The following is a 282,666-nucleotide window of genomic DNA, read 5'->3' on the forward strand; positions in this document are numbered from 1 at the left end:
GCAAGAATCATTAACTGCTCCAAAGCACAGAACAGGGCAGTGTGTAAAGCTGCACTGGGAGTGATGGGACACCAGCACTTCCAGAGAATGGGACTCTCCTGACAGGCTGGTCTTGCTGGCAGTTTCCATCTAGAATAACCCATCCAGGGATGGTTTCCATACTGCTGTCCATATGTTCATAGTAGCCATAGCAGAGACACAACTTCATATGCTCTATAGGGAAGGTGGCCCTGCAAGTGGCTTAGGGTATGGCCCCTCCCATGGGGAAGAGCAGCTCGGCCTCGACCTCCAGGAATTCCTTCCAACCTACACTTCCTTGATGCCTTTTCCCGTGGCAGGGCCTTGGCCTGACAGCTGCTGGGGTTCTGAGTTACTTCCCTGCCTTGGACTGACTGCAAGCCAAAGGAAATAAAACTGGCAGAATCCCCCGGATCACTGTGCTGTCATAATCCCTGCTGGGGCCTCCAGCAAGGGTGTGGAGCAGGAGCAGCATCCCAACAGAGCCCTGGCTCCATCCCCTCCAGCCTGATGGGCACCAGGGCTGAAGAAATCCAGGATGGCAACACAGATCACAAAACAAAAAAATGAGACCTGGAGAGGAACCACATGTCTGAAGTACAATTCCTTGATACAATTTTCTCCTGGCATGACATAAGTCTATTTCTCTCTCTCTCTCCCAGGCACAGCCACCACCCCCTCTTATGAAGTTACTCAGCCAAAACATGAAAAGAAAATAAAGAACTATCCCATATCATTCCTCACTTAAACTTCATTTTGAGACACAGTTTTTTTCTTTGATGACCATAAAGCAGATACAGCCTGCTGGGTTTTCATTCTTTATTTTAAAATGTTTTCACAAGTAGCAAAAGTTTGGATTTTTGAGGAGAAAAATAGAAATATTGTCTATTTTCAGAATGCCTATAAAGACAGATGCTTTCCCCCTTTGTATGAGGACACAAAATGATTATAAATATATATATGGTCTATATATAAAAATAAATGATTTGGCTCTAAAAGATTCAACTAAGACAATTTCAGGGAGGGACAGAGACAAAATAAAAGAAACCTGTAACATCACAATTCTAAAAATCCCTTTTTTAAAGGTGTTCAAAAATTTTGACCTTCTACTGACCATGAAAGAGGGGAGGAGCACCCCAAATGCCACTGAAATGGGCAAATGATTCACAACAACTACATTTTGTATCATTCACAATGTCACACTCGAAGTTATTGTGACAATGCAGATATGAAAGTGTCAGAAGTGCATAAACTCTGGAGTTTACATAGAAGAAGATACATATTTAAAACATATTTTATGTTTTAGGGCTGTTACCTCACTTCACCCCAAAATAATTATTTTAGCCTATAACATAAATAGTAACTTGTAATAAAGCAACAGCCCCATAACAGTGAGACCTTCCCAGCATCCACGCCAAGCAGGGAGAAGGGCCAGGGCATGCCAAGTAGGGTGGTAACAAGATCCCAACATCTTTCACCACTAACTGGAATATGGCATTTATCTATTTGAACGCAAAAAATTTAGAAATTCAGCTCCTCTGTTTGCTTTCCCTTCCAGAATCAGCACTTTCCCTGCTGGGTGATCACCAAACCATTTATTACAAACATCATCACTTTTCCCGCTAGTTTTTCCCCTCATATGCAACACAGCAAGTCCCAAACAATCAGGACTCTGAAGACACTGCACGAGGTTCAAGCTGCCAAAATTCTCGCTGGTTTTGGTATACCTTGCTCAGAAGAGGGAGCAAGGGGAAGAAGAGGAGAACCCACTTGTCTTTCTCCCATGTCAGTGCCCTGCTGGCCCATCCTGGCCGTGTCTCCCCATCCCAGCTGTGTCATCATCATATTTTCTGAAAAATCCTCTTTGCCCAGGATTTTTCTCTTGAGAAGCCTCAGGAAAGAATGAAGACAATAATTATCTGATAGCTTTGGAATGTGGTCTGGAAATCGTTTACCAACAGGTGCATGTTTGATTGGTTCCATGTGAATTGTTTTAACTTAATGACCAATCACCATCAGCTGTGTCACTCTGAGGAGTCAGTCACAAGTTTTTATTTTGATTCTTGTTAAACCTTCTGATATATCCTTTCTCTTTCTTTAATATAGTTTTAGTATAGCATTCTTTAATATAATATAATAACATAAAAATAATAAATCAGCCTTCTGAGAACATGGAGTCAGATTCCTCTTCCCTCGTCCTGGGGACCTCACAAACACCACACACCCGCATTCCCAGGCAGGGTGCAGCGTGGGCCATGGCCTCCCTCTAGCGTCCACAGCACGGGCTCCTCTGCCCCAGCTCCCCCTGAATGAGCCACCAGAGCCCTTCCAGCTCTCCAGGCAGGAGGAATCTGGTTCGGTCCTGCGAGTAATGACCCATAATTGATGTTTATAAGCTCTCCAGAGTATGAGAATTCACTGAGCCCCCGGGGATCAAGCAGCCTCCTGAACCTCTTCTGTAATTAACATTTAACAATTATGCAGAAAGCCCGAGGCAAGCAGCTGTCTCCACTTCTGCAGGAGAGGCCCCAGGGCAATAGGACTCAAGACAAACTACTCAGAAACCCCTCAACAGCTAAACTTTCCTCCTTCCCTGCCCACAGACTTCTCACTTGTTCTAGCAAGACAGGAAGGTGCAAATGTCACCTTGGCACGATGGCAGCAGTTACTTTTGCAGAAGAAACACCCATCTTCAGGCTCTATCCAAAAATGGCTCCTGCTGCCAACATGATGTGCATGAATAAGTTTCACCACGCTCAAGGGCTGCTGCTGTCAGCTGGGACGAACCAGCAGCAGCACCTGGACAGGATTTGGCAGCATCCCTGGTAAGGGATCACTCACTGACAGGGAGTGTGAGGGAGGGAGCAGGAGCCCATTTCTATCTCAGCCTTGGTAATGCTTTAAAACAAAGCTAAAATTGAAAAAAATAAAATCACATCCAGATGCAACCTTAAAAATGTAAACTAGTAAAACATTAAGCTGTAAAATCAACATTAGTCAGTGGCTGAAGTAATGAACAAAGGGGCAGAGTTCAAGCAACTGCAGACACATAAGCAAGACTCCTCCCCAATTTAAAAAGTCAATATTTACTGTAAATCTGTTTAATACACCAATGGATTGCTTTAAACACTCCTTGGGGTAGAACTCCTGACCTCCACTCCGGAGCACTCATGAGATCCACGAGCCACAGACAGGATTCAAGGCCAAATCTAACAAGCAGAGCAGTCTCGACATTGCTCTGAGCCTTAGTCACAGAAATACAGTAATTATTGTGGCAGTTAATTAAATTAGGCTCTTTCCTAGTAATGTAACACTCGCTTCTATATTTTAAACAGCCCAAATGTCAATTTAATACACTCCTTATTCAGTTGTCAGCCCTGTGCCTTTGCGGCATCCCAAAAGCTGCTGTGTTTTTGAAGGCCTTTAAAGGTGAAAGAATTTGAGATTTGGACCCACTAAGGTGCAGACCTTGGTCAAGTCAATGAGCAACAGCAGCCCCTGCTTTGTGTAGTAAGGACTGTCACTGAAAAGATGTATTTTAAGACTGAATTCCTCCTGAAGGAGAAGTAAAATTTTAGTAATATCTGGGAATGTGAAATGCTGGTATAAGATCACTGAATCAGATGTGACCTGAAAAGAGACAGACCTGTCCAATATGATAAAATTCCCACAAGCCTCAATGTTACTATAGCTTTAAAACATTGACAAAACCTGCAGTTTGAGGTTCTGAGGTCTTGGTAATTCTTACAACAGAGTCTTTCTGTATCAGACTAGATGTGTATTTTCAGTATTTTTAGTGAAAGTGCTTACTCCACAAAGGCTGGATGCTGCTGCTCACTGACTTAACCTGGAACACCAACACAGTTTTTTTATTGCCCCTCAGTGCTGTGAAGAAGTGCTGGAGAGAGTTCTTTGTTCCCAGTCACAGGCTCCAAGCAAGGATCCAGGTTCTGAAGTGGTGGAAGACCCTGAGTCAAGGACACCCCTAGTCCAAAGGCGCGACCAGGACAGGTTACAAGAGCACCCAGCTTTCAGGACTTTGCATCAGGGCAGCATGAGGGATTTTGCCAGTCTTGTCCAGAACCATTTTTTGGTGCAAGGATTGGTGTAGTCACAAATCGTAATGAACCGTAAGATACTCGGAAACTCGTTCTTCATGGATTTGTACTTGACTGGAATCAGCCGTTTGTGACGAGCACCTGAAAGAGAGGTCACACAGAGAGGGTTACACAGAGCCACAGGCAGAGCCCACATCCCTTCCCTCCCCACCACAGCACTCACATCACAAGACCCAGGTTTGCTCCTGACTGTAGTATCCCATGAACTCTCTCCTCTTGGTCAATCCCCAAGTCCCTGGCCCTGGAAACAGCAGTAACTACTTACCATAGAATTAGCCCTCCTGGGGGAAAAAACAGACTCCCCCATGGACTTCTATGCCACAACTTCCCCTAGTTTCTCTTTCCCCTGTTCCCTCACTGGCTTAGCATCCCTGTTGGCCACCACCCTTCCCCTGGAGGCCAGTCCCCTCTGCCCAGCCCTTAGCTCTGCCTCCCACCCCTTCCCCTTCTTAAGCTGCCTGCTCCACGTGGTTCTTCCTCTTCCTCGCTAGCTTCCCCTTCAGCTGCATGAAACTCTGCTAGAATAAAACCTTGCAAAAGAGCCTTTCTTGCCTCTGTTGCTGAGCCAGCTGTGGTGAGTGTTGAGTGGAGGTTTGACTGCGTTGCCTGAATGTTAACTCAACTTGCTTTTCACCAGGAGAGGTTTGTCTGGGACAAGAAACAGGCAGCAGCACCTACCATTCTAACACCTGCATTTTTACCTGACTGGGCATCATCTGATATATTGCAACCAGCTCTCACTCTGGAGAGCAAATCTCTGAGCCCTGATTTACTCAGGCTGCAGATGTTCCCCAAGGAATCCCCCTGCTAACATGGACTGCTGGTTTTGAGATACCACGAGGTGAGAGTACTCTCCCTGTGACTGCTGCTGCTTGAAGGAGCAGCTCCACCGCAGAGTAGTTTCTCCCCTTGTAGCTCTCCACAGGGACACCTGCCACCACCTGCCCAGCACAAGTGATGACACTGAGACAGGGATGAGGCAAATAACCAAGATTTCATAACTGCAGCAGATGCTGGAGTAATTCATGGAGCTCCCAGAGCCTGCCACCAAACCCTTAGTGATGTTAGTGCATCACTAACACCCCACACAAACAGTAATGCTGTGACTTCTCTAAGCCTGTACTTCCACCCGTGTTCTCACTGGCAGAGCTCAGGGCATTTGATACAGATGGAACTTCTTTTCCTGTTCTAATGGAAGGTGTGAGGCCTGCAAAAAACTGGTGAAGAACTGAAAGGACTTTTCTACTTATCTTGATGACTGGGGGCTGATAAAAAGTCCTGGGAGTGTTCAATGGATTAATTGATATCATATGAAATTAGTGTGCCAAGGAAGATGAAGTGAATGCCTGTCTCTGCCACCAGCTTCCAGTCTAACCTCTGGCCTGTCCTTATAATATCATGTCAGATGCCTCATCTAGAAAAGAAACTTTATATCCAGATACTCTTCCCAGTTCTACATATCCTCCATACTATTAGGATATTTTCTACATATCCTCCCTACTATTAGGCTGAATTGTACTTACTCCCCAGCAAGACAGACAACTGTGGAACGACTACTGGCTAGAAAAGAGCAATCACAACAGACTTCGCAGAAGTAAATTGATGGCATTTCAATTCATAACAAAATACGTAAAAAATTTCCTAACCTAAGTTGAACATTCATTCCATATTTTGTTTACGTATCCACACAAGGATCCCTGCAAGAATCATGAAATGGAATGGGTTGGGTTGGAAGAGGCCTTGAAGATCATCCAGTTCCAACCCCCCTGCTATGGGCAGGGACACCTTCTAGACCAGGTTACTCAGAGCCCCACCCAGCCTGGCCTTGAAATCTGCATGTTCATTATCTGTCACCTAATTCCCAGCTTTACTCACATCCTGGATTTATTATACTACTTGTCTCTTGAGCAGCAAATTTTCCTGTGGATCTGAAAGCCTTTCACAAGCCTAACATGCAGCTCTGACATTTCTGGAGCAAGAAGCATTATCCCACTGACAGCTGGAGCAGTGCAGCACAGGCAGCTTCTTGCTCGCAGCCACGTGAGGAAGGTCAAGAGCAGGGCAAGGGACCTAGCCCAAATACCCGCCTGCACAACCAAATTATGAAGTCCCTGTTAGTTCCAGTGGTACAGTGCCCGCTGACCTCAGCTGAAGGCTTAGATGTCACTGTAATAAAAAGGATAATATGCAATTGTAAATGGGATATTTCTGTGATCTTACCTGGGGAAAGACTAAGAGCAAATTTGGTCTGGAAATCACATTCGTCGCTTTCCAGGTAGTCATCTGAAACGACAACCACCATCCTCCGACACCTGCAGATTAAGCAGAGGAGAAAACAAATAAAATGTCAAATGAGATTGTTTTCATGCCCACAAACAGAAGCATGTACTGCTCTGAAGTGCTCCAGTGGAGGACATGGCTGTGTTCCAGAAGGAATTAACTGCAGAGCAGGAACGACTGACAGACACATAGTGATGTTAAACAGAAAAACTTGATTACAGATACCCACTCACATACCAAAAAATGAGGAAACAGTCAAGTCCAGACTGTCTGTGCAACCTTTATGTGATCCTTTATGTGATGTCTATATATGACACACAAGGCAAAGAAAAGCAATTGAACATAAATAGCATCACCACAGTGGCACCTCCCTCACAAACACAAGGAAGCAACACTGGGGAAAGCCTGAGTCGTCCTTTTTGAGCCAAGAGCATAAAGCAAAGCCCATTAAGACATTCTTGTGGATTTTTTCTGTTTCACTGGCACCACGCTGCAGACATCACTGTAAAATGAATGTGATGTTCCACTACACTCACAGCTGGCCCCAACAGCCACGGTTCACTTACCTCCTCTCTATAAGTTCTCCGCTGATGGACCACACACAGGCTCCTGGCAAGACATCCCGATCAAATACACAGAGCTTCAGTTTGAACTCTGTTTGCTCCAGCTCCCTGATCATCTCCTGGACAAACTGGAGGTCTTTCTGACAGTAGCAGATGAAGGCATCAAATATCTCTGTTCCACTCCCTGAAACCATTAAAAAATGTAGCTGTCATCTTCTACTATAAATGAAGTTCACTCTTGTAGTGAACTTTCAAGAGCTCCCACAGACTTTAACTCAGAGAATCAGGAGTCTGACAGAAAAGCTCTGGTCACACTTGCAAAGGTAATTTAGCCTTTTATTAGATGAGCTGCCCTTCAGCCCAGACTCCTGTCCTTAATAGGGCTGACAGGAGGTAACACTCATCAGTGCCCTGGCTGCTTTCACTGGCCAGGCTGTTCACACACACCCAGGCTGCCTGGTCAGGGAAGGGAGCTGAGGTGCAGACAGGCAAAATCTGAGGAGGCAGTAACATCCAGCTACAGGGCGTCTGGGCAGAGCTGGAAGGAGCAGAGAACCCCAGGGGATGCAACTCAGAGCCCTGACACTCAAGGATTTCACTGAGAGTTTCACATCTATAATATCCTTGTGGCTCTGGGTCCTTTTTCCCTAGTTCAGGTCACAGAGATTCAAACTCCCCAACCAAAACAGCATTCAGCAATGTCCTGCCAACTGCTGTCGATGGAGCTGGGGGGTGAGCCTTGAAATTTGGAACCTGTTGTTTTTATGGCTAAGATGTCAAACCTGGGCACCTGCAGTCATATCCTAATGGGCCTCTTTTCCAATTACATTAGTGGCTGGCAGCTCTTGTTTATTTAGCAGTTATCCAAATATTAAAGTGCTGCATTTTAAGGGCAATGTTTCTCATAATTAAGTGCCTTAATACTGCTGGATAGTTTCCAACTGTGTTTTTTTCTTTCCATATCAATGTCACTACAGATATATTCAATTTTTTTATGCCAGTTAAAGCCTATCACAGTGAAAAAATAGGTCAGGCTCTAAAAGCTGCTGAGGAAAGCATCAACCCAGCAGGCAGATTCAGCCCAAGAAGCAACCAGTGAAGCAGAAGAGGGATGTCTGCCAGGTCAGTCAAACTGAGGGTACTGCTGCAGGGGCACGGTGCTAACTTGGGGGTCACATCAGGCAAAGCTGCCATGTACAAACACCAGAATATTGGTCTGTGGACATTTGGGGATGGTTAGTGATGTCCACACATGCAGCAAAGGTGGCCAGCACACACATGTGCACACACCTGGCTGCACATGCAGGGCTGCACACACAGCAATGCACACACAGAGAACCCATTTCCTCTCTCCACCCACCGCACACCTACTTCAAACCCACTTCCTTTCCATTCAAGGTGGTTCCACCTGCCAAAGACAGGGCAGGGAAATCACCTCTGACACCCTTCCCCCTGGGCTCCAACCCCCTGAGCTTTCAGCAGCTGCTGCTCTGGGCCAGGCTGGGCTAAGGGACATACTTCTGTGAAGTCCCCTCTCATGTGTGTTCAGTGGCTCTGTGCCAGCCTGCTCCTGTGTGAAGTGCTTCCCAGGGCTGCTTTCCCTCTCTGCTCTAAGAAACAGGAAAAATGAAGAAAGCATTCTGGCCTGGGGTATGAAAACTTGTGGGAACTATGAAAGCAAACAGGTTTTCTGCACTTCCCATGGGGAAGGCAATTCCAAGAGGAGGTATGAGGCAGCGGTGGAAGCAGGGGCTCTTACCATATGGATCATCCCTGATGGTGATGCCCATCAGTTCTGATGTCTTTGGCACGCTGCTGTCCACTGCTGGCACTTGGAGGGGCTGGTTGGCCTCTTCCTGCTTCCTCTGCAAGTACTTCTTACAGTCTTCCTCTGCAAAAACACACAGCCAGGGCAAGAGGCTCCTGTGAGGTGGGTTTACACTGCTGGAGTTCATGAAAACACGAATAGCTATTTCACAGATTAGGGATGCTAGAGGGAAAGCCCCTGTCTGTTTTTTTCAGTATGTAGAATTTCTCTCACCTCTTTCTGAATGCCTTGATGCTGCCTCCACCACCTCCTCTAGCAATTCATTCCAGAAAATCACTCTTGATATTTTAAGAAGTACTTTCTTTTACTTGTTTTATTCTTCCTCCTCCCCTAAGCTCTACTATGTCCCAGTACATCTTTAGTACCAGGAATAAGGTACAGAGCAGGTCCCAACTCTGCTATCTGCTCTCATTGTTCTGCATTTTAGTGTATTTGAAATCACAAAACTGTTGGGGAGGTTTTCATGGTGTCAGTCTTTCTGCCCATGTAAAAAGCCGTAAGACAAGACAAAATGGCCTCAAGTTGCACCAGGGGAGGTTTAGATTGGATATTAGGGAACAATTCTTCACTGAAAGGTGGTCAGGCATTGGAAAAGGCTGCCCAGGGCAGTGGTGGTGTCACCACCCCTGGAGGGATCTAAGAGATGAGTAGATGTGGCCCTTGGGGAAGGGTTTAGAGGTGGCCTTGGCAGTGCTGGGTTAATGATCCTGTAGGTCTTTTCTGACCTTAGCAGTTCTCTGCAGACACACAAGAACTGATTCCCACCCCAACCTTTGCCAGCCAGGACAACTGCAGGTGACAATGACTATCCACACTCACCACATACAGCAGGACCAGGTAAAATTTTAAGGAGCCCCTGAAGCAACTTTTATGTTGTGAAACAGCAACAGGGATCCTCTTAGCCCAAGCAGAGCAGACATGAAACCCACCCTGAGATAACTGAAGGGCAAAGACCTGTCACAGTCACTGCTGTGAACTTTCCAATCAGTCAGTCATGGGCACAGATCTATTATAAACAGACTTGGTTTAAAAATAAATCATAACTCTAAATGTGAAGCCTTTGGAGAACCAACAAGAAACTCTGCAGCCTCTGCTACTCTGTAATTACAGAACTGAAAGTAAAAGGAGATTTGAAAACAGGAATTATGAAAAGGTGAAATCACCTAGAAACTCTGCCTTTACTTAAGATTAAAGAAAAAAAACCCAAGAAGTGGTAGTCAGTACTGATCAGCTGGCACAGCTGACTGGTGCAAGAGCAGAGTAAAGGATCTCTCAGAAGTGCAGGACGCTGGTGGGAGCCCAGTGAGTCCTCCTAGAACACAACCTGGCACAAGCAGGTCTGCAGGAGCCCCAGCCTGAGCCCCCATCCTCTGCTTCTATCTCAGCTTTGCATCTTGTTACTGGATTATCTCCAATCTAATAAGGCTCAGATCTGATCAAAGCTTTTCCTGAGGCTGAGGCATTTTCAATCTGCCTTTCTCCTCCCCTCAGCCTCCCCAGTCCTGCAGAGGGGAGAATAAGCCACATTCTTTACCAGCCACAAGGTCCAGATTTCACATCTTTCCTCACTAAACCCATAACTCAGGTCCCACCTCTCTGCCAGCTGCCTGTTGTGTGAGGTGTGTCAGCTAAATCAGTATCTTTGAAATCATGATTAAAGTCACTTTGAAGTTGCCAACAGGTTCAGCAGTCTCAGAGGAAGGACTGGCACACAGCCACCACCTTAAGTGTGCCTTGATTCCCCTGAGAGCCAGTTTCACAATCCAAAATACTGCTGAATAGGCAAGAAGAGGCCTATTATTTAACAGCCTTGCATAGTGCTCAATACAGAAATGTTCATTTGCAGTGGATTTGCTCCAAGTCTTCTCTCCTTGTCTCTGATTTGGGGTGGATCAGTCCCCATCTGGAAACAGCAGCTGATTGTACAGGTTAATGAGAGTGAGTGAGGATCAGGGACAACTTTGGGACTATAAAGTGAAACTCCTCCAAGTTGTCCTCCTCCACCAAGCACCTAATTAGGCTTTACATTTCTCTAGCAGTCAAACAATTCCTGAGGAATTGAGAAAAAAAAACAGACTAGAAACATGAAATCTAAAGCACAAAATCAGTAGCATGATGAGAACACAGAGAAAATAGACCCAGTAACTGTCAGGCAGGAAAGTAGCACTTTTGTAACAGGTCAGGGAAGAAAGAAAAATCATTGAGTTTCAGCACGAAAGAGCATAAATGTATCAAAGCAAAAAGCTTCACCTCCCTGAAGATGATTCTACAGAGAAATAAACTGCTGAGGAAGATCAGAGTTCAGGCAGAGCTGCTGGGACACCAATACTGATATTTTCTAATTCTGAGATAGGGCCCCCTGAAGAAGTTCCAGTGGTACACAAAGATGTCCCTGGCATCAGGAAATACTGTGCACAAGAGTACATGAAACTTTTTCCTTCTTCCTTTCTCCTTTCCTTTCTCCTTTCCCTTCCTTTCCCTTCCTTTCCTTTCCTTTCTCCTTTCCTTTCTCCTTTCCTTTTTCCTTTCTCCTTTCCTTTTTCCTTTCTCCTTTCCTTTCCTTTCCTTTCCTTTCCTTTCCTTTCCTTTCCTTTCCTTTCCTTTCCTTTCCTTTCCTTTCCTTTCCTTTCCTTTCCTTTCCTTTCCTTTCCTTTCCTTTCCTTTCCTTTCCTTTCCTTTCCTTTCCTTTCCTTTCCTTTCCTTTCCTTCTCCAGCTTCTGCAAGAGTTCTCATCACCAGCAAGAGGTCACAGGCTCTCAGTGCCAGTCCTCAGCCAAAAATTATAAAAGAGGAACAGTCACACTGGTCAGGCTGCAGGTTCACCAGCCCCAAGCCTCATCCTGTCTCCAGCACTGCACAAAAAAAGGTGCCTAGGGGAGAACATAAGAATAAAATAAGTTTACAGAGATATTTCCCTAAAATTTCTCTTTTAGGTATAATCTACAAATCTATTTTCATAATCTCTTTTTTTTGACTATTCACAGTTAAGGAATTTCCTGAGCCACAGAGAGTATTTTTTTGAACAGCCCTTAGTGGACCCCTCTTCCAAGAATTTACCTGTCTCCTCTTATCAGCATGACCCAACTCTGAGTAAAACTTGTGATTTCCTGCAGCCCAGGCTCTTCCCACTCCTTCTGCTGGAATCTATTCCAGCTCTGAGAAAGCCCATCCACCACACTCCCCCCCCAGTGGGACAGACAGGTCCTGAGCTCAGGGCCAGAACCAGCCTGGATGATCCCAAGGTTTTTGTGAAGCCCCAGATCTTCTGCACAGCTGGAAGCTCCCCCAGATTTGTTAGGAATCTCTGATAAGCAGATCACAAAGCACACTGATGCTTTTGTCTTCCCCAAAACCTGCCCTTCAGACTGTGATCTTAAGTAGGAAGATCAACAGGAAGTCCTCCATCACTTCTTGGTCAGGCTCTCTACAGAGATGGATTTCTACATCTTCCTTTACCTCCATGAGTAACAGGAAGTGAGATTTATTACTTCCTCCTTGCTAACTCTAAGCTCTATTATACAACACAGGCCTTCAGGGAATTCTCTGGCTTTGTAAATCCTTTGGCAAAAAAACTTCCCCTTCTGATGACAGCTGGCTTCCCTCTGAAATTCTCTGGCCACAAAGAATACAAAGAGATCGAAAAAGAAGAAGTTATCAGAACAGCACAAGGACCTTCATTCTTCTCATTGACCTTCCTCATTTTTTTTTCATTTTGCATGGAAATTTTTTCCCTGATATTATCCAGTTCCACACATCCCTCATCTCCCCCAACAAACATCTTCCTATCACACTATATCCACACATCATAATTTTCACACTGTCTCCTGGATAACCTGGCTAAGAGCATCTTTTGGCACATAGAAACTTTTGAATTTAAGGTTTGGGATAAGCCAGGGCTCCAGGTCACTTTGCAGGGCTCATGGTTAGCAGAAACACAGCACACATCTCTTCTGGAAGGCAGGTGAGGCTTCTGTGAATCACAGAATGGTTTGGGTTGCACAGAACCTTACAGGTCATCTCACTACAACCCCTGCCATGGGCAGGGACACCTTCCACTAGCCCAGGTTGTTCAGAGCCACATCTAACCTGGCCTTGGACACTTCCAGGGGATCCAGGGGCAGCCACAGCTTCTCTGGGCAACCTGTGCCAGGGCTTCACCACCCTCACACGGAAGAATTTCTTTCAATAGCTAATCTAATATCTAATCTTCTAATACCTAATCCAAATATCTCTCCTTTTAGTTTAAAACCATTCTCCCTTTTGCTATCACCATCAGCCCATGTAACAAGTTCCTCTCTCTCCTTCTGAAAGCCCCTTTAGGCACTGGAAGGGGCTCTAAGGTCTCTCCAGAGCCTTCTCTTTGCTCAGGCTGAACTCCTCCAGCTCTCTCAGCCTGTTTCCATGGCACAGGTGCTCCAGCCTGCGGAGCATCGGACAACAAAGAGGATGTCACTCCATAGTCTGGAAGGGGCTTTTCTTCTCTTGTTTTTCTCAACATCACCTCCGTGGACAGAGCAGCAAAGGCGAACACAAACAGGAAAGACCGACGCAAAGAGCAAGGACCAATACGAACAGAAAGACCAACACGGACAGCATCCCCTCCCTCCCGAGGCATCAAGGAGGGCAGGCTCCGGGATTCCCCGGGCTCTCCGGGCTATCCCCTCGCTCCCAGCGCCTCACCCACGCTGCCGGCCAGGTCCGTCAGGACATCGTCGCGACCCAAGCGGCGCAGCACATCGAGGAGCCGCCCCACGGTGGCCCCGCCGGGGCAGCGTCCCGGCCATTCCTCCAGCAGCGTGGCCGTGGGGTCGGGCAGCCCCTCGAGCCGCCGGATCTCCAGGAAGCTGCAGCCCAGCGCCTCCGCCAGCGCCGTCCAGTCCGCGGCCGCGGCCGCCCGCGGGTTGAGGTAGAGGCCGAGGCGGCGGCGCACGCCGTAGTTCAGCGCTACCATGGGCACGGCGTGCGGGTCCAGCGGGGGGACGGGGCTGGGGCTGGGAACGGGGTCCGATGGAGCCGTGGCCATGACCCTGCCGCGCTCCAACTTCCCCTTCCCGGCACTTTCGCTTCCCGGCTCGCCCCGCCTCTCCCCCGCCCACGCTGGGCTCTCTGCCCGCCCTCCCTCACGGCGCGGGGCTCTCTGTCCTTCCTCCCTCACGGTGCGGGGCTCTCTGTCCTTCCTCCCTCACGGCGCGGGGCTCTCTCTGCCCGCCCTCCCTCACGGTGCGGGGCTCTCTCTGCCCGCCCTCCCTCACGGTGCGGGGCCGGACGGGTCGGCATCGGGATGGTGTGGGGGCAGGAGCGGGGCAGTGATGGTTCCGCTGTGCTCCGCGCCTCCAGTGCTGTGCCCGGCTCTGGGCTCAAGTCAGGGAGGGCATTCAGGGAGTGCAGAGAAGGGAATGGAGCTGGGGAATGGTTTGAAGCACACGTCCTGGGAGGGTAGCCGAAGGAGCTGGGGGTGTTTCATCTGGAGAAAAGGAAGCCAGGGGATACATTATCACCCTCTAAAACTCCCTCCTGACAGGAGGCTGTAGACAGGTGTGGGCTGGCCTCTTCTCCCAGGCAATAAATGATAGCGCAGGATGACAGAGTCTTAAACTGTGCTGGCTAAGTTCAGGCTGGACATCAGGAAGAATTTTTTCACAGAAAGGATGATTACATTAGAATGGGCTTCCCCATAGAGGTGGAGCTGTTTAAGGAAGACCTTAAGGTATGTGGCACTCAGTTGAGATGGTGATGTTGGATCACAGGTTGGACTTGATGACCTCAAAGGACTTTTCCAAAAAAACTGATTGTGTGGTTCTCTTGCTGGGCTTTGTCCAAACATAGTGCCCTGCCCTCTGGAGTGGCCTGGACAGGGATCTGTGCTGTGTGTCTCTGTCTTATGCCAGAGAGAACAGTGCTGTCACTAAAGCTCTTTCACTCTATTCCCCCCCCCCCCGCCTCCCCAAATCACCTTGGCTACATTCCTGCCCAGGCCCCTAATTCAACAAATAGTAGAATTGTTAATGTGGCCTTGACAGGGCTTACGTTCAAAATCACTTGGTTTTCCTGCTTTTGGCAGAACAACTTGCTCTTGTGTTCAATGTTTATTTCTCACCCATCACCTAAACCCACCAACCAGAACATTCAGACATTTTACAATATTTCAATTATTCTTTACAGAACAGGCCCAGTGGATCTCTAGTAGCAATAAATACAGAACCATGTCCCATCTTTGGTGGTCAAAGCGTTCAGATCTGGGCTCCCCTCAGATGACAATGCTCCATGACAGCACAAATATGGCCATCTCCAAATTCCCAAACTCTTCCAGCAAGTACAACATTCTCCATAAAAATAAAATCCTAAAACTGGTTAGGGATCCATTTCAAACTGGTTTTGATGCTGAGTCAAACACAATTCTTGGCTAGGACCTGAACATTTTTCAGCTTCCAGGGCGGTACCAAACCAACAGGCAAGGAAATTTTCAGGAGCAACACACTGCTTCTCCAAAATACTGCAGGAGACACAGTAAAAGAACATCCTCTGCAGTCTCTATCTGTGGAGCTCTGTGGAAATGAGGAAGATAAAACACTCCAGTAGCAAAACTTTTAATTGCACAACGATTGGTGGGTTTAAAACTAAGAAATTAAAAATAAGCGTAAGAAGTGTCAGTTCTGACTAAAAACACCTGCCACAGAAACCACTGGCTCCAGATAGTAAGGAGAGGTGCTAATACACAACCTCCAAACACCCACATCCAGTGAGTGTCCCTGGGAACACCAGACAGGCAGATCCTGTGTTATTTTACTATGCCAGACCTGTATCTTTGGCTTGTTCAAGGTGATTAACCATTATCCAGGCACCCTCAGCAGCAAAACCTCCCACTGAGCATTCCTTCAGCCTTCAGCAAGCATCTTTCTTGCGAGAGAAGTAAAAATCTATCCCTCTGTCCTTGTGCTGTGTTGGTCCCCTCTTGCCCCTGGGATGGGGACTTCCTCCCTGTGGCAAATGACAAGGAACAGCGAGATATTTACTGATGCTGCAGAGTGGATTTGGTCACAAAGCAGTGCTGACGTCCAGGAGAATGTGCACATGGAACTTTGGCCTCCCAAGTTCACTAAGAAAGGCAGGAAGGCCTGACAGACACTGCTCTAGGCTGGGATTAAGGAAACCAGGGTTTCTGGTAAGGTGAGCTGGGAAAGTTGATCAAAATTGAACTTTTGCCTGATGGAGAAGCTTTTTGACGTCACGTTTCATCACTGCCTCAAACTGGTGTCTCACTAAGTGCTCCTGCAGAGTCCTTTCTCTCATCCCAGAAGGTTACTAATCCCTCCAACAGGCTGGGTGAAGCAGAAGGCTTTGCTTCCACAAAACTTTCCACTCATGGCAAAGGAATCTGGCCTAAAAATTTGGTACTGCAACTTAGGATTAAAACCTGAAATGGGAGCATGCTTCGTTCTTCACTGACTCGGTGCAATACCGAAATTTGAGCCTCCACAAAGTATCCTCACTCAGAGGAAGCAGGGTAGATGCATGGGGGAAAGGCAAAATGCTGAACACTTATGATACACAAACCTTGGTTATATCCATGTCCTTCCATACCCATCTCCTCCAAGAACAGCATTCCAGACCACAGATAAAAATTTTGACGTTGCAGGATCAGCAACTCATTCTTCCCCCATTTTAAAGGGAAGATACACTCAAAAAGCAAAGTGCAAGGAGCAGTCCCCATATTTACAGGTCTTGCTGACTCCAGTTTGGATATACTCAAGCAGGAAGTTGGTTGTTTTTACTTCCACCTCCTGAACAGAAAGGACACTGGGTTGTTTCTCTTCTGTCCACCTGTACTGGGGGGTGGTCACACCAGTGGAGGTGGTGGAGAAACCCCATCCCTCTGGTAGGGCTGCCAGGGCATGAGAGGATGCTCAGAAGGAGATGCTGTGGCTATGCCCTGCTGACTATACAAGGGACAGAGAAGCAGCAAAAATTTACACCCTTCACCACAGTGGGTAGGAGACACAGCTAAATAATCCTGGCTGCACAGTCCCTGCTGTGATGTAATGTGAGCTTGCATTAAAACAACTTTTTTCCCTACAGAGACTGATGCAGAGCCGCCCCTGGAGCCCTCCCACCCCATCCCAGCCCTCCCAGTACTCACAGGCCTCTGGTGGATGTGTCGGCTCCACTCTGGGGCTGTCACCACGGGCTGTGGGTAGGTCTCACCCAGAGTTACTCCTGCCTGGGAGAGAGCAGCACTGCTCAGTGCCCAGGGGGTGTGGATGTCTGCTCCCTTTATGCCCTGCAGTTCTGGCACCCACAGCCTGACATAATCCCCCTGCAAACAGAACCAATGGACAGGATCCATTCAGTGACAATCTCTAAGTGCTTCCCAGCAAGGCTCTTTCTCAATGGGAAAGAGAGAAGGCAGATTTATTTCCAGGTAGAAAGCTGGTGCTGTACAGCATCAGTTCCTCTGACAAGCCTTAGCCCCTCTTGCTGAATCCTCCAGCCAGAATTAGTGCCTAAAGAGAGACCTGGATGCTGGAGCTCTTCTCCCACGGCTCACACTGCAGGCACAGGAGGGAGGCAGAGGTGCCTTTTCAGCACTGTTCATCTGTCCTGTTTAGAACATTCTGAAATGTAGTCACCCCCAAGAAGTTTCCTGTGACTGAAGGAAAATAGGATGGCTAGCTCAGCTGCACACTCTTGTGTTCCTGAATCTCTCCTATTAACTTTACTGCTGTGTCCTCCACTAGGACCAATTTCTGATCCTGCCAGCTACAGTGCCAAAAGGCAACAGCACAGCTTGACGTGAATCTAAGGAATAGTGTGAAAACAGGTAATGCAGTTTGTGAATACAGGCTAAGCACATGCAAAGTATCGGTGCTACAATGCTCGATGGGCAGGAAGAATGATGTGTAGAACTTCATGATATTAGAAGGCTAATTAATTAGTTTATTACACTATATTATACTATAACTATATTACACTATATCACACTAACAAGAACTATCACTAACTAGAAAACCTGTGACTCTCTGCCCGAGAGTCCCAACGCACACGTGGATCCAATTGGTCAACAAATCCAGAACACCATCACCAGAATCCAATCAAGCAATCACCTTGGGTAAACAATCTCCAGAACACATTCCACATGGGCACAAACACAGGAGCAGCAAATGAGATAAGAATTATTTTGATCATTCTTTTCTCTGCTTCTCTCAGGAAAATCCTGAGAAAGCTTAATCTCTCTCTGTCCAGAGGACATATAAATATGACAGAAAAGGGCAATTTATCTGCAATTTCAGAGAGGACAGTCAGAGGAGTCACAGGTTTAATGTACTCTTCAGCACCTCTCAAGGAATGGTTCTGTCTATCAGGTAATTCCTGAGTTCTCCAAGAAGCTGCTCTGTGCTCAGGGAAGCATCTGTGTGATGTCCTGATGGGATGTGGCTGTGACTTGGAAGAAATGGTGATGAAACAATTAACACACTGACCAGGGAGGGTGTGGGGACATCCCTGGGGACAGCAGCAGGTTGTTAAATGACATTGTCCTGTGCACATCAAGGAACCTGTCCGACTGCTGGCCAGGAGACACAAGAACTGGTTTTGTATCCCCACAGCACATTGATCTCCTCTGCTCCCTAAAACATGTCCTTCCCTGCACTCACCCCTGTAAAACAGCCACACAAGACTTACATTCCCATCATAATCCAGGCCTTGTTTGATCATGTTAAACTTCCTGTTCTCCCGTGGGTCGTTGCCAATGCCAGCGCTGTATAACCAGTTGCCGTAATTGCTACAAACATCATAATCCACCTTGAGAACAGAGGGAGAAAACTGTCAGAAGAGTTGGGCTGGCCCTTGGTCAATATTCTTGTCCATCCTTTCACTCAGAGGGAAATTTTCTTGAATGGGATTCACTCCGGCCAGACTGGGGTGGTCAGAGCTCCCCCATGCTGGTACACACATGCTGGCTCAGGAAAGGACCTGCATGGCTGCCTTATTAGCCTGGGATCAGCTTCCCAGACTACTTCAGATCATGATCCTTAGGTCAGAAAACAGATAAAAGTCCAACCAAAGTGTTTCCCAGTTTACTTCCTTTTAAAGGAAAATCCTGCTCTTTCTGCCATCATTTGGCAGACTTCACAAGTAGTCATAGCATTTGAATGCTAATATTCCAAAAGAAAGTATTCAAATACAAGAGAAAACTTTTTCTGACCAGTTACCCAGACACCACACATTGCCAAATCATCTCTGCCGATCCTACTAGGCAGTTTGGAGAGATGCCTAACTCAAGACTGTGCAGACAAACCACACAGTTTATATGAGGATGGAAACAATACTAACACTGCAGTTTTCTCCCACTGTCAAGTTATTCCTTCTCTAAACAAATAAAAACTGTCAAGGATGCTTATATAAAATGGAGCAGGGCTTTTGAAACAAGCACAATTGAGAGCAGAAGATGATCCCATCTGAGTGCTCTTCAGCTGGGCAGGGTGGCTTAAATCCAACACCAGAAGTTTTCCAGCTGTAGGACAATTCAAACCCTGCTCAGGAGGGGAGTGAAAGTGATAGCAAGGAGGGTTTGGGATCTCTGAGCATTCCTAGGGGGGGCGGGTCTGTCCTGCAAAAACAGCAGCTGTGACAAAAAGAGCTGGTTCAGTGCTGTTCTCTTCTCCCTTTACTGCAGCCACAGCAGTAACCAGTCCACAGAGATATTTTCAAGATCTCAGCCACTCCTTGGAGTGAGGAGATCAATGCTCCAGGAGAGCAGAAGGCTCAGGGCTCTGTCAAGCTGCCCTTTCTCTGCAGAGCCAGTAAGTGCTGGGGTCAGGGTGAGCAGCAGCCAGCTTCCCCTTCCCAGCTCACTTCCTCCAGCTGGTGAGATAAGGAGGGAAGAAAGATGCCATTGGAGGCCTGATTGTGTGATTAACATGTAGGAAAGCATGTGTGGGAGGTGAGGGCAAATCCAAGGGGGCCTGGAGGAGGCAGGCTCATTTCCCCCGCAGCCTTGCCCCTTCCTGGCATTCTCTTCTGTTTGTTTCTCTGCCTTTCCTTGGGGCCTGACCCTGGGAATGAAATCACTGAAGTCAGAGCTGAGATATTCTCAGTTCAGGACACCAGTGGTCTCTGGCCTTTCCCCTGGTTTGAGGAGGTTGCAGAGACCTTGTGCCTCAGTTTCCCTGCCTGTCTGGTATGGATGGCACACGCAAACACTTGGTGGGCCTTTGCTGGCAGTATTGGAGATGAAATAGACATTGCTTTCTCTTTTTTAGAGGCAAGTGAGACCAGTTTCAGTTCTGTACTGGCCTCTACCCTTCTACAGCCATGTCTTCCCCACCAAGGTGATGTCTCCTGTGTGCTGCTCTGGAGGATGGCACCACATTACAGTAACAGAGCTGTGTGACACAAGATGGGACCAAAGGGCACAAGGATCAGCCTGTACCACATCAACCTACAGTGGCCATCAGCATTTGGGGCTTCCCTTAGTGAAAGGGCCAGTGCAGTATGCTAAATACTGCTTCAGCAAGGCTGGTATTCATGTCCTTAGGAATAAATGTACATAACACAGGCAGCATCTTTCTAATGTGAGACCTTCCAGGTCTTCCTCATTTGTGGAATAGGACACACTTGTGGAAGGCTCTTGCTCTTATATGGAAAAGCATCACTGCATGGAGCTCCCCAAACCCCTTTCTGTAGGATCCTGAAGTCCTTCACAGTGTTGTTGTCCAAGCCCACTGCTGCTCACAGCATTGGCATGGGAGAGCACCCAGATTTTCCTCCTGCAGCCAAAGCCATGTCAGAGCCCAGCACCAAGGAAGTTAAAAAAAAAATTACATTCACAAAAACATATCTTTTAATTGCAGATATTGGCAAGGCAAGTGGGCTTTCTCTGCCCATCCAGCACTCCAAGTGAGTGGAAAGTTTTCTGATTGCCAGCTGCCTCCTGTATCCCACAGATAAGACCTTTAATGTGAGCCTGATGTGAGTATTTGGCCTTTTTCAGTCAGTACCATGAGAATCCATGGGGACTGAGGTCAGAAAAGTGACCCAGCTATTTAACTGAGCTCACACAGCTGCTGATTGATATATAAGAGGAACTGGTGCTCCAGTTGGCAGGGGGGCCAGTAACACCCCAGAATGAAGAAGGATGCCTCCAGCCAGGGTGGAGCTCCGTGGAAGCTGATCCAGCCATTGTCCCTACTTGCCTGTGCTTGACTAGCTGGTTTCCAGTCCACAGCCATCAACGCATAGACACTGTGCCAGCACACACTTCTTTTTATGTTCTATTTCTGGGCTGCCCTCCTCCCCAGCCTCTGGGGTGAGCAAATCAGAGCATTGTTAGCATAATTCATGTTTGAAAGTTTTGTCAAGTGCAACAGATCTCTGGCTAAAACCGTGCAGAGAGGAACAAAGCTTACTGCAAACTTCCTAGCTGCATTTTTGTTAGTGGCAGCTCCACTGTGGCAAAATTCCTTTTAGTTATATAAGCTTTGGGAAGCTCACACCCTGCAAAAAGTATCTACACAGTCTTTATCAGCCTGAAAATTATTGATCATCACCTGCACCCTTTCTTATAAATCAGGGCTGTCCTCCTGCCTGTCATTAAACTCAGGCACACAAAGGGGCCAATCTTACCAGCAGGTATTCAAACCATTCTGCCCCCATCCTCCAGTCCAGCCCCAGGTCCTTGGTGAGGAAGCTGGCGACGTTCTGCCGCCCTCTGTTCGACATGAAGCCCGTGGCACTCAGCTCCCTCATGTTGGCATCCACAAAAGGAACCCCAGTTTTGCCCTCTGCAGAGACAAAACACAGCACTGGGGTATCAGGATGCTTTTGGGCCCTCATAAACCAGCCTGTGGTCATGTATTCACAGCCATTTCCAAGACAGTGCCAGTGCACAGCAGCAGAGAGAGATTTCAGTGTGGTTTAGCTGGAGTGCAGCCACTAAGATCCACTGGAAATTAAATTGGATATCATACTGAAAATTAAGCTGGGGAGAAGTTTTGGCAAGAAGGAAAAAAAAAAGTACAGAAAAATCTCAGACTGGAAAAACAATCAGGTGGGTTGCAGGGAATTTTGCAGAGTAAAATAAATATGCAGACAATAGTGAGATGGGCCAAGAACAGAAAGATTCTTGACAGGTGACTAACAGAGGCATGTACTGGACAAATCCCCAAGGGTTAGTACCTGAAAAGCAGAGTTTGTCTGTTGTTAAGGAAAAGATTTACTGTGCCTGGATGATTTATTTTATCCTGTGTGCAAATGGGTACACGTGGCATTAACACGAGAAAAGACACAGAGGTGTGTACTGCACTGATTCTAATACTTTAATCTGTTTGTCCCTCCAAGTTTTGAGATATTATGCTTGCTATTCATGTTACAACAACAAAGTTGTAACAGCTCAAGAAAAGGCTGTGGGATTAAAAAGAATATGGTTTAGATTTAGTCTAAATCTGTTTTAACCTTGTAACCAAAAGCAAACAGAACCAAACACAGCAGGCATGGCAATCTAATATTGATAAGCAGGGCTGGTCAGCCTCTGTGTGACTAAACAGAAGGGACCAGCAGGTCACAAACACTCCCTTCTGGGCAGGAAAATCTACCTGCAGTGCACCTCACAAAGCAGGGTCACCCTGTGGGCTGCTCAGTGCTCAGTCTGGGAAGGGAGGCCACAAACATTCATACCCTGGTGATGCCAGTTTAAATGCCAATCCTGATCATGCTGGCAGCTCCCCTAGAGAGACCTGAGTCAGGGTTAGGGCACGTGTGAGCCCCAACAGACAGCTGGAGAACAAAACACAGCCAGCCAAACCTGTGGTTCCTACTGACCTTTCCAACAGCTGAACAGCTGAAGGTCCTTTTTCCAGGGAATCTCTTTACTTTGAAGCCCTGTGGAGGAAAATAATGACCTGCTGATGAAGAAATACTGACACAGGCAGTTACTCAGACCACAACACAGCCAGGGGAGTTTGGTTGACACGAGGAGTAAGGGTGAAGCTCGGCCTCTCAGTGCCATTACAAACAAACCTTCTGCACAGGTTTAGAGATGATCAATTCCTCCCCTCCAGTGTTGCAAAGGGGTGTCTTTTGCACACAGGGGGTGCTCAAACTCTAATGGACATTGTTTATTTGTTTTGCTGATGTTTGCTTTTTTCCCTTTTTTAATTAAAAATGACTCAGACCTCACAAGTGGACAGAGATGTGCTCTGGCCCACGCTGGTATTTTCTTTTTCAGCTTTACTCCAGGACAAAGTTGATGTGAAATCAGTTTCTCTAGCAGGTACTACGCCCAGAATTACCTGGGAGAAGCCTCAGGTAACACTTTGCCCCTGCAAATGGGATAGGAACAGATGAGGGGGATGATTTCATGTTTGTAGGATCCAGTGGCAATTACAGCCTTCTGTGCAATGGAGCAGAGGCAGCAGGGACAACGCAGTTCTAGGTACAAACATTCAAGATAAGGCTCACCACTGGCATCCAATGCCAGCAGAACAGCCACACAGGCCTGGCAATGTGGCACAGACCCTGAAGGAGATGTGACCCTCTGCAGCCACAGCTGGATGCCAGGCAGGCTGCCCTGGAGCATCTAAGCCAGTGCTGCATCAGCTGCAGAGCAGCTCACCCAGCACAGGCCATCACCTGCAGGGTCTCCTGACACATGGACTGGGTATTTGCTGTTGCACTGAGTGCTCAGACCCCCATTTCACATGCACACTCCTGTCACTGCGGCTGGAGCCAGACCTCATTCTGATTCCTGTGTGGCGTAGTATCTGGTTTCTTGGGATTCACCTGGCTGGGTCAGTTCCTGCTCTGTCCCAGGTCCTCTGGAGAACTCAGACAAGCCTGAAGCCTGGATTCTGCTGAAAGGTGGAATGTCTCTGGAAACGGCATCTTCACTGTGCCTGTGCTGCTGTTTCCCACAGACATGTTAATAATACTCCCTGCATCTAATCAGATTTGGGGATCAGTGTCCAGCACCGTGGTGCTGAGGCACTTCTGTGCTAACAGAGAGCTCCCAGCAGCTTCCCAGGGTGGAGACACAAGCACCATGAGAAGAACATTTGTACAACTTAATGCCAACAGCTATTGTATTTGTTGGGAATGCCCCAACAAAGGCAGGAATGATGAATCTGACTCCATGTTCTCAGAAGGCTAATTTATTATTCTATAATACTATATTATATTAAAGAATACTATACTAACTATACTAAAGAATACAGAAAGGATACTCACAGAAGGCTAAAAAGATAATAATTAAAGCTTGTGACTCTTTCCAGAGCCCTGACACAGCTTGGCCCTGATTGGCCGGAGTGAAAACAACTCACAGAAGAATGCAATGGAACAATCACCTGTGGGTGAACAATCTCCAAACACATTCCACATGAGCACAACACAGGAGAAGCAAATGAGATAAGAATTGTTTTTCTTTTCTCTGAGGCTTCTCAGCTTTCCAGGAGAAAAATTCCGGCAGAAGGGATTTTTTCAGAGAATGTGAATGCTACAAACAGCCTCTTCTCTTACTTTCCCTGTTGTAAGAGAGTACCTGTCCCCCCTAAATGTGGTGATCCATACACACCTCTTAATGAGAAAATCCTTCTGCCATACTTCAGGGCCACAAACCGAAAGTAATCCCTCCACAGCAGTTCAAACAGGACCCTGAAACACAAAGCCATCTCAGTATTTCACTGTGGCTCAGATATGATAACTGAACAAGGATTTTGCTTCCATACAACCCACCATTAACACTGTGAAGTTTATTGACTATGAGGGCATTGTAACAAGACGACCCCTGTGGCAGGGAGAAATGATGAGGAGGACTCCATTGATATCAGAAGGCTAATTAATTACTTTATTATACTATATTATTCTATATTATATTACACTATATTACCTTACATCTAAACTGAATCTGCCAGGCACTCCACTCTGCTCACCACTGCACAGAACCTCGTGACTGTCAGCTGACAGTCCCACACACACACACACTTGGCCCTGACAGGCCAAGGAACAAAACACCATCACTCCGGGTAAACAATCTCCATGTTGCATTCTTCTTTGATACAACACAGGCACAGCAAATAAGATAAGAATTGTGTTTTCTTTTCTCTGAGGTTCAGAGAATTGAAACCCAGAAATATTCTTGGGAAGAATTGTGCCTTGCTTTTCTCTGTGAAGAGAAATGTGGCAACACCAGGGATTTCAGGGATCTTCCCCGTGACAGCAGCTCTCTCCCCAAGCCTGTTTGCCTGGCTTACAGGGAAAGCAAACTCTGCATGAATCACCTGGGAAGCTTTCCTTAGCTCATGTGCAGGAGCAGAGTTTCAGGAAACATGTTCCTCCTCCATCCCTGCTTGGGTGTAATTCTCCACAGAGCAGGGCAAGGGCCTGATTGAGCTTCACACTTCCGCAGGAACGAGCAATCAGCACATTCCTGAGAGCTTTGTGTTGATTTATTTGTGTTGATTTAAGCAATTATCTTGGCAAGGGACTCTAAGACACCTTTCAAAACTGGTTTACAGTGCTCCAGCCCATTAGATCAGGTGCTAGGCCCATGGAAAAAAAGGACAGTTTTATATAAAATCTTTTATATAAAAAGAGCTTCTTATAAAATGATGGCACATCAGCCTTATAAACCTGCTTCAACTCTATGCCATATGGAAAGCTCTCTGCTCAGCTGATTTTTAGGCTGACAAGATCCTTCTGAATAATCTGGTTATGGAACAGAATCAAAGACTTAGGGAATCAGTTAGGTTGGAAAAGACCTCTGAGACCATCCAGGCCCATCTCCGACCAAACACCACGGTGTCAACCAGACCATGGCACTGAGTCTAGTCTTTCCTTAAATACCTTCAGGGACAGTGACTCCACCACCTCCCTAGGAAATCCACTCCTATGTCTAATCATCCTTTCAGAGAAGAAATTCCTCCTAATGTCCAATATGAACACTGTCCAAATCCTAAAAAACAGTGTCACAACACAGGTTCAATGTGCAGCCACCATGACCTGTACTTCACTGTACAATTCACTTCCTGGGAGCTTGACAGCTTCATTTTTATAATTACTAAACACTTTAAAATGCTAAAATCACCATGACATGCCAGCTGCCAGCAGGCTGGCTGACTGTTAGATGGAAAACAGGAGTATGTTCATTTCTTGAATTCTTTCCTCTCTTAACTGTCTTTAAAGTAAAAGAAAAATCCCAAACATACACTTCATGGGTGTAGATATTTTAACTGTCAATTTGAATTTTAAGGAAACTGAGCATTTTGGCCAGAAGGGTTGGCAGTGTTCTGCCTGCTCCTCACCAACCACTGTGCTGTTTGACATGTTGCAAATGTAACAAACCAAAATGAATATTTAGTTCTAGAGTTTGCACAGACGTTATGGTTTGGGATTTCTCCCATCCAGGTCTAGTGTTAGGCCAGGCTCTACCATGACCCTGTTTCTCTATCAGAGCTCCACGTTCTGATTCACAGTGTCTGGGCAGAGCTGAACAAGTTGAAGGCCAGCCCAGGGATGGATAAACTGAGAGGTGAGGAAGAGCATGGGTGACAGGGTGGGATGCATTAAACCCAATTCCCAGTGCCCTCTTCCCCTCTGTTCTGATGCGATGGTCATGGCCAGGCAGCTGAACAAACACAGGGCCACTTGCTGGACTGTGGGATCTTCAGACACCATGAGATTTACACAAATCACACAGTTACTGAGACTTTTGGGCTCATATCCTCAGTCTGAGAAACCCTTTGGCTTTTAATTGTAAACTATTCCTCCTTCTCATTTAGCCCATAAGAACACAGAGATGCGTGGTGCTGATTTGCTGAGACTGTTTTCAAAAATCATGAGCCACGGCTTCCCAGCAATAATGACAACTGGCATTCATAATCTTTACTTACAAAGTGCCTAAAGCCCCTGGGTGTTAAAGACAGACTAATAAATCTGTACTGAAAGAGAACTACAGTGCAACCCAGAGGAACCAGCCAGCAGGCACAGGAAAAACAAACATTAATTACAAAGAGAGTTAACAAATCACTCTCCTGTGCATGAAATACCAGGTTCCTTTTCAGAGAAAATAAGCCATGCTGATGGTGCAAAGACATACCAGTATGTGCTTTGATTTGCTGTTCTCTCTCTCTCATACTTCTGGATTTGCTCATAGATGTATCGAGGTGAGATGCAGCCCAGTGCCAGCCTGAAAGCAGAGGAATTATGTTGTGAATGCCATGCAGGACTGACAGCTTGATGTCAGCTCAGAGGGAGGAGAGGGGCAGTTTTGTGTCTAGAGTTGTTGTCTAAAAATTTTGTTCAGCTTGCAGTGCTGCCCCTGACTTCCTAAATGGCTTTAATCAAGTTCTAACTTCTCTGCAACTCTTCAAGAGAGAGAATTCTCTTCCAAGAATTAAGATCCTCTCCTTCTTGTAGTATGACTGTTACAGGAGTTTCCAAGCTATAGAGATAAATAATTTTACTCAAGTTTGACAAGTTTTGTCTAAATGATTTAACAAACCCAATGACACACCCAGAAAAGAATCTCAAATGTCAACCTCTGCATCACATGTTCTACCTGCCCTTTTGCCACAAACTTCCTTATCCTATGCCCAGGGCTCCTTTTCCTGCAGAACCTCAGTGGCTCATTTGAGCAAGCACAGAAGGTGAGGTGACTGCTGAAAATCTGAGCCCTGGCAGGAAAACTAGGGAAACAAACCCTGCTCTGGCATTTCAACCCCCTGGGCTCCTTCCTCCACTGATTTGTTCCAAATCAGTGCTGTTGCAAGACAGGAAAGAACTTGCAGACTCCAACCCCATAATACAGGGTGATCAAGAACAGCTTTTACCTTGCTTTTCCTAGAAATGCATTTTACTGCCATTTCCACTACAGCTTGTGGAAACACTGAATGTTCTAATGAATTGTGGAAAACAGAAAGAAAGACTTTGAAGAGTTTTCCCTTAATTACTGACCAGCTCTAAAGGCCAGTATGAGATGGGAATGACTGGCTGCAACCTGAACTGCTCTGATTTGATTATGTGACAGAGGAACATTTTGGGGCAGACAGATCAGAACTTTTGCTCTGAGCAAATGGCCAGCTTGGAAAAAATCAAGTGGAGACCACAAATAAACTTCCACAGAGCCGGCAGTCCTGGGATGCTAACGTGCCACCAGATGGAGCCATCCACTGCAACCATCACAGCACAAAGCTCGTTGGAAACAAGAAATCCCAACCTGTAACAGCCTCTGAAATTTGGTTCTCATTGCAATTCTGTTGGGAGAATCCAGATGCTCTCAGTTTAGGCTGAACTGGGCTCTGCTGCTGCTTTAATTCCAGTCTGGAATTAACTCTGCCACCTCCAGCACCAGGGACTAAAGCCCCTAATTAAAAATCAAAATATTTACCCACACAAAAGATCTTTTCCTACAGGAATAATCAGAAGTGTCTCTTCACCCTGCAGAATGGCAGTGAATTCTGCAGACTATGCAGGAAACCAGGATTAGGCTGAGTTCTGATACAGCCCTGCCAACACACTGAAGCTGTGTTGCCTCCCTGCCTTTCCCATCCCAAACAAAGCAGCACAAAGCCAAAGGCAAATGGTGAGTCCCTCCTGCTCCCTGTTCACACTGTGCTCCCAGCACTAACAGCTCTTGGAACAGTTCTGCCTCACTGCAGCAGTTCCAGGGAAATGCAGCCTCAGAGTGGCTGTAACACCATAAAAAGGACCAAAGGAACAACACCTAGACACCCATGCCCAGCAGCACTCAGCAGACAGGTAAAATCTGTTCGGGATGGAAGGAGAAAAGGATTTTCCAGTCTCAACAAAAATCTTTACCATGGTGCAAATTTCGTGGAGTAATCCATTCCCACCAGCCCATTCCGAGTCTCCTTGTAAGAAGCAACCAGATTCTGTGAGAGCAAAAGAACAAAAGGTTTTAATACTTTGCAAGCAACCTGCTACATGTTCTTTCCTTCTGGAGCCAGAGCAATCTGGCAGGGCTGGGCTCCCTCTCATGGCTGCCTGCAAGGATTGCACAGGTGCCCAATTCCTGCCCCCAGCACACAGGCAGGAATCAGGCCAGCAGTCTTCATTACAGCTCTGGGCTGTATCACAAGCTGTGCTCCCTGCTTCAGCCTACAGCACGTTTCTTTCTACAAGCACTGTGCACCTGGCTGTGCTGCTCCCTGCCCATCCCCATCTGACTCTGGATCAGAAATCCACTAAAAAGCACCAGTGGAACTGGCAGCCTTGTGGCTGCTTGTTTGGGGGTTATAGAACCAGTGTGATTGTTACTGTTAAAATAAAAAAGGGGTTTTTTGTGTGTTTTCTACCTTATATACTCTTAATAAAGTGTAATTTTAAGTCATTAACTACATTACAATAATTTATTATATTTATTGTTGCAAAACAATTAGTGTTAATATAATTAGTAAAAGTTTTACAAAAATTTAATAAACCACGTATACACATCTACTTAAGCACGTAGCCTAGCTTACAAAAATTTTTATGCATCTTTTCTAATCTATTCTCATGCTAACAACCTTATCTTCTTCTTTGCTATCGATACACTCAAAAATCATCAATTGTTATTTCTTCTATTAACTCAACTGTACTTACAAACCAACTATCAAACCCCTCCATATGTGACAGCCCCCAACACTCAGCTGCAGGAACCCTGACCACTGGGCACTGTTGTTTCTGTGCCCCACACATTTACAGCAGGAGGCAGATCTTCCACGTTCTGAGCATTCCATGGACAATGCAGAGGACATAGACCAATCTCTCCCTGATCACCTTCACTGCACAGGTTACAATTGCTGAAGGGCTGTTGTAGCTCACTGGGGGAGACAATATTTGCATTGCAAGAAAAAAAAAAGTAACAGGTTTTCCAGCTCTGATTATAATAATGCTTGACCAAGAGTAAAAGCTACACACACTTGTACTCATACTGGTTGGGATGGAGTTAATTTTCCCAATTGTAGCTAATCTGGGGTTGTTTTGGATTTGTGCTGAAAACAGTGCAGAGAGCACACCAATGTTTTCCTTACTGCAGAGCAGAGCTCACACAGCCTCAAGGCCTTTTCTGCTTCCCTCACCACCCCACCCTGAGTAGGCTGTGGGTGCACAAGGATTTGGAAGAGGACACAGCTGGGACAGCTGACCCCAGCTGACCCAAGGGGTATTCTAGACCGCATGATGTCATGCTCAGCACATAAAGCTGGAAGTGAGGATGTTTGGAGTGATGCCATTTGTCTTCCCAAGTAACTGTGATGGAGCCCTGCTTTCCTGGGGATGGCTGAACCCCTGCCCAGTGGCGGGAAGAATCAGGTGAATCCTCACCTTGCTTTGCCTGTGCACACAGCTTTTGCTTTCCCTATTAGATGGTCTTTAACTAAACACGTGACTTGTCTCAGTTTAATCCTTCTGAATCTCTCCTCCATCTCACTGGCAGGAACTGAGGGAGCAGGTGCTGTAGGGCTGAGCTGCCTTATGGGCTTAAACCGGGACAATGTTCCCCAAATGCAAAGGAATGCAGGAATTTGGGAAATGCAGTTGAAAGGATGCCCTGAGGGCTGTACCTGTGAGGCACTGGGAATACCACACTTTTAACCCATCTCAGCTGGAGAGGTGCTCCCTCCTTTACCCAGAAAACTGCTTGGGTCTGATGCTGTTGGAAATCAGCACATGTACCTTTGAATTCAGACATAGCAAATTTAAGACAGCTCCTCAAACTAGACCAGAAAGAAGTTCAAAAACTCTCTGACAACATGCAGTCAGCAGGAGCTTCACTCAACCAAAGCAAGGAAACAAACAGTAGCTGTCATTATTGGCTGCAAGATTTTAACCCAGACTACAGAAACCTACTATTTATAACTGCAGGCAGAACTTGGGTCAGCTGCTCCTCACCCCAGTTGTAATTCCAGCCCTTCAGGCCACTTCTCACTCCTCCAAAACAGAGGAACTACATTGGTGATGATGTGGGACATTAGCATAGAAGGAGCAAATCAAGGTAAAGCAGGGAAAAAATTTTGGGACAAAATTTTGTCCCAAGTCCCAATAGTTAATGAAAAAAATTACTTCAGAGAGATGGCCAGTAAACTAGGTTCCTAAGTATTTGGTTACATTCCCCAGTCCCAGATGACTTCTTTTTGGTCTAGTTTGTCTCTCTGAAAAACTGAAATAATGCTAATTCCCTCCTTTGCAACGTTTTATATGGGAGCTAAGGAAATATTAGGAAGTGAAATTGCAGCCTCACCCACTTGCACAGCCATGTGTACAAGGGGGAGGATGTAGGCAAGGAAATGTTAGAGTTACCGTGTCCCAAAAATAATATTGCAGCCTCATTAAAGCCTGGGTCTCTCCTCCACTGCAGGGGAAGGCTGTTCTGGGATCAGTCACAGGATCTGCCACAGAAAACACCAACACCTTGTTACCCTCTCTGAAAGCATCTCAAAGGCAGGGAGCTTAAAATCTAGGGATGCTCAGCAGTGGGGATGTCTGCTTTGGGGGCATAAAAGATTGTGTGGTTTTCCTTTAAAATAAGGGTCATATCAAACATATTAAAAATCACTAAGGAGGTTTCCTACTCAGGTGTAAGGTAGGAAATTCCCATACAAGGATTCTTCCTGTGTTTGCAGAGTGAGTGAATTGAGGCTTAATGACAGTTTGAAGGGCAATCACTGCCTCTGTGTTTTGGTTTTCAGCAAGGGACACATCACAGAATCACAGAATGGTTTGGGTTGGAAGGGACATTAAAGATCATCCAGATCCAACCTCATACCATGACCAGGGACACCTTCCACTATCCCGGTTTGCTCCAAGCCCCGTTCAGCCTGGCCTTGAACACTTCCAGGGATGGCACATCCACAGCTTCTCTGGGTACCCTGTGCCAGGGCCTCACCACCTTCACAGGGAGAATTTATTCCTCACATCTAATCTAAATCTACTCTCTTTTAATTTGAAGACAAACATCTGCCTATTCCTGCAACTTAAGACAGATGCTTCTACAGCACCTCCCAGACTGAAAGGGCCATGATAATCTAATCATCCTTAGGAACTACATTTCATGTATCTCTCATGTATCTCTAGTTGCCTCTGCATTTTTACAAAAAGGTATTTTTTTCTGGGACAGAATATAATATGCACTGCAAGATGTTTGGTTTGTATTAACCATCAAAGCTCAAGTGCAGCCAGTACAGGTACCTGGTTCAGCCTGGCTGAACATCTGGGAATCTGGAGCAGCAGGAAATTATTCACTTTGTAAACCACATTTTTCAAAACAGACCTAAGCAGGATATTTTTAAGAACAGAATCTAAGTAAGATTTCATTAGAGCAACTTCCAAATTAAGTTTCCTCACCCTTCTGCCCGAAATCCTCCATGGTAGGGATACTCCCTTCTTGCAGCCCTGGAGCCAGGGGCTTTAGCTGATCTGCCATCCGCAGGGTTGGCCGGACCCTGGCCCCGGATTCCAGAGCTTTTCGGAAGTGGGTGTAGACATCAGGCAACCTGCAGAGATGGGAGCAGCCAGGTCACTGCCCTGGCCCCCCCACACCACACCACACACCCCTTCCTCAGGGGCAGGATTAGCATTCCAGGCTGTCCTCTCACGTTTGTGATGCCCCTTTGAACACTGCCAGGCACAATAGGGGCAGATGCCCCCGGGCATAACAGTCCCCAATTTCTTTCAGCTTCTGATGCAAATTGTGCCTTTTCAATTTAAGGTGTGCCCTGGTGGGGAAATCCATGAGATTTATCTCACCTAACTTCTGATTAACAGAGCTGATGTCAGTGTAAAAATCTACATCCTCCTGGTGCCTTTTCAGTCAAAGGAGAAAAGCAGGAATTTTCATGGCCTGACTTGTCTGCCCTTATTACATATATTTGCTACAGAATACCATGAATCGCTCAACTCCACCAACCACACTTCAGGTGACTACTGAGGGAGCAGTGAAGCCAAGGAGGGGTTGGAAGTAAATCATCTCTTAGGTCCCTTCCAACCTGAACCATTTAATGGTTCTATAAAGTTGCTTCAGGTGAAGTTTAGATTGGGTATTAGGAAAAGTTTCTTCACAGAAAGGACGGTCAGGCTGGAACAAGCTGTCCAGGGAAGTGGTGGAGTCACTGTCCCTGGAGGATTTAAAAGATGTGCAGATGTGGCATTGAAGAACATGGTTTACTGATGGGCTTGGCTTAGTTCATAGTTTGATTTGATGATCTTAAAGGTCTTTTTCAACCCCTTAATGAATGGTCAAACACACGCCTTGGCTTTATACATACAGAAGCATAAATCCTACACGTGCAGAGGGCTGAATGTGTTGTTTCCCCTTTGTGTGCCTGAGCACAACAGCACTGCTCCATAAAAGCACAAAGAGATGGACTGATAGGTCCTTTCTCTGTGGGACCAGAGGACTGGGAGCCCTCCTGAGTGAGAAACACATGGGACAGTGGAGGGGTGATGGCACAGAGCAGCCCACCTGTCAATAGGCCTGAAGGGAAGGTCATCCCGATGATACAGCGTGGAGCCCCAAAATGTCTGAACCTTCACCCCGTGCTGCCTACACACCTGGCACAGCCCCTTCTCCACATCCAGCTCCTCCTGCGTGGCCTAGGGAGAACAAAAGAGTGAGGCCAGGGCTGCACAAACGCAGCTCCCAATGCACAAAGACCCTGGTCTTGCCCTCCTCATGCTTCTCCACATTACCTTCCTCCCTCTGCCCCATCAAGGACTCCCACTCAGGAATCCCCATCCCAGGAACTACCCAGTTCCCCCAAGGTCAACAACACCACGGCCAAGAAAGGCTCTGAACATGCAGGATCTGCATCACCACTTGGTCGTGGAAGAAACCTTCACAGCATAGCATGATTTTATCTTTTAACTGTGTCACTCGAGTATTTCCCTTACCTCTTCATGGAAAACCACAGCAGTGACAGAGCCCAGCTGAGTAATCAGATCACAGACCACATCTTCCGGCTTCCCCTTCCTCACAACCAGGGTACTAAAATATAAAATACTGGCCTGAAATAGGTTTGATGTTATTGTTATTTATGTGCACAAGAGGCCATCATCTCAGCCCAGGCAGGCACTCATGTCCTGGTTTTCTATGGAGCACAAACAGTGTGTGGGGGCAGACAGACAGGATTTGACCAGCCTACATTTTTTAGGAGCCCCTGAACAGAGTTTGTAAGCCTCTGGGGCTTAGATTGTGTCAAACACATTTCTGCCACTCTGGATGCCTTAGAAAGGATGACTGGGCACAAAGCCAGTCTGTTACCTAAAAGTGAATCTGTTTATCCTCACACACTAAAGAGATTCAAGGGCTGGCTGATCCACCTTGTCCAAGTTTCTCAAAGAGGTTGTCCCATCCCTGAAAATATTCAAGGTAAGACTGAACATGGCTCTGAACCTAATCTGGCTGAAGATGTCCCCTACTCATTGCAGGGGGCTGGACTAGATGGCCTTTAAAGTTCCCTTCCAAGCCAAACTATTCTATGACTCCATGATCTTTTGCCCTGCAAAGCCAGATATTATCTGGCACTGGATTCTTCAGGCCCTTGTCTACCTCAATTATGGTTCTAAAGGCATCACAAACCCTGGGTTTAGCAGGACAGGGCAAAAGGAAATGTTACACTCCAGTCTCAGATGCCAGGCTCCATGCTGGTCTGTCTCAAGCAAACTCCCAGGGAAAGTTCACCAGGGACAAGGAAGGCTCCTGGCCACAGTGGATACTGTAATTGCCATCCAAAATTCTGCCACTCATGTTTCCCACTGTCAGCACTCTGGGCAAAGCACTCAAAGCAGACACTCATCATCTCAGGAGTACCTGAGAAAGCAAAACCCACGTGGCACAGAGCCTGGATGGCTCTTTGTCTCCCTGCAGGTGACCACAACAGGGGCTACACACGGCACCCTGCTGTATCTAACAGAAGGGCTGTGAAATCAGCCCTATTATCTTTATCTGAAATCAGCCACCACCCGAGCCCGGAGCACATGATCCGAGTCACGGCACAGGTATGTGTTGAAAAGAAAGGAAAATAGAAATGTATGTGTTATTTGCACGGTGCTTTCTCAACTACCTTCCCTTTTTCTTGAGCGTTTCCCTCAGATCCTTCACACTTTCCAGCAAAAACCTGAGCCTGTGGGGCCCCGTCTTGGGCCAGCTGTAGCAGTGGGTGCCCAGGTAGTGCCGCGGGTCGAAGCAGTAGAGGGGAACCACGAAATCTGCGTTGTGCTGAGCCCAGTGGAGCACCTGGAAACACAGAGCGGGCCGTGAGAGGGGCCGGGATGCAGGAGAATCCCTCCCCGTGGTGCCCGGAACAGCGCGGCTGTCCCACAGCAACCCGCGCCGCTCCTACCTGGTTGTCGTGGGCGCGCAGGTCGCAGCGCAGCAGGCAGATGGCCGTGCCCGACATGCTCCCTCCGTGTGGCCTCTCCCACCTCACCCTGCCGGCTCTGTGCCCCTCTGCCCGGCCCCTCATCCCGCCCCGCCGGGGAGGAGCTGTGGTGCTCCGATTCCCGTGTCCGCCCCCATCCCATCGCGTCCCATCCCGCATCCCTGCAGGGCAGCCGGACCGCGGCCGCTTCCCTGGGTCCCTGTGCCTCAGCAGAGCCCTGCCCCGGCCGGTCGCTCTTATTGCTGGGTGGTTTTTATTTAACCTCTTTATCTTTTAAAATCTCTTTATCTTTCACACAACAGCGTCAGGGAACCGCGCGGCCCCGCTGTGCTGAGGCTCAGCCTCGGTGACACCGAGCCTCGCCCTGCTCTGAGCGTGTTGATCCTTTAAATGCCACCGCTGCGATGTGATGGCCACAGGAACGCGCTTGTCACCTGCTGACTGACAAAAGGCGAGCTGTAGGTTAGCGATATTTAATGTACTTGGTCCTCAGCACTAACAAAAGTGGCTGAAGGGAAAAGGTGTTGCCTCATCCTATGGCTTCCGTCAGCTGACATTGGGCACCAGTGGTCAGACATCCCTTACTCACTGAATTGTCCCTCAGGATCCTTTTATTTTTTCATTCAGCTACTCTCATAAGAGGAAACCAAGCACAGGAACTGTCTGCCCAAGGAAGCAGTCGAGTCACCATCCTTAGGGACACAGTTTAGTGGTGGATGTGGCTGTGCTGGGTTAATGGTTGGACTCAAGGTCTTTTCCAACTTAAATGATTCTCTGATTCTATGAAATGCTTGGTTTATGAGTTCTCCAGCCACCTGCTTCCCTTGTGTAACTCCACTGATTTTGCTGGGATGGAAGAGAAATGGAGAGAGGGTTAAGAGCAAGGAGCTGTGATGATTCAGGATCCAGATTTACAGCAATGAGTTGCTGCAGCTCATTTAAGTACCTGAATTGCTGAAGTTTTTGGTAAAGCCACATGGACTCTCACCAGCTGAGCAGAGATTAAATGTGGTACCCAAACCCCAGAGGGTCCTGGGGAGTCCTGGCCTCGTGTCCATCTCCTCCAGGCCTGGTGGTGCTCTGCATGCAGCCTGGCTGTGGGAAGTGATGTGGTTCCCTGTGTAACCCACATGACACATCATCTCCTGATCCCTTCTCTTGCACCGAGGGCTCCTTTTCCTGGCTCAGCAGCTGCAGCCCATTGAGAACCAGTGACTCATCCCAGAGGGCTCATGTTTGGTAAAAGAAAAGAGGAGCCAAAACTTTGGCTCATGCCCAAGGAAAACACTGCTGTCGGGATTGCAATGCTTAGAAGACAACATGTCTCTTTATCATATTAGAAATAATGAAAAAAACACAGTTTATAAATCTTCCCTGTTTGCCTTTGCCTTCATTTGGACGAGGACAAACAGTGCAGTTGGCTTTGCTTTTGTTTGCAGTCAGGCTTCCCCCACAGTGTCTTGGTTGATGTTAAGCTGGGCCAAGTCTGGCAGTGCTGACATCCTCTTGCAGCTTACTCAGAGCTGCGAGACAGCCACCCACGTGCTCTGCAGGGCCAGCAGCCTCATCAAAAGGGTGTGCAAAGAAGGGGAGCCCTGCTGCCTGCAAAGGGGGTATTTCCCATTGGCAAGGAAGGCTGGTTTCTACGAAACACTAAACACACACCTCTGCAACATAACACTATGAGAAGATTTGAAACTCTTGATGTGACAGTGAGGAAAGAAAAGTGGGCTTAACTCTCTGCCAGCTTTCGATTTGTGTTGATAGAAAAGGTGTGAGGTGTCCAACACTGGCAGCAAGAGCAGCACAACAGACTCTGCACCCACACAGCTGTTGGATGTGGTGATCCAGGCAGCAAGAGTGGGCAGGAAAAACAGATGTCCATAAGGGATGGGCCGTTTGCTCAGGCCCAGAACCCAGATTTATGCTCAACACCATACCCTTTCTGTCACAAGGCTGGAGATTTCTTTTATTTCTTTTATTTCTTTTATTTCTTCTATTTCTTTTATTTCTTTTTCTTTTATTTCTTTTATTTCTTTTATTTCTTTTTCTTTTCTTTATTTTCTTTTATTTTATTTCTTTTGCAGTTTTGTAGGAGAGTACAAATCCTGCTGCACACTCAAGCCAGTGCTTCCTAAAACAGTGCTGATCAACATCCACTCTGGATTCTACCCTAAGAAAAAGGATAGAGTTTTTTTTTACTTACACAGTTTCTTCTCTTCAGATTCTGCAAGTACATCTGCCTAGTCCCTGCTTCTGTGAGACCTTATGAAATCATCCTCTGAAAATAAGTGTAACAGGGGTGTTTGGGAAAGGCAGTGTGGGCAGGAGTGCTTTGTTCTAAAATTAGAAACCAGGAGACCTGGCATTGTGAACTGCAGGCCTGCCAGTCTCCTTGCCTGGATTTTCCATTCAGATGAACACAGTCAATGAGAACAAAAGCTTGCTTTTTTTCCCCACTGACACCTGTCTCTTTACTCCAGGATGGTGTTCCAGCTTTCCATTCTCCCTCTGGGAAGCAGGGAAGCATTGCTTGCTTGCAATACCAGCAATCTCTATGCCAATATAGAGGGAACAAGCTGTCCACTGTCATTTCTGTTCTTCTTAGCATCCTCCAAGAACCAGCTCCTTTCCTGGAGTCCTGAAGTCAGGCAATTCATGGGACTTGGGAGGAAGTCTCTGAGCTTTGACAGAGTTACACAGGGGACCTGTAATAGAAGAATTGGACGTAAATGTAAACAGCAGCATGTGAGCTCTTTGTTTCTCAGAGAAAACCCCCTGGGATATCAGGTCATGGACAGACCCCAACTTCCAAGTCAAAAATCATTCAGCAGTCCTTTTCCCCTGGCTTCTTTGGGTGTCCTTTTTCACTTATTAAAGCCATTTATGGTCTCTTGTTAATCCCTGCTGTTGAGTGTGACAGTCAGAACTACCTGTTGTACCCATCCTGGATAACAGAGTCAGAGGATTGTACCTCATCACCCCTGCAGTAAGGTCACCTTTTATGGCTTTTGCTGAACAAACACAAAAATATCTTAGAAGTATAGCCAGTTTTGTGACATTTCTCTTTTCCTTTCCTCTCCTTCCCTCCCCTCCCATGTTCACAAGCACCTGTGCCCAATTTCATTCACGATGTGTACCGACCATCTAAATTCAGATGGTGTTTCACCTGTCAAAAGCACAAATTGGCCTGAAAATTTTCCTTTTTCATTTTGGAAGCAAATCCCAACTGTTGATCCTTTCAAGTCTCTGTGAGAACGACGCTTTTGCATTTAGCTGGTCACGCATGAAAAGTCTGACATCGTTTTTTGATGTTTTACTGATTCTCCCTCTGAGCCCTTCACAGAATCTTGAATTGTGTCATCATTAGCTGTTTTCATAAAAGCATAAAAACTCTAGGATCAACACAGAGTGCAGCTCTGCTCAGGGACAGACCAGAGATTCTGTTACCAGCCCTGTTGCATCCAAGCGTGTGCTCTAATGGCTCTTTGACTGTGACGAGCCCAGTTTGAGTAGCATGATAAATCCTATCCACCAAACACCTCTCTCTTTTCATGCATGTCTGATACTGCACCTAGATCTATCTTTCAGCTTTTTGAACCATTACTAACAGTGACAACCTGCTTTTAATGCCAATTTCCTTCCAGAGACAATGCTTTGATGTTTTGATTGCGAAAGGCTTGGCGCTCTCTTCCCTGGTGGAAGCAGAAGGACATTGCCCTGCTCCAAGGGTTCAGTTCTCTGCCTGCAGAAATGCAGCCACTCTTTCTACAGGTCAGAGGCTTTTCCCTGATGCCATTTGTCATTCTGGTTTGGAGGGGTCTCGCCATCAGAGACAGTGCAGGGACTGTCTGGCCTTGGTTCTGCTATGAATGTCCTTGTAGGAAAACACAGACACTGACTTCTCTTTGTAGTTCGGCTTGTGACCACTACTCATTAAATCTGTCATTTCCTCTTCTGCCTTTCAGCGGCGTTTCCTCCATCAGGAACCCAATGACCCTCTGCAAGCTCTCATCCATCTACAATTACTGGACCTGTGTGAGCTTTGCCAAGTGGCTTAAACACTGTTTAGTCTCTGGTGTCAGCTGCTGCTTATGGCTGGCACACAGGTTTGCAACACACTCTCACCTGGCTTTTATTATATCCTCAAAATACTAGAAAAAATATCTACCCAGGCAAAGGATCAGACATGCACCACTGCAACTGAAGTAGCTTAATATCAGTGGAGTGTACTCACATCACATCCCTGGCTGATGGAATTCAACAGAGCTAACCAAGGATTTACTTCAACCCTCAGCTGACAGAAAAAAAAAAACAAAAAAACAAAAACTCTGTTCAAGAGGCTTTTAAAGCGGAAAAAAAAAAAAAAGCAGCTGTGGTTTTGTGGTCACAAGTAGACCTGGAACAGGATGTCTGTGTTGTGTTCTGCTCCATGCTTCTCCCTGTGTTCTTGGAAGGGATCATTTCAACCCTCTGCCTACAGCAGAATTTCTTCTGCTGTAAAATGGATGTAACATCACTTCCCCATTGCACAGGGTAGTTTGTGCCTTCAGATCAGACATCCAGCCCTAATGGTGCTATTAAAAGCACAGAAAATGCTAAGAAATAATATAAATAGAGAGGGTTACAGTTAAATCATCTTAGATATTTAAAAACATCCTAATGTTCCTGTTCACTGGGTTAAAAATCAAGAGTCACCAGGCAATTTCAGACACACAGGCTGTGAGACAAGGACTGCAGCTGTGTCTGCCCAGCTCAGTGGGATGTCTACAGCAGATATGGGCACTGCCAGGGACAGAGGGAGAGGTTGCAGTGCTGCCATGGGTGCTGAGGATCAGCTGTCCTACACACCCTTTTCTTCTTCACACCCCCCTGGACAGAGAGTTCATGCTGAGTTTTGTTTAAAGGAGGCAGCAGTTCAGTAGACAATAATTCTGGGAATCACGTAAACACTTTTGCAGGGTAATCTTTATTGGAAGGAAATGCCATTTAAAGGTGTCACATCTATTGGAATTTTCTCTTGGAGACAAACCCCAAGGGGATCAGGGGATGCAGCCATCTTCTCCTTGCCCTGCAGAACATGAGGCTCTTTCCTGGAGATGGGAAGAGCCAACATTGACCAGGGATGTGAAGCACTGGCCTGCAGGCTCAGTATGGAGAGCTCAGCTCCTGCAGGTGACACTGGCATTGTGGTTTGGCTGAAGAGAATGGCAAAGGAATGGAAACAAATAAAAAAAGACTTGGAAAAAAAAAAGCCTTCACTTTCTCCACTCCTCCTCAACTCATATTTACTGCAGTCCTCACCAAACTACACCTAAAATAGCTTTTGTCTGTTGCTATTTAGCCATTTAGGTCGGATCTACCAGCTGCATGAACTTGCCTATTGTACTACTGCAGCTGGACTGTTGCCATCCTCCCCCCATGGGTTTTCTACAGATCTATATTTCAAAGTTATGGCTCTTGCAAAGCTCTGCTCTGTGAGTTCAGACAAGCTAAAAAAAAAATTAGTCATGTTTCCTCTAGTCCTGCCGCTTTACTAGGCTTCCTATTTGCAATCAAATTATTTTTAATTTTGACCACGTTCCTATTGTTTGCCAGGAAGATAATCATCTTATCTCGCCACCGGGATATTTCTCTCCTTTCTCATGTAGTTTCAGATGGATTAAATAAATACCCCTTACACAAAGCACACCAAGCTGGGCAAAAGGGCATTTCACCATTGCTGGCTGATCTGAAATTTAGGAAATGTCTCTTTTTTGAGGGGGGGGGGAAAGTTTGGAAGGACCCAGACATGCCATAACAGCAGCTGTGCTAATTCTACACTCTCAGTTAATTTTTATCCATCTCAGAGTGGCTTTTTGGAAATTTGTGGGTGAAGTTAAAAGTTAGTGAGGGACACTGGCTCGTTTTACCAGTGCCAACGAGGCCACAGGTACAGTCATCTTGAGTTTTTGTTCAGGCAGGAGCCAAAAAAATCTGAGTAGTCCTCTGGGAACTTTCTGCTCCTTCTTCCCAGATGAAACTGTATTTGGTCCGTGCAAGAAACAGGCAATCCCCCACTGTGCCATCTATCCATCCAAGGAGAAGGATTTTCCCAGGAATTCCAGGAAGGATTTTTCAGTGGGTGCTTTTTTCCCCTCTCTACCTGTCTGGAGATCCCACCAAAGGGACCGAAATGGAACCAGGTCAGTTCAGCTGTTTGAGCTGTGACCTGGAGTCCTTTACAAGGGAAGGATTTCTGCCCAGCAAAGGCCAGCTCAGAGCAGGGCCAGCTCAGAGCAAACCGAGTGGGAGGACCAGTGACCCTCAGAGCCTCCCAGTACAGCTGCCTGGGGGCTGTGGACAAGTCCTGAACAGGACAGGATTGCTAGGAACGTGCTTTGAGCTGTTTTAATTTTTAGCATCAGTCTCACTACATGGGTATGGCAATGGGAAGATGCTATTAGTTCACATTTTAGGTAGTAGACTAAGAACCTAATGTTACAACTTATTTTAAAACTTTTTTGACTAATCACACAAAGCAAAAGCATATTGACAGTAGATCTATTTAATCACTATAAGCACACATACTTTTGGTTAAAACAATGCTTGCTTATTTTGAATACAATACTTGTTTGTAAGCCTTAAAACACAATGCACAGAGCTCTATTATTAAGCTTAAAACTTCTTAATATTTTGCTAGATATACTTTTCTGCAGCTTAGGGAGTTATTTTAGACAAGCATTAATACACAGACCATTATTCTATTTGTCTTTACTTTTTTATTTTTTACATCCCTTTTTTGCTGACATTTTTTGCCTACTGCTTAGCTCTAATTACAGTTTTGCTGGTTTTGAGGTTTGCTTTTTGCAGCTTTCTCAAAACTCTTTGATTTTACAGATTCCCACATCCCAGTGCTCCCAGTGTCCCCTCCATGGAGGAACTGGTTTGTAAACACGCGAGCGACGGGCACGCAATGGAAAGTTGTGTGGACGAGTGGCACAACTTGAACCCAAGCTGCTCTGCTTTGTGTTTTGCAACCTTCACCCACATCCACTTTGCTCCTGCTGGATGCTGAGTGCTTTACCTCCAGCTTCCTAATTATCAGAGCACCACCGCTTGTGTTTCACCACAGATGAGGAAATGAGGACATATGGCTTTTGTGATAAGAGATTTATGGGAGCTGTCTGTGCAGAAGCCCTGCAACTTTCTATACAAGTCCATTTGTAAAACAAAACATGTGTAAACAGCCAGGTTTTGATTGTTTCAGTGATTTCTTCCCCCTCGTGACAGATGTAAAGGAAAAACTGGAGGTTTCCACTTGGTGCGTGCAGATAACTCTGCGGCAAATGGGAGAGATCCCACTTGCAGTAAATCACTCAATCCTTCCTTTGATTTCTGTCACTTAAAATCCAGCTCCATGTGGGTAAATGGGAAGAAATACAAAGAAACTGGGGCTCGATGGCTGCTCATACATGATCCCCTTTCAGCTGCAGGAGCACAAATATTCCTGAAAAGCTCCTGGCAAGAGTACAGTAAATAGTGCAAAATACCAATGAAAAAGGCAGCCAAAATCCAGTGATTATAATGGGTGGCTTTGACTACACCCCTGTAGATCGGTTATCTTTCAAATCATGAGACAGATTAGAGAAATAGGGTCATATTCTCAAGGATCAAAATCCTATTATCAGTGGGGACAAAGAGCAGGACAGTCAGACACATACCTATATCAATGTCTGGGCCATGCTCTTTCAGTCCTGCTCTTGTCCCTTACTCTCTACTCAAGAAAAGCCAGTTGCAGGGTGCAGAATCTTGGTTCTTTTCAGGGAAAGTCTCAAGGTTTTTTCAGAAGTTTCTGGGGAGGTGAGATGGAAACACAGGATGTCCATTGCGATTTTTTGCTTTCCTGCAGTCTCAGCTGCAAATGCCACAAGGATAATATTTCTTGTGCTATTTTCCACAATATTCAGGTGCCAGATGAACCCATAAATATTCTGGAATAGTTCTGACCTTACCTGAGAAAGTTTAAACTGAGCCTGTTTGCAGATAAGCAGGGTAATTCTCCAGGGCTTCCAGCTTCACACTTTTCAGCAGTGTGACAGAGTCACCTTGCAAACGCAGCTCAGTGTTTGGTTTGGTTGACATAAGTTCCAAGAGCCACGTGTGAAAAAGCTTCACAGAAAAATGCCCTCCAAGGACATTTCCTTAACAACCCACCCAGAAATCAGACCCTCTTCACTTTCACTCTGTCAGTTTTGGAGATGTTTTTCCCTCTGTTTGGGCAGAGAAGGTGAGTCATGGAACAGAGGCGGTGTGGAAATTTACATTCAGCTATGAAAGTGCATGTTATGACTACCATGAAAAAAAATCATCCACACAACTCAATCTCAGTGTAAGTCACACCCAGCTTTGAAGAAATATGAGTTTAAACCTGTTCTTTTTGGTTGATTGACGCTGCTGGCTGCTGCAAGCTGCTTCCTCTGTGTGTCACACGTAGCCTTCAGCCTTGGCTTTGGAAGATCTGAAATCCCTCTCCAGACAGCTGTGTCCAAGCAGGTGGATGGACACAAATGCTGATCAGAGAGGGCTGGGGGGCATCTATTTGCTCTGACACCCCCATGGAGCAACTTCCCAACCCCTCAAGATGGGGTGTTGCAAAATTTCCAAGTGTTTGAGGGGTGGCAGTGCATGGGGAGTGGCTCCTTGCTCTTGGGTTTTCATGCCCTGAACCCTCTCCTCCAGGATGGACACTGAGCATTTTGTCTTCAAGTACAGGACTCTCCCCTTCCTTCTAAAATACAGTGCCTGCTGCTGCCACCTACCTTTTGTAGGAGTGGATCCTAGAAATATTCCATATATTGAGTCTGGGATTTGAGGATTTGAGGATTTCCTCCTCATCCCAAAAGCTAAACCCAAGCTACCAACCATGACGTTAATTTTTTATGTGGACAAGAGGTTTTATGTGAAAAACATTTCCTGCTATGGAAGAGAAAAGGTTTTAAAACCCATTGAGAGATCACTTCTTATTCTTGCCTGGTTGTGAGGGTTTTCATACAGCAGATTTTGGCATCTGCCCTGCAGAGCAGGTGATCATATCATCCAGGGAGCATTTCATGCAAGAGGAGATGCAGAGGAACGTGGCTGGGAAGTGTGTGGCCCCACAACCACTGAGTCTGAACCCAACTCTCACCCTTCTCAACCACTCCACAACTTTGTGATAGTAAAACAGAAGCAGAGGTAGAGATGAAATGCCATCCCCACGTGTTTGTCCCCAGAAAACCCCTGCATAGCTTTCTGAGGAGGAGCACAAAACCCTGAGGAATGCTGACATGTGTGGTTTGTGCCAGGTTTGTCTATCAGGCAGTCCCCAGTTCACTCAGAACATGTGGGAAATATTTCAGCAAAATAAATGTGGCTTTTCTATGGGTCCAAACAGTAAGAGGGAATAGGAGAGCTCTAAGTCTCCTTTCCCACCTGCTTTTCTGCAGCAAACAGCAGACCTGCAATTCATTTTTGGTGAGGAGGAACTGCAGCTGATGCAGATCTGCTGTGCAGAGGTTTTGGCATCACAGGCTTGGATTTATGTGCTGACATCTCTTCAGACTCATCCCCAGCTCCAGCCTTCAGCTGAGGAGCAGCTCACAATCTCTGAGTAAGTAATTGGTTCCTTTTCTTTACCCTGAGATGGCATCACTCCTGTGCAGTTTGGGAACTAAGTATAGGAATGATTTCACCCACCATTCTCAGCCATGTTGGCCTGGCAGACAAGAGCTTTATGCTGCTGTTCAGGGCAGGAAGCAAGAAAGGATATTATATCAAACAGAAGGCACGGGAGAATTTCAGGTTAGATGGAGCATACTTAGTCACAGAAGAATTGGGTCAGTGCTCTGGGACCTGTGTTCACTTCCTGCAGGAACCCTAACACAGCCTAAAATAGCAGCAGTTAGGTAAAAGCCAAATATCTTCCCATTTTTCTCCCCACAGCAAATACTAATGCTTACGTCATTAAAGGAGAAGCATAAATAGAACAAGCCTGGGGCTGTGATTTGCAAAGTTCTTGATCTGTGGATGAACCAGCAGCTTTTCTTATAGCTCACTATTACCCACTTGTGCCATCAAACTTTTCACTGAAGGTGCTATCAGGATGAAATAGGCCTTCATATCCACCTAACATTTACTCTTTTCATTAGAGGGAACACTCTTAGACCCTTTTCATTTATAAGAGTGAAACCTATTCAACCAGTCAGCTAAGAATCAGAGCACTCATCTATAGGTTTTATGTGTGGTGTGGTTTTCATCTCACTGACTTGGACAGCACGTACCAAGGTGTCACCATGATATTTTCTGAAAAATCCCTTTGCCAGGATTTTTCAGAAAATATCATGGTGACACCAAGGAAAGTGTCCTGGTGGCAGTTTGGGCAATGTTTTGGAAAAGAAGGGAGAGTTTGGCTCTGTGGTACAAGGTGTGCCACATCTGTTGTCCTCAGGGACACAGAGCAGCCCACGCCTGTTTAATGTCACCGTACAGAGCCATGACAGCCACTGCCTGTGACACTGGGGGTGGCCACTCTCTGCTGTGCCCTCTCCAACAGGTGTTCACTCCTCTCCAGGAACTGGCAGCCAGCACCTGTAGAACTCTGCAGAGAGCCACACACCTCTGCCCATCCTTCCTCCAGGCTTTGGAAATGTTTCCAAGAGCGAACTGAGCTGGCAGAACCCAGGGGCAGGTCCTCAGCACACCCATCAGCAGAGAGCTGTTGACCTCAGTGGAAACAGCCTTGACACACAGCAGGATCCTTATATTGTTCAGGGACACCCTAGAATTGAACCCCCCCCTCAGAAGGATTCCTGGGCCACCAAACACATTCAGGGGAGAAGAGATGCTTGAAGAATTACAGCTTTCAGCAGTAATTGGAGTGTGCAGAATCAATTCCCATTAAAACCAGGTGCTTTTAAAGGAGCTGCTTGTCGCTTTAGTGCCTTGTAATACTTGAACCTCAAGTCCTGGGGTCCTGTGCCTGGTTCCCAAGGTAAACACATGTGATTTATTCCAGAAAGTCATCTGCAGCACAAGAATTCATGACATACATCCCTGATGGGCAGCAGCCAACTTTTCAAATGTGCCAAGTTGCCAGAATTTTATTAAAAGCTGTTAAGAGTCAGAGAGAAGGTGCAGAGAAAAGCACCCTCCTTCCCAGAGCCAGGTGGCTTAGGCTCCACTCACGCTGCTTCCCGAATGCATGAGGCAAGCTGGAGTCAGAGGTTCCTTCCAGCAACAGCTCAGTCCCCCTGGACGTGTCTCTGTAAGCTGCACAAATATTCTGGGGAGGGGGAGGGAGAGAGAAAAGAGTGAAACCTATTCAATTACATCAAGATCACGACTGGCCCTAGTAAAATCATTTATGGAGTGAGGGAAGCCAGAGCGGTTTGGGCTGGAGCCATGAGCAGTTATTTGGGATATACAGAACCGGTTTCTATGGATTTTATTCATAGGTCACGCAATTGTATACGGGGATGTGAGATCTGAATCTCTCAGGAGGGGTCCCTGGTTGGGGTTTCTATTGCCTTTATAGGCAATGGCTCAAACTTTCTTGCAGCAGTAACTGCTTAAAAACTTGAGGGGAATGGGGCTGGTTTTAGCATCCAGCCCATTTTTTTTTTCTCCCTCACCAAAATCTTGCATTTACTTTGTTCCTCTTCCTCTCCATAACACATTTACTAAATGGGGAAACAAGGAAATAATCAGAGAAATATTCTTACTTACTTTTTCCATTGTCTGCATGAATTTTCTCTCTTTCCCACCAGTCTGAGGGATATCTGGTACATAACTCAGCTCCCACTTCCATCTGTTTTTCAGCCTCTCGTTGGCCCTTTTTAGGGGTAATTTTGCTTCTATGCCATTGTTGGCTCCTTCCACACAGAGAGTCAAGCCCAAAGGAACTTGGACACACAAAAGAGATTTGGGACAGTGGGTGTAGATCAGAACAGCCCAGAGGCTTCTCTACCTTCCCAGGGAACTGCCCAGGGAGCCCTGAGCTTTTCTGGAAAGCAAGCTGTGACTCAGGAACAGGCTAAAGCTCTTTGGTCTTAACTATGGCTCAGTTTGACTTTAATTGCCCCCAAGAGGCAAACCCAAAACCAAATTATCAGAGCAATCCCAGCTGTGTGGAGAAAGCTGGGCCCTGCAGAAGGCTACCCTGCTGCAGCAAGATACCACCATCTTCACCAGCATTCCAATTGATGAAGCCTCATCCCAGAATCAAAGGGTTTCACCCCTGTTTCTCATCATCTATTTTGTTTTTTTTTGTGTCAGCCCTAGGTAGGACAGCTCTCACCCAGCCCCGTTTTTCCAGAAGGTAGGAGAACCTCAGGTGAGGCGCAGAGCTCACGTTCCATCCTTCTTGAAAGCACAACCGGTGTCTCACCAGGGCTGATATGACCTGCGGGAGCACGGGAAACTGCACCTGGACCGAGCGGGGCTGAGGGATGGGGCATCATGCGGGGTGAGAGTCAGCCCGGGCGTCGGAGCTGCCGCCGCATTCGGAACAGCCCCGGGTGTCCGAGCTGGAGCAGGTGGTCCAGGGGCTGGAACGACCCCGAGGGTCGGAACTGCCCCGTGGCTCAGAGCTCACCTCGAGTGTCACCGGGGCCAATCCCACCTGCAGGGCCAGGGAAGCACCGCGGGCACTGAGCGGGGCTGCGGGACGGGGCATCCGGGCTGCGAACCCGCCCGGGGGCCGCAACTGCATCACGGATCGGAACCAACGCGAGGTCCGCAGCTCCGCAGGGCTCGGAATCACGCCGGGTTTCGGAGCCGCCGCGGGGGTCGGAGCTGCCCCAGGGTTTCGGAGCTGCCCCGGGGCTCGGAGCCCCGAGTGTCGCCCCCCAGAGGCGGGGCACGGCGCGGCCCCGCTCGGTCGGTCGGTGGCTGGCGGGGCCGGTCCGCCCCCGTCCCCATGCCCGTCCCATTGGCCGCGGCGGCTCCGCGCGTCACCGCTTCCTCCCGCTTTTGTGCGCCGCCCCAGCGAGCTCCAGCCGAGCGGTGCCGAGCCGAGCTGAGCCGTTGGGAGCAGCGCCAGCCGCTGGGACCCGACGTGGTGACACCAGCCCCGGGTGGCCGCGCATGTCCCTCCGCGGGTGACCCCGGTAAGTCCGTCCTCAACCCCCCTTTCCGCGGGCGCTGGCTCCTCGCCTCCGTGAATAGTTTCGTTCTTTTAATTATTTTACTGTCTGCAGCGGTGACCGAGAGTTTTGCAGCCGGGTCTGGCTTCCGTGCGTTTTTCCTCCTTCCTTTCTAGTCTTGCAAGTGGGATCTTGTCCCTGCGGCTGTTTGGGGAGCCGTGGGGGGGAAGCGGGGGGTCCCCAAGTGCGGTCCCCAGGAGGAGGGCGCGGGTGGCCGTGTCCGTGGGTGCGGAGCGGATTGAAGGACTCCCCTTCCCCAGGGCTCCCCGCACACCCCCGCCTTGTGCTGCTGCTCTCGGGTCGCTGTTTTCCCCAGGTTATTGCCTGGGTGCCTGTCCCAGCTGCAGCGGCTGACAGCGAGCGCCGGGATTAGACTCCAACAGCCGTTTTGGGATGCATTGGCGTCTGGAGCCAGCAGTTTCTGGATGTGGTCACTTGGGTCCCGGCTCCTGGAAAGCATCCAGGCAGGTGCGGGGGTTCTTGGCCATCCCTCCCTCTCCTGCAGAGCTCTCCCTGCACCGTCTGTCCGGAGCGGTGAGGATGGGATGAGCGCGGGGAGGAAGGCTCCGCGGCGGGCACGGACCCGAAGCCCGAACCCGCGTGGTGCGAGTGGCCGGCGGAGCTGGGAGAGCTGGATTTCTAGGAAAGCTGGATTTCTGGGAGAGCTGGATTTCTGGGAAAGCTGCATTTCTACCTGGACGTAGCGAGCGGCTGCCGTGGGGCTGTGCCACGAGCCGGGATGATGCTCAGGAAGGATTCGTGCTGCCGGCACCAAACCTCTGCCCTCCGCGGCTGTGCGGGGAGGAGCGGAGCAGAGGTGGGAGCCGGGGACCAGCTGGGCAGGTCGTGCACGGTGGCCAAGTACAGCTCTTGCTGGCCCTGACACAGCCCGGAGAGAGGCTTCTCCCTCGGCTGCTCCTTTAATTTTCCTCTTCAATTCCTGTCTTGTAATCCAGAGTTTTTGGGAGTGGACCTGCTCCGGTTCGGGGAAGGGTCTTGCATGTGTTGCTGGTGCATGAACCAAAAACACCCGGCTCACTTGGCATTTAGAGGCTTGGGATTTGTGCAGGGCTTAAGCGATCCCAGCGACTTGCAGGGTCAAGCTATTTCACTTCTTTGGTGAGAGTGAATGGTTGGGGGGAATTTCTTTCTGTGACACCTTCTGGATTTATTTCCAGTCTGGTATGTTCAGTTTGACGTAGCTCTGTGCAGGATTTGTGCATGGAGTGCAGCTCTTGGAAGCAGCGCCTCAGGTGTGCATGAGATCAGTTGCATTTGGGGCTTTGCTCTGCCTGCCTGTGTCAGATGGTCCAATTTCCAGAACTCCTGATTTGACATTAATTATAAACAGGGATTCAAGGTTTCCCAGGGCTCCTACAGATCAGAGCAGAACTCCACTGCTGGGCACAGCCTTTGCCCTGGGAAGGTTTTGCAGCTTGTAAAAGCTCCTCTGTTGAGGCAGGACGTGAGGCTGGATGGGCTGCCAGCCTGGTGGGATGTGGATGTAAAGGACCTTTTGTACCTTCCTCGTGTGAACGCGTTTTGGTGCCGCAATTTTTTCCACGGGTCCTTAATCTCCACCAGAAACCCGCAGCTCTGCCATGTCGACGTGTGCTGATGGGCAATGCATTTATTTTTTTGGAGGCTGTCAGAGCCTGTGAGGGAAGTGTTCTCACACAGAGAGATGTGGTCTGGATTTTCACCCAGACGAAGCGACTCCGGCGTGCAAAGCCAGCGATCCTGGCGGCCAGAGGAGCGGCTCCGTCCCATCCGGAACGTTCCTGTTGCTCCGTGATGCTTCGTGATTTTCTCCTGCAGCTTGGACTTGATGCTCTGTGAATTTTCCCGTTGGGAAGACGCCTGGTGAGGCTCCCGTGGTGTGTCTGGCTCCCTGGCAGAGCTGTGGGATGGAGTGTGCTGCTGCAGCATGGAAAGTGATGTGCTTCCAGCCCTGCTCTCCCAGATGGACGTGGGAACGAGTGCGAGGGCTGGCAGCATCCTCTGTTCTGGTGGATCTGGCCCTGCTGTTGGAGACCTGCTGGTCGAGGCTAGAGGGAAGTGAGTCAGGCTTTGCTGTTAGAAGGGATATCTTTTATTAGACTGCTCGGGGAAGGCAGTCTGGCTTTGGAGTGCACGTAGAAGAAAAGAGGCAGTGATTGCTTGGAGTCTGTCTTGGCTCTCCAGACTGAAGGAATCATCTGAAAGAAAACAAAGGAAAAAAAGATCTAACTCCAGTTTAACCTGTGTGGTTCATCTGGCCTGAGGAAGCGCATTTCATCCCTCTGCAAATCTCTGGACTCCTTAGATCCTGAGATGCAGCACGGGACAGGGACATGCATGCCACATGCCAGCCCTCCACAGGAGGTGGCCGAGTTCTTTCCAGGCTGGCTCCTGCAGCAAAGAGCTGTGGGAGACAGGGATGGTGCTCACTGATGCCTGACAATGCCAGGAGGCTGCTGGGCTCAGTCCCTTCCACTCCCCTCTTTGCACAGAGCACAGGCCAAGCACAGTGTGCACAGAAACGTGCAGAATGTCAGCTGTGCACTGGGGAGATGGAAACTGCAGTGTGGAGCTATAAGAAGTGGAATATGGATTTAAACTTTTTTATTTTTATTATTTCCTCAGACAGGGGGAAAAGCCATAGATGGCCCACTGATACTGGGCCTGGCAGGCTCACCCTCAACCCCCAGGCTTTATTTATTTAGCTATTCAGGCTCCACAAGGGGAAATGGGTGCACAGGTGTTTATAGTGAGTCCCTCCAAGGAGCAGGTCCCCTTTCCCACAGGCCAGGGCAGTTCAGCATTTCTTTCTGGTACCTTTTCTGCCTTTGCTGAGTGCAGTGTGAGATGCAGACTTGGTGAATGTCATCTCAGCTGTGCTTGAACCACGCTGTCTCTGCAGGCTGGCCCCATATCCCATGTGGCATGAGCCTTCATCTGATGTGGTCAGTGCTGTGGTGAGCATCAGACAGGCAAGATAAGGGGTTTTCTGTCTGTGAAGGTGCAGGTGAGCATGCAGGAGTGTGAATATGGGGGCATTTTTGTTTGTTTTCTGTCTGTCCATGCAGTTCTGATCTGGTCTAGCCAAGTAATTTTCCCATTAGTCACTAAAATGCTGCCGGTGCCCAAATCAAAAGGGTGGTCAGGCATTGGAACAGGCTGCCCAGGGAAGTGGTGGGATCACCATCCCTGGAGGTGTGCAAAAACAGTGCAGATGTGGCACCTGGGGACATGGTTTAGAGGTGGACTTGGCAGTGCTGAGTTAATGATTGGACTCAATGATGTCAGAGGTCTTTTCCTGCCTTAATGATCCTATGATCCAACCAGTCTGTCTCAGTTTACCTTTAATGACACAAATTAAAAGCAAAGATCTACTTTAAAAACCAAGGCTTTGCTCTTGGAATGCCCTGGGGAGCTGTTCCCTGCAGCAGACCTGTTGCATGGGCATGAGGAGCACGGGAAGAACACTCTAGAGGGGCTGCAGGCGGGGGGTACCTGTCTCTCTGCTTTGTTTTGGCAGTGGGGATGTTGATCCAGGATCTTCCCCTGGAGCCACGGGGCTTGGGGCCAAGCTGAGAGCAGGATGGTGGAAGAAGCAGCATCAGCCTGGCCCATGATGGGGAGCCTTGCAGCTCTACATCCCTGTCTCTGTGTCCAGGGGTGGGGACACAGCATTGCATGTCACTGCTGTGTCTGGTCTCAGGTGCCAGCTTCTGTTCCCAGGGCACTTGGAATGTCTGTGAAGGGAGCCCAGAGGGTTTGACCTGGGCCTTCTGAGGCATTTAGAGGTCAAAGGTGAAAGGTATACCTTTACCCTCTAGAAGAGAGGGTTCAGCTCCCAAATGCATTCCCCAAACACCTTTTTCTCTATGCTAAAGACCCTACTATAAATATTAGTGGAGATGAAGTGGCTCAGAATTAATGAGAATCTGTAGCTGGTTCTGCTCTCCCGAGGTAAACCCAAGGCTGGCCACCATTTTATGCAGAACTAATTGCCACTTCTGCAAGAGCCTGTCTGATTTTATCCTCTGCACTCTGGGAAATGACTCTGTGCAGCCCAGGGAGAAGGAGCTGTAGGAGCAGGGAGCCAGGGTGGAGCTGAGCCAGCCTTGGCTCAGCGGCTGCCTGGGCCAAAGTCCGGCTGGCAGAGCGTGCCGTGCCCAGCGGCTCCAGCAGATCCTGGAAGGAGCTGGCCAAGCTCCTGCGTGGGCTGCTGTGCAAGCAGCATGTGCCCAGACCAGGTCCTGGGGGGTGGGAGGATGGGTCAAGCCTTCAGGTGGTGATTAAACACCAAATTGCTTGAAAAAAAAAATAGCCCTGGGTGGGTGGATTGGAGGCGCTCTGCAATACTCCTGTGGCCAAGTGACAGAAAGTCATCTGATTGATAGCTGGGTGATTCAGATGGAGAAAAAGACTTTGTACTGTTGCTTTGGGAATGTAATTTGTGAGATAAGAAGTCTTTGTGATGGAGGTAGGAACGCCTTAAATCCATCAGTGCTGTGTGGCCCCTGCAATGCTTTGAGTGCTCCTGTTTTTCAGCATGGTTATGTTTGTCTTGTCCATGTGTGAGTGTGTCCTGCAGAGTGGCTTTCAGGTGCTCCCAAATCCCCGAGGAAATATGGAAAACTTTGCAGATGACTGTCCTTAGCACAGATATTGTGTGTAAGAGTGAACCCTGTGTTGAACTGGTGCAGAGGGTCAGGGGAAGATGCTGCTGCTTTGGCACATCTGAGGAGGTCTGTCCTAGTTGAGGTTGTCCTGCAGTCCTGAAGTGGTCAGGACTAGATGATCACTGCAGATCCCTTTCAACTGAACTGTTCCATTCTATGGATGGGCATGGAAGTCCCTTGTGATGAGCATGGTGGATTACTCAGATTGCTCAGTACTTTTGTGCTGCAAACTCTTGTTTCTGGGGCTTTTGTACTGAGCAGAAGTCAAATCATCACAGTCTAGTTGTGAACTGGAAATAGTGCAGTGTCATCCATGGTAAATGAGAGCCCAGAAGAATTTAGCAGATCCTAAATTCTTGGCAGTGGGCACCTTTTACTGTGTGAGGTGACCACAGGGGTGCTCTATGCCAAGCCATGAGGATTCTGCAGATGGGTGGTGGACAGAGGGTGATGGGCACATCTGGCTCTCACCAGCTCTTAATAACAGTGATATCTTGCCCAGATACAAATTTAAGGGTTGGGGCATCCCCTGCATGGGGCAGTGATTTGATGAGGAAGGGTTGTTTGGGTTGAATGGCTTGGGGAGAAGGTGTGAGAGTGAGGCTTGTTATCACAGGGCAGAACAGGTGAGAGTGCATGCAGAGAAACTCTCAAATACCTTCTTCCTTCCAGCCTCTCTCCTCTTCCTCTCTGTCACTGCCTGGGGAGTGCCCTGGGGGAAATTGTCCCTCTTCTGCAGGGTCAGTGCAGTGTCACTGCAGATGGCAGCTGATAACACTGTTATCTGCAGATGGGGGTGATGATTAGTGTTTCCTACAGAGGGGTGATAACCCTGAGATCACCATGCTGTGGGAGTATGTGGCTGGAGTGTGAGCTGTGTGTGTGAGCTGGGTCTGTGGGACAGAGAGGTTGGGAGTGTGTAAGTGATGAATAACCAGTACCTCAAAGCCCAGATTTGGGCTTCCTTTTGTTGAGGCTGATCTGTGCATTGGTGTAGTGTGGAGCTGTGGAGCAGGGCTTGTTTGATGAAGCATCCTTCAATGAACATACCAGGCTGGGCCAAGCTCCTGGAGAGCTTTCCTTGCTGGTGGAAGGTGTTCATACTGCAGCCTCAGTGCCTTCTGCTTGCCTTTCAGCACAAAACTACAGCTTTGGTTTATTCTACTGGAATCCTTCTGTCAGTTTCCTCTTGGAGAGTGGTTTTTGGGAAACCTCAGCACCTCGTGGTTAATAAACCACTGCTTTGCTGCTCCTTGGTCTTACTCCCTCCGTGCTGGTGCTAACAGAATAGCAAGAGTCATTAGAGAAATATGCAACATATTCCAGTTATTTCTCTTTGGATGGTGCTGGTAGCAAGTAAAAGAGATAAATAGAGCTGTGCTTAGCTTATTACATCATTGGTTTTACTGAAAGGGTCAAGGTCCAGTTCTGGATGTTGTTGCAGGATGCATTTGAGCTGCTGCTGTGCTGTGCCAGAGGGAAAATGTTTGGGAAAAACATCATTTTAGTGCTCTCCCTGTGTTCCTTCTGAATGGTGGCTGTGGCTGAAGTGCCTTGGTAGAGTTCATGGTGGGACAAATCCTGTCAGGTTAATTTCTTGGCTTTGCACCAGGAAACTCTGCACTTGGCCCTGTTAAGGCCCAGGAGCTGCTCCTCCTCTGGCAGGGGCGGCCAAGGGAAGCCCTGCTGGCATCTGCTGGGTGTTGGGGCTGGCAGGGACTACCAGGGCTCCCTGGGTGGGGAACCACACAGCACAGAGTGGGGTCTGTCCCACTCCTGTCCTCAGCTTGCTGCTGGGATGGCTCCTGGTGGCTTTGCTGGCTGGCTGGATCTGCTTCTCTGGTGGCTTAGGCTGAGGTCTGCCTGCTCCTCTTGTGACATGGCTGAAATGAAGGATTTGAGGAGCCATGCCAGTTCTTGCCTATTTTTGTTTGGTTTGGGGGTGCTTACTAAGACTCTCCACACTGCCCTTCCCGAGAAGCTGAAATGTTAAAGACAGGCACCACACACCTTGGTGATGCCACAAGAAAAAGAGAGAAAATGTTTGTTTAATCATTGCAATATTTCAGCAACTTCACCTCCAGCATTTCAGGTGTGAATAAAATCTGGTGTGAGCCTGTAAGGGCTGAGGATGTGTTTTCACAATTGGCTTTTGGACTCAGCACAAAAGGTGCTGAAGATTGTGACTGTCTTCATCTCTGGATGAGAATGAGCTAGTTCTAGTCTTAGTCTGTGTCCAGGGAATCCTGTGCTGGAGAGCTTCCCTTTCAGGAACCCAGTGGGGCTGTCCCAGGGAGGTGTGGTGTGCTGAGTTTGATGAGATGGAGCAAGGCTTCCTGTACTTGGTTCATCATCACTTGGGAAGTTGATTTGTCTTTCACACCAGGTGTTGCCAGAGAGGTGCAGTTTGGTGTCTCACCCCTGTGGGAGCTCCCCAGGCAGCAGTGGCTGTGTGGGTGCTGTGGGAGTCACCAGGAGCTGATGACAGTGGCAAATGCTTGTGGAAGAACATGGGGTGTGTTGAACAGGATCTCCCCTTGGTGCATGGGGATCTGACCGCCTCCCTGACCCATCTGGGGCTGGATTTCCAAGACCTTGGACAGGTATGAAGGGCTCTGGGCTGCATCACAGGACATCATCACCACCTTCATGGCCATGTTCAGGAGTGGTGCCCCTGCAGGGATGTCCCCAGCCCAAAGAGGATTCTTGCTAATCCCTGCCTCCCTCTCCACTTGCTGCCTGCCCCGTGTGGAGCACTGGCAGCACACCTGGGTCAGGAGCACGGGGGATCCTGGCTGCTGAGAGCTGTGCTAAATGCTTTCATGGGACACAACTAGTGTGTCATCAAACCTCCTGAAGGTGCCTTGCTGCAGAGCTCTGTTCTGGGGCTGTCTCTGATGTAATCTGTCAGGACAGGGGCTGCTCTTTGACTTACTGCTGGAGGTCTGCTTGGGGATGGATGACCAGTTGCTTACCTAGCATTACCAAAGCAACCAGTTGTTGCTTTCCATGACTCATGAAAATGCACTGTAGGCTCTCTTAAGAATGGCTGAGATCATTTTTTGGCTGGCTTTGGGCATCTGGTTTCCTTAGCAAATAGCAGTGGGGGTGGAGGGAGGGGGATTTCCAAACTCGTTTCTTTGTATGTGTGATCTGGTTTTCAGAGCTCAGCTCAGAAAGTACTTGCTTCGTTTTAAAAAGGGGATTAAAAGAAAAAAAGGACCTGTAACTTCCATGTCTGTTTGGTTTTTGTAGCATGTTTCATTTAGTTGTGGTTTGGTGTAAAAAGGGGAAAGGTGCTAATAATATTTCAGAGCCGTAGGCTGCGGTTCTCCTCTTAAATAAGCAAGGACAGAAACATGACGAGTGGTATTTTCTTTTTAGAGCAAATCTTTCTGGGGAAGAAGAAGGAGGTACAGAGGAAATTCTACAATCAAAACTGTAATTTCATCTTTTTTTTTTGTTTTTTGGCCATGTTTGCTCAAATAGGGGACTTTGATGATGCAGCAGAGTCTTTACAAGAGGTGTTTTAGTGTTTGGTTAATCTGATTATTATTTTAAAAATATTTATTTATTTATGTGTTGACCCTGGATTCACTTTCTGTTTTTTTCCTGTGTGGTTCAAAGGCAGCAGCACAGACATCCTTGAGAACCAAGTGCAGCGAGATAAGCATTAACCAGAAGAGCATCAGAGCCCTGTGACAGCTTCAGAGGGCAGGAGGTCCCCAGGTGTTCTGACACCTCTGCAGCAAGGTTGCAGCAGCCTCTGTGGTAATCCTTCCCAAGCACAGCCACTGTTTGCAGGCACCTGAGAGCAGACAGAGGGAAGGGAGGGGAAATCCTGGGCAGGCAGAAGGTAATGGTTTGGATAGGGAGATTTGTGGTGCTGTGGGTTTGGTGTGCCCATCCTCTGCAGGGCTGGCAGAAGCCACAGAGAATTAACCCTTAAAAACAATAACCTGTTCCATATTCAGACATGATGCATAAATTCCATTCAAACACAGGATTCTGTCTGGTCATCGTCAACTTCTTCCTCTTAGTCCTAACAGTGTTGTCCTGCCCAAGAGAGACAGGAAGAAGTTCATTTCTCCTGATAATGGAGCAAAAACTCTCTTTCTCTGAAAGATTGAGGTGTCCTGTGACTATCTCAGTGCGAGTCCTTTCTTTAGAAAAAAGTATCCTGCATAGCAGAGTTTCTATTTTAACATTTTAAACCTAAACTACAGGTTTAGCCTATAGTTACACCCCTAAACTATATTTAACACTCTACTTACGAGAATTAATACAGCATAACTTTCTAACACAACACATGTAACATTCATTTTAATATTTGTGAAAAGCCAATCATAAAATAGGCATTTTTCCCACTTCCCAAGCCCAGCCACTGTTTGCAGGCACCTGAGAGCAGACAGAGGGAAGGGAGGGGAAATCCTGGGCAGGCAGAAGGTAATGGTTTGGATAGGGAGATTTGTGGTGCTGTGGGTTTGGTGTGCCCATCCTTTGCAGGGCTTGGTGTGTTCCACACTGTGCAGCCACAGTGGCCAGTTCAGGAATTTGATAACTGTGAACCAGCCTCTGATGCTGGGCATGGTCTGTGCTGGAGCTTGGCTGGGGTTGATTCTGCAGCCAGGGCAGGCAGGAGTGTGTCCTGGGGTGCTGCAGATCTGTGCTGGGAACAGCAGCAACAGCAGCTCAATGGCCAGGGCTGAGCAGGAACAATGTGACTGAACAGGTTTGTGCTCCCTTCCCTGGGAGCTGGGCTGAGACAATGCAGGAACCCAGAGCTCTGCCAGGAGTTTTCCTTGCTGTGAAAAACGCCAATCGCTTGTTTTTTAAAACTTCAAAAGTTTAATAGTAATAAAATGGTTATAAAAATAGTAATACAATTAGAGGAATAATAATTTGGACAATTTGAATTAGGACAGTATGAGACAACAGAAACAAAGAGTTAGGGACAGTCCAGGTACCTTTTTCTGGGCAAAATAAGCCCAAAAAAGGACCCATGTTAACAGAGGATTAACCCTTAAAAACAATAGCCTGTTCCATATTGATACACCTCATACATGATGCATAAATTCCATTCAAATACAGGATTCTGTGTGGGCAGTGTCAGCTTCTTCCTCTTAATCCTGACAGTGTCATCCTTCCTGAGTGAGGTGGGAAGAAGTTTCTTTCACCTGATAATGGAGCAATAAATTCTCTTTCTCTGAAAGATTGAGGTGTCCTGTGGCTGCTATCTCAGTGTGAGTCCTTTCTTCAGGAAAAAAGTATCCTACATAGCAGAGTTTATATTTTAACATTGTTATAACCTAAAACTATATTTAACACACTACTTCAAAGAATTAATACATCATCACTTTCTAACACAACACATATAATATTTATTTTAGTATTTGTGAAAAGCCAATCATAAAATAGGCATTTTCACACTTGCTCTGAGCTTCCCTTGCTCTGTGCCCAGCGAGCAGGAGGAGCTGCCCTGCTGCTGTCTCTGTGAAAGCTGATGAAAAGCAGAGCCCTGGAGCTCGAGGAATGGCAGGGCTGAGCTCCAGGGAGGGTGATGGATGCCACCTCAGGGCTTGGCTCCTGTGCCAGGAGCTGCTCTGAGCTCCACCACTGCTCAGGCCCTTTGTGTTCTCCTCCACCTCTGAATTTCTCTGCATCTTTGCTAGTTAGTTTGGACAGAATGGGTAAAGACCACTGATTTAACCAGAAGTGCAGTCTTTACCCTCTTTTTTCCATGGCTATTTAATGTATTTAATATATTTAATTATTTATATTATTTATATGCGTGTATTTAATGCATGGTGTAGCACGCCACAGATCTTCCAGGTCTTAATTGTTTTGTTCCATGCAAAAATAGGAAATAAACCTGACCTGAGGTCTTCTGCTCTTTGTGGTGCTTGTATTTGAACACGTGGCCAAAGTTTATTTTTCTGAACTGGTGGGCAGCTGCAGCCCAGGTGCCTGTAGTGCCATGGTGACACTGCCCCAGGCTCAGCAAGACCATGGGATGAGCTCTGTGAGATCTAACACAGGCTTTTTCAGGTCAAATCCTTATTTATAGACTGATTTTTACCGTCAAGTAAATTTCTGCTGGACAAGATCCACCAGCAGCTGTGAATCTGGTGGTTTTGGTGAGCAGGGAATGCCAGCAAGGTGAGCTGGCATAGCTGAATTTGCCCTGCTTGATGCTGGATAAAAGAAGTGGGAACAAAATTTAGAAAGACATTCTGTTGTATTATTATTTTATTGTTTTTTAAACTGCTGTGCCTTGATATTGTCCCCCAGTGCATAATGTTCCTTTGACTAGGAAAGCCAGTATCAGGGTACCCCAAAGGGGCTGCTTAATTTCTAGGCAGGTGTTGCTATGAAAACTGTATTCTTTGATCTCTAACTTACAGATGGAGATGTTGAAGGAACACACCTCTCCCCGAAATTAAGTTATTCCCTGTCCAGTCTAAGGTTTCCAGTGTAGAGTATTGGTGGAAAGCAATTCTGGATCACATTCTCTCCTCCAAAAAATACAGATTTATTTCTTGTAAAGCAGATTTTTCTATTCCTTCAAGTTGAGCATTTCAGATGTGATTTACACTTCTTCAACATTTGACATCTGCAAATACTTCTTTTTAACAAAAAAAAAAAAGGGGAAGTGTGGATTCTGATGTAATCATGTGACTCCAGGAACAACGTTCTTACGAAAAACACAGAATCCCATGAGAATTTGCAATGCTCAGGGTTATCCCATTGTTCAGCAGAAAATGAAGCAAAACCTTCTACTCCCCATCCCTTGGTGTCCATCTCATTGCAAGTGATATTTAGGCTTTTGGTGGTTTTTTGGTGGGGTTTTTTTTTGGTGTCTTTTTATTTGTTTGGTTTTTTTGGTTTGTTTTTGTTTTTTTAATGGTATGGGGTCTTTTTTATGGTTTATATGGTGAAATATTTTTTTCTTTGCATAGTGAAATTTGCAGATCTATGGCCTTGAGGCTCTCAGGTGCTCTCTGGGTTGTGTGTGAGGATGGTCTCTTGTGGAAGCCTTGCACTCTTCAGGCATTTTAAAACCAAGAGAGAGCCCTGCTGCTGTTGTGGCATGAATCAATGCCAGTGGAAATTGCCATGTAAACCTGAACACCTAAGCTGCATTGGAGCCTCTTCTCCCCAAACCCTTTGGTTCCTTGATTTCCCTTTCTGGGGTGGTTGGGTTTTTTGAGCTTTTTTTGACAGTCTATCACAGGAAGCTTGACCTGGATGTTTGCTGTCTGTGCTCTTGCCAACCTGCCTTTTACAAAAGTAAATGAAGTGCTTTTCCATCTTGGACAGGAGCAGGCTTGAGAGCTCAGGGAAGTGTTCTGATAGTACAAAAATGAGATTGCTGTGCTGCTTGTGGGACAGGAGCTGGGGGACTTGCTTGGGTGCCTCAGAGCTTGCTGAAGGTGAGACCCAGGCTAATGCAAGTCCTCTGTTGTGTAACTCCCCTTGGGTAAGCCCTGTTTGCTGTCTCTGGAGGTATTCAAAACCTGCCTGGACATGATCCTGTGCAACCTGCTCTAGTGAGCCTCCTTCAGCACTGGGAGATCTCCAGAGCTCCCTTCCCAGCAGAGTCATCCTGTGATTCTGTGAACATCTGGAAAACAAAACATCTTCAGAGGGCAACTCTCCCACCACAGGCAGGCAGGCAAAGCCAGCGTGTTCCTCTGCAACGTGGGAGATATTTATCCTGTGACTAAGCAGAAAAGAGATGGAAAAGGTCCTGTTACATCATCTCATCCACCTCCCTGCTGGCCAGCAGCTTTTCTCCCTGGTGTGTATTTATTAATAGGCTGCTGGGCAGGCAGGAGGGGTTTGCTCAGGGCACTGAGGAGGAGCAGCAGGCAGCCTGTGCAGGTGAGGCACTCTGCACACACGTGACTCAGCCTGCACAGTTGCAATTGTTGCTTGCAGCAATAGGATTTTGTAGAAAAAGGGCCAAAAGCTCTTGACTTGACATTCTTGGCGTGTTTGGAGCTTTCTCCTTAACTTGCTGTCAGTTTGTGCAGGCATGATCTTGTCTTTTTATAGTATTCTAGGAATAAGCTAATTTTACTTGATATTTATGATGGAGTAGATGGCTTGAAAACTAATAATAATAAGGGGGGAAAAAATAGAAGCCTTTTGGAAAGGAGAGGTCAGCCAGCTGGACCTCTGCACAGCTGGCCTGGGCTCTGCTGGCCATGATCTACAGCAAAGGCTCCCAGAGGAGATGTCAGAGAGGTGCAGGTGGAAATGCTATTGCCATGACAAACAGAGCAGTGCTGGAGTGTCAGGCCAGAGCTTGGGGACCATCAGCATTGCTTGGTTTGTTACTGCTTAGTAACCACAGCACGGTGAAGGTGGGTTGGTTTTTATTTCTCATTCCCCAACTGCAGCTCAGAGCACTTGGGTTGGAATTGCTGAGTGTTGAGAGCAAAGGGACAGGTTCTGATCAGGGAAGGACTGGAGCATGTACTCCTGTAGGGAATGGGAGCAGGAATTTCCTATCCAGGCATGTGCTGAACTGCCTTCTCCTACTGAGGCTGTTGGTTTTTGCACTTAGGATCACTTTGCTGGCTCCAGAGGTCAACACCAGTGTGAGATCAATATTTAGGGTTAAGGGTGGGAACTGTTCTGTGGTGCAGGTGAGCAGCCAACCTTCCTCTGTGCCTGTGACATCTTTCTGCTGGGGGTGGCACTTGGTTGGGCTTCAGGGGCCGTTCTGATGATCCATTTCCTGACACCACAGTACATTTTGTGTGGGTTTTGGAAGTGTTATGGGACATCTCTTGGCCAAGCTCTGTTGCAGGGGGAGAAGCTCTCCCGGATCCATGGAGGGTGTTTCGTGGTACAGGCAGTGTCCCTGGCACCACTGGTCTTTCTCTTGGCTTGTCCTATGGAAGTGACAGTATCACAGATGACGTTTTCCAGGAAAACTTCCAACACTTGTAAAGAGCTCTGACATGGGCTTTGCCTCCCTTCCCTTCTCCACCAGACATCTCCTAGGGAGGAGGGAGCTGGAGCAGGGCACAGCGCACACAGGGAACAAATCTGCCTTATTATTATTTAATTTAGAGAGAACTTGGCCTAAAGATGTAAAAAGGAATTGCAAGCACTGTCTGGACACCACCTCTCCTCATCAATTAGCAGCATTAAACTCTCAGCAGGGAGGATTAATTAGAAAACTGAAATCTTTCTATCACGACAGCCTTCTGGTTTGCATTGAAATGCAGCCAGAGGACTGGAAAGGCTTCTGTATTTTGTTTTGATACACAGGCATATGTTTCTTTCCATCCTGGAAATTAATTCTGTCTGTCTGTAACGGAGCCGTGGGAATCAATATTGAGCTGAACTGTATTTCTCCAGAGCTTTCTTCTAAAAGTAGTTGACTGCTTCCCCACTGTGCCTAATAAGTGACCTGATTTTGGAGCAGCTGAGCAGCTGCTCTGCCAGTTCTGAGGTGTTGTACAGCTGCCTTGATGGTTCATGGCCTCTCAAGGGTGATGGGCTTCTCTTTTCTGAAAGTCTCCAGGTCAGACTTTCTCTGAACTGGACAAAGTGCCCACAGTGACTTTCCATTGCTCCACACCAGGCTGGACGTGGTAGGAGAGGAAATTACTCATCCCACTGCCTCCCCTGCAGACTCCTTGGTGAGCTGTCCTGCTCTCAGTCTCGAGTTCTGCAATGCCCTGAGCCGGGTTTAGAGGCAGGACCCACCTTTTCCTCAGTGTCATCATCTTTCCTTCCCTTCACCAGGCTTGGGGAATGAAGCAGAGTGAGTGCAGCAGCAGGATGCTGCTGGCTTGCATTGGGGGAGCACTGGGTGATGGCACAGCTTGGGCAACTCTTCTGGAGAAGGAGCTGCCTTGTGTGCACTGCAGCAAGCAACAGGCTGTGCTCAGGCCCTGCAGAACCACAGCTTTGGGAAAATTGGGTGGGGAAGGGCTGGCAGGAGAGGCAGGGCAGATACCTGGGAGGCTCTGAGAGCTCTGAGCTTTGGGCAGTGTGTGTGCTCTGCAGGCTGTAAGGTTCTGTGAGCCCAGGGCTGTGTGCTCTGCTTCCTGCTCTGTTGATGGCTCATTTTTTTCTGTGAAGGCAAGTGCACTTGAGTTCATGTGATACTGCAAGTCCAGAGGACAAGAACAAAGCCTCTGTGGAAGCTGCCCCACGTGCTTGTTTCATAACCCCATCACCACCCCACTGATGGCAGGCACGAGCCAGCAGCTCATGGAGGCAGCTCAGTGCTGGGGCTGTGCAGAACCCTGCTCCTTCTGCCCAAAACCACAGCTGGCTTTTAATCTTTGCTGGCCACTGAGCCCTCACTGAGCTCTGCCTTCTCCCACTGGAGAGCTCTCAACCCAGAGTTGCATGGCAGAACCACCTCCCCCAGCAACTGGTGGAGATGAGCCAATTTGCAGACACCCTGATCACACCCCAAAGCCCACCTCAGTCCCTCTGTGCCTAAATCCACGTTTTCAAACTGGGCACTGAAGTCACCAAGCCTAAAGGATCCTCACCTCCTGCAAGCCTCAACATTCACCTCCCCAGGTGAAGCTGAGCCAGGATTATTTACACACAGATGAGGATGAAGATCTGCAGCTGGGGGAGAGCACTGTCCTGCATCATTTTCCCTTCCACAGGGCAAAATCCTGTGCTCAGACAGTTCTCTGTGCACTTGTGAATCAGAGGGAAACCCTGATGCCAGTTCCACCTACAGAAACCCTCTGATGCCAATGAACATTCCCTTCTAAATGAACACTTAGAACACGTGAAGAGTGGCACGAGGAAGGAGAGGACCTGCCAAGATTCGTGGTGGCTGTTGGGGTCCTGGTGTCCCCATGTGCTGTGGAGGTTTTGCTTCTTGCCCACAGAGAAGGAGCAAATCCACCAGGTGGCTGCTGAGAGAGCAGAGAGTGGTCAATTAGTGCTGAGCCCTGGGCTTTGCAGTCGATCAGAAAGTCTGGTTGGGATCAATATCAGCCAGGCAGGCTGCAGGGGAGAGGCTGTGCTCGTTAAAGAGAAGCTGTGCAGGGGGATGGCTGCCAGGGACTATTGATCCCTGCAGGCTGGGGGGAAATGCTGCTTTACAGGGGCTGGGGGTGGCTCCTGGCATGGGCAGGTGTGGTATCCATGCTCTGCGCTCTCAGGGCTCTGCAAGGCACAGAAAGGGGGTCAGACAGGAGGTGGGGTGAGGGTGGGAGTTGGCACAGTGCCTTCAAAGGTGAGGGTGGGAGTTGGCACAGTGCCTTCAAAGGTGAGGGTGGGAGTTGGCACAGTGCCTTGAAAGCCCTGGTCCTTCCACGGTGCCGTGCCAAGGCCATAGGATCATCTCCTGTCACATTCACATTTTCTGAAAAATCCCTTCTCCCAGGATTTTTCTCCTGGGAAGCTGAGAAGCCTCAGAGAAAAGGAAAACAATTCTTATCTCATTTGCTTCTCCTGTGTTGTGCTCATGTGGAATGTGTTTGGACATTGTTCACCCACAGGTGATTGTTCCATTGCATTCTGCTGGGAGTTGTTTTCACTCTTTGGCCAGTCAGGGCCAAGCTGTGTCAGGGCTCTGGAAAGAGTCAGGAGTTTTCATTATTATCTTTTTAGCATTCTGTAAGTATCCTTTCTGTATTCTTTAGTATAGTTCAGTATAGTATTCTTTAATATAATATATTATCATAAAATAATAAATGAGCCTTCTGAGAACATGGAGTCATATGCATCCTTCCTCCCTGCCACGGGGCACCCCACAAATACAATAATCTCCCTCCTTCCCAGTCAGAGCTTGGTCACTTAGTGTTAAAATCCCTGTTGGAGCATGTTGGATCAGCCATGAGGTTGGTTATGCGGGTGATACCTGTTGGAACTTAGGGCATGGGGAATATTTCTCTGTTTGTTTTGATAAGTCTTGATTTTTAAGGAAACATTGCTTCTAACTTTCGTTTATGGAGAGGGCTTCTAAGAATTCTTCTTAGAATTTATAAGTGTGTAAAGTAGATAATAGTATAGTTTATTGCAGGGTGAAAAATTTAGAATTTTGGGGTTTTAGTATGGAAGTAGATAGAAGACAAAGTGGAAGATTTTGGGCATTTTTTTTTCTTTTTTATTTACTCTATTTTCTGTTGTGTTAGTGGTATAGATTGATTAGTTGGGGAGAGCTGCAATGTAGGTGTTGCATGATAGAGAAATAATTAGTTATTGGTAGAAAAGTAGAAGTAAAGTATGTTTTAAAAGTTAATTGGACAAAACAACTTTAAAAGACCTTGGAATCCCAGTCCCTGGTGCAGATTCCAGCTCTCAGGCCAGGTTCCCCATGGCACAATGCTGGCTTAGCAGCTCTCTGGTGTAAAGCTCCATTCATGGAGACTCTGTTTCTGATACCAGATGATTTTCTCCCAATTGCTTTTCCCAAGGAAAGATTTTTTATTTTTTTTCTGAGACAAACACTTTTCTGATGGCTCATTTCACCTGCAAGTTTTACTATCTATTCCTCCTTTTTGGTTTCTGCTCATTTTCCTTCCTGTTTTTCCCAGTAACGTGGAAGAAAGAGGCCTGAAGCTTCACTATACCAGACACACAGTTTTGCTTTAATTTCCCTCCCACAAAATCTTTGGTCATTTGAGGAGAAAAACAAAAGTAAGGCAGTGAAAACCTGCAGGAGGAAGAAATGACAACATTCTTCTGCATTGGTTTTTATATTACATGTAGAAATACCTTCCCTTTGCTGTGTTCACTTAGAAGGGAATGTTCATTGGCATCAGAGGGTTTCTGTAGGTGGAAGTGGCATCAGGGTTTCCCTCTGATTCACAAGTGCACAGAGAACTGTCTGAGCACAGGATTTTGCTCTGTGGAAGGGAAAATGATGCAGGACAGTGCTCTGCCCCAGCTGCAGATCTTCATCCTCACCTGTGTGTAAATAATCCTGGCTCAGCTTCACCTGGGGAGGTGAATGTTGAGGCTTGCAGGAGGTGAGGATCCTTTAGGCTTGGTGACTTCAGTGCCCAGTTTGAAAACGTGGATTTAGGCACAGAGGGACTGAGGTGAGCTTTGGGGTGTGCTCAGGGTGTCTGCAAATTGGCTCATCTCCACCAGCTGCTGGGGGAGGTGGTTTCTCTCTAAAAAATGTGAGTTCTGCAGACACAATTCTGTGCTCTGCAGACCCTGATAGAAATAAAAACCCAAACAAGTGGGGAACATGTGTGTTCTGTGTTGTTTTTCTTGACCTGTCTGATACCTGTAAAATAGATTAACTCTGACCTTAAGGTGGCTGTGGTGTCTCACCTTTGCTGATAGAAGAGTCCTTTCTGATTCTTTTGATTTGCCTCTTTGTTTTATTGTTCCAGAGGTTTGAGATCTGTATGGAAAATCGAAGCTATTTAATTTGCCAGTATACATTGCTGATTACTGCACTAGTAAAAGGAATATCACTGCAAAGCAAGGAAGGGGATTGAGGAAAATACCAGTACCTAAAGGGGCTACAAGGGAGCTGAAGAGGGACTTCTTACATGGATATGGAATAATAGGACAAGGGGGAATGGTCTTAAACTGAAGGAGGAGAGATTTAGATTGGATATTAGGAAGAAATTCTTCCCTTTGAGAGTGGTGAGGCCCTGGCACAGGGTGCCCAGAGAAGCTGTGGCTGCCCCTGGATCCCTGGAAGTTCCCAAGGGCAGGTTGGACAGGGCTTGGAGCAGCCTGAGATAGTGGAAAGTGTCCCTGTCCATGGCAGGGAGCTGGAACTAGAAGATCTTTAAGAACCTTTCCTACCCAAACCTCTCTAGGATAATGTACTGGAGTGTGCTGTCTGGAACATTTTGTTTATAAAAAGTAATTTCTGAGAAGAGGATTTGTTTTAAGATCTCAGTGGCTTCTTCAAAGGGCTGTCATGGATGTTAACAGCAGGACTCAGGCAGGTTCTAAAGCTCTCATTCTCGGTACATGTCGTGCTGGCAGGAACAGGATGGCTCAGGAGATGTTTCTGTCAAGTGCAGCTGCCCTGGCTGGGTCACTGGCTGAAGGAATCCTCCACTGAGCACGATGGCTTTTGAACACAGAGCTCTTCTCCCAGCAGCAGGTGCTGTGAGAAAGATTCTTGAGCAGTTTTGGGGTGTCATGGCCCAAACTGGGGAGAAGAAGCCTCAGCTGGTGGGTGCTAATGCAGGATTGCTTGTTGGGTTTCATGGGTTGCATGTCCTCCCAGAGCACAAGCTGGCTCCTTCCATGAGCTCTGCTGGTCTGTGCAGGTCACCTCCAGCTCAGCAGCCTGATTAAAACCTCAGGGGAGGTTTTATTCTCCTCATCTTGGCTCATGAACTTTGTCCCTTGAGCTCTCTGGGGAGATACACCTGCACACCTGGCCTGGCTGCACACATGTCTGCAGAAAGTCCATCCCAGCTGCATGCTCATAAACAGGAATCAGAGAATCACTTAGGCTGGAAAAGAACTTTTAAGATCACAGTGTCTAACCATTAACCCAGAACTGCCAAGTCCATGGCTGAACCATGTCCCTAAGTGCTATATCTACAAAGATGCACAGTCTTAAGTTGCTATTTTTTTACTTCCCTTGCGTGGTGTATCCTTTGGATAACCTGGGTGGAAAATGCCTTCAGGGCAGGGTCTTGTGTGTCTGAAGTGGCACCAAAATTTAGCTGTTGTTTTGTGTATCCCAGAATATGGATCCAAGCTCCAGGGCAGTTCTAAGTACAGCAGGTTGAATGTTCTGGAGTGTTTAGAGAAAACTGTAAGGATGAGGTTGGGATGATCAGAGAAAACCTGAAATATTCCAACCACTCTCCCTTGCCTTTGAACCCCGCTTTGCCAAGCCTGCAGGCTGCCTGAGCTATCAGCACACATCCACTTGTGTTCTCACCATTAAAACAATCTCATTTGCTTTGCTGTTGTTTTTTACACTACCCCAGCTCTGGCCTCTGAAGCTTTTTGAAAATAACATTTACAATAATATTTTTAACAGTTCCGTAGTATACAAAACTCCAGTGCTCTGGCAGGACTCCCGGAAACTTGCTGAAAGTTAATGTGGTCAGCTCTTAAAAAGGAGAGATTTTTTCCACTTGACTCCTGCTTGTTAAACTCTCTGAGCCCAACATGTTCCCTGCTGCTTGAAAAAACAAGGAAAGTCCCAATTTTAGCAATGCTACTTTGAGTAGCTTTCCAGCCGAGCCCTATTTCAGGGGCAACTGTGGATTGTTATTTTTATTTATTTATTTTTTCCTACAGTGGTGTGTCCCTACACCTTCATACCAAAGTGCTAAGTGGTGGTGCTCAGGCAGGAATAAGTAGGTGCTGCTTTCCCTGGAAGCCTGGGGATGATAAACTGCAGAGGGAGATGCTGTTTGCTTGTGCTGCAGCAGTGGCAAGACATGCTGACATGAAATCTGTGTTTTATGGGGGATGCTGAGCCTCTGCAGGGTAAGAGCAACCCTTTTTGGGGTAGGTGATACTGGAAATCCCAAATATCAATAGCAGACTGCAGGGGACTCCACCTCTCAGTGCTGGACTGCATCTTCCTGCTTTCCTAACCTTCATCCTACATCATTCCTCACAGTCAATCTCCTGGTCACTTTGCTTTCTCTTCCCTTACATCCAGAAGAAAATCACACTTCTCCATCCTCTCCTCCCCTGCTTTGCTTTCTGTAATTGAAATCCACAGATCTACATCAGAGGCAGGATGTACAGACATGTCAGAATTGAACTCTTGTCTCCCTTGAGCTCAGTCTTCCTTAATCCCTTCCCAGCCAGGAGTATGGGAAGAAAAAGAGAAAAGCTGGGATTAATTTTCAAAGTGGATTAATGACCTTGCATACACCTCTCATGCAGATACTCATACCCTGCACTCAAGGAGCTGTAAAGAAGTTTGAGTCACTCTGTCTGCAAAGTTCAGCTCAGGCAAATCAAAACTGATAAGCAATCAATTATTACAATATTATTATTATTATGCTAATAATTCAAATATTATTATATTATTATTATATTAATTATTAGAATAACAATTAAATTATTATAATTATATTGATATTGTTTTCCCTTGGATCAGAGCATCTGTACTGGGCTTTCCTGCAGGTGAAGCAACTTCAGCAGTTCCCTGAGCAGGCAGAGTCTCTTGCACCACAGCACAAACCTGGAATACATTCCCTCAGCACCCCTGGGAGCCAGCACTTTGCTGAGCTCTCTCACTGCTTGGCAGGCACTTACCAGGGAGATTTTGAGTAGATTTGCAGAGTTCTGTGGGCTGTGGGAGGGGTGCAGTGGCCAGTGGGAGCCCAGTTTCAGATGCTCCCTGGTTCTGTGTCCCAAACTGCCAGCACTGATCAGGGAGCTGAGCGGGAGGAGAAGCTGCTTGGAACAGCACCTGTAGGAAAAGGATTTTCCCTTTTTTCTCCCCTCTTATTTTCCCCCATCCCCCTCCTCCCTGTTTTTTAAGGGACATAATAATAGGACAGAATTTGTACTAGAAACAGGAATTTGTCCTTCTGGAACAGGAAGCTGCTGGTATGTATTTTTGGGAAGCCACGGAAATCACCGATGTTTGCAGTCCAGTTTGAAGGCTGGCTGTCCTCAGCACGGAGAACATTTAGCATTTTCTGCTAAAACAGAACCCCTTCTTTCTCTTGTGTATCTGGGGAGATTTCCTGCCCTCTGTGCAGGGGCTGGTTTGCTCACAAGGGCTGGGCACTGGGGTCTCAGGGCTTTGCTGTGCCAGAGGTGATGGACAGCAGCACAGGGGAAGGCTCTGCTGATGGAAAGGTCACCTGTTTTTTCCAGGGCTTGTTTGCACAGTTCCTGTAGATGCTTGTTTTTGTGACTAGATATGGTTTGGAAGGGTCTGGAAGGTCTCCGGGAAGACATTAGAGAAATCTATTACTCTGATAGGAGAGTTTGCCTGGGTTATCCCAGGAATTTACAGTTGATCCAGGCTACCTGCCTGTGGTCCTCAGTGCAAATTATGCACACAGCTTAATTCCTGGAAGTGTCACAGCAGTTTTGAAAGCAAAAGTGAAGGTTTGGGCTGTTTCCTGCCCTTGTTATAATCAGATGGAATTTTCACTCTGCTTTCTTGCTGGTTTTCTGCTCTCTCTTGATTCAGTGTTGCACAGACTGACCAGTTCTTTCCCAAGGTGGGATTTTTAACCATTCAAGCTGCTTGGTTACTTCCTCCTCTCCTCCTTGGTGTTGGAAATGGACGGAGCAGAGTCCCTGGTGGCCCTGGGCTCTCAGGCTGCTGGGGCTGTCCTGGGAGGAAGCTGCAGGAGAATGAGCAACACTCTCAGGGCACTTGGATGTCTCTGCCTCAGCTGCTCTCTTATCACCTTCCCTTCCTGCTCATCTCTCAAAATAGCTTGGATAAATATCCCTGTGCTCGCCAGCACCGAGGCACCAGAGCTGCAGAAAATCATTTTAGTCCATTCTTGGGACCATTCCTGGTCCCCTTCAGATTTGTTGCTGTGTTTGGTTTGATTTGATTTGACCAAGCCAGGAGGTTTTCAAAGTGCTTTTTCCTACCATTTCTGACCAGTGTTTCATATTTAACACTCCAGGATCCGTGGAGCACGTGGCTCTCAGTGACTGAGGAATTCCTCACTCCCTGTGCAAGTCTGGTCAAGTTCTTGAGGTGTTTCTCCCTTTCCTTGTGCTATCACACAGGTTTATGATTAAGACATCTGAGGGCTTGTCAGGCAGCTAAAATGGAATTTGATGTTGTCTTCTATCACAGTGTCCTTTAAAAGGTGCCCATCTTTAGGTGGATTTTGCCTTTGTTCAGTCTAAAATGAGGCTTTTCATTAGTGAGCAGGACAGGTTCCAGCAGGCTCAGGCCTGCTTTAGTTTCTTGGTGGCCAAAAAACCCCCAAAAAACCTTTCTGGGTGCAGGAGTTTGACTGAATGCAGGATGGCAGGTCACTGAGCCCCCTTCTGTGCTGGTGTTGGGGGCAGACTGAAGGCAGAAACTCTGGGAGGGCTCCTGGGGACGCACCTCCCATGAGGGATGTACAGGGCACTCACTGCTGCTGAGAGCTGCCTGCACTCAGCTTTTTGCCCATGCAGTCAGAGGAAAGCTGCTCTAGCCTTGGGGAACCTTGGTTGTCATTTGGAAGGTCTAAATTTAGGTTTCTACTTTGATTCAGGACTGCTTTTCCATGTCCTGCTGTCAGTCTGTTCCCCAAGTGAGTGTTATCCCACAGGGATGCTGTGGAATCCAAACTTTTAAAGATGGTGTTGCTTTAGGGTTACGTTAATCATGTAAAGGCACATTAAAAATATCATGTAATTAAAATGTTCTGCTCTTAAGGAAGTACAAGTTGTTTACCCCAAGATTTTAAAACCATTAAGGTCCCAGGTTTCTGGTGTGTTACCTTTGGTGTGTGCAGAGGAAGGCAGACTCCTGCTCTCCATTCCTAAATCAGGTTCTCCTCTCTCCTCTTTCCCAGGTGATGGTGGGGAGAGTCTTTGTGTTCATGACCCTGTTGTCATGTCAAAATTAATCTGTAACCTCTGTGTGTGTTCGTTGCAGGGTGGATGCTTGAGAGAGGAGGATAAGGCACACGAGTCTGGGAGCGGTGGAATGGAGGCCTGATGTAGATGGAAAGATGGGTAAGAACTGGATTCCCCTGGAGAATTTTGGTTGGGACTACCAAGTGTGGCAACAGCCTGGGGGAAATTGCTAAGATGCTCTATTGGATTGCTTTCTGATTTATGTTCAGCATTTTAGTGGTGCCAAAACTGGACAAATTTTCTTCTTATTCCAAGCATGATTTGGTGGTTCTGTTCTTGGTGTATTTCTCTGCAGAGCTTCTTCATTCCCTGGAGATCTTCTCCCAAGGAATTTTCTGTTCCAAACAAAGCTTGAATATATTGCTTTTCTAAATGGTGACCTGGATTACTTCCACCTTCTCCCTCTTCTGCTGGAATAGTTGTGTGTCAGATGCTCTGTGGTGCTGAGGGAAACTTTATTAGGTGGGAATTATTTATAGTTCTGGAGGTACATCATGATTTCGATCTTATCTCTATAGATAAGAACTTTCTCCTAAAGAAAATTCATTATGTCAGGAATTGGGACCACTTGGAAGTGCTTAAATGGCTTCCTGACCTGGTGACCCAAGAAAGGAGATCTTGGAGGAGTCCTGCTTGAAGCTGAGCACTTCACTTGCACATCTGCAGCATTTACACAAGTTCACCCAGAACTTTTCAGGGATGGCTGAAATGATGCTTTAAAGAAGAAGAAAAAAGGAGATATGTGTTAAATGTAGGGTTTGTTCTTGCAGATGTGCAGAATCACAGAATCCCAGAATGGTTTGGGCTGGAAGGGAGCTAAAGGATCATCTCATTGCAACCCCTGCCATGGGCAGGGACACCTTCCACCATCCCAGGGTGATCCAAGCCCCATCCAGCCTGGCCTTGGACGCTTCCAGGGATCCAGGGACAGCCACAGCTTCTCTGGGGTGCCAGGGCCTCTCCACCCTCACAGGGAAGAATTTCTTCCTAATATCTGGTGTAAATCTTCCCACTGTCAGTTTGAAGCCATCCCCCATTGTCCTGTCACTAACTACCCTCATAAAAAGCCTTGTACAAATGTGATTCAGAGTTTAGTAGTGGTCTGAATTTAGAAAATGAAAAGTGTGGAGCCACTGCCGCACTTTTAATTGATAATAACAACATAATTAATAAGAAAAATTTAATTTAATTTAAATGTTGATTCTCCCCTGTGGAGAAAGGAGAAGAGTGGTATTTACCCCATCCTGGCTTTATGTGTTGGTTTTGCTCTTTCTCTGTTACCTAGAAGAGAGATTTTGTGGGAAGAGAACTAATTTAAAGTTAGGTTAAAAAAAAAAGGGAAGGGAAGAGAAGAGAAAGTCCAGATCTGCTTCTTCAATATAAAGAATGACAAATTTCAGTTTAAAATCTCTGGTGACTAACCCCAAAAATTTTTAGAAACATTTTCACTTTGAAGGCGAAAGCCACTGCTTTGTCAAGGCAATGTGGGTTATTTTAACAAGGAAAACTCAGACTTGCCCTGAGCACCAGCAGGGAAGGAGTGGCTGGCTCAGTTTGTCAGTTTGGTGATTTCGTGTACAGAGAGTGGTTGATGGAACCTGCTCAAGCTGCCTTCAGCCTGCCAGCTGCAAATGTAATATGGGTGCACCAGGGCAGCATTAATTGTGAGGATTCTGTAGTGAAGAGAGGCACTGTGCCTGGTTTTGGGAATTTTTGGAGTCTTGTGCAGGTTTGGAGTTCTGCTTGCACTTGTGTGTGGGTGGAAGGGGCTGTGCATGTCCCCTCACCGGGGTGTCATTGCTGGGGCTCATCACCAGCAGCATCCACACCTGTGTGGGGTGAGATGTGCCAGGATGTGCCCAGATGGGGTCAGGTTGAGATCCTGAGTCTGTTCTGTGGGGATCAGAGGGGTGAGGTGCTGTGTGTCCCCATCAGTGTCACTGGGGGTGTTTGTCTGCTAAAGAATCACTGCAGCAGCTCTGCTGATGCACAGGAATTCAGGCTAAATTTTCAGGGTTTATTAGTTTCACTTCTCTCCCTCTTCCTTGTATCTGTGTTTGTTTACTCCGTGCTTTGGGATGAGGGAGCATTTTCAATGGAAGTGCAGGGAGTTTGCAGTCACATCACTGATTTCCTTAAGGAAATTTCCTTCCTCCTTTCCTTCAGAGGAGATGTGTTGGATGAGGTGATCTCCAACAGCCTGTTCCAGGTCTACCTTTTTTTTTTTTCTTTTTTTTTTCTTTTTCCAGGATCCTATTTATAGTCTGCTCAGTGTCTCAGAGTTCAGCACAGGACTGTTCACTCCCAGACATGTTCTAGGGAAGTTGCATGACCTTGCACAGAGACCACAAGAGGGGAAGTGGGGACTTCTGGTGTCTCTGTGTCGTGCAGTGCTTGGACCAGCCCTGCTGTCCCTGGGCTGCTGCACTATCTCTGCATGGGCCACCTTGGGACCAGCCTTAGCCCTTGGCACTGAGTCTTTTTGTTCATCTTACAGTTCATTTCCATCTGCAGCCTCTCCTCAAGAGTCCAAGACTCTTTGTAATTTGGTCAAACGAGTGTTTATGACACTTTTAAAGGTGTCTGTATCTTCAGTGCAGCACAGTGGAAAAGCCCTGCCCAATAAGTATTAAAAATTGCTGTGTTTAAACATGACATCACAGCAAAGTAATATTTAAAAAAACTGCAGAGCTTGGTACAAAAAGCACCAGCTTGTTTGTTGCTCAATTTTTATTCTTTTTGTTTTAAAGATGATTTAAGAATTCTCAGTTGCGGTTATGAAATGTTGTGTGTGTTGGTGTGTGATTGTGATGATAAAACCTGCAGGAAGGCTGATCTGTTCTGCTCTGTGGACATCCATACAACTCAAGGGTTTAGGTCTTTAGTGCTTTGCTGGGCAGAGTGTGACTTGTGCTTCAGCAGAAAGGTCACCTGAGGTGTGGGAGCTGGGAGAGTGATATTGTTTATAGTATTGACTTGACAGAGTGCCTGTGAGTGCAGGCTGGGCTGCCAGAAGGCACAGCAGCTTGCTGAGAGCTCGTTGGAGCAGCCATGGCCATTCAGCCCAGTTCCTTGGGTTCTTTGGGGGCTGCTGAAGCAGAGAGAGCTGCTAGAGCTGGTGGGGGCAGAGCAGAGCCTGTCCCATGGATGTCTCAGCCCTCCCCTGCTGTGTTTTCCTCATTCCTCAGCAGGCAGTGCTTTCACTCTTCACTTCCTTGTTGCTCTAAGCTTTCTCTTTGTATGCTGGGAGCTATCAAGGAAGAATTAATTCATGTTGAATTGCAGCACTTTTTATTATAATAAGACACATCAGGCTTTCTAGCTCAGGTTCTGTTATTTTTGAGAGGTGTCTGAGTTAAAAGGCACCCATGGTCTCCTTCTCCCTTTCCTGGCACTGCACCCATTGTGCCCAGGGCTCAAATTTAGGGAGCTCTAGGCAGCTGGGCAGTGTGGGATTGGGACTGCATCACATCTGGGATGTTGCAGCTGTTGCTGCAGCAACAGGATAGGCGTTCATGGGCTCTGGGCTGAGGCTTTGAGCACTGGAAGTCGCTGGGCTGGGAGGGAGAACGAGTTCTTTATGATCCCTCAAATAACCTTCAGAAGTATCAGAGTCAGTCAGGGGAAATAACTTGCCAGTTACATTTCTTTGCTGGATAAACATTTTTCTCCTTTCAAGTGTGCTCAAGAGAGAGGCACAGGTTGTGGGGAGAGGTAATATCTTTTATTAGACCAAATGATAGAGGTGGAAAAATCCAGGCTGCCTTTTAGGCACATAAGTCCTTCTTCAGAAGGAGCAAATTTTAAGCTTAGCAGGGAAACTGCTGGAATAATTGGCCCAAGTTTAATTCAATTATGTTAATCCATTAGAGGAAAATTAGTGTTTGTGGAGCAAAGGGCAGAGTTAGCAGAAAAAGTGGTGAAAGTTTCTTGTGGGATGAGAAACCTGGCACCTTTGAAGTGGTGAGGAGCAGCAGAGCTACAGGCGTGCAAAAATTTTCTTAAATGTGGTTAGTTTTGCTTTTTAAGGTTCTAGCCCCTGCTTGCAGCTCTCCTAGACTAACTTCAATCCACAAAAGCAAACGAGAAACAAGGGGTTTGTCATGAGCAGTGCTGGGTTTACGGCTGGGCTCAAAGATCCTGCCTCCTGTTCCAGCATCCCAGTCCCTGCCTGGGTGTGAGGGGCAGCAGCTGCTTCCCCAAACTCTGCCCTCTTCAGCAAATCTTCCCCCACCAAAAGCCACCCAATTCCAACCCAGACATTTGCCCCTTTAGCCGAGAAGGGAGGAAGGCTGGGAGGGGGCTGCACCCCCATGGCTGTGCTCCTGAGCTGCTGCAGGTGAGCAGCTGAGGGAAGGAAGGAGAACGACTGTCAGGATGTTTTCCTGGAGGAAAATTGGCTTCTTAGCTGGGCTTTGCCACCCTCCAAGCATGTGGGGATGTAGAGGGTGTGGAAAATGCCAATCGCTTGTTTTTAAAGTTTTAAAAGTTTAATAGTAATGAAATGGTTATAAAAATAGTAATACAATTAGAGTAATAATAATTTGGACAATTTGGATTAGGACAGTATGAGACAACAGAAACAAAGAGTTATGGACAATCCAGGTACCTTTTTCTGGGCAGCATAAGCCTGAAAAAGGACCCACGTTAACAGAGGATTAACCCTTAAAAACAACAGCCTGTTCCATATTCATACACCTCATCCATGATGCATAAATTCTACTCAAACACAGGATTCTGTGTGGTCAGTGTCAACTTCCTCTTAATCCTAACCAACATTTTCAGGGCTGAGTAAGGCAGGAAGAAGTTAATTTCTCCTGATAATGGAACAATAAATTCTCTTTCTCTGAAAGATTGAGGTGTCCTGTGGCTGCTATCTCAGTATGAGTTCTTTCTTTAGGAAAAAAGTATCCTACATAGCATAGTTTATATTTTAACATTAGGTTACAACCTAAAAGTATATTTAACACACTACTGAAGAAAATTAATACAGCATCACTTTCTAACACAACACATATAATATTCATTTTAATATTTGCAAAAAGCCAATCATAAAATAGGCATTTTTCACAAGGGGACTCGTGGTGGTGAGTGTGCCCAGGGATGGGCTGTGGAGGGGAGCAGGGTGTGCAGAAGCTCTGCCGGTGGCTCCTCTCCCCTGGAATTTTACTCTGCAGGGATGGCTATTTTGGGAGTGGAGGCTTGTGGTGAACCACAGATGTAACCTTGCTTTCCCTCCCTGCTGAGCTAAAGCAAACACCTTCTGCATCCCAAGTCCTTTTCCATTGCAGAAGTGCCTGGTGAGCCTCTGGGCTGAGGGAACATGGGCACTCTGCCATGGCACTGCTCATCAGGAGAAGTTTCTTGTATGATTTGTGGCCTAACCACTGAAACTTCCACTTGTGATCACTCTTGCCATCCCCAATGCCTTGGGTTTGGGGTTTGTGGGGTACTGATCACTCAGTTTTAAGGGCATCTCTCTCACCTCTCCTAAACTGAGCTGCAGTCCCAGTAGCTTTGCCTTTGCTTTTGGTTTTTCCTGGGGAAATTCAGAGGGCATTGAAGTTCTTCATGATCTCACTCTGGCTCTGAAATGGGTTCTGCCATAATACATGAATTTATGTGCCAGTTTAGGCTCTTTTGCTGTTTTCTCAATGCTCTCATTAATTTACTGGAGTCTTGGCATGTCTGTATTACATTGGGGGTGTTTGCTTGTTTGTGTGCACAAGTATTTTGGAGACTGGTTGGGTCCTGTCACTGGTGATTTGATTTAGTTATATATGTGATACATATTTATCATTTTAAAAATAACTGGTTTAGCTTTTTTAAAACAGATTTTTGCCTTCCCCTCCAAGCCCATTCCTGAGCTCTGATTTCTCTACCATTTTGCAAGGGGCTGTAAAGGAATGGTTGTTTTTGATCTAAGCACAGTCTCTAGTTCAGCTATGCAGTTTTTCCATAGGAGGCAGGAACTCAGTTTTACCCCAAGAAATGGGGTGTGTGGGATGGTGTAACTGTGCCCTGTACCCACAGATGTTCTGTTGGGCCCTTGGTGTGTTGGACATCTGTACCTGTCCAAAGCCTCTGATGGGTTTGGCTTTTTTTTCTTTTCACAAAGCTGTTACTGATGGTGCTATAGAAGTGAAATTAAAAATCCAAACCAGTGTCATTTCTGGAGGGCAAGAGTTGAGCATTGATTTGTCACGTTGAGAATTAATAATCTCCTCTCCCTGCTGCCCCCTTTAACATCATAATTCTCTGAGAAGAAGAAATGTGCTTACAAGAACCCCAGCACATCCCAGCACTGACTTCCTACATGAGCTCAAGGCTTCAGTGAGCAAACTGCTGCCAAGAAATCCAGCCTGTTAGGAGGGTCTTTCCTCACTTCCTCCTGTGTGATTGCTCTGCTCAACCTGCTGGGCTGTGCCCTGCCCTTGAGTCCTGCCTGGGCTGACCTTGGCATCCCTTGGGTGGGGTTGCAGGAGGGAGAGCAGCAGCAGGATCCAGCTGCTGCTGAGCCTTTGCTGACTTGCAAAAGGAACGCGCTGCACTGCTGTGTCTGCTGCACTGCTGTCTGCTCTGGAGGAGGGCAGTGGGAGAATTGTTCTCTTTATCAGGCTCTGGACACGGCTCCAGACAGTGGCAGAGTGCTTTGTGCAGTGGGTTGAATTGATGGGGAGGTTTGTCTGGATCTCACTCGGTGGGTGCAGGAGGGCTCTGATCATTCACAGACAGCCCTTCCAAGGGGGGTGAATTGCACAACAGCGCTTGCAGCTGCCTGTCAGAGTGTCTGGGTCCCTGCTTTGCTTGCTTGGAGGCTTTTGTTACAGTCCAAGTCAAGCTGCTGGTGGCTGCACCTGCTCATGGTGTTTGCAGGTACTGCAGAAACCCCAGGGCTGGGTTCTTCTTTGTCTCCAAGCTTCTTCTCCCTCTGGCTTTTGGAGAAAAGGCAGCATTTATCTTCACAAGCAAGTTCTTGGATGTGTGCTCTCACCTGGGTGAGTGTTGTCCTGTTCCCTGGACCAGGAAAGGCCTCCCTGGTCTGACACTGCCCCTCTGGGAAGGCAGTGGGCAGCCCAGGTGGCTGCTGGTGTGACAGATGTGGGCTCCCCCTGGAACATGTGGGCCAGGTTTGGTGTTAGCCCCTGCTCACACAGCCAACAGACATGAAAAGGTGCTTTGGCCACTCAACATTATGTGCTTCTTTGCTATTTCCTCTTGATAAAAACAAAAAACTAAACAAAACAAAAAACCTGGAAAGAGGTGCAGAAATGAAGTATCACTCTATTGGCAGAATCTGTGTGTTTCCATTTACTTGAATGAAGAAGAGTTAAAAGGAGATGAAATCACAATCTGTGAGTGCCTGGAGATGTGGAGTGTCTGTTAATAGAGGGCTCTCTAAGATACAGGACTGTCAAGATCTAATGAACAGAATACAGAGCAAGCTGTATTCTCAAACTGGAATTGAGATGTTTGTTGCAGAGAGGGGGTTACTGGAGTAAGTGCATGAGCTCTCCAGTGAGGCTTTCTGAAGAGGCTGTTCTGTGTGATTCCAGGTCAAGGTTGGGATGTGGAGGCTGCTAAATGAGTTGCTGTGCCCTTTGTATACAGCCAGGAAGGCCAGATCAAGTGAGGTCCTCTCTGAATTTGAGCTCCTTAAATGTGTTTAGCTCTGGCTGCAGACTGCTGTGGTCTTGAGCAAGGCTTTTGTCTGTCTCTGATGTCTGTCCATCAAATGAGGCATAAAACCCAGCCCATCTCCCTTTCTGACAGTGTAGCTGGAATTCCATCAGGACAGGGGCTGCCCTTTGCAGGAACTGAGTGGTGCCAGGGGACTGAGTCTTGTCTTTCAGTTCAGGTTCCCTTTGCTAAGTGAAAAAGGTTGTATACAGTTGATCCAAAAATTGTGTATTTTCAAAAAAAAAAAACAGCAAAAATGAAAGGCTGATGTCTCTTCTTATTTGTCAGAGTCATCATCATGTGGCTCCATATTTGTTTTCACTGTGTTTTATTACATTTCAGTATTTTGTCACTACATATTCAAAGTCTTGCCCATTAGAAGAGCTTTTCCTGAAGGTGACTGTGTTTATTTGTGACTCTCCATCCTCCCTTCATCCCCCTCTCAGCTTTCACAGAGCTCTCCCCTCTGCCTGGGGACATCCCCAGTGGCTGCATCACCTTCTGGAGAGGTGGATGCTGGTGCTGGAGGGCGCTGCTGGAGTTTACCCAGGCAAGTGCACCATCAGCCCCAGGGCTGTGAAAAGCACAGTGGGATCTTCAGTGACCACAGTGCTCACAGCTGGGGTTTTCTCTGGGTCCAAGTGCCTGCAGGGCCCTGGGGCTGCATGCTCCAGCCTTGCTCAGGAATGACTCACAATATTCTTCCCTCCTGCAACGCCCAGGGCTTTTCCCCCCACTCTTCCCAGCCCTGGTTCTGCCTGGTGTATGTCTGTGTGAGAGGCCCAAATCAGAGCTCAGGATCTGCTTTGCTTTTGTGGGCTTCATCCAGCTGCTGCCTTTTTAAATTTTTTTTTTTTAATTTCAGTGTTGAAGGAAGCAGCTTCATGGAACTACCATAAACTGCCTCTTAGCAATGACCTATTAGTGCAGCCAACAATAACAGCAGTGTCTAGACCATCTGAACGCAGCTAAATTATTCCTTTGTCCCTTCCTCATTTGCTTTCTCTCCTGACTCTTGAATTGTTTTGGGTGGTCCGTGTTGACCTTCAGGCTTTCTATTTCTCCCTTTTCAAAACTTTTTTTCATCTCCTTGAGCAGTGAACTTGCTGTACTAAGACTGAAAGTCCAGGTTCCTCTCTCCCCCACGCAGGCTGGAGCCAAGGCCACGTAGCAGCACTGGAAATGTGTCTCTGAAGGGCAGAGAGATGTGTCATCTGCTGCCTTTTTGGTGTCACTCCCTGGTTGATTTTGCCAAGTAGCCAAATGCCCCAGATTCATAGAATTCACAGAATTCCCAGAATGACCAGGTTGGAAGAGACCTTCAAGGCCATCGAGTCCAACCCAGCCCCAACCCCTCAACTCAGCCCTGGCACCCAGTGCCACATCCAGGCTTTGTTAAACACACCCAGGGATGGGGACTCCACCATTCCAGAACTTTATCACTCTTTCTGGGAAAAACTTTCTCCTGCTCTCCAACCTGTATTTCCCTTGGTGCAGCTGGAGGCTGTGTGCTCTGGTTCTGTCTGTACCAGATTCCCACTGGTAGTGCCTGGGACTTGCAAGTCTTGACATCTTGCAGAGCTAAAAACCTGATGAGAGAAGGAGGCATTCTGGTTCTGATAAAGGATCCTGCCAAAATGGATGAGTGTATTTTAATAAAAATATAAATCCTGTCTACTGGAACTTCACTGGTCATTGCTTCTTGGGAGTGCCCTTGGCTTTCTGCTCCTGTGTGTTCTTCTCTTCTGTGTGGCTGTGGATATTTCCCCCCACCCCCAAACCCCTGGGAAATTAATATCTTTTGAAACATCTATTATTTTTGGTTGGAAGTGATCCTTGGTTGGATGGGCTGGCAGTGTGATCAAACAAGCTTTGTCACAGGAAGCTGATTTAAAAAGCACAAAATTAAGTGTGTTGGTGGAAAGTAGAGAAGAAAGAAATGAGTTTCCTTCTAAGGGAAACAGCTGAAACCTGAGGATGGAAAAAGAGACATTGGGGACAGAGGGACAGTACTAAACACAATTTATTTTTATGTTTCATTTTTGCTGTCTCTATAATCAGCTTTTCTCTGTCCTGATCTTCCATGGTAGAAATAATCCTGTTTTGATGTTGTGTTGGAGATCAAGTGGGATTTGTTGTACAATTCATCCTGTCAGCCCACAGTACCTTAAGTGAATTTGTGCAGAACGATGCCAGAGTGGAGCTGGGCCAGGAGGTTGTTCAGGAGCAGGAACCTGCTCACGTTGCACAAAGATTTCCAGGAGTCTCCCAAGTCCCCACAGCTCCAAGGATACTTCATCAGTGTTGTGCAACTCGCAGATGTTCTGTTCTGGAGCCATGGCAGAGCCTGGGGAGGTGTTTGCTGTGCAGCCTCAATGCTGCCTTCTCACAAGCCTGAAGAATATTTGGGTCCTGCCAGGGCTGCAGCAGGAGAACAGGATTTTCCCTGTCCCTTGGGCACGGGATTCCTGACAATTGGCATTTTGTCCCTGGGAGAGCCATCCATCCTTCACCCTCTCCCAACTCCAACCCAGCCAAGGAGAGAAGGAGCAGCCTGTGACAGCCCTTTTGCTGGAAAGGCTTGGGAGTGCCATTTGGATTTAATTATCCAGCTCACTTCAGTGCTTGTTTGAATTTTGACTGCACTGGCTGAGCTGGCTGCGTCTTTCCATGGAACAAAGTCCTCCACCCTTCTTGGGAGTCAGCTGGGAGACCCCAAGAGCAGTCATTAGGATGGGCAAGAGGTTCAGTCTGGAAAGGATCAGTCCCTGAGCAGAGATGTCCTGGGGAGGACTGGGAAGTGTTGGTTTTGCAAGAGATGATGCAAATTGTGCTGCTGCTGCTCAGAAGTTGCTTCAGAGCCTGGTGTGGGGGGTTTTGTTTTGAACAGTTGAGGCTTTGGTCATTGCCTCCCAGAAATCACAGCTCTCTTGGAGTAAAAACACACTGTTAAAAGCAGCTGGGAAATACTTATGCACACAGAAATGCATTAGTTGAAGGAAATATTGTATTTCTGCTGGTGCTTAAGTCGTTTTTCACCCTCCAGCAGCAGAAAACAACCTTTCCACCTTGGATAGGAAGAAGTTTTCTTATCTTATTTTGCAGCAGTGATGTCATGGATGTGGATTTTAGTTTTTTGACAATCAACACTCATATTTTGTAATTAAAAATCCTCAGATGCTTTTCAGAATGCTCTTTTGCATCGGTTTCTTAGTAGATAAAGGAAGAAAAATGCTGATTTGGCAGTCAAATACAAGAAATGGCTTCTCTTTCCTTTTTTTTTCCCTTCAGTACCTGATTCAGGACAGTTGGAGCTCAGTTTTACACCGCTTATTCTAAGGCCTGTTCAGTTGATGTTTGGGTATTTCTGGAAACCAGCTGAACTTAAGCAATTACTGAAAGTGAGTGGATTCTCCTTGATTTGCTGTGTTTGGAGAGATGCAAAAAGTCACTTCTGGCAAAGATTTTTAGCCTTTCTAAGAAATGTGACTTATCACGGACTGGGTTTGCACCACCAGGAATTTTTAAACCTGTGTTTGGTGGACTCAAAAGTCTGTTACAAAAAAAAGTTTTGGCAAGATTGCTGTGTAGATAGAGGAGGAAGACAATGTGATATAAAGCAGGGCACTGGTGGGTTAAGCAGAGATTCCTCTCCTGGAAGATGTTGCCAGAGAGGTTTGGAGGTGGGAGAGGGATGGGGAATTATTGGGTGGTTTGACTCTGTCTCTGCCTGCTGGCCCTGTTGGCCCATGACATTACAGATTGTGTTTTGTGTCAGGCAGTTCAGGAAACTTTTGTTGTTATTTGTTGGAAAAAAAAAAAAAAAAAGGGGGTGAGGGGCACTGTAGAGATTAAAGCTTTGGTGGAAAATTCCTGGCGGGTGGCGTAAGAGGGTTTTGTTTTTGTGGGTTTGTTTTAGCTCATCCCTCCCCCTATTCCCTTCCCCCCCACCCCCCAAAAAGGAAGGAAAAAAAAAAAGTGCCTTTTTGCCTTTTTTTCCTTTTTTTTTTTTTTTTTTTTTGTGTGTGTTGGGCATTTTCCTACTACAAAATTTGTGTGGAAAACTATGCTTGTCCCAGAGGTCCTTTAAAAAAAAAAACCAAACCAAAACAAACCAACAACAACAAAAGAAAAACACCCCAAACCCGGACTTTGGGGACATTCTTGATGTGTTTCTTTTTTGTTGTTGGTTTTGGGTTTGGTTTTTTTTTTTTCACTGAACTTGAACTGAAAATTATCTTTTTTTGAGTTTTTTCTTGTAGCAATTCAGGTTGTGCTCCCTGCCACCCCTCTGGAAAAACATACCTGTGCTTTTATAAATATAATGTGGGAGGCAAAGGGGATTACATTTCAATGTACTTATATATGATTTTTATTATTTTATCAGTTATATTTTTGATATTGATGTACAGATGTATGTTCATATATTAAATATGTATACACACATTGCCTACAGGAAAATGTTGGCTTTTTCTGAAGAGTTTGATGTAGGCATGGGAGCTCATTTCTGAGCTCTGAAACGTGAGATTGGATTTTAAACATTTTCCCCTAATTTCTCTAATATACTCTGGGAACAGAGCATGCACAAGAAGTTTTTTTCTTACATATCTGGGGTTTTTTGTAGCTTCATTGCTCATAGAACCCAGCAGGAGGAGCAGAACAAGAGGAGATGGTGTTGTATCTGAGCATGAGGATCCAGGACATACACCTCCCTGGGGAAAGATCCTCAGTATTTGGGTCCAGTCCTGTCTGATTTCATATGGTTTTTGTCATTTTTCACATATTTGTGGACTTTGAGTTAAATCTGCAGGCTGGCCTGGCCTAGGGGTGGTTCTGTCCCTGGAGACACTCATTTTTAGACAAGATTTGTAGCTGTATTTGTATTTTTTGCAGTAATAGCTGCATGTGCCTAACATTTGCCTGGACTGTGGCACGAGCATGGAGTGTGCAGTGGGCTCTCACACCCTCCTGACAGTGTGCCCTGCCCTTGACAGGGTTCTTGCTTCTTGTGCTTGGTATTTTGCCTTCAATGCTTCACAGCTGCTTCAAGAGGCCATAAGCACAGATGCTGAAGTGTTGAAAAAGAGGAGATTGGTTGCAGAGCCAATGGTCCCTCAAAGTTCTCTTGTTACTGCAGAAATCAGAAATCCCACGAGGGCTCTCAGTGTCGTCTCTCCAGCCCTGCTGAGTTTCTCTCTTTTTTCATGGATTCCTTGCCCTCACCCCTGGTTTCTCACTGCTTCTGGTTTTGAAGGTCAGTTGTGCCTCTTGAGCACCTTTAATGAAGAGGGAGGAAAGACGGGGACACCTTCCACTAGCCCAGGTTACTCCAAGCTCCATCCAACCTGTCCAGGGATGGGGCAGCCACAACTTTTCTGGGCAACTGTGCCAGGGCCTCATCACCCTCACAGAGGAAAATTTCTTTTTAATATTTAATCTAAACCTGTCATTTTTCATTTTAATGGCATTTTCTTGTGTCCTGTCACTGCATGTCCTTATTGAGAGTCCTCCTGCAGCTTTCTTGCAGGCGGGGGCAATGAGATCTCATTATCTGTCTCACCTGTGATGAAGGAACCTGTGTTTTCAAGACAGACTGGGCTGGGAGAGACTGTGGTGTGGCCTTGGAATGCCTCTCTTAGCAGGAAAGCTTGGCATCATGTCTTTTGATCCGTTTGTGTTGAAAGTTTACATTTGCAGCGCTGTGTTTTCACTCTGCACGTCCAAGGGCAGGGTTGCTTTCCACACTTCAGCTGTCTCTTCTTTTCTTGCAGATGAAGAAGAAGCTCTGAACTCTATTATGAAGGATTTGGCAGCATTGGGCAAGTGTGGGGGGCTGCTGGACAACAACAGGAATAAAAACAGTGTCCACTCCAACAAACAGGTATGGCATTACTTCTTCAGGCCACCCAGCAGACCACAGAGGTGGGCATGGTGCTTGCCATGCTGGCAGGGCAGAGTTTAAATGTTAGAACTGAAGTTAACAAGTGCTCAGGACATCAGAAATATCATCATTTTACCAAGCTAGAGGTTTATGATCTCTGTTTGGAGAGCTGAAAGGAAGTTACAGGCATCCCTATATCACAGAGGAGCAGGGAAGGGTAATGTCCCAAATTATTCACAAATATAACAGCAGGGCCTGAAACTGAGTTTAAATCTCAAGTCTCACCTCAAGGCACTTCTGACTGTTGTTTAGCACTGAAAGTGGCAGAACTTGTTTCAGGCTGTGCAGCTTTAGGACTTGGATAAGTCAATTGTTTTCTATTGACAGCATTAATGAAATACAATATTTATTACGTGCACATTTTGCTTCAGATATTTAAAAGACAGACTGCCAATTCTGAGCTGTAGACACCCAGGCTCTTTGGGGAGGAATAATGTCATTCTTATATAAAGTGTTTAATTACGAATTACTGCTGTTTATCTTTATGCTCCTAAACCCAAACGTTTTGGCCCTGTTGCACATTCAGAGTTGTTTTGGTGAGCAAAAAGCATTGTCCCTTGAGCAATGTCAGAAATTATCTGCTGACATCGATACAATAGCTGAAGTGGATTTAATAGCATGTTTGTCTATGGAGCAAATAATATGGGAACATGAAAGTTGTGAAGAAAGAACTGAGTTGTCAAAATAGCAAGGAAAAAAGGGAGAAAAAGATTGGGACAACTGCTGGAGAAGCATGGCAGCAAATCCACGTGGAATTCCACCTCTAGTGCCATGGTTTAGAATGAGCTTGCAGTCAGCTCTGCAACTGCTGGGTGCCTAGCAAGGGAGAAAACAAATTGTCATTTGCTGTCGTCACGCATTTTTTAATGTCACTTGTGCTTCAAACAAAGCAGTCTGGGTGCAGAGAGGAAAAATCCCTTCCCGAGTCCCTGCGGACTCCCCAGCCACATGCAGACGAAAACACGTGCGCACGTCTGGTTTCAAAGCTTGGCCTGGCAGTAGCAGCTGGCCAAGTTGAATCACTGGGTTTGTGTTCAGCTCATGCTGAAAAATGTCCAAGATGTTTACAGGACTGACCAGAGGAGCTCAGGGCTGGCTCCCTGCAGCTGCAGGAGAAGCAGAAAGCCCAGAGCAGCTTTGGATGCTGCAGGGGCAGCATCTTGTGTGCAGTGATGGTTGGGGAGCCAGCTCCAGTTGCTTTCAGGGTACCAAAGCTTTTCAGGCTCCTCTTAAAACATTTGTTTTGCATGATGAGGGAAAAATCCCTGCTGTTGTTTTTAGACCTGGGCTGTTAATGCAGCACATACACAGTTAACCAGATAATTAGTTGAAAATAAGGAAAATGATAGTTTCATTGATTGAATTCTTATCTGCATAAAGTTGGCATCTTGCAATCAAATCCACACCCACAGCCCATCCACTCTGCATCTTCATTATAAATCACCCATGGAGGTATGCTGTGCTCTGATGCCAGCTTTAGAATAGTTGGCTGCCAGATATGTTTAATTTTATTATAGGAATTTTATTATATTTTACTATCTAAGAATCAAACTTTCCTTCTCATTAGAGCACTGCTGCTTGGAAAAACACTTCCTCCTTCAGGATTTTTCTTTTCATCCCCAAGTGGAGCAGCATGCTCAGCGTTGCTCAGAGCTCCCTGATGGAGGAGATGTGGATGGTGAGGATCCTGCTCTCCTCACACATCCGGAGCTGAGGGGTCAGACCAGCAGGTCCCAGGAGGTGGAGGGCGTTGGAGGATGTTGAATTGTTGCCTCACTAAATTGGCCTGGCTGGAACACGTCTGGCTCGCAGCACGGCGGGAGGTGGGGAGCGGCCAGAGGAGGTGGAATTAGTGGGAACTTGGTTCATGTTTGCAGCTCAGTTTAATCAGCTTGTTTGGGTCACTTTTAGGTTTCTTTTTTTCCTTGTTTTTTAGGACAGAAATTGGTGTGGGGGAGAGATTGCTTTGGAAGTGCTGTTGTCACGCTTGCTGTTCCTTTGGTACTTGGTTTTCCCTTTTTATTGTTTGCCTAATCCTGTGATTATGTTGGTCAGTTGGGCTGAAGGGTGCCCTGCACAATTCCCTTTTTGAGGGGGAAATGAGGCACAGGGCCATTTTGGTGATAAAATGTCCTCTTGGTCATCTAATTGTTGGTGCCTCTCATGAGGCCCTGCAGCCACATGCTCACATTGAACTACTTGGGTTTGGGAGTTCAGTTAGTTGATTAATAAAATAATATTTCTTTTTCTGTGGAAAAATGTTTTTTCTGAGGCACGGGAATCCTTTAGTCAGTGCTCCAAATTTCCACTGAAAGACAGAGTTCACAACAAGAATGTCTTGGCTAACTAGGCAGTTCTCTGTGGCTTGCAGCAGTTTTTGGTACACAGAGAAGCACAACTGAAGTGCTATCTCATTCCTGTCTCCTGGAGGGCTTCCTCAGTGCTCTCTTGACACAAGTTGAAAATTGAATCCTGCCAGATTGTGTTCCTCGTAGGCCTGGGCCACACAAGAAAACAGCCTGTGGTTGTGTGCACTCCAAAATGTTTCTTTCTGAAAATATCGATAGTTTTGCTTCAGTTCATCTTAAGCAATGAACATCCTTTGGCAAATTTCATAAAAATCTTTCTTTCCTTAGTTTTCTTCCCTCACAAATGAGTTTAGGGTGAAGGCTGAGTTTCTGGATGTGAAATGCCTCGTGGCAGAATAGGCTGGAAATTAGACCAGAGCAGCATGGCTGATTTTCCTCCCTTGAATTGCCCAGGCAGCTGGCAGCAGATGTGATGGCTGAGCTGGAATTCCCTGAGTCCTGGTCAGGTGTGGCAGCCACTGCCTTGTCCTGCCTCTCTGCCTTGTGGGAATTACAGGGACAGCCATGGACACCCTTTTCCTTCCTCGTGTGAGGTAAAGCAGAGCTGTTCTTTGGGAGCAAAGGGATCCTCCTGACGTTATTCCTGGTGCAGCTTCTGCACTGGTATTCCTCTGTTACTCCTTTAATCACTCTGTTATTCCTTGTGCATCCTCTGGCATGGCTGGAAGGAGCCCTTCCAGACTGTCTCTCAGACTGAACAAGAGAGTTTGTTCATAGAAATGTCTCTGAAGAGGGGGAGAAGGAAACAGGAGAATGAAGATCTGGGTTTTGTTCATTAAGGGAAAAGACGAGTGGAATAAGAGGGGAAACCCCGAATAATTAGGAAATCCTGAACAAAAGGATGGAGGGAGAAAAGAGCAATTAAATTAGCATTTATTTTAGATCTATTTATGTGCACATCCATTCATTTCTATAAATAGCACTTGGCAACTGGCAGTATGAAGCTGCTTGTCAGTGGGCCTCTGTCACAGCCAACGACAGCCAGCAGTTCCTCTGCCACCTTAATCACCGTGGCAAGTTCTCCCACGGCAATTAAATGTTTGTAGGAAACGTTTCTCCATGTACATCAAATGTCAGACTGTCCTAAAAGTTGTTTTTTTAGTAAATTACCTCTGGACTGTTCACTTTGGCAAGCTGGATGCAAGACAAGGCTTGCTCCTAACTCCAGTAAAATGGAGCTTATTTTGTAGGGCTCTCTGTGGGTCTTTGAGCAGTCTGAAAAGGTGTTTGGCTCTATCACCTGGAGGATACGGTGTGGATGGGGGAAGATGGGACTCTCTATGAGGGGATCTGCAGGGATTTCTTCACCTGGGGAGCACAAACAAGGGGGCAAATCACTGACTGGGAAAGCCTTGGCAGGAGATGGCAGAGGCAGTGGAGTCCCAAGTGTTTAAGAGGCTTTCCCATGTCTGCGTGTGGAGCTGACTTGGGTGAGAAGAGGTGCAGTGAGAAATCCAGCTGGAAAAAAGCTCTTCTCTGGCAGGGGGGTGGTTTTAGATAAACATTTTGAAGCCTGTGATTTCTGCTGCTGTCTGGAACAGAAATGTCTGCAACGGGCAGCAGTGAACCTTCTAGACATCATCACCGTCCTCTGAGCTGCTCAGGTGCTTTCAGAGGAAAGAAAAGCTGCAAGGATCCAGGGGGACTGGGATATATTGTGCCTTCTGCCCCTGCAATGATGAAGGGGCAATGCCAGACAAACTGCTTGCTGTCTGCTGGCTGAATAACCGGGCGTGCGTGGGGGTTCTGTGCAGATAATTCCCAGTGACGTGCGTTACTCATCTCCTCCCGCGGTCGCGGCCGCGCTCCAGCCGTCTGGCGTGCGAGGAACGTCCCGCTGCTCGGGGCAGGGGCGAGCACAGGGCTGAGGCAAACGAGCTGCACCTTGGGGAGGTGTGGGAGTCCCCTCAGCCTGGCCCCGTGGTGCTGATTCCTCTCAGCCAGAGCCAGGAGGCGAGGAGGAATCCCACCGCTTTGTGGCTTTGCACGAAGGGAGGGACTCCAGCGCGGCTCCGCGGGGTTTTCTCGTTGTTTCCTAATCCAGTGAGTAGAAAATGAGAGAAGTGAAAACAATCCCTCTGATTACACTGTGGCATGCAAAAGTTGGGTGTATTTCATCGCCCCTGTGTTAGCCAGGGGGAAACTGAGGCGAAATAAGTGCCTGAAATCTTGTGGGTGGATATGAGCAAGGCTGGGATGAGCGGCACCAAAGGGAATGGGAGGCCCCTTGGGATGATTTTTCCTGCCTTTCTTGACCACAGAAGGGTTAATGCTGAAGTCAGAGGCTTTGTCCCAGTCCCTTGTGAGGCAGCTGTGGATTTGGGTGGAAGAAGTGCTCTAAAGGCCCCATCCTTGTGATGTCTCAGCATGGGCAAAGCTGTCCTCTGGTTAGGTTTGACAGGAGCAGGTCTAAAACAAGCCACAGAAGTGGGGTCTGGACAGAGCACTGCTTCTGATGGCAGCAGAGTTTGGGAGGAGGAGACGACATGACGGGGGGAATCTTTGAATTTGTGCTAGTCTGGGATTTTCCAGAGTGGCGGTTTTAGTTGTTTCAGCCACACAGACAGGCATGGAGGTGCAGGGCTGGCTCCTCTGCTGGCTCCCTGCCTGCCTTTGCCATTAAACAGCTTTCTCCACAGGTTCAGCTTGGATCTGTACCCCAATTTGAGCGACCCCCTGGCTGTTCAGCAGAGAGGGTGCTCAGCATCTGCTGCTCCTCCAGAGCCGCTGCCATTTTAGGACTAACTGCTTGTTTTCCTGCTCTCCATGTGTGCTTTTATTACAAACAGCAGTCAGCTCTTCAGGGATCTCTGTATAAGATCATGATTCACCTCGTTTGGAAACACTTTTTCCGTTTTTTTCCAACGTTTTCCTTAATCTAAACCAGCACACAGGGCTGTTGCTCCAGCTCTGAGGGCCAAGCTTGGCCCTGCTTGCTGGGGTACATGGATCCTAGCCAAGAGGCAAAAGCAGTTGCCCCTTTTCTCCCCAAATTCCCATCTGAATTCCCTCTCTGAAGCTTGGCAGTTGTGGTCTTTTCTCTGTGAAATCCGAAGTTTTGAGGAAGGAGCCAAAAATACCTCAAGGAAAGCCTGGAAGGACGGTGATGGCTTTGTGGCCGCAGCAGCGGCTTTGCTTTTTCCTTTTGGAGGAATATGGCAAGAAGGAGTAAAATACCATTTGTTTGCAGGGCTGGAGGAAATGCCAGTACAAGTATTTTGGAGAAGAAATTATTGTAGAAACGAAGGGAATGGCTGTGGTATTTCCTGTCAGGGCTGTCGCTGGTTTTGTTTGTGTCGCAGCAGGGTCTGCAGGCGCCGGCGGGGCCGTGGGCTCCTCTGCGAAACGCACACAGAGAGGGAAAATGCTCAGTGCTCACAGCCCAGGGGGGCAGACACCTTCATTCTGTGCTTCTCTCTACCCCTCTGCTGCTCCCCAGAATGTTTGAGCTGGGAAGGGTTTTAAAGGCCAGGCTCTCTGCTGTGGGCAGGGACATGTCACTAGACCACGTTGCTCAGTCCAGCCCGGCCTTGAACACGTCCAGGGATGGAGCATCCTCATGTTTTCTGGCAACCTGTGCCAGTGTCTCAGCAACCCAGTGGTAAAAAATGTCTTCTTTATATCCAACCTCAATCTAGCCTCTTGCTGTTGAAAACTGTTTCTCTCATCCGGTCACTACAGGACCTCCATCTTATAAAGCCCCTTTTATATATTGAAATGTTGCAAGAAGGTCTCCATGGAGCCTTCTCCTCCCCAGGCTGGGCTTTCTCTTCACACCCTTAGCCAAAACCCTTCCTGTCTTTGTGCCTCAGTTTCCCTTGCTTGCTCCATTACCTGCCTGAGCTCTCACAGTGCTGGTGAAAATATTGTTTAAATGCTCTGCCAGAGCTCAGGGTTTAAGGCTGGAGCCTGTGGCTGTCCTTACCCCACTCCTGCACTGTATTTAACACAAGGCTTTGGATGTCTCAGCTTGTTCTCCTACCCCCACTAAGGACCTCTTGACTGAAGGAGAGCAGGGCTGCCCTTGACCTCATGTGACAGCCCATGCCAGAGACAGTGAATAGTTCAACCTGGGTTGTGCAAGGGGCAGTCACATTCCTCACAAAACTGAAAAAGTGAGTAGGACCCAGCAGCTTGCACCACCCACGCCTCTTCCACCTCAATATTGCAAGCTGTGTTGAGTTCCTGATGTGGAAGGTGCTGGTCCTGCATTCCCCCTGATTGTTCATTTGAGGTGTTGGGAGCAGACTCACACGAGGTTCTGCTCCAGCACTTGGCAGTGCCCCAGGCTCCCTGTGTAATCTTAAACCAGTTGCTGCAAACCAGACTTCCATGGGTGTAAAAAATCACAGCCTGCTCCAGCATTTAGGAAGTGCTTTGCATCCCCTGAGATTTCTTAGTATTTTGGGCACTGCCCACTGGCTTTTTTTTTCTTTAAAAAAGGAAAAAAGTATTTGTTGCTGATAGCAGTGATGAATTCAGCATGAGCTGTAGGTCAAAGCATGAGCAAGCCAAGGGAAGCCTGAAAAATTAAACTGTAATCAACTTCTCAGACTGATAAATATGAATTTTATCCCTCTTCCAAGTGCTTGCGAGCTAAAGGTCTTGGTTTCTTGGAGGGAGGCAAGAGGTTAGTGTGTTTTATATTAAAGAAAAATGTTATCTAATTAAGAAATGAAGTGGGTTTTCATTTCCCTGTTGCAGCCAGTGTGTTTGTAGCTCTGCTCAGAAGCAGAGCAGTGTGGGGCAGCTGGCGTCCTTCTGCTGGCGTCGGGCCACGGCGCATCAGCCTTGTTGTTGATGTAGAAGAAAAGGATGCAGCAGGGTCGTGGCTCGTTTTTTTTCATTTTCTTCTCTCTCTGGAGGTTTTAGACAAGTGTTCTGACATTTTCCAGCCACAAGCTGTTTTTCAAAACTTGTTTGTCTGTGAAATCTGTGCTGCTCAGCACAACCAGGCAGTGTGTGCTGCATCCTAGCTCAGTGCAATGTTTGGGGCTGTGCTGAAAGTGAAACCTGTGTTTTGAAAGGTTTCCTGCAGTGAGGCCAGAGCTGTGTGAGCTCTTCCCCTTCCTCGTCCTGCTCTTTGTAAGGAGAAACCTCGAAAGTTCCTTGCCCTGATTTTTTTTTTTCTCTCTCTTTCTGTAGAGAAATGGTTTGTGGTGTTATAGTCAGTGAACCCACACTGGCCAATTTATTACCAGCATTCAGGAGGAATAAACCAGCCAGGCCTGCTCAGACAGGCACGTGCAAATAAAAATTGGCACGAAAGAGCCTGTATATTTTGTTTTCCAGCACAAATAATCCAAGGTCCCAGTCCCACCTGTATTTGCCTGTCTCTCCAGAATGATTTGAACCTTCAGCACTAGGTTGGTTATGATCATCTCTTCTCCTTTGGAATTTCAGACTGGTTTAGAATTAATCTGGTATTTTTACAAGTTGGGCCTGGTTCTGGAAATGAACTTGGAGACTCTCCAAACTTTGTGGGTCTGGAGAACTGGCTCTAGCCGGAGAGGTGATGTAAGTGCCTGTTTAGCACAGGCCTGTATCACTGCTGGGGTGCCCCACTTGGTGCCTGTCCCAGCACTGGCTCTTCCCAGCCCTTCCGGAAGCACAGAAAATGCCACAAGCGGAGATAACAAGGATGCATTTCGGGTGATCCAGAGTGTTTACCCTGAATCTGTTTAAGCTTTTCAACAGAATTGCCTCCAGCCTCGACTTCCTGAATTTCGGTGGGTGTTTGCAGAACTCGAGGAGCTGTCGGTTGAAAAACAAACCCGAGGGCGCCGCTCCAGCTCCTTTTCCTCGTTAGGAACAAAGCTGTTTCACTGCAGCTCTGCTTTCCCTCTGAGAGGATGGAAAGTGTGCCTTCACACACTGGCAGCCCAGGCCCAGAGATAAGTGCTGTGCTCAGGAAGGGCTGTCACCCACCCAGCTGGGAGTTATCCCTGCGAGACGCCGGCGGCGAGGGACCGAGCCCTCCCCGGGGTTACACCTCGGAGGGAGGTGGCCAGCGCTCCTCTCTGCATGGGAAGAGAGCTGTTTGAGGAGGCTGGTGGGCACTGTGGGGAAGAAAATGCTGGTTAAGTGGGGTGACGAGACCTGGTCTGGGCAGTAAAGAGGGGTTTGATCTGCGTTGGAGACCGTTGGAATGTCCTGGAATGATCTAAGGGATGCTAGAGGGATGCTTGGCTCAGACTTGGCCTGAGAAGCTGAAGGAATGAAAAAGCTCCTTGTGGTCTTGATTGCTGCTAAATATGCACAAATAGAGGATGGGAGAAGTGGTTTTTACTGGTTCCTGCACAGCTGTGTGCCCAGTGTGCCTGTGATTCCACTGGCTCTTCTTTGGGCAAATTTTGTGGTTTCTCTTGAGGTCAGCAATGGGTCAGTTCAGGGGGGGCATTGGCTGTGCATTGTGTATTGGGCCTGATACACTTTGCATTTTGTAGGTCCTAACAAAATAGCAACCAGCCCTTCAACCATCCCAGCATTGTTGGCTTCAAAATTCTAGACTGTCTCCACTTCCATTAGAGAATGCTTGCTTTTACTTCTTAATTCTTCACCCCAAATATTCCTGTGTACTAGTAAACTTTGAGCTTTGGTTTTTGGGTTTCCAACAGAAAAGTACTGGGATAAAACCATAGGAAGCACTGAAGGTGGACAGCATCAGAAACTTACCATATTGGCCTCTTTGATAATAGTGCCTTGCTCCCAAGAGTTCAGAACAATTTCCAGCTTTATGAATTAATTTTATTAAAACTAACAGTAGTTACAGAGGAGAGTGTCTTCTTGCATACAGAAGAACAGTTTTTTTGACAAGCACATTCCTCAGCAATGTGGAGTGTCCCCAAAGGCTGTGAGTCCACCAGGCAGCTTTGCCTAAATAAACCAGATGCCTTACAGAGTTAGGAGAGTCTCCCTGAGAACTCCTGTCAGCTTTGGGTCTATGGGTCAATCCAGGATGCAGTTTGGCACCTCACCATTCTCTGTTTTTTCTTTCAGCAGCGAAGTGTCAGGATCAAGTTTGAATATGAAGGAGAGAAAAGGTAAGTATCTAGTCCAGTCCCCTGTGAACACAGGGAAAAATTACCTTTTCCACCCAACCCTGTCCTGCTGACTTCAGCCAGCTGCAGCTGAGCTCACAGCAGGATCCATTCCCCTAAAATCAGCTGCAAGAGCCCTACCTCATCATCCCATTTGCCACAAGAAGCTCCTGGGATTTGCATGCAAGTGAAATGGTTCCAAGCTGGAAGTCATGAAATGCCTCTTTTACCAGGGACATTGGGTGCACACTTGGATCCTTTTCTCTTGTTAATTCTTGAGCCCTGCTGAAGCACAGTGGGGCTGGAACTCTACAGAAATGTGTCCTTTGATTAGCAGTCCATGACACTTACTTAAGATAACCAGATTTTGGGCATGGGTCCCATAAAAATAGGGCTGGGAGTTAAAGCTTGTCCGCCCTTCCCTGCTTGACATTTTCATGGAATCACCTCTGCTTGGTGACTGTGACAGGGCAGGACACAGGCTGATGGTCCAAGGTGCATGTTAAAGCCAAAGAAAATTTAAGTAGTGTTATTTTAGGGTTAGACTGTACCTGCTCTAAGTACCTATAGAGGTGCTGTGTGTGATGGTACAGGAGAGTCACAGGATGAGTCCCCACTTCCAGCCCTCCTCCCTGTTCAGGGCCTCTTGTTGAAAACAGAGATGGTAAATCACTGACCATTGCCTGATCTGGGTTTTCTCCAGTGGAGGGCTGCTGGACTTCCCTTTGTTCCACCTGTACTCACATTGGAGGGAGGAGCAGAGGAGCTGCACAAAGATTTTTGGTAGATATTCTTGCAGAGTAGTCAAGTGCCCTCTTGGGCAGAGCAGAGGAGCAGCATTTCTGTGAGTGTAAAGGCAAGGAGCAGTCCTTATGCTTTGTGATGGAATACAAGTCCTTTCTTCTGTTCTGTCAGTCAAACCCCAAATTCCAGTAGGCTTCTGCTAAACTGAGACTGTTGTTGTATTTGTTTGTGTGTACAGGATTATCCAGTTCCCAAGACCAGTCAGATTCAAGGAAGTGGTGCAGAAGGTCACGGATGCTTTTGGGCAGACGATGGACTTGGTCTGTGTGAACAATGAGGTACTCTTCTCCTTACTGCTGAGGGGCAGCTTTGGGGCGCCTGCTGCCAGCTTCAGAATTGAGCAGTGGTTTCTTCTGAAGGCCCTGATTTTGTGTTTTACTTGGATGTGAAGAAAAATAACCTTATTTTGTGGTTCCCAGCTAGTGAGCGCACAAGAGCTGTTGTCTGAACGCAGCTCAGATGGATTCTCAGCCTCCAAGCCAGGATTTTCCTTTGTCAGAATGATTCCAAGTAAGGCCTGTCACACAGGAACATTGTCTTTTCCCCCTCACTCCATCAGGGATGTGAAGCCTTCCCACCTGGGGGGCAGTTGCAGGAGCGTGAAGTGCAGAGCAGGAGGGACAGCGCTGCTCACACAGTGTTCTTTTATCCAGCCCTGACTTTGTCTCACCCAAACCCCCAGCACGACGTGCACGTTCTTGTGGCTGGGTCTGCAGTCAAATGTGCATCGCTGAACGTTCCTCCAGCAGCCCCTGTGGCCACATGAAAGCGGCCAAGAAACCCTCCCTCTGCAAGCCTTGCATTTTAAGGCTAGGAGGTCTTCCTCCTCCATCATTCATCACACAGGCCTCTGTGTTTTTCCCCCTTTGAGCCCAGAACTGTGTGTGGAAGGAGGGTCCTGCTGAGGGCTGTTAGCAGAAGGGGGAAATCCTTGGCATCTCTTTTGGTGTGCTCAGTGTTTTCCTGTGGGGCATCTGCAGCCACTGGACTCTTGAGGTGGCTTTGGCTTTGGGAAGGAGGAGAGGGCCAAATGGCAGAGAGGTGGGCTTTTAAACACAGATCCTTTTGGATCTGCCCTGGCAGCTGGCTTGTGCAAGTATTAATTGCAGATGACCTGCAGCCTTTGATTAAAGTATGAATGGAGAGAGAAGTCCTGAAGAGACCTTTCTTCTTTTTTTCCCCCCACATTTATTATTTTCTCCTTTCTGTTTCAACAGAGATTTGCTCCACAAAGAAAGTTCCTATTCTTTTACAATAGGTGCCTCATGATACCAAAGTGTCCACTGGGTTTTGACTTTGAATGCAGTCAGGTTTCTAATCTTGGGCATTCTTTGACAGCCTCCTGGGAAAAGCCTGCCATTGAATTCTCCAGGAATGACTCATTTCATTCCAGGTTTCTTCCCACTGGAAGAGGATTTCTTTCCAACAACAGCAAACAGAAGCTTAAATAATGCATTTTATCCCATGTTAGAGACTGTCTTTCTGGGCATGTGCACAGCACATAGCAGGTCCATGAGCAGGCCTTTGGGTACTCTTAAATTCTTAGGGCAATCTTTGTTTTCCTGCACTTAAGAGTTCCACCTTGTGAGAACCCACAGCTTTGGGAAGATGTCTGAGGAGTAGTAACTCAGGGTTGTTGTTCTGGAAACACAATAAACAGGCAAGAGGGATCTTTGGGGGCATAGCCTACGTGCACACGTGGTGACACCCCAGCATCTGGCTCCTGGTTCAGGGTTTTGGGTGTCGTGACTGCGAGTTTCAGAGGGAATGTGACCACAGACTCATTGCAGTTAAATATTTCACCCTGTCTTTGTGCTCCAGGGGAGCTGTGCAGTAATTCTCTGCTGCCATCAGACACCTCTCTTGCAGTGGCACCTTGTAGACCAAATTTAGACTGAGGTCAGCAGGCCCCTCCAAAATCTCCCTGAGTGGCAATCCCTGTCCTGGTGGAGGAGGTGTCCTGAGCCAGGCTCAGTGAGATGAGCATGCCAGCTGGGTGGAGCAGGGGCACACATGAATCACATCCTGGTGGGACCACGGAATCAGCAGGCTGGGTCTGGTGCAGATAAGAGCAGGGCCTGGCCATGGGTGTCCCCCATGGGGCATGTCTGTGTGAGTTCTAGGCTGGGCTCATCTTTCTGAGGAGTGGGACAGCAAAGCCTGGCCTGGCCAGGGGCAGCACAGACACCAACTTGTGATGTGACCTTGGGCAGAAGTTCACTGAACCTCCATGTGCCACCACTTCTGACCTCCTGCTGTCTCCTCCAAGGCTGCCCCTCAGCATCATTCTGGGAGCTTAGGGAGAGTTAAAGCCTGGGGAAATGGCAGAGGCACCATTATGGGGGGGAGGGAGGAGATAAAAGCATATTTAACAAACATTTGTCGAGAATTGTTGATGCCAGTTGGTCCTGCATTGGGCAGGAAGATGAACTAATTGACCTCTCAGCTTTTTCCCCAACCCTGTTTCCTACAATTCTTTGGCTTTCTGTGGTGTCTTACGGCGTGAGGTCTGACAGTGCTGCTGTAGTTGGTGAAACCTCAGCCTTTGCCCTCACTTTTTCAGCCTGCAGTGGAGAGACCAAGTCCCCCACTAAAACATCAGGCTCCAGGGGAGGATATTATTTAAAAAGCAAGAAAAAAATCCAATAAGCTCTGTTTGTGCAACTTCTATGTAGGTAAACTTTGCTGTTAATCACAGCTACTCAGTCTTTAGATCAAATAAACCCAGTTTCTGGAAATCCACCCTGGCAGTTACTTCCATAGTTCTGCATGAGACTGTTTTGAGTTTCATGCCTAGCAGATACCTGTTCCTGATATCCATATGTGCCACAGTCTGGAAGCCAAATGGAGCAGAATTTTCTGGCCAGATGTGGGTAATAGGTAAAGCCAAGCTAAATACTGGCTCCAGTCCCTTTTACAAGAGGGCAATTTCTCCCTGATGCTTTTGGCTCCTCTGAGGGAGGCATGCAAACATGTTCATGTTGTGATGTTGGAGAGGGATGGAGTGACCTAGAGAACATTCTGTTCAGAGCAGCAGCTGGGGGATTGCTCTGAACACTTGTGAGGAGCTCAGTGAAGGGATGGGTGAGCAGTGGGGCTGAGCTTAGAATTCAAGAGTCAAATTCTGCTTGGTGGTAAAATTAGGGAGAGCAACTCTCCACCATTCTCAGTTCTGTCTGGGGATGTGTAGAGGAGGGGCCTGGTCTGCTTGAGGCAGAGCCTTTGTGAACCTCAAGAGGGTTAAGCAGTGCCCCAAGGGAATCTCTCCACCTCTACTGCTTAAGGGAGCAGGCTGAGCACTGCATTTAGGAGACATACTCAGTACCATCTTTGTCTGGTATCTGTGGGGAATACAGATTGTTCACTCAAATACCAATGAAGGATGAGAGGAAATCACAGGATCACAGAATGGGTCATCTGGTGCAGCCTTCCTTCTTAAGTAGGGGCAAGAAGAGAGAGGGAAGCACACGGCACAGGATTGTGTCCAGATGGTTCTGGAATATTCCCAGTAAAGGAGACTCCACAGCCTCTCTGGACAATCTGTTCAGGGTTCAGTCAGTGCACAGGGAAGAAGTTCTGCCTCATGTCCAGGGGGAACTTCCTGGGCATCAGTTCCAGCCTGTTGCCCCTGTCCTGTTGCTGGCCCCCAGGGAGCAGGGCCTGGACCATGCTCTGAGCCCTCCCTGCAGACAGGCACAGACAGGGATGAGGTCCCCTCTCAGCATCTCCTCATAGAAGAGATGCTCCAATCCCTTCATCTCCTGGCAGCCTCAGCTGGCCCAGCTCAGGAGCTCCGTGTCTCTCTTGAGTCCAGAGGTGGTCACAGCACTCCAGATGTGCCTCACAGGGCTGGGCAGAGGGGCAGGATCCCTTCCCTGACCTGCTGCAAGTGCTCTTCCCAGTGCACCCCAGGATTCCACTGGCCTTCAGGAGCACACAGTCTGAGGTGTATTTGCCTACAGGCCACCAGCCAGACCCTTGGCAGCACCCTGGGATCAAAAAGGTTGTCCCAGTTGGCTTGTGAGTGTCACCTTGTGTGGCAGCTGCTCTGAGGTGGGTTTGCTGTGGCTGGTGGCAGGAGCTCTGATCACCCAGAGGGCTGAGCCACCTTTCAGGAGTTCTGGGAAGCTGTGGCTCCCAGTGAGACCAGTGAGAGCCTGCTGGGAGCTGTGGCTGCTCCGTGCCTTTGGTCAGTGGAGTTACAGTGTACTTTGGCACAGGCATGAGAATAACATGTGCTGTGTTGGATCCAGTGCCCCAGGCAACCTGCAGAGGCTGAGGCCTGTTTGCTGTGAGATTAGGCAGAATATCCTGGAATGAGGGGCAAGAAGTTGTGCTTTTAATCTTAGCCCAGGGCAGCAGAAGGCCACAGAGCTCCTCTGAAGTGCAGCTGTGTTGGGTGTTGGAGGCTTTGCAGGCTGTCTGCAGGACATGGTACACCACACAGCAAGGTTGGGAGGGTCACATTCCCCATGGAGGTATGAGGGCAATAGTCTGCCATTTCCCAGGAAAACATCAGGGCTTTTTGCTGCCTGACACACACGGCACTGTGTAGTTCTCTGTTCTTATAAAGAGCAGAAGCTGAATTTGTTCTGCTGGGAGTGAAAGAAGTGGTTCTTGGAAGGAGAGCAATGCACACCTTTCACATCAAAAGGAAAAATACTTTTATTTGTGGGATGCTCCCTGGTTTCACCTGATGTCCGGACACTAGGGAGCTGTGTCAGTGTGCAGGAACCCAGGCTGCAGCAGTGGGGAAGGGCACAAAGCATCTGCCAGAGTAAATCCTTGGGTGCAACTCACTGATGTCTTGGAGCACCACTGCCTGACCATCAACCCAGCAAGAACCTGTGGGGTTGTTTTGGGGCTGGGTAGCAGCAGGTCCTGCCTGCAGAATCGGAACAGCCTCAGAGTAGCAGGCAGCAAGCCCAAGGTTTCATCCCAGCCCTCTCCTGTTCCCACACTGGATTGCTGGTGTGACCTTTAAGCTTTCTCCTTGCAGATGTTGTTTGTTGTGACTTTTTCTGCATCTGTTCCTTGGTAAATGAGGTCTTGGAAGAAAATATTAGAGCTCAGCAAGCTGGAGGGCACAGGGGGCCCCGTTTTCCGTCGCCTCCTTGGGTTCCTCCCTCATCCCCCGATTCCCAGGCTGCTCCCTGTAGGAATCTGCCTCCTTCTGTTTACCCAGAAGTGTGACATTGCCATCCTCTGGTGTTTGTTTAATCCCTTCCAGCTCCTGATGCCACTGAAATCCCAGGAAGATTTGGACAAAGCCATGGAACAGTTGGAGCTGAGCCCTTCCCTGAAGAGCCTGCGGATCCTTGTGAGCGCTCCAAAGAAAGCGAACGTGAGCCCTTCACCTTCTCTGCTCTTTTGTGTGCAGCCTGAGATGCCTTGTTATTGTGCTGGGGAGTGGACAGGAGTCTCCTGATGGTGCAGAGCAGAGGGCAGGCTGGTTATGGGGGGGAGTCAGCCCTGCTCTGGCTCAGCTGCTCAGAAATCTTCCTGTGATAGCAGCCTAGAGGCTGAGCTCAGCTCCCTCTGGCTCCTGCATCCTGTGAAGGGTTAAATACCAGACTGACCCTCAAAGCTGAGAGGAATTTTTGTGCTTTCTTTCTAGAGGTGCTGCCACCATCCCTTTCCACCTCTCCTCTGTGCTCAGGGTGATGCCCTGGCCCTTGCCATGCTGAGTGGCAGGGTGGGGACTGTTCCCTCCATGTGCTGCAGCCCTGCTAAAAGCTGGGAAGAGCAAACTGCAGAATCCTTCAGTCTCATGCAGAACTCTCTGGGTTTTTTCCATCTTTATTTATTTATTAGTTTTTTTCCTGAGCTCAGTGGTTTTGCAGTTAAGCCTGTTAGCCTGACCTTGCTTGCACAGAGTGTCTTGCCAAAGCACATGTCGTGCTGCCCCAAGCACAGGCTGTAAAGCAAGGGATTTGTAGATGTTGCAACTCTTGTTTCTTCTTGTTATTTCCTAGAAGTACTGGAGAGATTGGGAGTCTTGAAACTCACTTATCCCCATTCTTCTGCGGGTACTCACAGCCCTTGGAGCTTCTCCACTCCTTTTGAGAGGCTTGGGAAGTGCAGGGAGCAGAGTCCCCGGGGAAACTGAGCCTTGAGTTGGGGTTTCCTAAACCCTGGGTGGAAATGGGACAATTTGTGAGAGCACAGCAGTGCTGCAAGTCAGCTGCTGAGAGCAGAGGAGCCATGCCTGCCCTTGAGAGCAGGTCCATCTCTTCCTGAAGCATGTGGCCATGCTCCTGTGTGTGAGAGCACACGGTTCTGAGGTCATACATCAAATTATCTTAAAATCACAGTTCACTGTAATGTGTGGCCTTAGAATCTTATTAAAACCTGGCCACTACCAAGTTACCAGCTGGATATGCTTTTCTTTGCTCTTTCCTTACCTGTCTTCCCTGACCTTCCCCTCTCTGTTCCTCTGCCCTGTTGCAGAGGAACCTCTGCAGTGCCTCAGCTGCCACTGGAGTCTAGGGAGCCTGAGGGAGAGGTGCTGATTTTGGGATTGCAATGTTTTCAGTCCAGTGATCTGTCTCCATACCTATCTGGAGATAATGGAGTGCAGGAACAGTCTTTTATGTCAAATATCTGTATTTGCCATTATCTGTGGGAGCTTAATCTTATTAGACTGTTTTATTAGCAGATGTGACTTGTTTGTGAATGGTTTTTGGATCACTCTAGATTACGTGCATGTCTTCTTTCTTTCTTTCTTTCTTTTTTTTTTTTTCTTAATAGTTCTTGGGTAATAGGGTCACAGGGAGCCAAATACAGGGTTTCACATGGTGTGTCCACAGGGCTCTGGCCAAGTCTGATCATTCCCTTTGTCTGATCACCAGCTCCTGCAGCCCAACAACAGCAAGCAGCATGAGATGAGGATCTCCAGATCCATGGGTGATATCATGGGATCCCTGTACAAGGACTCGGAGAGGACACGCAAATATTCCACAGGTCAGTGAGACACAGCGCTCCCTGGGGAGTCCTGTGCTGCTTCAGCCTGGCCACCACCCTCTCCCTCTTGTTTTGTCACAGCCCCATGGGTGTTAGAGTCTGGATGGCCACCCTGATGTCCCCCAGAGTGACTCAGAGCAGTTGCTGCTCGTGCTGAGCCTGAGGAAAAGAGGCTCTGCAGGCTGGGGGAGGCTGTGCTGAGCAGAGCCCCTCTGAGCACAGAAGTGAAGAGAATGGGAGACCTGGGCTGTCATTTGGGGGTGGGAAATGCAGTGATAAAAATTTGCCAGTTGATTTGATTCCACTGAGGTTTATCAAAGTGCAGAGGGATAATCTGTAGAAAGCCAAGGCTGTTTGGCACCTTTGGTTATTCCTTTTAAGCATGTGCTGTTGTTCTCTGAGTTTCTGTCTCCCTTTCTCAGGTGGCAGGATAGTGAGCTCAGGCTCCTCAGCTCCTGGGCTGGGACCAGTTTCACCACATAAACACCAAATAAGTGTCTGTGTGCCAGTCTGTTCTTGTGGGTGAAATGACATCTGTGGTAGCAGTTTCTGAGCTTTCCCAGGGGCATGTGTGCAGTGGTGACATTCCAGAGGAAGGGGAGCATCCCTTTCCTTCAGAGGTGCTGGAAGCAGGTACCTGCAAACCCTGAAACCAGGCTGGCAAACACCTGATCTGCTCTTGCAGCCCTGCAGGAACTGGAGTTTGTTTGCAGCCTTTTGAGGTTTTTTTCTTTGGTTTTCTGGGCTTGAGTTTATGCTTTCCTTGCATAAAATACTCTGAGCTTTTTGAAATCCTGTTGGTCAGCTGTCTGTAGGAGCTTTTGTGTGAAGAACCTTGAAGGATTTTGTAGAGAGCAGGGCACCCTGTGCAGAGCTGGTAAAGCAGTATGTAGGACTGTGTAGCAGGAGCAGAATTACTCATATTCCAGCCTGCAGGCAGGATGAATGACTTTTTCACACAGTGACTGTTCTCTGCTGTGTCTCTGGGTGCAGGTTATAGGGTAATTTCTACAGATCTTTGGCATTTTCATGCAAGTACTTGCCAGCTGTAGAACTGACAGCCCTGAACAAAGTGGGGCCCTCCTTCAGAAATACACATGGAGAAATACTTCATCCTCTAAAGATCCTCTGTACTTATATGGCAGTAAACACTTCCAAACTCTGTGCAACAAATGAGTGTTTTTTTCCAAGGACTTGCCCCTTCTCTGTTCATAGCCTGTGCTGATAAGAAATCCTGTGGTTTGCTGCATCTCAGACAAGATGTATAAAAAAGGTTCTTCCAGGGTCCAGCATAGCCCTTGTGCAGCCCTGCCCAGCTCTCACTGATGCCAGGGGTGGGTGGCACATGTGCAAGGGCTCTCCTTGAGCCTGGTGTTTGGATGTGCCAGGCTTGTCTTTTTCTATTGTTTTTTTTCCTAGCACACATGGGTTTTGAGAGTTTGGCAGTCACTAGATGACCCTGAATGAAATGCACACATAAAGCACAGAGTCTCAGCAGAAAATGACTTCTCTGCTGCCCTTTTTTTTTTCTTGGTACATGTTAGGCTGTTAATGATCAAAGAGCTGTGGCACTGGGAGCTGTCACTGACGTGTGAGCCTGAGCATGATGGGCAGGGTTGATTCCGTGTGTAGCTGTGCTAGTGGGAGGATGGGTTCTTGCAAAGATAAGCCTTTCCTACCAACTTTTATTTCCATGCTTTGGCCTGTCCTTCATGTTTTGGAGCTGCTGGTTCCTGACCAGCTCTGCACCACTGACTGTGAGGTGTCACTGCCTTAAGAATGCCCTGAGCCAAGGCAAGGCAGACAAAGGGTGAGATATCAGCTCTGCAAGGATGAGAGCCTGAAGTACAAAAGGATTTTGAGGGAATGCTTGAAGAGCAGAGTGGAGGGATGGACATAATGTGCTGCTTTAGTCAAGGTAATGGAGGAGGAGCACTGGGCAGCACCAGCTGTGGCATGCAGAGTGTGCTAATGTTGGGATTTTCAGGAGCTGATGTGCCAAACTCTGAGTCCTTGGCACTTTTGCATGGTCAGGTGGCAAAAGTAACCAGCCCAAGCATCAGTCATACCTGTTTCTTTTTCCATGTAAGCCATCAGTCTTGCCAGGAGGTTTCAGCAAGCCCTCAGCATGACAACAGAAGGTTGCTCCTCTCTTTGGGTTATCTGGGGTCTGTAGGAAGCTGCTGCAGCTCTGCTTAGGGGGTGCTCACAATCCAGCAGATGCATTTTTGACCTCCTGAGTCAGAACTGGGCAATCCAGCAGCTGGGCAGAAACTCCAGCAAGCTGAAAGGGAGAGCAGCATCTCAAATGGAGCATAAAACCCAGCATCAGGGAACAGACAGACAGACATGATGCTGTGTTTTGTTTTCCTGCAGTGGGGATTTCACTGAACTTGGTGCATAGTCAAAAGGCATCCTAAGAGGCTGGGAATTCTGCAGCAGAAACTCTTCTTCCCTTCCAGTCACAAGGCATTTCACAGTGTTTCCTTCTGCTGTCATCAAAGTGGTTGCTATCAAAAGAGGATCTTAATTCAGTTCAGCTTTTCTCTTGAAACCACATTTTAAAGGAGATTTGAAGTGTCTTTATACTAAAAGGTGGTTCAGGGTCATGTTCTCTGTGTTTCTGAGATGTCTCATGTTTTTCTGCTGACTCTGCCATGTAAACAGCAGTGGAAAATAATAAATCTGTATGTAATTGGCACAAGCACATTGGAAGGGAGGTAAATGTTCTGGGGAAGATTTAGTTATTTTTGCTTCTGCTGGGCAGAAAATGTCTTCATGCCATGTCCCTGAAAAACCTTATGCAAAGTCAATATTTTCTTTTTTTTTTTTCCCCATCAAGTTTTTCAGTGGAAATCCCCTTCCAGTTTTTTGGTGGCCAGCAAAAGCCCAAGGGAACTTGGACAGAAAAAAGGAAAATTTTTGGGTTCTGGATTTTTGGATAACTGAGGATTGTTTTTATTTACTTTGAAGAAATATATGGTTCAGAAAATTATCCAAAATTATTTAATGGCCCCATTCCAGCATCACCATCTCAATAGAAACATTTACTAGAATCTTGATTTTACTGCTTTTTTTCATGGAAAACCAGGCTGCTGAGCCGTGGTTTCATGTGCCTGCCAGCTCTCTCCAGACCAGGAGTATTGCAGGAGTTAGGATGGGTGAAATCTGCTCTGTTTTGAGAAGAGGAGGAAAATTTATCTATGTGCATCATGCCAGCTGCTTTAGAGCTAGAAAGTGGGTTCTGTCTTGCTTATTTGTTTAAAAGCACCCTAAATTTGCCTCATATCAAAATGTAGAAATCCATGCTCAGAAGGATCAGCAAGGAGAGGAGGGAGGCTTGTAGGGAGCCCAGTGGAAAAGAAGAAATTAAGGAAGATTTGATCCATCTGCTCACAGCTCCTCTTGACAGGAGCAGAGAGAGAAATTTCCAGCAGGTTTCTCTCTTTCTCCTGTGCAGCCCTGTCCTGAGCCTGGTGTTTCTGCCAGGGCTCAGAGGAGCAGCACATCCTGACGTGGTGTCCCTTGCTCGGGAACGTCATCCCAGGGCTGGGCTCCCTGTGGCTGCAGCTGTGAGTGGTGGCAGCTGCCAGCAAACCCTCCCCAGCTCTGGCTGCTCAGGGGCTTCTCTTCCCTGCTTGAGGCTGGTCAGTAGTGGGTGAAGTTTTGGGAAGAGCAGAGGAAGATGAAGCCAGGGAATGCGGGGGCGGAGGGAAGCCAAGCCTGGCACGGGGGAGCTGGCTGTACGTGCAGCACCACGAGCTCTGCACATACTGCATGAAAGGCACTTCTTAAAGAAAAATAGCAGAAGGGAACATGAAAGGCCCCAGTGGGTGCCAGCAGTGACTGTGAGTCTCCGTGCTGTCCTGGTTCTGTGTCCTCAGGACACTCTGTGCTCTCCTCTCAAATCTATGGCTTTACATTCGTGTGTGTAAGTGGAGCAGGAGTCCCTCCCCAGAGCACCTTGCTGCAGAGAGTATCTGAGGTCAGATGCTCAACCAGGGCCAACTCTGAGTTCAGGAATCCTGAACAGAGCTGCTGAGATCTGACCAGCACTCTGCCTGTACAGAAGTGCCTCACAGCCTGCCCCATCCCTATTGTATTTTTGTTCCCCCCAGACGAAGGCAGGAATGATGAATCTGACTCCATGTTCTCAGAAGGCTAATTTATTATTTAATAATATTATGTTATATTAAAGAATACTAAACTATACTAAAGAAAGGATACTTACAGAAGGCTAAAAAAATAATGAAAACTCCTGACTCTCTCCAGAGTCCTGACACAGTTTGGCCGCAATTGGCCAAAGAGTGAAAACAACTCCCAGCAGAATGCAATGGAACAATCACCTGTGGGTGAACAATGTCCAAACACATTCCACATGAGCACAACACAGGAGAAGCAAATGAGATAAGAATTGTTTTTCTCTGAGGCTCCTCAGCTTCCCAGGAGAAAAATCCTGGGCAAGGGGACTTTTTCAGAGAGTGTGAATGCCACACATCCCCACTGGAGGTGACATGATGTCCCACAGACCCCAGGACAGTCCCTTGGGGGCCTCATCTCTCTGCCTGGTGCTGCTGCTGTTTCTTGAGTATTAGGTCAAGTGTGAAGAGCATCTGTGATGTGTCAAATGGGCACATCTGGACTTTCCTGTCTGTTTCTTCCTCTGCCTCAGGGTGGATTAATCAGCATTATCCAATATATCCAATCTGTTTTCCCCACTATGAATTAAGCCTGCCATGAAGTACCACTGTTGCTCTGTTTCTCTGACCCCTGTTTTCCATTCCTGCTCTCCTCCAGCAGCACTGGGGTTGCCTGAGGTTTTGTTACCAGAGCAGGATAGGGCTGGAGTGGGGAATCAACCCTGAGCTCTGCTCCCAGCACCTCTCCATGGTTCTCCCAGGTGGAAGAACATGCATGGATGCAAAGCAGCAGCAACCAGCACTCCTGGAGCTGTGAAGCTGCAAAAATTACTTTGGGCAGCACTTCTGCCCAAACAGCCTGGCTGAAAAGGGATCTGCTTCACTCCAGCAGTTTCCAAGCATGCAAAAACCTAAGCACTTTGTTTAATTTCCTTACCTGCTGGGAAATAGCTGGTGTCTTATTCCCTTTTAAAGTTTTTGGCAGGAAATGTGACTCTGGAAGGTCAAACACAGCTGATCTATGGCTGGGAGTAGTTGTTACAGGCAAAGGCTTAATGGGAGATCATGGGAAGTCTTTGTGCTTGTGATAAATCTGGTTTAACTCCCTGTGTTCAGAGTCAAACAGGGCATGTACAGATCTTGGTAAAATTCTAGTCAAAGGGTTTCTGGATAACAAGTGGCTCCTTGGAGCAAGAGATTCCAATAGTGCATGAGCAGATCCACAGCTCATTGCAGCAGTAACAGAAATGCTCAGCAGGGCTAAGATACAGCAGTTACACCTCACTAAATCCTCAGCAGCTTTCTGGGGCAAGAGCCACCCAAATTCCTTGTGCTGCATTCCAGATTGGCATCTGCTAAACAAACGAGGGGCTGCTGATGCAGTGATTTATTCAGAGTGCCTGAGCTGCTCAACAGTTAAAAGTTTGTTTATTTATCTTCAAAGAGAGGATGCTGTACTTCCCAACTGGTTTTGTTTTAGGGCTGGTGGAAAGCCAGTTCGTTATGAGTGCTGCAGCACTCGAGAGTTTCTCTTCTCTTGATCTTGGCATTACTTCAGTTGGAGTTTTTTCACTGTGTTCTTATCCTGCAGGAAATCTGTGAAGGAGAAAATAGGAAGAAGGAAAAAAAAAGTAACTCAAAGCCATATGACTTTTATTTTTACAATCTAAGCAAGGAGTCAGAAGGAAGATGTAGCATGGGACAGACAAATCTGTGTGTGTTTGGTGTAAATCCAGCAGAAAGGCCTGATTTAATGATCTTTAACGCTGGTGTGACACTGTTAACATTCACAGCTCCTGATGTGTATCTGCTTAAGTGAGAGGTGGGAACTCAGGTTGGTTGTGTTGATCCTGGAGATGGATTTATTCCAGAGATCCACCTGGCACAGTCATGTGATGCAGAAGAGGCAGAAGTGTTGTTTGATAGGTCAGTGTTGACTCTCATGATGGGGTAGGCCCCCTCCCAGCACCTTTCTCTTGTGCTCAGCCCTGGGCATATTGTTAGCAAATGGTGGTAATGAGCCCAAGAACTGGGGGGAGTGCCACAAAATGGATACAAAATGTGAGGAAAGACATCTTCATGTGCTTTCCATCTCCTCAAGGATGTGTGCTTTTCAGAAGTCTGCATGAAAACAAGTTTTTGTTTTGTATGAAAGCTCACAGTGCACAATGCCAGCTGAAGCTCCAGCACGGATCCACATGGATCTCCGTCAGCAATTCCCTGCCTTGGAGTGGTGACAGCACAGGGGTGGAGGGGAGGGACTGCAGGCAGTCAGAGCCAAGGCGCTGCAGCTGGGCCAGGCAAGGGCAGCAATTCCTGAAGCTTGAAAAGGCCCAAGGATAGAGTGGATTTGGGGGAATAAACAGGTGGAATGGAACAACTTCATCAAGAAGCTGTGGGGTTCTCTCCCTGGTGCAAAATGGAAATCACCTTCTTCTAAACAAGCCCTGTGAGGAAGCCAGTGGAAACTTTGCTGTCTGTGCATAGGATGCACAGGATAGAGGCTCTGGGGTTATAGACAGGGGAGACAATTCCCTTGGCCAAAAATGGGACAACTGATCCCATAGGTCATTCTGCCCTGGGGTTTTTGGGTTTGAGGTCTGGTTTTCCTTCATCTTTACCTTTGTCTAGGGAAAGGGGGGATAAGAGGGTATTTGAGTGCAAGTTTTTTTCCATATAACAAGTGTTTCAGTGATGTTGCACTGAGCACAGCCAGGCTGTTTCCCACATGCCTGGACAAGGCAGTGACCTGCTCCAGGGAGGGAATGCCCAGAGGTCAAAGGGGAGGTGGGTTTGTGGTTTGTGGTTTGCTTTGAGACTGACTAATTATATCACAGCACAACTCCCAGAGCTCTTTCCTTTCTAGCATCACACCTGGATACAGTGACAGCTCTTAGGATCCAGGGTGTGTGGAAGGTGAAGTCTGCTACACATTGTGTGGTCCCACAGTAACAAACCCTCCCTGGTGCTAAAGCTTTGGAGGAAATCCATGAACAGCATCACAGCTCTACCTCCATTCCCATCCTCATGAGTTCAAACCGAGCTGTGGCAGCAGCTCTCTGGTCACAGAGAGCAAAAGACAACTTTCCCAGGCATCGTTCTATGAAAGGCTGTGAGAAGCTCAGAGAGAAGAATTATAAACAATTCTCATCTTCACTTGCAGCACCTGGTGTTGTGAACATGTGGAATGTGTTATGGAGATATGTTTACCAAAGGGTGGTTTCTTAATTAGCCATTGGTGATGGTGTTTTAATTAAAGGCCCAATCAAGTCCACCTGTAGGGAACTAGGGTATAAAAAGCAATGGGTTTGTTAATAAAGTGAATTAGCCTTATGTGACTGTCTCAGGAGTCTGTCACTTATTACACTGCCCTGGACTCCTGTGCTGACACCCGGCAGCATCTCCGGGAGCTCTGTGGTGACTGGGCCAGCGTTTCTGGAAGGGTCTGGGTTGGTGGGGGCCCTCCTTGACCAGGTGTGTCCCTGTCCCAGGCTCCCTGCACACCGGGCGCAGCTCTCCGCCGCCGGGCAGCGTTCCCGAGGAGCAGCAGCAGATCGCCCGCCAGGGCTCCTACACCAGCATCAACAGCGAGGGCGAGTTCATCCCCGAGACCATGGACCAGAACGTGAGTGGGGCTGGGGTGTGGCTGGAATGGGAGAGCTGCTCCCACCTGTACATTCTGGCAGTGCCTGTGCTGTGCTTGGGGCTCAGGCCACCTTTTTGCAGGAATGGGTGCCCCCAGGCTTGACGTGCCTGGGAAAGTCTGATTTCCAGGAACCCTGAGAGCCAGTGGGGATGGCAAATGTGCCCAGGCAACTCAGGTAGCTCTGGAGCAGCAGAGATCTGGAGCACACATGTGCACCAGCTGCCAGGCCCTCGTGGCCACAGCATTCCCAGATCCCAGGACCATGAGGGAATGTGCCAAGCAACCAATTGCCTGCGATTGCAACAGCCTGGGGATATCAGCAGCTCTGGCTGCTTCCCATGTGGTGTTTCTGCCTGAGCTCCAGTTACAGTTCTTGGCTCTGCCCACAGCCTTTGTGGTTTTGTGTCTCTGACCCTCCCCCATTTATATTTTTTTAACTCTCTTAATGAGGAAATTGTATATTCTAGTCCTTCAGTAATAAAAGAGCGGCAAGTTCCTCAGTGCTGAGCAGCACCTCATCCTCCAGTCAATTTGGTACCCACGGTGAGGGAAACTCTGCAGTGTCAAGGGACCACAGTGGGAGCAGCTTACACCTCCCTCTGTTTGCATTTCTACTCAATCTGTAGCTCTGAAGAGCTTAGTGTAGATCCTGTGAAGTCAGCTGGGCTGTCTGAGCACGTCATTCTTACAAAGCTCCTGGAAACAGAACCAAGAATCCCTAGTTTGCAGGAGGGACATCTGGAAGGCACTAAACTCAATCCATCAGGCTGCTCTGCTGGCCCCCAAGGATGTTCCTGGGGAGATGTGTGTTTCCTACACTCAGAAGCACCCACTTAGCTCCACATTTGCATGCAGGCTGTGCCAGTGTTTCCATGGCAAAGTTGTGTTTTCAACAGTTTATTATATAGCCATTAATAAAATAAGAAGTCACTCCGGGTGAATCTTGGCAGCGTCAGAGTGCAGATGTATCGTGTGCTCCTTGCAGCCAAAAGTTGGCTCTCCATTGTTTTCACATGCCTCCAAAACATGTTGGGGAGGATTAAGACAAAGTGTGTGTGTGTGTGCAGGGGGAGGGTCCCCATGACCCCCTTGGGTGTAAATCAGCCCAGCTCCACTGGCTGTTTGTGGAGATCCATTAATTCAGAGCCCTGAGCCTGCTCCGGATGAAGGTTCCCAGATGCTCTCCTTGTTTTTCCTTAGCATCACCCTGTGGGTGGCCCACAGCCCTTTGCAGGCGAATTAAAAGCAGGGAAAAGGGGTTTGGGGAATGGTTTGGGGTTTATTGTCTTTCCTCATTGAGCAGTTCTGCTTTTCCCTATATGGGCTTTGCCTTCAGAATGTTCTTGTACTGCTGCTTCCATATGTGCCTCATGGAAAACCACTCAGAAGATGGAGCTTGCTGCCTTTTGGGGAATGCCCCTGTGCAAGCCTGTGATGTAACTGTGGTCCTGAGACCAGCTTGGCAGATGAACAAGGGCTGAATATGGAGCATGCTCCAGTTCCCAATTTTATGCTTTTGAGAAATGAGTCTGTTTCAGCTTTAACTGCTGGAAGAGACCTGGCATGGCTGGCAGAGATGGGGAGTGGCTTCTGTCAGAGTGCTTGCTCCTCGTGGGCCTAGTGCATTTTGAAGGAGGTTTTAGGGTAAAAACTAGGAAGCAGAGAAGAATTGCACTTTGCAGCTGGGACTGCCTGGCCAAAACAGCATGAGCTGTGCTGACAACTGGCTGAGGAGGGCTGATGGGAACAGCCGGGGGAAAGGGAGCCTGTTGGGGAAGGAGGAGCAAAGTGGGAAGCAGCAAAGTGTGGCTCCACATGGTGTTTTAACCCTTGTTGTTCAGCTTTCCCAGGGTGAACTGTGGAGCAGGGGTGTGTGAATGTTCTCAACCAGGAGGGAGCATGGCACCGCTGGCAGCACAGTGTGGCCCGGAGCAGGCTCTGCTCCATGTGGAAGTGCACACAGCTCCAGGGTTTACCACTCCTTACAAACCCTCTATTGTTACTAAGCAGCTATAAATAACCCTGGCCAGTACAATGTCTCATCCAGGAAGCAACACAAATGCAGCTTTGACTTCACTGAGCTGGTGAGTGCCAAGCCGGTTCTTCCAGCCAAAGCCCTGATGATGCTGCGCTTATCAGCAGAGAGGAAGGCTGGGCTCGTGTGCCAGGGCAGCTCGGGAAGTCAGGAGCCCAGGGCTGCAGTCCTGCCTGTGGTACACAATATCCACTTGGCCTTGGGCACATCATTTGTGTCCTTATACATATTTTCCTTTAATAGTAATATTATTATTTCTCACAAATGCTTTGAGCACTTTGAATCTCATTGACTCCTCTGCACGCTTTGAACTTCAGGGTGCTAATGATCTTTGCTTCAGTTTTCCTACCAGCAAATAGCAACTGGAAAGAACAATAATGCAGAGAAGGCATCATAAATGGATGACCCTGCAGAGCTGTGCTAGTTCTGGAGCTCGGGGAGCTACATTGCATGGTTTTATTGTTTCCCCTTTTCTTTCTCTGTCAGATGCTTGAAGCTTTCATCAGCCCTGATGATTCGCTGTCTGGGAGCTGCCAGTCACTGGACAGGTCTGTGGACAGGTGAGTTGTGTGTGTCACCATGTTCACAAGCTGAACTGCAGCCTCTGCTCCACAGCAGGAGAGCAATAGGATCGGTGGCAACTCCTGAGGTTTCTGTTGGGATGAGGATGCACCTGAGCAAAACAAATTTACCTTTATTGTTGAAAACCAGATCCTAGTGCAGATGTCTGTGCAATGGTATGATTTGAATTGCAGTTATCTGAGGTGGACAAAGACAGCCTAGCCTTGTGTGACCAGGTTTTCTTTTTTTTTGCCTTTTGAGATGAAAATTCTCACAGACTCACATAATGGTTTGAGTTGGAAGGGACCTTAAAGATCATCCAGTTCCAATCCCCTGCCATGGGAAGGGACAGCTTCCACTAGACCAGGTTACTCAGTGCTCCATTTAGCCTGGCCTTGAACTCTTCCAGGGATGGACATCTACAATTTCTCTGGGCAACCTTTTCCAGTGCTTCACCACCCTCACAGCGCCTCCTTCCCCTCTGACTCTCTGCAGTCACCAGGTCAATATTCCATCAGCCTCTCCGTGCCTCCTCCTCACCAGGCACACTGCCTGCTCTCCACTGACCACTGGCAAACTCAGCAGCCCCTGTGCAGTGCCAGCAGCCACAGACGTGTCAGTCAAGGTGCTGGGGACACCAGATGAGCAGTAACTAAGTTTAGCTACTCAGCAGGAAGCAACTGGGACACGTTGTACTAAGCCAGGCTGCAATTCAGTGCCTGCTGCCATTGAGCTGGATCCCAGCTCCCACGTGCACAGGATCCCTGTGTTTGCTGCTGTGCAGGGTGAGCTTTGGATAAGACACAGTGTCCTTTTGGGAAGCAGTCTATTTTTTTTTCCATCTGCATCAAAGGTTGTCTATTTTTTTCCGCTGTTGCTGTTCCATCCAGCCCCAAGGCTGAGTTCCAGCAGGCCTGCCTTGGGTTGATTGTGTAGCGTGCTTCGGGTTTGCAGCTCCGTGTGCTTTGGACCTGTCTCAGCATCAAGGTCCATTTCCTTTTTGTGGCTTTTAATAATTTCCTGTGATGTATTTGCTCATTGTTAGGGCTGTATCGAAGCTGGATTCCTTGTGTTCCCAACCTCTCTGCCCCAGCTTTGCTTTTGCACGGATTTTGCCAAGAAGAACAGCAGAAGGAGCACGGGCTGTTTGTAACACTCTGCTGTGAACTGAGAGGAGAGCTCTAGGCTTTTAGCTCTGTCTGTGAGAGGGTGGCATGGCCTGATTTCATGTTCAAAGCAGGCAAATGTGTCCAGTCATGGGTCTAGGAGCTGGAAAAGGCACAAGGAGGGCTGTATTTCTCCAAGGAAGAGGAGTTAGTAGGACTATTCCTGCAAAGAGGTGGCGGAGGCCTTGCAGCCGGTTGCTTGGGATGGCATTAGCCCGAGAGGACAGAGCAAGTCACCAGTGACCAGCAAGGCTCAGTGACCAGGCTGAGGGTTAGGAACAGCACCACAAACTCCTCTTTGCCACAGCAGGGATCAGCTTTGACCTGAATATGTTTCAGAGCACTTTACAAAGCTGATTTCTTCTCTGTGCCCATATTGTTAAAAGAGAGAGTGGAAAGCCCACATGCCCAGATCATTCTTTAAGAGCCTGGGGTGAAATTGGGATTTCTGCAATCCCAATTTACTTGCTTTTCCCTCCTCTCACTATAGTTTAAAGACCTTGAGGCACCAATGCCACACTCTCCCTCCTGGTCCTGTGGGAGGCTGTGTGTTCTCTGAGGTGCAGAGTCTCTGTGAGGAAGGTGGGAGGGGATGTTGGACAGGAGGGAAACCTGCATGAACTGAGCATGGCTGAAGGACTCTGGTGTGTGCACCTGCAGCAGCTCAGCAGTGTCCGTGGAAAGCAGAGGTGTGTGGTTGAACACTTGCTGTTGAGGGAGCAGAAGCCTGTGGCCTTCCTTCTGAGCTGCCTCCTGCATGGGGTGATGATCTTTGGCTGCTTCATTTCAGCCTGGTGCCTGTGGGTTTTGCAGCATCCCTTCTGTTTGCCACAGGAACAAGCTGTGATCCAGCCAAAAAAACCAATCCTCATTCTTGTGCAGGATGAGGATGGGAGCTCAGTGGTCAGTGCAGCTTGGGGTTTATCCTGTCCTTTCCCTAGTGTGTTAGTTCCATAGCTGTTCTGATATAATAAATAAATCCTTTTTTGTTTTTTTTCCCCATTCCTTTGCAGCCCTCCCTTTCCCCAAACCCCTGTTCCTGGAAGGAAGAGCCATCCCAAAGACGGTCTTGATTGCATGGGTAAGCACTCTTGGTGGTTTATATTTGCTGTAAAGTATAAAAAGCATTTAGTAAAGAGGCTGGATGAAGACTATTAAGAGGGATGGCACTGCATGAAAAGTAATTAAAAGCAATCAAGCAAACCAGCTCTGTGGCTTTGGTAACCCTTCAGAACTGACCCTGCAGTGATCAAACATGAATATTATCTAAAATTAAATGGCCCAGAGCATCAAACACAGGCAGGGCTGCTCTTGTCTTCATTAACCCTCTGTGATTCTGCAGCAATACCTTTGGGACTGGTTTGGGAATCAATTGACAGCAACAATAGTCCAAACTGGGCAGCTGGGGCCCCGAGGTGGATGGAGGCAAGCAGGCAAAGCTGTTGAGAGATCTGTGTTGGAAGATTTTGCTCTTGTGTTTGCAGACAACTGCAAGGTGCTGGGAACAGCCTTGTAGGATCAGCTTTTGTCTCTATTTTCTCATCTGGGAATTGCCCCTTCAGGATCTCGACTTCCTACATAGCAAATCCCAACTCTCTAGGGAGTTACACCTCTTCCACTTGCATGAATAATAATCTGCAATAGTGCAAATGCTGTGAGAGAAGCTGTATTGGTGTTTGCACAGATCATAGGTTACTGCTTAATCACTTATAAACATCCAGCTGGTTAAATAATGGAAACTCTGTAATATTGTAATGACTTGCACTAATAAAAATGAGCAAATGGCAGCCAGCCCGTGGCAGGATAACTCATTGCTGGCCTGAGGCAGGATTTCTAGATTGAGCTGCAGAGATGAAGCTGCAGTCAGCCCTCTTTGCTGAAGGTTTTAATGCTTCCCCCATGGCACTTAGCATTGAGACACCTCTGGGCACCGTTGCTCACACGTGGCTCACCAAGAACCTCTTGCCCTGTCCTTGTTGCTCCTCTTGCTGACCATATTTCAGCCATTATGTGCTCTTTTTGGCAATCACACCGAAGCACAGCAGAAGCCAGGAATGGCCTCTGAGGAGCTGCTGCTGGCCCCAGGCTAAGACAAACAAACAGTCAGAAGGGGCTGTGTCATTAGAATTGGATGGAGGAAAAACAGCAGGTGAAAGAATGAGGTGGAATGACAGATATTTTAATCTCAAGTTATTTGGTGCTACCAGCAATGGCTTCCTGTGCTGGGGTTTTTATTAAAAAAATGTGTCCTTATCTTGCATGCCCGTCCATCTCTCTCATCATCCAATGTCTAAACTCTGATGGTCTTTAATCCCTTCTGTATAATCTATCTTTCTAGCATTTAATCAAATAAATATAAAAGTTTGGAGCTCTGGAGGTTTAAATTGGCTTTCAGAGGGGAGGAGTCACATCTGAGAAGAAAGAGGGGAGATATTATCTGGTGTTAGTCAAGTGCTGGATTTTTTTGCATTTTCCTGGAAATAGCTGATATCATAGCAAATGTTTTGGAGTGGATGTGTCTAGGCCTGACCCTGCCTGGCAGTTCTGTTTCATTTATTTTTGCATCTTCCAAGTGAAAATAAGATGTTTTAGTGCTCTGTCTTGGAAACCAAGCATGTCTGTGTTAATCCCCTGCCCTGAATGTGGGCCAGGGTCCATAAATTCAGCACTTAAACTTCTGCTTTTGGGGCACTAAGGCCAGTGTGTCTAACCTTGATTTTCCACTGAAGAGTTTGTGAGTGTGGGCAGATTTCACAGGGAGCCTTGGGGTATGTAGGGCCATGTAAACGAACACCTTGTCACCTCCTTCTTGCCTCTAACTCAGTGTTTCCCATAAGAAACACTCTGGGCATTTGATACTGAGCTGATCTCAGAAATATCTGTGTCTTCTTTCCTCCTGCCAGATTTTGACATCCCATTCTGTGAGAGGTTTGGGAAAGGTGGGACCTTCCCAAGGCAGTACCATCTCTCCCAAAGTCGCAAGGACTACAGCGATGGTAAGGACATGATGGGGGCTCAGGGAGGGAGGTGATCAGTCCTTGTTGGCTTGTGCCAGTGCCTGGGACTGGAAACACTTGGGAAGGAGAGGTTTCTAATAAAGGGAACAAGGCCAAGTGCTTTGGGATTCACTTGTGTATTCAGAAGGGTGTTCTCTGTGAGACCTTGTGGCTCTGCTCTTGGGAAGTGCTGAGCCTGTCCTCTGCTTACACCTCCTGTTCTAATTTAGCCATGGGGATGATTGGCATTTCTCATCCCTGGCAGTATCAACCTTCCTATTCCCCTAAATTGCTTGCTTTTGAGGATGATTTTTGTGACCTTTACAGCAGGTTTCTCACTGAGCCATAGGAAATCCCCAAGCAATTTCAGGGTAGCAGTATCTGTTTGCTTCTCTGTTTTAAGCTGGTGAGCTCTGAGCTTTGGGGCCAACTCCATCATGTTTTTTCCTGCTCATTCTTTCACTGTATGAGACTGAAAGTAGTGGGAGGCAAAAATTCCCTTGGGAAAAACGTACTGAGGATGTGCAGAGAGCATATTGAGCTTTCCAGAATGAGCTTCATCTCTCACTGCCACTCCTGTGAAAGCAGGTCTGGCCCTGCTGTGTGGTCATTTGCATGTGGACTTAGGGGATGGCAGGGATAATTTTCAATGTAAATCTCTGCCTGTTCAGTGTTTAATTGTGATTAACAACCAGCACACCCGTTGATGTAATTAAACTGTTGCAAACCCCTCTGGAAACATCTACATTAGATGTAATGCCTGCTGTTATCAACTCTTAAATTGAATTTAAAATCTTCACAGGGCTTTGCCAAATTTGAAGAGGGGAGGATCTGGGCAGTGATGTGAGAAGGTGGTGACAGGTGGATCCAAGCTGCTGTGTGTGTTCTGGCTGTCATTTTACCCCTTTTCCCCTGCAGGCCGGAGGACTTTCCCCAGGAGTTACTTCCCACAGGAGAACCTGTTTCAGCTTGTCCCTTCCAGCAGAACCAAGAGCTTTACTGGGGACAGCAAGCTCAGCACCTTGCAGTATGATGAGTACAGGCCCAAGTGCTGGAACAATTTTGAAAAGGGTCTGCAGGCCTTCAGCACCTCCCCTACAAAAGCCAGGAACTGTGAGTGAACTTAAGTCTCGAGTGCCCAGGGTCTCAGTAGAGCTGGGATTTGGCACAAAATTGAGTTATTGTGGCCTGCTGAGTTACTAATTACTGATGTTGCTGGACATCAGCTAAGCCAGCCATGGGTAAACTTTGATTGTACCTCCACCATGAGGCACACTGCACCAGCTTCTGTGTCATGAGCAGGGTTTAGCAAACACCCTGTGTCTTAGCCTTGGGCAGAGAGCTGTGTGGGGTCAGCTGGTGTTCAGCACCTGCTGGGTTGCAGGTGATTGCTTGTGTGTTGGGCTGTCAGTGTGAGGTGTGTCAGCTTCCCAAAAGACTTGGGATGTGGAAGCAAATGCATCCAGAGATTCTGTTCCTTGGCTTGCATTGCTGTCACCCCAGCACCCAAAGATGCTCCTCTGCTATTGCAACATGGCCCATGATATAGAAGCTGGTGCATTTTGGGTCTGTTTAGTGATGGATAGCATCCTAGAAATGACCAGTGAGACAAAACTCCTCACTGGTCCCTGCGTGGATTGCTGCTCAGCCATCCTGTGTTCTGCTAAACACTCCCACAGCAGAAGGGAAATTCCAATGTTGGCTAAGGAAACAGCTTTTAGAGGAAAGACTCCTAATGAAATAGGACTTTCCTGGCATTTGTTTCTGCTTTATGCTAATGCAGGCTGGGAGACATTCCCCCCCGCCCCCCCCCCCCCAATAGCACCAGTGTAGTTAAAAGTGGTTTGTCTTGGTGCCCCTGGGATAAAGTGGCTCACTGACTGCCCTGTAGGGTCAGGTGGACCCTGATGCTGAAGTCTCCCTGCTGTGTTCTTTTCTCAACCCTCTCCTCTCTCCTGTAGCCCTGCAGGCACCTGTGAACTGGAGGCTGGGGAAGCTGCTGGGAAGAGGAGCTTTTGGGGAAGTTTATCTCTGCTATGATGCTGACACTGGGAGGGAGCTGTCAGTGAAGCAGGTGCCTTTTGACCCTGACAGCCAGGAGACAAGTAAAGTGAGTACAAGGGCAGAGCTGTTCTGCAGCACCCTGGGGAGTTGTGGGCTGAGGGTAGAGGTGTCCATGTCCCTGGGAGGCTGTGTGTGCAGACAGGGTGTTGTTTCCCCTCTCTGGAGTAGTCCTGAATGGCTCATGGCACCACTCACAGTGCTCTGGAGACTTCTGTGCCTCCCAGTTCCTTGGTTACATTGGCCTGCTCTGTGTCAGGTATCATCTCTTGCAGGTCTGTCTGATCTTCCTTAGTTTTGTCCTTCTAGCTCCCTTCACCTTCTCCCCATTCTGCTCAGCGACTTTGTTGGAATCTTTCCAGAAAAACTCCTTAAACACCAATAACAACAACAACAACAACAATAATAATAATAATAGTAGTAGTAGTAGCTGTCTCAAAGCCAAGCCCTGTCTTTCTCCTTGCCTTTCCCTTAGGGCAGTGCTCCTTATTTCTGAGCCTCATGTGGCCAGTGTCTTTGTGGACAGCTTCACAGCTGCTACAAAAACTGTGCTCAGCATGGAGCAGTATTTCTATCATGTTCCCAAAGACACCATAATTCCCCTTCATCAGGAAGCCTGTGTGGTTTGTTACAGGAGGTGAATGCTTTAGAATGTGAGATTCAGCTGTTGAAGACTCTCCGTCACGACAGGATCGTGCAGTACTACGGGTGCCTGCGGGATCCTGAGGAGAAGAAACTGTCCATCTTTGTGGAATACATGCCAGGGGTAAGTGTGGTTCCTGCTAAACATTGTCCTGAGTGGCAGAAAACAGAATTAGAGTTTTCCTGGACATTGGTAAAATTTGTATCTGTCCAGCTGAGCTGTTTTATGGCTGATGAACCAAACCAAAGCAGTGGATGCCTCCCTAAGGCTTGGGAGAGCTTAGGATGTGATTCAGATGTCATGGTGAAGCCCCTCAACAAGCACTAGGTGAAAAGAAAAGCCTTGCAGGCAGGTTTTAGGTTTGAATCCTGGAGCAGGGTGTGTGCACAGTCTGGAATCTGAGCTTGGTGAATGTGGGACATGATCCAGATCTGCTCCAAACACTGTGGCCTGAGCCCATCCTTAAGTATTTACTGCAACTCCCTGCAGGACAAGCTAATAGTACAACTGTCCACCCACAGCTGTCACCAATTATTTGTGGCTTTCAGCACGTGTGTATTAAAAACAGTGGCATTCACTTAGATTCTTCTGTTGAGGACAGCTTTTTGTTGGCAGCATTATCCTCTTGTGCAGGAGTGGCTTCATTTGTGGCTTTGCTGATATAGAATGAAATAGTCATGGGGAAAAAGATCAGAATGCTTTGAGGGAGTTTAAGCACGGGCTGGAGAATGTGCATGGGTCAGTTGAGCATCTCTTTGTGTTTGGGAGCTTGTGAATTACATCAGCCATTAGACTGATGGTGTAAAACAGTATAATGCTATTTACATTGATGGATGATGTGTTCTCCTAAGTCCCTTCTGTCCAGCTGGATTTGTTCCCCAGAGTGTGGGAGAATAAACCCTTGTTTATACAGAGATTTGTAAGGTCAGAAGGGACAATTAAGTCATTTGGTTGCAAATAATTTTAGTAGTTCAGTAAATGTGCTAGAGGCTCTCTGAATGCATCTTGCATGTGAGTGATCAGGTGGACTTCCATGCCTCTGAGTCCCTTCCAAGCCCTGTCCTCCCTCTATCCCTGTGGGCATCTTGCCTTCAGGCCCTGCCACGAGGCATGGACCCAGAGGAGTAAATCCCAGGAATGCCAGCAGTCCCCTTGCTGATGTTTATTAGCAGCCAGGAAACCAGCATTTGATGCTGGGGCAGTGTCCAGCAGGGCTGGAAATTCAGTGTTTGTTTTTTTAAATGATAAAGCTGAGCTCTGACCAAATACAGATTGACTTTGCTGCTGCAACAACAGCTCATTTGACAAAAGCAGCTTGGGGCTCTGGTTTCCAAGGCCAGTGGAAGTAAGGGAGTTCCCAAAGCTTGCAGGACAGCAGCTCTGCAAAGTTGGGTCTGGCCAAGCTTCCAGTTTAAGACAGTCAGCTTGGCAAAATGTTCACAGGGCCAATTTTGGGTACACCCTGAGGCTGCCATTCTTTTGCTGGCCCTCAGTTAATAGCTGACTCTGTAGTTTCTGTCCTGCCCAAAAACTGTGTTTAAAATTATGCTAGGAAAACAGAATGGTCCATTTGACCACAGGCCTCAAAGAACCAGTTTCCCCTTCTTGTTTGATATCCCCTCAGGATGAGGGAGGGCAGGATAAGAAATCTATTTTGGTTATGGTGAGGGAACATACCCTGCATACAGGTTATATTGAGGGGGTCATTTAGAGCATCTCAGGTTGCTTCAGCAGTGCTGAGAAAGGAAAAGGAGAGGCCCATCCACAGGATCACCACCAGCCTCAAAAGAAGCCAAAACAGCAGAGATGGGTGGATGTGGAAAAGCTAATACAGTTTGATGGGCTGGCTTGGAGCAGAGCAGCCACTGTTCCCAGAACAGGACTGGCAACCTTGGATCAACCCTAGAGCTGCAGGACAGACAGAAACAGGATGTTTCCTCTCCCACTTCCCAGCCAACCTGAATACTGGAGGTAGAGCTGAGTGTGAACCCCAAATCTGCCTCTGGTTCATCCCTGCTAAAACCCAGCTTTGGTACAGTGAGACACATCTATTTCCAAGTTGCTCAAAAATACAGCTAAAACCAAGGGGATCAACCTGCTGCAGATGATAAATGTCTGTACCCCTGCTCCCTTTCCTCTTTAATCAATACCATCATACCAGTTTGAGCCTGCATGCCTGGGTCAGAAATTCAGGGACTTGTAAATTATCTACTCTTGGTGGTCTTGGTGCAGTCCCTTTGGGGGCTGGCTGTCCCTCATGGCTGTGGGTGATCCTTGCTGTGGAAAGTTATGGGAGGAGGATTTCAAAGACTGACTCATTATCTTGACCCTAAAGAAGTGGCTCTCTACAACTCTCTGTGAGGAGATTGTAGACAGGTGGGAGTTGGTCCTTTCTTGCAGGTAACAAGTGATAGGAAAAGAGGACATGGCCTCAAGTTGCACCAGCAGAGATTTAGATTGGGGTGCTAGAACAATTTCTTCACTGAAAGGGTTGTCAAGCATCAGAACAGGCTGCCCAGGGAAGTGGTGGAATCACCATTGTTGGAAATCCTAAAAAGAAGGCATAGTTTAGTGATGGACCTGGCAGTGCTGGGTTAATGATTGGAATGGATGGTCTCAGAGGCTTTTCCCAACCTTAAAGATTCTATGAATCTAATTGAATTGTCTTCTCATTTGAGTTGTAATTCCTCGTCAGTTTGGTCCTTCTCAGTGAGCTGTCAGTGACCCCCCTGCAGCCACTAGAGGGGGAAAAAGGTCTGTGGTGTTGGCAGGAGGAAGCTGTGCCGGGCACCAAACCACACCTTCATCTCCCCCGGGATCTGGGACACAGGCACAAGTCTTTGCTCTGTTCAGCATTTAGTGGATTTCTGCTGTTTCTACAAATAGGGTTTGGGTTTTTTTTGTTGTTTTTTTTTGAGCTGGAAGACAGAGTGGTCAGGAAGGTTTAAGAAGTTGCTGTGATGTGGTGGTTTCTCTGGTCCTTACAGTTGGTGTGTGTTGTTTCTTTGCAACAGGGCTCAATAAAGGACCAGCTAAAAGCTTACGGTGCTCTGACCGAGAATGTCACACGGAAGTACACCAGGCAGATCCTGCAGGGGGTCTTCTACCTACACAGCAATATGATTGTCCACAGGGATATTAAAGGTGAGTGCATAATAGAGAGGCTTCTTGCATGCTTGGGTTTGTTCAGCCCACCTTCCCCTTGCCCCGGTGCAAATCCGTGTGCACAGCATAGTGCTGGGATCTGCTCTTTGAAGTATTTTTGCCCCTGGCCTTCAACAGATTGAGCCATGAAAATCTTGAGCAAGCAGCTGAAACCAAAATCTTGGGCTGTTTTCTCTCTCAAGGGATTACTGGTAACTGCCCTTACACATCTGAAAATCTGGTGTAACATAGTCAAGAACTGAGAAGCTCTGCCATTTGGAGAGGTCTCATGCTGCTTTCTGCTGTCTGTGGGTGGGCAGGATAATCTGTTGGCCCCCCTGCACTGCTCACTTTTGGGAAACCTGCTGAATGAGGGGATGCTGGTGGGAGTCAACCCTCTAGGAGAGCAGCTGCCTTAGGAGAGAAGGATTTGAAATGATGCTGAGTCCAGCCCCACCACAGCCCTTTGGGCTCACTTCTGCCTGACTCTTCGCCTGTGCCCTTCCTGCTCTCCTCACTGTACCCACTTCAGCTTCCTGCTTAATTTCTTGAGGGTCTTGTCTTTGCTTCTCACCCCAGGTGCCAATATTCTGAGAGATTCTGCTGGAAATGTGAAACTTGGAGATTTTGGGGCCAGCAAACGCATCCAGACCATCTGCATGTCTGGGACTGGGATTAAATCTGTCACAGGAACACCATACTGGATGAGCCCAGAGGTTATCAGTGGAGAGGGCTATGGAAGGAAAGCTGATGTGTGGTAAGGAACACAGTAAAAACCCCACCACTGCTACTTCAATCCAACAATCCTAACAGGAACAACAGGTATAGCTAGTAGCTGGAAGCAGTGCAAAGGATGGAAAATAGGAGATACATGTTAGGATGGATCAACTGTGCAGGTTTCCAGAGGAAACCTGTTGTAGCTAAGTTCCCAAAACAGGAGCACTCAGAATCACAAGTTGCTTTTGGAAACTCTTGTCTTGCGTGAGTCTCACATCCAGCTCATCCCCATAACTGCTTTTTGATTCTGGAAAGCAGGTTGATAACAAAGCTCACTAAAAGACCTGCTGAGTTTTGGTGGCACTGATTTTGGGTTCACTAAGATAAGAGGATCAGGGGACCTTCATGGTCTTCCCAAATCTGCTGCTGGATGTTTGCATGTGGCTCAAGCACAAAGACAACTAGAATCATTGGCTGCTTGTGAATGTTTTGATCTGTGGAGGATGATAGAGGGAACCTGGAGGAGTTGGGATGACACTACTAATCTTCCCAGTCTATGAGGAGGAAGCAATGTCTTCCCAGTGTGCTTTCTGTTGGGTGTCCAAGCAAAGAGGGTCAACAAAAAATAATCTTTCCAAGAAAGCCCTAACTAGAAAGTTCTTAGCAGGTGTCCATGTCCTCTGCACCACCTGCACTGGCTGATGGGAGGCAGATGTTTAATTTTTAATTTTTTTAGGAGCAATAGGATAGGTTTAATTTTTTTAGGGTCATTCATTAATAGAGGTGGCAGAGTATCTCTGCTGAGACCTGGATTCTTGAGGAAACCGAGGGAAACCTCTCAGGCTCTTTGCTGCTCATCTCACCTGTTCCTTCTCAGGAATGCCTCAGAGATGAAGTTGGATGTAGGAAAACATGTTTCCTTGTGGCTCAGCTTCCCTGGGAACGACATGTTATTGCATAAACTCTGCTGTCTGAAGCTGTGCATGGGTTTCCCTTCAGGGGATGCTCCAGTGAGCTTTTTTGACACTTAATGTCTGCCAGTTAACTTTTATGAAACTTAGTAGCCTGGATAAGAGGAGGCTTAGAGGTGACCTTTTTGCTCTCTAGAGCTCCCTGAAGGGAGGCTGTAGACAGGTGGGGTTGGTCTCTTCCACCGGGCAGCACTGACAGAACCAGAGGGCACAGTCTGCAGCTACATCAGGGAAGGGATAGGTTGGGTATTAGGAAGAAATTTGTCACCAAAAGAATAATAAAGTGTTGGAATGCTCCTCCCAGGGAGGTGGTAGAATCACCATCTCTGGATGTGTTTGAGAAACAGACTGGACATGGCACTTGGTGCTATAGTCTAGCTGAGGTGTTAGGGCATAGGTTGGACTTGATGACCTTAGAGGTCTCTTCCAACCTCATTATTCTGTGATTCTGTAAAGTGGGCAGAAAAGCCACCAGCTTTAAGGCAAGGCTCATGCATCCACTCAAAGTTGAATGCCAAGGACCTGTGTGACCAGGGAGCTTCAGGGGACCAGACATTCCAGGGCTATGTGCCCATCTCCTGCAGGTTTGCTCCCTTTAGGCAGGTTCAGTCCCAGAGCTGGTTAGACTTCAGCTGCAGTGTGGTGGAGTTTGTGGGTCCCCAGGACAAGGGAAGAGATGAGAATCTTGACTCTATGTTTCAGAAGGCTGATTTTTTATTTTATTATATATAATATATTAAAAGAAAATGATAAACTATACTAAAAGAATAGAAGAAAGGATTTCATCAGAAGGCTAGCAAAGAATGAATAATTAAATCTTGTGACTGACCAGAGAGTCCGACACAGCTGGATTGTGATTGGTCATCAAGTAAAAACAACCACATGAGACCAATCAAAGATGCACCTGCCACATTCCACAGCAGCAAATAATTATTGTTTACATTTAATTTCTGAGGCCTCTCAGCTTCTCAGGAGAAAAATCCTAGCAAAGGTGTTTTTCAGAAAATATGCCTGTGACCCTGCAGTGCCACCTCCCCGTCCCTCACGCTGTCCTTGTTGCAGGAGCGTGGCCTGCACCGTGGTGGAGATGCTAACGGAGAAGCCGCCCTGGGCAGAGTTCGAGGCCATGGCGGCAATCTTTAAAATCGCCACGCAGCCCACCAACCCCCAGCTCCCCGACGGCGTCTCCAGCTCCTGCCGCAACTTCCTGAAGCAGATCTTCGTGGAGGAGAAGCGGAGGCCGACGGCCGAGGACCTGCTGAGGCACCCTTTTGTCAACTGCGGGCTCTGAGCGCTGCCAGCGGGGACGGGGAGCGCCGCGGGGAGGTCGGGCCTCACCCGGGGCTGTCCTGACGGGCCCTCCTCGCTCGCTGCTGCCTCGGCCCCGCCGCCTTGTTGGATTTTCAAGCTGCGCTCGGGACCGTGGGGAATTCAGAGCGAGGGGTTCCCCGGCCTTGTGCGGGTGCTGGACCACGTAACCTCCCTGCTGCCAGCGGTACCGGGGTCGGCCCCCCTCGCCAAGTAACTGCTCTCTTGGGGGAAGTGTGGCGAGCGGGGAATGTCCCCTCAGCGAACGGGGAATGTCCCCTCAGCACGGCGGCGGTGCCGGCGGCATCTCCAGGAGCGGTGGGGGAATCGGATGCTCAGTGGCCATCAGCACCTTTCGCAGAGGAACAGACAGGGCTTTCAGCCAAGCCGGAGGAGATGATCCTCAGACCGCAGAGTCGGGGGGACCCGGGCGTCCCCGCTCACAAGGGGACCGACCCCGCTGGAGCGGCCGGCGGGGCGGCGTTTCACACTGTCCTGTGCCTTACGCGGTTACAATCAAGGAGTGATGCTCGGCTCGGATCTGGTGTGAGGATGCAGCAGCCGTGTTGACTTTGCCTTGGCGTGTGTGTGTGTGTGTGAGTCTGGGAACCAGGGGGTCTTCTCGGGGTGCAGGAGGTCTCTGCCGGGTACGCCCGCGGACGGATGCCTGGGACCCCTGCCATGGGCTGAGGGATGGGTAAATGATGGTGGCGGTGTTTAAATGCTGGGGTGGGCAGGGCTGAGCAGCAGCCAGATTGTGCTGAGAGCCATCAGGATTCAGGTGGGAGCTGAAGGGAATCTCAGCAAGGACAGCTCTGCTCATAGCCACAGTTTGCTGAGCCATGCTGCTGCGCTGGGGCTGGAGGGATGCCATCGTGCTCTGGAAGTGGAGCTGCAGGGAGAGCTCAGTGGATCTCTGTAAAACCCAAGAGAATGCCTAAAATTAGGCAGAGAGGGCTGATGCCTGTGAATCTGGGTGCGTCCTCCTCTGGGCTCTGTGCCTTGTGGACAATCCCCAGGTACAGGGAAGGGGAGCATCACTTCCGTGGCAGTGGCCAAGGGAGCGGCTGCAGGACAATGGAGCCCCAGACTGGGAAAGTGGAGCTGCAGCAGTGGAGGGCAGCTGGAAGCAGATTCCTTCCCTCAGCAAGTTTGAAGGTGTATGAGAAAACAGGCCAGTCAAAAGCAGAGCTGAGCTACAGCCTCTGACCAGCACTGCCCTGCTGGAAAACCTGGGCAGGAAGCATGCACAGAGTCCCTGGAAGCTAGTTAATTAATTAATTAATCAGATCTTGGGGGGTTTGGGATAAATTAATTGCACCATCCCACCTCCCCCTTCTCTGCTGCTTTAGCTGTTTCCACCGACTCAGCAAAGGGTCCAAAAAGAAGTTACCAGGAGGCTCCATCCTCAGGCCAGTGTGTCAGACACAGGTTTATTTTAATGCTGGTTTTCAGTAAAAATAAGAAGTGTTGCTTAGACTTAAGAGGAAAGTGACAAATTGGTTGTTTGTGTGAACACATCCTTGAATTCTTTCATGTGGAAGAGATCAAGACTTTGCACTGCTGGTGTGGTGGTGAGAGCATGTCCATGTCCTCAGCTCTGAACAGAAAAGCAAGATTTAGGAGGCTGCCCAGTGTAGCTGTGGATGTCCCATTTCTGGATACATTCAGGGTCAGGGCTGGATATGGCTTGGAGCAACCTGGTCTAGTGAAAAAGTGTCCATGCCCCATGGCAAGGGGTTGGAGTGAGATGAGCTTTAAGGTTCCTTCCAACCCAGACCATTCAAAGATTTCATAATTTTAAGAATTATTTCAGTTTTTAAAAAATAAGCACTGAGTATTAGGGCAAATTAAAAGAAATATCTGGAAGAATTCCCTATAAATCTGTCTGGAAGCTATCGAGGCCATTTATTCCAGGCCAGGTTCCAGGGAAGCTGTGGGGCAATGCTGGAGCAGCACTGGGCTTGTGTCAGTCAGCCATGGGGGTGATGGGCAGCTCCCCATGGGATGGGGAAAAGTCTCCTTTTGCTGAGGGGGATGAAGAATTTTATTCTGTGAATAGGACCAAATCCATCAGTCTGGTCAGTAATATGGGATGGATGGAAACAAACACAAGGGGAAAAAAAAATCAGCGTTGTCTGGGAACGGGTTTGGCAGAAGAGGGTAACAAAGTATGTGTTCACCAAAGCTAAAAAAAAAAAAATCAAACCAATTTCTAAGCTGTTTTCTCTTCTTTCATTAAATCTGTTTGGTTTGGGTTTTCTCAGCCCTTCAGTGTTGGGAGGGTGTTTCCTTTCTTCCCAAAGATTTGAGAGCCAAAGGGGGCTCCTGGCTGCCCCAAAATGCTCCCAGGGCCCTCAAACCACCTAAATCCTCCCATGGATGGATGTGGCTCGTGTGAGTGTGTGTGAGTGTGTGTGTGAGTGTGAGACACTCCTCAGGTGCCTTTGCCTTTCTGGTTTGTAAAACCCTTGCAGTGTTCTGATGTACAGAATGGAACTAGGAAAAGCAAATGGAATTATTCTACCATGTAAAGTCACTTTCTGTTTGTTTGGTTTGTTTTTATTTTATTTTGCCCGTAGTGGGCCCTGCGGCTTTCCCTGTGTGTTGCTGTGTGTCCGTGGAGAAATTAATTCCTTTTGGGGGGTGGGCAGGGGCAAGACATGGGAACAGGCTGGCAGGAGAGTGGTGGCATCACCATCCCTGGAAGTGTGGATGTGCCATTTGGGGATGTGGTTTGGTGATGAACACGGTTGGATTTGATGATCTTGGAGGTCTTTTCTAACCTTAGTGAGTCCATGAGCCTGCATTCCTACTGCCTGTCCCCTGCTCACAGGTACAGCCCCTTCCCAACAGAGCAGCTCCCAGCATGGGTGGGGGGCACAGGGGGCATTGGTGTGACCATCCCGGGGGCAGGGACGAAGATTGGATGGTTCCTGGGTTTTTCTGGGACAGATGGATCTGTGCAGCTCTCTGAGCTCATGGTTCTGTGTGTCCCTTTGTCCTGACATTCCACCTTGGACTCCCAACGCACAGGATTTTGTGCTTCTGAACTTAATTTTCCTTTATTTTAAATGATTTATTTTTATTTTAAAATTTTGTGGGGTTTTTTTTAGTTCATCTAATTTTCCCACTCTTCCCCTCATTCCCCCATTTTCTGTGCCCTATTCCTTCCCCCCATTTTTTCTCCGTTCTTCCCTTCTTTCTCCCTTTTTCGTCATTTTTCTTCCTTCTCTTCTTTTTTCTTCTCCTTTTTCTTCTCCTTTTTCTTCTCCTTTTTCTTCTCCTTTTTCTTCTCCTTTTTCTTCTCCTTTTTCTTCTCCTTTTTCTTCTCCTTTTTCTTCTCCTTTTTCTTCTCCTTTTTCTTCCCCTTTTTCCTTCCCTTTTTTCTTCCCTTTTTTCTTCCTTTTTTTCCTTTCCTTGGTCCTTTTTTGTGTCCTCTTTTTCCACTTTTTTTCCCCCTCCTTTTTCTCTCCTGCTTTTCTTGTTTCCCTTTTTTCCCTTTTCCCCTCCTTTTTTCCTTTATTTCCCCCCTTTTTATTTGTTTGTTTCTCTCGGTCTCTTGGCTTCGCGGGCGGAGCGCGGTTTGGCCCGGGGGCGGAGCCATGCAAATGAGATGGGCGGGGAATGCAAATGAGCGGGAGGTTCACACCGCGCGTCTATATGCAAATGAAGGGGCGGGTTCACGCAAAGGAGCGAGGCTCTCCCGTGACAAGATGGCGGCGGCGGCGCGGCGGGCGCAGCTGCTGCTGGGGCACTTGGCCGGGCCCGCGCCGGGCCCGGGGGCCGCCCCCAGGGCCGTGCCGTGCTCCGGGGGCCCCCCGCGGGCCAACAGCCCCGACGATGTGGTGGTGGTGCACGGCCGCAGGACCGCAATCGCCCGCGCCCGCCGCGGCGGCTTCAAGGTACGGCCCGGGGGATCCTGCCCGCCGGGTCCCCACAGGGGCTTGGCATCCCCGCTGGGAAAGGGGTACCCGCTTCTTCGCCTCCCGTCTCGCACGCCTGGGTGCTGGACCCCTGCTTGACCCCCAGACACCGCTGCTCTGCTCCGAAAGAGTCTAAATCCCAGCGCTGTGTGATGGTTTTAATGCTGGGGGTGGCAGCGCCAGTGGCATCCCCCGAAGGAGCCGGGCGTTGTGTCCCCAGCTCCCCTGGCAGCCCGGACAGCCATCGCAGTCCGCTGTCACCTGCCCTGCCACACGGAGCACCCGCGGTGTCCCTCACCTGCACAGCTTGGCACGGACCTGCCACCCTTCTGGAACCTGCTTCTCCCTGGGTGGTATCCACAGGGTGCTGGGAAAGAACACGGTGACAGGATGACCCCAAAGGGTGCTGCTTGTTCCTTGTCATCCTTCCAAACAGGTCTCCTCATGCTGGCAGGGCTCCCCACCATATGAGGGGTCACACCTGCTTCTTTTCACAAAATAAATGGAGGGGCTCCATTTGCTGGGTCTTGTCTCATAAATCTCTGTAGCTGTGTGATTTTGAAGGCCCTGCAGAGCGTGTTCCTATAAATCCAAGGAAAGTGAGAAAGCAGCCTGTGTGTTGCAGTGCCTGAAGGAAACCTGGGGTAAAAACATGTAAATAATTCTACTCTGGTAGGGAAGCAACAACCACAGTGAGCTGAGGAGTGGAGTAAAGCTGCCTTAGCACCAATGGCCAGCCCTCTGAAGTGGTCTGAGGCTGAACTGGTGACAGGGCACTTACTGGTGTTCACCATGGTGCTGATCCCCTGTGCTTTCAGGACACAACACCTGATGAGCTGCTGGCTGCTGTGATGACAGCTGTCCTTCAGGATGTCAACCTCCGTCCTGAGCTGCTGGGAGACATCTGTGTGGGTGAGTGACAGCCTCTGCCTGGTGACACTCCTGGTGTGGACAGCTCTGTGGGACAGGCTCTGCTTGTGGGATACTCACAAGTTTCAGGGGCTGGAAGGGATTAGTGTATAGCATTAGGTTTTCATGCCTGTCCTGTTGGTGGTGGGGCTCTGATCTGGTGCTGGGCAGTACCAAGCTGTGGTGGTGGGAAGATCCCTTCAGTGCCTGTGAGGGGAGTGCAGCCAATTGACTGGAATTGTGTCTTTGCACTCAGGGAATGTGCTGCAGCCTGGAGCTGGTGCCTTGATTGCAAGAGTTGCACAGTTTCTAAGGTAAGCTCTCAGCCAGATTGAGGTTCTTTCTCTCCTCCTTGGGCCATGGAGCAGCACAGGGTCAGAGATTGCAGCGAGGCTCACGCTCTCCCAGGAATTACAGCAAATCACCTTTTGCCTAGAAACTGGACCTTTGATCAAGCTCTGAGAACGCTGATGGCAAAGAGACAGGGAGGCAGGTGAAGTGTCTGATCTGTTTGTGCTGCCTGTGTTGGGCTTCTGAGAGGGATATGATGTTCTGTGGGCTCCCAGCTGCACTCTCTGAGGCTGCACCTCTCTCTGCTGGTCCCAAAACCGTGGATGGACTCAGATCTTTCTGTCATTGCTCGGTGCTGGTCAGCAGCTCATACTGAGCTGGATCCTAGATTCCAAATGTTTCAGTCAGTTTCTGTTGCCATTGTTTGCTTCTGTCAATCACTGCACAACTACCACTTTAAAAAGGTGCAGGCACAGCCTTCCATAATTATGAATATTATGAATATTACAGAACTTTTCAGGGTTTCTGGCCTGGGACAGAGCTCAGGATCTGCAGGGCAGGGCGTTGCTTACAGAGCACCTTCTGAAGACAGAGCCATGGGGAAGCAGCACTTAGAGCCACTTGCAAATGAAGTGAAGAAATTGTCTTTGAACTTTGCTTTCCCTTGGTGCAGGACCAAATAGATAAAGAAATGGGTAAAGGCATCTGCCTTGAACTTTGGGGTTAAAGTTTAATCAGGTGGATTAATGCACTCTTTAGAGCTTTGAGTTGTTGTTGTTGTTTGTTTTTTTCACTGAGGTTTTGCCAACACTGTTTTGTTTTCCAGTGGCATTCCAGAGACAGTGCCATGCTCCAGTGTGAACCGGCAGTGCTCCTCTGGGCTGCAGGCCATTATCAACATAGCTGGTAGGTGTTGTGGGCACTGGCATCAGAGTTGATGCCTGTCCCACCCCAAGAGCTCAATCCTCCTGTCCTCCAGTCTCTCTGAGCAGTAAAACAGTGATAATGTCTTATGCTGTAGGGAGTTTGCAGTGTGGTGTTAGCTGAATACTTTTATATCCTTGAGTGGCTGAGTATATCCCTAGAGAAGTAATTTGGTTTTCTGGGGATAAGTTCCACCATCACCTCCATATCAGGCAGCTTCCAGAAGGGTCCTTCCAGCTCTCTGGCCACATGTTAGCCTTCAGCCCCATCAGCTCCTTGGCCTGGCCCTCTGGCAGGCAGGAGGGTGAGGAAGTGCCTATTTGGCTGTTCTGGGTGCTCAGGTGTTTGGAAGCTGCAGCTGGGCTGGAAATGCTTTTGCTCCTGCTGACAGTAAGAACATTTATGCACTGCTGTTACAGGTGGCATCCGAAATGGATCGTATGACATTGGCTTGGCCTGTGGGTAAGGAAGTATTTTCATAGTGCTTGCTTAGGCTTCCTGAAGGTAACACTCTGTCCCTGTGCAATAGCCTGCCAAAAAATTAGCTTTTTAGCTAATCTCCAATTAACTAGCCTCTTGAAAGAACAGCAGCTCTCTTGGATGAAGAAATTAATATCCTATGTGTGCTAATGAGTGTTCTGCAGACTTACAGGATCTGTTCTGTGCTGGACAGATGAGCTGTTCTGTGCTTCAGTTCTAACATCACAAGCAATGTTTATTTTTTGGAGGATTATGTAAACATTAGGTTGGTTTTGGGGAAATACTAGTGACCACATACACATTGACTTCAGAAGAAGGAGTGAAAAAAAACTATTCAGTAATCCTGAGGCCAAAATACTGGGTTTCTCTTTTTTTATAGCTTGATAACTCTGATCTTTCATTAATTATTACTGCATACAGTAATGTCCAACAAGATGTTGTGCTTAAAGGGACTGACAGCTTTTGCACCCCTGGGTGTGCCAGACACTGGGTTTTGCTGTGGGAAGCTGTCTGGGCTCTGCCCTGCAGGGTCCTCCATGAAGACATACAATCCTTAAGTTACAAATAGCTTTTGGAAGCTGGGTTTATCCCAAGTCTTACACTTCCACACAGTGGACAAACCCTGGATTCAAGCACAAAAGACAGTAGCTGGGGTTTCACTTACTTAGAACCCAGTCCTCTGCCTTCCTTCAGGAGCAGATGCAGCTGAAGTCAATGATGGAGTGTCCCATCTTAGAGCTAGTTTAAATTCTTGATAGCCCTTAGTATAAGCTGCCTTACTTTCTGCTTGCCTTTCATTTTCCAGGAGTAGTTTCTTTGTTATTTATTCTTCATGAAGGTATTTGTGTGGTGCAGAGTAGAATTCAAACCCTCTTCCCATTCTAGGCTTCATAACCTAGACTGACCTTACAAAAGCTCACAAGTCGTAGCTGATGGCTTTTGTATTTCTGCAGTAAATTTGAGTATCTTCAATGTGTTAATTCATCTGTGGGTCAAAGATTGCACCCTGTGGGATCCATGTCTGAAATTCTTTCTATTGCAAAACACAAATGGTGCAACTCACAGAAATTTCTTTGCCATGGTTTGCTCAATACTTCTTTTTCTACTGCCAGCCTGTTCTTAAGATCTGAGTGGTATTTTTATGTCTGTTGGCAATCTCACTGAAAACTCCAGCCCTTGAACCTCATGATGTTTGAGGAAAAATGTGACAGAATCATAGCAATTCCTTCTTAGCTGTGGAAACACAAGAAATTAACTACTGACATTGGTATCCTGTTCTAGTGAAGCAAGAACCAATTGAATCTCACAATCTGTTTTCATTTCATAATAATTCTGAAATTGATGATTAAAGAGCTTCTGCCTCAGCCAGTCCCTAATTAGCAGCTGAGTTTCTGTGGGATAATGGGAAAACATGTTGTCAGGATACTGAATTTTGATCAGTCTTAATGGAACAATTCAATTTTTTCTTGTGTTTAGAGTGGAAACAATGTCCCTCAGAAGTGCAAATAACCCTGGTGATATCAGTTCCAACATGATGGATAACCCCAAAGCTCGAGACTGCCTTATTCCTATGGGGTAAGTGTTTCCCTTCCCACAGTTTAAGGGTTTTATAGATGCTCTGTCTCCTCACTGACAGACAGGTACAAATCAACCTGAATGTGGTGGGCTTGGAGCCGTGTGTGTTGGCACCCTTGGCTGTGGTGGAAGATTAATGACATGAAATGGGGGGAAATCAACAACTCTGATCAAAGATTTTTTTAAGTTCAATGGCTTGTGGAGCAAGGAGAACAGATTTGAACCTTGTTCTGGTCCTAGACTGGATTCAGGATTAGCTTCTGACAGCAGTTCTAAGCTGAGAAGGCAGCAGTTGGTTTTCAGTGTGGCCATTCCTTCTTTTACAAGTCTGAGTGTCAGTTTGTGTGACTCCAAGGACAATCTTGTGCTTAATCATATTTTGGCTTTCAAACTAAAGCCATTGCTTGTACCTCGTGTGATCTTAGTAGGAGCCAGTGCAGCTCCATGAGATGTGTCCTTGGATTGACTCTGTGATGTTTTTTTCCCAGAATAACCTCAGAGAATGTGGCAGAGAAGTTTGGAGTTTCCCGGAAGAAGCAAGATGCCTTTGCCTTGGCTTCCCAACAAAAGTAAATGTTATTTTTGTTGGTCTTTTGGGGGTTTTTAACCTTTTAGTTAAGAAATAAGAACAGCTAGAAAACACACTGCTACTTCTTGGTGGAGTGCAGCCATTGTGTTGCCTTCCAGTCCTTAATAGTGAGCAAAGAAGCCTGAGGGGGTCCAACTGAAATGCAGTGCCTGTGCAGGGTTGTGGGTGATGGGGGAACTGGAGTCCAGAGCTGTACTGGGATTTGGGACTGATCTCACACAAGTATCACTGGGCACACAGGCCCTGAACAGTGAGTGCCCTGCTTGTTCCAGCATCCAAAGGTTCCTGCCCATGGCAGTGGGGGCTGAAACTGGATGATCTTTAAGGTCCCTGCCAACCCAAACCATTCTGTGTTTCTGTGACAGAACCTCAGGGAGGTTTCTGGAACGAGTGCCTGGTGAGGTATTTTCATAGTGGCTTTGGCTCAGGATCACTGGAACCTGAACGTGGGAGCAGCAGCAGGAGGAGCCTTTCTCATAAGGGAATTGTTGAGTGTGGCTGTTGGTAGGGAACTGCTGAGCTTGTGAGAAGAGTGGCTTGTCCTCAGTGCAGGTGTTTGGCTGTGAGTTAGTCCAGTCCTACCTCTGATAAACTTCCTCTGGGTGAAATCATTGCCAAAATCAACTGACCCCAGAATCCACGGGGCTGTGCTGCCAGAACAGTGGCAGGTGATAGGGTAAAGTTTCTGCCATCAAAGAGTTAAGCTTGCTTTCAGAGCTCTGCTCGAGCATCAGCCTGGTCCAATTATTTATCTAACACAGGAAGCCACTGCACAGGGTAGTTAACCTTTAAATTCTGTCCCTGCTGCTCAGGGAACTTGGCAGGCCAGCCTTTCTCATTGCCATGGAACTGATAACCAAAAGGGTATGTGAATGTGATCCTCATGCTCACATGAGGCAAGGGGTGACTTTCTGGCCTTGGTCTCAGGATATCTGTGCAGTTACTGACCTGTCCTTCAGCACTTTGCTCCAATTCTCACTAACCTGGGAGCATTGAATAGTTTCATTTTTTATGGGTAAAAGTGCAAAGTGATGAAGGGGTAAAACAAGCTTCTAGTCTCCAATTTGTATTCTCTGAAGTATTTACCTCTGGAAGGTAAATCTAAATAAGCTTGGTTTTGAAGGCTTTTAAAATATCTTGCTGATAGGAAAGATTAAATCTACATGGCTTGAGCTAATTCTGGTTTAGTTAATTGTATTCTGCCTGGTCATGGCAGTTATTGACTGCTGCTAGTTCAGGGTTCATTTATTCTCTTAGAGTTGTGATGTGGCTGCACCCCTGAAAAAAATAAGACTTCGTGTTGGGGGCTGGTGGTGGTCAGTCAGGCACAGAGGTGTTGATGGGAACAGAATGGGGATATTGCTCTGAAATGAGTGATCCTGTGACCCAGATCTGGGGACAATGCCCATAATGTTGATGTAGAAATAAAAAGTTTCTTTCCATGAATGGAAGTAAGAATTTGCCTGTTGTCTTGACCACCACTCTGCAATGACGTACCAAATCCCACCTTAGTTCATTCTCTAACTGCTTTCCTTCACTTTAGTTCTCCTGCACTTCAACTCCAAAATATTTTAAACTTTCATACTCCTGTTTTACCAGAGCAGCAAAAGCTCAGCAGATGGGACTATTTAAAACAGAGATTGTTCCAGTGAAGACCACTGTTGCAGATAATGAGGGCAACAAAAAAACAATCACTGTGCACCAAGATGAAGGGATCAGGCCCTCCACAACATTGGAAGGCTTGGCAAAACTGAAACCTGCCTTCAAAGAGGATGGAAGCACTACAGCAGGTCAGCTCAGCTGTCACATTTGTGCTTGTTCCTCTGGTTTACCTGCTTTTATTGGAACAAAAAGCATGTTAACAGGTCTCTTCCAACAGGGAATGCCAGCCAGGTCAGTGATGGAGCAGCTGCTGTTCTCCTGGCAAAACGCTCCAAGGCAGCACAGCTGGGACTGCCAGTGCTGGGGGTGCTGAGGTCCTTTGCTGTGGTGGGGGTGCCACCTGATGTGATGGGCATAGGGCCAGCCTATGCCATCCCTGTTGCTGTGGAAAAGGCAGGTGAGAACCATCTGGCATTCAGGCAAAGCAGATCAGACTCCTTGGGCTGAGATTTAAGGTTATATTATTCAAGTTTGTGCAGCTGTTGGCCCCAGGAACAGTGAAGTTAAATCTGAAACTATAAAAAAGGTCCTGCCTCAGATTGTTGCAATGCTTTTCCCTTGTACTGGTGTGTAAATTCACTCACCTTTGAGAAGCCCAGGAGTAAGTCCCTTCACAGACTCAACAAGAGTAGACATGTGGCAAGTGATGCAGTGTTCACTTAGTGCTCTTTTCCCTTCTTTATTATGGCCAGTGTGTAGGGGGTGGTTTGTGTTTGGTTTTTGATGTTTTTTACTCTTTACAGTTTTGTCATTTGTTTTTTACCACACTCATTAGGTTAAACAGCTTTTGTAGCTGATGAGCTGTTTTCACCTGGCCTGGCTACAGTCCCATGCCCACCTGTAGCTTTTATCTTCCACTTTCCAAACACCCTTCAATCCGTAATCCCTCTGCAGAGAAATCACACTTAATCTGAGGAAAATTGGCAGACTCAGTGGCACAATGCCATGAACTGGGATTTTTTGCAGTCTTTAGACACTGCTGCACATAACCTTGTTCAAGTGTAGATACCCCACATGGAGCTGAGGTTCCTCTTTCTTAGATGGAGTAGAACTGGAATTCATAGAGGGAGGCTGTCAGACAATTGCTCTCTTATATATAGTCATGAGGCAAAAATGTCTTCTTTTAACTTCTGACTTTTCTGGCCCATAGGTCTGACTCTGAATGACATTGATATATATGAAATTAATGAAGCCTTTGCAAGCCAGGTGAGTGAGCATCATGTTTGTGTTGCTGCATTGCTTGGCAACTGAGTGTATTTCAGCTCAGTCTCCAGGTTAAGATTTTTAACTTGTTCCACATATTACATCTTCAGGCAAATGTTAATAACACGTGTAGACTATTTTCCTTTAAACAAAAATGACCAGTGCATTGCTTATACAGCCTAATATTAGGGAAAAAAAAAAGTCCACTAAATAAGAATTAGCTATTGTGCTCTCATACCAACTTGCAACATCTGTTTCACCAGGGCTGCGATTTATTGTCAGGTTGTCTGAATGTGTGTGGCTCAGTTTGAGATAAGTGAACAGTTTTAGCTCACTTCTCTGCCTTGGATTAGTTCCACTCCTGCCCCCTGAGAACGATGGTCTAGCTGGGGTCAGGCCTCTGACCTGCAGGAGGAGAGCTGAGAACTAAGGAAGACAAGAGCCATCTCCATGAAATCATTCCCTGTGTCTTTGCAGGCTGTGTACTGTGTTGAAAAGCTGGGCATTCCCATGGAGAAGGTGAACCCCCTGGGAGGAGCCATAGCCCTGGGACACCCCCTGGGCTGTACCGGGGCTCGGCAGGTCGTCACTCTGCTCAACGAACTGAAGCGCAGAGGGAAGAGGTGAGTGCTGAGCATCAGCACTGGCCTCACCCCTGCTGCCTGTGCAGCTCCCACAGGCTCAGGGGTCACCAGTTGGGTTAAGCTTTCTCCATCCCTTGGATGAGGTAACTGTCTCTTTTGGTTAAGCATTCTCCATCCCTTGGATGAGGTAACTGTCCCGTGTCCCCTTTCTCCATCCATGGATGGCTTTGAACCTGCATTCCCTGGGGCTCTCCTAGCGGAACAGCAGAGCAGTAGACAGCTCGAATTTATTGTATTGTTTATTTTTATTTTTATTTTCCCCTGGATGATGTAAACCTGAGCTGTGTTTTTCTTTCCCTTAATTCCACGTGCTCTTTGTTTCAGAGCATACGGAGTCGTGTCCATGTGCATTGGAACTGGCATGGGCGCCGCAGCCGTGTTCGAGTACCCAGGGAAGTGAAGTGAGCTCCAGTGCTGACACAACAACACCACAGCTCCCTCTCTGCCTTCCCTAGGCATAGCAAGTGATTGCCACTGAAATCAAGTGGGTTCTGGGATTTGTTACTAGATCTACAAATTTTAGGCAGAAATTGTGAAGTAGAATTAATGGTGGCAGTTCTGTGAAGAAGGTGAGGAAATGCAAAACTGGCACATGGCTTCCTGACATAACAAATTAGCTCAGCTGAAATTCAACTACAGCCCCTGGTGTGGTGATTATGAATGAATTATTTTTAATTTAATTGATCTCTTTATTCTGTAAAAATTACCAGAGGGAAGTAGTTCATGGGGCAGTATTTTATATGACAAATTGGCAAAAAGAGTCACTCAAAATGAAGACATCAGTCCACGTGAAAAGACTTTTCCAGCATTTCCTTAAAAGGTTTCACCATTTTGTAAGAAGTTTAAAGGAGCTTGCTTTGAAGCAAAGACTTGACATCCTTGCCTTTGCTACTGTGTCTCTCCTAGCTCAGTCAGAAGTGGTCTGTCTTAAATTGTCCCTACACTGGAGGATGGGCTGCAGCTCACTGCTGGTGGAGCTGCTCTGAAGCCTCCAGTGGGGGAAAGTGGAAAGACTGGAACATAATTTCCACAGGAAATGCCTGAATGGGAAGGTTCTCTTGAATTGGTAGAAGCCAGGATTTGGATGTGGCCATTCCTTCTTTTACATGTCTGAGTATCAGTTTGTGTGACTCCAAGGACAATCTTGTGCTTAATCATATTTACTTACCTAACATAAAGCAAATAGCAGCATTACATTTACTGCAAGCACTACATGAATATCAGTGACAGCTCAGTCCTTCAGTGCTAATACAAACATGTTCTGTCTTGTGTCTTTTGTCATCCATTATTTCTTCTCTTGTCTGAACAGGAAGATCACTGAAACTCAGCTTGAAAAAGAAATTTACTCATTGCTGCTTTGAATTTGTAACAAACTGAAGTTCTTTGTCCTGACTTTTGTTTTTGCACTTAATAATACAATTGGGTTCTTGCAATACATTTGTTTCCTTTTTATGATGATTTTTAGTTGAAGGTCATGATGAGTTAGAGCTCTGATATTTTCACAATCCCATGCTGTAACCTGTCTCACCCAGCAATCACACAGACCCTTAGAGCCAAAAAATTGAATTATTTAGAGAGGATAATGAGCCATTTATAAAAGCCTTTTATTTAATGGAAGTGGAAAATTTAACAGGCTCAGAAGTGGGAATTCCAGTGACCTTTAGCTAAAATAATACTAAAATAGTTTAAAGAGAAGTGAGAGTAAATTGGAACCATGTGGGGGGAAAGAATGAAAAGGAAGAAGGGTTCCTCCCTCTGTTGTTGAAGGGGATGTTCTCAAGGCCCAAGCATGATGAAACAAACAGGTTGGTAATTTTCCAAGGAGACCAGGGAAAGTTCTCTCTTCCCCTTTTCACTTAAGGCACTGAGAAAACAGCCTGGGAAATGCTGGCCTGTTCACCAATTCTTGTTTTATTATGTGTCAATGTCCATTTTAATGTCAAACAAATAAATGAGGCAAAACAAAAACTACTTTAAGGTATGAATAGTCTTTAGCTGTGATTCAAGGCATGCTGGGCTCTGCAGAGGGCTTTGGCCTGACTTACACAGCTGCTTTGCAATTTAAAACCTTGTTCTGTGCCTAAAGCTAAGCTTATCACAGCAATAAAAGTAACAGTACAGAGTGTAATTACAACTGGTTAAGGTACCATGAGAATTTCTTTCCTCATAACCTAAATTTTCATTCTGCTAAAATTCCAGTCCCCACTAAAAACAACAAAAGTAGTTGAAAATACAGGCTCAGCTGCTGGCACATCTGCATCCAGCCTGTTACCTTGACATTTGTCCCACATTGTCCTGCTCAATTCACCTTCCCACAGTGCACTCCTCTCCCTTTGAGGTGTAGCTTGCAAGGCTTCTCTTCCAGCATTCCAGAAATGGTCACAATAGCTTCATAGTCAGTGTTGCTCCTAAAATGCACAGCAAAAAGTTCAGTTACAGCTCCATGCAGTCCTGTGTTTAGGGATGAGATGAAAAGGGGACAGTGGTGTCCTAAGAATGCTCCAAGTCACAAGCACAGGTCACTAATGTTAGTGCCAAGTCCACAGGGCTGTGTTCCACGGGTACAATACATGGTGTTTGAAAAGGACGTTCAGCTCTGTGCCTGAAGACATTGGATTCCTGTTTGAAAGAATGAGAATATCATCCTATTTGTGACATTCTGGTTCATGTTAAGAAATGAAATGAAGCTCTGCTGGGAGCAAACACCTGCACTGCCTTGATGTGAAAACTCCTCCCTGTGACAAAGTTTGAAGGGAAAAGTTTGTGTCACTCCCCTGAGACAAGGGGCAGTCAGTGGAGCCCAAAGTGTAAATTAACATCAGAAAGGTTACAACAAGTCTAGTTTTGCACAAAGTTGAAGAGCATTATTTGCCCAAGGCTAATGCCACTCAGTGCTCCTGAGACTGTTCCTGTGAAGGACTTGTCTGTGTCCAAGTGCCAGCTGTTGTAAGGGCCTGAGGCAAATGCCTGTTCTGCCAGTCTTGTTTATTCCTTCATATAAAACAATTCCCCTGCAGAAAGACCACTGATTTGGGGAGGTGAATTATTAAAATCACCTCATACCTTGCATAAAATTATCTCATAATGCCACATTGATCCCACACTGCTGTGTTGGGAATTCTTTCTATGGAGCCCCACAGCTGAGCTGGTTGCTATACAGCAGCATCTTTGCTCTCTGGTATTTCCAGGCATTTTCAGCCATGCTGATTAGTGTATTTGTCAGACAAAAAGAAGGGCTTCAGGCATATTCATCAGAATTCCAGGAAGATTTAGGCAGTCAGGAGCCTGGGGAGACTTCTGGACCACCATGCTCCTCTAAGTAGGGACAGTTCAGTGCAGCTGCTCAAAGCTCCATCCCACTGCAAAATCAGTGGCTCCTGTGATGGAAATCACTGGGTTGTGTTCCAAGGAGATGGGAGTTATGGCAATACCTCACCTACAGTTTGCTTGAAATTTCCCTGTCAGCAGTTTTCAGAGCTCACTGAAATCACTAGGATAGACTTATTTTAACTCACTGCCACCATGTGATAACCTCCAAAAATACTTTGTAATGAAATATTTTTTTTTTTCACATGAGTTGCATCTCCCTAATCAGAACAAAGAAATTAAAGTCTTTTGGTCATATAATCATGGAATGTTTTGGGTTGGAAAAGACAGCAAACCTCATTTGGTTTCAAGCCCTGCCCTGGGCAGGAAAACCTTCCACTAGAACAGGTTGCTGAAAGCCCCATCCAGCCTGGCCTTAAACAATTCCAGATGGGGCAGCCACAGCTCCTCTGGGCAGCCTGTGCCAAGCCTCACCACCCCAACAGTGCAAAAGTTCTTTCTCATCTAACCCTGCCCTCTGGCACTGTGAAGCCGTTCTCCCTTGTCCTATCAGTCCAGGCCTTTGTCCCCAGTCCCTCTCCAGCTCTCCTGGAGCCCCTTTAGGCACTGGAAGGGGCTCTGAGCTCCTCAGAGCCTTCTCCAGGCTGAACAACCCCAGCTCTCTGCAAACAGCACAATTTCAGTCACAATTACAGTTAACTGTACCTTGCAGCAAAGCTGATCTGCAGAATCTCTCTGGTAGGTGCCTCCCCTTCACGTGCCTCCAAAATGCCTTTAGCTGGGAAGATGGAAAATACTTGCATGGCCTTAGGGCTTTTCTGTTCATCTGCAGTGGAGGGGGTAAATGTCAAAAAAAAGCCATACAAGACCCTCTGTGTAAGTGTGTACAATAAGCAGCTCTCATGGCAACGCACCTCTTTGCTGAGCAACTAACACATCATGCCTCACACTGTCAGAGGGTTTTTGTGCATGTGCCCAGACTCTGTTTTCATCTTCTAATCAAGGGCAGTGATCAGTGGTCTCCACATTGAAATAATAAGGCCCTGATCTTTCCTCTGGAGCCCATCTGTTATTAACAGCATTAGGCTCATGCTCAAACTGAGCCCATGAGGAGCTGCTGCTTTTTGTTGCCCCTCAGGACTGATTTATAAATGAGCAGAGCATGTCCAAGAATTGTGAGGGCTGAGACTCAATCTTTTGGTTAGATGTGGAGTAACTGCTGAAATCAGTACTGGTACAATAATGTCAAAAAAGGGAGGGGAAAGAGAGGAGGAAAAAAAGCCCACATAAGTGAGAACAAAAGCAAACCATGTTTGCACCCAGGATCATCACATATTGCACCTATATTGAGTGAGTGCATGCAGTCTTAGTGAAACTCTGTAAAAAGGAAATCAATTGCAAAACCAGAATACCCAGCAAAGCAGTCCAGTAGCTTCTGCAGCCACTCCTGTTATACAGGAAGACATGTTCTGTCTTGGTCTGTGCAACAAAGCAGGTCTGGAAATCAACCCTGTCACAGGAGAGCTCCAGGACTGGAACAGTGAGGTAGGCAGTCACTGGGACCAGCTGCAAAACAGGGGACAGGGAAAAGAGAATAAAACCCACCTCAGTTTTATAGAGCTTTAGTAATTCCTGCTCTAGCTGGATCATTCTTAACCCCAACCACTGAATCAAGAATCGTCGTTCTTTCACAATAGACTGAATTCCCATTCTATAGCCTTGAGTGAATGAAGTTGTTGCTTGTGTGTTACTTTTTTGGGACAGGTTTTCAAACCAGACACTGTTCCCTCTATGTTACTTCATTAAGGCCACATTCTCATTTGTTTTTAGGGTTTTCTGTGGAGCTGCAGACATTACAGCATCTCCTGCTCCCTCAGGACTGTATATGGCCCACTGTGAGTCATTCAGTTTGTGCAGATTGCCCAAGATTATGATTCACTTGACTGTATCTTAGGTATGATGCTCAGTCTTACACAGGTCATGCCTCAGAAATACCTGGTATGAAAAGAAGTGCCTGCAGTGTACTGGGTGCTGAAGGCTGGGAAGGGGTTATTGATTTCTGAGTGGAAGGGATCAGTCTTTACATGCACATGGGCTTTGACCACACTGCAGGAGCTCACTGGACTCAGGAGCCTTTCCAGAAGCCCTTGGTTGCTGCAGAAGGCATTGCCTGGTGACTCAGGCATGGCTTGTTCCCTGAGCCAGCCCTGACTCCTGCCTCAGAGTCATTCTGAGACTGGGTGTGTGGCCCTTTGAGTGTCACCCAGGCTGCCATGCAGAGCTGGGGTACCAGCACCAGGGTGTGACCCCAACCTACACAGCCCACCTGGGAATCACCTGCAGTCTCAGCAGAGAGCAACCCCACAGCCATTTACTTTCCCTGTATGACCCCATTTACTCCAGAGGTGCCTGTAATTCAAGGCTGAGTAAATCCTAATCCAAGTCAGAGATGCTGCTGAAACAGCCCTTTCCCAGGGCCCAGAGACCCTGTCCTGACCTTACCTGGGTAGTGTAGTTACTGTGCTCAATGACCAGATTTTGATTAAACTTCAGCTTTCTCTCTCCACTCTCCAGCTGGAGCACTTGGCATCCAGGAAGCAGCTGGGTCTCTGGCAAATGCTGATACCTGAGTAACTCCACATTTGTGTGGAATGACACTTGCACCTGTGGGAAGAGGAATCCTGATGACCGTCACATAAGATGACAACTGTGTGCAGGAAATCCAAAGTACACAAAGGCCCAGGCACACATTTTCCCACTGGAACCCAAAGGTGTCATGCCAGCAGCCAAATTCCCACTGGAACAAAGCAATGCAATTAAAATAAAAAAAACCACAGCTACTTCCTATGAATTCAGTGCACAGAGATGGAGTGTAAAGGTGAACAGTGGATCTCTGAACCACAGGGGAGAAACAGTCTCTAGTAAGCCAAAGGTTTTGAGTTCCTGAGGGTACAAATACCATGTTCCCAAAGCTGCCTTAGACATCTAAATCCTCTTTCTTCCCCACATGCAGAATTGAGATGTGTGTGTCTCCATGTCAAAATGAACTCAGCAAAATGAGAAACACACTTCAAAAATGCAACAGTTACTCATTCTTTGCAGGTTACCTAATTCTCTGGGATTTCATTTCCTTTAATGTAATTTGTACACACAAAACTAATCAAATTTTCCTCTCCTTGCACTGCCTGCATCTAATTTAAGGAAATGAGGGAAGACTGCAGTCCTTGGAAATCTTTTCATTTGTCCAACATATATATGGCTGATTTAAGTGAGCTGCAAACCCACAGGGTTTTCTGCAGGAGTTTGCAACAGGTCAGAGTTGATGGGAAAAGCACATCAGGAACAGAAAAAGATTATTTGCAGAAAAAAAAAAATCTGCACCTGCAATGTAGCAGGCAAAATGGCAGTAATTAGCATGGGCTAATACAGCACCATTTCTCCTGAAACTGGGAGATTTCTATGCCAGTTGTGTTTTTCTGTGGTTCCTCTGGGCCACACTAACATACAATTACTAAACTCTCTAATCTGGCACAGGATTATTATTTCTGAGCCTACCAGCATGTTTTGCTGTGGATAAAGTACATGTTGCAGTTCCTCCTTCTTGCTGTGGGATGTTTCTTTGCTCTTTTTGAGATCTGTGCTGGAGAGGCTGAAGGGCATAGAGGGTGTAGACAGAAAGAGCCTGAAGTACAGCCGAACCTTGGTACAATTCATGAGTTTCAAACTCTGAGTAATTACTGCATCTGTCAAAACCTGGGGGAGAAATGATTCAGAACTGGTCAGTTTTAACTCCCTGGAGAGGTCTGTGTTGCTCTGTTTGGTAGTGGAGTACCAGCAGGGATCTGCAGGATTTTACCCCAAAGCAACCCACTATTTTCTACCTGTGTTACTCAACATTTCTTGAGTGAAAAACCAAAACAAAAGTAACATAATAAAGTCTATGTTTTCAAATGTCAAGGGTCACAGAACTGAAGTGACTCATTTTGCTTTTGGATCTTTATGTCCTGAAAATCAGAACTTATTTTTCTACTTACAAACTCCCCTACAATGAAAGAAAAATTTGACTAAAACAGGCATTATCTGAGCTCAGCTTTTCTTATTCTTGGCTAATAAGTACATGTAGTGCTTTTTTTGTTCCCTATCTTGTTATGTGCAACATAGAAAATGAGGCTACTGGTGATTAGGATGCATTTTCACAGCCATGTGCACGCAGCTCTGAATTCTCCCAGCAGCACAGCAATACAAAGCAGCCAAACAGATCAGTGTGGGAAATACTCACTCCAAAGAAAGGCTTAGCAGGTAGGAGATCACTCGCCACTGAATCAAACACCATCCCTCTGTCGTGATCCATCTCCACTTCCAACCTGAGTGTAAAGAACCAGGGCTGGTCACAGCCCTGTGCCAGGCTGAGCCATGGCACGAGGGTGGCAGCTGTGAGCTGTGGCACTTACAGGGGATGCCTCAGGACAGCCTCCATGTGCACTCGTAGTGGTGGAGCTTCATAGCCATGGCCGCGCCGCACCTTGCTGGGCACCCTCCTCGCCAGCTGACAACAAGATGGAAACAGAAATCCTGTGGGAAATGGTAGCACTAAACCTGAAATGCTGCTTGGAGCCCCAGAGGCTGTCAGCCAAAATAGGATTCTGCTTGGCAATGTAGTGCCTGTTTGTAAGACGTGATGGAACAGCAGAGGCCAAGCAGTAGCTGGATTCTGAATGGCTGTGGGTGATACAGATGCAGGGCAGGTTTAGATCAGATGTTGGGAAGAAATTCTTCACTCTGAGGGTCATGAGGCCCTGGCACTGGTTCCTCAGAGAATCTCTGGATGCCCTGTCTCTGGAAACATTCAAGGCCAGGCTGGATGGACTGTGGAGCAACTTTTTCTGGTTAAAGATGTTGCTGCCCATGGCAGGGGGGTGGAGCTAGATGGTCCTTTCCAACTCATACCATTCCAGGACTCTATTATTCTACATTCCTTTCCTCAGGAATATGGATTATTAGGGTTGTTTTTATTGAACATTCTATTAGCATTCATTCAGGTCACCTTGCACCTTTGCAACAATTAATGTCAGGGAATCTCTGAGCCATTCATAAAACCCTGTTCAAGCCTCACATCAGCAGTTGTTGAAGAGGAAGTTTCCCAGAGGAGAGATATGCTGTCCAAATTCACACAGGAAGGTGGATGCAGAGCCAGGAACAGGACTCAGCAGTCCTGAGTCTCACTTCCATTGTTAACTATTGTTATCAATAAAACCTGATGTTGTGATAGCATTTCAAACCCCTGGGCTTTTGTCTGGGGTCTGCTGCCCCAGACAATGCAAGAAGATGGTGACATTCCCACCCCAGAACGCTTCTAAGCTCCAAGAGAAATGCAACAGATGAACAACCCTGGTTAAGGAAGGATGTACAGGATAGCAGGAACAGGACTGTTTACACAGACTGGCCAGGTAACAGCAGCAGCCTGTACATAAATTACAGGAAGGGAAATTATATTCCCCTTTGGCCTTGCTGTGACAGCCAGTTTACCTTGTCGTCCAGGCTCATGAAGCCCAGCACCAGCCCGTCACAACACAGCTCAGCCTCGGTGTCCGGGAGGACGAGCGGGGTGAAGCAGATGTAAACGTCGCTGCTGCCACCTCCTGGAACCACCTGCGGCCGGGAGAGAGCGTTCAGCGCACGGAGCCGCCGGGGATTGCACAAGAACCTCGGGACTCAGCTGCCAAAACTGAGTTGCACAAGCAGCATGCAATCCCCCGGGCACGGGCTCAGGCTTGCACGGAAATGCCAACATGTGACAGCAAAACTGACAATTACTTCAACGGTAAATATCACTGTAGCCTCTTTTTAGCATCAACAGAGTTTAAGCACAGTCACAGACCAACTCCAAGTACACAAACATATGTGCACATCTGTTTGTTTTTAAAAACACCCAGTTCTATCCACTCTTACTCCTTGGCTACCTCAGGTGATTATTCCACAGCTTACATATATATGAAACGTTTTTTGAAGAGTTACAAGTGTGAACTAAGAGTATTTTACAGCTCAGTTTAGTCTTGGCTATTTTTTAATTTTACATCACAGCAGGGAATGTAATCACAGGCACGAGCCAGCTGCAGTGGATTTTCTGGGATTTACAGGATTGACTAGATCCTGCTTTCTTTAGGTGAATTGTGCAGGTTATGGTTAAATCTTGATATTGCTGCTGGCTACACCCCACAAAAGCCGCCTCCACAGTGAGGCACTTGTTTGTCTGACCTTTCTCAGCCTCAGCCACCTCAGAGCTGACTGCAGCTTCATTTCTGTCATAATTTCTTTTATGTAATCTTTAGCTCATTTTAACTTGTAACTTAAAACCCTCTGGCAAAAAAAAAAAAATATTTAAAATAAAATTGGCCCACTGATGTTTTGGGCAACCCTGTCACTCATAGCTGGATCTTTCCAAAGCTGTCTTTACTTTATGATATTCTTAAGGGATCGTGACACTGTGGCCTATATTTGCACAACTCCCTTGTGAAGCACTGTGGGTTACAATGGTTTATCCCATGAGTTATCTACAGAGCACCCCTTTCCAGCAGCCTGATTTCCAGCTCTGCATGTTTCCAAAGCTTCATGCTGGATGGTTCCCACATTTCACCATGCCAGCCCAAGTGAGAAGACCAGACATGCCACTCCAGTGTACAACACTTAAGTCCAGTCATCAGGTCACTGCTCAGATGTAGACAGGACACAATCTGTCAACCTTGCAAACTCTTCTCATGATCATCTCTGAAGCCTTCCTTTCACTGCTTAATAGTCTACCTCAAACCAAACTCAAAGCTACCTCCTTCTCCTTCTCTGTCTCCTCTGCCCTGCAGAAAATGTGCTAAATCTAAGCCCAAAGAAAATGTAAAAGCTTACTATCTGCCTTGGAGCAATGGAGTAGGGGCTGTCTGCAGGGATCCCCTCATGAGGTCGGAGGAGTACAGAGATTTTTTTCTCTCCTGCAGACTCGTGCCTGCTGATTTCCATCTCTTTGCTGTCAGAACCTGGAGGCTGCAGAGACACAGGGGTGGGGAATGGTTAAAACTGTTACACTGCAAGGGAGGAATGTGAGTGATGTGCACAGGGAACTGCTGCACTGCTCAGGAAGCATGGCCAGCTCCAGTTTCTTTCTGGCACAAGGGCTGGACACGTGGATGTGTCCTGTACATTAATTTTCTCATCCACAGAGTAGCTCTCCTGAAACTGCTCCTGAATTCCTTGGAAAATGTGCATGCTTGGGGCCAGTTCTACCCAATCATGACACCTCTGGTACATTATACAAACCTACACTCTGGGGCAGTACTGTTCCCTTTGTGCACAAGAAAGTTCAGAACAACTGTGCATGCTGAGCTGAAGCAGAGAAAAAGTGATTTTAACATATTTTCTGTGAGGGTTTTGCCAGAGAAATAGACAATATCCTGGGGGATACCTTCTCCCTGTCACTCCCAACCCTTCAAGACACTGAATTGCCACATTATAATCAAACCTCATGTGTAATAGTGTTACCGTATTCTAACAGAACCAATCTAATTTTAGCACTGGGATAAATACCTCCCTATCATTAGATGCAATTTGAAATTTGCAGGCTAAGTTCTGCTCCCTGACTACAGCACATGTTGACACCAGAAAGCACCCACAAGAAAAGCAGAGCCAAATTAAGGAGTTATTTTAATTCTTTCATGTAATAATGACAATAGCTTGTCATTGACAGTATTTTAAATAGTATTTTTTTAGCTTTTTTAACACTTTTAAGGAGAGCTAATTGCTTATAGCTCACTCTGGAAAGAGACTGCTGATCCCCAAAGCCACCTACCTACATATTGCCTGTTTGACTGGGAGAAGAGCTGACATTTCTTTTAACAATCCAGCTCTTAGTTACAAGTTCTATCTCCTGTTATTGTTTTCAACCCTCCATGCCAAAAAACCCATCATGTATCTCAGCAGCAGTATAAGAAACATCCTAAGAGCTGACCTCATCTGTGCTCTCCAGAGCTGGATAAATGCTCCCACAGGGAATGGCAGCTGGATCCAGCTTTAACACCACCTCTGACTCTGAGCTGCTACCACTTGATGCAGCCTCACTTCCAGCCATGTCTACAGGAGGAAAAGGGTCTCCAAAGAGCACCAACAGGTCCACCAGCTTTTCATCATCTGGCTCTTGGTTGTAAACTTCCAAGTCCAGCCGGATGTCTGAATGGGAAAAGGAAAAAAGGACAATTACTTCCAGTCAGTGAAGGCTCATGGCTTAGTTGGTACCAGAATATCAAGTAACAAATTTGTGTCTGGCAACAGGATTTGTATTAAAGTGTATCTCTTAGGTTTCCCATGTTTGCTGTAAATGAAAATTATTTAACAGTTTGCTATAGTTTGGCCACTTTCTATGTCCTAAACTATAATCAAAATAAATGAGAGTATTTTGTTTAAGCAAATGGATTTAGTAGATTTTTTTTTTAACTGACTTTGCTCTGAAAAGCTAAAAAGACTGAACAGAAGAGCCAGATGATACCAGTAAACAGCAGGTAGCACATCTGATTTACCAGGCTTAGTGTTGTAAGAAATTCATAAAAACAGGATGGAAAATCTTGAATTCCCACCATTTCAATGAGGGAAAACCCAGCTACATTAAGATGGGATGTGCAATTGCATAGTGGCAACACATTGAGTCACTCTCTATTTTTTTTTACTAAAAACATCTTCGTTAGGAAACAAGTAGGTCTGTCAATTAACATGTTAATGGGTCCTTCTACTTTTATTTCTATAAGGAAGACAATGAAAGCATCAATGTTTGCTGTACAAAAGCCATCCTTACCAAAGGGAGTGGGATTGTTGAGCTGGACCCTCCGAAGCACAGGGGACCCTCCTGAGACCTGAGTGCCAAACCTGGACAGGGAACCTTGCTGTCAGTGCATGCAGAGAACAGAAGTGTCTGAAATCACTGAAGGGTTGTTTTAAAGTGGAAGCCAAGCTGGCTGCACTGGAGTGGCTCTCAGGTAAGACATGGCCTACACTGTGAAGTACAATATTGGTGTATTTTATCTGTCTCTCTTCTTTTTTTCTCCATTTTTTTCAACTGTCTCAGACATTTCAGAGTAACCATGTGTAGTGCTGGTGTTCCCCAAAAGGCAACCCTTACCCCGCATCCCAAGGTGCAGATGCCATTTGCTGTGAGAGGGTTTAAATCTTCCCCTGTTTATGTCAGGGCTGCATTTCTCCTGGTCCAGGTAAAGGGCCAGGGAGAGATGAGCTGTGGGTGATGAGAATTGCCACCATGTGCCAGTTGCCATCTCCACAGAGCCAGCTGAGGCTGCACTGGGTGAAATTCTACAACTGCAAGCCCAGAACAGAGACTGCTGGCAGACTTCAGCAGTCTTGTAGTGCAGATTATTCTCTAATTGTGTTGGCAGAGAAAAATGTATTGAAGCACTACAATCAGATACTGTGCTTTGACTGACACTTTGCTGACCTTATCATTATATCACAAGATGGAACAGGTGTGTATGTTGGCTGCAGCCAATGGTATTTCATTCTCTGATTTGTCTGACAGTATTTTGCACTATACCTGATAATGGGTGGCTCTGGTTTTGGTCCTGTCACCTGCAGGAAGATTGGACAGCCTTTCACAGTCATTTGCATAGGAATTAATTTAGGTTGTAAGTGTCCAACCTATTAAAATGAATTTTTGCTATTAGAATCAAGATAACACCTTAGTTCTCTGTGTTATGAGATTATGTTTTGCAAACTGATTGGATTTTCAAAATTTTTTGACTAGTTTCCTTTGACAACCACTAATTTATATGCTAACAACAACTTTTCTCAGCAGGAGAATGCAATACCTCATGCATTTATCAGCTTTCCTGGTGCTTTTCTACACAACACAATCTACGGTATTGGTAGAGCAGAGCAGTGCACTGGCCAGCTCCCAAACAGATGTTATAAATCAAAACTACTCCAGTCATTTTCAAGGCACATGAAAACCTCCCAAAGAATAAACATGCTCCCTAAAACCAAATAATTGTCCCTTACATGTCATTAGAAGTAGTGGTATAGCAAGATCCATCCTGAATTTTTACAGAAGTCCTAAAAAACTGAAAAAGTATTTCTAACAAAAAGGCATCTGGGAAACACAATTGGTGTAAAATCTGCCATGGTAAAACCAAAACCCCACCTACCTTACAGACAAGGTTATCCTGGTACTCTCCCCACATGTTGTTGTAAGCTGCTATTTCTATGGTGAGCTGCTGGAAAGCTTCCAGAGTTCCTGTGGAAGGTTGGATATAGAAAGCTGCTCCCTTCCCCTGAGACAGCAATGCTGCTGCAATCTCTGAAGGAGCAGAGCAAAGAAGCATTTCATGAATTTTGAGGAAATGGAATGAAGTTGGGCTTTCAAAGAACACAAAGGAGCACGATTTTAGTTGCCTTTAATCAGCTTAACCTCACTGACTTAGAAACCCTGGGATCATTTACTCAGCACACATTTATACCACTTTACCCAAGTTCCCTTCTGCAGTGGATCTTACTCTGTTTTTTACACTTAGTGCTTGCCCAGAATATTTTACAGCAGGACAACCCTTCCAACAACCTGATCCAGAACTCTTTGGGATATGCAAGGCACTAACCTGAAAAAATCTGAGAAAAATAGGCTGGGATTTGTGTTGACTGTTTCTTGTTCCACTAGCAGCTGCCTGTTTACCTCTGTGTGCTCTTCCATGCAATGAATTAATTACAAAGAGCAAAGCCTTTCCACATTCTGAGTCACCTAGGCCTGCATGGAATCTGTCAGAACAGCATTTTTCTAATCTTAAGCACTAATTCAACAGCTGAAAAGCTCTGTCTGCGGAACAGATACCAAACTCTATGGCAAGGTACCAATATGTGCAAGTTTTATTTTGGATACAGAAAACACATCCACACTCCACAGCTTCTTGCTCCCATTCCCTCCCTCTCTCAGACTCATGTGGCTGTAAATATTATCATTTTTCAGTACAACACATCAGAAATGACAGATGGGCTGTGCTGTAGCTTTCCAGAGCGGGGAGGGTATGGTAAAGGGTTTGAGGGAGAAAAGCTTGCTGCACTGGTACTGGAAAACTGTGTGGGAGAGAAAGAGCCAAACATTCTGCATGCCATCCATCCCATGTGCTGGGAGTGTTCTGGAAGTGGACTGTCACCAGAGTCATCAACTTTGTTTCATACTGTTGTTTGCAAGAAAAAGATGAAGAAGAGAGAGAAAGAAAGGGAGGAGAAAGGAATAAAAAACAGAAGGGGAAAAAAGAGATTGACCTAATGCTCATACAAAATGGGCTTTCAAACTCAGGAATGAACAGAGGAATTAAGTAATTTAACAGTTTAGACTTCACCAGATACTCCAACAATAAGATGTGCCTGATTGGCACATATAGTGCTGGCATTCAGCTGGCTTTCACTTTCTCTCCACTGAAGAGATATTTTCATACCTGACTTTACTTTTCTGGCTGCATGCTCTGAGACAGGCCCCCTTTTTTTCACCAGGTAGCTTGGAGAGCATAAAAAAAAAAAAAAAAAAAAAAAAAAAAAAAAAAAAAAAAAAAAATCTGATTTCAGGTTCAAACCAGACCTAAATTAGTACTTGAGTCATTATGCAGTACAGCAAGACTCACGGGCAGATTCCTGGTTCTGGAGGCACCAAACAGGCACTAAAATACTCAGCTTCCAGTGTGAATGGAGCACTGATTGCAGTGAGGTTTGTGAGAATCAGCTGATGCTTTACAACATCTTTGACTGCAACTTCAGACCCAAAGTCCAAAAGAAGCTCACACGGGCTTTGTGGCATTTGTCCTTCATCACTGCCAGAAAAAATAACAGTAGTATTTAGACATGGGTCTTATTTTCTTATTTCTCACAGATGATTTCAGGAGATTTAAAAATGTGCAATATGCAATGTGGTTGTGATGCACAGTGTAAAAGGACCATGCAGTCTATGATTTTTGCCATCAGCATTTTCTGCTTTTCATTTTTTCACTTCAACACATATAAAGATTTAATTGGGGCCAAATTTTTGTCCTGTATAACATGCCAGTCTACCAAAATTAAAGACATATTTACTTATATGAAAAGATATTAAAAGATATGAAGATGAGCATGTTCCAAAATACAGTCATCATTCTATGTATTAGAAAAATGAAATAAAAATCAGTCAGATATTACCTGTCAACCCCACTGCCAGAAGGTAATGTGTATGTGACATGTAGTCCCTTCACTTCTCCAAAAATGCTCAGGAAGAGGGGTTCAGCCATGTCTTCTATGCTACAGGAAAGTGTGAGGTCTTTCAGCTCACCCTGAAAAGCAAAGAATCAAGTTTCCTTGTGAATGAAGCATGTATCACAGAGGAAAGGCAGACTCTTCAGGGTATTTATTTTTAAAAAGTGTAAACTTCCCTGGATTAAACCCAGAACAATAGAATTATGAGAAGTTTTACTCAATTGTTTTCAGTGCATTTTCTGCAGCATCAGAGCTGCTTAGAAGGCATCACTGAGATAAAAATTTGTGGCTGTTTCTCAGCTTTGTACCTGCAGCTGTCTGTGAGCCTAAAACTGCTCCATTACTGATTTCTGACATAATTCCTATGCTCCAAGTATTGAATCATAGAATCTTTTATGTTGGAAAAGACTTCTCAGATGATTGAGTCCAAACATTAATCCAGTGCTACCAAGGCCACCACTAAACCATGCTCCCAAGTGCCACAGATACATAACTTTAAATACTAACTCTGATAGTACTGAACACCTACTTTTAAGCAAATAAATGAAACCCAAGTCTCCAGTGATTGCAATGTGAACTAAGACACCATATCCATAGGAGGATCCTGTGTTTAGCTGCTTTAGCTCAGCTATTTGAATGCTCTTGTAAAGTCTTTTTCTGAATTTCTGCTCCTGTATTTTGCAGACTCTCAGTCTCATCAGCCCCTTTTAAGTTTTCAAATATCAAAATGTTATGAGCCTAGCTGCATTCAGAAAACCAAATATACACTGCATATGCCACTCTGCTCCATATCATTCCAGATAATCCAAAGTGAGGATTTGTATGCTCCAAAAAGAGGGATAAGCATTAAGAGCAATTGTACAGGACTTCAAGAAAGGAAGAAAACAGGAACAGCTGGGATATAAAGAGACAGGGTAGAAATTGCACACCATGTACACTTGTTTAATTCTTGCCTTCAACTGTGGTATCTCTAAAGCAAAGCCACTTCAGAGATATTGTATGGGAAAAAGAGCACGTGGTTTTGTACACAGAATTCCTTCCCTCCGCCAGATAGAGGTGAGATGAAAAAGCCAGTGTTGCTGCTTTTATAAAAGTGCATCTGTTTGTAAACTTACCACAGTGTTAGCTGACAGTTCTATGCAGAATTCCTTCTCTTCATTTGGGCCTAAAGTGCCACTGGCAGGGGACACCACGATGGAGCAGGAGGCTGCCTGGCTTCCAATGGGCTGCCAGACAGAAAGGACACTCAGCTCATGCTGATTCCCTCACACTGTCTCTTCTAAAAACACCAAGCTATTCTCAGGCTTAGGACACTTTCAGGCAGCATCACCTACAGTTTGTCAAGACTGGCTTTACAAGTCCCCATGGGTGATAAGATCCTCATGCCTGCATTCACTCCAAGTAACTTCAGGAGCCCAGCTGAGGCTGCTGGGCTGGGAGCAGAGCCACTGTCATCCCTCTCACAGTCTCAAGCTGTTCCAGGGTGAAGCCAATCTATCTGATATCAGAGCAGGATCCCAGATGTGCCCCACCCCTCTCTACCACAGAGGTGGGAGAGACACAATCCTGGTGTTGGCACCTTCCCTGAGTGACCAGCATAGAATGCACCCAGGGCTTTCACTCATTTGTTCACACATCAACACCACACGTCAGGAAAAATGCTCTACATATTCCTTCTAGGCTCCAAAGTGTTTTCCTGTAGGTCCTATACCATGTACATGCTCTGTTAGGGTCCCATGGGCACCTGAGGACATCTGAAGTGGCACTGAGTGCTTTTATGTAGGCAATTGAGCTGAGCCCTGGGCAATTGAGCTGAGCCCTGGATGTCAGATGTGATGGATACCAAATCTGAATGACCAAGGCACTGACAAATTTCCATTGACTGAAAAGAGAGCTCAGATCACAGCTTAAATACTGACACTAAATTTGGGGCTCCTACTCTGTAAGCAGAATCCCAACCAGAATGTGAAATTTAAGCTGAATTCATACATAATCCAAAAGTCACAAATCCACCATAATTTCTTTGTTTTACTAAATTAAGTGCAACCCCTAAACTGCCATGGTACTTTGTTTAACACTCTGGTGCCTTTACATCCTATGACCCCTCACATCTGCTCATCCATTTTCCCAGGATCCACAGACAGTAAGAACATAATGACATAAACTAATAATTAATCTTTTAATAGAAGTTGGTCTAAAGCTGAAGTTCTGTGCCCAAGCCAGTAAAACAGCAATGAACACTCAAAAGATACATCAGCTTTCAAGAATAGTAATTATTTGTATTCCTACAGAAATTGCAACTTCCATCCTTGCTGTATTCTTCTCTCATTAGAAGAGCATTTACCTTTCCCCATAAGTATTTTGCTGGCAGCAGTGTCTGGTTAAAAAGTTTACTGGTTGCTTTGACAGGAACTCCAGTATAAATTTCAGTGAATACTAGATGACTAGATATCAGGCACACTTGGGGGGTCTGAACTTCAACAAAAACAGGAAGATGACTGGAAATAAACACACAGATGGTCTATTGTTATTGTTAATGAAACGTGCTAGACATAAAATAGCATGCTGGGAAGAATGATGTTTATGTTTATTTAGCAATATTAGAAATTTGATAGTTCATTGACAGGTTACACAACCCCACTGTGAGTTCATATTTTTGTTGTAGGAGAGAAAACTACCTGAAGCGAAAACCAGATGTGAACCTCAGAAAAAACAAAACAAATGCTGCTTTTCCTCCTTACCTTCCTTCTCCATTTTCTACCTCCAGTTCCAGCACTGTCTGGAGACGCTGGCACTGCTGTGATGTGAAGTGAACTGAAACTCTGCATTGACCCAAAGGAGGAATTTTTCCAGCTGATGGCTGGATGGTGAAGGTGGATACCTGGGAGAGGAGAGAGGGAACAGAAATTTTTTGCGATGTGCAAAGCAAGGGTAAAATGTTGAAGCCACACAATCTAATTAGGGATTCTTTCTCTCTGCCCCTCGAGTCCCACCTGGGTTGATTTCAGTGCCAGCTTTGTGAAAGCCTGGCTACACAAGGAGACAGGGCTTTGCTTCAGTCAGAGCCAAGGGCACAGCAGGGTCAGCTGTGTGTGGACTGACAGGGAACATGAAGGAGAAGCAATCAGCCTCAGCAGCAGCACCTGCTCCCAGGCAGCAGCAAGGTGCCACGAGTGGGAAAGGTTCTTGGACAGAAGGGTGAGGAAGGAGGGTTGGGAGAGTGGACATGGGAAGAGCATCAGTGAGGAGTGGGGGCTCAGATTCTTGTCCAAGATGCTGATGTGGGTGTGTGGGAGGAGTGTTCAGCAGTCTCAGCTCTACTAAAGCCTTGAACTCTTACTTATAGCAGCAGCAGCTGAAATAACTGTCATTCAGGAAATACTATGTGTCTCTTTGGATCAGGCTGGCAGGGGATTGTAATAAAGGGAAATAGAGAAAAATTGTAAAGAAGCATTCAATCTCAAAAGAACTCATGCACTTATGAAACTGTGCAGGACTAGTTTTGTAAGAAGTCACAACAATTAGAACTTCTAATAGCTGGAATGAATAATACAACTCCTAAGCAGAAGAAATAAAATAGCTAAGGAGGAACTACAGCCAGCTGTAGCACTGACTTACCTCTTCATTCCTTTGAGCTAGAAAAATCTTGCTTTCTTGCATCCTCCACTGTGCTGGCATCTGAGAGAGATTATTAATCTCAAAGGTTCTTGACACAGTCTCACCCTGCTTAGTCAAACCAAACTGGAGTGATGGAACATCAATACAAAGAAATGGACCCTAGGACAGCAGGAAACAAACATCAGAATGGGCACCTCTGCCAAAACTGCCTCATTAAAAAGCATGTCATTATCTAGGATTAACATTTGATTTCACAGAGAATATCAGAAAGCAAATGCACTGTGTAATGCAGAAAAATTCTGTGTGTCATGGGAATATCAATATTGACTCAATAGTCACTACACAAAAATAACTCCTTTTGTAACCACTTAAGATTTCTCAAGCCACTGAGAGGCAAAAAAAGCTTTATCTGGACAATGGCCAGGCCACACAGCTCATCCTCCTGCAAGACTGAACTGCTCCTTACCTTAAAAGCAGCCTCAACATGCAGCATAACTGGCTCTGGACACAGCTCAACATGACACGGCAGGTTACGGCTGATGACCCCAGGTTTGCTCCCACAAATTGCCAGTACAAATTCACAGCATTTATTCACATCTAGAAGAGAAAACACCAGGCTCCTGTCTCACTTTTTTGTAAGAAACCACCTGCTTCAAGCATGAAGCTGCTGGAATCAAATTAAGTCTCCTGCTGGCTCCAGTGGGCTGGAGATCAGGTAATTTTTCACTTGGCACTATAGTGCTCTGTGACTGTCATAAATTGATATAATCAATTACTCTCTCTTTCATTAATTACTGCTTGCAAGTCACAGAAACTTTACCTATGACACCAGTACGAGGTTCAACTTCAATGATCTCACAGTCTGTGATTTTCTCCCATGTGTACTTGATCAATGTTTTGCTGTTGTTCCACAGCTGAAACAATTAAAATCAATGAGACAATTAATGCACTTTAAGCTTTCAGAGCAGCAAGTCAATTTGCTGAGAGCACTGATACAATGCAAACTGGGTTTTGAGTCATCATTTATTTAACAGTGTCTCCTTCACATAGTTGAAGGTGTCCCCTCAAACCTGAAGAGAATCCATTAACAATTCATTCCAAGAACATGATCATATTTGAGACTCTTGAATTTCCCCCTCATTTTTTAAAGTATAACAGAATTTCTAAACATAAACTGAAGATCTTTTGAATGCAGCTTTTTTTTTGCCAAATGCTCTGTTGGTGAGGGATATGCAAGCTCTTGAAATGTTTGGCCTGGTCTTCAGATCTAGTCAAAACCTTATTTCTTAATATTTCTAAATTTAAAATTATTTCTAATTTAAAATTATTTCTACAGCAAATAACTTTGTTCTCTGAAGCACAATTATCTCTAAGCACAGTTCAAATTCTTATATTTTTACGAGTAAAAACCCAATTGGAAACTGCAAAGGATATTGTGATATCATCAGTAAGTGGCTTAATTACATCTATCACATGTGCAGTTATACTGGGTTACTGGGAAGTATGAAATGGCTGCCTTATATTGAAAAAAAAAAAATCTAGGGAGAGAAATCTTAAAACCAAAGCCTGATTAGTAGGATCTCTAAGAAAAAATGGGAAAACCATTAACTGGGAAATGTCTTCCTGCCTGGCTCTTGCCAACAGGCCTGTTTTTCCCAAGTGAGTCTAAGATCAAAAGGATCCTGATCTGTAGTGAAGGGGATGCTGTGTGAGGGGACAATTGCAGCAGCATTCTGTTCCAGAATGGCCAAAGGGAAATTACCAGAACCTGCAGGAAAGAATAGCACCTTTGCATGTGTGATTTTTGTAGCTCTTCTGTGCTTCCTGTAGTTCTTTGCAAGTACAGTGCCTTAGTTATCAACTAATTTAATCATCCATTGACTACTCCTCCCAGCTGGAAAACTTTTACACTGCAGGAGTGACAAAGTGATAGGTAAGAGGTTAGTGACCCAGCAAAACACTGAGAAGGGTCAAACTCTGTGGTATCAAACTGGAGAGATGAAAAAGAAACAAAGGCTGCTGCCTGGAGTGAAGGGCTGAGCAGGCTGGGTAGGGCGTTTCAGTGCAGACCCTTCTGGATTCATGGCCTCCTTTAAAAACATTTCAGGAGAACTAAAATAACAATGACTGTCTGATATCTTCTAATAACACCTATGACATGCAGTGACACAAACCACATGACAACAGTGAAGTGAAAAGCACACAAACCTTAAATTTTTTCTTGACATTAACACCAATGAAATTTTCTCCAGGGATAATAATGGCATATGGTTCCAGAAGAAGATGATATGGTTCTGTTGAGCCTTTAACTTCTATTTTCAGTGCTATTACATCCTCTACTCTGCATTCTGGGATGTATTGAAGCATCCTCTCTTCTACTAAACTTTGGGAGGAAATATGGTAGAATCATTAAATATGTTAAACCTGTGTTAAATTGGATCCTGTCTTTTAATTGCCAAATCAAAACTGATAACCATCACAAGTTTTTCAAGTACAGACTGCCTGTGGGCAATTAGCTTAGCCAATTAAAAACTTTATTATACTTTAAGATATTCTAGTTGTCCCAGTCTGTCCATGAACAAGTATAGAAGTGACACACTGTGACAAAGAGTAACAGCAGGAAACCCTGAAAAATAAGCAGACAAAATGACAGTGTTATCTTTTTCCAAGAGAGGAAAAGCTAGGGCCAGGAATGTGTCCAGGCATGGGGGAGGATATCAGAGATGCTCTTTGTACCACAACTACTTGTGCAGATAATATTCTTTATACCTGTCAATCCATCATCACCAGAAAGAAGAAAAGTCCCAGTAACTTAATGTAATAGCACAGATAAATTGTGGCCATATATCTGACTGGGAAAAGTTTCTCAGCTCACCGAGGTGATTCTGGGGTGTCCCTCACTACCATCTGCAGCACACTGTGATAACTCTTCAGCTGCACAGATGAAGGAGAAAAGGATTTTAGTGTCAAGTAATCATTTATGTTGAAGATCAAAAAAAGATGGAAAAGTGGTTTACATGTAAAGGATAAATGATCATCATTGGAGTACTAAGCTCTGATAAACAATATTCAAACTCTGGAGTTACTAAAAGACAACATGTTTGACTGCAAAACATTAAGCCAGATTCTGATCTCATGGTGTAGGGTTCCAAGAAAAATACTCATTTTTGACATGCCTGTTATTATTTCCCCTGTATATTGCATACTACACACAAGCATCTGCAAAGCCTCCCCAAATTAAGCTCAGTACTGCTGTACTAATTGAGAAGTTTCTTCTAACTGCTCCAGAGTATTCAACTTAATTGACCACCAATCTGATCTTGAGTAAGAAACATGACATTTCCATCATGGGAAGAGAATGCCTTCTGTATTCTAATGGAGGGGGGGAAAGAAACACAGAAGCCTTAAATCTGAAGGGCTATGCAAAAGCTTCATTTGTTTGTAGACAGATACTATTTTTGATGTGTATTTTAATTCAATATATATTCTATGAACTAACTATTTTTAAAAAGCCAGGTAGTTTCTCTTCTATACAGATTTGAGGTATTTCTTATGTCTGTCAATCAACATTGCACAGGACATTCCTACTCTTGGGCTTTCTTTGGATCAGGTTTCTCTAAATACAGTGAGCTCATGCTCCTTATTTACAGGGGAGCAGAAACTGAGAGAACAGCATTCTCTGGGATAACTGCATTCCAACATCCTTGCACCCCTCTTACCCACAGCTGCATACAGCATTTCTCTGCCAAAGGCTCCTACTATCCCCTTAATTCACCACTCAGCTGTTCATAGGAGCCATTTCAAGCCAAAAAAACCTACAGCTTGAAACAGTTTAAATAATCAGTGTTTGTTAACCAACTTATTTAGACTGGAGTAGGTACAAGGCACATCCTCCAAGAAGAGGGGGAAGGGTCAGGAGCTGGTGGAGGAGCTGATAGAGGGGTGAGGGTGGTAACTTCACCAGCCAGCACAGCTGCAGTATGAGGATGTGTCCACAATTTCAGTGTAAAATTAACTGTGTCCAGTCAGTCCCCAAAATTACATGAGATCAGAAACTGTCTCATATTTTGCAGTCAAAACATGTTTTTTTTCAGTAACTTTCTACTTTTTGAACACTGTTTATCAAAGCATAGTCCCAGCTAATTAAATTTAATTTAGAAAAGTTGCACAGCAAGGATTTTATGACTTGAATAAAAATACACAGCTGGAGTTTGCAGATATGAAGGAATCACAAGCCATACCTCCTGTGGAGCATAAGTGAGAATAAACTCATGAACTGCATAGGGAAGCAAAACTCCCTGGTTAGGATTTAGGGAGAAGGCTGACTCTGGGTCTTGATTGTTTTTGACCTCTGTAAAGTCTAAAGTTTCTTCTGGTATTAATGGCTTCAGATTAGGCTTTGTTATCTGCCAGAAGAAGGGAAGTTCTAGATTGCTGTGAAGAAGGCAATAAACAACAGAAAAACTATGATTAAAAAATCAGATATTTTGGAGTAAAATATATTAAGAAAATGTTCAGATTCTTTTTCCAGGTAGGAAATTCCTCTCCTTACAGATTACAGGGGTTTGACTTCTCAGTTTTTGTGAATCACAAAGCTGCTGAGGCACCATAGAGTCAGAGTATATAAATCATAAAAAGAACATGCTAATATGTGAAAGTAAATTATATAAATGTGTAAGATATCTTAACACTTTCTTGCCTTATTTGAACTTGTTGTGTAATCCAGGTTTTAGAAACTCTGCAATTCTTTTTTCAAGGATCTAGGATGAACAGGACCATTCCTGCTGACACCAGTACATTTGCCTTGGATCACTGCTGATGACATACATCACATTCTGAATTTAATCCAAATGCAAGATGTGGTCTTAACATGTCAGCAAATACAATGGCTCCATCTAAAATTATAGCCATGGCTCTGCCCCACTCTCTGCAATCCAGAAAAGGTTGCTTAACTAGGTTGTTTCAACAGAAGTGTTTTTCATGGAATGTCTTCATGGGTTTGAGAATCTTGCTCATGCTGACCTCAAAAATTCTGCCTTTGTAAGTGGGAGGAAGGACACTGGAATTTGAAAGTATCACTGATGAAACTGGACATTTACAATTTCTTGTATCACTTTCTGTAGCAGAAAGAATGTTTCTTCTTCCTGCTTCTATGGAGTTTACTCTCAGCCTGGCCAGCTTTGTTTTATACAAATGCTGACACCAGATGTGCAGGGACTGCTGTGGTGATCATATCACAGAGAAAATGTGGAAATTGGCAGTCACATCCTTTGTCAGTTTACAATATCCAGTTCACCAATCACATTTTCTTTACTCAAACATCATCCTGTTCTGGCATTATGGATGTGTGATTTCCAGGCCACAAAATAAACTGTGAGATATTTACTGCTTGCAAACAGCAATTTAGATTAATGGTCCTAAACCCAGCACTGACCTGCTCACTGCTTTGATGGTCTACAGCCTCTATATGCTGCATTCATGCAGGAGTGTATTTCTGTTAAAGTCTGATTGATTCTGAGCAAAATCAGGATGCCACTATGTTCAGTATGGTGTAATTGTCCATAAGGACACATTAGTTGACTTCAAATTGAATTTATATTTAAATCTGTAAGGACTCAATAGCAGGAACCATGTAAGAGTTTTAACGTGAGTTCATTACACCGGGCTACCATTTTGATCCAGTGGAGTCCAGGATGTATTATGACTTTTCTATGGGAGATGTTCCAGTCAGAATTGTATGCTTGGAAGCATCTATTCCCTGCACTATGAAAGGAAAAGAGTGCTTAACTCAGTTGCACAAGTATATATAGCAGCCTTTAAAATGAGATAAATCTCACCCGGATCACCCTGTATTTCCTGCAACCACATATATTTATGAATTTTTTGTAGATTTACCTCTATTAAAGCAAATATATTGACTTTGGCTAATGTTGAAGCTAATGCTTCAACAATGTACAACATTCCTTGAACTTTGATTATCAAATAAGAAGCAAAGATTCTGCAAAAAGTTACCAAGGGCATGAAGATTTCTCCAGCTTGAGAGAGCAGAGTATGACAAATGAGATCCCTAGCAGCATGCCCACATTGCAGAGCATGACTCTGATAGCAGCTACCTACGTGGAGTTCCTTATAACCAGGATCTTCTCCTTAGTGCTCTGTGGGTTCTGGGGCTCAAAGCGTATGAGGTGCTGTGCTGTTGCATCAGTGACTTCACCCAGCTGAGCTTTGCTTTCTCCACCTGTGACAAACAAAAGCTCCAGAGCCATCACCTCTCCAAGCCCTGGAAGAAATAATTAGGTATTGCTGTTTACCATCTGACTATTAACATAGTTCACATCATCAATAGCAACTGTCATTAATGGCCTTCATTGATTATATCTGGTGTTTCCTCAAGTTTCAGAACTCCAATGTGTTAATTGTACAATAATTTCCTGATGTTGTGTTTATCAACAGGTATTAAACAGAGACCTTCTGTTCATGAATTTCATAGACAGGCATTTCAGGGCCAAAGCCTCAGCTCACTTACATCAGCATGGTTTCACTGAAGTGAGCAGGGTGTTTACAGGGGTTGACAATGTGGCTCTCAGATGTTTTGAGCAGCAGATTAAAATTAAAATAAGCAGCAAATGAAGTATTAAAAAAAATCCAAAGTAAATACATGTAATAAAGTGATTCAACAGATGACAAACCAAGCCTCATGTTATAGCACTTACAGTTACATTTACAGTACAAGCACCAACATTTACAAGAATTTGAACTGATTTTATTAGTTAATCCAAAGACTGACTACCTCAAAAGGTCCAAATGTGGTTCATTTCTGCCCTGTTACACCTCATGTTTCATAGCTTGTCAAGTTATCTTATTAACAGAAAAGTAAAAGAGATGAGTTGCACCTGGCAACTGGTTTTCTTTTCTGTGACTTGCTGACATTTTACATTTGGATATTTGCCTACCAAAGGTTAAGAGCTCAATGTTTTCTGAATTCAGTGTATTCCATGCACTGGGAAGGAGCAGTTAAAAAAAAAAAAAAAAGCGAGCAGGGGACACATTAAGCATTTGCTTAATCCAATGACATAAAATGTTACCATACTTCATGCCAACAATCACCACTCACATTATCTGAATATCCACAGAATTAGAAAAGTGCTAGAAACAAACCTGTGACTGTAACATATTTGATTGGATAATTGTTACATAAAATGGTGAATGTTTGCTGTGAGGCTCCTGGCAAAGAAGGAAAAAACACTACCTGAAAGAGAGAAGGGAAATAGCAAGGTCTGTAACTGTTTTCTCTCCCCTAAGTAATACACTTCAATTTGCAAATATTCCCTGAAGGACAGTTTTAGTAATTAGTAATTAAAAGTAACACTTGCGAGAAACAGAATCATTTTTTGCTCACATAAACCCAAACTTGCAAGGTCCAACCAGATCTTCTAATATGATGTTGCTTGTTAATGTATTTGGTGAAGTAAAAAAGCTTTCTACAGCAGTTGGCACTAACCTGTACTGTTGCATTCTGCTTTGGAGCTAGCTCCAAAACAGCAGGCTGGATCCCAAATGGATCCTGTACCACAAAATCAGCAGTGGCAGCCTCCTAAGGTATTAAAACAAACAAACAAAATATTAATAAATTAAATGGATCAGATTGCTGTGTTTAAAACCCAGATTTACCCGAAACAGGCATTATTCTACCACATCACTGTTTTACCTGTTACCATACATTTTTTTTCACATATCTCAAAAGAGTATGGATCATAAATATGGCTTAATTAAAAAAAAAAATGCTCCCTGCTTTACAATGACCTTCGTGAAAGCAGAAGGGAAAGTGCAGTCTCTGAAGAGAAATGACAGTGTGAGAAGCTCTACTATTCATGTTCACAGCAGAACAGCTCTGCCTGAGAGAGGGGCTTTGTTTGTTTCTCCATGCTTAAAACTCACTTTGAGTTGGAACTGTAAAGTCTCCGCAGGGACAACTTGGCTCATCTGCTCTTTCTCCAGCACAAAAATGCCAGTCTACCTGTGCCATTTTATCTCCTTTGTCCATCCCACTTAGGCCCTGGTTTGTGATGGGGAGCTACAGACAGAGGAGGCTGTTGGCTTGCTGTGTCTACAGGTGCAGCAAAGTCAGTAAGGGATGTTTTTGTTGTGGAGGGAGAGGAAATTACCTCAAGCAATGCTAGAGCTGATAGCATTTCTATTTGCTTCAAGGGCAAGGTTAAAGTTTGAGCCAGTTTTCCTTTCCCTCATCTATGCCTCAGTTTACCTCTCCCCTGAGAAAAACAAGCTCTTCCACAGGAAAACCAGAGCACAAAAAGGAGGTACAGCCATCCAGGGAGATTGGTTTTCAGCATAAAGTGAATTCCTGAAGGAATGGCACAATGCAGATGTCTCCAGCAAGAGATATCTTGCATTGTCTTCTGTGCTAAAACAACACGACTGGTTTAAAAGGCCTTCACACCAGAGCACCTACACAAAGCTAGGTCCAGTATTGCCCTTCTAATCACTCACCCCAGAATCAGGAGCTGGCCAGGCTTTCCCTGGCATTATAGAGAACTTCCCAGTTCTAGCTCCCTTATTTCTGCATGAAATTGCTTTTGTTTTTATTCCTCCAACAAGGCAGGAACCACAGTTTATAAAGTCAGGCACTGCAAGGAGTAACACAGAAAATCAGACTCCAGAGAGAGCAAAAGCTGCTGATTAAATAACTCTTTACAGACATTACTGCATGAGACCATGCCAGGTTTTGCAATCCTAAACCCCCTCAAATTCCTTCCATTTCAAAGTTGGGCAGTGTGAGATGTATATTTCTACATCCATCTTACATTTTAATGATGTAAGATGATCTTTCCTCCTTAAAGATTATTGAATGATAAAAAGTAAGAAAATCAAAGCAAATTTTTGCAAAAGTAATCCTGTTTATTATAGTTGAGCTTAGATATCGGAGAGGTGCAGGTATACCATATCCATATATAATTAACTTCACATTCCATGAACATTAATTAATAGCATCAAATAGTTATAACTAAATAATAATTCCATAATATTTAGAACTATTAATTACAACTGGGAGTTCAGGAATCAACAAAACACAAACCTAGAAATGTGGCCCCATCTCACTTCTCTAATATAGTGAGCAAGAAGAGCCTAAGATGGCAAGAACAAATAACTGAGGAAAAATCCAACAGGATTACATTTCAATAACTAATAAATCTGGATAATTGAAAATGAGATAGATATCAAAATGTAGAAACTGCAATGCCAATTTTTTCCACATTTGTTTTGTGACACAAAATTGAAGACAGTCACATAAAAAAACCCCCAAGTCTGCTTAACTTTAGAGAAATTTAGTATTTGGACACTACTGACATGTTAATACTGGAAGTGATACTTTAGCTTGGATTGGGATGACAAAGGGTTCTGATACTTGACTCTCCACTAATATATGATCTTCATACTCTCCCAGATATTTAGGAATAAACCGGACTGTATACTGGCATGCCATCCCAGGAGCAATCATTCCTCCCTTTCCTGGATATTTTCCTTGGGGGGAAAAATAAAAACAAAACAAAAAAAAGGCAGAAAATTAAAACAAAAAATGAAAACCTCCCCAAATTGGCAGTAGTATTTATGATCACATCTTCCTCTGGAAAGGTGCCTGTAAACTCCCCCCATTTATTGCCTAAATCAAGCTGATAAAAAGGGATGAACACGAGGCCTGGCAGTGCAGTCTGGGAATGTGCACATGTTCCAAGGAGCTCAAAGATTGCTTTGTCTGAAATATACTCCTCATAAACACAGGAAATAGTGAGGAGAAACTTGGAGACATTACCCAGTTTTGCTTTACCACGAGACAAAAGGGCTTCCATGGAGGCACGTAGCTTCTAAATATTCTTCCAATTCTTGGGGTATCACAATCTCCCTAGGCAATCTATCCCAGTGCCTGGCTATCCTACTGTAGGAAAGAGAATTTTCTTAACTTTCTTCTAACCTATCCTTCTTTATTGCAGTGTGTTATTTCTTGCCCTCTCCTCGTAATTTTTTCCATGGAAACTCCATCTGTTCCTCGATGAACTTTGGATAAGATTCAATCTAGGTATTTCATGGACACATTTCAATCTAACATCAAACACTTTAATTTAGTCCTCTTGAATTCCTCATTAGACCATCTCAATCTGCTTCTGAGTTACATGTGAATGGCCCTAAGTCAGCTTTCACTTTCTAAAGAACTGAGCACCATGGACAACAGAACATCTCTGGAAAATCTTTGTCAGAGCAAGAAAATTAGATTTTGTATGTGTTAACATTTTAAAGGTAGAAAAGAACCCTTACCTGGCCAAATGAAAAATACTGAAGAAGAGGGAGGGATAAGTCTTACATATTGACATGTTGAAGTGATGTTCCGTAGCTCTACAGTCTTCTTCATTAAAAAAAAAAAAAAAATGCTCTTTTGTAATTACCATCACTTATTAAAATTTTTGCAATTCCCTAGTACTACTGCTAGGAGTAACTACATCATCACAACCAAGTCCAAAATCCCAGTTTATACAATAGAGGCTGAATCAGACAGTACCAAAACAAAGCAGAGACTGAGAAGAGCCCGTTTAGTCTTCACTGGTTCGTATGTCAGTGGCAGGTGTGATGGAGTATCATCAAGGAAGTTAGAGGGTCATAAATTCAATATACAGAAGGAACTCAAACTTTTATTAAAATTCAGAAAGGCTAAAAATTTGGTGCAATATGTAGATCATGATAGGATATAATTCTTCAGGGAGGCAGAATTAACTCTACAAAGAACCTTCTCACCTTATGAATCTTCCCAACTTTATGATATAAAAACAGGACAGAAGGTGGACTGGCAAGAAACACAGGAACAAATGAGGCATCACTGAAAGATTAAAAAAAAAAAAAAAAAGAGATTATATTACTTCCTGGTTCTCTAACTACTGATAAAGTGAGAAGTTGCAAAATGTCTCCTTTGGCAAAACTAAAATATCATACAGACACACTTTGTTATTAAGAGACTATTAAGAAATTTAGCTCAAAATATCTCTGGGTAAATCCACAGAAATTCTACACTGGAGCTCTGTGCATTCCAGCCCAGGATCTAGAAATTGTACACACTGCATACCCTTTGGTATCTTCTGCTTCTCTTCTGGCTGTGATTTCTTCCACTTTTTCTTGAGAAATTACAAGAGATCTGCCTCCATCCAGAGTATCTGGTGGGAAAAAGCGTGGATTCTTCAAGTAATTCTGTCTTTTCTCAAGTCTGGAGAGGTACTTACTTAATTCCTCTGCTTTCCAGGACTTACCCTCTTTCCTGGCTCGTTTCTGTGAGGCTTTAGTTTTCTTTGAAAAACAAGAGGGTAGAGTGCAACATGAAACACAGTGATGTTGAGGATGAGGAAAACGGGAGCTGCATGTGTGTAATTAAAGCTACACAGCAAAGACAAATGATACAGAAAATACAGTATTTCTCCTTTTTTAACAGAGGAAATATAACTACTGGAGTCAAATCAACAACAGGTCAATATTCACCCTTTGTTGCAGGAAGAGCAACAGGCCTTATAGATCAGGCAGACTAAAACTAACTTGTAAAATGTACCTTACTGATGGTTTTAGCCTCAAGGCTGGAGTCGTGGAGAGAGGACAGAGCTGAAGACACGCTTGTCACACTGTCAGTTAAGTAGACAATCTCATCCAGTGAAAAAGCACGTTGTTTACGCGTCCCTTTCAGGTATCCAGGTTCTGATACTCCTGCAATTCAAAGAAAAAACAATTCTGTAAGAGGGAAACATGAATGACAAATATTTAGTCTAAGCATAGGTGTAGGAGTTTATTTTAAGGCTTGTTGGCGGCAACAATCCTCTAGAATTCAATGTACTTTTAGAACTTATTTTGTACAAACAAAGCTTAGTACTTTAATAAGAAAGCTTTTAGAAGCACTAATTAATCAGGCTGTATACACTTATTCCCAGAAAAATATGTTAACCTTATAAGAGATGTGAGATTTTTCACTTTGTTGGAATTACAATGGAAAAAAACGAAACACAAATCTTGAAATCTGTGACTAAGTTGATTACTCTGAAATGTTTGCTTTGGCTTGACTGAAAAACTTCACTTCAATGATCCCAAAACCTTTCATCTAGGCTCACACATAAATAAAAGATGTAGTCTTGACATTGTAAAAAATATTTTCCTTACTGACCTTCACGTGCAAATAAAACCAATATATTTCCAGAACTGGAAAACTTTAAAGCCTAAATAAGGAATACAATTTTATTTCACTGAAAATAGTTTTTACTTTAATGCAACTACTTCCCTTCTCTAGATACAAGATGTAGTTACAGCTTTTGTGTAATGAAATTGGATGGAGACAGAACACAAATGCAGGTTTTGTGTGAGATGGGAAGAACTGTAAACAAATGTGCAATAATGATCAGATATCATATTTATGAACATCTAAACTCAGTAGTTTTGAATTTATCAATTATACTTTGAAAATGTGTTCTTAGTGGAATCTTACACTTAAAATACTTGAGTCCCTTCTGCTTTGGCAGAAAACTATAAAAATATACTCAGATCTGCCACATCCTCCAATACTTCAATTATAGAGTGTTCTAAAAAGTCTAAATTTCTTTCTGCTTCAAGAGTTACCTTTTGGTGCTTTAGCAAGAGGTAATTTCTCAGTGATGTAATCCTCAGGACAGATTAAATTATTTTTTCTGAGAAGTTCATTATTCACAATCCGCCGAAAAGAGGATGCCACTGCAACAGGAAAGCCAACAAATCAAAAACAATCAAAAAAAGTTAGTAATAGCCCCTTAGCAAAATAATAGCCCCTTAAAACACATTATCTTGATCAATCCAAAGTAATGTTGTTTTTACACCTCATCCTTGTCAGGCAATATTTTTTAAATAGAAAATAATATTATATAGAATATTATATATATTTTATAGGAAATAATATTATAGAAACAAATCTGGTATTTTAATCCCAATACTTGGATGTGCATCTCCACAATTCTAGATTCAGTTCAAACCAGCTAAGTACCCATTGGAGAAATATTTAATCTGTTTGTTGCTGCTACATATCAAGGTATGTATGCTTGTAATATTTAGGGTAACCCCTCAATCCAAATTTAATACCTTGAACATGACCTGGTTGTTTCATTTCTCAATGTTAAAGAGATGTTACTCTACTTGAACCTCTGCACAAAATCTTTCAAAGGTGCTCTGTTGATGTAAAGCCAACCTCAAATTGGTGTCCAGGCATCATAAGCATGTACTGGGGAGCAACATTCCAGAATCCTCACCTGGAGGCAGCCCCAGTTTATGGAAATCTTTCCCTGCATGAATCTTCATCTGCTTTAGAACCCTTGCCTCTTCACGTTTTGCTCGGGCCTGGGCCCGAATGATCTCCTTTTCTGCTTTGTCAGCTTCTGTCAGCCGGCTCTTGTACTCAGCCAGAAGCTGCCAAGGGCATGGGTGAATAAAGAGAAATTTGAGTTGCTACAGGCAGATGTTTTCTGTTTGCCTTTGAGAGGTAAACATAGACATATTAGTAAAACATCACCACTTTACAAGCATCAACTGGCCTGCTAAAACACTGTCATTCCACAATGACACAAACCAGGAAAAAACACCTGTGGCTCAAACAATCCAGCATCAGCCTCAACTTTTATCCACTGAAAACAGTTATTGGAGTGATGCCAAGATAAGAAACCTGGGCCACTGAGCAGCAGGTACAGGGAAAAGTTTTCAGCCAGTACAAGAGGCATTTAAAGGGCTACTGCTTTTACAGCTTGTACTCTGTGTCTGAAATGCCAACTAGAGATAACAATATCATGAAGGATCATGTGACTATTAACTTGAAAGGTTCTGTGGGAAACTGTGCTCAAGTAAATTTCCATTAAAACGTCAATTGTAGAATCAACACCTGCCTTTAAATTTTATTTTACAGCAGATCTAAGCAGTCACTAAAGAGCTCCAAACTCTGACTTGGTTTGGATTTATACCTTCTCTAGCTCATCTGTATAACTGTCTTGATAAATGCTGTCTTCTCCTTGGGACTCAATCCAGTTTGTTGCCATGTCCACCTCAAAAATATCTCCAGTGTACAGGTCCTTAAAAGCACTAGCCAGTACATGGGAGATATCCTAGGGAAAAAAAAAAAAAAGAGGATGTTTAGAGCTTAAAGCAAAAGATAGGATGGGAAGAGATCACTGGGTGCATAGAAACAGCTGTAATTAGCAAATGGGAAAAGGTACCCAGAAAGGGGATGTGTGTGCACATGAACACTGAGGTGTGGATGTCTATGTGTGTGTGTGTGCTGTGGGACTGCGTGTCTGTGCTGGCTGGAAGTGTAGGTGATGGTGATGGACACAGTTCTCTGTGTGCAAGTGTGTGCGATGGTTTGTGCAGGGATGGGGTTGTGGGAGTGGGGAGAGTGTGTGGGAGGGAGATATGAGTGTTGTACAGGTGATAATGTGTGCATGTTTGAGTCCTTGAGTAGGGCGTGTGTTTGTGCCCCAGGGCGTTTGAGGCTGCTTGTATGGGGGTTTGTGTGTGTGAGGCTGTTTGAATGGCGGCTTGGGTGTGTGAAGCTGTTTGAATGGGGGTTTGTGCATGCAGGGATGTGAGAAGCTGTTTGCAGCGGGGTCTGTGTGAGGCTGTGGGTGTGTGAGGCTGTTCATGGCAGGCTCTATGTGTGAAGCTGATTGCAGGGTGGTCTCTGTGTGATGCTGTTTACACGTGGCTCTGTGTGTGTGCAGGGATATATGTGTGCGTGTGAGGCTGTTTGCAGTGGGGATCTCCATGTGTGAAGTTGATTGCAGGGGCGGTCTCTATGTAAGGAAGTCTTATGAATGTGGACGTCTGTGTGCCAAGGGGACAGGTCTCTGTGTGTGGCTATTTTCAGGCTCTGCGTACAGGGCTGAGTTGCTGCTGGGGACTACGCTATTTGTGCCCGTGCTACCCAGCCCCATTGCGTTACCTGGGGGTCGCCGCTGCGGCTCCCCTCAGCCGTGCCCGGCCCGGCGCCGGAATCCTGCGGTGGGGCTGCTCTGGATTTGGGGCTGCCCTCAGCCATGCCCGGCCCGGCGCTGTGACCCGGTGTGCCGATATTCGGGCTCTCCTCAGCCGTGCCCAGCCCGGCGCTGTGACCCGGTGCGCCGATATTCGGGCTCTCCTCAGCCGTGCCCAGCCCGGCGCTGTGACCCGGTGCGCCGATATTCGGGCTCTCCTCAGCCGTGCTCAGCCCGGCGCTGTGATCCGGTGTGCCGATATTCGGGCTCTCCTCAGCCATGCTCAGCCCGGCGCTGTGATCCGGTGCGCCGATATTCGGGCTCTCGTCGGCCATGGCCGGCCCGGCCCCTCCTCAGCCTCCCGGCGCCGCCGTTGCCGAGTGACCGGGCGGGCGGGCAGGGCACGGCCGTGCAGGGTAATGGCGGTGCCCCCCTTCCCTTTCCGCGGCGCCATCGCCCCTTACAGACCCGCCGGCTTTCGGGGCTGGGGCTGAGTGCGGCACCCCGAGGCTCCGAGGGGCTCGTAGCCCGCCTCTTCCCTGCCATGTACTTTTAAGGACCAGTAGCCTCGTGACTTAATAAGAAATAAAATATTGACTTGAAACCTGCGAAGGGGATTTGGAGATGGCGGGCATTGCTCGGCCCTGCGCCGCTGTGCAGGTGGCGGTGGGAGCTGAGGGAAGAGGCTGAATCCTCTCCCGATGGTCCACACGTGGGACCAGGAGTTCGGGCTCATCCCTGCGGCTGGAAGCGGCCTGGCAGATGGGAACATTCATCAGCAGCCCCAACCCATCCATCGCCCCGTCTGCCTGCGGCGCCCTGGCTGTATACACTGGTTGCTAACAACAGGCTCCGCTGAATCCGCTGATATTTTCCATAGAAACCATCCCGGTGTGGATTTTCTCCTTGTCCTGCTGCCTTTTTATTCTTTCTTTCTTTTTCCTCCCCCTCCTCCACTCTTTTTGCTCAGAGTGAAGGAAGCTGACCGTGGCCCCTGGGCTGCTCCATCACTAACGGGGTAATTTGGCTCTATTGGTCGAGTTGGGCGATGTAACACCCTGAAAATAACTATGGCAAAAATAATTGGAATTTACCAATAGGTGTTTTTCCACCAGCAGATAAGCCAAAGGCTGTGGGTGTAAACCCCACGTCAACCATGGGGGTGGTTGAAATTCATCTTGGTTTTTTTTAGGTATATGGCACATGGGCTTGAGGGTTCAGGGTGTCACAATCTTCAGGTCATCAGCTCACCAAAGTCTTTATTTGGAATAAAACACCAAATTAAAGCCAGAGGCACTGCTGTGGTTTTAATTTCCCTGTGAAAAAGGAAAGCTTGCCCAAGAGAAAGCTTGGCAAATCTGCAATATCCTGTTCCAAAGATTTAGGCAGAGAAATCACAGATGTCTGACAAGGGTGGGACCAGGTACCTGTGCTTTCTGATAGAAAAGCTTTCACGGCTTTCATAGAATAACAGAATCACTAAGGGTGAAAAAGATCTCTAAGCTCATCAAGTCCTACCATTACTCCCCTACTGAGATCACCACTAAAGCCTGTCACCAAGTGCCCCATCCACACACTTTTTGAAGGCTTCCAAGGGGTGGTGACTCCCCCACTGGCTTGAGCAGCCTATTCCAGTGCTTGGTAAACCCTTCAGCAGAGATATTTTCCCTAATATTCAACCTAGACCTTCCCTGGTGCAACTCAAGACCATTTCCTCTGGTCCTGCCCTTATTCCCTGGGAGCAGAGCCTGACCCCCTGGCTGTCCCCTCCTGTCAGGGAGTTGTGCAGAGCCACAAGGTCCCCCCAGAGCCTCCTTTTCTCCAGGCTGAGCCCCCCCCAGCTCCCTCAGCTGCTTCTTGTTCCAGCTTGTGTTCGCAAACAATTTTGTTTCTGTGCAGGCTTGTAGGTTCTCGCCTTTAAAATTCACTGCATGCACATTTTAACACGTTTCCATATTAGAAGTCCAACTTTTCTCATCATGTGCTATTACAGTTGATTTTAACATCTGTTTGCTAACTGGAACATTAGTAAAATACAGCATTTTAAGAATTCTTTCCCAGCCTTTAAAATGGTGACAGTAAAGCAGATGTTTTTGTTTAAAACAGTATATAGAAGCACATGAAAACTGACTGTGGAAAAAACTTTCTGTACTTTCATCTTTACTGGCTTTCAGTAACTTTCCAAGCACATCATCTCAGCTTAGAAGCTGGATTTTGTTTTTCAAAATACAGTCCATAAAATCTGGAAATGAAGGTGAGATCCATCTGCCCAGAAGCCAACTGTAGGATCAGAAGGGGGGATGTAAACCACTGTTCCAGATCAATGCACAATTGTTTCCCATATGACAATGGGATATTTTTCCTTAGATTTCCATTTTTTATGCCATCATCATTTACTCAGATAAACTTAAAATATAAATGCCACAGTTCCTATTGTACAACTGTTTAATTCACATATCTATATGTCACAGACACACATTTTCATTAAAGTATTATGAACATGAAGAACAATTTGCATTTATATCTATCTATATCATCATTATAAAATATTGAAGTTCCAAAGGCTGAAGAGAGACTCATGCATGTAGGGAATGGGGAAAAAAAACACAAACCCAACCCAAACAAAACCTTTATCCTACATGTATAGGTATAAATATACAGGTATAAATATTTATATGTGTAAATGTACACACCTTCTCTAACTGCTATGTATGACTTCTACCAGGTGTTTTACCTTGGATTTCCCCTCTGTACCATGTAAGGCTGAATTTTATGGTCAGTTTTAGGTTTGGATTGGTTGTGTGGATCTGAATAGACTCCCAAGAGCCCCACCGTGATGCTTGTTGCAGCGTGGAGTGCAGGGGGATTTTTCTTGGAGGAAACTAATCTGAAACTATCCAGGATCACCTGATCTGCTCCATCAGCTAATGGGCTCTCAGTCTACAGGACCAGGAACAAGCTAATTTGAAATGAAATATGCCCAAATGCCTGCCACAGACCTTAGAGGAATCATAAATTCTGCTAAAATACAGATTATTCCACTTTTTAAAGCAGTCACCATGTCTTGTCAGGATCATATTGCTTTTCTGTATTTATTTTCACACTCCCCAGGTGGTCCCCACACTTTCTTTATTATCCCATGAGGACTGTTCAAAGTTCTGCTGTTGTCCAAACTCCTCCTTTCTTCTGGTAGCCACATGATCAGAAAAAGTCCTTCCTGTTGTAATCTAACAAAATCAGAATCCTGGATTTGTTCAGACATCCAGGTACCAAATGATACCATGATAGAACAAGCCCAGCTCCTTCTTTCTCCTTGTTCTAAGACTGAAAATAACAGAACATTTTTTTGTATGTAAATAGCTGGATGTGATTTAAATACAAACAGGGAACTCAGTTACTGAGCAAGAGGTTATGTGTACATAACAGAATTGCAGAGTGGATCTGTATCTTACATTTTTTGCAAAAATATCAAGCTCCATACCAGTTTTATTTACCTCACTCCTCTTTTATCAAAAGTATAGATAGATGTTATGTCCTGGGTCTGTAAGTCAGCCGGTGCATTTCTTATTATTTCTATATGCATAACCACTGGACTGCTGTGTCTGACTAACTAGAATCTTAAATTATAGTGAACATGTATTCCTTAAATATGCAAACACTGGATTAATAATACCATTCTTTCAATGCTTGGGGAAAAGTTAATACATTTATCTTCCTAGTGATCCCAAAATCTTCACTCATATTAGTGGACTTCTTTAGAGAGGGAGCACTCATTATGCTGATTCCACTCACTTAGTATTGAAAGGTTTTCTTGAAATGATGAAATTTACAACACTCTTAAAAATAAAAATCAAAGGTTTGACCCCTTTGTGTTAAAAAACCAGTATAGATTAATTTAGAAATATGTACCTATCTCAAATGTAAACATAATACAAATTTATATATACACATGCACACACACACGTGTATATATATACATAAAGATACACAAAATGGCTTTTGATTGTATATTGATTTTTTAATCAAACAAAAATTCGTGGGGTTCAGAATGCATCAAGAATCCATATATTTTTTTGATATTTTTAGCATTTTCTGGCAACAAGACAAGTCCTGCAGGCTTCAGGTGGCATTCTTTAGAAGTAGAAAATCAAAGGAACTGACACTGCAGTGCTGCCTTTTGCTCTGAAGGCATTGCCCTGATTTGCATACTTGCATCTGGGCAGCAGAAAATTATTTCTAATTATTTATAATTTTCTGCTAAGTTTTTTGGAGAGGAGTTTCACGAAGTAATTCCTAAAAGTGCAATGATGAATGATTCGCTTTGACATTGCTGCCCTCCAGTGGTCCTGTTAAGGTTTCCATGTTTTCAGGAAAGCATTTAAAAACAAACATTGCATTAAATCTTTGTTTTGATCAGGCAACTGAGCAGGCATTAATATTTCCATCTCTGCAATCTGGCATATTCTCTTACCAGTGTATTGGGTAAAATGCTTTTCACTGGCAAAACTATGTATTAACTTGTAATTATAGCAGATGCAGCCAAACAGGTATCACTGGAATGCAGTTCTCCTTTCCCTGTTACCCTGGAAATCACTCCTTCCTTCTTCTTGAAGAAGAGCTAAAGCCAACATGCACAGAATGACTTTAAAACCCAAGTAAAATTTGCAGATAAGGAAAATGGAGAAATAGCCTTTCACTTTTAGGTGAAAAGTGCCAAAGAGCTCAGTTGCTAAAAAATGGCTTCTCCCAATGCACTGCTTTCCTGTCCTGCCAGAGTTGTTTTTTTCTTCATATGTCCTGGTTTGTATCTTAGAGACATGACCTTGCTGGATGTGCTGTGGTCATTTCCAGTTCTCCTGGAGGCAGTCAGAAATAACCTGCAACTGGAAGATTCCCCTGGATATTTTTCATTATTTTGTCACTGTTTCCTGACATGAGCCAACCATGTCACTTGCTTCCAGTTTACATTTCCTGATTTTAAGCATTTCTGTGTTTCCTGTACCTAGAAGTCTGTCCCTCTCTAAAACATCTCAGTGGGTATTGCTGTGCTTCTGCTGAAATACTTATGCTGCAATTTCACTCAGGCCACATGGGATTTACAAACCAGACACACCCAACGAGTAAGAGAAGCATGTGGAAAATGCATACACAAAGGGGCTAGTCATCCCTTTTTGGCAGTGTCTGGGCAGATACATCACTCTAATTAAACTGGAAATGGGCTACGCCTCCACACAGAGATCCTGGGATCCTCCATAAAACCTCTCCACGCAGAGATCCTGGGATCCTCCATGAAACCTCTCCACGCAGAGATCCTGGGATCCTCCATGAAACCTCTCCATGCAGAGATCCTGGGATCCTCCATGAAACCACTGCACACAGAGATCCTGGGATCCTCCATGAAACCTCTCCACGCAGAGATCCTGGGATCCTCCATGAAACCTCTCCACGCATTGATCCTGGGATCCTCCGTGAAACCTCTCCACGCAGAGATCCTGGGATCCTCCATGAAACCTCTCCATGCAGAGATCCTGGGATCCTCCATGAAACCACTGCACACAGAGACCCTGGAATCCTTCACTCTCCCCTCCACACAGGGGTCCAGCTGGAGGATGCAGTGCAGGTGTGACACTGCTGCTCTCAGGCAGAGCAGAACAAGGGACTCCCACTCCACTGGCACGTTCCCAGATCCCTGGGTCAGAGAGGGTTATTGGATTACAGAGTCTAACCTCCTTTTCTCAAAAGTTATTACCTCTAACCCAAAACAATTTAACCCATTGACATCTTTTGTTGAAATCAGAGATCTTCCTTTTGTATTCCTTTTGTGTTCCTATGACTATATGGAGTTCCACCAATTATTTGTAAGGAGTCTATAAAAACTAACAAGGAAATAGATTTACAAGCCAGTATTTAGCTTCTTCTTACAGATATACCCTTTGTCCTCAAATTAAATAATAAGTTTAGCATTTTTACACTCCAGAATACTTTTACCTGTGATCATAAAGGCTGTACTCAATGCTAGTTTTAGTAGAAATCAATTTCTTGGCACCTGGTGGTGGATCACAGCCTTCATCTCTCCAGATCTTAAAGATTTTGTTGTAGAGAGAAATGTTTAACTGATGCTTAATAGTGTTCATCCTCCCTCTAGGGGCATCACTGGGGAGATGTATGTGCCCAGATTCCAGGTTCCAGGTTTGCACACATATATGTATATACGCACACAGACATGGATTAGGTTTGTATGAACTCTTCTGTCTTCAAAGCAATCTGGCATGCCATGGCAGAACTCCACAACAGCTAATTTATGCTGCTGGGAATAACCCAATGATTGACACTTTTTAGTAGGAAATATGGTCCTTTCCTCCCTTCTGGGTTTCAGTTTTTTTGGAAGTTCTTTCTACACAGCAGCCAGGATTTCTATAAATGCAAAAATAAACCTTGGAAGAGGAGTCTGTTCCTTCTGCTTTTCTCATCACCCTTGGGAGCTCCTGTTTGAAATCACGCTGCTACTTACTTTTTATCCTCTTGTGATTTACCTGTCTGGGCTCATTCATCCAGGCTATGGCTGTCAGGAAACCATGGCTTGGGCCTGTCTTGTGCTGGACCAGTGCCTCAGTACTTTACCAGGTTAACCCTCTTGTCTTGTCATCTTGTGCACAAGGAATTAAACTTCTTTTTTCTTACCTTTATCTGGCAAGTGTTTTCTCAGCAAACTGTCAGACACAACTGATTTTCAGATATTCCCCTACTCTCCTGGTTTGGGTGAGTGAATCAGGTGAATTAGAAAGAAAAATTGCAAATCATTCTTCCATGCCTGCCTGTGCTCCAGATGTCTGTAATGTGAGGATGTGCTGAACAGGGCCCTCAGCTGGTAGAGGATGCAGTGAGGTCTGAATATTTGGAGTAGAAGATGGAGAAGACTCAAAATCTGCCTTCTGTAAAGTGCACAGCAATGAGGAACTGCCACCTAACTCAGGAGGAAAAGGAATCCCAACCCCGCTAAGAACATCTGGAAAAAAGCTTTTTACATGTTACCTTGAGTTATTTTCAGCTCCCAGAAAACTGCTAATTTAGGCCAAGCTCCAAACAATATCTTTCCTGGTGATGTTGTTTCAGGGTGATGAATAGGGTTGGTTTAAATGGATTTTTATCCCTTTATCCCCAGGAACCTGGGCACAGATGAATGACCCAGAAGGCTGGCTGAGTTAGGGCTGTACAGCTGATCAAAAACATCTTGCTCCAATTCTAAAACATCATCTCAAGGAGGCTTTTTATTCACTTTGGGATAACATGAGTATGTCTTGCTAGAGATATTTCTAAAAGCCCTTGCAGGGCTTTTTTTTAGTTTGAGACATAAGTAAATTCATCCCAGGAAACACAATGTCATCTGTTGCAAAGGGTTGGAGTGCAAGGAGAGGACAAGGAGGGGGCATGAAGCCATAGCAACCTGGAATTGGTGACAGGAATTAAAAGGAAAAGATTTGGATTTGCTAAAGAGGCCTGGTCTCATTTTTAATTTCTCCAAACTGTGCCTTAGCTCCTGTGGATTGGGAGGAATCTCACTGGAAATAGTGTTTGTAGCAGTCAAGATAACTCAGTATTAGAGAAAGAAAATCGATCCCACTGGGATGGGAGAGAGTGAGACCTGGTGATGTCCTGAGGGCAGGCAGAGTCTGTCATCAGCAAAATGCACAGCTGTGTTATCACCTCACTTTCCCAGTGTATTATTTCATTTTTGCTGGTAGGGGAAGATAAGGCTGTCTCAGCCAAACCATCAGGCTTGTATGTGCTTTTCCATGTGAGCCCTGCAGCAGATCAAAGGCGGTGAGTTCACCAGCCGGAGGAACTGGGACCTGCCTAGAAAATCAGCATCTTCTTTCCTGCCCAGGATAGCAGGACACAATCAGTGGTACCCTTTTACCATGCCCAGGAAATCATGAAACAAGGTTTATGTATATGTAACTTTCCTTCATTTATTGCCATCTAACTGGCCTTCACTGCAGGCACTGGGACTAGGGAACAGCCCCAGTGTGGAGGTCCCAAAATGACTGATTTTCTCCCCATTATTCCCTGCTCGTACCTAACATCCATCTATTGAGCTGATTGTGTTTGTATCATAACATATCTCTGGACAGGCCACTCTAGGAGGTACTTACATTATATTTTAACATTTTAGGGCTTATTTCTAACACAGGAGTTCCCTTAGGGGTCTGAGTAAGGAAAGGTCTCCCAAGGGAAGGTTTTGCTCTTAGGACAGTGCTGCTTACAGTTGCCCCCATTTCATGTGAGATGCCCAAGGATACATGATGCATGTACTAGGGTATGGCAGGATCCATACATTGATCCAGGATCTGTAGGGACTGGCAGCCTTCAGGAGTAAAAACAGGGGGCCAGCTGGGACGACCTGCAGCACTTGAAATGACATGAAGACTTCTGTGTTTACACAGCTAAGTATTGTTTTCACAGTTGTTAAGTTTGAGGAGCAGCACTTTTCCCCCCTCCAGGAGTACCCAGAAACTGTCAGCAACTGATTAAAATCAAAGTATGACCTAAAGTTCTACACTTTCACATGAAATTCACAACAGTGTTTATTTTTGCCTAGAAAGGGCCAGATACCTAATACAAGAAGAATTTTTTGCATCTGGGGACTCTTCCTTTTTTTTTTTTTTTTTTGGTATTCAGTAGAATGGGCAAATTCAAATTCACTACTTTTTTGATAGGACTTGGCCTTAAAAATACACACTCATGCATCCCTCCCGCAGCACAGAATTATCCCTGATGCATTAGAAAGTGTGAAAAACCCTTCAAAAGCTCATTTTAACCCAAACTGCAGCTGGCACCTTGGAATGAAATGCATCAGGTCTTCATCCTGATTAGAGTTGAAGAATACAAGGCACAAACCAGTGAGAGCACGTCCCATCACGTCCTCCTGGCATGGTTTTGTGCTGAAACTCCACAGGCTTTCAACACTTTAAAGTGAAACTGTTCATTAAGCAGCCAAAGCTGGTTTGTTGGGTTGCCTTATGTTTTGGCAGGGCAGCCTTTTTTACCTTTCATCCAAAGGAGATCCAACACTGATAAGAAGCAGCTGTCTGTCCACTGTCACTGTCATTTTTTCTGAAAAATCCCCTTGCCCAGGATTTTTCTCCTGGGAAGCTGAGAAGCCTCAGAGAAAAAGGAAAACAATTTTTATCTCATTTGTTTCTCCTGTGTTTTGCTGCTTTGGGATGTGGTTTGGAGATTGTTTATCCAACAGGTCATTGTTTGATTGGTTTAATGTGAATTTTTTTAACTTAATGACCAATCATGGTCAAGCTGTGTCGGGACTCTGGAAGGAGTCACGAGTTTTTCATTATTATGTTTTAGCCTTCTGTAAGTGTCCTTTCTCTATTCTTTAGTACAGTTTTAGTAGAATAGAATAGAATAGAATAGAATAGAATAGAATAATAAATTAGCCTTCTAAGAACATGGAGTCAGATTATCATTCCTCCCAACGACGGGGGACTCAGGAAATACCACTAGAAGTCTGCTATTTCTGTAGAAAAATAGATGTCTGATGAGGATTCTCCCCTTCTGCTCCACCAAGCAAGTGGCCAGAGACAGCAAGGAAGGTGAAGTTTCCCAATTCAAGCATCACAATGTGGGCACAAGGGTAGGTGACGGCATAATTCAGACTAGGTGGATGAGGGAAGCCCTGAGGAGCTTAGGGAGGTGCCTGAGGTTCCACAAACTCAAGGGCAAAGCCCAGACAGCAGTTCCAGGGTTGTATGCTCTGGATCTTGTGCATCCCACGGGCTCAGAGCTGGGATCCCACCAGCAATGCTCCCAGCAGTGGGGCAGCTCTGAGTGTGACTTTCCGGGAATTGTTCCCCAGGCACGTCCGCGTGCTGTTGCACAAACCAGGGCTCCTCCAGCCAGAGGGGGGACGTGTCTGTGGGAAGGCTTCGATGGTTGAGGTGCCTGACAACAGGAGCAGGAAGGAAATGAGTCATTCAACCTTTCTGCTTTGGCTGCACCGGGCTTGCAAAACTGATGAGGAGGCACCAAAAGCCAATAAAATACTTCCTCAGTGGGCAACTTGTGTGGTTCTTTCTATATCCTGATATTCCCTCTGTGTTTTCTTTTCAAAACCCAAATAACACCACTGGCCAGAGGAATGAGGCTGCATTTCACTCTAGCAGGTGTATAAATGTGTGATTTTGGAAGTGGCAGTTGTACTTTCATATATAAACTTGAGTTCTACTTTTCACTTAAAGGAAAGGTTCATTATTCCCTTTGTAAGAAAGATATAGAGTGTGATCTCAGACTTAAATCATCACCTCTCTGAAGGGTATTTACTCTATTTTGAGATACTTCAGCATCTTAATTTGGTCTGCTTCATCCTTTTCAAAGGCTCCTCTCTCTTCAGTGACAGTTTATTGAACTGTGGTCCTAACCTTCATCTTATGAAATGAAACTAGACCCGATAAGAAGCTAAATCAGAGGTGATGAATACTCTTTTTGAATATACTTGATGAGATTTTACGAGTTCATCCTTTTATTCATTTAGGAAATATCTTAATCTAAAAATTAATCTGGTAATAAATTGCCATCTAGTCTGGGTTGTCGGGTATTTTTGGCTGAAGTTTTAGTTTGTGTCATTCTCTTCATCTCATGTTTGGCTGTGCAAAGAGCATGGCTGATTATAAATTAACACCAAAAATGCTGGCTGTCAATTAGGACCAGGGAGACACAGGAATTCCTTGCATACCTTCTGCATAAGCATCTGCTGTGGAGATGTTAGGAGTTCAAGAACATTTTCTGATTCTGCATGACTTGGTCAGATGGAAGTGAAAGGAAGTCTGATGTCACTGTGTTTATGTGAAGCATAGTTTTAACTCTTTGGAATCAGAAATAACAGTGCATTACTTGTAACATCCCTGATTAACCATGTTGCACACTCTGGAATCACAAGATCCTCATGCGCAGTTTAAACTTGTGGGGCATTCTTATATCTCGTAGAATTTTCTATAATGTAGGTGTAATTCACACTTCCCATCTTTTCTGCACATTTAGAAGTCACATGAATTGGTTACAGGAAAAAAGCTGCAATTAGGTAATGATCTGAACAATTGCATCTAATTATTGTGATTATCCCAGTTGCAGGGAATTAAGCTGACAGATGAAGTATATTAAAAGGAGCCATTATGACATTAATCATCAACCCTCCCCTATACTTAACCTGTATACCCCAGTGCTGTGGGCTGGAAAGAGGCCGTGGTATAAGAAAGGAGAGACACATGTCAAGCATTCCTGACAGCAGGTATTTGGCCTAAGGACTGTGATCTTTTAAGGTTAGAAATCAGTTTGCTGACCTGGATATCAATGGCTGTGAAGCTTGGGGTCTGTGTTCAGCTGTGATCTGGGATCAGAGAATCAAAGAATCACTAAGGATGGAAAAGCCTCCAAGATCCTTGAACCCAAAACTGTGTCCACCACTAAACTGTCCCTGCCCCCTGCTGCCACATCCACGTGGCTTTTGAACGCTTCCAGGAATGCTGATTCCATAGCTTCCCTGGGGAGTCTGCTCCAATGCCTGACCACCCTTTAAGTGAAGGATTTCTTCCTAATATCTAATCTGAACCTCCCCTGCTGGAACCTGAGGCCATTTCCTCTCATCCTGTCAAATATCAGAATCAGCCATTAATGGATAAAAATGGCAGGAACCTGGGACTGATCTCCTGCTGTTCTTTCCAAACAAGAGATAATCACTCCATGTCGTGTTTTCATTGCAGCAAGTCTAGTACATCATTAGTTTCCCCAATTAGGTTATTGTTTCTCATTCATGCAACAATAACTTCACGTTAATGGTCAGATTCACAAGCTCATTCTCACAGTTATAAATGATAGCATTGTGGGGCTGATCTGTGGAGCTTGCTGATGCGCTGAACTGAGAGGCTGATGAAGTGAATGCACCATGTTTGCTTTGAGCTTCTCATTCACTGTTCATAGATGAGCTTTTCAGAGCTTTAAAAGAAGTCTCTAGGGTCCCCTTCCCCCAAAAAGTCTTCCTATAAGTGTTTTAGACTAAATGTACTTTTCTGTACAACTCCCTGGTAAAGACATTTTTGTTCTCCCAGAATCAAAATATTTAAAGTCAGGGAATTTAACATAAGAGGGTCTACTTAAACCTACATTTGTTAAAGCATGGAAATGCATAACAATTACTCTCAGAGACTCATAAAATCCGTCCTGTAGTGGGAGAAATGAGGTAAACAAATGTGAAATAAAACTTTCAGCACAAAAATTAGTCTGAAGACAAAATTGGTGGGATGTCCAAATACCAAGCACTATCAAACTGATGTAAAATTATTTAACTGTCTCCTTTCTATTGAAATTCCAAGAGTTATAAAGAACTCCTTGGAATAAGCAGAGGAACCTAGGACTTTAATTTGTAAGTCTTATGCATAATCTTGCTTTTAATTCTATTTTCCTATAATTTTTCAGCCTGAAATCAATGTGAGACTTGTTGAACTGGCAACTCTCTAAGTCTTTAATTGTTACCGTACAGTAATAAATGACTTGTTTGATTGTTTTATTGCTTTATTTGGTGGTTAGAACTGCTCTTGATTACTTAGTCTAAGTGGAGGGAAAACCCTTCAAGATACTAGAGATACAGTAAGTCAGGTAGGTGTATTTCTGGCTTAGCAAGTCAAATTTATCTTCCACTCAAGCAGAAATACCTCATTAATTTTAATGGGACTCGTACAGGATTCTGCCAGCAGCAGGTTTAGCTTTGCACATCCCAGCATCTGTTGCTTCCTTTTCCTGTGGCCATGTACAGCTCTCCTAAATGGGAGTAACTGCTGCAATAAATGGTTTAAATGCAGATGTATACATCAATATCATTTACTCTGAAGGTACTTTGGCACAGCAGTCCGTGGTGATAAACAAGGCATCTGGCTGCCCTTCCCATTCCCTGAGCTGCATGATACTGCTGTTAATTCCATTCCAGCTTAGTTTATAAACTACAGTCACTATCTGTCTAGTGACTTGTCCATAAACCAAATAATCTCACTGTTCTTACAGTCATAAATCCCATTCATGAGCTTTTTTCAATTTATCTCCTAAGGGACTCTGATTTCCAGAGGTGCTGGTCTCCACCAGCTCCTGCAGATCCACGAGGCTGCTCTTCCCCACAGTTCAATGTATTCCTTGCAAGTGAGGGACCTGCAGCTGCTGCAAACCTGGGAGTGCTGGGAAAATTTACAGATAGGTAAATATTGGGTGGAGCAGACTTAATGGCAGGATCACTGCTAGGAATCCCAGGTCTTGCATGGGCAGGGAAGTTTTAGCAACAAGAGCCGTGTCCACCTAATGAAAGACAGCACTGATAACCAAAGAGTAATGATTGCCTTTATGGCAGGTGAGTCACCAGGGCTGGCCTCCCACAGGGGTGTTCAGGCTCCTTGGTGAGAGTTCTGGCAGTTCCCAAAATGTAAAAGGCAATTGACAATTTGATATTTTGCTATCATCTATAGACTTAATTATTCAGCCTAGTGGAAGGTGTCCCTGCCCGTGACCAGAGGCTGGAACAAGATGAGCTTTAAGGTCTCTTCCAACCCAAACTACTCTGTGATTCTATGAATCTATTTATATGAGAGTAGGATTTAGAGAGACCTGACAACCTGAGGATAGTAGCACACCCCATCTAAACCAGTAAACAGACTGGGAAAAGACTAAAAAACCCATTTCAGTGAACAGCCAGACCATAAGTAAAGTGTTTGAGAATTCCTGTCCCACTTTTGTATTGACATGAACTCTATTTAATATGACATTTTCTTTTGTGTTGGCATTTGTAATTCTCCTGCTGACAAAAACAGCCCCACGTGGCTGCCAAAGCTCCCTGCTGGCCCTATAAACTCCAAATGCTTCTTACACTGTGTAACCATGGCAGGAATCCTGAGTCCTTCTTGCAAAGCAAACAAAGACCTTTGCTGTTATCCTTTGGAGAGGTGGTTGGGAACATTTCAGTGGGGTGAGGAGGGTGTGTGTGAGATTCTGAAGGGCAGAGGGAGCCAGGAGGCATCTTCTCCATTGGAAACACTCGGTGTTGGGGCGGTGTAGCATTCCTCTGACATGAAAAGCTGCTCCTTCCACTGTGTGCAATTAAGTCAACACTTGAGTCATGCTTTCAGAGTGGAGACAGGTAAACTGCTTTGCTTTAGTTTTGCTGTGATTTGTGGTTCACTGTGGAATTGAACCCTGCAAACATTTTTGCCTCTGAGATCTGTGACTGCTCTTTGGTGCCTGGGCTGGGCTGTGTGTGCAAAACAGAGAATCCAAAGGGGTGTAGGAGTGAGAGAAATGGGAGAGCTCCTTGACTTTGCAGGGCTCTAGTTCAGCTGATGATCTTGGCACCTTTGCATATGGACATCTGTGTTGGAGGGTGTGTTGCAGAGGCTCCTCACCCAGCCTGTCTGACATTTAACTCCTTCCAGCCTCACCTCTGTGGCTGGAGAGCAAAGGGGATAGTCAAGACGTGTCCTGGCTTTAGGCTTTGTCCCTCAGTAAAATATCACAGCTCTGACCTTGTACTTTTCCCAAAAGCAAAGCTGCAAAGGTGGCAGCTTTGCTTTGGGAAGGCAGTACCCACCCACAGCCCATCTCCAGGCCTAGAAATGCCTTCATTTTGCTTCTCTATGAGCTCAGTAGTGATGGTGTGGACAAGAAAAAAATGCATATTCACATGACAATTTTAAATTGCTATATTCTTGGAATATTTTTTGTTAGCAAGATTTCTGCAGCTCACAGAAGCTCACATCCCTTTGCTTTCATTGTTATTGTGGATGTATATTGTTTTCAGCAATGCAAAGGAAAGGGAATTCAGAAATACAGCTCAGAGGACATGCAGAAATACAACTCAGAGGACCAAAGCCTTTTCTGAAACAGAGCTGTGATGAGACCTGTGCTGTGGGATCTCCAGTTCTGGGTGTCTGCTGCAGCATATCAGCACTCTGATGGGGACTGCTGGATTTTCTGATGAATGCAAGAGGTGCAAGTCTGTCACTGTCTGGCTTGCTCTGAGCACACACAGATGTCAAGCCCATCAAGGATTTAGAAATGGTGGTGATTTAGTTTAGGGTGGCAGAAAGGTCCCCAAATGCTCCCAGCAGCCTAAGTAGTGATGCTTCTGGATGTGCACAGCAGGGAGAGTAAATGGAATTGCAAAATGTGAAAAGTACAGCAAGGTTTTGTGAGACCTTCTGACAGGCACCATTTGGATGTGGCACTTGGGGATATGGTTTAGTGGTGAAGATGATGGTACTGGGTTTATGGTTAACTTGGTGATCTTGGGAGGTCTTTTCCACCCTTAGTGATTCTATGGCTCCAGCTTCTACTTCAGCTATGACCATGGAAAAGGCAGCATGGCAAGAAGGTAGCACAAGGAGATACAGTGGGCTCTCCTGAAGGGGTAAATGCAGGGGATGATCTTCACGTCTCAAGGGATGATGGCAGAGAAGCTCAGTTGTGTTTTCTTGGTGAAACCCTGTCCAGCCTGAGGTAATGATGGCTGTGTTCACAGCAGTGATGGTGGCCCATGCTGCTGTGAAAGGGTCCTAACCACAAGATGGTCATTTCTGGGAGTGATGGAGCTCTCTCACCCTGCCCCCTTTGCCACAGAGGGCACAGGGACACTGACAATTCCATCTGTAAGTGAGGACTTGTGCCAAGCAGTGTGAGGGCACAGTGGGGTGTGACACAGAGAACGGGGAAGGAGTTACGACAATGCCATTTTGTGTCACCACTTTCAAACTGCCCTTCTCTCCTTTTTCTCTCTTGTGAAAACCATCATGTCCTCACCACCTCAGCCTTACTGGAGTTTCCAGTCTGGCTGGCTCCTCCAGCACCTTCCTGTACACTCCCTCCAGAACTCTTCCCCATCAGCTGAAAGGGTGACAGGTTGTGAAGCATCCTCCCAAAATCCCCCTACCTTGAAGCTTTTAGGGCTGTACCAGGAATCTTTTGGTCCTGTCTGCCAGCAGCTGCCACTTTGCCCTGTTTGAATCAATGTCTGTGGGTTTGAAACAGGAATGCTCCTTCCTGGGTCCTTTGGAAAGTGTCTAGCAGGAGATGAGCCCTCCCCATGCCAAGCTGGTGACTGTGAGGTAGAAGAGTGGACTTGGGAGGAGTCACGGGGTGAAATCTCTGCTCTTTTATTGCCCTACTTGTTTGGCTTTGTTAGTTTTGTCCTGGCATGAGGAGTTTTGCTATATTAGGGCTGTTTTCCTTGGGTGGTGGCAGCAGCCTTTTATTTGTGGACTGTAAAAATCTCTGAGAGCAAGGCCTGGTCTCTCAGAGGAGCAGCCCAGTTCCTGGCAGGGAGGGACAAGCTGTCCCGAAGTATTTTTCAACACATGTTTTCTAGATCTGTCACCATCAGGAAGAGACTTCTCTGTTCTGTCAGTGGAGCTGCTGAGGAGAGAGGGCTTTGAATCTGTCAATAACTCTATCAACCCTTTGCATCAGGGTAACGAAATAACCAGAAACATACATAAACAATAACAAAGCAGTTACTAAAAACATTCAAGTAGAGGGAAACTTTATTTTCCCACACTGGCTTCCTTTCCTTTTCCTCTCCCTGTTTGCCATCAGCATCTTTCTACCCTTCAAAGATACCTAATTCAGGAGGAGGGAACAGAGTGGAAGAAATCAGTTCCACTCACTAAAAGCCTCAGGACAGTGCAGTTTTTTCTGTCTCGCTGTCTCAAATGCAAAACTCAACTTTTTTTTCTGCCCTAAGCTCATGCCTTTGTGAGCGTTTGTGGTTACAGTTTCTATTTCTACACTGGCAAGTTCTGACTGTGTTTTTTTAGTGCTGTTTAAAAAAAACCCAAAAAACTTGTGAAAAGAATTGTGCCTCCGCCAGCACCTAAAAGCTCATTAACCCTAAACTCCGACCTGTGGCATCGGCTTAAGACCCTTTCCTTGATCCGTGGACCACCGAGGATGGATTCAGAGCAGGAAAATGTGGCAGCCACAGGAAAAGGAGCATCGCTGGGAAGCTCCAGGGGCAGGAGGAGGCCGGGCCAGAGGAGAAGACGCCAAATCCGAGCAGGGAGGAGCCAGAGCCGGAGCGGCGCTCGCCGCGGTCGGGGCGCCGGGCAGGAGCGGGTGCGGGTGCGATAAATGAGGAGGCACCGCCGGGACGCAATTCCAGGCGAGGGCACGGAGCAGCCCCTGCGGAGGGAGCTGCCTCCCCTGTCGGGGGTCGCTGGAGCGAGGAGCAGGGGGAGCCCGGCGGCTCTGGCCCCGCAGCAGCGCTAACTTGTGGGCACGGCTGCTCGCCAGAGCCGCTCCGCTGCTGCTGCTGCTGCTGCCGGCGGCTCCTGCTGCAGCCATGGCATCCAATGGCACCTTCCTCGCCTGCAACAGTAAGTCTGGGCAAGTCTTCTTGTGTCTCAGCTCTCTTATCTTGTCCAAGAGCTTTATTTTTCCTCCTCTCTTCTCCTCCCTTCTCCATTTCCCCGTTCTCTCATTTGGATGTAATGGGGCATTTCAGTGCTGTTGCGGATTTTTCTCTGGTAATCTGTGTTGGTAGGAAGGGAGAAGCATCTACAAGCTCAGAAAAGTGGATCCAGATCTCCTCCCCTTTATGGTAAACTGAGAGCGGGATGGGCGCTGTGCTGGATAAACTCTGTGGGCTCTGGTGGAGCCAGCAGAGCCTGGATAAACACCTGGGCTCAGGGGCTGTCCCCGAGACACTGCAAATATTAAGTACAAAATAAGTCATGTTTCTAAAAAAAGAAGTTCTCTCTGCCCTTGCAGCAAGTGGGATTTAAGAAGGTTCTGTTGGTGCCAAGCCCGGGGTGCTTGTCTGATAGGGTAATAAAATATCCCCCCTTATTCCCTCACCTGACTTCATGTATTACTTTGTTATCACTTCATTGTATTTTACTTTCTCTGAGGAGCAGAAACAACTCAGGGCTGTGACAGCTACAGGTTGAAATGGAATATTTTGATCCCCAAGAAATGGGAAAAGCCTCCAGTATTTATTTTATTTCATGGGATGGGTGCTTTCTTACTACAGATAAGCTATAAACAAAAATAAACTGATAGAGCAATAAGTGATTACCCATGAACATAATCATTTTAGTGTTACCAGCAGAAATGCGAAAAGATTCCCCCCAGGCTGATGAAATCTTCACTCTGATTTTCCCAGATGGTAGAAATCTGACAGGAGGGTGAACCAGAGGTTAATGTTATACTTTTTGTAGGTATCTCATTCATTATTCAGCCACTGGGGAAAGAAAGCTAAGAAACACATCTGGAACTGTTAAAACATTTCCCATTTTGGCCTGTGGGTTATTTTTCAGTGAATATTATTTAGTCCTCTGGGTTTAGGAACCAAGAAGAATTCAGTGGCTGGTAATCTATTATTTTGTCTGAAGCAGAAAAATACACAAATGTTGAAGGAGCCAAGAATTTTAAAAAGTATTTACTGAAATTCCTTGACACATAACACACACACACACACAAATGCCAGGGTCACTCCAAATGCCAGACTACTTAGATAAGAGGGGTTGTTCACATGTGGACTTCTTAACAGGATCACACTTTGCTGTGTAGTTGGTCAGAAATTTCTAATACTGTGAGTTGTGGATATGCTTTGTCCCTGGCTCTGTGTTGAAACTCAGCTTCTTGCTTTCAGGTTCTCTCTTTTTCCCCCCCCCCCCCCCCCCCCAAAAAATACATACAACAACAGCTGTATTTACCATGTCAGAATGAATGTGGGCTATTAATACTCTTTCTCTTGCCTTGTGAAGTTGGTTTGTTTCTGAACTGGGAGCCCTTGTGCTCATAGATTGGAGAATAGCTAATTTGTACTATGCCTTATTCTTATACACTGACTTTTCACCCAAGACACTGTGTACATTATGAGAGGAATGCTCTCTGCCACAGTCCAAGGGGAGAACCAGCTTGTAAAATACCATAAGACAGGGCATTTCCTTGTTTGCTCTGCCAGAAAGTCCTCAGGATTAACATCTATATTGAAATTTCCAAATGAATCATCTCCACTTGCCCTTGTGAGCTGGGAGCACTGAGGAGGCTCCTTCTGCACTTCAAGCTAGGAGGTAATGCAGCTTGGGATCAGCTGGGATCTGCTCTGGAGCACTTGGTGACTTTGATCTCCTTTCCTAGCAACAAAATGCTCCCAGCACACACCTTTGATGCAGGTTGTGCTTGATCCACCACATGGGAGTTTTGTGAGCCACAGTTCCCCACAGTCCAGGGGAATTTGGGATACTGACACATCCCATTACATTGAACAGTCAACACATCCTTATCTCAGACAGGACAAGTAAAATTCACTCTGGGTCATTTTTATTTTGACACAAAAGCTGCTAAATTTTCCATCTGAGCAATGTCTTTTAGTAAAACTAAAGCCCACAGTTGGTTCTGAGATTGTTGTCAGTGTGTAAAGCCCCATCAGGCCCAAAAGTAGCTAAGACAGGGCCAGAGGGTGCTTGAAGAAAAATAGATTTTAATGGGGAAATGAGAAAGAAAGAAGAGGGAAATGCAGTCACTTTAAAAAGTGCTGCAGGTAGCAGAGATGAAAGGATTCAGCCAACTACAGGGAAAAGCGTGGGGAAGAGATGGTTTGTGTAGGAATGGAAACTCAGCTGCCTGGAGAGGCACTGAGAGGCAAAGTTGTGAATAATTTGGGAGCAAAGTAGAGTTTTTTGGTAGTAAAGTAGAGGGGACATCAATTTTAAAAGGTCTTTTGGAAGGAAAGCTGCAGATAAACACTTGGTGGTTTGATCGTGCAGGATGGGATTCGGCTGGGTCAGCACCACTAGCCTCAGAAATTTTAGGTTTCTAGGGATCTAGGCAGGAGGGTTGTATCCTGTCTTCTCCTGGCCCCTTGTTGGCACTGTAGATAATGAAATCCTGCAGATTCACCCTCAGTCATGTTTCTCTGAGGTCCTTCCCATGGGTAGAAGGGCTCAGTCCTCCCCAGCCAAGCCACCAGACCAGAAGGCTGCAGACCTTGGTCAGACACAGAGGTTTCTTTTTTGCTTTGTGCAGGCAGAGAAGATTTTGACACAGTTTCTTCTAAACTGAAATACTTCCACACCTTAAATGAGCCAGCCTAAACACTCTGTCTGGGGAGATTCTCACACCTCAAGCTTTCCCTCACATGGTACCTTTTAAAGCCCACACAACAAGTCTCAATGGCTGGTTTTGGCTAGAGTTACAGAAATTCCAGATAAATCCCTTAGGAAAAAAAAATTCCTAGTTTTGCATAATTCAGCTGTGCAATTTAATTATTGCACAAATTTTGCCCTGCTGCAGAATGTTGAGAATGATCTGTGTTTTGTCTGTGAAAGAAATTTCAGCTCCTGAAGAAAATGTTGAGAAAAGCTTTTAAGTGGCCTTTAAAAAATGAGGCTGGGACTCACCTACAACTGACTTTGGGTTTATGAAGAGAACATCTTCATCTGCATGTTCCCAAAAACATGACTTGGGAGTTGGGCAGTTGAGCTGTTCAAGTGCTCCTGGCTGCTGATCCTGGTCCTATCCATCAAGTTGATATCCTTCTTTTCAATTTCTTTCTTTCCACACCAGCTACTGGAAAAGCTGTAATTATTGCAAGCCAGTATTTTATTTTCTTTTGACACTTTCTTTGCAGCCAAATCTCTCCGTGCACTGTGATGAAGGGACCAGTGGAAGCAGCAAACCAAACCTTCAGTCTGGTTTTGGGTTTCCAAGCCTGATGAACTTTAGCTGGGTGTTTTGTTTTACCTGGATTTTATCAAGAGCTCAGGGCAGTAGCTTTTGATGGGTCACAGCCTGTTCCCTGCACTGATCCAAGCTCCCTGGGAGGGACCTGGACTGGCAGGAAGATGTATGAAGGTTTTCACGAATAAAGGTCATGATTTGACTGTCTGTGAAATGTCTGAGCAGGCAGCCTGGCTTCGTTTACACCATGCAGGGCCAGGGCTCTGCACTGTTTAATTACCAGCACATTCCCCAGCCTGGTTTTGATCCACAGCAAGCTGGCAGATGGCATAGCCTGGGTGATGGGCCTGCAGCCCTTCCCAGTGGGCACTGTGGGGAAAGATGGGCTGCATGGACTGGTCAGAGCTGGAGGAGGGACCATTCTCCTCCCAGAGACAAGGTGAGAGAGCCAAAGGATACAGAGAGAAAATGGGGCTGAGAAATGCTGGGCAGTGCCGATCCCATCACACAGCTCCTGGCTGCTGTGCAGGCAGGAGGACGCTTTAGGCAGTGATTTGGAGGACAGCGAGATTTGGGAGAACTCCTCCTGTATGGATTTTGAAGGTTTAATGTATATGGTTTCTGCCCCAGCTCAGCAGGACCTCTCAGCACTGTGGGAAGGGAGAGGGCCAGAAAAGCCAGTGTAAGGTTTGCTGCTGGAGAAGCCCGTTCTCAGTGTGACCACAAGGTGGAACTTGGTACATACCACATGCTCTGCAGAGGCACCCAGCGGGAACGAGCAGCAGCATCCTTGCCCAGGGATGCATCTGGACTCAGCACCCACCCCCTGATCCCCACTGCCCCACAGGGAGAAAGAAGGAAAGTGCTGGTGTAGAGGATCCACAGGCATTTTTTGCTGGAGCCGAGATGCTGTGCCAACAGCAAGGCTTGGTTCTCAGAGGGTGTGAGGTGTCACTGGGGAGAATAAGCTGAGAGCAGTGAGTGGTGTCCTGGAGGTAGCAGAGAAGGAGGAAATAGGTTTTCTGCAGGTGGAATATGGAAGGGCATGGATGAAATGAGGAACAGACTCCAGAGGGAAGGACAGGGCAGGTGGGACCCTGCAGATGTGGAAGGCACCTTTCTGTCACATTCTTTAGTAAGAAGAATGGCATCATGTAAAATAGAGCTGTTTTTTTTTTTTTTTTCTTGGTAACAAATACACAACCTTTGGCCTCTTTAGGGGGAAAATCTCCCCTGAACATGACATTTATTATTTGATATGTAGTTCCCATAGGCATTACTCCTTCTAATTTGCATCATGTCTGTGATGTGATGGGGAAGTGGTGAGGTCATTGCCAGCACAGGTATTTTTATTCTGCTCCTAAATTATCACAAGTCTGGGCAAATCAGCAGCTGAGTTTTGTCATGTCATTTTTGTCAATGTGCTCTAAAGAGACTGTGATCAGAGTTAGGGTTGCACCATATTTGGTGTTCCCTAAATAAGATGGTGGTGAGAGAACAAGTGCAGCCCTAATAAAGAACTCAAAAGCCAACCTGCTTCTCCCAGTGTGAAGTGGTAATAGTGCTTCCTTAGCTCCCATGTGAAAGGAAGTGATGGAGATTAATTAATTTTGGAAAATCATCTGAAGAGCAGCCTGTGGATTGTAGTGTTCTCACATAGCCCATTTCCTACCAGACACTGCAGCCACTCCATCTGCAAGTGCCTGTTTCCTGGATATTCAAGCACTTTGCTGACTTTGGGACCATGTTCTGCCATCCTCGTTCCCATTGATTTCCATTTGCTCTGTGAGTAATCCAGCTGGAATCAATAGGGTGATGAGCACAGCAAATCCTGGGCACAGGGATGTGGATAACTTCACTCATGTGACCAGGGCCATTTATTTAATTGGGATTGGTCACATGGGTAAAATTGCACGACCCACTGAGGTGCAGTTACCTGCAGTGAATAAGGCTTGAAGAATTTTTCCACGAGCCATTTGCAGGAATCACTTCCTCCCATGCCAGAGTGTGACAGCAGCATTGTGTCACATCAATACCCATGTCACCCTTACCCATCAGGCTTTTTCTGAGTCGTGACATTGTCTTTAAATGACCTCAAGACCACAATAAATCCTGCTCAGTCATTTCCCAAAGCAGGGAATTTCTGTCCCGATAATCTCGTCTTAATTTAAAAAACAGACTGATTTGACCCGCTTTACATCTCTGAAGTCTTCACAACAGCAAAACTTGCACGTTGCTGTTCTGGAGAGGTAGCTAAACTCATTGCATGCTGACCCTGTGCTTAGTGTGTGAGCAAATGTCAGGGCTAAGTACAGTAAAATGCTCTCCAAGGGCATGGAAAGCTTTGAGCAGAGCTGTCACTGGCACTGCTATTAGGAATTAATGAGAAAGTGAAGCACAGGGGCTCTGTGTGTTCCCAGATCAATCCCTATGGGATGCTGGTTGCTGCTGGACAGGAGAGCTGGTGCATAGAAGCAAATTGTTTTGCTAAGGCAATTACAGGAGACTTCCCCATTCCTTTAATTAGATCAGTCCTCTCCAAAGTGCACAATGTGAAATATGGGAAGTGCTCAGAGACTGATAGCTAATAAATATAATCTAGCCATTACCTCATGGTGCTCACCTCCTTGCCAGGGCAAAAACAAAGCTCCCAGCTCCCAGGGGAGTGCTATGGAGATTACAGCTCTGACATCCAGCCCTTGTCTGTGCAGGGGGCCCAGAAAGGCTGGAGGTGTTTCCCAAAACCCACTGACAATCTGGCTAACATGTTCAGAAATGTCCCTTCCAGAAATTCCCTTTATTCTCCTTTGCTGTATGTGATCTGCTATGGCTGGGTGTAAATAAAGAGTTATTAGATGTACTGCTGTTCAAGGCCATGCAATGGCTCTGTCTTGTCCCCAGAGAGTTTCTCACCTGTGCTGTATGGCAGTGATTAATGCTTGTGACCCTGTCCTTGTGCTGGTCAAACAACCCGGTGCTCTGTGCTTCCTTGTGAGGGCTCATAGGGCTTCCTTCAAACTGCTGAGAAAGAAGGGGAAGATGTCTGGATTGACAGGCACCAGAAACAGAAATAATATTTATAAAACCTGTATTGACTATGATGAGGGGCTGGTGATGGAGAGCCTTCATATAGGTTGAAAACAGTGGCTAAAACAGTGTGGTTTGATGTCAGGTTTATTTGGTATGTGCTAATTCTGCAGTAAGGGACATTCACCCCTGTTTGACCTGTGTCCCTGCAATGCCTTCACCCCTACAGCAGCAGCTTGCAAAGGCAAAAAAAAGAAAAAAAAAAAAAATGGTCTGTGACAAGGTGTGTGTGCATAGCTGCTGTTTTCCCCTTCAGAAAAGGTCATGGCCAGGGAAGAGATGGACTTTAGTCTCAGCCATTGCCAGGACAATGGGGAATGGCTATGAGTTTCAGCAAAGGAAATTTATACTGGTCATAACATACAAATTCTTCTGAAAACATCTGAGCTCTTGTATGGGTATCCAAATTGGTTTTGGAGTATCTGTCCCTAGAGATATCCAAACTCACCTGGACAAGGCTGCAAGCAACCAGATCTACCTTTGAAGGTGACTCTTCACTTTGAATGGGTGGTTGAACAAGAGAGCCCCAGAGGTTCATTCCAACCTGAATTTTTCCATGATTCTGTGTAATCAGTGACTTGATAAATCCCCGAGGAGACTTATTCCTATACCAGAGTTCAGGGTAAATCTGAATTACAAGAATAAACCCAAAGCTATGCAGAAATGTGGGGTCAGTGACTCACCCAAGTCACACAGGAAATCGATGGCAGAGAAGGCACTCTCCGCACTCTTAGGAAAACACTCTTCCGTTGGTGGAAAAGGAAGAGGGTTAAAACTGAGTTTCCGAGCATCGTTTGGGTCCCATCTGCCCTGGCCAGGAGGTGCTTTAGGCACCGTGTTCAGTGCCGGTCAGCGGGAGCAGCCCTGCTCAGAAGGGAAAGGGTGGAGCCCGGCTCGCCGGGATCCCGGCGCTCGTGGGCAGGACACGCTGACAAGCCCAAGGCGCTGATTAGGAGCCACAAACAATATCTGCGACTCCTCCAGCTTCTGGAAACGATGCGTAAAATCCCACTGGTGGAAAACTTGTTCCTTCTACCTGGGCAGCTGCCGACAGGCTCCTCGGCTTAATTTTGCATCCAGCGTGCGAAGCAGGAGGAGAGACTCGCCACGGTCCCACCCCCAGCCGGACTCTGCCCTCCCCTGCCTCGCCGCGCTGCCGCTGTCCCGCTGCCCGCTCCTTGGAGCCCCGTGTGACGCCGCCGGAGCTCCTGGATGAGCAGGGATCCCTGCAGGGGTGGCACGGCCCCCCAGCCCTCCCGACGGCCGCCGCCTCTCGCCGAGCCCCAGGCTGGATCATGCAGTGCATCCGAAGGCAGCCCAAGCGCACCGCGTCCCAGGAGAACATCCTGCTGGAGCAGAGCCGCAGAGTGGCCGCGCTGAATGGCATCAGGCTGGGTAAGGGACAGCGTGGGGCACACCCGGCAGCCGCTTCCCTTCTCTTTTCCCTGCGCGGAGGCGCTGCTCCGCCCCAAACTAGGGTTATTTTTAAATTCCCAAGGTTTCCTTTCGTTTGGTTGTAATCAAACGCCAGATGTGTGAACAGCTCCGTTGGAGGCATCAAAGAGTGTGGGCAAAGGCTCGGTTCCCAGATCTCTTGCTGGGTTTCTGCGCTGTCTCTGATTGAGGGTGTTTGGGGAGGGCAGTGCCGTTCTCCTGCCCGGTTTGAGCCCTGCTCGGTGCCGTGCTGCCTGTGTAAGAGCCCAGGGAACCACGCAGAGGCTGCCGGTGCAAGAGGAAACCCGGGGAGTTTCATAACTTGTGCGCCTGGCTATGAACTCATTGCTGGTCCCGCTCTCTAGAGACACAGCCCGAGTGGATGCAAGTGGAACATACAAGGTGGCTGGAAGTGGGAAATAGCCATTTACTCACCCCAGTCCCTTAGATTTTACTAGAAAGGATTTCTGCCCTTTTAAACCAGCAAACCTGAGTTAAACCTGGTCTGTAAGCAGGTGGGAGGGGGAGAGCAGGCGGGAGGAGACTTGTTTTATAGCGACTGTAATTAAGTTCTATCACATCAGCAGATTGGTGAGAAAAAGTGCAGCAGTAGGGATTATGACTGCCATCCTAACGAGCTCCTCAGTGAACTCAAAGCCTGGCTCCTACCATGACAGCTATTGTTTTATTGGGCTTCCTGCTTGCTGTAAACCTGAGCTAGATAAGCCAAAGGTTAACATTTCTGATAACTCAGTGTCTGAAGCTTCCTAGTGCAGTGTATTAACACGATGGTTACTGTGGTGCTGTGTGTGCTCAGGGCACTCCTACCTTGGCCAAACATGATTTTCGCTCTGAACATCACTGTGTGCTGAATATGTTCTGTTCAGAAAGTGTGTGATTGATGTTTTGCAAGTAGGGGGGATCCTGACATTGAAAGGCACTCTGGAATTTTGCATGCTAAGTGTGTATTTGATATTTTGCAGAGGATGCTGGCAGGACAGTCTTTCCACATGCTTCAGGCAGGATTTGCATGACTATTTCAGTGCAGAGATTGTGCTTCTCATTCTAAATGTTGTTATATAGTTGGGACTCAATATCCTTGTCCTGCTACACAGTGGTTTTTAACTTTTGCATGATGTATGGGTACAATATGTATGACTCTGGTTTTCACTGCTGTGAGATGGAGCTCTGGACCACAAACCTCCTCAGCTTCAGCCTTTGAACAGTCTGGCCAAGTGCAAGTGTCCCTGCCCATGGCAGGGAGGTGGAATGGGATGACCTGTAGGCTTCATTCTAACCCAAACCATTCCATGATTCTCCATGAGGTTGTTAAGAAGAAATCTTCAGGTTTTTGCTGGGAAAAGGTGGGGTTTTTTACTGGACAGCAGTTCAAACAAACAGCTGAGAGTAATGTCCCACTGACACATCAGGGTGTGTTTGTGGTATCAGCAGATCAGAGTGTCTTATGCTGCACTATGGCCTAACAAGAAGCAGGTAGGAACACAAAAGTTAAGTGACTCAGCCAAGGAAAGAGTCTGTGCCAGTGCTTGCTTGGGCATAGGAGGCAAAGCCTGAAGCACTGAGGAAGAAGAAGGGGAGTTTTGACCACGCCATTACACTGACTGGGCTGTGCTGCTGAACAGGATGAAGGGTTCTGAGCTCCAGCTTGTGTCTGAACTCTGTGGTTCAAGCCTGGAGGAGAGGAATCTGCCCTTGGCCACCACCTGTGCCCATCCAGATTTGTCTTTATTACATTGGTGCAGCTCTTTGGGATGTCCTGGTAGCAGGACACATTACAGATGCTGCACACAGGGTCTGTGGAACAAAGCATGCCCTGGTTAAATGGATTTCTCATTCCACACTTACAAACATCAGCATCCAAAGGATTTGATGGGTTTCCTGCTCTCCTTGTCATGCCACCCCAGGATGACTTGTCCTCCTCATTGAGGGTGGTTGGGATCTGAAGAAAAAGAAGAAATTGAGCTGGGAGCCAGGATAGAAATGTGGGTGAATAGGGAGAAGGGAGAAGTGGGTTTCCTCTTCAGGAACCTTGTTGGTTTCCTCTCCAGGAACCTTGAGGGGAGCCCCAGGGATATTAGTGAGGCTGTAGTCTGTGCACTTGGAGAACCTTTGCCTTAGAGCAGATGCCAGCTCAGGAGACCAAGAACCTGTGAAGCTGTTGTGGTGTGTGTCCTTCCTCCAGATGATCTGGCCCCTCATCAAGCCCTGGGAATGCTGTCCCAGGTCCCATAGGTGTCCTCACCTTGTCACCCTTCTGTGCTTTGCAGGAGACAGATTTTTTTCTTCATAATTTTTTTTTCCTGAGGTTTTCTGTGGGGGAAGCATTCAAATTCCCCTCTTAGGAGCCTCCAGACCACTCATGAGCTGGGGATCCAAGCAATGTTGTAGCAAAAAAGACATTTAATGTCTATTTTTACTTTGAGGAAAGAGAGAGGCCAAAGCCACCTTTGCAGGATCGGATCTCCAGCTTCTACTCTGATGCTTTCAACTCTGGATGTTTCAGCCTGGCTCAGCTCTGGGCATGCTCCTTGAGCTTTGCAAAACCAATAAATGGTGTGAGCTGCTCACACAGTGGACACTGGACACCACTAATATTTATCTCTGATGTAAATCTCAGGCTTTGGCAGCCTAAAGTGCTCTCTTTAGGCCAGTGTATCCCAGTTACAAACTCTCAGTGCTGGTTTTTGCTGCTGCCTCCATGACCCACCCTGGTGCTTCACAGCACCTGGTGCTTCACTTTCCTGTATGGAATGTCAGGAGACTGGGAAGTTGGCCACTTGGATCTCAGGTTTTGTTTTTCAAGCAGACCTGAAGTGATGCTTGGTAGTTTCTTGTCTTGCCTTCTTTAAAAGCCAGTGATTCAAAGCAGCTGTGTCTCCCAGAGAACAACCAACCCAGCGGCACAGGGGACACTGCAGGGAAAAAATGTTATTTGTGAGACTCTACATTATGTTTGTATAAAACTGAGGAATGTCCCTGGAGTTGAGTGTCAGGTGGCCAAGTGGCTGCAGGTGTCCAAGTGGCTCCCTGCACTGTCAAGGTAAGGTAGAAAAGTTTCTTCTGAGTTGGGATGTGCATGGTCAGCTCTGCAGAGTTAAATGCTGCTTCACCAGCTCTGAACCAGCCTTTCATGCAGCGCCACAGAGCTGCAAGGTGCCTATTACAGAAAGCCCAGGATGTGTTTCTTGTGTTTCATGCTCTCTCCCTTCACAGTCTGCATGCTTCAGATCTGTAATTAATGGTTGGTTTGAGGGACAGATTGGTTTGAGGGACAAGGTATTTAGGTATGTGGAAGTTATGCACTGCTGGGACACTCAAAACCATGTAGAATGCCAAATCTGTTTTCAGAGTCTCAGTAGGTGTCTGTTTCCTCTCTAGATGTCTCAAGTGCCTTTCTGAATCTAGGCTAAGTTGTGAAATTCCCACAACCAGAAGGTTTGGTTGTTATTACTTGACATTGCATTGGCCTCGTAGTGTAAGAAAGACAAAGACCCTTTGGATGGTTGAGCAATGAGGAGATCCTGGCTGCTCCTTACTCCTGTCTTAGGGATCTGTTGCTGCCTGTCACCAAACTTCTTTCTCCTAAGCTTCATCTGATCTGCAGAATTCCCACATGAATAGGAAGGCGCTGTTTGCCAGAGGAGGATGAGAGATATCTTTGTGTTTTCCTGTTTCCGCAAAGGAAATTTTGTTGCAGAAGAGATTTGAAATCACTTGAAAGTTCCTGACAGCATTCCAGTTACAAGTTATGCAATTTTCCTTTCTCTGCTTTTACTTCTCTGTTGTTGGTTTCGTTGTAGTTTTTTTGCATCCTGACAGTATTTGCTGGAAGTATTTTACCTTTGTAAAACATCTGACAATTACAACACAAAATATTCAGACTCAATCTGAGAAGCACATAAGGCTTCAGCCTCTTTTGTGATCATGAAGTGGCATGGAGGATTTCTGGGTCTCTCTGCTCTGCTCTCCTCCCCAGACCCGGCTGCCCCTGTAGAAGGGAAAACTCTTGGAGCATCATTTCTTGATCTGTCTCTTAAAACATTACCACTTCTCTTTCTCCACAGGCCTCAAAGACGACAAGGACCTGAAGTTCCTCCTGAAAGGCAGCCAGCTGCTAAAAGTGAAGTCAAGCTCCTGGAGAAAGGAGCGGTTCTATAAGCTCCAGGAGGACTGCAAAACCATATGGCAGGAGTCAAAGAAGGTGCTGAGATCCCCAGAGTCACAGATCTGTGAGTAAAGTTTGCTTTGTCAGAGGTGCCTGGGTTGAACCAGGACCATTATGTGATGTGGAGGGAGGGTTTGGAGCATGTGGAAACCCAGGGCACTGGGAATATTGCTCTGTCTGCTCTGGGGTGCCCTGACCCCCAGGGCAGCACTGACTCTGACCCTCACTCATGGAGAAAGTTTCCCTGACTTCAAGATAGACTGGAACCCACAAAAGTGTGCAATAGATTATAGAGAGCAGTGTGGGTGTGTCACTGGATGAGAAATTGAGGTTTGGGATTTTTAGTGTGTTGTGGATGGCAGCAGGATGGAGGGCACAGGGTGTCATCCTGGGTTTCTTCTTCATGCTTCTTCTTCCTCTTTCTCCATGGGTTTGGGTGGCATTTTGTAATTGGGCAGAAAAGTCTGCACTGGGGCTCTGTGGGATCAGTTATTGGGTTAAAAGTGAAAATAATCCAGGTGTCAGTTCTTAATTGGACAGTTTAGTCTTAAAAGGCCTTGGAACAAGAGATTATTGGCCATTTTGTGCCTTTTAATGAAAAGCTGCTGAATTCACAGCAGTGAGACTGTTTTACTGATAAGGAATAATAAACACCTGAGTGTGAGCATGAACTGCTGTCTCAAGTGCCTTCAGTCCAGACCCAGAGAAACCAGCAACTGGAACCAGCACAGGAGCAATGGGAGCAGGTCCTTCATTCCTTCTGTGACACACACACTGAGTGGTGCTGTCACCTCTGGGACAGCCAGGAGGAATCTGCCGTGTCAGGAATGGTCACATTGCCCAAGCTCAGGAGCTGCTGCCTCAGGTGGCTGTGGGTGGGCTGTGCTGGTCTCAGCAGCCCTGCCTGGCTCATTTCCTCCCCAAATCGCTCAGGTCACTCAGGTGTCCAAGCCCTAATGCTCAGTGTGAGCACTGGTGGTGCTCACACCATGGCTCACCATGTGAGCACCTGTGGTGTGTGGCTGCTGCTCCTTTCCTGCCTGCAGCCCCAGGGAAAACTGGCATTTCAGCCTCACAGGGGAACTGCAGAGATGTGGAAATCCAAGGGCTGACAGGAGATGTCTCTGGGAAAGACAGCCTATTCTCATCCTTATCTTGGAAACCCAGGATCTGCCCTGCTGTAAAAAGTGCAGACACTACAATCACCATTATATGGCACAGGAAAAACCATTCTGTTCCAGCAGCACCCAGCTTGGCACTGTAATTGGGACCCCAGTTGAACCCAATTGTGCAGTCAAAATGGAATCAGGCAGGGTGTGTCTGTTTATATCTTTTTTTCTTCTCATTCCATATTTTTCTGATGCATTTCTCCATATTTTCTGACTTTTTTTCTCTCTTATTTCACTAATCATTGTGGTCTTGTAAATCCAGGAGATAAATTAGTAACATGGAAGATGTTTTATGGCACGTTGAAATGTGTTAATTACAGAGGTTTTTTTGGTAATGATCACAATTAACTAAATGAAGGGTGGGTCTTTCAAAGTACCTCCCTTCCTCCCACAAGCAGTGATAAGACTTCCAGTAGGAAGAGTAAAGTAACAGGTAAAATATGTTTGGTTTGTAACCCTGATGACCAGAGTTTTCTCACATGACCTTGGGCACCTCATTTCATCTCTTTGTGCATCCTTCTCCACACATTTTTTTTCTCTTTCCTCTAACTAACTGTAAAAGGCTTTGAATCATAGAATCACAAAGGTTTGGGCTGAAAGGGACGTTAAAGATCATGGATCAGGGAGTTCCAACTCCCTCCCATGAGCAAGGACACCTGGACCACTTTGCTCCAAACCCCATCCAGCCTGACCTTGGATGCTTCCAGGAATGGGGCATCCACAGCTTCCTTCAGCAACCTGTGCCAGTGTCTTGTCACACTCTGAGTAAAGAATTTCATTCTAACATCTCATGTAAATCTCTCCTTTTAGTTTAAAACTGTTCCCCTTTGTCCATCACTATCTGCCCTTGTAAAAAGTCCCTGTGGCTCCTTTTTTATAAAAGGGGGAGGCTGCAGTGAGGTCTGCCCTGAGGCTTTGGGCTGGAGGCTGTCCCCTCCTGGGTGTTTGGATGTCCAGCCTGGTGGGGTCCTGAGCTCAGCTGGGCTCTCCCAGGGCAATAACCCATCATAACAGCAACAAAAAGAAAGTCCTCAGTGAATGTTTGCTCTGCTGAGCTCTGTCCCATATAAAACCAAAGTCCTTTCCCACATGACATAAATCTTTCTCTGTGTAATTTATCTTGCTAATATATCTCACTCTAAATCAAATAAAGGTGTGAATTGAGAAGAATGATTTTCAGAGCTCCCTTTCCTGTGCTCTGAGCCAGCAGTTTCTAAATTATGGGGTCTGAGAGCACCTACAGCACCTACAGCATCTACAGTCCTGACCCCACCCAGTCCTTGGAAGTGAATGGGAAGGATCCCTGGGCTGTGGCTCCAGGTACCCTGATGTTTGCCTGGAGAAGCCCTGGTGGGTCCAAGGCTGTGGAGCTGGCATGGAGAAGGGTTGCAACTGGGACTGTTTTATAAAGAAGAGTGAGATAAGTCCTTTGAGCTGGGCTCTGAGCACAGGCTGGGGGTGTGTCTGTGTGGGTGTGGATTTACAGCACTCCTGGTACACTTTGGTAGCTGGGCACAGCCAGCATTGCCACACTGCTGGGGACAGGCAGTGCCACGGTGGGCAGGAGAGCCTGCTGTGCCCTGGGGGTGTCCTCAGAGACACGTGGAGATGGAGCAATGTCACCTGATGGCTCACAGCACCTGCCTGCTCCTTGACATCCTGTGGTGCCACACCTTTCCTGGGGAAAGATTTCCTTTTTTTTTTTTGTCATCAGGATAACAGCAATGCAGGCAGGTCAGTGGAGGGAGAGCTTGTCCTTGCAGCTCTGGGAAGGCAAGCTAGGCCAGGCTCTGGCCAGACTGGCTTTGGCTTTGCACCCATCTGGCTGTGGGAGCTGGACAGGCTGTGTCCCATGTGCTCCTGGGAGGATGTGAGCCTGTGCCTGCACCTGTGGTGCCAAGCTCTTGGCAGGGTTGGAGGGACACCTGTAGGTGCTCTGGACACATCTGAGCCTGGAAGTCAACGAGAGAGATGAGTGCTGACTCCTGCCATGTCCTAAGCCATAACATCAAAGAGGTGCATTTCCATAAAATCATAAAATGGTTTGGGTTGGAAGGGGCTTGACCATTTCCAGAGGTGGGGCAGCCCTGACTTCTGTGGGCAGCCTGTGCCAGGGCCTCACCACCCTCACTGTAAGGAATCACTGCCCTATGGCCAATCTACACCTGCCCTATGGCCAATCTACACCTGCCCTATGGCCAACCTACACCTGCCTTCTGGCAGTGGGAAGCCATTCCCCTTTGTCCCATCGCTCCAGGCCCTTTGACAAAAGTCCTTCCCCAGATCTCTTGAAGCCCCTGTAGGTACTGGGAGCAGCTCTAATGTCTCCCTGGAGCTTCTCTTCAGGTTGAACACCTCCAGCTCTCTCAGCCTTTCCCCAGAGCAGAGGTCCCCAGCCCTTGGAGCAGCTTGGTGGTGTCCTCTGGGCTTGCTCCAGCAGATTCACATCCTTGGAGGCCCTGGAGCTGCAGTACTGCAGGTGTTGTATCATGACAGCAGAGGAGAGGGACAAAATCAGTTCCCTCAACCTTCTGGTCATGTTTCTCCTTGCCTTTCTCCTTTATTGCTCCTCTGAGACCTTCCATTCATGAGCTTTCAGAGTGATTGCTGTGTTTGAGTTTCATTCTGGAGCTTTTAACTTCACCAGGCTGCTCTGGGTCCAGGGGCAGAGTGGATTTCTCCTGGCTCATGTTGTGGCCTCTGGCAGGCTCTGTCACCCCATCTGCCTTCTCCCTCGGTCCAGGGTGAAGGCTGTCACAGCAGAGGAAGAGTGCAGGGTCATGATTTGAGACCCAAAATCAGGGTGAGTCTCTGCAGAGGGTCACCCTTCCTTGCTAACAAACACTGACTTTGCTCTCCAGGACAAAGCCTTTCTAAAGCTGCAGATAAACTCCCTTCACAGGGTGGAAAAAAGGATGAGCAGAATGGAAACTGGGAGGTTTAGCAGCAGGTCCAATCTTATCTGCAGCAGTGGATGCACCTCAGAGGAGGGAAGTCTGGATAATCTAAGGGTTATGGGTATTTTTGTTTGGATAATTTCTTGTTATTCCGGTTGTTATTCTTATGAGCACGTGGAAAAGCTATTTGTAAACCATTGTGTGATGGAGTCCAGTAGATAAAACTGGGGACTGCCAAGGTTGGACAGGAGAGTCTCAGATGTTTGAAGTTCAAAAAAAACCCACTTATCAGGGTTGTGGCAAGAGCAGATGTTGCCTGGATCAGATACATGGGGTGTAAGCAGTACCTTCCTCTGTTGTCTTTATGTTGAACAACTGGGAATTTAAATTAGATGCTGTCTTCATAGCTGCATCCCCCAAACAGGGCTTTGGGGATAAGCTGTCCTTCCAAAATGGTTTCTGATCTAGTAGAATAATCCATTTTTTCCCTTATTGTCAATAATTCCAATATATTCCATTTAGGCCCCAGGGCATTTTCTTTTCCTCCCAAAAACCCTTGAAGCATCTTAAGCCAGTTTTCCAGCAAGCATGTTCTGCCCTGTGTGTACTCTCTGGTTGCCTCCAGGAGAAACACAGGAGTGCTGGGCACCGAGGCTGCTCAAAATCACCTTTAAAAATCAATTTTTCACCACAGGTTGTTCCTTCCTGTGACTGAGCTACAGCCAGATCCACAAACACACTGCTGCTCTCGTTATCCCAACTGATGTGTAGGGCCATGGGAGGGTGGAGGCTTCTTTGGCCCATGAGGCTTTCAGAGTGCTTTCTCCCTGGCCTCCAGAAACAGAGTTAAAGCAGCTGGATTAACAGTTTTGGGGGCAAATAAAAGATGTAAGTGAGGGAGTTGGAAAAGAGTTCATTCTGAGGCAGTTCACTGCTGGGCATCACTGTGGTGTGAGGGAGGAGAGCCAAAGGGGGCAGAGCAAAAACCTGTCACCAGCACTGTTCAGCTGTGGTCAAATACCAGATCTCATGTAGGTGAAAAAAAAAAAAAAAGAAAGAGCAAGAAGGCATTTGCTGCTTTCAGTGAAATTGATTTTTGAAAGTATTTTCTTAAACCAGCTGTAATCCCTAGTGTGAGCTCACTTAAGCCAGACTCAATCCCTTTAAAAACTCTCTCAACTTGGGGATTTGTGGGAATGGTTGAAAACTTTCCAGTGAATCATCCTTTTGAGCAGTTGGTGGAGAAACAGAGCGTTCAAAGGCAAAAGGAAGAGGCTGAACGAGTCTGCTAAGTTTAGGGGTGCTACAGTGGGGCCCCAGAGGTGCTGCTTTGGTACCTCCTGCCCTGTGTCTCTCCTGGAGGCTCAGGGAGGTGATGCTTTCCATGGGAGCCCTGAAAAGCTTCACACACTGAAGCAGGGATGATTCACTGGGGCTGTGTCGTTGAGTCACGAGCAGTGAAGTCAAGAGAGGACGTCAGGAGTTGCAGCTGAAATGTTTCCCTTTCTGGCCAAAAGCTTTACGTAAGAACTTCTATTGTTGGATTTTTTTCTTCTTCTGTTTTTTGATTAAAATAATCAGTTTTGGGAGGTGAGCTAAACTCGGTTGGGCTGCTGAGTGTTGCCAGTAGATGACTGTGTTATTACTTAAAGTCATGAAATAGATCTTTTGATCTGATGATTAGTTAGTCTCCCTATTGAAAATGCACAGCATTTGTTTCTGTTCCTCTGGTTGCTGGCACAGTTATAGGATAATTTTTGCTTGGTTTAAACCAAGGCCATGTTTACAGCCCAGTACCTGTGTTCCACAGAAAACTTCTTCCTTTGCTTTTGGCTTGCTGGGAAATTTATGAATATCCTTAAAATACCATGCAGTGAACATATCACACCACTTTTGTAGAAGAATAAATTATTGTCTCCATTGAATTAATATCCTGAACTCACTTGCAGAAGAACAGGAAGGATGTAATATTGCTTTGTGTTTGCTGGAGTCACAAAGCAAAAGCTTGAAATTGTTCCTGATAAGGGTCTAAAGCCAACAGAAACTCTCAGCAACCTGTGTGCACACAGCAGGTAGCTGGCTGCACCAACAGCTTCCTTCTGCAGCATCTTGAGGAATCATTCCTCTCGTGGTCAGACATGTCTTTATCCCTGGAAAAATATTTGCTGATGCCAATGCGTTATGCAAGGTGGCTGTCAGCTGTGAAAACAAAACTGTCTGTCTGTGGGTCTCATCAGTTTTTATCAAAATCACTCAAGCCATCAGCCCCACCATTTCAGATGCAGAGCTGCTGTTCCTTCGATTGAGTTTTCAATCAGGCCACCGCGGGCGTCGCTGGGACGTTTTCGTCACAGGCTGACAAATATTGACCTTATTCTCTGCAGCATATGTTAAATGCAAAGGCAGAAGTGTTGAGAGCCTCAGATCCAAATTTAGCAGTGCTGTGATGGCAGGGCAAGTAGGAACCAGTCACCAGAATAGTTTGCAGGGCCCTGGTTGTGTGGAAGGAATGTAAATAGAGATCACTCTCTTTGCTTCAGTGCCTCAAGTCACGATGGGTAGACTGAAAGGCTGGGTAAAGACCTTATATGAAAGGGTATTTCCAAACAACCTGTAAAATTGCATGTGCATTGCATCACTGGTTGTCAGCTGGTAAACACACGCCAGCAGTGAGGGCAGACTGCTGTGCAGCAGATCTGGAGTCAGAACAACCTGCTGAGCATGTCTGTGGAGGGGGAGAAGGGAATGGATGAGGAATCAGCAGCTGGGACCTGCCATAATTCACACACAGGGAGATGAAAGAGCAATGCAGGCAGGGCTGGGAGGGCACGCAGCAGGGCTCATGCTGAACCCACCCTGAGCCATTGTGTTAAAGTATCCCTCAGGGATGAGGGTGATGGATAGCCTTTGGTATTCCCAGCCCAGGGGGCTGACAGTGCTCCAGCTCCTGCTGCTTACAAAGGTCCTGATCCCAGCTGCAGCTCCTGATCCCAGCTGTGTGTGGCCATTAGCATCAGCCAGCCCTGGTGAAACCAAATCAGCTGAACAGCTCTTGTCAGAACCCAGGAAATTCTTCTGACTGTCTGGAGGGCTCAAGCCCCTGCCTGGGGGGCTCAGAGATCTTGGCACAGGGCCCAAGACCCCTGTGCCTTTGATTTAGCCCTTGGAAAAAACAATTACCAACCTTGATATGATTACAAGTCAAGAGAGTTTAAGTAGAAGGATAGTGAATTTATCACGGGGTGAAAAATAGATTTTTAAAGTTTTAGAATGGGGGCTCGGGGGTCCCAAGATGGAGGAATTTGGGCATGTCCTGCCTTTCTCCTTCTTCTTCCTGGCCTCCATCTTGGGTGATGTTGGCACTTTTAGATTGGTTTAGAGTAGAAGCTCACTGTCTAACATAGGTGATCAGTATTGGGAAGTTATTGTAAATAGTGTACATGTAGTTTTTAGTATAAAAAGATAACATCGCCCCAAGGATGGGCAGTGTGCCTCAACCTGACCTGCTGGACAGACCTTGGTAAGTCCCAGAAAGACTTTTATAAATAAGATACAATAAAGAACCTTGAGAATGAGAACAGAAAAGTCCTGACTCCTTCTTTGACAGCTGGGCTGGGAAAAAGAAGCCTGTATGTATCTCAGAGTCACTCTGAGCAGCAGAGAATCCAAGAGGCTCTTCCTGGGGTGAAACCAGAGTGGGGAGCAGCACACGGGGCACACTCAGCATGTTGAGAAATCCATGGAGAGTCTCTGCAGGATGGTCCTGGGGTCAGGTGGCAGCTTTCACCTGCTCCTCACAAGAGGCTGGGGTGAGGTGCAGCTGGTGAGGGTCTGGCCTCTCTGCAGACATGCAGGATGGTGTGCAGGCTCTGCATGGCTGAGCACGTTTCTCATCTGCATTTCTTGACAGTAAACAGACGAGATTTACTGAGCCAATGAGAGTGGGATGGAGTAATTCAGTGTGACTGAGGGCCACATGGCACAGGTCGCCTGTTACTGACAGGGATGGAATAAGGAAGGGATCTTAGGAGTTCTTTATGGACTAACTCAAGGTAAGCTGTTTTGTCATGCCCATAGAGTGAGCCTCCTCTCCCACTCCATCAGCAAAGGAACAAGAAAGGAGAAGCACCTGCCAGTCCTTGTCCTTCACATGCTCAGGAGTTTGCAGGAGGAGCAGGTTCAGTTCCTTGCTTTCTCTCATGACAAACACTCTTGACAAAATGTCTCATCTCAAAGGGCTGCCTATCAAGCAGGAGGGATTGTTGTCTGCCTTTGTTCCTCCTTTCCCTCTATTCCTTAGGATTAGCAAAGAGTTTACTGCTCATGCTCCCAGCTCGGTCTGGACATTTCAGTTGTGGAGCAGTGATGAGAGAAGATGTGGAGAGGCCAGGGCTCCTCTCTGACAAGTGCTTTCATCATTAGGAATGTTGTTAGGCTCATCCTTCTGGCTCTTCTACACCAGAATCGTAGCGTTGCTTGGGTTGGAAGGGACCTTAAAGATCATCCAGCTGATTTTCTTTGAGAGGTGTTCCTTCTGCAGGAAGAGATGAGTTTGCAAATGTAGCACCAAGCTCCTTGAAAGCCATGAAGAGAGAAATCCAAATCAAGAGAGATACCCAAAATTTACATGTTGGTTGCTTGAAAATACCATGGGCTGTGAAAAGAATCCTGAGGGCCTGAGTCATCCCTGCCTGCTGATGTCAGGAGTAAAAAAGGAGAAGGATGCTGGGCTGAAAATCAGCAAGGGAGAAGCACAAGAGCCGGAGCCCATGATGAAAACTGAAAAGAGGGCTAGAAAGAAAGTTCTCAACATCTCCCTGAGAGTAGTTCAGACAGGAGGAATTCCCCTGGCTCCAGGGAAGGCTGCTGTGTGTCTGTGTCAGTGGGGAGCCTTTGGCTGTCTGAGCAGCATCCAGAGCAGCCAGGAAGGCTGACCTGGATGTAACCTGTGTGAGTTGGTGTCTGGAGGTCAGGAGGAACACAGGCTTCCTTGTGCTGTGCGTCATGTTTTGGGCTCTCTACAAACCACCTCTTCAGCAGACGCAAACACCCAGAAGTAGATGCAAACTTTCCAGATTCTCTTCTGCTTGTGGTTATCTCCCCGCTGTGGCGCGATGGGGAAGGAGCAGGGAGGCTGCAGGGAGCTGTGATTGATGGCTGTTTGCTGGGAGTGTTCCTCTGCTGTGAAACATCTCTGTGCCCCGGTTATTTTTGATTTCTCCTTGCAGATAGCTCAGCTGAACACAAAGTTTGGGCCTCCTAATAGAGTACAGTCGCTGCCTGGGAGCAGCTGATAAAGTACTCATGCTGGGTTAAGATTTTCCAGAAAAGAGATAACTTTAGCAGATGGCTTGGGCTGAGTCCTTTGGCTTCAACTTTTTTATTGATAGATGAAAACAGTACACAAGCTATGGAAAGCTATAAAAAGTGTCCTTCCTTACTCTGCATTTTAACAGTTCCTGTGGTGATAGTTTCTCTCCTTCTCTTGTGTGACTACAATAGACACCAGTCGTGCTCTTCAGCCTTCCTTGTACCCTTTCTGTACTGAGGAGCTCTTTTATCTCCATCATCCTCTGAAAAGATCAAGGCAGCCCTTCCAGACACAGGTTTCCAATCTTTTTTTCCTCCCACACAGCTCTCTTTTCCAGTGGATTCATGCAGCCACGTAATGGTTTCCAAAGAATCCATTATAAATTTCCAATATTTAACATCAGATTTTCTGGTCTTGGAAACAGGAGGCCGTTGCCAACCCCAAGTTTAGGGACTGATTGCACAAGCAGACTAAGGAGCCATTCTGCAGGACAATAACTCTTGTGAGCCAAGCAGTGGTGAGCAGCTGGCAGGTGAAGAGGAATAACAGGATGATCCTTCCACTTTGCTGCCATAAGCAGAAGAGATCTGGAGAGGAGGAGAATCCCACACTTGAGGACAGTCTGCATATGAGATGCCCAGCTTGCTCTTCCTTTCTGGTCAAGGGTCCACTGTATCCATGGATTAAGGGTATAACTTATCTTACCCTGAAATTTTTGTTTGACTTGGACAAAACAGCTGTGTTCCAAAAGCTGCTTTATTTCCCACTGGCTATAAAAGAAACCTAAATGAACTTTAGACTTTTTGATTGAAGTGAATCTGGCCAAACATAATAAGAAGCTTTACATTAAAGGTGAAGTTCCACCTTAGGCACAACCACTATAATTTGATTAATGTCCTGGTTAAAGGGCAAGATCACCAGAGAGGCCCAGCTGCCTTTTTTTCTTTTTAAGCTGCTTTTAGTACTCATTCCCATAAACTTTCACTCAGAGGTAAATTGGCCAGATAACATAATTCCACAGCAGCCCATCCCAACCCAACCTTTTCCTCCCCTCCCCTCAGCTGATCAACTGTTGGCCTTTATAAAGTGATAATCAAAGACCACACAGAGATAAGAGCTCATAATTGTCAGGGAAGAGTTTTGCCAGCTCCAGGGAGCTCCTGGTGTGTTCTTGTACAGGAACCAAACCAGCAAAGTGCTGTGGAAGGTTTTTGACCACCCCAGCATCTGGTGAGAACTTGAAGCAAATGTGAAGTGTTGCTTTTGGAAAGTCACTGATTTTTGAAGACTGAAATCTTGGATGGTTTTTTGCAGGTTTGTTTTTATTTTTTTTTATTCCCAGCAGCAGAGCATTATCATGACTGCTCTGGGAAAACAAGGAAAGTTTTCAAACCTCTAATGATCATCTGATGAATTTTGGATAAGGCAGCCATGCCAAAAATGTGCAGGTGGATGCTGAGTTGGGTCTTTCTACAGTGTTGACTTTGAATAAACTGGGCATTTTAATGATGCTTAAAAGCAAGTTTCTTCTATTCAGCTAAACTTTGGGTGTATTTCATACTCATGCACATTTTTTTAACAAAGCTCCAGACCAGGTTGTTCCAAGCCCCATCTAACAAGGCCTTGAACATTTCCAAGGATGGAGCATCCACAACTCAGGGCAACCTGTGCCAGTGTTGTGTAGATGTATGAAGTGACCCATGAAAGACAAAAAGAGGCTGTGGGTGCTGCTTGGAGCTCACCTGATTTCAGCCCAGTTTGAGGGCATTGATTGCTCTCAAGAGCATTTTAGGGCTGTTTCTGTTACTTGTGTTTGTTTAATAAAAGTCTCTTCATACAACTGCTCCTTCTGGATTGCCTTGTGTGTGCATTTTGCAAACTTGGAGCAACTTCAGGGTTCATTTCCACCAGCTGAAGAGCAGAGATGGAAGTGGGGAAGGATGATCTTGAAAACAGTGTTTTGATTTCTTACAGCAAGGAGGATAAATTCTACCCTTGACAGGGGTTAGGATGGAGTATGGGTGACACCAGACTGCTCTGAAGCTTTGGTCTTTGCCTCCTTAATTTGCAGTACTGTGACTGAGAGGAACAGATGGGATCTTAAATTTTACCTTCCCATTATTTTTGCAACCTAAAGAAGGACAGTTTTGTTCCTTACCCTCCTCTTATTGAAGTCACCTCTTATTTTGCCCACAGACTGTGGACTTCTCATCCCTGGAATTGTTCAGGGCCAGCTGGATGGGGCTTGGAGCAACCTGATCTAGTGGAAGGCGTCCCTGTCCATCTCAGGGGTTTGGAACTGGGTGGTCTTTAAGGTCCCTTCCAACCCAAACCATTCAGTGCTTTTAGGATTTTCCTGTGGGGTGATGTTCACAGGGAGGCACAGCTCCCCTCTCCCCATTCTCATCCCTTGAAGGAGTCAAGGGATGCTCAAGTCAGGGATGCTCCAAGGATTTGGAACCAAACTCTTGGCTGTGATTTGTGTTTCATAAAGAGGACATCACAGCATGGCACCTATGGCACATTCTGTATCTTTATTAAATAAAGAACATGAAGAAAGAGGTTTCCTTTTTAATACTTCTTGCTCTTCCTAGCCCTTTTGAGTTGAATTTTCTTTAGTACCAAAGCTTGGGGAAGGGGGGAAAGGGAAGGGAACCCTCCAGAGGCTTCAGGAAAAGGAGTAATTTTTAATATCCCTCACTAAGTAGAGATAAGGCTGAGTGAACCCCTGCTGACAGCAGGCTCTGCTTTCTTTCCACAGTCTCCATTGAAGATATCCGGGATGTGAGGTCAGGCCATAAAACAGAAGGGATGGAAAAATACGCCAAGGATGTCCCAGAGTATCGCTGCTTTTCCATCATCTTCAAAGACCAGAGGAAAAACCTGGACCTCATTGCGAGCTCAGAGGATGATGCCAACCACTGGATTGCTGGCCTTGGGAAAATCATAGCCCACAGCAACTCCATGAACCAGAAACAGAAACTCCAACAGTATCCTTTGCCTTATAAAGTGATTAATCACGGACAAAGATGCACTTGTCTTTCCATGTGGGTGGGGATAGTAGAGTAGCCTCCTTTTTTCCCTGTTCTGGGTTTTCTCTTGCATTGATTTTGCACCCAGGCAAGCTCCCTGGTTTCCAGTGCTTTCTCCCCCTGTTTTACAATGATACCAGCAAGAGTGGAGTCAGGCTTAATATGGCTCCTTAAGCGAAGAATTCCCTCTTTCATGGAGCTCCAGATAAAACAATCATTATTTTTTTGTGTTCTTCAGGGGTCTGTTTCACTTGCAATGCAGTAAACTCCAGGACAGGCACTTCTTGGCAAGGCATGAAAAGCCCTCACTGTTTACCGTGTTTCTCAGTAATACAAGGAGAGGGAACTGATTCTCCTCTTCTCACTGCCAAATTTACTCCAGGGTAGCTCCACTGACTTGAGTGAAATTATTCCTTATTAGCCTCAGCATGGGAGGAAGTTTTGCCCTGAAAAAATCTGCAGTCGCTCTAGTGACAATGCAGAGAGCAGAAAGGAAAAGGCACAGAGCAGGAAAGGAGGGTGAATTCATTATGAAATGGAGAGAGGGTGGTTACTGGGTGAAATCCTGGCTCTGCTGAATTCACAGGGAGTTCTCCCTGAGGCTGCATTTCACTCAATAAGTTGCTTTGCAAACAGAGGTCTCATGTATAAAAAGAGAGGATGTCTGTGGGTGCAGTTTTGGATGGATTTTCTTCGGTCCCTGTGTGTCTCAGACTCTGACCATGACATCTGAAGCCGTTGGCTGATTTCACCCTGATTTGACAGAGCCACAGTAATGGTGAAATATTAGGTTCCTTTGAGCTTCCCACAGGTAGATATTCAGCTATCAGAGAGGAAAACAGATACCACTCTTGGGGAGAGGAGGCTGGGTGGGCTTCATGGCCTGTTTGATACCAAACATCAGAGAGGAGAGGAGATGCAAAATCCTCAGCTGGGAAAAATCACAAAGCTGGAGCTCAAGGCTGAGAAGGCACCAGGAATGTTGCCCTCAGCTAAGTCTTCACTCCATGTGGGTTCTCTGCTGGGTAATAATAATGCACTGCTGGAGAAGGAGATGGTGCATAAATGCTGAGCTTTCATCAGGCTTTACTCTTCTGTGGATTCTCTGAAGTCTGAGAAGCATTTTCACAGCCACAGTGCTGTTCACTCCAAGCAATCAGACTCCATTAGTTCTGATGTGCTTGGGATGTCCTGTTTATCTCCTGCATTATGAGTGTCTTTTTTTTTTTTGATGGTTTTTCAAGCTCTGGGCTGTAAGGTCACTCCTCAGCCACCCCACAGTGTGTAGGGGAAAATCTGGGCTACAGAAAATTGTCCCTGGAGCATATCAAGTTAAATATATTGCTGAAAAACTTGCCTGTAAGAAGAGACAAGATTTTTTAAGGGGGGAAAAATAACAATGACATTTGCAAAGGAAGAAGGCTGTAAATTTCCAGCATGGAAAAGTGCCTTTCTGACTTTGGAAAGCAGAATTGAAGCTAAATAGGGTGGGTTGACAAACCATATTTCTGGAAGAGTAATTACTGTGCAGTGCTGCTTTCCAATCTGGGCTTGTCTCAGGCCATTTAACGTAACCTGGAATTACAGAACAGCATGATTTCTCATTTGAAATTTGATGATGTTTAATTAAAGCCTGGGATTTTAAATTTAGTCTGCCTTCACTGGGTTTGCTTGGCAGCGTGGGCTTGCTCAGATCTTCCTTAAACCTCAGGAGTGTTCTCAGCATCTGTGAGCACAGAGGGGGAAGAGTCAGGACATGAGAAGTGTTGTGTCCCCTGCCTGTCCCCCATGACTGGAGAGTTGCCTTGCAGGGTATCTTTTTCAGCCTCCCAAAGCCTTGCAAAACAAGTAAGGAATGTGCAAGTTTTTGAAAAGAAGGACTGAAAGCAAAAACTCTGCTAGTTTCAGATGGGGCTCGTTCAGTTTGGAATTCAGTGGAGCTGCCTGTGCTAGAAGGGACTGAGATCAGTGTCTTATGTGTTTTTCCAGCCCTATATTCCTACACAGATAAAACTCCCACATGCTTGATGAGCATGTCTGATGTTCTTATACACAGAGTTCTGTTTTAATAAGCCTCAGATTCAACCTTGCAGCAGGCTGGCATGGGTAGTTCAGCAAATATTGCAGGTATGTGTGCAGGGAAGACTTCAGACCAGAAAATACAGAGGACTTTTCATTTGAGCAGGGTGGCACCGTCTGCTTTGGCTCTGGGGTTTATGTGTGAGCTTTTCTTCTGGTTTGAAAGCACTTACCAGAAGTTCTGCAGCATTTCTGTTCTGAGCACACTCATGGGATATCTGCCAGATAGAAACCAAAGAGGGATGACTGAAACTGAGAGAAAACTGGTAGCCCTGGAGCTGGCAGAGCCTTTAAAAGCCAGAGGCAGGAGGCAGGCTCTCCCTGGATGCGCACAGAAATGGGAGCAGCTGCTTCCCACTGCACTCAGGCCCACAGAGGGGCAGAAGGTGAAAGGAAGACCCACAGCCAGGACTGAAAAATGGTGTTTGTACCAGATGAGAGGACTTCCAGTTGAAGTGTTTTGTTCATCCAGCTCCTCTAAGCTCTCCCAGAGCTGAGGGGATGCAGATGGATGGGGAGCTTGGGTATTTTGGAGCCAGAATGCTGCTATTTACTGAGATCTCAGTTGTCTGTACTGTCACTTTTCTCTCTTTGCTGCTGGCCCTTGCAGCAGGAGGACCCACTGTGTTTCCTGGGCTCTCTGATTTCCCTCCTGCATTTCTCAGCCTCCTGGGAAGGCATCTAAGAGAAAAGCATCCTCCATTAACAGGTAGGACCTGGGCATACTCTTTTGCAGATGCATTTACTGCCCACGTTTTGCCTTCCAGAGAGGACTTTGAGTACATGCATGACCTCTGGGTGCCCATTATCAGAGGAAATGATGCAGACTCTTAAAAAAATGTGGTTTTTTGCAGTGGTCAGCACAAAACCAGTAGTTTGTATGCAAAAAAGAGTAGTTTCTATCCAGCCCTACTGCTCCCCTCTGGCTGTGGCAGACTGGATTTCCTCTTGGCTCACCAGAATTGGGTGTTCCTCCTGCCTGTTGTTTTTAGGGAAGGCTGGGAAGAGAACCTGAGGTGCAGGGTGAGGTCTGGGTGGGTGGCACCAGGGTGACAGTCTGGGGACAGTCTGGCAGACCCTCTCTGGAGCAGAGCTGGTGGAGGGCGTGTTCTGCACCCCGGGGTGAGTCTGGGGTGCTCCCAGCACAGCATCCTCTCCTCATGGAGCTCCATGACTCAAACTGGGTTCTCTGGGAAGAATGAGTCCAAGCCAGAGCCTGGTTCAGAGCTCTGGAGTGTTCTTGGGAAATGCAGCCTCTCTTTATTTTGGTTTCCGTGTCTAAAGAAAGGGAATATTAATATTACCAGGCTAAGACGGATGTGGGGTGAGGTCATTGCTTTGCACCTGCCAAGATTTTTAAAGTCAAAAAGTTCAACTTTCCATGAGACAAACAATACTCACTAGCAGTTTGCACATATCTCCATCACTAGGAAATACTCCAGTGCAGGGGTAGCTCTGGCAAACAGTGTTTCAGGGTTATGTTTACAGCCCCTAAGGCTGTTAATGCCCTTTTCTGGGGTCATTTTGAAAGGCCCAGTTTAAATGTTACTATATGCCTCAGCTGGTTTTGCTGATCCTGAGCTTTACTCTGATTAGCATTCAGATTGGGCTTTTTTTTTTTTTTTTTGGAAGTTTTTCTGGAATGAATTTGAAACATTGTTTCCTATGTGAGGCATGGAAGGTTATTATTGGAGATCAAATTATTACTTTGATCATGTTTTTTTTCTTGTTGAAAAGTAGATATTTTTCTGGATGACCTTTCTTATTTGACAATAAAGCAAATTAGACAGACAGTTCCATGATGCAGAAAGCAGGGGGTTTTTTGGTGTTTTAAACTGCAGTGTGTTTCTACTGTCTAACATGATTTTAGAGACTGAAAGAAAACAGAAGTGTCAGTTCAAAATACCTGACAGCACATTAAGAAGATCATTCTTATAGCAGTTGCTTCTGATCCATAGATACACTAAAGTGATTAAAGCCCAAGCTCTTAAGAAATATTATCACATTACAGCACAGTAACAGACCCTGTGCATTTCATCAGGGGAAGAAAGTTCGGTTTGATTCCACTCACAACAAAGTTCTTAGGAGATGTAGGTAGAAATCCCTAAAAATATGCTGAAGGTGAGTTCAAAAATTATTATTGATACTTCTTTGAAGTTCAGTGTTGACCATGACACGCTGAATATTGAGCAAATCCATGACAATGAGTTTACCAAGCTTCCCCTGGGAGCTCTTTTCATTCTTTCCTTTATCACCTTTGAACCGTCTGGAGCAGAATGTACTTTCTGTCATAAAAGAGAAATCATACTCTTTCTGGCTGTGGCCAGAAACTCCTACAGGGTAAAGAGAGCTGCTCCAGCCTTGGCCAGATGGTGAAAAGCTTCTCCCAGGTCGCCATCAGTTGTGTCACAGCACATTTTCCTCCTGCCAAGGCAGCATTTTGCTCTGTGGGAGCAGGAGGTGAGGTGGTGGCAGCTGCTCGGGGGCCCACGCTGATTTACAGCAGCTGGAGAGGTGGCTCAGAGCCTTCAGAAGAGGATTTCCCCCCTGCCATGTGCAGCAGAAGGTATTTAGGTGTTCAGGCTAGGCAGTGACCTGGAAAGATTTCCTTACATCCCCCTGCAGCTGGATCCACACCTGCCTGCGGAAAGCTGACAAAAACAAAGACAACAAGATGAGCCTGAAAGAGCTCAAAGACTTCCTGAAAGAAGTGAACATTGAAGTGGATGATTACCATGCCAAGAAGATTTTCCAGGTAATGGGAGCAAGCAGAAAAAGGGTTTGCTCCTGGCTGAGGTCAGGGTGTCCCACAGCTTTCAGCTTGGGCTGGAGACCTCGCCTAAAGTGAACTCCTGGCTTCTTTTCTTGTACCAAGGAAGGACCATCAGGTTTTGGTGCTCATGAATTTATTGCTCAGAATAATTGATTCCCACTGAGTTAGGCCAGCACAATGCTTTTGATGAGGGTGTGTTAATATCTTTATTCATAATCGATGCTTAATTTTGCCATGAAGCAGAAAATGAGATGCAAACATGGATAGTGCATTGAAGTCCCAGGGGTTTCAGGAGTTTTGTGTGCCACAGCTGCATGCCAATACCTAAGTCTGGCTGAATTTTGTTTGGTTAAAATTGTGAACCCAGATCCTCACCTTCTCAGAGGAGGGGGATGCAAAGTGAGAGGCATAAACAAACAAACAAGCAAAAAAAATGAAGTACAAATTAAGAAAAAAACCTTTCCAGATTCATGATAGATACACAACATTGCACCCAAGCCTGGACTAGTCTGATTGATTTAATACTCCCAAGGTACATTTAATCTGGTCAGGGATGTACACTTCTAAATTCTCAAGATTCAGCTTGCTGGCTGAGCCTATCAGAAGATAAGAAAGGGATGAACATTTCTCAGTTGTTAAGCTTTGGGTTTCTCTCTAGAGAATCCATCCTGCTGAGGTGAGATAAAACATCTGGATAACTTCCAAACTTCCATCCTGTCTGAAGCAGGATTTGAATTAATGTGTGTGCAGTTTCAGAAATGGTTTTTTCTGATCAGTGGGTGGTTTTGGGCACCAGGCAGGAGTTCTCCTGCTCCTCCATGTGACCAGGCAGCCTTCCCCCAAAGGAGGTCCAGATTTCCTTGTCTTGCTTTTTAGACATCCCTCTGGCAACTCCTCAGGAATTAGGGGGAAGGTCATCAGCAGATCTTAAAGAATTTCAGCTCACAAAATATCCCAGTTGTACTGCCCACTCTGGCTGGTGGATCCCATCTCTTTATTCCCAGGAAGGTCCTGGAAGAGTGAAAATGAGGCTGGGAATCCACTGGTTGAGCTGCATGTCTCCACTGGAAGGAGTTGCCAACACTTCCTTTGCAGTCTGTGCAGGTGAAGGCAGTAGGGAGCAGGGTGTGAATCTCCTCATCCTAAGGGATGCATCTCACCCACAGGAGATGAATCACACCCACATCTTCACACATCAACAACCTGAAAAAATCACCCTTGGTTTGGTTTTTTTTTTTCTTTCATTTTACTCTTTTTTTTAATTTTAGAGGCACAGTCTCCTCTTATTTAATGACCCTCTTCTGCTGTCCCAATAGTTACAAGGGAGCTCCAGGAGAGGAAACTTGATGAAATTAATTATTTTTGCTTAAAGACTCTGGGTAATTGCTAAACCTTGATTCAACCCATGGAAATGCAGGGAGTTAGTTGAAGTACCATCATTAAGCAAGTAATTTTAAAGTTTCCTGAATAGCCACTTGGAGGTTAATTCAGATCTCCTGAGGGCTGATTTGCCTCCAGGAAGGGTCTGTCTTGCTCTTAAAGCAATTACAATTTCAGTTTGCATCCTGCCTCAGTCTAGATGGACTAGGGTATTACAGCCTATTAAAAGGTGATCTTTTCTGTCTCAGAGAGTTTTTCTTCATTTAGTCACAGGAAGGAAGGGTGATCAGGGGCTCAAGTGGGGGCTGCAGGGCATCTTCTCACATTATTTTTGCCTTTCCTGACGTGACTCTGTGTCCACATCCAGGTTTGAGACACTGGAGTAAAGCATATTGCAGTGCAACCAGAAATGATGCAAAGCTCCTGTCATTGCTCACTTCATTTCAACCTGAATATTCATTCTGATGCATCAGAAAGGTGTTTCTGCTGGCAGGCCAAGGGTCATTCAGGACTCATGGCTTGTGATGCATACATGGGAGGTAAAAGGCAATATTTTGGGTTGGGATTCTCTTTCTAATTTGAACCTCTTGTAGCCAAAGCAGAAGGAACCCACTTTTATACTGAGCATCTGATCTGTCCTGGAGTTTGACTCTGGTGCCAGTGCTGCTGTCCTGTTTTCATCACAGCCTTTAATGGCAACTAATGAATAAACTTCCCCAGGCACACCACTTAAAATGCCAGTTTTCTAGGAGGAATATCTTGTCATTTTCCCTGTCATGTCTTAAATAAAAGAACATTTGTAATTCACAACATCCCTGCTGTCTCCACCAGCTGCTTTCCTTCTTTATATTCCTTTTGCAGTTGCTAAGCACCATGCTCAGCTTAGCTTGAGGGATCTGCCAGAGCCACAGCACAGGATCATAGACATGGAAGGCAGTGAGGAAAAGGCAGTTCTGGAGCTCTCAAACCTATTTTGGAGGTGTTTGTAGTACTGAGCATGTCACAGGTTGTCCCATCCCTGAGAGGACCACGTAGCTTCTACCCAGAAGGTTCTGAAGTCAGGACAAGTTGAACTCTTTTTTTCTGTCACTTCAGTTTGTGAAATGCTAGGCATCATGATAGTGTTCTTTGGTTTTATATGTGCTCCTTAAACAGATAGTGAAAGATTTGCAGGGGATGAAAGTCCCTCCTTATCATCTTGGGACACTGCCAAAGCCACTGTGGCCATTGCTGAGATCACTGTCAGGGCTGGGTTGAGATTAGTGTGATTACTGGTTAAACTAAGACAGCCATTTTCATCATAAAAGCCAGGAAAATAGCTCTGTCACAGGGGATCAAAGATGGAAAGCAATTTAATTCCTCTGGTTTGACAAGCTGAAGAATTCTGCTAGGAACAAACAACAAAATTAATTTTGGGATTTGCCACAGGAAAAAAAAAAACTTTGTTTCTGATGAAAAATTGAACCTGGGAGTATTTAAAATAAACTAGAAAAACTTGTTATTGGAAAAGCTGTGTTCTTGATGGAGACATTAGTATGTCTATCTCAAGCTCCCCATCTTTCATGGTCAATCAAGTCCTTGGCTGTGGTGCTCTGTCACAGATGGTATCTACTGGAAAAGTTCAAACCCCAGAGGAAGATGGAGAATCTGAATTGCAGTTCCTTGTGAGAAGATTATATCTGATTTGAAATCTTTGGGGATTTTGTTACATGGCAGGTTTTGGATGAGAATGGAAAATTTCCATGGAGAGGTGGATTTTTTCATACCTAAGCGTGTACATGTGGGGGTTTTAAGTTGTTTTTGATGCCATCTTTGCAAACAGCCCTACTGTGAGTCTTGACAACCTCTTGAGGTCTGAGCCACTAAGGTCAAAGGAAGGGTTCTTTTCACTTAACTTCCTGGATTTTTTGGCTGTACTGTCTATCATTTTTTAATAGAGTTAACATAAGAATTACATTTCTTTTGACCCTTGATTTGTGCTTGGATTATTTTGAGCTGTCCTGACTGAAGCACACCAAGTGATGGAACTCAAGGCTGGTGCCTTCGAGCGCACTGACCATGTATAAATACTAATAACTGTAATTTTTATAACTATTGGCCTTGTCAATGAGAACCATTGTCATTGACCACGTGCTCCTCACTGGCTGGCCAGTAACTCTTTGCAATTATTTTGTGTTCTGCGTTGTGTAGCCCTGGTGCAGATTACGGCTGGCCTATGCCAGAAGGAAAGAAGGTTTTCACTCCTTCTCCCCTCTACGTTTACAGCACTGTGACAAGTCCAAAACAGAGGCTCTGGAGGATGATGAGATAGAGGAATTTTACAAGATACTGACAGAGAGGAAGGAAATAGACAGCATCTTCCAAATATACTCGGACCCAGAAGGGTTCATGTCCTGCCAGAACCTGGTGAGGTTTCTCTATGAGGTACAGCAGGAAGAAGATGCTGTTGTTGCTGCCCCTGCCTTAATTCAGAGATATGAGCCCAACGAAAGAGGTAGGTTGAAATCCCTGGCTGGTTTGCTTCAAAATCTTGTTTTTTTGATGAATTATGAATTGCATTGCTGTTGCTTTTTTCCTGCAGTCGCGTGCGTTATTTTCTCCCCACAGCTGTTCTAAAACAGCTCTAGGAGAGGAGGGCAGAGGAGAGGCTGGGAAATCTCTCTCTTCAATTTTATTTTGGGTGCACTGAACAGCAGGAGAGGGATTGATACAGGTTTGACTAGAGGATGATGAAAATCCTGAGGGAAAGACTCAGATGGGTTATTCAGGTGCCAGGACCTCATGTGGCTTTTCAAGGCTGAGAATGTTGCAATGTTTGTGTTCTCCAGAAGCTGGAGTGGAGGCAGATGTCCGTGATGGTGGGCACCTGTAAAGCCATCTGCAGATGAGATCTCTGAGTAGAGGCCAAGGAGGTGACAGCTGTTTAGGAGGCAGACACTGAACTGTCTGTCTGCTCAAATTGTGGGTGAATCATCAGTCTGGAGCACCTTGGAGGATGTGTTCCAAGAGCCAACTCAGAATCATGGGCTGGTTTTCCACTATCCTGCTATTCCTTCAGGAGAGGGACAAGGCTTTGCAACTGTCAGGCTTTAGGATTAGGCTGAGATCTAGTCCAGTCCCTCAAAATGGGGAGTAATTTTGTATTTCCTCTTTGCAAATCATGTATTTCATTGGGTAATCTAGACAGGATTTATCTAGCTGTGTTTAGACATCTGACAGCTTCTCTGGGTTGGTGCAAAGAAACCTTGAAATGCTCAAACAGAGATTTTCATGCTGTAAATCTCTAGAGACAGATGAGGTAAGGTCTGTCTTTGACACTTTTAAGATATTATCAAGGACAAGTAAAGTGTCATGAAAAGCCACATAAGTGTCATAAAAAGCTGTGCTTGGGAAGGGCTTTAAAAGCATTTTCAGGCAGCTGAAGGTCTCATCCTTGTCTGGAGAACATCCATATCTTTGCTTTTACTGAATTCCTGGGACATGTTTTGCCTCTGGGGTCTCCTGGAGAGCAGAGGCACCGTGGTGAAGGTGGCAGCACGACCTGGTGGCATCTCATTTTCAGTGTGGTGTTTTGTCTGTTTACCTGACAGCCAAGAGGGGCAATGCCATGACCAAGGATGGTTTCCTGATGTACCTGCTGTCAGATGAGGGGAACATATTCAACCCCTCCCACCGGAAAGTTTACCAGGACATGACCCAACCTCTCAGCCACTACTTGGTGTCATCCTCACACAACACCTATCTGATGGAAGACCAGATCACAGGGCCAAGCAGCACAGAGGCCTATATCAGGTAAAGAGAGCGTGTGTTTGTGTGTGTTTGGCAGGTTAACCTCTTTCTTTCTGAAGACATGAGTGTCTATGCTGATGGATGCAAGGGATCAAGAAGCAATCTCCCACCATACCAGGTAATATGGGCTGGCCCATGTTTCCAGGGTGAGCTGTTTCCAAACCAGCTCCTTGTCAAAGCTCTTTGACCTGAGTCTCATCTGGTGTCCACCTGAGTGTAGGATGTTTAATTACTACATTTGGAAGCAGTATGAAATATCTGCAGTCAGGTGGAGGCTGGATTACAGCCCTCTGGCCTGGTGTTTTCAAAGCATGATGCTGAGGGGGTGTTGCATTCCCCAAAATATTGCACAAGAGAGTGCAAGGAGCTTACAAGATGGAAAGATTCCTGGGATGTAGCTGCAGATCTGGGAGAAGCCAGCATGATGCATGGTGTCGTGGTGCTTATGCTCTGTGCTGCCTTCTGGGAGAGGCCCATGGCAGGGACTGTCCCCACAACCATGCTGGGGTTTATTCTGGAGAGTCCCCGTTGGAGCAATCAAAAAAAAAAAAAAAAAATGAGGTGGGATATGAGCAGGGAGAGGGATCAGCAGAAGTTACACCTGGTGCCTTTTTAGCATCTCAGCTATTCCCACAGCACCCCTGCACTTTAGGTGCTGTTTAGAGCTTTAGGTGTTACCTGTGTCTGCCTTTAACAGTGGCTGATGTCTCATGGCCAGATGGGTGCAGTGACCTTTAGTAATTTGCACACCCACAATACCTTACTGCTTGTTTTTATCGGGTGAGACAGCCTTTCCTCATGAGCCAGTCAATGGCTGCCTCTCTGCCTTTGTTTATGACTTATCTCATTCTCAGCAGCAACAACTGACTGGGTTCACAAGGTCAAAAGTGTTGAGAGGGAAATCTGGCACAGGTTACTTCTCAGTAGCTCTTTGAATTCATCTTACACAGTCTTAAAATTATAGATGTATGCTTGGGTTGTACAAAAAAAAAAAAAATCCGATTATTCTGGAACAGGTTTCCCAGAGATGCTGTGGATGCTCCATCCCTGGAAGTGTTCAAGGCCAGGTTGGACAGGGCTCTGAGTGACCTGGTCTAGTGGAAGCTGTCCCTTCCCATGGCAGGGGGCTGGGACTGGCTGATCCTTAAGGTCCCTTCCAACCCAAACCATTCTGATTGATTCTATTGCAATGAGTTAAAGGAATTGTAGAATTTGAAATGTTTAGGGAATTACTGTAAAAGAGATGAGATCACCTCTAGATAGATGGGGGGGAATCTACATTTGAAAATAAATTGAAATGGAAGTATGGATATGTAGAGGTAGGAATTTCACACGGAAATTCAGTCTGTAGACTTAGTTTAGGACACTGGCCCTCAGCAGTCTCCTCAGCTGTGGTGGAGTTCCCATAGCTCCCTCTCTCCCAGCTCTGAGGATTCATCCCTCATCTCACATCAGATCTAGATGAAGAAATCACATAATCTAAGCTTTGTGACCTGGCTTCTAAGACTGGCTCTCATTCTTCCACTGCAGCCTCTCTTGATGTTTTTTTCTCTTCTCTTCACCATCTTTGGGGAGGGGCTTGGGGCACAGTAATCAGTGTCCTTTCTCATCTGGCACTCACTGTGTCTTATTCTTTGGATAATTCTGTCTTGGACTTCACTACCTTATTTCTCAGATCCTTCTGTGCTTTCCTTGCTCAGCCTTGAGCCCTCCTTGCTGACACTGATTCCACCTGATCCCATCCTTTATCTGCTTTCCTGCTTTTCCAAACTCCTTTCTTCTCCCTTGCTCCTGAACTTCCTTCCAGTCTTCCCAGGCAGCACCTGTGCCTGATGTACCCTCACCTGGAGATGGAGCAGAAGGTGTAGAGCCCAACCAGTCCCTTCTTTGTTTCCAGAGCCCTGACCAAAGGCTGTCGCTGTGTGGAGCTGGATTGCTGGGACGGCCCCAACTCAGAGCCTGTCATTTATCACGGCTACACTCTCACCTCCAAGATCCTCTTCAGTGATGTCATTAAGGCCATCAAGAACTATGCATTCCAAGTAAGGATGAGGGACTTTTTCTCATGTTGCACTGGCAGTAGAGTTCTTCCCTCCCAGCAAAGAGCAGAAGCAATGACAGCTTCACCTCATGGGGACAAGAGAAATTCCTGCTCCTTCTGTCTGATCATCCATGCTCTGCTTCTGCAGAGATTCATCCCTGGGGGCTGCTGCACAGGGAGAGCACCATTCAAGGATGAGTTTGAACCTCTGCCAGCACAGCTGCATCCTGGACCCCACTACAATGAAAATGATGCTCATAATTTTGAGCATACCTGGTGGGAAACGCCAGCAAGCCCACGATTTGTGTGGCTTTGATGTCTCAGGGTCTGTTTCTTCTTTAGAGGAACCCATGTGCATGGTTTGGATGTGAAGGACTGCTTTTATTCTGCTTTAAAAGGGATGAACAGGGCTGGAGTCTTGTATGGCAGCAGGCTTCAGAAAATCTTAGGTCTGTCCAGACTCACTGGACTCTGCTGTTTTCCTTCAGTGCACTTGGGAGCTGGTGCCAATTTTGTATGGGGCCATAAAGGAGTGACAGTGACAATAATGACAATGCCTTCAGCACACAAACCAGATCAGGCTTATGCAGGAATGGAGGAAGGATTGATGTCACTTAAGGGTTTGAGCAAACCCTGTGATTTCGAAGCCCCCTTCCCAGTCCCTCCTCTGAAGGTGGGTAGGGAGGTGCTCTGGCCCAAAGTGCAAGTGGAGAATGAAGGCGCAGGGAGTGCCCCAGAAAGTCTGAGAGAAGCAATCCTGCCCCACCCTGGTGCCTTCCCCACTGGACCATCATCTCTGGAAGGCATCAGCACAGATCTGAGTAACTACTGCACGGTTAAATTTTTAACAAGTTCCATTTTTAACAAATCCTTGCTTTAGGAGAGTATCAGACCCTCCTGTTGACACACTCACTCCCAGAGACAGCAGCACTGGGGCTCATCCCAATTTCTGTAGACTGGTGAAAGCACAGAGTTCACTGATGGTGTGTGTTGCTCTCCTGTTGCAGACCTCACCATACCCTGTCATCATCTCCCTGGAGAACCACTGCAGCGTGGACCAGCAGAAGGTCATGGCCCAGCACATGACCACCATCCTGCAGGACATGCTCTTGGTCGCCCCAGTCGATGGAAACAAATCCCAGTTCCCCTCCCCAGAGGTAAGCAAGGCCACTCCAGCACTTTCTGCCTTCTCAGGGTTGGATGAGAGGGGAAGTTTTTCTTCTTGCTGAGTGCAAAGCTCAAAACTCAAGGGGAAAACCACTGAAGGTGTATTAAACACAAAGTGTCCTGCCCTTGAGAGTGTCCTGGGGGAGCCACTGGGAATGGCCTGGGTTGGTGGGCATGGAGATCTCTTCCTTTTGCCATGGAGGAAAGGGGAAGCAGGAGGCTGCCTAGAGATGCCCCTTTTATTCCCAGGAATCAGGGCAGCTGACAGGCTGGGAGCTGAGCCCTGGCCTTGCAAGAGGAAAGAGATACACAGCACTCACCAGTGGTTCACCACTATGAATCATTAGAAATCATTGGCTGACAGAAAAAAACTGGAAATGGAATCTTGATATGGAAAATATGTCTCCAAAACAAGAGCCAAAAGGAAACATTAATCTATTTCCACCCATGTGCTTCTTTCTTTCTTTCTTTCTTTCTTTCTTTCTTTCTTTCTTTCTTTCTTTCTTTCTTTCTTTCTTTCTTTCTTTCTTTCTTTCTTTCTTTCTTTCTTTCTTTCTTTCTTTCTTTCTTTCTTTCTTTCTTTCTTTCTTTCTTTCTTTCTTTCTTTCTTTCTTTCTTTCTTTCTTTCTTCCTTCCTTCCTTCCCTTCCCTTCCCTTCCCTTCCCTTCCCTTCCCTTCCCTTCCCTTCCCTTCCCTTCCCTTCCCTTCCCTTCCCTTCCCTTCCCTTCCCTTCCCTTCCCTTCCCTTCCCTTCCCTTCCCTTCCCTTCCCTTCCCTTCCCTTCCCTTCCCTTCCCTTCCCTTCCCTTCCCTTCCCTTCCCTTCCCTTCCCTTCCCTTCCCTTCCCTTCCCTTCCCTTCCCTTCCCTTCCCTTCCCTTCCCTTCCCTTCCCTTCCCTTCCCTTCCCTTCCCTTCCCTTCCCTTCCCTTCCCTTCCCTTCCCTTCCCTTCCCTTCCCTTCCCTTCCCTTCCCTTCCCTTCCCTTCCCTTCCCTTCCCTTCCCTTCCCTTCCCTTCCCTTCCCTTCCCTTCCCTTCCCTTCCCTTCCCTTCCCTTCCCTTCCCTTCCCTTCCCTTCCCTTCCCTTTCCTTTCCTTGTTTTTCTTAGCACTTTGCAGAAACAGACTCCTGTAGGGTTAGCTGTAGTTTTCTTTAAATTGCATTTCTTTGCTCACTCTACATAACTTGGATGAACATGCCTAGTCAGAGCTGGAAGGAGTTTGTGGGTGAGATAAAGCTGGCAGTCAGCAGGGGAGAAAGGAGAGGAAAACAATCCACCCAGAATATCTTCTATATTAGTTCTCCTTCTTCCTTTATCTCCTTTCTCTTTCTGACTTTCCCCTTTTGTTTGGGAGCGTCATGCCTCGTTTGATACAATGCCTGGCACGGAGGGAAGCTGCTCTGGGCTGGTCCCTAAGCACCAGGGCAATAAATTAGGATGAATTGTAATTTTTACTGCTGCTGCTGCTTCAGCAGGACCTTGGCTCTGGCACAGACAAGGTGCCTCCACTGGGAGAAGTGACTCTCCCAGGGTGAGGACACTCTCAGCACAGAGATCAATCTTTGCAGGCTCTCACTGAGTTGGAAAAATATGTCTTCAGTGTCCCCTCCTGACTTGTTATTTATCCTGGTGCAGGATCAGGAAAAGTGCTGATGACTTTTCAGCTGATGGCAATGATAGGATGAAAGAAAGGAGAAACACCAAGCCAAGAAATGTGTGATTTGTGAGTGGAAGGGGTGACCCCAACTTCCCAAAGATGTTTTTTCCATGCCTGTGCTCATCTAACCTGGTTGCCAAGAAGACACTTGGCCCCAGCTGAACACAATGCCCTGATCCACCCTAGGGAATGGATTTGGGCTGATGGGCTGTATTGCAGGGATAGATCCATTTAGTTTAAACAGAAAAATTGCCAGTGCTGCAACACCTATCCTTTTCCTTCTGGTACTTTTCCTCTGCCTTCCTGCTGTGTGAAGTAGGACAGTGCAAAGGGCTGAAATGCTGATTTTTTTTGGGTGTAAAATACATGGAAACTGAAACATGAGGAAAAAACAAACAAACAAACAAACAAACAAACAAACCAACCAGGAACCTCTTGGCTTTTCCCTCCCTTGTTGACAGGAGGAAACCAGGGACAACAAGGTATTTTTTATATCAGGAAAAGGGTGGGAGCTGCCACTGGGCAAAGGGCTGGAGGCTGTAAACACAAACAGTGGAAGGATTGCTGCCGATTGTGTCAGCAGGGCAAGGTTAGTAATTAAAGGAAGATTGACACGGTTTGGATTGGTGCTAACGATTCACACCACAGCCCGCGGCAGGAATCTGATTTATTCAGCTCCATTCAGGAGCAGTGCTGGGCTGCACAGATTATCCAAACACCTCCCCCAAGCTGCTGTCTTTAGGTCCCAATAGTGAATTATGTGAAAAACCACATACAGGCTCCAGGCAGTGCCAGGGTTGTAGGGAGCTGATTCAGTCTCTGCTGCTGGTGGGTTCTTGCCCTTCTGTCCCATCCCTGATCTTCACAGGGGTCTGCCAGGGCCCCTTGCCCCTGTCCCTACATCCCAGCTAGAAATGCTGCCAAGTCACAGTCCTAGAATGAGTCTGAAACTGCTCGCAGTGTTGGAAGTATTCAGTGTATCCAGTGTTCTTTGTTCCTGGAATTCCTTGTTTATGAGGACAGTGGCTTTGGGCATTACCCACACATTTTGTGTCAATGTGCACATCTCTGTTTCTCCATCCTTAGCCCAGCTTATCTGAAGTGCGTCTTCTTGCCTGAAGTTCTTGAGCTGAGTTTCCTTCAATCCTCCAAAACCTCCTTCAGTGATGTGTTTCTTCCCCTTTTCTGGGGATTCTCTTCATCCTCTGGTGCCACTCCCTGAAGCTGAAACACTTCAGTTTGCAGCTGAAGGACATGCACAGATGGAGATGTGACACCAGTTAGTGCGTCTGATCTGCACATCTCCTCAGGAATGTGAGCATGCTATTCCTCAGAGCTTCCACAAGTCTGCAGAGGTGGATATCCTTGTTAGGAAAATTATCCACAAACACCAGAGGTTTATGTCCAAAAAGGAGACAGAGGAGTCCTTTTACTTTATTCCAATAAAGGGAGAGGCCATGGGGCATTCCCCTGGGATCTCTCCAATTTTTTGAGGATGCAGCCTCCTTTTTATCCCAATTTCCCAGCCACATTTCCCTTCTCTCTTTCCCCATTGGCTGAGGTACTTGAGAGGTTCAGACTTCCCAAAACACCTGATACCAGAGATTCCCCTCTAATGTATAACCCTCCCTTTTCATTTTTCATTCTTATGGAATTCAGGGTTTTTTCCTCCCCATTGTTTCTTTCATCTCTCAATATCTAATTTCATTTCTCAGCAAACCTAAAGTTTATTTCTAAAAGCAAATCTCTTTTTCCATTCATCCATCAGTGGAATCCTTCCCATTGTTTCTTTTAGCTCCCAGTGCCAGTTTTATCTACCAGCAGACCCACAGCTTGTTTGTAAAGACAAATCCACTGTTCCTCTCATCCTCATCCTGAGAGTGGGATGTCAGGAGGCAGTGCTCAGACCCTGTGTATCCATGGACCTGAGCACTTCACCTAGGGCTCCTTTGGAGGAACAGTCAGAGGAGTTGGAGGTGTGCTCCACCTCCTCCTCAGTGTTTGTCCAAACAGAGGAGGAATCACACCCTGGGAGTGTTTGGTTTTCTCTGTTGACTCTAAAGGAGGTGTTGAAGCCACAGAAGGTTTGTTGAGATGGATCACTTTACAAATCTTCCATTCCCACTGAGATGAAAACTGGAATTCAGACCTTGCTGTGGCTCTCAGGTTGCTCCTAAGGCAGGAAGTTCCAGGTAGGATAAATCTCTGTATGCAGATCTTTTACAATCCTCTGCTCATTACAGCTCTGCTGCTTCTGATAAAATCAGTGCTCTCCTTGAAGATGGTTTCCAAATCCCAGTGTTGTCAGAGCCATTTCACCTGCAGAGCTGGGGGTGTTCAGTGTGCAGTGGAAGAGGTGGGAGGGCAGATGAGCTCCACTTCAGGGGGACTAAGGAATGCCATTTATAGGGCATGTGAAGAAGGGCAGGAGCTGCATCTGCCCCAGCAGCCACTCCACTGTGTCTTCTCAGTGGAGTCCAATGTCCTTGTAGCCTTTCCTGAGGTTGTACTCCACCTTGGGCTCCCCACAGACAGCTGGAATGGCTTTATGGTCTACTTGGAGAACATTTATTGGGTATTTCAGCTATTGCTTCCTCCTAAGACAAGGGATCTGCTCAGCAGAGCTGAACTGATGAGCTGAGTGTGTTTTGCCTCAGGCTAGAAATACTTAATATCACATGAAGGGGAACCAGGAGAGATGGAGCAAGGGCACGTGTGTGTTTGTGACTGTCTATATCAGCTTATTTAAAACCTCAGTAAAGAAGATAAACTCTCAGATTTAGGACTTTGCTTCCTCTGCAGGGGGGATTCACTGCAATGCTACCACAGGATAGCACCTTTTGCAGGAAATGGGGATGAAAATGCCTCTCTTTGGGGCGAGTCTCACCCTTTTTTCTGACAAATAAGCAAATGGATCTCCTCTGAGTTAGGTGGCACGTGGCCTGCTCTCCCTTGTAGGCATAGGAGCAGTGTCCTGTGCCCATGGGGAGCATCTGCACCATATCCAAGGTTTCCCAGAGGAACCAGAGGCTAGATAGGATAACAGCAGCACTGAGGAGCTGCTGCTGCAGCCCTGGAATGGGTTGTGATGAGGAGACACAGTGGGGGCTGTGTTGCTGTGCCTTCCCTCGTGTTCTTCAGCCATGTAGGGGTGGTCTGTGCCAGGAACTGCACCTCCCACTTGCTGTGCAGGCTGAATGGGACTGATGCCTTGAGAAGGCTGACCTAGAACAGAGGCTACACAGAGCTAAAGAGGAAAGTAGGCATTTATTAAATGGCCTTAAGGGATACACCTTGGGCAGTACAAGAGCCCAGCCCAAAGTAAACCAAAATGGCCCCAAAATGCCCGGCCGGGCACGGGGTCTCTCCCTGGGATCAGCTCTGCTCCATTTGCACCTTGCAGTTCATTGTCCCATCCCAGCTTTAGCCCCTGCAGTCCCACCCTGCTTGTTTTTCTCTCTCCAGCCCACGGGGTTTGTGCTCCTGGCCTGAGATTTGGCTCATTTGTCCTTGGTGCCCAGCTGGAGCAGGAATTGTTTTGTCTCCCTGCTCTGTGAGGAGAGTTTACCATCCCTTAATATGAAGCTCAGAACTGCACACCTAGGCAGCACAGAACCTGAAAAATATGAAAGCTAAAACTTAAGGCATCATTTCCCCCCTTTAGAGGCTTGACAAGACTTCAAAAGCTTAATTAACTGCTGGTAATTAAGAATCAAGTGGGCTGACCCAAATACCTTATCCTTGGTTCTCCACTGCTGAGCTGTGAGGGGAGGCAGTAACATTTCTTGTGGGGCATTAGAAAGCAGAGGCAGATAATACATTAAATACCAGGATGGTATCTTCAGCCTGCAGGGTACAAGAGGGGCTGCTCTCAGCCTCTCCTGATGCGTTGTGCAGGCTGACCTAGAACAGAGAATAGATGGAGCTAAAGAATAAAGCAGGGATTTATTAGAAGGCCTCCATGGATCCACCAGAGCCCAGCCAGGGCTGCACCCAAGATGAACCAAAATGGCCCCAAAATGCCCGGCCAGGCACGGGGTCTCTCCCTGGGATCAGCTCTGCTCCATTTGCACCTTGCAGTTCATTGTCCCATCCCAGCTTCAGCCCCTGCAGTCCCACCCTGCTTGTTTTTCTCTCTCCAGCCCACGGGGTTTGTGCTCCTGGCCTGAGATTTGGCTCATTTGTCCTTGGTGCCCAGCTGGAGCAGGAATTGTTTTGTCTCCCTGCTCTGTGCACAGAGCTCACCATCCCCTGATGTGAGCCCAGACCCACACACTAAAGCAGCACAGAATGTGAAAAATATAAAAGCTGAAACCTGAGGCATCACTCCTTACTGTCCCCAGTGCAATCCCCCCCCTCCAGGCTTGTCCATCCCAAGTGCTGAGCAGAGCCTAAAAGCTCACCCAGAACTGGATTTTGTGGTGGAACAACAGAGCAGAGCTGGGTGTTGAGGCAGGAGGGTGGGAAGGGACATGAGAGCAGCAGGCTGAAGTCAGGCTCTGAAGATGAGCCAACAAATCTACCAGCCATGGATGTGAAGAAGCAGAGCACAGCCCTGCCTGGGAGGATGGGGTGGGGATGAGGATATTGCTGTGCTCTGAGTGCTCCTTGGAGGGCAGCTTTTGAGTGGCAGGGAAAGTGCCCCACTGTAAACAGCTCATTTGTGGTAGCTGAATAAAAATGCTCTCAGCTGCTGCCTCAGGTGCCAGTGTTGGATTTCTGCTCAAACCCAGCTTTATCCACAGCTTTGCCAGCTGGTGAGGAGTCTGGCTGATCTCTGTAAAAATGTGATGCAATTTGCTTGAACCCACAAAGGGTGCAAAGGGGGAATGGTGTCCTTTGAAAATGCCTGTGTTATTTCATGAAAGATTCTTGGTTTTTCACAGTCCTGTCATTTGAATGGGGTGGGGTTTTGTTGCTTTTGCTGTTGCAGAAAAGGTAAATACAGGGTGTTGCTGAGGAAAGGGGAACGTGCTGCACAGACTGAGGGGCTGTACTGGCTAATTCCAAGATTTCATTTTTCTGGAATAACTTGTTCCCTCCAAAGCCAGGAGTACCAAACACATCCAGGTGGCAGCAAATCTCCTGTTCCTGAAAGCTGCCAGGCTTAGTGATGCTCTTGATTTTAAGGCATAACCCACACACCTGGAGATCACCCCCAGTCACCTTTCCCAATACTTCTCCCTGGCCCAAGCCTTGCTGCTGCCTTGTTTGGGCTCTAAGTCTTCCTCTCACATCCAGGGCTTGTGAAAAGGATTCATCAGTGCTAAGGGATTGTGGATTCTTTGCTTCTTTTTTTCCAGGGTCAGGATTAAATTCATTAGATGGTATTCTTGTTCAGACTCAGATGTTTATCTGTTCTTATCTCTGTCACAGTCTCACAAACCCTGAGCTCTGCAGCACTTCACTCTCACAAACTAAAAATGCAGCCCCATCTCTCTCTCTACAAGGCCTTTGAAGGATCAACTGTCCAATTAAGAAATGACACCTCAATTATTTTTGCTTTTAACCCAATATCCAACCACCCATGGCTGCAATGGGGACTTTTTATCCAATTACACAAAACCACCCAAACCCATGGAGGAGAAGAAGAAGAAGAAGGACCAACCCCTGCCCTAAATCCTCCATCTTGCTTTATATCCATTACCATATTCTAAACCCTTAAACTCTGAGTTTCCCACCCTGTGATATCACACACTTCTATCCAAACTCCACACCCACAATCCCAGTTCTGCCATTCCATTCTGGAAGCTTCTCCACGGCCTCAGGTCAATGCAGTGTTCTCTGGGGGGTCAGTGCCTGACAGCACAGAAATCTGAAACTCTCAGCAGCCAGGGTTCCAACAAGGGCTTTCATGTGAACCTTGAAAGAGGCTGGGGAGCATTAATTCAGCCAGGGAATGTGATCCCTGGACCCCTCTGCACCCAGCTGTGATGCACTGGCACGTGCTGCTGGTTGTGCTCAGTGTTGTACCCTCAGAGCAGGGCAGGAGAAGCTGTTCCCTGAGGAGGAGGTGGCTTTGGAAAGGGTCTGGGGAATCCTCCTGAGGCTGTCAGCACCCTAAGGCTTCCCCTGCAGAATGCCAAATGTATTAAAATTCCATGTCTGCTGTGCATGAGGCACCTGTCCAGAACTTTCTGGAGCTCCCTCCCCATTAAAATGTCTGTGGAGCAGAGGCTGCACTGCCTCAGTCCCTGCTTGGATCTCAAACAGTTTCCAGAGTTGTGCCCAGGTTTATAAGCATGCACTGTAGAGTGAGGGGGGTTAATATATTTATTAATAAATTTATTAAATAAATTATAATTAATAAATTTATTAAATAACAGGCCACACAGAGGGGCAAAAATGGTGCCACAAATTTCTTCCAGCAGCCCAGACCTCCAGGCTCAGCCTTGTTTGCTAAGCAACATTTCAGTCATGGGGGAAAAAAAAAGTGTATTTTAATTGTCTTTAACAGCACAACTGTTTCAGTTGTCTGACTGAGGGCATGGTCATCTTTATGGCAATGGGGAATCACTGGGCTCTCTGGGGTTTTAGATTCATGGCTTGTGGTCTCAGAGGCTGGGCAGGACCCCAGTGTAAAAACAGACTTACTTTTCCCTGTGTCTCTGGTAATAACCAGTCACTGATGGAACTGTAAAAGCACTGGTTACTGAGGGGCTTTTTCAGGCTGGGCCAGAACCTTCTCTAACCACCAGGTATTTTGTCCACTTTTCCTTGTGCAGCAATTGAAAGGGAAGATCCTGGTGAAAGGCAAGAAGCTGAGCAGGCAGGAGGACCCCATCAATGGGAACAACAACCTGGAGGCTGAGGATGTCTCTGATGAAGATGAAGCAGCTGAAATTGAAGATGAATCTGTGAAGACCAAGGTAGAGCAGAAGGGAAAGGTAAGTGAAAGAAGAAATCACTGAGAAATCACTTTTTAGTTGGGTTTTGTACCACACCTAAAGAAATAAATAAAGAAAAGCAGTTGAAATAGAATTTTTCATGTGTTTCCAGCCAAGACATCTCAGTGTGGTTTCAGCTACTCACCTGGGGATACGTAAGGGTGAATTGTTGAAATTTCTGGGGCTGAGGATCCTGGTGCTTGTCCAGCTTAATGATCTCTGTCCCAAGCACAAACAGAGATCTTGCAGAGCCAGCCAGGCACAAAGATTGGCTTCTTTCTCTAAAATGAGACTGGAGGACCTTGCAGCAAGGACAGACTGTGGAAGCAGTGGAAGGGCACATGTTCAATCTTTGTCTTATTTCCAGAGATCTGATTGTCATGGGACAATCATAACTTTAGCTTTTCCAGTCACATTTTGGGATATGCCTACAGCTCTCTGACCTGGAGGAGGGAGGGAGGGAGGGAAGATCTATGGGGAAGGGGTGGCCAGTTCCTAAAGCAATTTGTATGATGATTGCTGGAAGGAAAAGGCTGGCCTGTATGCTAGTGTTCTGCACCATCATGTGAGGAAATGGATTTTTCCAGCGTGCAGGTCCTTGTGAAGACCACATCTGTCACAGAGTGGCTTCATGGGTGACACAGACACATTCAGCCCCACTGAAGGCAAAGCTGTTTGGTGTTACCTCTGGTCTGATCCATGTTTCCCTTTGATGAGCTGCTCACTCTTTGCAGGTCTTATTTATTTCTCTGATCTCTAGTCAGTAATGTGTACATTATTTTGACATTCTGACATCTTTTGACTTTCTTTTCTGGCCCCTGATGGGAGCTGGAGACTCTCACTTGCACCAATGAATGTGGCTGTGGAGTTGGAGTCATCAAAGCATTGTGACAACTTCCTAGTTCAAGGGGAAAAAAAAACCCAAGCTCTGTGGAGGCCAAAACACCCTTTTATTCCCTTTATTTCCAGGTTTGCATGCCTGGGACCAGGACAGTTTGGAAAAGTCATTAAGCACCCAGGTCTGGAGACAGATGTGGGTGCTGAAATAGAAATGATCCTGCAGGGAGCAGCAAGGAAGGAGGAATCCTTTTCCAGCCTTTCCTGCACAGGGTGACACAGAGGGCACACCACCAGCCACTGAGAGTGTGCATCTTTTCCTGGTGGAAGGGGTGGAGAAGAGAAGCCCCTGGGGTCCTATGGAGAAAACACAATTGCCACTTTTGAACGTGACAGCAAAAGCTCCCCACAAACCTCTTGCTGTCCTGTTTTTAGAGTGACACCTTGAAGCTGGCCAAGGAGCTGTCAGACACAGTTGTCTACTGCAAGAGTGTCCACTTTGAAGGCTTTGATGACCCCAACCACCCTCGGGCTTTCTACGAGATGTCGTCGTTCTCGGAGAGCAAAGCTCTGAAACTGGCCCAGGAGTCTGGTAAGTTTGTTCTGCCCTCCTCTGTCCCTGCTCCCCACAAAGGATCAGCTGCTGGTGCAAAAGGCAGCCCAAAGACACGGGGTATGATCTCTTACATGCCCCTCTGCCAGAGGCAGTGGGACCAGAAGGAGGGAGGTTGATGATTAAAGTGCCGTTTTCCACTCTTGATTTAGAGGCATGGGAAAGGATTGCTAGGATTTATCGTATTGATCTGATACTTACTGCCAATCATCTATGATATGTTATCAAGCAACACAATCCAGATTGGGCTGACATCCAGTTCCTACTGGATGCTTTCACTGAAACTGAAAAACAGCTGATCTTAAAAACAGCAGGGACTTTGGCAGAGGATCACTGCAAGAGCAACCAGCTAGATGTAAAAGAATATTTCCCCTTCCAAGACCCAGAATGGGATCCTAATGTATCAGCAGAGGTAAAGAAATTAGCAGATTATCAAGAGTGGATAGCAACAGGGGTGGAAAGAACTATTCCAAAAACAATAAATTGGTCTGCCTTATATTCCCTTCAGCAGGGGCCTTCTGAGTCTCCATCAGAGTTTTTAGAGTGTTTAAGGAATGCTATGCATCGTCATACATCATTAGATCTGGGGTCTGAGGTAGTGAGGACACACAACTCCAGGTGGCAGATATCAGATGTGACTTCCTCGATTTCCTCTGAGAAAGGAAGCTGGGTTGACAATATCAGTCACCACTATCTCTACAGCATCTTGCTCTACCATGATGGCCTGGGATTTCAGGAACCTCTGTGGTGAAAGCCACTGGCCACCCTTTCTCCCAGTACTGGGGACACTGTGGGACACTAGCACAGTCATCTTTTGTCCCAGGGTAAACTTGCATGCTGGTGGAAAAGGCAGCCCAAAGACATGGGTTATGATCTCTTTGGTCAAGCATTCGCTGAGAAAAGTGGGAACAACTTAATATCCTCAAGGCTGTTACCAAGAAGGGCATTTTTGCAGGTGGTTCCCATTCAGCCAGACTTGCCAGGCAGAGGAGAACACACAGCAGCAGCAAGAAGAGATGAAAGTAGCCCCACCACTGAAAGGGATGTTTTCTTCTGTTTTTCCCTGTCTCTGTAGGAACCAGCTTTATCCATCACAACATCAGGCACCTGAGCCGGATCTACCCCGCAGGCTGGAGGACGGATTCTTCCAACTACAGCCCCGTGGACCTGTGGAATGTTGGCTGCCAGATTGGTGGGTGTCTCTGGGAGGCTGGAGGGGGTCACCTGTGTGGGTCACCCATGACCTGGCTGGGGAGGGGCTCCAGCTGAGGCAGAATCCCAAGCCCTTTGCAGCCAGAGGCTCAGCAGTCACTGGGAGAGACCAGTTTTCCAAATAATGCCCAGTGATGTGGTGTTGTGAGGTCCCCAGGGTGAGGTGAGATGAGAATTTGACTCCATGTTTCTCAGAAGGCTGATTTATTATTTTATGATATTATATTAAAAGAAAATTATATACTAAAACTATACTAAACCATAGAGGAAGGATCCAGACAGAAGGCTAAACAAGAATGATAATAAAAACCTGTGACAGACGCAGAGAGTCTGACACAGCTGGCTGTGATTGGCCATTAAATTAAAACAATTCACATGCTGGGTAAGCAGTTCTCCAGATCACATTCCAAAGCAGCAAAATGGGGAGAAGCTGAAGCTTCCCAGCTTCCCAGGAGAAGAAATCCTGGCGAAGAGATTTTTCATAAAATATCACGGTGACACAGTGACTTCCCATGGACCATCTTCTGTCTCACAAATCCATCAGGAGAGGCTTTTCTGCACATTAATGTGCAAATCCCTGCAATTTCACTGTCAGCAGAGTTATTGCCATTTAACAAAGGAGGAGGGAGCATGAGCTCCTTGGGTCCTGCAGCCCCCATGGTAGCATCCCTTGCCCTGTCTGGCCTCAGTCCTTGGGAGGCCCCATCAGTTCCCTTGGGGTACAGGAAGGCCAGACCTAAATCCACTATTTGGGCACTCAAAATAAGATTTTTAGAAGCCCTGAGTACTTTCAGCTCCCAGGAAAACCAGTGTGTTGCAGTTATCAAAGTCTTCCTGCAGGTGGAAAAATAGGGGAGGGCCTTAAAATGCTCTCAGCCTTCAAGTATGACCAGGTATGAATGACATGCAACCAGGATAAATTTCTGTGTCTTAAGAGATGTCTTAGATGGTGCTAAAGGGTTTAAAATCATCCTTGAGGAAATCAAGGGAGCACTGAGGAGCTGCTGGGGTCCACGTGCACCCCCTGTGTGGTATCAGTGAGGCTGTTCCAGGTTTTACATCAATGCCTTTAAAAAAGCTATTGAGAAATTGGGAAGAACACAAGGAATGTGCCTGGTGTTAGGACAGCAGTGAGGCTTAATCTATTTTGGGCAGTAGACAGTAAAGAGGTGATTTGATAGCTTCTGTGCTGCCACCTGAGGAGTTCAGACAATGAGGAGCTCTCCAGTCCAAACAACAGAGGCATCAATGCCCCTCAGGATGGCAGATGAAAACAGGCAGCTCTGGGCTGGAAAGGAGATTTTATAATGAGGCTAAGTAGCCAGAGAAATGATCTGAGATGGATTTGCTGGCTTCACTGCAGGAGAGAACTCCTTCAGCATAGAAATGAAGAGCTTTATCTAAAAGGTGCACTTGTTCTAGGTAGCATAAATTCCTTGCAGGACAATTTTTGATTATGGGAAGAACAGGATGGCTGTAATGGCTCCTCCTGTCTCTGTCCTCTCTGAATGCAAGAAATCCTCAGGGCTAGCAGGCTGTGAGGGTCAGAGTTTACCACTGCTCTTTGAAGCATGGAAAAGCCGATGTTTATGTCCATGAAGTGCAGTTTCATGTGAACAGAATTAGCATGACATGAGAAGATTCCTATTGATTTCTCTGAGTGACTGAAGTTATTTATTTATGTTGCAGTTGCCCTGAATTTCCAGACAGCAGGCACAGAAATGGATGTGTACCAGGGCCGCTTCCAGGACAATGGGTTTTCTGGGTATGTCCTAAAGCCAGAATTCCTCCGGGATGAACAAACCAAATTCAATCCAAAATCCATCACAGAAGGAACGTGGGGGACAAAGAAGAAGCTGGTGCTTAAAGTAAGAATAGAAGTTGAAAAACATCTCAGTAACATCTACTTTTGGTGGGGGGTGTGTAGGTTGTACCTTCTCCTTCTTCTGGTCCTATCTTCAATGTTTCCTAACCCTACTGATTTCCCACATCTGGGGGCTCTCATGGATTTGGATCCTCCAGGGATCTACTCTCATGTTTAATGTTGGGCAATAGGTTAATGGCAACATTTGCTGTCCTTCCAGAAGTGTGCAGGCAGTCACCTCTGGTGTTCCCAAGCACCAGCTGAGCACTGTGGGGACACTCAGGAAAGTTGTCTGTCCCAGAGGCAGCTGGCTGGGCTGGAGCAAGGCTCCTTAGGTGCTTTAGCTCATGACAGCTTCCTCTGAAGGATGCCACAGAGGCAGCAGCTCTGAAAGGGCAGCACCAGCCTCTCACAGCAGATCCTGCACTCCTGGGGAAGGAAAGGGAATCCATCAGGGAGCCCCCTCTCCTAATGATGTCCTGACCTCTTCCCCTGTTTCCTCCACAGATAATCTCTGGTCAGCAGCTGCCAAAGGTGAACAAAAGCAAAAACTCCATTGTGGACCCCAAGGTGACGATAGAGATCCACGGTGTCCAGCAGGACAACAACAAGAAGCAGACCAAAGTCGTGGAGAACAATGGTGAGGGGGTTTCCTCCCAGCTCTGCTCCCATGAACTCCTTCTGGTCCTTGGCAAGGCTGCTGCCCCGTGGGCACACCTGCCCTGGACACCCAATCCTGCCCACAGTAAGCAGATACTTGAGGTGTTGTTCTTCTTCCGTTTGGAGACAGAAATTCCCTGTAAAACAACATCAGCCACGTGAGTTGTTTGGGGCTGGCTGTGAGATTTGCAGAGCTAGAGCTTTGGAGGAGCTCTTTACCTCCATGCAGTTGGATTTGACCTGGTGGGCAGGAGTTCTCACCAGGATCTTCCCAAAGGAAGCTCCTTGTGGGGCTGAGTGTACCCCAAAAGTGTCACAAACTCACAAAAGATTGATGCACTGAAGTTCAGAGGTGTCTGTTCCAGCCTCTGCCTAAAGCGGGGCCATACAAAGTTTATTCAAGCTCCTCAGGGTATTGCCCAGATGAATTCTGAGTATCTCAGAAGTTGGGGGACCATTTCTTACCAGTCAGACATGGCTGTGACTTCCCTCTGTGCACGGAGGGTTTGAATATTATGGCCTTCTGCACAAACACACACACTCTGCTTTTCTGTGTGGAGTGAGAGCCAAGCCCTGGAAAGCTGGTGCATATTTTCCTGCCTGCTAACAATGTTTCCCTTTTCCTCTTTCCTGTTTGAATAAAATCTGGCCTGGCTCCTAAAGCTCGTGGCTATTTCCGTCACCTACAATAATTTTTACAGCCTGTCAAGTGAAAGTTGTGTAGGGAACACCTCAGACCTGCCAGGCCTGTTCCTCAGGGCTGCTGAGCACTCCCAGCCCTATGGCCAGCCCTCCTCTAGCTGGAACAGTACTGGAATGATAAGTGCTGCCTTGTGAAAAGCAGATCAAACAATAAAGACACCCCAGGCCCATCTCAGCACCTTCAGGGCCAGGTGAAAGATCCCTGTCTCCTGCTGAATCACTCACAAACCCTGCAGGACCAGCAGGCTCCAGGTGACATTTTGCTGTCGCTGGTCTCTGCTCTGCACAGGCAGTAGGGTTTCCAACAGGATGTCCTCTCCTGTTTGCTTCTGGGGAGTGGTTTATTGACACTGCACTGCCATGGCCTGGAGAGAGGGCACTCAGCTTGCTCTGCATTTCTTGTGTGTTGGTCTCAGCTTTGTTTGCTCTGTGATTCTGGACCACGTGACCCTCATACAGACTTGATTATGCTTTTTGTAATCAGACACTCCTCATTAACTTTTCTTGCAGACAGGGAAATTGGGGCACAGAGTGATGCTTAGATGGATTATCTCAAGCAGTTGGAGAGGCTTAAGGCCCCAGAAGGCTGTCTCAACACAAAAGCACAGCTTTCCTCTCTTCCTTCCCCTGGTTTAGGGCTATAAAGGTTTGCATCTGGTCCAATGGCAACCAAAGACACCCATGTACCACCCAGCAAGAGCCTGTGGAGCAGAGCTGAGTTCCTCCCCTCTCCTGCTCCTCACTCTTTAGTAGGACCAAGGTCTGCAGTGAACAGCCCAGGCTGAAGGATTTATTAATTCCAGGCAGCAAATCACAGTATCAAAGCTGGGAACAAGGCTCTTGGCACCTCCTAAGAGCCTTGGTCTAGGTCAGATTAAGGGTGGCAGTCAGGAAAAATCTCCAATCATGTGCAAGCGCCTCAGACCACTATTACTGCTGACATCTCTGACCTCTGTCCTTGTCTGTGTTGCCCAGGCTTCAACCCAAACTGGAATGAAGAGTTTACATTTGACATAGAGATCCCTGCACTGGCCCTGGTCCGGTTTGTGGTGGAGGACTTTGACATGTCAACCAAGAATGACTTCATTGGGCAGTACACCCTTCCCTTCACGAGTCTGAAGCAAGGTAAGGCCCTGCTGCCTGCTCCTCACAGCCACTGAGCCCTTTGGGAAGCTCCAGTGTCCTGGATGAGTGGCCCAGATCCATCACAGCTGGGCTCAGAGTGGATTTTTTGGGCACCTGTTGTCACCAGAGGCCTTGGGCACGTTGTGTTACCCATGCTCAGAGCTGTGCCTGTTCAGGACCCTGTGGGAAATGGGGACAGAATGCTCTGAGACAGGGAGATGTTTGTGCAGGGTAAACGTGAGCAAATACTTTTCCAAATGGACTGAAGGCCGTTTTCCATCTGCGTCTCTGCTTCCAGGTTATCGCCACATCCATCTCCTGACCAAGAACGGAGACCCCTACTCCTCCTCCACCCTCTTTGTCTATGTCAACATCCAGGACTGGGATTAGCAGCCTGGCTCCTCCTTACAGACCTGGGAGGAATTCAGAGAGTGAGCCCTGCCAGTGCCAGGGTCAGTCCCCAGCACCTCCCTGGAGCAGCACTCGGTGCTCCGTAGGACCCCGACGTGAGACAGCCATCGACCTTCTCCCTGCTGCTGGAAACATCCTAATGCTGCTGATGAGATTAATCCTTTTGTACCTGTTCAACCAATCCAGCTGTGGTTTTAGTTCACTTTGTTTCCATTTTTTTTAATGTTGCTTTTAGCGAGAGGATAGGGACTCCTTTTTTAGTGAAGTACAGCTCTTGGGTTGGGCTCAGTCAGGCATCTGGGCAAAGCACCCAACATCTGTGCAAGGAAAAGTCTCCCTCAGCACTGCAATCAGTGGCCAGGTGCCAGGTGGCTCCTTGCAACTGCAGGTGTCATCCATCTTTCACCACATGAAGCCCTAAACGGGGACATGAGTCCCCTCCTTTCTGTTACAGATTAAAAAAGAAAGCTGCACTACAAAGCCCCGTGTTATGTAACCCCAGTTTCCTTTTGTGTTGTAATAAAAAATACATGAGCACTACTCTGCCTGTGTGCCTGGCTCTCAGCCAGGACACTTTGCATTCAAAGCCCAGCTCTCATCCTGTGAAGGAGAAAGAAGCTGCCGAACAGCAGATTTCCCTCTGACCCAAAGTGAAACCCGCTCAAAGGAACCTCAGAGAAGGTCTTTTGCCAAAGACAGAGGGAGCATGCTCAACTGCCAGCAGGGCTTTTTTTTTTTTTTTTTTTTTAATACAGTAAAACTTTCTTTGTGTTTTTACAGAAAAATGTAATTTTTTAACAGAGAGGAATTAGATGATGTAAGTGCTAGCAGGTCCCAGTTGCACTGTAGAGGTAACCCAGCACGAGAATGTTTTGAGAACAACACAGTATTTATGGCAACAAGTGACTTGTCTTCAAGTAGATCTACAGAGTTAAGGGAATATTGTTGAAATAAAATAATATATATTTTGAAGTGCCAGCTGTGTTGCTAACAGTATGTTAGACTATTAAAAGTTTAAAACAAATTCTGGAAGGGTTCAATTGCTTGTCACTATTCGCCTCTTTGTCCTACTTGAATGCAACATGCATGAATTTGGAGCTAGACCTGCTTGATTTCTTCAATTATCAGGATTCCTGGGGGTTTTGATCCCTGGTGGTGAAGACAAGGGGCTGATACCAAGGATGTTAATGTCCTTTCAAGCATACTTTGGTCATCTTATTTTTTTAGTCCAAAATAGCCTGGACTTAGTGATTCTTAGGCCCTCTGCAAGGCTGGGATTCTTTTAGCCCTCCCTGGAGTTTGTTATGCTGCAGTAAACATTGCTGGACACATTGATTTTTCCTCTTGACTACAATACTGTGTGATGTTGTAAACCATTGCCAGATTAAATGTGAATTAAACCCACACCTCAAGGGCTGATACTGCATTAACAACCAGCCAGCTGGAAGAGCTCTAGAGTGGCCAGTGAGGCAGAGCAGGGGGCCCTGCAGTGACACAGGCTCTCCCAGGTCACCTCTGGGATGGGGCACGTTGGTGGGGACACATCTGAAGGCCAAGGATGGAACATCCCTGACTCCCACCCAGGGACAGCCTGAGTTTGGTCCCTGCTGCCAGGGCGCTCTCAGCACTTTGTTTTAGGGAGCCATGGGATGAAAAGCAGAGGTGAAGGTGGTAAGAAACCTCACTTCTATCAACACCAGCTCTTGTGGGGCAAGTTAGAAAGAAATTCTTCCCTGTGAGAGCAGTGAGGCACTGGAAGATGCTTCCCATAGGAGTTGTGGATGCCCCATCACTGGGAATGTCCAAGGCCACTTTGTCCGGGGCTCTGAGCAGCCTGGGACAGTGGAAGGTGTTCCTGTCCATGGCAGGGAGTTGGAACTGGATGATCTTTAAGGTGCCTCCCAATGGAAACCACTCTGAGATTCTGTTCCTCTGTGAGGTCAGATCAGCCTGCTGGGTTGGCTGTGAATTTATCACTTGCATTTTTTGGGTGGCAGGGTTCAATTTCAGTTGGGTTACTGAGCTAAAGCCCTCACCTGCCTGCTGTGGCCAGCACTAGAGAAGTGGGGCACCAGGTGGCCAGGGTCAGGGTGGGCTTGGATGGATTGCACAGAAAGGCTGGGTCTTCCTCTGCTTGTTTTGCACTTAAAGGTAGGCAAGATCCATGGGATGAAAAAACATTCCCTATCAGGAAGGAGCAGCTGGGGAAAGCTGCTACAGCCAGGTGGGAAAGGAGCTGAGATGGATGTGGGGTGGGCAGAGTGTGATGACAATGCTGCAAAGTCTCTCTCCCCAAAGAAAGGGACATATCCATGGTGCTGTCACCTGAGATCATCTCTGAACAGATCAGGAAGTGCTGCAGCCCCACTGGAGGGAAGAGCTCTGGGGAAAAGAGCAGCAGAAACAGGACATGGCCACTGACACCACAGCAAAAGGCACCCAAGGGAGGAGGTGGGAGAGGATCTTTCTTTTAGAAATCAGAGGTGGGGACTAAAAGCAGCTCCCCCATGAGGAGTGCAGCACCAATTTCCATCAGGCCCAGGTATCAGAAGGCTCCATGGTCTGTGAAATCCCAGGCTGGTTCCTGAGTGCTGGCAGGAACACTCCACTCGTGTTGGTGAGTGTGGTGGCCACAGGAATTAAAGCAATTTGTGGCCTAATCTCTATGACCTGGCCTGTGTCTGACTGTATTTTGGCTGGTCTTCATCTGATTGTGTGGAGCTGGTTAGGCCCACAGGTAGGTGGCATTCCTGCATCTTACTGAGGAGCACATGCAATTCTTTTATTTGGGAGCTGGCAGCAGCACTCCTCAGCAAGGCAAGGCAAATATTGCTGATTCCAGCAGGGCCAACAGAGGTTGAAACGTGGGTAATGTGCACTGATTGCATCTCTTGTGAACACAACAGGAGCAATCACACAGGTAATTCAGCTGATTTGTGTCTCTGCTTGATGCAGGGTGTTCCAGTGGGCTGGACCCTCAAGCAGAAATGGGATGAAGTGGTGGTAGGAACAGGGACAGAACAATGGGGTTGGGGTTTATTTGAGTTAACTACCAATTCTTAGGCACAAAGTTCTCCAGCCCAGCCAGGTTGTGACACTTCTGCACATGATGTGGCCCTGGATGTTGAGTGAGAGCTCTCTGCCCCTCCATGAACAGCCTGGAGCTCCCCAGCTCCAAGCCCACATCCCTGCAGCAGGGCTGGGCAGTCAGGCCAGCTGCTGAACTGCCAGGTACTGCTGCCCACTGCCAAAGGGCTCCAGGAGCAGGGGACATGGGCATGGGGGACAAATGGCCTGAGCTACACGGAGCTTGGGAACAGAGGGGCCCTCACCTCCTCAGTTTGTTCTTTTCTTTCCAAAAAATCCAAAATTCCAGTGATGACCAGTGTTTGAAGGATCTGTGACCCTGCAGAGCTTTATCTGTTGCCATCCTACCCCCCATGCTGATCAAGGACACTTACAGTGCTGCTGCTGGATATTTATTTGGAATCACTGATTTGGAGTAAAGCTGCAAACCCACACTGTCTGAGCTTTCAAGGTGGTGTTTCCTTCCTTCAGTTTACAGTTTTATCCTGTAATCCCTGACTGCTCACATTTCCCACTGCCCTCCCCAGTCAGACTGATCCCACAGTGTGGAACCAGCACTCTCAGCCCCACAGACATCACAGGGATGGAGCCCTGGTAAAAGCTTCAGTAGGACACCCTCTGCCTCAGGTCATACCCAAAACTCTCCTGGCTTCCTCAAGCCTCTGGTCTGTGGCCAGGTAGACTCTGACACTCACCTGGCCATGGTCAGGGAGCCCAGGTGAGATTGCAGATGCTGTCTGAATGAGAAAAAAAATAGACAGAGTCTTGTCTGGCAATCAAAAATCAATATTTGTGTCTAGCCTTCAGTGTCATCATCCTCTGGAAACATCAGCTAATAAATATGCTCATAATAAGTGCTTTTTCCCCCAGACCAGGTTCTCATGTGTTTTACCTGCCCTGGGCTATGCATGTTAATCTGGAACTGAGTCTTGCTGTTTTTTGGTGAGCAGTTGTTCTACAAGGTGAGAAGAGGCAGAACTGTCTGGTGTCACTCCACAGAGCACCTCATCAGGCATCTGGCTTTTTCCTGACCTCAAGGCTCCCCCTCCATCCTCTGAGGGCTTCCCCCTCCTCTCCCCACCCAGAATTCACACAGCAGGTGCAAATGGCCTTTGCCTTGACTACCTTTAAACTTCTACAAATGAAGGAAGGTCATGGCCTCGTGCATGTGGCAATTTGCAAAAGGGAGAGGAAAGATGAGGCTACAATGCAGTTGTGTGGCACAAACTTGTCTTCATGGCTATCAGCAAGGGAGTGTCAGGAAGAGGCAAAAACATCCTGTCAAGAAGCTGATCCTGAAAAAGGTTTTTCCTCCTGGGGTTCTGGGTTTGCAGGGAGAAAGGAGCCATCCCCTGAACAGTGGCTGCTGGAATAACTGTGTTGGATTGGGGTGCTGGGTTGGGATCACTGAGGAAATGCCTGCACTTCTTTCCTGCAGCTCCTAAGGGAGCAGGGGCTGGTCCCAGAGTCATCAGATGCCTCCTGCAGTCTCAGAAGAGTCCAAATTGTTTCTTCTCGTTCTGCTGCTTCCATTTGGGCATCTGGTAGAACTCGTCCTTGGACTTCCCGAAGATATCGTGGAAATCAGCATCAGAGAGATAGCACTGCAGTGAGGAGAGAGAAAGGACAGGTCAGCTTTGGCTTCTGCAGAGCCTGGGACATGCCCATGGCTGCATCCCCTCCCCACTGTGCCAGTGCTGACCTCTGACTCCACACCAACAGCTCCTGTTCAGCTCCCTGTCCTCGTGCTGGGAAATGCAGCATCCCACTGCTCCTCATCCCACTTCCCAAAGCACCAGGGGAGTGAAAGCCCACCAGCCCAAAGAGATGTCCAGTTTTCAGGAGTTAGCATGCTCTGGCTGGAATTTAGCCCCTGCTGATGATCCTGTGGCCAGGACAATTTATGGCCCACCAGGGAAGCTCTGCTGGCCAGAGTTCTAGGTGGTGATTCACAGTGAAATCATCTCCCCCTGCTCAGTCCCCTCCCCTAAAATATTCACTGGAAATGTTCACTCCCAGTGCTGGAAAGACAGGGCTTGCAGAAAGCAGGCTCATCAGGGATGCTGACAAAGGCCCTGTGGGAATGGGAGGTTGAGTTTTTCCTGGTGTTTTGGGTAGCAGAGAGCCCAGCTGTGGATCATGGCTCTGGCTGTGGGTGCTGGTCTGTGCCAGATCTGTTGGGCAAGACATTGGTCAAACAAGGATTACAGGGAATAGAGGGAATCAATCTTCTGTTCCCCCCATCAGCTTGCTTGGATTCAGCTGCAGGCACTGCCAAAATCCTTGGTTAACTGGAAATCTGGGATGTGTAATTTCTGCTGAAATTGAAAATTGCTGAAATGCAAGCTTTCTGACAATTAAAAAAAAAAAAAAACAAACCCAAACCATCCCTTCAGGGAGGAGTTTCAAATGAAAACATTCACCTACAGCTCAAGTAAAATGCAAATTCTGGCTTAGTTCTCAGCTGTGTCACCTTGTCTCCTGGTCCCTCTGAGGACAGAAGTTGGGTGGCAGAGCAAAACAATTCTACCAGAAGAAAACATTTTTTTTAAATTACCACTTAATTATATTTTTCTTCTGCCATAGAAACCCCATAATTACTTCAACTAGGCTAAAACCACCACAAGGTGTCCCTTTCCACAGCAGGGGGTTGGAACTAGACCACCTTTAAGGTCCCTTCCAACCCAACCATTCTATGGCCCTATGACCATCCTCACACAAAGCTCCTGCTTTTGGTGACACCTGTTTGTCCTGCCACTGTCCCCCTGAGTCTGAGCAGGACTTGGTGGTCTAAAGCACACTTAGCCAGCTGCAGGTTAAGTCAGAGAGGTCCCAAAGCAGCAATGCTGTCACCTCTTTTTTAGTGGGATCCACGCCTTCGGGAAGCTCATCCACCGTCCTGTGCATCAGCACCTCTCGGGCGTAAATCCCTTCCCCGTTGGGCACCACGGCAGGGCTGCTGTGGCTGTGGCTGCTGTTGCTGCTGTAGTTGTTGCTGTTGCTGTAGCTGTTGCTGTCACTGTGGCTGAAGTGAGATTTGTACTCAGAGGAGGCGTTGGCTGTAGCTGAACCAGCCAGGTTGGTCGTGCTGAGGGTTTTCTTGCTCAGGCTGAGGTTGTTCAGGTCCTGCCAAACGGAGGAAAACACCTCAAGATGAGATGCTCTGGCAGAGCAAGTTGGGGATGATCCCAGGATCTTTCTGCTGGGGTTGTGGGGGACTATTTCTGGCACAGACTATCTGTAGCTCCAAAGCAGCAAGGGGAAAGTCCCAACTGAAGTGTTAGTGCAGTGCCTCCATAAATGCTACACCTTGGTGTTAGGACTGCTAAAAGCACACATTAGTGAGAGCTCTTACAAAGAACTGAGGATACTTACAGCAGTCTCATTCTTCTCAAGATAACATCAGGGGAAGGCACATGTGGGACGACAGAAGGTGAGGTTAGATGTCTACCATGTCTAAAACATCTAAATTACCTGCACACCCCTCCCTGATGAGCCATCTCTCCTCATCCAAACCTGCCACTTCCTTCCAGCCTTCATCCTCACCCTGCCCAGGGCAGAACTGATGCATGTGACAATGACATTTGGGACTGCTGGGACCTCATTCACTTTGGAGGATCCCCCACTGGGCTATGCCCCTCTTGACCAGGGGACCCTTGTTTGAGGTTTCAGGGGCTCCACCACTGTAAACTATTCACAAAACACTTAACCACACCCTCTTAGAGCTGCACACACCTTAATTTGCTCTGCATTAGAGCAGCTGGACAATGTCCTGCTCACAGATACCTCTGGGCAGGACTGGAAAAGGCCCAGGAGGTCTGGGTGTATTTATAGGTAATTTATCACATCTCCCTCTGCTTCCTACAGAGGAGCACAGCTCTGATGCTGGCAGCCTGGGGTTCCCATCCCTGCCTGACCCTGGTGTCCCCTCCTTGGTGCAAACAGCCTGGGGGAGGTGGTGGTGTGTGAGCCCAGGTGTTTCCTACTTGTATGGCCAAGACACAACTCACCACTTTGATCTCAGATATGGCTGACACATCTCCCAGGCTGTTCTTCATTTCCTCGTAGGACTTGCCATCCTAAAGGGAAAGAGAGAGCTGTGAGAGCCATGGGCTGCCTTTAGTCCACACTCCTGGCTCAGGAGATCATGAATTTTAAAGCCCAGTGATGGCCACTGATGTGGCAGTTCCTGCAAACCTCAGTCCCTGCAATCAGAAGAATCTGAGCTTTCACTTGAAAACAAAGAACAAAAAAATGGACTTCAGCCTTTGCAGTTGTACAGTAACAGGTGAAACCAGGAAATTTAAAGACTTTGGAGCAGAAGGCAAATGAACAGAAATAATATTTACTGCTGGATTAAATCTTTCACATTTTTGTTGAATCCTGCAATGCCTGAAAGTATTCATTTTTCCAACTTTCCTAATTCATTCAGCTAAAACAACAGATTTTTTCAAAGCCTCAAGTCCTGACTTGTAATTAGGTGCCATGTATTACCAGATACCTCTTTTTTCTATTAAAAAAAAATGGAATATGCTAGATAAATTGGCAAAGCTCATGACTGTGTTTTCCTAAGCAGCCAGGAGATGTCAGTTCTTAACAGAATCATCCAACAAAGTTTCCCAACAAGAACAAGCAACATAAACACATGGACTGCAGAGAAAACAGATTTAGACCCAAAACTGAGCAAAGAACACACACCAGATGTTTCTGGGATGTCAACAGTTTGGATGGCTTGTCTGTAGTTTGCTGAAGCTGCCTACAGGGGATATTTTTAGAGGCACATATTTTATGAGCTGTATCCTTGTTTTTCAGCAGTTCCTCGGGAAAAAAAAATAAAACAAACCCACAAGTTTTGACCTTTGTTCTAAGCATCAACATATTTTTAGGGTCACTGTGAGTTGCTGTCTTATCTCTCCAGATCCAGCTGTCAAGACTGGATCCACCACCACATGCATTGGGAAGAAAGACAATGCAAACTCAGATACAGGAAATAAAATATCTCTGTCAGAGTTTTCCTGCAGTGTGTAGTCCTGGGGAAAGAGGGGAAAAAATAATTTTTCCTTCCCAGTCATCTCTTGGAGTAGGTTTCCATTTCTACATAGGGAGGAGCTGGTATTTGTAACTCTGGTTTTGAAGGCTGGGGCCAAGGGTGACCTTGCTCAGGAGCTCCTGAGCTCTGATGGGCTTTCCACAAAACTGAACATGAGACCTGTCTGCTCACATCTTTCATTTCATCACAGTTTGCCCTTAAAGCTGGCTCATAAATCTGCCTGTGTGGCTGCGCTTTCAACAAAGAACTTCTGTTGCTTTGATTTGGGTTTTTTTTTTTTTTTCCCTTTATGATGTGGGCGTGTCTGTTTTCCCTCTGAACTTGATTTTACTACTCACAGTCCCCACCTCTTTCTGGCTGAAATCAAAAACTTGATTTGGAAACTAATCTTTATGAAAATATGAACACTGTGAATTCAAGCACATTTGCAAAAGCCTCTGTTTCACCACACAGGTACTTTTTATTGATGAAGGAGCAGAAGCTGCTCAGACAGCCCAGGAACTCACATCCCTGCACATGGCAGGGGGGTTGGAACTGGATGATCTTTAAGGCCCCTTCCAACCCAAGCCATTCCATGACTTTGTGAAGCTCAGGGCATTTCCTAGTGAGGTTTCCTATATTCACTGACAACAACACCCTCCAGGCTCTGCTGAGAACACCACAGGGTTTTTCCAGCAACTTACGCTCCATTTGTAGGGGTCCCAAGCGTTGAACCACCCCGTGAAGTTGAGGGGTTCATAGCCCTGCTTCACCAGGATGATGGGAGTTGCCAAGTCCCTCCCAGCTGGATGGGTCTTGAGGTACTCCTTGGCTGAGGCAATGGCCTCGTTCCTCTCCTGTGTGTTGGAGGCTTTGCCAACCCAAAGGAAAATCTGCAAGGGGAGAAGGTGTTGAAGGTCAGTGAGGCATTAGAACCTGTGCAGACACAGCTGTTTGTTCCTCCCCTGCTGGTAGGAGCAGAGACAAGACTGGAAATGTGTTTTCCCAATAGTCCCCTGTGATTCTGAGCCCAAATTTACCCCCAGCCAAGGAAGATGCTGCTTGGCATGGAGCATAAATATCTCAGGTGACAACTCTTGTACGTTTCAAGGCAGCTGAACCCAGTCACGGCCAAGACCCAACTCAATAAACACCAACTAAAGCCATAACCTGTTTCAAAATATGTCTGGGGAGAAGGGTAGGAGGCTTTTCCTGACCTCTTCCCATGTGTCCAGCAGCATGACATCATCTTCATCCAGGTCCTCCTGGCAGAAGCCGACCACTTCCGTCATGATGAACCGGCCGGTCTGGTTGGAGCACTCAAAGAGGCGAGGCTGGTAGTGTGTGACCTGCTCCTGGAACCTGCCTCGTGCATGGCAGGGGAGGGAAAAGACAGAGAGGTGGAAATCTTCCCCCCCTGGCTTTCTGCAGGGCCCTGAAGCTACTTGTCGTGGCCTTGAGGGAAGAGGTGGAACGTGGCAGCTCCCATCTAAAGGCCTGGAAGCCAGCCATGTCAGGTATCAGGAGATACTTAGACCAATTTAATGACTTCCAAAGGGAGTTTTTTTCTCCACCCAAAAAGGCAAAAGCAGAACCCTTCCCTCATTGTGGCAATGAGCTTGATGTCGGGTGAAAGCCACACCAGATCACTTTTTGCAGAGGAAACCATCACCAGCCCAGAGGGCTGGAGAAATCCATGTTGTCTCATGATTCTCCTGGGGCTGCTGCTGATAATGGAGCTGGAAAGGGAGCGTGTGGTTTCTGCAGCCCTCAGGACAAGATGTGGGATAGGTTTACTGTGGAGAAAGGAGGATGTAGCACACCCTTGCTTGCAGGCTTTGGACCTGTAGCTCCCACTTCAGGAGAACCCCTGGCCCAAAAGCCAGGAAAGAAACACCCTGGTGTGGTTTCTGACCAAGGTCTTGGTGATATTCTGGCCTCGTGCTCTCTTTACTGAGCACACAGTATCAAAGTATTCACTTTCCTACAAAGCTTTGATCCCTTGCCTAATGTCCCCCTGCCAGGACCAGAGGAACAAGCAGGTCACTATTACCTCTTTTCACTGGCATAAGGTGCTTTGCCTCCCAGAGCTTCCCAGAACTCTGCAGGCTCCTGTCCTTCCAGGATGGTGTGTTTGTCCCGCCTGGAAACGATGTCAGCCACCATTTTTGCCATCTCCCGCTCATCTCCGCTGCATCCCTGTACCCAGGATAAAAGATGGAGGTACAGTTAGGGACAGACTGGCAAAAATTATCCATGGGGAAAAGCTGGCTTGGTCCTCTGGAGGGCTTCAGACCTGCTTGAGTGCTCTTGAGCTGGTCACTCAGAATCAGGATAATTTCTAGTCCTTGACAGGACATTTAGTGCAGCCAATGGCACCTAGAGCAAAACTCACAGAATGACAGAAATATTTGGGTCAAGAGGGACTTTAAAGATTATCAGGAACACCTTCCACTCAAACAGGATGTTCCAAGCCATATCCAACATGGCTTTGAACATTTCTGGGGATGGGACATTGACAACTTCTCTGCTTTGATCTACCACCTCATCCTGACACACAACTGAAACAAGATAAGTGAATTTGCTCTCATCCCGGCTGATTTCTTACATCTGGAAAATCTGGGATGATTTATTTATCTGAATGAAAGCTGCATGAACATCTACAATGAGGTGAGGTGAACCCCAACATGGGTTACTTTTGTAGAGAAGGCTTTTACTGCTGACCCTCCACAGACAGAGCCCTTTCCTGGGTGCCCTTTCCTCACAGAATCATTGAATCATTAAGGTTGAAAAAGACCTTTAAGATCATGAAGTCCAACCATCAGCCCAGCACCACTAAATCACGTCATCAAGCGCCACAGCCACATATTTTTGAATACTTTTGACTCCACCACTGCCCTGGGCAGCCTGTTCCAGTGCTTGACATCCCTTTCTGTGAAGAATTTTTTTCTAATATGCAGTATTAACCACCCCTGGCACAACTTGAGGCCATTTCTCCACTGAATTAATGGGCCACCTGCCCAAGGATTCATATCCATGCCCTAGCAGAGACAGGAGACTCAAGCCCCACCTCACCCATTTCAGATCCCCTTGGCTGCAGACTCACCTTCCCACACCACAGGTAGCAGAGCTGGCTGGTGCTCAGCAGGAAGACATCGTTGGAGTTGAGGGAGGAGGCTCGGGCTGGCACCTCCGTGGCCTTGGTGTTCACCTCATCCGTGCCCCTCACCTGGAAGAGGCGGATCGCCGGCTCGGGGCTGCTCTTCTGAGCCCGGCTCGTGCCGCCCTGCAAGGACAGAGGGAAGGGCAGCTGCTGCAGTGTGATTTCAGGGTTATCCAGAACCTCAGATCCCTCCCTGATAACTCCCTGCCAGGTCTGTCAGTCACCTCTCCTTTCCCCTCCCAGCACTGTCAGTCAATCCTGGCATTCCAGAAGGGCATCGAGTGACTGGCAGATTCAAAGGATGCTCTCTACCCCTGGGGGGGGGCATTGGGCCATCCAGGTGTCCTTTGTCCCTTGAGACCTCCTCTCCCATACCTGGCTGGTGGCTCCCTACTCCTTCCCTGCCCCTCTCCCCGGGGTTAAAAGGAACATCAACCACGCAGTTCAGGAGTTCTGTTGGAGCTGTTGCTGGATTCAGAGGCGTGTGGATATAAAGCTCAGGATCCAAACCCTCCACAGAACCGACTCCTTTCCTTCACCTCTGCTAGAGGTAAACCTGAGCTCCTGCATACCTGGACTTGTCCCCAAGCACCCAGCTGCAGCACCCAGCCAGCCAAAGGTGTCTCTGGGGTGAAAACACCACAGTGCCGCTGTTTGGTTCAGCACCGAGGGCCGGACAAGCCCAGGCCCCGTACAGCTACATTGGTACTATTCCAATAGGCAGCACTGAGAGGTGAGGAGGACACACTGATGCAGGGTGGGACTGATCTGGGGAAGGATTTGGGCTCGCAGCCCTGCCCACTGTTGCAATAATGTGTTACTGTCATATTTTCTGAAAAATCCCTCTGCCAGGATTTCGTCTCCTGGGAAGCTGAGAAGCCTCAGAGAAAAATGAAAACAATAATTATCTGATTGCTTCTCCTGTGTTTTGCTACTTTGGGATGTGGTCTGGAGATTGTTTATTGAAAATGTGGTTGTTTAATTGGTTTCATGTGAATTGTTTTTTACTTAATGACCAATCACAGCCAGCTGTGTCAGGACTTTAGGAGAGAGAGTCACGAGTTTTCATTATTCGTTCTTTGTTAAGCCTTCTGTCTGTATCTTTTCTCTATTCTTTAGTATAGTTTTACTTTAGCATTCTATCATATCGTATCGTATCGTATCGTATCATATCATATATCATATCTTATCATATCTCATATCATATATCATATCATATATCATATATCATATCATATATCATATCATATCATATATCATAATAAATTAGCCTTCTAAGAACATGGAGTCAGATTCATCATTCCTCCCCTCGCCGGGGTTGCTAACAAATTCAACAATAATGAACAATGGTTCATTCCTCGCACTGAGCAGGCGAGGAAATACAAGTATCTTCTGATTCCAGGTCGGAATGAAACCCACATGGCACAACTCCCACATTTCTCCCTGATTGCAGAGTCCTGACCAGCTTCCATCAAGAGCCTCAAGGTCCATGTGACCAGATCTTGGTGTCTAGAGGATTTGCCCAGGACATTCCTCTGGCTGCCCTCGAGACCCTGGCAGGGGGCTCAGAGACCTTGGCACAGAGTCAAAGACACCTGTGCCTTTGATTTTAGCCCATGGAGAAAATTACCAACTTTGTGTGAAGAGTTACAAGCCACAGTTGAGTAGAATGATAGTGAATTTGTCACAGGGTGAAAAAGTAGAATTTTGGGGATTTAGAATGGGGGTTCAAGAGGCAAGATGGAGGAATCTGGGTGTGTCCTGTCCTTCTTCTTCTTCTTGTCCTCCATCTTCTGCTGTGATGGTGACACTGCTGGACTGGTTTAGAGCAGAGACAGACTGTCTAACATAGGTGATAGGTATTGGAAAATTATTGTAAATAAAGTACACGTAGTTCTTAGTATGAAAAGCCAAAACCACCCCAGGGGCAGGGACTGTGCCACAACCCAACCTGCTGGACAGATCTCAGCAGGTCAGAGAGAGAATGTATGAGATAAGAGAAAATAAACAGCCTTGAAAAGCAGAGCTGAGGAATCTCAACTTCTTCTTTGGTTGCAGGGCTGGGGAAAAAGCCTCTTTAATACCTGGGGAGCCGTTCCAGCAACACAAAACCCGAGACCAGGTTACCTCGTAGATGACCAGCTTGCCCTTGAAGATGGCCAGGAAGTGCCTGGGCTCCTTGCCCATTGTCACCCGCACCTGCACGGCCTCGTCCCCGTATTTCCTGTCCAGCTCGATGGCATTGAGGGCACAGGCAGTGATTTCATCCACGGAGGCGTGGCGGCCCTGGGGGACAGGGGGGTGACACACACAGCGTGATGAGAGCAAGGGTACAAAACTCTTCACAATTCAACGCCTGCCAAGCCCAAAGTGTGTAATATCATGAGATCAGAGTTAAAACTTCCAGATATTTAAATTTCACTGGCATTCTGGTTTTGTAGACTTTAGAGTCCCATTTTGAAGCTTCTCTCTGCATGAAAATATACTTTAAAAAGGAAAGCAGAGATGTTCATATACCCACAGAACTCTAGGAACTGAGGATTTAAGGGAAATTCCAACTTCAAACTTTGACCTCAGCACTGTAATCCCCATCATTCTTCAGTTTTTCTGTCTGATTTTACTGGTGATTTTACATCAGCCTGATGCCAGTTTGGGATCAGTGTCCATACTACCTACAAAGGACAGCTTGGGATATTTGAAACTGATGAGTGCAGTGTGTCTGAGCTCTTCCAGGTGCTTGGGTTGGGGTTTTTGTGTGCAATTGCTTCCTTCAGCTTTAGGCTGGCACAGCAGGCACAGCACAGTGCCCTCTGCTCTGCTTTGACCTACCTGCCACATGTAGAGGACGTAGTGGGGTCTGCCTGACCTCAGGTAGGTGTACAGGACCAGGTAGCAATCACCCCCATAGAACTGCCCATACATCTTGGGATTCACTGGCTGCATTTCCAAGTCCTCAATCCTCCACACCTGGGGAACAAAAAAATATCTTGGTGAGCAGCAGTGGAGTCCAGGTGAGGACAGAGGACAACCCTTTGGCTACCACACCACTGAAGCTTCAGGTGCTCCCTCAGGTCCCACCACTGGAGGGAAGACACCAGTGCCTGAGAAGCTGTAAACTGCCATGAGGTCCATCCTCAGCCTCCCCAAGCTGAGCACACCAAGTAATGCTTGGAAACAGGCTGATTGCTGCACCCTCTGCCAGCCAAAGGAGCTCTCTCACCTCGACCTCCCCGGAGGCATCATCGACCATCCTCTGCTCAGCTGCGAGCTCAGGCCTGGCGTGGAGCTGGGTGGTGTCAAACTTCACCTGCTCCACCTTGGCTGTGTCAAACAAAACAAAAACAAGAACAAAAACAAGAACAAAAACAGAACAAAAACAAGAACCCAGTGAGTGCATGACAACACACAAACCCTTCCAACAACCCTCACCCACAACCACTGTACCGCAAGAAAAACCTGGTCCAGGTTTGCAAAAAGCCACTCCTGCCCCCAGTAAACCAATGTTGATTTTGGAATATGCAAGAGCTCACCCACTTCAGTGTTGACCTGTGACAGGCTGGGATTGGCCACACAGCATGTTCCAGTGATGCCTAGCTGGTAAAAATATTACTAGTGTCCTGACTGAAAAATCTTAATTTTTCTCCAAATCTATAAATATTTCCCTCCTTTTAAAATGCTGATTTCAGAAATAAAACGCCGACATTTCTCCAGTTCGTGACAAAGAAAGAGAGTATTTACAGACAGCACAGAGAGAAACAGAGATGGAGAGAACAGAGAGGACTTGCAAAGGAAGGAGATTTGTGGCTCTCAAGCTGTTATTGATGGAGACGTTCAGCATCTCTGTCACCTTCCCATCATTCATCAACAAGTTCTCTCTCTTTGGAATTGCTCAGTCTTTGGGGTTAATGCTTTGTAATATTCCCTTCAGCAGTGTGATAAATACACCATTCACACCCAGTGTAAATTCAGCATCATTCCACTGACGTCAGGAGGGGATTGGATGGATGCCAGTGTAAATGAAAGCAGAGCTCCTTATCAGGCTCAGCATTAGCCCTTTGTAAAGGAAATTTGGGAAATTTTGCATATAATTCTTCAGAGAGGAGTGACTCTCTGCAAACATTTACATTCAGAGTAAGGGGCAATTTGGTTCATATAAGAAAATTCAGCAGAGCTGAATGTCATTCAGTTCATGAATCCTTTCCATCTACTGAAGGAGATGGAACATAGAAGGCACCAGGAGAGTGCACATTAGATTTTCAAGATCCTGAAGGCAGGAGACAGCTGATGTGAATGATGTTCCCTCAGCTACTGCTTAGCACAGGTAAGAAAGACAAACCCAAACATGCTCACCAATTTTGCCTGTGGTGTAGACCTTGCCCAGCCCTTGTGTTTCGTTCTTTTCTGTCCACTTCTGGAACAGCTGTTTGAACATGGCTGACTCTGCTCCATCATTGATCACCTCAACGTTGGTGGATGAAGGATAGCCTTTGGCTTGGATAAAACCCTGGTGGGGTTCAGAAAGGCCAGTAGTGAGCTCTTTGCTTTTTACAGACATGAGAAGAGGGGTGTGGACCTGAACCAGCCTGAAGAGTGTCCCTCGCTGAACACAGCAGGGGATTCAGTCCAAGATTTGCATTTGAACTAATCAGAAGTAACTGAAGACTCTTGCTCTAGTATCCATGTTTACTTCTGTCTTTAGGGGACTGAAGTCTGTTCTGAAGGGACTAAACTCTCACAGATCTTTTTTCCTTCTTTTTTTTCTATTTTTTCCCTAAACCCGTATTATTTCTTTGCAATAGTGCTACCATTGAGTTAACAGACTATTTCAACAGAGGTGCTTGATACAATATGAGTGGGAAGAAAATGTTCTGTGTTCTGCCACAATGCCAAAATCCTTGTTCAGTTTTGGGAACCGCTCCTGTGTTTATCTCAGAAGGCACCAGGATGACCCGAGGTGCAGTGCTGGCAGCTGTGGGAAGGAGCCTGATTGTGGCTTTCTGAGCATCCAGCTTCTGCTGTAAAAGCTGCAGCCACACACTGCCCTCAGGGAAAAGCAGAGCAGATGGTTCTCCCGTCCCTCCCACCTGCCACACTGAAAGACAGACATATCTTTTGTTCTACATGTGTAGCTCAGGGCCAGAATTTGCAGAGATGATTGCCTACTAAAATGAGTCTGAGTCAAGCTCTTGAAAGGAGCACAGAGGACAGGGAGATAAGTTTTAAGGCATTTTTAAGCTTTTCTTCTCTGAGACAAGAGGTGCAATCCTATTGAAGCAGGGTGTCTCCAGGTAGGACCTTACTGAAGGCAGACCCACTGAAGTTCAGTATCTCCTAGATAGATCCCATGCAAGATGAAGCCATTTATGGTCTTCCCATAAGTAAATGTCTAATTAAAAGCCATGCTCCCTCATAGTCTTCACTTCAACATGCCAACTTGTAAAAAAATACCAAATACCTTACTTGCTCAGGTTCCCTTGAGGCTAATTTTTTCTGAGAGGAAGAGCTGGCAAATGTTCTGACAGAAAATAACACAGGGATGTCAGAGCCCCTTTATTATCTGTTTATTCCCCTTTTTTTGTCAAATTCCTGACCCTGCTGATCCTCTCTGACTCCACCATCCCTTGAACCAACAGTTCCCAGAAGTTCACTATTTACCATGTAGAAAAGTATTTTCTTTTATACCTGATTTTCTTTAACCATTTTTTTCTTAGTTTTAGTGGCAGGTCTTAGTCCTAGCACAGTTTGATGACTAACAATTTTGTATTTATGTCATCATGCTTCCCCTAGACGTTCAACTTCTCTCTCTGTTATTACACAGGCCAGCTCCCCAAGAGCTACACTTAATTGTAATTAGTGGTCAGATCTAGATCAGCACGAATCAACCGCCCACGACATCGTTTGCACTCCACTACAACTCACCACAGCTCGAGTGAATGCTGCTTTTTTCTCTTCTGGGCTGGAGGCTTTTCCTCTCCAGACATAAATTTTGAAGCCACCTTGGTCTAAAATGTAGCAGTCCTGAGGTTAAACCAAAAAAACAGGAAACAAAAAAAAGAAAAGTGAAAAACTCTGTGCAGGAAAAGCTCATCGATTGTAGCCCAATCAGGTGGATCCTTGCTGAAGATTTAAGTTAGATGCATATCCAGCTCATCTCTCTGCCTTGCAGAGCTCTAACCCTGGTGCAGCCATTATCAGAGGTGACAGAGAATTAATTTCTTATGGTTTATAAATGGAGTACAACTACCACCAACCCCCTGGGTAGGGGTTCACAGGTGTGGGCACACCTGGCCCAGGCTGCTGATTTATCATTTTAACTAGCTGAAGTATGTATTTTTCTTAGGCATTGCTCGAAACTGTCTATTACCCCCTCACAGGAGGTGTTCTCAAACCAAAAACACCACCAGCTCTGAGAGGGGCCAGAAGTGTATGCTGAAATATCCACCCTAGCCTGCTGCTGCCTGCATTTATGCCCAAATCTGCTGCTAAAGGAGCAGGAAAGGTCCAAGTTAAACATCTTCTGCATGAACATTTTGTCCTCATTGAGATCCCTGATCTGGAGCTCAGTGTTGCATTGCTGTGAACGCAGCAGGATCCCGAAGCCAAAGGGGGATGATGAGGGGTGTGCTGAGCCCATCCCCACTGCAGACAGCTGGTGCTCCAACCACACTGTGGGACCAAAGGCTGCTCCTTTTTCAAACTGAACAATGAAAGAAGAAAAAGGGCTTCACATGTCTGCAGAGGGAGATTTTAACAAGGCTGACATCAGGATGAAAAGGGGAGCGGGAGCCTTGCGGCACAGTGCTGCGTTGGAATAGGCTGGTCTGCACTGCAGAGAATGAAGGATGAGCAATTCTCTGCCAAATTTCAGTCAGAGGAAAAGCCTCTGTTTTATGAAAAACTCTGCACAGAGGGCCTGTCAGGAAATCTCCTTCCAGGGTAGGTCACTGAGACCAGCCACTTGCTACAGCAAATCTCCCTAGTTTCGTGAGCAGAGTATTTATTCGCTCTGGAGTCAGCAGAGGGAAGGCTATCCTTGAACATCAGGCACTAAGAAGCCTTCATTCCATCTGGAATTTATTCCTGGTATGCAGCTCTCCCTCACTGTGATTGCCAAGCTAATATAATCCTTGGCTGAGAGCATCAATTTGCCATCTCTTCTTGGAACAGCTTCAGCACACCACCTACCTCCGGCTGCTGAGACTGTAGCAGGGCTAAGCTGTCCTAACCTAATAGCAGGCCTAAGCTCTCCTAGTGATGGGAGGCCTGATCATTTTCAGGAAACAGGTGCTCAGCTGAAAACAAAGTGAGCCACAGCCTCCTTTTCTGGCTGCAAAGGCCACTCTGGCTTTGTCTCACCTCGTGCTGGAGCAGATCCTGCGTCAGGGGCCGGGTGGCGATCTCCTGCACCACCAGGTCATTGTCCTTCTCATAGACACTGCAAGACAGAGCCACCGAGCTGAGTGAGACCCCCCAGAGGTGTCTGTGACAAGGGACAGGGTTAGGAGGGCAGGACTCACTGGTAGAGCCTGACGTTGGCTTTCTGCAGCTCGTCGGCTTTGGTGTCGGGGACGGCGTCGCGGAGCTCCCCGCGCTGCTCGCCCAGCACCATCCTCATGATCTGCATCAGGTCTGGGGAGTCCCTCTCGCTGTCAATGATGCCAATCTGAGCACGGCCGCCCCTCTCGCTGTCCCTGATGCTCCGAGCCAGAGCAAGACCCTGCACAAGGACCCACAGGGTAAGTCCTGACACACACCCCAAACCCAGCGAGCCCCAGACCCCAAGCAGTGACTGAGAACAAACAGCCCAGGCCAGGTTACCCAAGCCAGGCTCCCTGAAGCTCCTAGTGCCTTCCAAATTTAGCTGTTAAAGAAGCAGGTTTGTCTGTAATGCCTGATTATTGACTAACTCAAAGGAAAATATTGCTAGTTGTAGTCGCTGCTGATGCTGCTCCTGCAGGGCACATGGGAGGAGGCATGTGGGAGCCACAACAGGCACTGCCTGTGTGTGACTGTGCACCAGCAGGTTCTGTGCTCCCCTGGGATGGTCTGGGGGACAGATGAACACATGCTGAGGCCAACAAGGCAGGATGCTGCAGAGCTGCAGGACCCCGGCTGCCCCACGGTGACATTTTACATTTAAATGTTTCAAGTGTTCAAAAAACGTGGATGTCTTCTGTGAAAAAAGCAGCACGAAATGTCAAGCAACTAATTAGGCTGAAATCTCCACCTTCAATTGATTTTTTTTTTTGGTTCCCATGACTCCTTCTGCAATAGCTTTGAAAGACTCCTCTCTTCATCAGACACAGGGGATGACCTGCTTGAGGCTGAGATGAACCCAGCAGCCACAAACCTGCTCCCCCTCTTGTGCTGAGGATTGCTTTGTACCTTCTTCAGCACCCTCAGGATCTCCACTGTGCCCCAGAAATGGCATTCCCTGGGGAGATTGCCCCTCTCCCAGTTCATCAGGGGACACCACACACAGAGCAGACCCATCTGCTTTTAATATTATAATGACCACAAGCTTGGCCACCAGCTTTGCTGATGACCTGTTGCTGTATCTTGCTTTATTAGATCTCTGTATCTCGGTTCCTGTATCAGTAAAATAAGGGTAATGATCCCTTTGCAAAGAGCCTTTAGAGCTATAGACCTGACCTATCAGCACCTGGGTTATGTATTCCTGCTTGTCTCATACTGACCAAGCCAGAATTCCATGATTGGCTGCAAACAAAACATTAAAATTATGATGCTGTAAACAAAACATTAAAATTAATCTACCCTGGGGTGGTTACTGCAGCTAAACCTACTGGAGCTGCTGACTTTCTAATCCTATGCCATGCAAAGAGCAGGGCACAGAGGGATGGAGATGAGCTCCAGAGGGAGCTGGATGACTTTCTGGGGCTGGAACTAGTGATGTGCCCTTGGCTGCCTGTGAAATGCAACCTGAGGCCAGCTCTGAACTGGAGCAAAGCAATTCCATGGGCCTCTAAAACCAGCAGATGGGCAAGCAGAAAATTTATGATTATTTGGTCATATCTATGTTGTTGCTCTTAAGATTTTCACTGTGAAAACACTGTGAGTTTTTTCTTTTTCTTTTTTTTTTTTCCCTAGGCATCAAAAATGCCACCTTAAGCCAAGTACCTTTTGCCTGTACTCACCCTGGATTTCTCAGCAATGCTGCAGCTGGGTCCATTCCACTGGATCAGCACTTTACCAAGGTCCAGCAAGAACACATCTCCCTTATTGAAACTGTCCCAGGAGAGTGCCACCTGTCACAGGGAAATGAGAGAGTCTGGCAAAGTGGGGAGGACAAGGAGAGCTGCAGGTGACAAGTCACAGCCACGGCAAACCTGTCCCTGGGGATGTTAATGACAGCTTTGCAGTGACTGCTCATTCTGCTGGCACTCAGCTCCTCACTGAGCACAGTGGTAACACCAAACCCTCAAGTGAGGACTTGAAAACTGTCCTGAAGTAAAAGTTCTTGAGCAGAAATAAGACATCCACCAGTAAACCTGCACAAAAATGAGTGTAGGAGGAGAGGGAAGGAGAAATCATCTGTAAGAAGAGCAAGGTCTCATTCTTACCTCTGTGGCTGACACGTGCTTCTTGCCCTTGACGTGAAGGAGACGCTTGATGTTGTACATGTTGGTCTCCACGTGCTTAAATCCTGAAGCCACTCCTCCCTTCTTGTAGCTGTTGTGCAGCAGAGGATAAAGAGTTAGAGCTGGTTAGAAAATACCTTCCCCTCCATCCTCTGAGAACATCCCAAGATTTTGGTTGCAACTAAAAAATCTAGAGGCAAAATAATCTCAAAGACCTAAAATTGCAGTGGCAAATGCTGTGTTGGCTCACTGCTGTTCATGGTCCTTATCAAGGTGTCTGTCTGCCTCTTATGGGTGTTGTGTTGCTGCTGTGCACATAATTATAGAATCATGAAATCATTTAGGTTGGACAACACTTTTAAGATCAAGGATTCCAAGCATTAAACATCCTGGGAGAAGATGAACAGGCAGGTCAGGGATGGCAGTGGAATTGTAACACAACCAAACTGAAAATCCCATTGATCATGGCAGTGGCATCTCAAAATTGAAATATTCCATAAGCATTCAATTAAAATATGAAACAGACTTGGCAGAAAAGAAACTTCCTGCTAAAATTTTGTTTTCTTCAAAATAGCTATTTTATTAAAAGCAGCCTAGACAGGAAACTGTGGCCAGAAGCAGAACAAAACTGTAAACACTTACAGGACACTGTGTTTCTCTCAGATTTTACCTCCCAATTTTTTTCTTCCATCCCTGAACACACACTTTGCAGCAGCCACTCTCAGCACTGTTATCACCTCATGCCACAATGCTGTCCCCTCTCTTGTGGCAACTTTGCACAATCATGAGAGGACACGACCCCCACAGAAGTCCCACAGCCCTTTTAATGGTTTTTGGGGGAATCTAATCCACTCTTACATATCCTAGACCATTTGAGAGAACAGATCCATTGTTCACACTACAGTAATAACTGTCACACCATTCAGGTGAAAAAAGGGACAATTGCTGATTGTAGTTTTTGCCATGTGGGTAATAGATGTATTTTATTGCAGGTGGAAAGGTACTGGCTAGTGTGGTCAGAAATGTGACTCACAGCACCCTAGACTTGTTTGGCCCAGCTGAAGATATCCACAGAAGGATGCTGTGGTGATTAGTCCACAAGCCAAGATGTGGAAAGAGCTTGCTTTATTTTCTCATTCTGCCTCAGACTTCCTCACTGACCACAGGGATGTGGTTTAGACCCAGATGAATTCTAATTCATGGTGATTTCAGAGGCAGATAGGTTTCCAAACAGACTGGTTTTGAGGGTCTGATTTTCGGTCCTTCATTGTCCCCTACTCATCTTCAAGATGAGGCTAAAAGCACTTTTCTCTCTCAGAAAAGTTCTGAGGAGATTCAAGAGAGATTGTTGAGATGCACAAGACAGAGATATCCAGCCAGACTGGGATGGAGGATATTGACCCAGGATTATCTGAGTTTCCTTCAGCTGTTTGAAACCAAAGCACTCAGGCTGTTTATTGCCAATAAAGATCCTCCTTGGAGGACTGCAACTGGAGTCCTTCCAAAAACCCCAGAGTGAGCAAAGACCCTGGGACTGGATTCAATATATCAACATATCATATATTCAAAAGTATCTTTTAGATGACAGAAGTTCAGACACTTTTTCCTTCCACTTCAGGAATATTACACCCAGTATGAGCCAAATCAGCACTTCACTCTAAGGTGGATATTAGTCTGAAGTGTTCTGAATGGGCACTTGAAAGTCTGTGGAGGAGAGGAACGAAGACCCTGACGTGAACAAAAGGGAGGTTAAGATTCAATTACTGCAAATATCTGGGAAAATGACCAGTGGAACAGAATGCCACCACTCCAGACGGAATGTTTTAAGTAATTCCTTCAAAATGGGAATTCTTTGCTCTGAATATTTACCAGCATCAGTACTGACCCAGGGAGGTCATTCTGCCCTGCCCTGGGCACTGCTGGGGTCACACCTGGAGTGCTGTGCCCAGCTCTGGCCCCTCAGCTTGGGAAGGACCTTGGGACACTGAGCACATCCAGAGGGGACAGCGAGGCTGGAGAGGGGCTGGGAACACAAACCCTGAGAGGAGCCCCTGAGGGAGCTGGGGGTGCTCAGCCTGGAGAAAAGGAGACTCAGGGCTGCCCTCATCACTCTCTACAACTCCCTGAAGGGAGGTTGCAGACAGCTGGGGTTGGTCTCTTCCACCTGGCAGCACTGACAGAACCAGAGCACACAGCCTCGAGCTGCACCAAGGGAAATACAGGCTGGATAGCAGGGAAAAGTTTTTTACAGAAAGAGTGATAAAGTTCTGGAATAGCTGCCCGGGGAGGTGGTGGAGTCACCATCCCTGGATGGGTTTAACAAAGCCTGGATGTGGTGAGATGGTTGAGTTGAGGTGTTGGGGCTGGGTTGGACTGGATGATCTCGAAGGTCTCATCCAACCTGCCCATTCTGCGCATTCTGTATTTTCCACACTTTTGAGACACGGACATCTCTGAGACTTAGAGAGCAGCAGAGGGAACGCCAGGGGCCTCAGCCCAGCTGGGCGTGGGTCACTGGGGGCACTCACATGATGCCGTGGCGGAAGTAGCTCTGGAAGGTCTCGGACTCGTGTCCCTGCACCTCGCGGTGCTGCACGGGGCTGCCCCCGAGCGCCGCGTCCAGCTGGGTCACGTACACGGCGGCGGCGCCCTGCTCGTCCGGGGAGGAGTCCTTGCCAATCCAGTAGTGCAGATCCACGGCCGAGCCACGGGAGCTCCTCTTGGTCTGCAGGAGGTGGGGAGGACAAGTCCAGGTGAAGGCACAGCCCGTTTTTGTGTTGGAAAACAGAGTGACCACGGAGCTCTTTCCCGGTTCTGCCTCTCTCCTGGGCAAGGGGAGAGAGGACAGAGCCTCAGGTACTCTCTGGGAGCTCAGCCTGGAGCCCTCCCTATTCAGCAGAGCTGAATAAGTTTTATAATCTGAACTGAAGGATGTTTCTGTTTGATATTCTTTTATAACTCCTATTACCAATAAAAACTGAGAGCCCGTGTCTGAAAACATTTTTGTGTTGGAAAACCAAGTGACCACAGAATCCTTTCCCAGTTCTGCCTTTCTCCTGGGCAAGGGGAGAGAGGACAGAGCCTCGGGTACTCCCTGGGAGCTCAGCCCGGAGCCCTCCTTATTCAGCAGAGAAATTTATGGGTTTTATAATCTGAACTGAAGGATGTTTCTGTTTGATATTCTTTTATAACTCCCCTTATCAAGGAAAACTGAGTACCCGTGCAATTAATGCCTTCAGCTTGTTCTACCATTGCACATTTTGATATTAAGACTTAGAGCAGATTCTTCTCATAGACCACATTTGAAATGCAATGCACACTGCTGTTTATTTGCCTGGAGATGCTACCCCTTCTTTCCTGTTGCTGTTCTCACAGCTCATGACAGAGCAGCACAAACTGCCTGGGAATTCCTGCTGACTTGCAAAACAGACATAACTCCAAATGAAGCTGAGCCAGTGTCTGCATGCTGGGATTCATCTTATTACAGAAAACCCCAGCAGCCTAGAAAAAGGAGGCAAGCAGGCTGAGAAGAAGGTGTGCTCGGTGTTATTTGAGTTGTGCCAGTTATTTTTTCTGCACCCACTGTGTTAAATCCCATTGTGGACACCTGGGAAAGGTAATAAAAGCTCATTTTATAAGCTGGATTTGACACTAAATTCTGTTTATTTGCTTTGTGCAGTGATACCACAGCGAAACACAGCAGAAGGAGTTGAATAAAACACAGCTCTGTTCCTCAGGCACAGATAATTAATTTGTGGAAAAATCACTCAATTTAATACATTGCTATTGAAGATGATCAAAGTCCCATTGTCCCACGGACAATCATTATTTGGAAAGGCTCCAGTAAAGTAGCAGAATGCACAGATGAGTGTTTTTACCCTCCTGTCTCCCAGGGAAAAGGAGAATAGTGGGCTGATGAAGGGCTCTTCTGCCTGGGGAAGTTGTTGCAACAGAAGCTGAGCCTGTGAGCATCAAAATCCATATTTACACTGCCAGCTCCCTGCAAGGACTCCAGTATCCTGCCCTAAGCATGTGTTGATGGGCATGTAACTCAGGCTTTCAGCACTCTGAAGGTACCCTAGAGGCATGTGTGTGGGGCATGTGAGCAGGAGACACATCCTGTGCTGCCTTCCCATCCCAGGAGACACATCCTGTGCTGCTATCCCAGCCTGCCTTCCCATCCTGGCACACCCGGGATGTGCAGCTGGTTATTGTGGGGCTCTGGAGCTGCTGTTGCCTCCCCACTGACAGAGATGTTTGCAGGAGGCACACTCAGACCCAGGATGTGGGAAATGCTTCTGGTCTCCACCATCTGGTGGTTTGGGTTCAATGGGACCTGGGTTGCTGCTCTATGCAGATGAAGAGATTTGGAAGGGATTTTAGGAGGGGAGTGTAACACGTCATCCTCCTGCCAAAATCTGAGACCACGAGGCAGTTTGCACAGAGCAGAGCTGGTTCTCTGCAGTCCTTCACAGCCAGCTCAGGTTCAGCTGGCTGCAGCTCTGGACCAAATTTGGGTGGGGCTGAGGTGTCCTTATGGGGACATGGGATGGGCTGCAAAGCCTCTGTGCTTACGTGACACACCACATGGAGCATCCTCATGGCCCACATCACCTGCTAAAAATGAGACCCTCCAGCTGGTCACATCCCACACCCCCAAGGGCTCCCATTAATCATTCAAATGTGGGCCTTGATTGAGTTTTCCAGGAATGTACTGGTCATTTTGCCTTGCCTGGGCATGACTCAGTTGATTGGAAGATAAACACTTTTAATGAATTACTAAGGTAATGGCTTCTCTGAACTTCTGATTTACTAAACAGGCAGTGTTGTCACAACAGCCACTGAAATTCAGATCCATGATTAGATGGTGAGCACACATGCACAACCACTTCAACAGTGGACAGGTAGCTAGGAACCAAAGCAGACCTAAATAAAAAGGGTTGAAGCAGCTGCCCAACAGAGAGCAGTGTTTGCTGTCTTACTTACGTGCAAAATGATGTAACAGTCTCCTTCAAAAAATGTCCCATAAGCTTTTTCAGGTACAGGAACCATCTTCATGTTCTGTGAGGAAATCAGAGGTGAGGTCATTGCTAAAAGTGAAGAGCCAGAAGTTGGTGTGTATGAAACAGGACAGGCTGGGCTGCACAAAGCACTGAGGTGACAATCAGGGTTTGGAGAAGGAAGAATCAGGCCTGAGTTTGTGAGCTGGGAAAAGCCACTTCTGGAGGAAATATTTAAAATACTAAGGAGTGAGAATGGAAAATTATGATTTTGCTTGGAGAGACTCACAAATATGTTTTAGTGTCCTTGCCCTTGTGCAATCCTGTAGGTCTACACCTGGGGCTCAGACCCAGTGCTCCAGAGCTTGCATTTGGAGGGAATTTCCCTACCTTTTTTTTTTTTAATTTACAAACTTTATTTATTTCAATTTCCCTACAAATTTTTTATTTGTAGGGAATCCCCCAGGAGAGTGAGCACATCTCATCTTAGGTTTAGTTTTGAGCACAGCTCTTTGCTCAGTGCCCCTGAGTTGAAGGACAATTTACAGCACTTTGTGAGGATAACCCCTCTGCTAGGGGCTCAGGGCAACCAGCTGAGAAAAGACAGAGCTGAGGACACTGATGGTCCCTCACCCCTCCAGACCCTAATTGCAGATTTCCTCTGGCACAAGTGCATCATTAACCAGCCATGCCTGCCCAGCACAGGTGCCTGGCTGTGCCACCCACCAGTCCCCACGCAGCTCCTGGGCTGGAGCTGGCTCTGAGGTTCCCTGAAATTAGAGCCAGGCATTCTTCTGCTGGCCTGACTTGTCTCCCAGCATACCAGCTTGACCCCTGTGAACCCACACAGCTCTAATTACAGATCCTCTGGAAGCAGCTCAGTGCAGGGCTTTGCAGAGAAATGGAAAGAGGAAGGCCCTGTGATATTTGGAACATGGTTGTGACCTGCTGAATATCACTTGGAGATGTTGGAGCCTCTTCCCACTGCTCCCCTGAGGGGATTCTGCACCTCAGTCCAAACCCACTCTCATTGCAGGGGAATGCTCTTGGTGAATTGGGGCAGAAAAGGCAGAATTGAGCACAGCTCGGGTCCAATCCAAAATCAGATACCTCCAATCCAAAATCAGATACCTCCACCAGCAAACAGGAACCTCACAAGCTGCAGGGTCTCTCCTTGCAGTGACACAGAGTAGGAAAGGCAAGGCAGAAGTACAAATAGACTCCATGGAATGCCTTTGCTGCAAACATTGGTGTCTTCCCCGTGGCAGCTGCTGGTGGGGACTAAGACTACCTATGAATAACCCATCTTGGTGAAACAGGGAATTTCTGGCGTGTTCAAGCAGCCTTGCATTGATTCCAAAAAGGGGTGAGAAAAGCCTCCAGTGCTGGAGGAATTGCTTCAGTCCCACCACATTCCTCTTCCCTTTGTAAACATTATCATCTCCGTTTTACAGAGCAGGAAACCACAACAATAACATGCTGAGCATTTCACGGGGAAATACTCAGTCAGTTTCCCACTCTATCTTATCTTTAGGGCCCTCTTTTCCCACAAAGATTACTGCAAGAATTAATCTTCCCTGAAACATAAACACACAGATGTGCAGAGGCATGTGTGACATGACTGTGACACAGGACATGTGCCATCCCTCTTGTCCTACCTCTATGCCCCATATCTGCAGCCCCAGCTTCCTCTCGATGCTTGGGAGGTTGGTGTCACCGTCTGTCATCCTGCAGGCTGAGCTAGAAGGCAAAGGAAGAACAGAACTCAAAATAATGATATTATTAGATGCAACAGTGAGTGTGCTGGTCAGCTGGGTTCCTCCTGCCATCAGAGCAGGTTTAACACAGAAAATCCACATTTTGAAGAGACTCTGTCTCTGCTATTAACAGTCAGGTGGGAGGAACCCCCATTCCCAGGCTATCCATGCTCGTGAAGGGCCAAGCAAAGTGCAGGATCCCAGCCCAGCAAACACTGACAGGACACTGCTGTTTGGGTGGGGGGTTATTCTCCTTGGATTTGAACAGATGGAAAGGATCCATTGGGGATTATTTTCCCTGGATTTGAACAGGTAGAAAGGATCCATTGGGGATTATTCTCCCAGGATTTGAACAGGTGGAAAGGATCCATTGAGGATTATTCTCCCTGGTTTTGAACAGATGGAAAGGATCCATTGGGGATTATTTTCCCTGGATTTGAACAGGTAGAAAGGATCCACAGGGGATTATTTTTCCTGGATTTGAACAGGTGGAAAGGATCCACAGGGGATTATTCTCCCTGGATTTAAACAGGTGGAAAGGATCCACTGGGGATTATTTTCCCTGGATTTGACCAGGTGGAAAGGATCCATTGAGGATTATTCTCCCTGGTTTTGAACAGATGGAAAGGATCCATTGGGGATTATTTTCCCTGGATTTGACCAGGTGGAAAGGATCCACAGGGGATTATTTTTCCTGGATTTGAACAGATGGAAAGGATCCACTGGGGATTATTTTCCCTGGATTTGAACAGGTGGAAAAGATCCATTGGAGATTATTCTCCCTGGTTTTGAACAGATGGAAAGGATCCACAGGGGATTATTCTCCCTGGATTTGAACAGGTGGAAAGGATCCATTAGGGATTATTTTCCCTGGATTTGACCAGGTGGAAAGGATCCATTGAGGATTATTTTCCCTGGATTTGACCAGGGGGAAAGGATCCAGTGGGCTGTTGGAGCTGACACCAGTACTGGTTTGTTCCCACCAAGGCACGAGGGGTGGAGGAGACACAAGAGGACCTCTGGATGTCCTGTGCCCCCTGGGCCAGGCACTGCAGGCCAGGCCAGGTCAGGTCAGGTCTCCTGGCCTTGGGGCACTGGGAGCCCAAGGAATGAAGCCCTTCTACCTCAGGCCAACATTCAGGTGTAAATTCAGACAGTATCTCAGGGCTCCCAGCTCCATGCAGGCACAGCAGCACACAGAGTGAGCCAATCAATAACCAGAATGTCTATTTGACACAAATCCCAGCATCTCCCCAAGCTCTGCTGCCTCCATGGGGAAGAAGAAGGTTTCAGGTTGCCCACACAATGGTGTCTGAGAATATTTGAGATGGTTTTTGTGTCTTCTTCCCTCTGATGGGTGGAGGTCTCCCTTACCCACCAGTTGTGGGGAAAAAAAAAGGACTATCCTGAGCTATGCTCCCTGTTCCTACTGCTGAGGTTTTTGCCCAAGAAACAACTTCTGAACCCAGCCTGTTTACAGGGCAACTTGCAGAAACAAATGAAATCCCAAAGCAATGTCCATAAAAGCGTGGAGTTGGATCCTTTGGAGCCGGCTCTGCTGCAGCAGCCCTGGGACAGGCTGTGTTTGTGCAGGGGCACAACCCACACCAGCCTTTTTGTGAGCCAGTGCTGCTCACAAACCCCAGCCCCCAGAGGAAACACAGCTCACTGTTCTGCTGAAGGAGGGAAGAGCAGAGCTGTGATCCCTGCCAGAAGGCGTTTATTGCTCGTGTAAGAGCAACAAGTGCTGGTCACCCTGAAGAGGTTGAACACCAAATAAGAGCACAAAAAATGCTGCCACAGGCAGGAACATTGGTCCATCCAGACCTCCCAGACCCCATCTCCTTGCTCAGGCAGTAGGGAGGTGCAGGTGTTGCCTGCAGTGTTTTGAGCACAGCCCCAGCACCTCTCTGCCACCCGAGCAGGCACAGCCTGGCAGTGCTCAGCAGCAGGAGTCAGAAGGGCTCCCTCCTTCCTGAACACAGAAGGACTGCTGGAGACTGAGTTCATGAGGCCCCAGGAACACACTCAGCAACCTTCAGCTCCCTCTCTGGTCCTCCAGAGAGCTTCCAGGCAGGAAAACAAACAGCAAGGACAAAAAAAGACATTTTTCCCTTCAATTCCCAGAAAGGTGATTGACACCCACGCAGATTAAAAGCCAGATCCAGGAAGATATTTCAGTGTCCAGAGAGGAGACAGACTGTTCTAAATGGTGTCCTGACTCACCTACAGCCCTGGAGTACAGGGCTATCAGGAGCTAAATGCAAAAACATGGTCTTAGTTCAGATCTTTAGCCCAAAACCTCTCTTTTAATATCACACTCAAAAGGTCCCTATCAAAGAAAAACCTAACTGAAGCCTCCTTCCCTCAGCTATCTTTTTAATTTATTTAGGGGTTTTTCCTTCCAGCATCAAAACAGGAAGAACCTGAAAACAGAGCCAGTAAAGACATTTATATCTGAGGGCAGAGAAGCTTTTTAGCACTGCTGACACTTCTCCCTGTGGAAGGCAGCAGGCACATTGCTCTCCTGCTCACAGCTCAGGAAACCAGCTGTGAGACACAGCTGGATCCCTGCTTCTCTCAGCATCCCAGCCTCTCCTGGAAAAATTAACCCAAAGGAGGCTGAGATTCCTCTGGTCCCAGGCAGTGATGTTGGACAGAGCCCCCTGAGAGCCAGCAGGGCTCCACAGATCCCAAACCTGGAAATGGAGATCTTGGCTCTCCTTCACTCCTGGGGATCCTTTCTCCATCTGAAACCTCACAATTGGTGCTGACTCCCCACTTTTCTGAGAAATGCTGTCCCTCCCTTCCTCCCAAGTGCTTTAGCTGGGGGAGTATGAATCACAGACAAGGTTGGCTGCTTCTTTGGACTTTCCACCTTCTTTCAGCCAAGTTAGAAATAATAGGAATATGACTTACATAATCAAACAGCTCATTTCATTAATGATTTAATGTGGGGCTTTAATCAGATGATCCCATAATTCAATTCCTGTCCAGACATGAAATCTGGTATTTATGGAGTGAAATCTTCCCATCTGTGCTGAAATTATGAAGGGCAGAAACTTGTAGAATTTAAAAAGAAGGAAAAAAGGGATGTTAAAGAGTCTTGGGGCATTCACTGTGGGGTTTCAACAGCAGTGTCTGGGGCAGCCCTTATCTCAGTCAAACCAGTTCTGCTCAGCATTAGGGGAAATGCAAATTGGCAAGAAGTGTGAGTCAACCACCTCAGGGGCAGGAATTCACCAGGGAAAATCACTGGTTATGGGGATGGGTTTGCTTTACCTGTGAAGGGGGAGGGAAGCAGCTCTAGCTCATCTCTCTGCCCCCACATTAATAACATGCAACTACTCCATTTCCACCTCCAGGGCCAGCCTCTCCCCTTGCCACCATTTCCAGGGAAATCTTCCTTTCTGCATGGGAAGAGGAGAGAAGTTCACTCCTTGAATGTGGGCTGGGAGGTGGCCACAGCACAGCAAAGGCAGCTTCTGGCTGGGAGCTGCTCTGCTGGGTCATCACCACTTGGTTAAGGTGCTATAAATGAAATTGCAAAGATCAAATGCTGCTCTTGACCGAGGGCAGAGAGCCTGGAAACCTGGAAAGTTGGTGGCTGCCCCTTGACTGGATGTTACAGCCAGGGACACCTGGAGCCCTCAGAGCTAAAATCAAAGCTTTTCCTGGCACAATCCAGGCAGCAAAGCCGGTGGGTGAAGGCAGATGGGGCTCCCTTACACCCCCACTGCCCTTTGAGCACTGCCAAAACCACAGCAACACTCCTGCTTGCTGAACCCAGCCCTCATCCCCCCTGCACCCAGCACAGCACCAGGAAAAGCTGCACCTCCAGCACTACATGGCTCATGGAGTGCCAAGGTCACTCCCAAGGCTGGTTAATGATTAATGGCTGGGGTGGCAGTGCCAGCCATCCCCGGGTCAGCTCGGTCCACCCTGGGAACCCAGACCCTGCAGGACATTTCTTGGGCTATTTGGGTGGGGAGGGAAAAGCCAGGACTCAGAAAGGGGACAGGGGAGCATTTCCAGCTCCTGGAGCACATTCTGAATTCAGGCTGGTTTGGCTGGCCTGGGTTTTGGCTGCAGTCACAGTAATAAAACAGGCCCAGTGAAATGACTAATGCTCTGTACAGCTTTGGGAAAATAGGAAGCAGCTGTGGCTCCAGCCTTTCCAGCCTGAAAGGCCTAATTATTGGGAATACTTGGACTGGCATTAGATGAGGTAAAGCAGGGGCTGTTGAATTGCTTTCATAGTCTCCCCTATAGTTGGGCATCTGGGCCCAAGTAGGTGCTCTTTTATGTTTGCAGAGAGGACAGTGGTTAACTCTTGTTCTGCCCAGAGGAGTGAAATTCAGCACTGGAGTTCCCTCCTTTGGCTCATCAGCTACAGCTCAGGAACAGTGACTGCCCAGAAGTCCAGCACTCAGCCTGGGTAAGCTGTCTTTTATTTCTCTGTTCCAAGAGAAGAAAAACCAGCTTTTATACCACAGGAAGATCATGGCTAGGGAGGCCAGCGATGGGGCTTGTCTGCTCTCTCATGCTGCCACACACTCAGAGCTCCAAGACCTTCCTGCAGCCTGAGCTGGATGTGCTGGAGCCTGGTGGGGAGGGCAAGGACCAGGATGTGCACAGTGGGGATGGGAAAAGAGCAAAAAGCACAGCTCAGCTCATCCTCCTGCTCCAAGTCCTGTGAGGTCCAGGTGCAGGAGCTCAGTGTGGCCCTCAAGCCAAGGACAGGGCTCTGCCCAGACACGCCTGGGTGACCACAGAGAGCCTCCAGCCTCCTTGGAAAGAGCTGGTGCCTGGCAGCTGAAATTACGTAAAGCAGGCCCTGAAATAAGATGCTATTTCTGATCATGGTGGGCAATTAAACATTGGAACAGCTTATTAGGGAAGCTGGCAGGCTTGGCTTTACTTAATGTCTTTGAAATGGGATGGGGGAGTGGCTGGGCTCAGCTCCTCAGGCTCTGTGGCCAGGAGCTGCTGCTCAGGGGCTGCACTTCCAGCAGGCTGCTCCTCCCCATGGCTTTGGCAAGCAGGGAAACACTGACCCTGCCGCTTCAGCCACCTCCACTGGTCAGAAGAGACCCCCTGTCCACCCTACAGATCATCAGGATGGATCTGGAAATGCTTTGAAGGGTTTTTTTCAGACTTAAGTAGTGCTGGATTGAAACCTGAGCTGGGGCTGGATGAACTGAGGTTGTGCTCCTCTGCTCAGGGTCAGGGGCTCTGGAGCAAGGGGGGATTTCACTGGTTTAAGTGGGGCAGGTTTTCCCCTTTTTCCATGAGTGGCTGCCAGGGATCAGCCCACCAGGAGCTGCCTGACCCCAGAGCAGAGTGGTGCTTTCTGTTCTGGGATGCTGAGGTGAATGTGAGTGAGGATCTAAGGGCATGGGATGGAGATGGTTTCATGGTAATGATGGCCTCTCCAACTGTGAGTGCTCTACAGCCCAGGAGAGGTTTCAATTCAAGGGATGCAGAAACCTGGATTGAAGGAATGCCTCAGGCTCTGAAAGAGCAATGACCATTTTGCCCTGTCTGAAAAGAAGCTGACCAGTGTTTCAGGGACCCAGTTGCTCTGTCCCTCGAACCCTGGAAATTTACCCCATCTCCAACCACCAACCCAGGCCCTACAAGAAACAAACCTCTGGCTTAGTGTGACTTCTTACAACCTGTGCCTTCACCTCCTGGCCATTTCTGGCATCTCAGACTCAGCAGCAGACACTTGGTCATTCCCAAAAAACCACTGAGGCTGTGAGCTTTACCTTTCAGCTCCTCCTGAGGATGGACTTTGCACTAATCCTCCAGCCCCTCCATTGTTCCTAACATAAAAGCAAAGAGCACAAGGAAATACCAGCTGGCTGGGAAATAACCACCTTCCCAGCTGCATTACCCTCAGTGTGGATCTCACCTCCCTCTCTTCCTCCTGATTTACAGGGGAAGGCATCTCATGATTTATCTCCTCTGACTTTCACCAGTCCCTGCAGCTGCATTTCCACCTGCCATGAATTCTAGCTCAACACCTGACTCCATCCAGGGAATATTGCTCATCTCTCCACACCTCTCTTCATGATCCCCCTTGTCCCCCTCTGTTATCTCACTGCTGCTGGAGTTCCAGCAGCCTGATCTTTAAGCAGATGGTCTTGGGAAACCGATTGGTAAGAGCAGATTGTTTTTCCCCCAAAACTGCTGCTATTTCTGTGTCTTCCCTCTAAAATTTTACCAGCTGACTGCTCGTCCTGGGAACGACAGAGCTGCATTGTCCCAGCAAACTTCTCACCATGTGGGAACAATGCACTGACAATTAAATCAGAACTTTGACTTCAGCCCCAGCTCCCAAGTCATGTGGGCTGAGTTTCCACATTCATCAGGCTGGCTGTGGAGCCCAGGGCTCAGCAGGAGCTGCCTCTGCACAAGGCAGAGCACCTGGCTGCAGGTGGGGCTGGCAGGTTCCCTGGCGTCCTACACAGGTCAGAGCACCCAGGCAGCTCCTGGCTGAATTCCTTCCCAGCAAGTCCTTCTTCCCCAGGATGTCTCTGGAGGCTCTTCCAGGCAGGCAGGATCTCTGCAGGCTGAGGGCAGCCCTAAAAGACTCAAAGCTTTCCCAAGCAGCAGCAGAGGTTGAGCTGCCTGAGATCAGCCCCTGTGGCTGATAACTCCTGCTGTGCAAACCTGTCGCTCTGATTTTTTAGGATTTTCTAAGCCTTCTGATGTTTACATTTTTGTAAATGTAAATTTCTCACATACTCTCTGTAAATAACTCATTGTTTTGCATTCTTTTATGGAGGAGAAGAAATTTGATGGGCTGTTGGTTTGTCCAGTGTCATTGGAGAGGTGGCACTGTCACCCTCCAATCCACTGTCACTTTGGGAAATCTATAAATGTTGGAGTCGGAAATTAAACTTCTCTTTCTTCACCTTGAGAGCAGCGGTGTGTGCTCGTGTTGTTTCGTGTCCTACAGCAACACAAACCCACCTCTCTGAAGATCCATGAGAAAAAAAAAAACCAGTCACAAGGAGCTGTTACAAACCTCCTGCATACAATCCCACTGCACCAGCATTGTGCTGGTGTGCTGCCAGGTGCATTTCTGCCAAATAATAAATTCCAGCTCGGTGCACACCTCCTTCAGAGGGATCCATTGCACCTCCAGCCCCTCTCTGTGGGATTTCTGAGTCAGCAGCAGCACGGAGCCATCCCGAGGGAAAGGTGAGCAGGCAGCCTGCCAATCCATCAGGAACAAATCTCCCCTTTCTTTCAGCTCTTTCTCCTCTGGAGAAAGGGAGAGATTCCTGGCTCAGGGCCAGCCCTGCATCCCAAGCAGGGCTTCGTGCAGGAGATGCACACAGAGGGAAAGCAAAGCCATTTTAACTCCTCTTCCTGGCTTCCAGGAAAGTGCTTCACGTTCTAACTAACTCCCAATTACTCACTGCCTCCACAAAAATGGTACCACCCTCTCCCACATCAGCATTTTAACAGAGCATTATTTAACCCCGTGGCTGCAGGTTAAACAAAACCAGAGCTGAGACATCAGGGAGGAGAGAAAGTGTGTTTGTTCACAGGGGAGCACCTGCTCTTCAAAAGCTTAAAGGAAGGAGAAAACCTCAAAAAAATTACATTTTCCCAGCTGAAACTGAGGAAAAGGCCAGAGAGCCTGGAGGAAGGGGAGGAGAGGGGATTAGAGACTGGGATTTATCCACCTTCTCTTGGGCTTTCAGCTGCACAAGAAGTCTGAGGAGGGCTTCCCTGGGTGGTTCCCCTCATCCTGGTGCTTGCTCCAGGGCAGATCCAGTGAATCCTGGACGGGAGGGACTTGGTGTTCCCTTGGTCTGACAGGAAAACCCCTGGGCAGAGAGCCCAGCTTGCCACACTTCCCTCCTGCTCTCCCAGTTTAGGGCTCAGTCCCATCCACTGTGCCCCATCATTCTGCCAGCATGAACTGAGACAAATGCCATAAATAAAACCTCCTTTAAACCCAGCTGCCCGTGCCCACCAGGCCCATCCTTCTCAAAAAACAAGTCCAGGAGTTGGGATTTTTGCTGCTGCATGTAACAGTTTTATATTTATTGTAAGAATTCACACATGTGTAGGTGAGCAAGACCAAGAGCAGCTTTTCCCTGGTGCACAGTTTAATGAGTGCAGTTGAATCAGCCCTTGCCCACAGGACCTTTTTTTGGTGGTGATGGAGCAGGGGAGATGCTCTGCCTCCACTCAGACCAGCTGCAGAACTGGTTCCAGAGCACTGGCTTCCCAGTGGAAAGTGGCAACATTAATATTAACTACCAAAAAGCAGGGACTGTTACAGTTTTGTCCCAGTTCAGATTGGCAAGCATGACATAAAGCTTGGGAAGAGAAACCCAGGACAAAAAACAAAAAACAAAACCAAAACCCCAGGCAGGTTTCAATTTTGGATTGCAAATGAAAAGCCCTGGACCTAAGCAGGTGCTCTGTGGGTGACTCTGCACTTCCACCTCTGGAAGATGGAAAAGGTTTATTCAGGGGGCAGTTTTGTTTCTCAGGCAGCAAAGGGAAGCTCATCCTGACATAACTCTAATGAAAGGCAGCTGACCTGTGTCAGGACAAAAGGGGACCAGCTAATCCAGGCCAAGCTTCCACTGGGATGGGTGCTGAGCTGCCTTTTCTGAGCTTCAAGGTCTCAGAAGCAGAGGCAGCCCTGCCCAGGATCTCCTCTCAGCACTCACCTTCCTGGCACAGCCACCCTCAGCAGGGTCACCTGCAGGTTTGTGTCCACCCACACCCGAGGTGTGCCTGTCCCTGTGTCACCCAGCCCTTCCAGCCCCAGCTCTGAGGCTGCTCTTGGCTCTCCTGGCACCTTGGAGGGGCCACTCAGCTCCTCTGGGCAGAAATGAAAGCAAGGAGAGCAGCAGGTGAGTAAAACATCCCTGAAAGTTCTGCTTTAGGCACTCACTCATCCTGGACAGCCTCTCTCACCTGGAGCTGCAGGGGCAGTTTTGTGTGAGCAGCAGGAAGGGAACCAGGCATCTGACAGACTGGGATGGGTGGGATAGCAACAAAGGACAGTCATTCAGGCTCTGCACACTGCCAAGGGAAAGATGGGTACCCAACAACCTCTCTAACCCAAAAAAGAACAGGATTTCCAGCCCTGCCTGTTTCCTACCCTGTGCAGCTGTTTTTGCTAGAGCAGTTTTAAATAAAGGGCCAGGCACAATCCTCTCCTTTCATCCCAGGGCATGGCAACAGGACATTTTTAGGTAGAAGAGGTCAACAGCTGTGAATAGCTCCTTCCACAGGAACTGCCCAGGATGGAGCCCAACCGTGCAATTTAACGTCCCCCACGTGTCACAGCCCTGACATGGCTCTAAGGTAATAACAAGTTCCACTGTCACCGTACCCAGCTCTGCCTCAGATAAGCCTGAAGAGGCTCAGATAAAGACAGATAACAAAAAGAGGGTTTCTGTTACCAGCAGAGATCCTTGGAAATCAAGGCAACTGAATTAGATGCACATCTCCTGATGGCTGGACTTTTCAGAGTGAAAGATGCCAAAGACTTTAAATGATAATATTCACCCCCTTCTGCATCCCCTTCACACCCAGAATGGGTGGAAATACAGCAAAGATGTTTAATCATCCAGGATGAACCATCATTAGGGCCACTTCCAGGGTTGTACTGTATGGAGAGCTCATGAGAGGAGAGGTTTTAATGAGTTGTGGGAGAGGGTCTCCCTTTGTGACTGAAGGATCTGCTCCTCTGAGGGGACAACAGAGGCTGAAGGATGTATGTGAATAAACACAGAGATATTTTGGGTGTGGTGTGGCTACCCTGGGGTCCTTCCTCAGGCAGATGGACATTTCACACTGGGAAAGCCCAGCCTGTGCCTTGTGTCAGCCCAGTGAGACCCTCAGAGGGCTGACACAAAAATGTCCTGAAGGAGGGACCTCGAGGAGGGTCAGTGGTGGCACAAGTGCTCCCCAGGGGTGACAAAAACGCAGCTGGGGCAGGAAACACCAAGGCAGCACCAAGGCTTTGGCAGTGCCCTGAGCTCTCTTCCCTGCACTGAGCATTTCAGGGCTCTCTCCCAAGTGGGTCAGCACATAGCTGACTCTGCTGGAACTGAGGGAAGGCTTTTGGTCCAGCAGGATGTGCCCAGCACACAGCTGAGCCCCAGCACGTTTCCAAGCATGGGACAGGTGTCCAAGCTCCATGCCAGCCTGCTCCTCAGCTGGGGATGGATGGATCACCACGGGATGGGTGCTCCATAACAGAAAAGATAACAACTTCCATGCTCAGAGTGCAGACAAACTTGCACAGCTCCATGGAAAAGGCCAGGAAGACACTGTGAACACCTTCAGCATCCCTGGCCAAGCAAGAGCAGGGATTTATTGACTCAGCCTAAGCAGGAGCCCCAGGATACAGGAGGAGGCGGGAGATCAGGGTGACCCTGCTCACAGCCATGGCACAAAACCTTTGCTCCCAGCTGGGAGACCTTGGCAAGTGCTGCCTCAAAGTCGTGCCTGGCAAAAAACATCATGAGACCTGTGTGTCTGCCGGTGAGAAGGGCGCTGGAGGAGGATAAAGGCATCCTGTTTGTGCAGGGAGGAGGAGGGGAGGCTCACCTGGCTCTGCCAGGAGGAAGGTGAGGCAAGATGGTTTTTTCTGATCTGCCCGTCCTTGCATTGCCTTCCACCTGGCATCCCGGGGGAGCGCTAAAACCCCGCGGAAGAGGAAAGCCAGTGCCCTCCGATTGTCTAATCTCTGCTTCGCAGCTCTAATCAGCCCATTGAGCTGCGGTGTGTAAAAAGCACCTGGATGATTCACCATCTAAGCGCTGCTCTGGCGGGGCCGGTTTGCTTCAGCTGCTGTAACACTTGTTTACATCTGCGTTAGGGCAGCCTTGAATAAGCGTGAACCTCCCACAGATGTTAATTCATATCAGCTCTGCTTTGTGTTAAATATTTATGTTCCTAATAGGCACGCCTAAGAAAAATACTGGCAAGCGAGCCTGCAGCTCAACTCCATTACAACTCAATTTTATCTCAGTGCAACTCACGTCTCGAAGGAGCAGGATGAGAAAACATTCTATTTGCAGAGCACAGCAGCCTGGCCATTAGCAATCTGTCGATCGGCTGGCAGTAAAACCCATCGATGAGAACTTCCAAAGACTTTCTGCGGCTGCCTGGACCCATCACTGCACCCCAAAGGCAGGCGAGCTTTGGGAAATCCCCACGGCAGCAAAAACATGGAACAATCCAGGCCCAGACAAAACGCCGGTAATTGGTTGTGCGGGAAATCAAAGCCAGGCTGCGCAGAGCTGAAGGGAAAGTTGTGTCCTCGGAGCTGACAGGGAGCCCGGACGGGTTCTTGGCAAGCTCAGAGCTGCTTGTTCCAGCCCCGAGCGATGTAAATCAGGGTGGGCTCCTTCCAGCAGACACATCCTGCTTTGGAACGGGCAGGATTTTTTTTTTTTAAATTTTTTTTTTTAAGTACGAAGCACATTAAATTTTTGTTTCTTGCTATCCCACATAACAAAGTCATCGAACAGTTCAGGGGGGCAGGACCTCGCTTACCTTGCTGCACAGTGCGCGCTGTCCTCGCAGGTGTCCCCTCTCCAGCAAGCCCTGCGCCTCCTCCTCCTCCTCCTCTCCGAGCTTCAGGGCACTTTTGTTCGCTGCTCGGCTACCTTGTCAGCCGGGGAACAGCACTGTTCGGTAATTCAATCCTCTACTTAACCGCAGAGACACTCCTACCCGGAGATCACACCCCTTCCCGGGCGCACGGGGGGACAAAGAGGGAGCCGGAACGGGAGAGTTTCAACCAACTCTGTTTGCATCCAATATCCCCCGCTCTGAATTGGCTGAATGGTCATTGAGTGCTGCTTTCATTAAAAACCTGTTT

General features: G+C 46.7%; 7 protein-coding genes across 11 annotated transcripts; 3 read left to right on the top strand and 4 right to left on the bottom strand.

Moving 5' to 3' along the window:
- Positions 1-830: 830 nt before the first annotated feature.
- On the bottom strand, positions 831-13,853 carry MYD88 (MYD88 innate immune signal transduction adaptor). Its single transcript, XM_084226244.1, has 5 exons — positions 13,488-13,853; positions 8,739-8,870; positions 6,983-7,163; positions 6,357-6,448; positions 831-4,217 (listed from the first exon to the last, which is right to left on the bottom strand). The coding sequence occupies exons 1-5, from the start codon at positions 13,828-13,830 to the stop codon at positions 4,063-4,065; spliced, it is 903 nt and encodes a 300-aa protein (XP_084082370.1). The 5' UTR covers positions 13,831-13,853; the 3' UTR covers positions 831-4,062.
- Positions 13,854-14,984: 1,131 nt separating this feature from the next.
- LOC311153984 (cryptochrome DASH-like) lies at positions 14,985-35,246 on the bottom strand. Of its 3 annotated transcripts, none has more exons than XM_084206118.1 (14): positions 35,135-35,246; positions 34,856-35,028; positions 33,684-33,777; positions 33,256-33,386; positions 32,139-32,287; positions 31,095-31,183; positions 28,614-28,687; positions 26,893-26,982; positions 24,370-24,449; positions 22,623-22,682; positions 21,429-21,586; positions 18,486-18,605; positions 16,945-17,121; positions 14,985-15,352 (listed from the first exon to the last, which is right to left on the bottom strand). In XM_084206118.1, the coding sequence occupies exons 1-14, from the start codon at positions 35,189-35,191 to the stop codon at positions 15,194-15,196; spliced, it is 1,611 nt and encodes a 536-aa protein (XP_084062244.1). In that variant the 5' UTR covers positions 35,192-35,246; the 3' UTR covers positions 14,985-15,193. The 3 variants fall into 3 exon arrangements, with proteins under 3 accessions (XP_084062244.1, XP_084062245.1, XP_084062246.1); XM_084206119.1 differs by having other exon boundaries at positions 15,246-15,785; XM_084206120.1 differs by lacking the exon at positions 14,985-15,352 and having other exon boundaries at positions 16,977-17,021.
- A 12,946-nt stretch (positions 35,247-48,192) lies between these two features.
- LOC311162408 (mitogen-activated protein kinase kinase kinase 3-like) lies at positions 48,193-128,236 on the top strand. Of its 2 annotated transcripts, none has more exons than XM_084220738.1 (17): positions 48,193-48,300; positions 71,530-71,609; positions 84,962-85,071; positions 94,500-94,543; positions 95,523-95,622; positions 100,575-100,688; positions 102,196-102,307; positions 109,938-110,071; positions 112,614-112,687; positions 114,868-114,935; positions 116,758-116,850; positions 117,769-117,963; positions 118,812-118,960; positions 119,546-119,677; positions 122,569-122,698; positions 123,278-123,455; positions 125,449-128,236. In XM_084220738.1, exons 2-17 carry the CDS (start codon positions 71,606-71,608, stop codon positions 125,675-125,677), a joined length of 1,866 nt encoding a protein of 621 aa, XP_084076864.1. In that variant the 5' UTR covers positions 48,193-48,300; positions 71,530-71,605; the 3' UTR covers positions 125,678-128,236. The 2 variants fall into 2 exon arrangements, with proteins under 2 accessions (XP_084076864.1, XP_084076865.1); XM_084220739.1 differs by having other exon boundaries at positions 94,503-94,543.
- A 1,130-nt stretch (positions 128,237-129,366) lies between these two features.
- On the top strand, positions 129,367-139,332 carry ACAA1 (acetyl-CoA acyltransferase 1). The gene is made up of 12 exons (XM_084201083.1): positions 129,367-129,599; positions 130,439-130,532; positions 130,786-130,843; positions 131,647-131,726; positions 132,164-132,206; positions 133,701-133,799; positions 134,288-134,368; positions 135,988-136,178; positions 136,268-136,447; positions 137,201-137,256; positions 137,731-137,876; positions 138,222-139,332. Exons 1-12 carry the CDS (start codon positions 129,411-129,413, stop codon positions 138,295-138,297), a joined length of 1,293 nt encoding a protein of 430 aa, XP_084057209.1. The 5' UTR covers positions 129,367-129,410; the 3' UTR covers positions 138,298-139,332.
- Positions 139,333-139,479: 147 nt separating this feature from the next.
- On the bottom strand, positions 139,480-172,920 carry DLEC1 (DLEC1 cilia and flagella associated protein; the record flags this gene model as incomplete). The annotated part of the gene is given in 40 exon segments (XM_084211918.1): positions 139,480-140,305; positions 141,930-142,050; positions 142,637-142,790; positions 143,727-143,888; positions 144,780-144,977; positions 145,504-145,588; positions 145,676-145,770; positions 146,751-146,873; positions 148,122-148,256; positions 149,218-149,435; positions 150,055-150,125; positions 150,805-150,908; positions 151,415-151,566; positions 152,699-152,757; positions 152,882-153,067; positions 153,429-153,559; positions 154,598-154,708; positions 155,827-155,980; positions 156,224-156,363; positions 157,101-157,259; positions 157,567-157,697; positions 157,921-158,014; positions 159,309-159,483; positions 159,976-160,034; positions 161,342-161,534; positions 163,218-163,380; positions 164,259-164,345; positions 164,598-164,694; positions 165,609-165,745; positions 166,467-166,640; positions 167,430-167,517; positions 167,904-167,985; positions 168,229-168,446; positions 168,703-168,854; positions 169,755-169,865; positions 170,414-170,570; positions 171,116-171,256; positions 172,093-172,476; positions 172,480-172,662; positions 172,729-172,920. Coding segments are annotated over 40 exon segments (5,685 nt in total). The 3' UTR covers positions 139,480-140,196.
- A 16,334-nt stretch (positions 172,921-189,254) lies between these two features.
- Positions 189,255-244,545, top strand: PLCD1 (phospholipase C delta 1). Of its 2 annotated transcripts, none has more exons than XM_084201887.1 (15): positions 189,255-189,534; positions 201,451-201,615; positions 213,690-213,918; positions 218,665-218,794; positions 222,458-222,686; positions 223,783-223,984; positions 225,879-226,023; positions 227,030-227,179; positions 235,568-235,729; positions 237,002-237,158; positions 238,255-238,371; positions 240,081-240,259; positions 240,763-240,895; positions 242,593-242,742; positions 243,041-244,544. In XM_084201887.1, exons 1-15 carry the CDS (start codon positions 189,501-189,503, stop codon positions 243,130-243,132), a joined length of 2,274 nt encoding a protein of 757 aa, XP_084058013.1. In that variant the 5' UTR covers positions 189,255-189,500; the 3' UTR covers positions 243,133-244,544. The 2 variants fall into 2 exon arrangements, with proteins under 2 accessions (XP_084058013.1, XP_084058012.1); XM_084201886.1 differs by lacking the exon at positions 189,255-189,534 and adding an exon at positions 197,149-197,326 and having other exon boundaries at positions 243,041-244,545.
- A 2,165-nt stretch (positions 244,546-246,710) lies between these two features.
- Positions 246,711-282,462, bottom strand: VILL (villin like). The gene is made up of 20 exons (XM_084220639.1): positions 282,339-282,462; positions 270,690-270,771; positions 269,018-269,092; positions 266,560-266,756; positions 264,014-264,122; positions 263,588-263,698; positions 261,950-262,149; positions 261,789-261,867; positions 260,352-260,450; positions 258,783-258,936; positions 257,653-257,753; positions 257,262-257,399; positions 256,560-256,718; positions 254,376-254,555; positions 253,323-253,468; positions 252,487-252,631; positions 251,974-252,162; positions 250,251-250,319; positions 249,094-249,366; positions 246,711-247,844 (listed from the first exon to the last, which is right to left on the bottom strand). Exons 2-20 carry the CDS (start codon positions 270,756-270,758, stop codon positions 247,731-247,733), a joined length of 2,607 nt encoding a protein of 868 aa, XP_084076765.1. The 5' UTR covers positions 270,759-270,771; positions 282,339-282,462; the 3' UTR covers positions 246,711-247,730.
- Between the last annotated feature and the right edge of the window lie 204 nt (positions 282,463-282,666).

The sequence above is a fragment of the Fringilla coelebs genome, assembly GCF_963513975.1.
Source record: "Fringilla coelebs genome assembly, chromosome: 1".
NCBI classification, from domain to species: domain Eukaryota; kingdom Metazoa; phylum Chordata; class Aves; order Passeriformes; family Fringillidae; genus Fringilla; species Fringilla coelebs.

Excerpts from the sequence above, each read along its gene's own strand:
- MYD88 (XM_084226244.1), bottom strand. The coding sequence starts at position 13,830 with ATGGCCACGGCTCCATCGGACCCCGTTCCCAGCCCCAGCCCCGTCCCC. Across the intron at positions 7,164-8,738 it reads CATCAGGGATGATCCATATG|GGAGTGGAACAGAGATATTT; the intron begins GTAAGAGCCCCT and ends TAATGGTTTCAG. Across the intron at positions 4,218-6,356 it reads TGCTCTTAGTCTTTCCCCAG|GTGCTCGTCACAAACGGCTG; the intron begins GTAAGATCACAG and ends CCTCTCTTTCAG.
- LOC311153984 (XM_084206118.1), bottom strand. The coding sequence starts at position 35,191 with ATGTCGGGCACGGCCATCTGCCTGCTGCGCTGCGACCTGCGCGCCCAC. Across the intron at positions 33,387-33,683 it reads CTGTGGTTTTCCATGAAGAG|GCCACGCAGGAGGAGCTGGA; the intron begins GTAAGGGAAATA and ends TGTTCTCCCTAG. Across the intron at positions 32,288-33,255 it reads CCCTTCAGGCCTATTGACAG|GTTGCCTGATGTCTACACCC; the intron begins GTGGGCTGCTCT and ends CCATCTCTGCAG.
- LOC311162408 (XM_084220738.1), top strand. Across the intron at positions 95,623-100,574 it reads TGGTCTGTGTGAACAATGAG|CTCCTGATGCCACTGAAATC; the intron begins GTACTCTTCTCC and ends AATCCCTTCCAG. Across the intron at positions 112,688-114,867 it reads CTGGACAGGTCTGTGGACAG|CCCTCCCTTTCCCCAAACCC; the intron begins GTGAGTTGTGTG and ends ATTCCTTTGCAG.
- ACAA1 (XM_084201083.1), top strand. The coding sequence starts at position 129,411 with ATGGCGGCGGCGGCGCGGCGGGCGCAGCTGCTGCTGGGGCACTTGGCC. Across the intron at positions 130,844-131,646 it reads AGAGTTGCACAGTTTCTAAG|TGGCATTCCAGAGACAGTGC; the intron begins GTAAGCTCTCAG and ends TTTGTTTTCCAG. Across the intron at positions 137,877-138,221 it reads CTGAAGCGCAGAGGGAAGAG|AGCATACGGAGTCGTGTCCA; the intron begins GTGAGTGCTGAG and ends TCTTTGTTTCAG.
- PLCD1 (XM_084201886.1), top strand. The coding sequence starts at position 197,227 with ATGCAGTGCATCCGAAGGCAGCCCAAGCGCACCGCGTCCCAGGAGAAC. Across the intron at positions 222,687-223,782 it reads ATATGAGCCCAACGAAAGAG|CCAAGAGGGGCAATGCCATG; the intron begins GTAGGTTGAAAT and ends TTTACCTGACAG. Across the intron at positions 227,180-235,567 it reads CCCAGTTCCCCTCCCCAGAG|CAATTGAAAGGGAAGATCCT; the intron begins GTAAGCAAGGCC and ends TTCCTTGTGCAG.
- VILL (XM_084220639.1), bottom strand. The coding sequence starts at position 270,758 with ATGACAGACGGTGACACCAACCTCCCAAGCATCGAGAGGAAGCTGGGG. Across the intron at positions 264,123-266,559 it reads TACTTCCGCCACGGCATCAT|CTACAAGAAGGGAGGAGTGG; the intron begins GTGAGTGCCCCC and ends GCTGCACAACAG. Across the intron at positions 252,632-253,322 it reads CCTTATGCCAGTGAAAAGAG|GTTCCAGGAGCAGGTCACAC; the intron begins GTAATAGTGACC and ends TGCACGAGGCAG.